The 211,242-nt window shown below is 40.4% G+C and overlaps 2 protein-coding genes and 1 non-coding gene across 10 annotated transcripts; 2 read left to right on the top strand and 1 right to left on the bottom strand.

Annotated features, from left to right (window-relative positions):
* Positions 1-242: 242 nt before the first annotated feature.
* Positions 243-197,118, top strand: LOC105480146 (mitogen-activated protein kinase kinase kinase 13). 8 transcript variants are annotated; one of them, XM_071091398.1, is made up of 16 exons: positions 44,509-44,916; positions 127,065-127,154; positions 133,655-133,712; positions 138,468-139,027; positions 147,144-147,327; positions 153,374-153,565; positions 157,686-157,844; positions 159,789-159,947; positions 160,881-160,989; positions 171,259-171,368; positions 173,479-173,595; positions 174,561-174,698; positions 180,979-181,765; positions 185,317-185,387; positions 188,230-188,527; positions 190,356-197,118. In XM_071091398.1, exons 4-16 carry the CDS (start codon positions 138,553-138,555, stop codon positions 190,455-190,457), a joined length of 2,901 nt encoding a protein of 966 aa, XP_070947499.1. In that variant the 5' UTR covers positions 44,509-44,916; positions 127,065-127,154; positions 133,655-133,712; positions 138,468-138,552; the 3' UTR covers positions 190,458-197,118. The 8 variants fall into 8 exon arrangements, with proteins under 8 accessions (XP_070947501.1, XP_070947499.1, XP_070947498.1 ...); XM_071091400.1 differs by lacking the exons at positions 44,509-44,916; positions 127,065-127,154; positions 133,655-133,712 and adding exons at positions 243-328; positions 2,901-3,028; XM_071091397.1 differs by lacking the exon at positions 133,655-133,712.
* Positions 152,150-152,250, top strand: LOC112426473 (small nucleolar RNA U13). The gene has a single exon (XR_003017802.2). It is a non-coding gene; the product is annotated as a small nucleolar RNA U13 (small nucleolar RNA).
* A 498-nt stretch (positions 197,119-197,616) lies between the features above and the next one.
* LOC105480143 (transmembrane protein 41A) lies at positions 197,617-207,656 on the bottom strand. The gene is made up of 5 exons (XM_011738654.2): positions 207,464-207,656; positions 205,470-205,623; positions 203,167-203,328; positions 202,637-202,775; positions 197,617-199,788 (listed from the first exon to the last, which is right to left on the bottom strand). The coding sequence occupies exons 1-5, from the start codon at positions 207,580-207,582 to the stop codon at positions 199,568-199,570; spliced, it is 795 nt and encodes a 264-aa protein (XP_011736956.1). The 5' UTR covers positions 207,583-207,656; the 3' UTR covers positions 197,617-199,567.
* Positions 207,657-211,242: the final 3,586 nt, after the last annotated feature.

A 211,242-nucleotide genomic window follows, 5' to 3' on the forward strand; every position in this document is an offset into this window, starting at 1 on the left:
GCTGCCGAAAAGAAGGCTAAAGAATTTTGCAAAAAGATAACATGCACTTTTCCAGGCTAGATACATAGGCCGAGAAGCAAACCGGCGGAATAAAATCCGACAAGCAAGATGTGGAGCGCGCCAGGACGCCAGGTGAACTCAAAGAACAGGTCGGAAGTGACGTCACTAGCCGAGTCTGGCGCTCAGCGGGACTGCGGGTCCGGTGGAATTCCGGCCGGATGTGGCGCACGGGAAGTTACGCAGGGGAGGCGGTACCTGGTTGTGGAGGGTGACGCCATGGGCGGGGCGGAGCGTCTGGGATCCGCTGGGAGTCTCTGATCGCCGACAGGTAACTTGCTGGCGGGATCTGAACAGGGGCGAGGGTGGCAGCTGGGGTTGATGGCCTAGGTCGCTCGGGGCCCTAAGCGCGGGCGGACACAGGTTAGGTAATGGACAGCATTAGGTCGTGGCTGGAGAAAAGGCTCCTTGGCATGAGGCTCCCTGAGGGGTTGAGGATATGGAGAACTCTTGGGAACTTGGTCTTGGGGGCCCGAAGTCGTCGAGGAAATACAGACAGGTTGAGTCTTAGAATCAGACATGGCTGGGGGCCATGGGTTTCCGATCATTGGCGCGTATGGTGGAGAGACGGAGCCTGGGACACTGAGATGAGCTGACCTAGGGTTCACCTACCCCGACCTGTTCTGCTAATAGGGGACAGGGACCTCAACTTTTTGTCTCTTAACTCGTAGCACAATGCCTTGCCGCAAGTAAGCATTCTTTAGATGCTGTCGAAGGAATGAATGAATGAATGAATGAATGAATGAACCACCCAACCTGATTCTGCCTCCCCGGCAGAACCTCTCTCCAAATTTCAGTATTCTAACCTCTGAATATAGAAATGACTCCAGTTTAGTTTGCTAACCAGTGGTTTATGAGGATGCTGGTGCAGCAGATACCCAGGACATTGTTGGGTTTTGTTAGTTTTGTCTTTTATGGTTATTGAAATTTAGAAATATGTCTTAGTATTCTTATCCGGGTGGAGAAGATGAGTCACTTACTTTGGCTTCTTTCAGGTTCCTTTACTTTTCTGGGAAGAACTTGTAGGGAAATGATACCAGGGAGGAGTTGGACCGTTGTAAACAAACTGCTGTTATAGCACTGACTGCTCTTAATGTTTTCTTTTAAGCAAAGTAAACTTACTTTCCTTTTTTTTTTTTTTTTTGAGACGGAGCCTCGCTCTGTTGCCAGGCTGGAGTGCAGTGGCGATCTTGGCTCGCTGCGTGACCTCCGACCTCCTGGTTCAAGTGATTCTCCTCCCTCAGCTTCCCGAGTAGCTGGGATTACAGGCACACGCCACCACCCCCAGCTAATTTTTGTATTTTTAGTAGACACGAGGTTTCACCATGTTGGCCAGGATGGTCTCCATCTCCTGACCTCGTGATCCACCCACCTTGGCCTCCCAAAGTGCTGGGATTATGGGCTTGAGCCACTGCGTGTGCGGCCACTTTCCTTTTTCTTAATGGTTTCTTCATTATCTTATACGTAAGTGTACTACTTACATTTGAGATGTGAGAATTATAACTCACTATTATTATATTATAATTGAGAATATACCTTATATTTCTGATTATGAAAATGAAAATAGTAATTTATAAAAATCCAGTCAGAGATTACACCTGGTGTTTATAAGTAAGGTTAACTCCTTCCAAACAGTTATATTAATAGAGGGTCCCCAAAAGAAGATTAAACTGTTTCCTTTGTTGGAAGTACTTGTTTAGGTGTCTTAAATGTGATCAAGAGTGGGGCCGGGCATGGTGGCTCACGCCTGTAATCCCAGCGCTTTGGGAGGCCAAGGTGGGCAGATCACTTGAGGTCAGGAGTTCAAGACCAGCCTGGCCAACATGGTGAAACCCCGTCTCTACTAAAAATATGGAAAAAATTAGCCAGGCAGGGTGCGATCCTGTAATTCCAGCTACTTGGGAGGCTGAGGCACGAGAATCACTTGAAGCTGGGAGGCGGAGGTTGCAGGAGCAGAGGTTGGGCCACTGCACTCCAGCCTGGGCGACAGAGTTAACTCCTCAGGAAATATAAATAAATAAATAAAATATAAAATATAAATAAATAAAACTTAAAAAATGAAAATTAATTTTAAAAATGTGATAAAAAGTGGGAAGGGACCTAAAAAACAACTACTGTAACCTTATTGGTTTTGGTTGTCAAATGGAAAAAAAGAGCAGATGAGACTGTCGTCAGGCTGTGTAATGAAATCTTGGCATGAATCACTACCTAGTCCAGTGAGGTGAATGTGTGTATGGACCACATAATGAGATAGCAGCTCTGGTTTCAGAATCTTACCATTAGATTGGGTATAGTAGGAGTAGGAAACCCTGAATTTATGCCACATGGGAGTGTGTGTGTGTGTGTGTGTGTGTGTGTGTGTGTGTGTGTGTGTGTGTGTTTTACAGAGATGAAACTTCTTAAGCATTTTTTAGATATAAAAATCTAAGATGTTCTCAAAATAGGTTGAAAACGCCAAAAAGTTGACATGTAAATATACTATTGCACTGTTTAAATTTTAAGTTTACATACCCTTAAACCTTGTTTTCCCAGTTTCTGGAAAGTGCCCAGAATCATGCCCATTTGTGTATACTGTTACTGTGGTACCACCTTTAGAATACATAAAATTATGGTACAAAGTCATGTTTTGAGATCCTGTAGATTTATGTTAATATTATTGTCTTACTTAAAAATCCAGTCTAATTTTTTACCTCAGTCTCCTATTCAGTGTCAATCTGTTGTTCAGTGTGATGTCCACTAAACTGTGGACATCTAAATGTCTGTGTAGTATAACTTTTATTCATAATGAGTTGGTATCTCAGTGGTAACTTAGGTCTGTACATTGACATTCTTGAGGTTTTCAGTTTTGCAGAACACTGATATCTATGGACTCTAAAAATGGACTTCATTTAAAGAAACCCACGGACCATTAATGGACAAAAACATGAGTCAATATGTATTGTGGCATTCAAATCCTAGCACTTTGGGAGAGGTAAGTAATTGACTGTGTTTTATGTTTGTTGAGATGGTAGAACAATCTTAAATTTGCCTAGGAAATTATAGGATTGTAATTGAAAAGTACAGTTCTTAATCTCTTTATGTTTTAATCAGGACCTTCCAAAGAAAGGTTTGTTTTGTATATATGAAGCAATTGTTCTTATTTTTCTGTAAAGTTGATCAGAAATTGAAGATTGGCAAGCTATATTTATATTGTTCCTGGAAAGTTACTGCTCTGCTTTCTTTTTTTAGGGGGGAACCTCCTTTCAACACTTTACATCCTGGTAGAAATAATTTAATCTGTGGATACCCTGTAGAAATGAGGCCTCAAATAGTCATTTAAATTATCTTGCATCCAAGTTTGGCTATGTAATAGTATATGTATCAAATCTACTGATCAATTTTATCTTGTGCCTCAGCTTTAAGCAAGAAAAGAGGCCCAAAAATGTCTTTTTTTCTTTTTCCTGCCTTATTCATGCTATTTTATTTTTTTCTTTCTTCTTCTTTTAAAAAATGTATTAGGTGGTTGATTCTCCAGGCCTTTTATCTTTCTGTCTCAAGGGGGTAAAATTTATTTTCTCCCATTTTACCTTTTTTAATTGATCGGTTTGTTCATTTTCAGAACCTTAACTTCTAACTTTATGATAATATTTGTCACCCTTTAATCACTAAGCATTAAACTTGTAGTTTTTTTCTGGTCTCCTTTGTAGATACCCTGGCTTCTTATTTAGAATTTGCTTAATTCTATAGCAGACAGTACTTCTAGGAATTCATCTTTCAGATTTATTTGGCCTTACACACAGAAATTTGCATACAAAGATTTTTGTCACCATATTGTTTGAAATTTAAAAAACCTGCTAGAAATAGCCTGTGTTTCAACAGAGGTCTAGTTAAATGACTGTCTTTATACAAAGTAATACTTTGCAGCTCTTAGGATAAAGTAGTTGCAGAGATGCAGATATGGAAAAATCTCTAATACACATTGTTAACTGATAAAACAATAAAAAGAACTATACATACAGTATGTTTTCATTTGTGTTTATATAAAGCATACATTTATATACATACATACAAAATTTCTTCAAACCAGCGTAAGGAATTATTGACAGATAACCCTGGGAAATGAGACTAGAGGCCTAGACTAGGAAGAAGAGACTCACATCTCACAATTTTTCCGTATACTATTTCTGGTGGGTTGATTTTTTTTTACTATGAGCATGTTTGTATTTTCATAATACTAAGAAACAAACAGCAAGTCTTTACAATAATTTAACAATTATGAGAGTCTTTTACTATTCCCTTATGACTTTCTGTTCTTATAATACTTGGACTATTTAGAAGAAGTAGGGTTACATAAATGAGTTAAGATTTTTTCAGAGCTGCAATCTATTCCAATCCATTGTAATAGATTTTAAACCTTGACGTTAGATTGTTACTATTAATAAGATCTTAAGAATACTAAATGCTTAGTCTTGCCAAATTCAGTATTCATTTACAGTATACTGAGTGTTGCTGACCTGACCAGGTGATATGGTGGGTGTTACCATTGTTTGCAAGCTAGGTTAGTATTGCTGTGGCATAATTCTGAACTTCACAGTATTACTGAATAGGATGAACTTTGTTTTATTTGAATTGCTATTTAGGGACTTTTTAAACAACTCATTATTATTTTACTTTGTTCTTGATGTTTAGAACTGGCTTAAAGCATTGCGAAGAATGGCTTGTTCTGTTAGTAAAATCAGTAAACCAGAAAAATAATTTATATAATTGGTAATCTCATTTTGTATTACTTTTAATTAGCTGATTATCTGCCTTGGGAATGCAGCAGAAAATTCTGGTGACTTTTACTTCGATAATCATTTTTGTCTTCCCATACTTTTATTGTAGGACATTTGGAATAGTAGTAATAGATAAGTAAAATGAATTATATGAAAAATTTAAATATATAATAATCTTTATTTTTTAATAGGGATTTTATTAGCAACTTGCTTGAGAATAGGCTTTGTAAGATACATACCTATATGATACCACTTATTGTGTGTCTGTTAAAAATCATAATGAAGGCTGCTAACTAGTGGTTGAATCATGATTAGTAGAATAGAAGAAGTTATAGGCTCACGCCTGTAATCCCAGCACTTTGGGAGGCCGAGGTGGGTGAATCACCTGAGTTCGGGAGTTCGAGACCAGCTTGACAACCATGGAGAAACCCCATCTCAACTAAAATTACAAAAAATTAGCTGGGCGTGGTGGCACATGCCTGTAATCCGAGCTACTCAGGAGGCTGAGGTAGGAGAATCATTTGAACCCAGGAGGCAGAGGTTGCGGTGAGCCAAGATCACACCATTGCACTCCAGCCTGGGCAAACTTGGCAGAGTATTTTGCATATACTCATCTCTGTTAAATGATGCTTTGTTTCCTAATGTCCTTGGGATTAATCACTATCATCATGAAGGGGAAATCAGTGAGTGCGATGCCTAGAGTAAGACTCTTTATTCTTGCTAAGTGAATGGATAGCAATGAATTGAATCCAAGGACAGATTGTTTTCCTAAATCAAGAGGATAGAATATGGTAAAGGTGACATGGAGAGAAAGGAGATGAACCTGAATGTAAAAGTTACATGTAGAGAACACAGAATTGAGGAAAGATGCTTCTATATGTGTGTGTATATATGTGTGTACATAGAGATATAGTATATAATATCTACATCTATGTATGTTGCATACATATATGTTCTGGAAACATATATATTTATATAGAGAGAATATATATATTCCAGAAATATGTGTGTGTATGTGTATATACACATAGAGAGAGAGATAAAGAGAGAATATACATATATATATATATATATATATATATATATATTCCAGAAAACCAGATAGGAGGTTATCCAGTTAGTCAATAAGGAAAAAAAAAAAAGCGCATTAAGTCCTTAGAGCTGGGCCTGTCATAGGCTAACTCATGATTTTGTGAGTAGCTTAAATAATTTTGGAAGTTTTAAGATTATTCACAGAGTTGAAATGACAAGAAGGCAGACCTAAGCTTAAGTGAGAAAATTAAAATCTAGCAACATAAACTATTATGTTAACCATATCTTTTGAGATTCTGTTTTGTGTTGTTTTGGGGAGGGGAGAAAGAATAGAGAACTCAAAAATTTATTGATGTTCAATTTGAATTGAACTAGAACATAAGTCTTTCCTAGCATTCCAATTGTTTATGACCAAGATTAAACAGATCCCATTAACCTATAAAACATTAATGCACAAAAACTGATTTGATTACCTTGCGGAACAGGAGAACTGTTTTTAATCAATGTTTTGATCCTATAAAAGGGCAATTGTAATGATCTAGATTGAGGGGACTGGAACTATTTAGAAGACTTTGGAAGGGTTGGAGAAACTCCATAGGAAGTATACTTGTTCTTTGTTATTTGAGGCCAAATTTCATTCAAAATAAGAGAAAGTATAGAACTATTAATAATTAGCAGTGAAGCAGACTGTGTTGAGAGGCAGTGAACTCCTGGTAATTTGGGTTGCTTAAGCAGATTTTGAACATCAGGAACACTGTAGAGGGGATTTTTCATTGTATGGAAGAATGTACTAGATTATTCCGGAGGCCTCTTTCAAATCCTAAAAACTTTTTTGTAGTGTAATAAAGTGATTTATTGTAGATGGGTTTAACCTCTTATTCCTATATTTAAATACTGATAGCTAACATATCCACTGGTCACTTATCCATCAACCTCACCTCACCCATAACCAGGACATAAATTTTAAAATTATTTGAACTTCAAATTATAAGACATAAAATCAACATGCTTTTCTCAGATCCTTACTCAGTTTACTTTTATTTTAGACACAATTCTGATAGGCTTAATTAGCTGGCATCTAATTCCATGAGATATTAGAAGTAACAAATCATGAATAGTCCAGGTGCTCCTATTAGAGGCAAAGAAAAAAAGAAAAAACTCATAAAGCAGACCAGCGAATTTAAAATTGTAGCAACCTGAGTCCTTTTGATAAGATGAAAACAGCTCTATATTAATGGATATTCAAAATGATAACCCTGACTGAAAAGAAGTAATTTATGTTTAGTATTTTCTATTGAAGAAGGGAAGAATACCTGAATTTTAGAAAGATCTCTTCAGTGTGTTTAATAACAAAAGACAGTTGGATAGATATTTTGGCATTTGGAGAGGCTGCATTGTATAGTGGAAAGAGCACAAACTCTAGAGTAATATAGACAGATTTGAATCTGGGCTCCAGTCTATTAATTAAGTTTTATTATTCATTTCAAGCCTCCATTTCCTCAGCTGTAAAAAGGAATTTACTGAAGGTTAATGTATATAAAGTCTTGCCTAAGTAAAAATAGCTATTGTTATTATTTCATTATTACCATAAAGCTGACTTTATCTTGGTTAAAAAAAATTTTTGGCTATTCAAGTAGAGCAAGAATAAACTTATCTAATAGTTTTAGTGTAAGTTTAATATATATAATGCTAATAATGGTGATGGCATGCTTGAAAAAAGTTTTTAAAAATTATACAAGTAATTCATATCCACCTTACAAAAATTAGGTTATAGAAAATATACCTAAGCAAAACAAGGAATAAAGTTGTCAGAATCCTTTATCACTATAATATTTTAGTGCATGCTTCATTTTTAAACTGCTTTGACATTCCCACAGGGTGTCACTTCTGAGTAGTGACTGCTGAAATAGATTCTATATTACTACTGTTGGGGAATTTACATTATTCACTGTGCTTTCTAATCATAACATGAAGTGAAAGATTGTGACATGGCACAATACTGATTAAAATAAAGCCCTGGTCCTGGTAAATTTTGTTGTATTGAAACCAGTTTTGTAGAGTGGTGGGTGTTGCTTTCTGTTCTGGAGCCAGAGAGCCCAATAGTAGAGCCCGTCTCTACTATTTATCAGCTGGGTAATTACCTGAATTTCTTAATTTTTCTGTACTTCAGTTTCTTTATCTGTAAATTGGGGACAATAGTAGTATCTAATTCGTGGGTTGTTGTGAGGATTAAAGGAATTAATCTACATAAAGGGTTTAGAGCAGTGCCTGGCACAAAGTATAGACTCAGTAAATATTAGCTGCTATTATTATTCGTTTTTAGGCAGGTTTATACAAGCATATAAGATAAACAGAATGAGCACAAAATTAAGTCAGTGAGATTAAAAACCTCTTCTAAAAAAGGGAGAGGTATGGAACAGAGGCTAGTATCCCCTGAGGGAGAGAGGCCTCTGGTAATTATTTACTGAGCTAAAATTTCAGAGGGCTATAACTTGTCTTTTGTTGCATCAGGCACATGTTTACAATATTTTTACTATATGTTTTTCATTTGAACCTTGCAAAGGGGTCTGAATTTTTCCATTTGAAGGCATTGTTTCTTTTTCTCCCTGTTTAAATATTTCAATATTTTTGAACCATAATATTTCCACATCAGTTTCTTTCCCTACCCCACAAAGTCAACATCATTTTATGCTGCCTCTTCCAACAAGCATTTTGGCTGTGCTTTCAGAGATCAAAAGCTCTTTAAGACAATTCGATACCATGGATAGAGATCAAAGAGATACAATAAATTATCATTAAATCAGTGTATCTGACTACAGCCCCAGGGAGATTCCGTAAGAACTTTAAATTCTGTTGCAATTTTCAGTGATGGGTATTAATCAAAGAGATAAGCCAATGAACATATTTAGCCGTTCTGTCTACTGTACCTTTTAAAAAAATTTTTTTCCCTTTTCTTTTTTTTTGATTTTCTCCTTTTCTTTTAGCATGGTATCTAGTAATCTGATTAATTACTGACCAAAAAGAAGTTTTTAATTTCCCTTAAAAAAATTGTTAGACTTGTAGTAGAATTTTTTTTGTGTTTTGTTTTGTTTTCAAGCATCAAGTACCACGTTTTTGAAGACCATGGCCTATCATCATTATGCATTCAAGATTTGAGTTTGAATAACCTCATCAAGACTTAGATCTTCTTCAAAAGCTTCAAGTCTCATCTGCATTAAAGCTCTCCATTGAACCCTCTCACAAAAGTACAAGCTTAAAGGGACTAAAATCCATTCATACATTACATTTTATATCCCTTCCTCTGACTTCTCTTCAATTTCCTTGGCTTCTAGGGTGCTTCATATTGCTTATGTTCCTTTAGACTAGAGCCAAGGAGACAGTGCTTTCCAAAAAATGTGTTCTGTGGCCATAAGTTTTCATTGATAGAGAAGCATAAATTTAACATGATGAATTTAGAATTAGGACTTTTATGGTATCCTATAAAAAGTTGAGTTAACAGGCCGGGCACGGTGGCTCCTGCCTGTAATCCTAGCACTTTGGGAGGCTGAGGCAGCCGGATCCCCTGAGGTCAGGCATTTGAGACCAGCCTGGCCAACATGGCGAAACCCCATCTCTACTAAAAATACAAAAATTAGCCGGGCGTAGTGGAGGGTGCCTGTAATCCCAGCTACTTGGGAGACTGAGGCAGGAGAATCACTTGAACCCAGGAGGCGGGGTCTGCAGTGAGCTGAGATCGTGCCTCTGCACTCCAGCCTGGGTGACAGAGCAAGACTCTGTCTAAAAACAACAAAAAAAGTTGAATTAACAATAAGGAAATTAGGACGAAGTGGCAAAAATATTTTGGGTTACATTATACTCTCAGAAGCTATGTGGTTTAGAGAAAAGGGTCCCCAACCACAAAAGTTAGTGGTTCTTATTCTGTCTACCTCATACTAGGTATATGGTAACTAATAAAGTCACTTAACCTCTCTGAACCGTAACTTCATCATCTATGAAGTGAATCTGACATTTTCCCCCCGGCCTACCTCACAGGGTTGTTGTGAGGATCAAATGAAATAATGTACATGAAAAGACATATATAAAATGTATAATACAGACAAAGGGTCCTGTTACATAGTTGGAAATCATTCCCTCAGATCTTGGGTCTAGGAAGGTAGGTGATTTAAACTCACTGAAAGCATGTACCATATTCAGGTCAGATACATGGTAACAAGGCTATATTAAATTTTTTTCTCTGAGTTGAGTCCCTAAAATACTATCATGGGCTGATTCTAAGAAGGAGCACGAATATATATTCCCCTAAAATTATAGCTTAGCATTGTTAATGCTCTAGAGCAGTTATCAGAGTTATATGTTGTAACATATTAGTGATTTGTGAAACTTTTTTACTAAAATGTGACCCTCATTTTTCTTTAAATGAAAGAACATAGAATATTTCACAATGCATTCCATGTGGTAAGAGTAAAAAATTGTTTTAGTTATATGTACAAATGTGTGTATGTGAAGGTGTGTGTACTTGGTCATTAAATAAAATGTACTTTTTTTCCCCTGTGAGTTGCAGCTGCTGTTCTTTCTTTCTTTTTTCTTCTTTTTTTTGAGACGGAGTCTGACTCTGTCACCTAGGCTGGAGTATAGTGGCGCGATCTTGGCTCACTGCAACCTCTGCCCCCTGGGTTTAAGTGATTCTCCTGCCTCAGCCTCCTGAGGAGCTAGGATTACAGGCACTCGCCACTGCGCCCGGCTAATATTTGTATTTTAAGTAGAGACGGGGTTTTGCCATGTTGGCCAGGCTGGTCTCAAATTCCTGACCTCAGGTGATCTACCCACCTCTGCCTCCCAAAGCGCTAGGATTATAGGCGTGAGCCAGTGCACCCAGCTTCTTTTTCTTTTTGAGACAGGGTCTCATTTTATCATCCAGGCTGAAGTGCAGTGGCACAGGCTACAGCAGCGGCGTGATCATGGCTCACTTCAGCCTTGACCTACTGGGCTCAAGTGATTCTCCCACCTCAGCCTCCCCAGGTAGCTGGGACTACAGGCACAGGCCCCCACAACTGGCTAATTTTTCTATTTTTTGTAGAGATGGGGTTTCATCGTGTTATGCAGGCTGGTCTTGAACTCCTGAGCTCAAGTGATCCACCCACCTCAGCCTCCCAAAGTATTGGGATTAGACATGAGCCACTGTGCCCAGCCATCAGTTGCTGTTCTCAGAGTGCCATTTTGGCACTAATGCCTTCCTACACATTTGGATTCCTAAGAGACTCAGCATTTTTTTTCACTTTCTACTACTACTTGTGACAAAGAAATTAATACCAATTTGACTTATGGTGTAATTGAAATATTTTTTATTTTGTAGCACAGATAAAGCCTGTATGCCTCATGGATATTTAATATTTTAGTATCTATTCTGATACCCAGACTGTTATAGCATTTAAAAGGTTGCTTCAACCTCTACTAGCAGAAAGATTGTGTCAAATATTTTGCTTTTTAATTTTTTTTTCTTGTATCTTTCTGGCCTAATGGCAAACAAAACCCTCCATTTAGCATTATTCGAGGACTAAGTAGAGAGAGGCTATCAAGAATGTAGTTAGCATGACTGGGAATTTGATGGTCTCTGGAAAAGAAAGTGCCATTTCTTTTCTTTCTTTGAGTAAATAGGTTTATCTTTAATTTAATGATTTAAGATAAATAATTCACTAACATTAACTTGTTCAACTGTTACTCCTAAAAACAGATATCTCCCTCTTTGGTGATAGCATTGGTTAGGTTAGCAGAGGTGACTTTATTATAGTGTCCATGAACAATAGGGCATTGCTGCTGCTTCCCAGGGTTATGCATTCCAGTTCATTGATGAAGAACTAATTTTTTAGTGCTTTAGTTTACTGAAATGCTGCCTTTAGTGCCCTGGAATTATTTAAAGCTTGTTAGAAGGTTGTGCAAGGTATTAATTTTCTCTGCTTATAAATTATATGAATGTATATAGTCCTAGCAATATGAATGTTTATCAGAAGATGTATAATGTAGAATCCAACTGCCTCATTCTTCCTGAACAGGCGTGGCCAAACTTCTTACATTAATGGAGACTGAATGAATTGCAAAGGTTGTATAAATCGAGGCTATTATGTTTATGACAATTGGCAGCTGTGGCATAAAAGGCTCATTACCATCTGTAATTGACATTTTGTTGTTCCTCCTTCCTCCACACTTTTGCCAAAAAATGGCATTGGTATTACTACCTCTCCATGCAGGAAGTAGGATCTACCTATGAGAAAGTTCAAGAGAGTAGTTAGGCAAGTTCAGCTATCCCTGACCTTCTTCCACAACCCTCATGAAACTAATCCATTGCAAAATTCAGTCTTTTCTGCTTCCTAAATATCTTTCAAATTATTCATCTTTGTTTCCATGTCCGTCCTTATTTATTTTATCATCTTTGCCTACATTTTTGCAATATCTCTTGAATGGTTTTTTGTATTTACTCCTCCCCCCTCTAATCTCATTGCTTTTAGACTGATTTTTTAAAATACTGTTCTAATATTTTTGATCCTCTGATCTAAACTCTTATTATCTTATTGCCCTTAGAATTCAACCCCAAATCTTCAATCGTTCTTTGCCTACTAAGCTCAAGCCATAATGGTCTTCCAATTCTCTGACAATGCCATTTTTTTTTTCTTCAGAGTTTTTGTTGTCGTTATTGTTGTTGAGACAGAGTGTTGCTTTGTCGCCCAGGCTGGAGTGCAGTGGCGCAATCTTGGCTCACTGCAACCTCCGCCTCCCGGTTCAAGCAGTCATCTGCCACAGCCTCCCGAGTAGCTGGGATTACAGGTGCCCGCCACCACGCCTGGCTAATTTTTGTATTTTTAGTAGAGATAGGGTTTCACCATGTTGGCCAGGCTGGTCTTGAACTCCTGACCTCGTGATCCACCCACCTCGGCCTCCCAAAGTGTTGGGATTACAGGCGTAAGCCACCGTGCCCAGTCTTCTTTAGGGCTTTTGCAGATACTTTCTGCTTGGAATGCCCTCCTGTCTCCTATTCCTCTTCACATAACCCACTTCTACTCATACTACCAGTCTCACTTTTAAAGTGATATAGTCTCACTTTTAAAATAATATTTAATATTATTTTTTCCAAGAAGCCTTCCTCCATATCTCAGACTAGATTAGACCTCCATTCTCTATCATTCTTTCATAAATCACCCATTTTTTCTCAAACATAGCATAGTTGTAATTATTTCTCATATATAATCATTTGTGAATAATCTTACAAGGCAACCTTTAGAAGGGCAGTGACTGATGCATGTTTTATTACACTGTATGCCCAGTGTTTAGGAAATTGCCTAGCAAATAGTAGGGAATCAGTAAATATTTGTCAACTGATTCTTCCCACAGCTACCACTCTTCACTTAGATATTTCAGTACTGTAAGTTCTTCTGGGTTGTTGAACTTCCTCTGTTTAAAACCCTCCACTTGGCTGAGTGCAGTGCTCATGCCTGCAATTCCAGCACTTTCGGAGGCCAAGGCAGGAGGATCGCTTGAGGCCAGGAGTTCAAGACCAGCAACACAGTGAGACTCCAGTCTCTACAAAATAAAAATAATTTTAAAATGAGCCGGGCATCGTGGCACACGCCTGTAGTCCCAGCTACTCAGGAGGCTCAGGTGGAAGGATTGCTTGAGCCCAGGAGGTCCAGGCTGCAGTGAGCCATGATTGTGCCCCTGCACTCCAGCCTGGGTAACAGAGCGAGAGCCTGTCTCAAACACACAAACAAAAACCCTCTAGTTGCTTCTCATCTCACTCCAAATATGAGCCCAAGTCCTTATAATGGTCTCTAGGGCCTTACCTGATATGCCTCTACTCTCTCCTTACCTCTCTACCATCTACTGGACTGCCCAGCCCAGATCTCTTAGCTGATCTCAGAAATGTCAAGCTTTCTTCTGCCTCAGGACCTTTGTACTTGATATTCCCTGTGCCTGGAATACCATTGCCTTAGATATCTGTCTGGTTTAATCTGTCATCTTCTTTAGGCCCTTGAGGTTATGTGACTTCAGTGAGGCCCTCTTTGACCATCTTATTTAAAATTGTAACCTCACTACGTGGCATCCCTAGTCTTCTCTGCTTTACTTTTCTCCATCGTACTTATCTCTGATTGACATTCTCTTCATAGGTATTTTCCCGTACTGAGAACAGTGACTGACACATGGTAGGACCTTAGAACTTACTTATTAATTGAGTTAATTTAACCTGTACTCACAGAGATGCATATTTGGGACAATGAGACCTGTAGCCCAAATTATGAGGGCTGAATATTTCAAGATGATTTTAGGAGATGAGTTAGTTAAATTGATTTATATCCTGCCTTGTTCTAAAAAAATTTTCAAATGCATGTAGTATGTAGGATGGAGACATAAAGAGAATAAGACAAAGCGAATGTAATAGTATTAAAGTGAGTAATGTACAGAAGGTCCCGCATAGTGGCTAAAGGCATGTTATAAATTTGGCTTATGAAAGAGTTAGCTTGCTCAGAAATGGTTGAGCTGGAATCAAGAATCTGTTCTCTGGCACAGGTCACAGATATTTGAGTCTTACATAGAAACCCAGAAAACCCATTTAACTATAAGACATTGTGCAATTACTCTTCAAAAAAAAAAAAAAAAAAAAAAACTTGCTTTCTGTATTAGGAAATTTCCTATTGGCATAAAATGTACACAGTCTATCCATTATAAAGGCTCTGCTACATTTGAGAGATGGCAGTCACAGCTACCACCTCTGCTTATATCATGTCCAGGACATTCCCAAAGTTGATTTAAACCAAGTAATTGGATATTTTTGAAAGTTAGCTGTGAAAAATACCAACCAGCACATTAATTACCCCAGTTTCTCCTCCTCTAATCATGAGGTAGCATGACAGTACAGTGGTTGTGGCTTCCTTCCTTTTGAGGTAGATAATTGGCAACTTAGAAATAGGTTCTTGGCTGGGTGTGGTGACTCACACCTGTAATCCCAGCACTTTGGGAGGCCAAGGTGGGCAGATCACCTGAGGTCAGGAGTTCGAGACCAGCCTGGCCAACATGGTGAAACCCTGTCTCTACTAATAATACAAAAATCAGCCGAGTGTGCTGGCATATGCCTGTAATCCCAGCTACTCAGGAGGCTGAGGTGGGAGAATCTCTTGAACCCAGGAGGCGGAGGTTCCAATGAGCTGAGACTGTGCCACTGTACTCCAGTCTGGGCAACACAGTGAGACTCCGTCTCAAAAAGAAAAAAAAAAAGAAAAGAAAAAGAAATAGGTTCTTATGTAGTCACAACTAAACAAGGTAGGAAGATTGAGAGTCAGATGAATTAGACTTCAAGAAATTTTTCACCAGTACAGTAACCCAAAATAAGAGCTTCTCTCTCTCTCTCTCTCTCTCTGCATACAATTAATAGATACTATATAGTACATGTCTTTCTGTTCATGGTATGTATACTTTCCTAATTCTGTCTTTTTTTTTTTTTTGTCATTTAAAACTGAGTCTGAGAATTGTTGCCATGTCTGCAGGCCAGAGATAAAGCAAGGAACGTAGGGACAGACTACAGGCCTTTCAGTAAACTCTACAGTACCTCACTAAACAAAGCTGGTATTTTTGAGGCAAAAGATGAGAATATTTAGCTAAATGGTGTTCCATTTGCAAAATGTGCTAGTTCTTATTTGATTTTTTTCTTCCTTCTTAGAAAGCTTTATCCTTTCTATCTTTGACTTGCAGATAAATATTACATTTGAAGTCACATCTGTCCCACACCATTTTTTTCAGGGAAGAGGAAAACTAAATGAACCATAGACTTAGGGAAATAATGGAAATATGGATGTTTAAAAAAACCATTTATGTTCCACGTATTTCAAGGAAAGGAAATGAGGAGACACATTAAGAACACCACAGAACCATTAAAATGGACAACTCACATAAGGGGAAAGTATTTACCAAAAGCATTATGTATAACATGTTGCTGATTAAATTTGTGTTGTTATATTTAACGTGTAAGTATACATTATTCTAATTTAAAATATGTTTATTGAATTTGCTTTACATATTGTATTTATTTGATGGAACTTTATGTTCATTTTTTAAGACGTCAAATATCTCCTCGTTTTGACATTTCATGAGTAACAGGAGAAAACCTGAGAAGAGACAAAAGTAATGCAAAGGTCATTGTGTCTTCCAGCATAAGTGATGTAGAAGCAGAAAGATCTTATTTTCATTAGAAGTGGTGAAGTGGCAGAAAGACAATATCCCCCGACTGGTTTGCTGACACAAATTTTGCCATATAGTGAGAACAAAAAAATATGTCTAGGCGTTTAACTCATTATCTCCTCAACTATGGTACACAGAATGTCTGACACAACTACAAGAGATTTTGTAAGCCAAAAGGGTTCTGTAATGACATGTTTGGAAAACGTTGCAGTCTTTTTTGAAAATTTATAATGTATCTTAACACATTCCAAATGTGCAATCACAATTCTTTTTCGCTCATAAAATCTATTAATAACCCTTGGAATCATCTTTCAGGAAATGCTGAAAATTTTGCTTCTGTTTAGGATGTAGAATGTTGCAAGAGAACATTGTTCCTATCCTAACAATGAGAAAAATCTTGATAATCCACAAAGTCATGATGTTTCTTGAGCTCATCAGAGAGTTGAGGTCACAAGGCAATCAGATGAACTGAAATTCCAAAGAGAGACAAGCCCTTTTGAAGAGATAGGACACAGAAACTGTGTTACCTTTGGCAGAGCATAGGAGGAAGAGAAGGCACTGTAAAGGTAGGTAAGAAGAAAGCGGCTAAAACTGTAATGAATTCTTAAAGGCTGAGTGTGGGATCCTGTAACATTTCAGAATAACGGGGAGCCCCAGTCACAAAAGTAGCCTGCACTCACTTGCAAGCTTTCTTTTATGGGCCCCTGTGTTAGTTTCCTAGGGCTACCAGAACAAAGTACAGCAGTGTGCTGTGTAACAACATTTCAGCCAATGACTCCATCTTCATATTGCCATCCTCTCTGTATATCTGTCTGTTTTTTCTCTCTCTCTCTTTTTAAAACCATTTTTAAAGATATAGTGCAGTAATATTAACTGTATATATATGTGTGTATATATATATATATATATAGTTACGAAACAGATCTCTCAAACTTTTTCATCTTGCAAAACTGAAACTCTATACCCCTTGAATAACTCACCTTTTCTCTCTTCCCCATTCTGCTAGTAGCACCATTCTACTTCTCATTTCTAAGAGTTTGACTATTTTTGATACTTCATAGAAGTGGAATCATGCAATAGTTTTCTTTTTGTGGCTGGTTTGTTTCACTTAACATAATGTCCTCAGAGTTCATCTGTGTTGTAGCATATGATAGGATTTCCTTCTTTTTTTTTTTCAGACGGATTTTCACTCTTGTTGCCCAGGCTAGAGTGCAGTGGCGCGATCTCAGCTCACTGCAACCTCCGCCTCCTGAATTCAAGCTATTTTCCTGTCTCAGCCTCCCGAGTAGCTGGGATTATAGCCACCCACCACTACACCCAGCTAAGTTTTTGTATTTTTAGTAGAGACAGGGATTCACCATGTTGGTCAGGCTGGTCTTAAACTCCTGACCTCAAGTGATCTGCCTGCCTCTGCCTCCCAAAGTGCTGGGATTACAGACATGAGCCAGCACGTCTGGCCTACCTTCTTTTTTAAGGCTGAATAATATCCATTGTGTGAATATACCAAATTTTCTTTATTCATCTGTTGGTGGACATTTAGGTTGTTGGCTATTGTGACTAATACTGCAATGAACATGAGTGTGCGAATATCTCTTTGAAATCTTGTTTTTAATTCTTTTGGGTATATACCCAGAAGTGGGATTGCTAGATCATATGGTAATTCTATTTTTAATTTTTTGAGGAACTTCCATACTGTTTTCCATAGCAGCTGCACCATTTTACATTCCCACCAACAGTGTACAGAGGCTCCAAGTACTCTACATCCTTACCAACACTTGTTATTTTTTTTTTGTTTTTATTTATTTATTTATTTATTTATTTTTAGTTAATTTACTTTTTTAAATAGTGGTCATCCTAATAGGTATGAGGTGATACTATTCTGGTTTTAATTTTCATTTCCCTAATGATTATTGATGTTGAGGATCTTTTCATATGCTTGTTGGTCATTTGTATATCTTCTTTGGAGAAATGTCTGTCAAGTTCTTTGCCCATTTTTAAATTGAGTTATTTTGTTTTTTTAATTATTATTATTGAGTTGTAAGACATCATTATATTAATATATTCTGGATTTTTGTCAAGTTCTCTTGAGAAACTTTTTAAGGTTGCCTTTTCACTCTTAGATTATTTCCTTTGCTGCATGTAAGTTTGTAAGTTCGCTGTAGTCCCATTTGTCTATTTTTTGCACTTGTTGCCTGTGCTTTTCGTGTTAATATCTAAATAATAATTGCCAAACCCAATGTCATTAAGCTTTTCCCCTGTGTTTTCTTCCAGGAGTTTTATAGTTTCAGGTCTTACAGTTAGGCCTATGATCCATTCTGAGTTCATCTTTGTAATCAACATTTTGTAGGATCTTTGTATGACAGGGTCCAACTTCATTCTTTTGCATGTGGATATCCAGTTTTCCCAATGCCATTTGTTGAAGAGACTGTCCTTTTCCCATTGTGTGACCTCAGCACCCTTGTCAAAGATCATTTGACCATATACATGAGGGTTCGTTTTGGGGCTATTCTGTTCCATTGGACAATATGTCTGTTTATGCCACTACTATTCTGTTTTGATTACTAAAGCTTTGTAATGTATGTTGAAGTCAGGAAGTTTGAGGCCTTCAGCTTTTTCTTCTTTCTCATATTTTTTAAGGCTATTCAGAGTCCTTTGAGATTTCATATGAATTAAAAGTTTTTGTTTTCTATTTCTGTAAAAACATTGTTAGGGTTTTGATAGGGATTGCATGAATCTGTAGGTCATTTTAGGTAGTATGAACATTTTAATAATATTAAGTCTTACTGGGCGCGGTGGCTTATGTCTGTAATCCCAGCACTTTGGGAGGCCGAGGTGGGTGGATTACTTGAGGTCAAGAGTTTGAGACCAGCCTGGCCAACATAGTGAAACCCTGTCTGGGGGGCAGAGGTTGCAGTGAGCCGAAATCCCACCACTGCACTCCAACCTGGGTGACAGAGCAAGAGTCTGTCTGAAAAAGTAAATAAATAAATGAGCAAATAAATAATATTAAGTCTTCCACTCCATGAGTATAGGATGTCTTTTCATTTATTCGTGTCTTCTTTAATTTCTTTCAGCAATGTTTTATAGTTTTCAATGTACAAGTCTTTTTCCTCCTTCTTTACATTTATTCCTACTTATTTTATTCTTTTTGATGCTATTATAAATGGGCTTGTTTTCTTAGTTTCCTTTATCAGATGGGTCCTTGTTAGTATATAGAAACACACTGATTTTTGTGTTTTATATTCTGATTCATTGATTTTATATTCTGCAACTTTGCTGAATTTATTAATTTTTTGTGGAATCTTTAGGATTTTCTACATATATAATCAAGCCATCTGTGAACAGAAATAATTTTACTTCTTTCTTTCCAATTTGCATGACTTTTATTTCTTTTTCTTGTATAATTGCCCTCGCCGGAACTTCTATTACTATGTTGAGTAGAAGTGGTGAAGGTGGGCAATCCTTCCCTTCTTCCTGATATTAAAGGGAAAGTTTTCAGTATTTCACCATGCAGTGTGATATTAGCTGTGGATTCTTCATAAATGGCCTTTATTGTATTAAGATATATCCTTCTATTTTTAGTTTGTTGGGTGTTTTTATCATGAAAGGGTATTGAAGTTTATCATGCTTTTTCTGAATCAACTGAGATGGTCATGTGGTTTTGGCCTTCATTGTGTTAATGTGGTATATTACATTGATCGATTTCATATGTTTAAGCCATTCTTGTGTTCCAGGAATAAATCCCATTTGATCATAATGTATAATCCCTTTAATGTGCTGTTGAATTCTGCTTGCTAATATTTTATTCAGGATTTTTACATCAGTGTTCATCCGGGATATCAGTCTGTAGTTTTCTTAGAGTATCATTGTCTGCTTTTAGTATCAGGGTAGTGGTAGCTAGTTTGGAAGTTTTCATCCTCTTCAATTTTTTGAAAGAGTTTGAGAAGGATCAGTGTTAATTCTTCTTTAAATGTGTGGTAGAATTGTCCATTGAAGGCATCTGGTCCTAGCTGTTTTTGTTGTTGTTGGGAGGTGTTTGATTACTGATTCACTCTTCTTACTAGTTACAGGTCTTTTCTGATTTTTTTCTTTATGATTCAGTCTTGGTAGGTTGTATGTTTCTAGAAATCTATCATTTTTTTCGATGGTATCCAATTTGTGTATAATTATTCATAGTAGTCTCTTATGATCCTTTTTATTTCTATGGCATCAGTTGTAATGTCTTCTTTTACTTTTAATTTTTATTATTCAAATCTTCTCTATTTTTTACCTTAGTCTAGCTAAGGATTTGTCAATTTTGTTGTCTTTTTAAAAAAGATAAGTTCTTCGTTTTGCTGATTTCTTTCTACTATTTTTCTATCCCCTATTTTATTTATTTCTGTTCTAATTTTTATTATTTCCTTCCTAATACTAATGTTGGGTTTAGTTTATAATTTTGTTTCATTGTGATTGGAAAAGATGCTTGGTATGGTTTCAGTCTTCTTAAATTTGTTAAGACTTGTCATGTGGCGTAACATGTTATCTATCCCAGAGAATGTTCCATGTGTCCTTGAGAAGAATGTGTGTTCTGCTATTGTGGAGTAGAATATTCTGTATATCTGTTAATACCAATTGGTTTATAGGGTTGTGTAAGTCATCTGTTTTCTTATTGATTATTTGCCTGGTTGTTCTATCCATTATTAAAAGTGGGGCATTGAAATCTCCTACTATTATTGTGTTACCATCTGGTTTTTCTTTTAGTCTGTTAATGTTTGCTTTATATTTGGTTGTTCTCCTGTTACAAATATAAATACATATTTATAATTACTACTTTCTTCCTAGTGAATTAATCCTTTATTTATTATATAATGTCCTTCTTTGTCTCCTGACAATTTTTTTTTTAACTTCAAGTCTCTTTTATCTGATATTACTATGGCCACCCCTGTTCTCTTTTGGTTATCATTTGCATGGAGTATCTTTTTCCATCCTTTCACTTTCAGTCTGTGTGTGTTCTTATACCTAAAGTAAGTTTCTTATACATAGCATATAGTTGGGTCTTTCTTTAAAATCCATTTTCTATGTTGGGTTTAGTTTATAATTTTGTTTCATTGTGATTGGAAAAGATGCTTGGTATGGTTTCAGTCTTCTTAAATTTGTTAAGACTTGTCATGTGGCATAACATATTATCTATCCCAGAGAATGTTCAGTCTTCCTTTTGATTGAAAGTTCTGTTTACATTTAAAGTAATTATTGATAGGGAAGGACTTATTATTGCCATTTTAAGATTTCTTTTCTGTATGTCTTGTAGTTCTTTTGTACCTGTTTTCCTGTCTAGCTGCCTGCCATTTTGTTCTGTTGACTTTTTGTAGAGAGAGATATGCTTTGACACCTTTCTCACTTTCTCTTGTGTATCTTCTAAAGAGATTTTATTTGTGTTTACAATGGGGATTACGTAAAACATCTTATAATTGTAACAATCTATTTTAAACTGATACCAACTTAATTTAAACCATGTACAAAAACTCTACTCCTTTATATACCCCCTACTTTATCAATGTCACAAATTATGTCTTTTATACTTTGTATCTAGTAACATAATTTTATAGTTTATAGTTATAGTTATTTTTATGCTTTTATCTTTTAAATTCTACATGGAAATTAAAAGTGATTTATGTGCCACCATTACAGTATTACATGATTCTGTATTTACCTGTGTATTTACCTTTACAGAGAGCTTTACATGTTTATATGCTTTCAAGTTGTTATGTACTATCCTTTTATTTCAACTTGAGGGTCTTCCTTTAGCATTTCTTGTAAGGTAGCTCTAGTGCTGAACTCCTTCAGCTTTTGATTATCTGGGAAGGTCTATTTTTTTCCTTCATTAAAATTTTTAAATTTTTATATATTTTTATGATTTTAACTTTTATTTGAGATTTAGGGGATATATGTGCAGGTTTGTTACATGGGTATATTACATGATGCTATGGTTTGGGATACAATTGATCCTGTCACCCAGATAGTGAGCATAGTACCCTATAGTTAGTTTTCCAACTCATCTCCCTTCCTCCCCTTTCTTCCCTGTCTACTAGTCCCCAGTGTCTACTGTTGCCATCTTGATGTCTATTTGTATGCAATGTTTAACTTCCACTTATAAGTAAGAACATGTAGTATTTAGTTTTCTATTCCTGTGCTAATTCTTTTAGGATAATGGCCTTGAGCTGCATTCATATTGCTGAAGAGAACATGATTTCATCCTTTTTTATGACTGCATAGCATTTCATGGTATATCTATCTATCTATCTATCTATCTATCTATCTACCTATCTACCTATCTATCTATATCACATTTTCTTTACCCAGTCCACCATTGATGGGCACCTAGGTTGATTTCATGTCTTTGATATTGTGAATAGTGCTGTGATGTACATGAGTGCATGTGTCTTTTTGGTATAACAATCATTTTCTTTTGGATGTATACCCAGAAATGGAATTGCTATGTTGAATGGTAGTTCTGTTTTAAGTTCTTTGAGAAATCTCCAAACTGCTTTCCACAGTGGCTGAACTTATCAACATTCCTACCAACAGTTCATAAGCATTCTCTTTTCTCCACAGCCTTATTAGCATCTGTTGTCTTTTGACTTTTTTATAATAGTCATTCTGACTGGTGTGAGATGGTATCTCATTGTGGTTTTGATTTGCATTTCTCTGATGATTAGTGATGGTGAGCTTTTTTCATATGTTTGTTGGCTGCATGTATGTCTTGTTTTGAGAAGTGTCTGTTCAAAGTTCCTTCGCACACTTTTTAATGGGGTTATTTGACTTTTGCTTGTTGAATTCTTTAAGTTCCTTATAGATTCTGGATATTAGACCTTTTGGTGGTTGAATAGTTGGTGAATATTTTATCCCATTCTGTAGGTTGTTTTTTTACTCTGTTGATAGTTTCTTTTGCTGTACAGAAGCGCTTTAGTTTAATTAGCTCTACTTGTCAATTTTTGTTTTTGTTGCAATCAGTTTTGAGGACTTAATAATACATACTTTACCAAGGCTAATGTCCATAATAGTGTTTCCTAGGTTTTCTTCTAGGATTCTTACAGTTTGAGGTCTTACATTTAAACTCCTTCAGTTTTGAAGGACAGTTTTGCTGGCTATAGTATTTCTGATTGGCAGTTTTTTCTTTTAGCAGTTTGAATATATCATACCACTCTCTCTGATCTGCAATGTTTCTGCTGAGAAATCCAATAATAATCTTATGGGAATTCTCTTGTATATGACAAGTCGCTTTTCTCTTGCTGCTTTCAAGATTCTTTGTGTCTGGCTTTTGATAGTTTGGTTACAGTGTGTCTCTGTGGGCCTCTTTGGATTCATCCTAGTTGGAGTCCTTTCAGCTTGTTCAATTTAGATTTCCATTTTTTTCTTCACGTTTGGGACATTTTCAGCCATTAGTTTTTCAAATAACCTCTCTGTCCCTTTCTCTCTCTCTCTTTCCTTTGATAATCCAGTTAATGCATATATTGGTCAACTAGATGGTGTTCCATAAGTCCCTTAGGCATTCTTCACTTTTCTTCATTGTTTTCACTTTTTATTCAGTTATCAAGCAGGAGCTTGATAATTTTTAATGGGTTTACTGATTTTGTTTTCTGTTTGATCAAGTTTGCTGTTGAATCTACTTAGTGTAATTTTTAATTCAGTTTTTTATATTCTTCAGCTTATAATTTCCATTTGGTTTTTTAAAAATAGTTATTCTTCCACCCACCCCGCTAAGATGGAGTCTTGCTCTGTCGCCCATAGCTGGAGTGCAATGGCATGATCTCGGCTCACTGCAACCTCTGCCTCCCGGGTTAAAGCAATTCTCCTGCCTCAGCCTCTTGAGTAGCTGGGATTACAGGTGTGCGCCACCATGCCCAGCTAATTTTTGTATTTTTAGTAGGATGGGGTTTCACCATGTTGGCCAGGCTGGTCTTGAACTCCTGACCTCCTGATCCACCCGCTTCGGCCTCCCAAAGTGCTCGGATTACAGGCCTAAGCCACCGCGCCCACCTTTAAAATAGTTTTTATCTCTTTGTTGGTATTTTCATTTTGTTCATGTATCATTTTCCTGACTTCCTTTATTTGTCCATCTGTCCTCTTGTAGTGCATTGAGTTTCTTTGACAATTATTTTGAGTTCTTTGTCTCGTGATTGATAGACTTTCATTTCTTTGGTTTTTTTTTTTTTTTTTTAGATTTATTTTGTTCCCTTGGTTGGGTCCTTGTTTCTTTGTATTCCTGATTATTTTTTTCCTGGGATTTGCACATTTTTAAAAAACAGCCACTCTCCTAGTCTTCTGAACTGGCTTCATACAGGGAGGAAGAGGCGTTAAGACTCTCTTTAGCCCAGCTGTAGAGTCTTAGGGCCTCTCAAACCTTTAATGGGGATGTATCTCCTCTGAACTGTGCCTGTAATTTCCCAGTTAGAGGCTTGCTGGTTTCTTTTTTAGGCACTTGCTCCCTGTGGTGTCTTTCCATGGTATTGCTGGTTTTCTGGTGTTCCTACAAGCTGCCTAGGTCTCTTGTTCTCAGCAGTTCCCAGGCAACCACAAGTTGCCAGATCTGTCAGCATTCCAAGTCAGGCAAGACAGAAAGCTATCTCTTAGGCAGTCCCCAGAAAAGCTGAAAGATTGGATATACTTTCTACTCTTCTCTTTTCTTCATGAGAGAAAGCCATGAGTTGGGCATTTTCTCCCAATAACACTGAGTTCTGTTGTCTTCTGTCTGCTGTGCCACAGGTTCTCAGGTGCTGCAGCTAGCTGCTGAACTCTCCACTGTTCTCAGTGGCCCCCAAGCATCCAGAGTATTCTGGTTCTGTCAGTGTTCCACATCATGCTGGACAGCGACTATTCCCTTGGGCAGTTCCCTAAAAAGCTAGAACTTGGGATGTACTCTACTCTTTTCTTTCCCTTCTGATGAGAAGATGCAAGTTTGGCATTTTCTTGCAATTATGTAGGGCTGGACTGGCTTGGGGAAGGCCTATTATGGGTGAAATGTATAGACTTTTCTTGCCTGTTTCTATGTGGCTATTCTTGGCTTTGAGCTTGCCTGGGATACTGTGACTTTTTAACTGGTTTCTGGAGTTTTTAAAAGTCTTTTTGGACCATATGTTGTTGTTAAGTCAGCATCTTTGTGGGGAAATGAGGTCCAGGGATTCCTATTCCACCGTGTTTTCTCTTCTTATAAGGATGCCAGTCATGTTGGATTAAGGCCCACACTATTCCAGTGTGACGTCATCTTAACTTGATTATATCTGCAAAGAGCCTATTTCCAAATAAGGCCACATTCACAGGTGCCAGGGGTTAGGATTTTAACTTATCTTTTGGGGTATATAACTGAACCTACAATAGCTTCCACCACTGCTCATAAAAAGATTGAGGCTGGATGCTCACTCTGTAATCCCAGCACTTTGGGAGGCCACAAGGAGGTGGGTGGATCACTTCAGCCCAGGAGTTTAAGACCAGCCTGGGCAATATGGTGAAACCCTGCCTCCTACAAAAAGGAAAAAAAAAAGAATTAGCTGGGTGTGGTGGCACATGCCTGTAGTTCCAGCTACTCCAGAGGCTGGGAGGTGCGAGGGTCGCTTGAGCCCAAGAGGTCAAGACTGCGGTGAGCAGAGATCACACCACTGCACTCCAGCTTGGTGACAAAGCGACACCTTGTCTCACAAAAAAAAAAAAAAAAGAAAGAAAGAAACGAAAAGATTGAGGGCAAGACAGCAGATTGAAGAGAGCCACTCTTTAGTGATACACAATTACATAACCCTGCCTAAATTATCAGCTATTCTCTCATATGAAGCAACAACTTTAAGTGAAAGGAAACCCTTTTATCCTCAGTCCAGGCAAAGATTCACTGATTATGGGGGCAGGGTGCAAGCAAAAGCTGTCTGCCCTTAGGGAAGGCACAGAACATTCTCCAGCAGTAGCTGCTACTATTTTGTATTTAGTGTGATTCGTGGGATACTGGAGGGTTTTTGTTTTGTTTTGTTTTTACAGTGTTCCTCCACAGATATAAGGCAAAATTTCATTGCCAAGAGGTTGGGGTAGGGGCACAGAAAGCCCCATACCCAAGTCCTAGGTGCACAGGGCCTAGCTAAGATTGAGATATCGAGAAGAACAATGAGTTCTCTTAGTAGAGTGGAGTTAAAAACAGCTGTAGCCTACTGCCGAGGGAGGGACAAGGATGCAGAGAGAGAACCTCCTCCATGGCACAGATATGCAGTGACTGCTGAAAGCTGAGATTGGAGCAGGAACACTGAGTGAAATCCCTTGAACACTGTAGGCTCCACATGAAGCACAAGATGGTAGCTGCCCACTGTTAGAGGAAGGTGCGCAGAAGGTAACTACAGCAACAGGGAAGCAGCACCTCGACCACTGAGTAGATTCTCTCTTTTTGGAATTTGTTTACCTGGTTGCCTGACAGAATAGGCATCTCCATTTCCAGGAATAACTATTCTTTCCTTCAGTTTATACTGTTATTCTATCAACAATATTTGGAATTCTATAAAAAATTATTAAATATGTGGGGGGAAAAACCATTTTCAGGAGATAAAGCAATCAACAGACCCGGACCTAGAGATGACTCAGATGTTGGAACTACCAGATCAGGACTTTAATTATGATTGATATATTACAGGAACAAGTGGAAAAGTAGACCTCATGCATGAACAGTTGGGGAATTTCAGCAGAGAAATGTAAACTCTAAAAAGAGTCATATGGACACAGTAAAAAAAAAAAAAAAACATGATATCTGGGATGAAGAACTCTTTTGACAGTCTTTTCAACAGAATGGAAAGTGGTGAGGAATGAGTAGATAAGTTTGAAGATAGATCCATAGATGTTATTCAAACTGAAGCACAAAGAGAACAAAAGAATAATATGGAAAGGGAAAAAAAGGAAATATGAGAAAAAATAAAAATAACATGGTATAACTCTTCAACTATCCATTTATTCCTGTGATAGGCAGAGGAGTCAATACCTGCCACTATGCTATCACTGCCATTTTTCTGTGTTCATTTCTGACTTCCTTAGTGCTTCTCTGTTCTTGCTGTTTTCTGCTTTCAATATTCACAGTGATGAGCAAAGGTTGTACTCACATTCCAGAATACATCCAGGCTCTATGGTGGAACTTAAGACAACTTTGCAGGAGTTGAATTGGAAGTCGCTTTGAATTAAACTGTTTTGTGTTTCTCTAAATCATATGTCTCTAAAGCACTCAACAAGTGGTACCTTGATTTTCTTTGATTATAGAATGAGTTTCCTAGGAATATTCCTACTCCAAGTCATAGTAGCCTTTGTTTCCTCCTTTCTTTGTTAATCCTGTGTATTAGTTCTTTTTCATGCTGCTGATAAAGACATACCTAAGACTGGGAAGAAAAAGAGGTTTAATTGCACTTACAGTTCCACGTGGCTGGGGAGACTTCAGAATCATGGCGGGAGGCAAAAGGCACTTCTGACATGGTGGCAGCAAGAGAAAATGAAGAAGCAGCAAAAGTGAAAACCCCTGATAAACCCATCAGATCTCATAAGACTTATCCACTATCATGAGAATAACATGGGAGAGACCAGCCCCCATGATTCAATTACCTCCCCCTGGGTCCCTCCCACAATGCATGGGAATTCTGGGAGATACAACTGAAGTTGGAATTTGAATGGAGACACAGCCAAACCATATCATCCTGCAATCTCATGTGTCTACCATGAGCCCCAGAATCACCTTTACATATTTTCTTGGCAGCCTGGGGTAGTCCTCAGCCTCATCAAGGTTCCCTGATGCCTCAGAGTCCCCCAAATTGGTATGTAGACCTTTAGTTATTGTCTAGACTCCCCTCTCCTTCTATTTGGCTATTTTGAAAGAACTTCTACATTTTTGGTTGAAAGCGAGATGGGCAGAAACTTAGGCACGTGTTTTAGAAAATATGGTAGTCTTTCATGCTTACCCAAGTAATTGGCAAAAATGTTCATCGCATTACTGTTTTAAAAGAAAAAAAAGGAAACAGCTTACACAGTCATCAAGAGGAAAGTGAATGAATGAGCTTTGCTGGACTATTCATTCATTGGAATAAAATTTAACTATGAATCATACAGCTTCATGTATCAACATAGATCAGTCTCAAAAATCATGTTGTCAAAAATCATGTTGAATGTAAGTTGTGAAACTTATTGGCCTTGTAAGAGCCTAAATGTTATTTAGAAAGGCATTGGGTAAATAGCCACTATGTCTTTGGTATCATGAGTGATTTCAGGAGGCTGGGGAAACAGTGGAATTTTTGAATTCCATTTTTCCACGTGAAGAGGAACTCCTTCCTCTACTGGGTATTCTGAAAACTGACTAACCTTTGCCCCAGGTTGCAAGCCAAGGAGAGGAAGTATTTACTTGTATAGCTACCTCCTCCAGTCAGGCCACATGACCCTCCAGAATTACTGCTGCTCTTCAGTCTCCAAAATGCAGACAGAAGATAGAAGCTCGGGTCTCAGTTCCAATTTTGTTTCTTTGGCTATGCTGTTATGAGTCTATCCATTCATGTATGTTTCAAGGGTCATGCAGAGAGATGCTTGGACAGAAATTGGGATCACATCTCTGGCTCTGTCTCAGCAGGACTCTGTTGGGGATTTTAATGTTTTGAGGGGCAGGAAGGATTCATATTATCTTGGCAGAGAGTTACCCAGTGAAGAAGTATTTGGGGTTATACAATGCAGAGATTTCCCACTTTGTGCTGCCCTAGGAAGGGGATTAAACGTGATCAGGGCACTTCTAAACAAATTAACATTTATCAAGTAATTATATATGGTATATCAATGTGGAAATATACTATGCTGAAATCAAAAGCATCTTGATGCAAATCAATTACATAATTATATGCAAACTATCAGTGTGGGATAATATTTTGAATAAAGTAGAAATAGATAATAAAGCTCTCTAATGAAAATGCCTGACAATTTATAAAGCAGCATGATTATTAGAAGGCCTATCCACTGTTCATAGCCACTGAGAAACAGTAAATTTAAAAGTATGTTAGATGAATATAAAACTCTAATGGTACATATGGACATACTTTCTGAATTTCATAATAAAAATAATACAGAAATAGAAAATTAGAAAAATAGCTAAGGCAGGCAGGTCATCTGAGTTCAGAAGTTCAAGACCAGCCTGGACAACATGGTGAAACCCTGCCTCTACTAAAAATACAAAAATTAGCCAGGCGTGGTGGTGTATTCCTGTAGTTTCAGCTCTCAGGAGGCTGAGGCAGGAGAATCACTTGAACCCAGGAGGTGGAGGTTGCAGTGAGCCAAGATCACACCTTTGCACTCCAGCCTGAGAGACAGAGCAAGACTCCATCTCAAAAAAAAAAAAAAGTAAAATGTTGAGTAAAACAAATTTCAGAAGCATTTAATGTTTTCACAAAAATGAACATTAGTACAATTTATTTATTTATTTATTTATTTATTTATTTTATTTTTTTTTTTTTTTTGAGATAGAATCTCACTCTTTCATCCAGGTGGGAGTGCAGTGGCGTGATCTCAGCTCAGTGCAACCTCTGCCTCCTGGGTTCAAGCGATTCTTCTGCCTCAGCCTCCTGAGGAGCTGGGTCTACAGGCGCCTGCCACCACGCCCAGCTAATTTTTTTGTGTTTTTAGTAGAGACAGAGTTTCACCATGTTAATCAGGATGGTCTCAATGTCCTGACCTTGTGATCCACCTGCCTCAGCCTCCCACAGTGCTGGGATTACAGGCATGAGCCACTGCTCTTGGCCAATAGTACAATTTTTATTTGGAAAGATAAACACCAAATTCAGAATATTGATTAAAGTATTAGGGAGGAGAATATGAACTTTGAAAGGTACAGTTTCCTTTCCAAGTTTGAAAAGTAAAGATTTTGGAAAATATCTGATACAGACATGAAAAACATGAAGCAGTGGTTAAAAAAAAAAAAAGGTGAATTATTGTGAAGTTAATTATAGATTCGAATTGGTAAGCTCTTTGGACTCTTTAGTAACCCAGAGACTGACTACCTTCTCTACTTGTCTATCATGGCCTCTGCACTCTAACCAAGGAGCAATGACCTTACTGAGTTTGTTAATCCCTATCTGATGGGGAATGCTGCTCTGGCAATGCCTCTGTTTTGGGCATGGATCCCTGGGTTTTGGGCAGCAGAATGTGTTGCCAAGAAACAATGTTTCTCAGAAGTGGAGTGTAGGATTTTCTAAGAGATCCAGATTCAGTCCTTGACCTACTGCAGTTTGCCCCTCCTCAGCACGCCGTGCACTTCTGTTGCTGTATTACCAACTGACGTGATTACTACATTTCTGCCTGTCTTACTAGGCTGGTTTTTCATGCACTTATTCTTTGGCACATACAAGGTGCTTAATGTGCTTAATACATGTGGAATAAATGCAAGTGATGCTCCCTTGTAAGACATGGAATAAAAGTGGTTAAAAAAAATTGATTATACCTCAATACATGAAATATGTGGCTAAATGAGAATTTATTTGTTTTACATAGAAACAAGATCTCATTCTGACTGGGGGCAGCGGCTCATGCCTATAATCCTAGCACTTTGGGAGGCCGAGGCAGTTGGATCACTTGAGGTCAGAAGTTTGAGACCAGCCTGACCAACATGTTAAAACCCCATCTCTACTAAAAATACAAAAATTAGCTGGGCATCATGGTGCATGCCTGTATCCCAGCTACTCGGAAGGCTGAGGCGGGAGAATTGCTTGAACCCAGGAGGTGGAGGTTGCAGTGAGTCGAGATCGCACCACTGCATTCCAGCCTGGGCAAGAGCGACTCCACGTCTCAAAAAAGAAAAGAAAAAAAAGAAACAGGATCCCACTCTGTCACCCAAGCTACAGTGCAGTGCTGCAATCATGTTAATAGCTCATTGTAACCTAGAACTTCAGGGCTCAGGCAACCCTCCTGCCTTAAGTGATCCTCCTGCCTCAGCCTCCCAAGTAGCTAGGACTACAGGTACACTCCACCACATCCAGCTAATTTTTAAACATTTTTTGTAGAGATGGGGTCTCATCTTCTTCCCTAGGCTGGTCTCAAACTCCTGGCCTCAAGAGATCATCCCACCTCGGCCTCCCATAGCGCTTGGATTACAAGTGTGAACCACCACACCTGGCCACGATTTTTTAAAAATAACTGATACATGTTGGCCGGGCACGTTGGTTCATGCCTGTGATCCCAGGACTTTGGGAGGCTGAGTTGGGCGCATCACAAGGTCAGGAGTTCGAGACCAGCCTGACCAACATGGTGAAACCCAGTATCTACTAAAAATACAAAAAAATTAGCCAGGTGTGGTGGCATGCACTTGTAATCCCAGCTAATCGTGAGGCAGAGGCAAGAGAATCACTTGAATCTGGGAGGTGGAGGTTGCAGTGAGCCGAGATCACGCCACTGCACTCCAGCCTGATGACAGAGCAAGACTCCATCTCAAAAAAGAAAAAAAATTCTATAAATATATTACACATAGAACAATGGTCCTTAAACTTTAGTATGCATCAGAACCACCCAGAGGAGTAACTTAGCAAAAAGAGGGGAGAATGTGTGTGTGTACGTCTTAACAAAAACAGATTGCTGGGTTCTACCCTAGAGTTTCTGATTCAGTAGGTCTGGTTGGGATCTTAGAATCTGCATTTCTAAGGAGCTTCCAGGTAATACTGATACTGCTGGTCCAGAGACCATTAATTGAGAACCACTGCATTAGAAAAATCATGGGAAAAAATATGGAAATCCATAATGAAAATAACAAAATCAAATAGCCCTTTCCTCCAAGTATCATTCCTTTGGGAATGCCTTCCAAAGAAATCCAAAACAATCAAATTGTTTCACTATAACACTTAACAAATTTTGTTAGTGTACCCTATTGCAAATGGGATATTAACCACCTTTACTTCCAGGGGCCTAATCTGTAAAATGAGGATAACAGTGTATCTTTTAATTAGAAGTATCTCACAGGGTTGTGAGGATTAAATTTTCAAGTGCTCAGAACAGTGTTTGGATTAATATATATTGCTATTATTATATTAATATTTTTGGTTAAGATACATCAAAACTAACCACAGAAAAGTGAGAGAGAGAGAAGTTCTGAATAGAAGATATTAATTTGCGAGTCATTAGGATATAGAAGATCAATTAGAGAAAGCCCTGAACAAAAAGGCCATAAATATATTTTTGCTTACTTATAAAAATGAAATTATATCTTAGAGGCTAGCGTGCTTCTTGATTTTGCATTTGAGAGTTTACTGTTTGATAGATAACTTCACATAAAAACCTTTGCATTGAAAAAAAAAGTTATTTTATTGGGATTTTTTGGTTACAAATATATTTGAGCTAAAATATGTAAAAAATAAAAGAAGAGATGTTCTTGAAATTCCACTCCCCACCTCCTGGGATGCCAGCATTTTTATTAATATCCTTTCAGACATCTCTGTATATTGCAATAACTTTTAAAGAAAGTGTTAGGGAAAGTAAAGTTTAGGAAATAATTACAAATTCTTTATGTTAAATATTTTATTAATATCCAAACTAGCATCATCAAAAGTTTTTTTTTATGGCTGGGTGGGGTGGCTCACGCCATTAATTCCAACACCTTGGAAGGCCGAAGTGCGCAAATCACTTGAGCCCAGGAGTTCAAGACCAGCCTGGTCAACATGGTGAAACCCAGTCTCTACAAAAAATACAAAAATTAGCTGGGTAGTCCCAGCTACTTGGGAGGCTGAGGCAGGAGGTTCACTTAAGCCTGGCAGGTGGAGGTTGGAGTGAGCCAAGATCACACCATTGCACTCCAGCCTGGGTGACAGACCTGTCTCAAAAAAGAAAAAAACAGTTTTTTTGTTTTGCTGACTAGATGGGAGTAGGGAGGTAGAAATGGAAGAGAGATGTCCTTGGGAAAAAGCAGTTTGATTATCTAGTCTTTTCTCTCTCCCCATCTCCAACCACAGCAATTTTTCCAGTTTTATTTTAAAAATCAAGATTGAGGTTATATGTGGCATTAGTATCCCATCCTAAATTGGAGACAGTAGGGACAGAAACATTGTGAGCTTGGACAGGAAGGACGATGACTGGGTCTTTAATTTGAAACTATAATTATTGTGATGTCATGTTAATAGTTTAAAAATTCCTGTTAAAAGACTTGTAATACTGAAAATATTCCAGCCATTGTTATAAAATAGTGTATTGAAATAGTCTAGGAAAAATATTAAAAAGCAGTGCTTCCTTTGCTGGACTTCCCCGATACTCCACTCTTTCTCCATTCACTCTTGTGTACCCTTCATGTCAACTTCTGAAACACCAGTATGTTCTGTAGAAACTCAGATTATGAAATCTGAGTTACATTTTTTTCAGCCCTGAAAACAGCTTTGGAAGGAAGATAGATGACTAGGCTAAAATTCCAGGGCAATCTTTATTGTTCTTTCACCTTCTGAAAATGAGGGAGAGAAGTGCCAAGGGTGAAACTAGAGGTGTGGTTAGATCGGAGAAATATTTTGTTTCTGCTCTAAATTGTCCTTACTGTTGCCTATGACTGGAATGATCTTCAGTGGTTTAGGGTTAGTTTCATACTTGGCTCATACTGGAAAGGACAGGTTTCCTGAAGTCTTTTCACAGTTAATCTGAAGTTACTTCTGTCAGTGAAAATACGTATTTTAGAAATTCTAAAATAAAGCAAAAACGATAAATGCTTTGTATTATCTAGACTTTTAGGTAGTTATACTAAGGTCACAGGAATTACGTATGGGCTCAGATTCTAACTTTAGCATGTTATATTAAATGTCTGACAGACTTGAAAATAGGCCTTTGAATAGCTTGAAGCCATATCAAGGGTAAATTTCTTGAAGTGGGTAAACATGTGAAGTTTTCTATGTGTAATTGACCCTACATCTATATAATGTCAAATGTATTTATATTTGATCTCTTCTTAAGTGACCTAAGTGGGGAAGGGAAGCCTTTCATTTTGTGTAAAGTTTATTGATTCATCTGTGGTGTAACATTCAAGTTCAAGGTATTGAGACAGACACTACTTGGCGTACCATTCTAATGCCACATATGAAAGTAGTTTCTATTTGAAAGTTCCAAATAGATACTCCAGAACTGACAGGGGAATTCCAGCAAGGTCATTCACCCTTTAAAACTCTAAAGAAAAAAAAAAATGCAAAGCAAAAAAATTGCCTTTGTGTAACCATTAACCTATCTGCTTTTAAGTGGTTATTTTTGTTTAATTTTTTTTAATATTAGAGGGAGAGTTCAAACTGGATTGTCAAATATTTCAAATCACAAATAATAAATTTAATTAATTTAGAAGTTAAGTTTATACTTTTGTCGTTTATTATATCTCTTCTGGGTTGGCAAAATATCCATTGCTTAAAAAAAAATGGCTTCCCATTATGTAGCCCACAAAATACAGGAAGAAATTCTTAAAACGTCTGTGGTATGTTATCCTTGGTAGTTATATCAGCTGAAACATACCAAGTTCTTGCTCTTGAAGCTTTGTAGACCTGCCCTTAAATAACATTGACAGACAGTCATTTGACTAAGCAAACATTGCTGGATATACACGATGAATTAAAGTATTGTCATTCTGTAAATGTCTTTTGTGAGGTCTAGATACACAATGAAATGCTGACTGTTTAGAAAATAGCAAGAGCAGTTATTCATCCCTAGGCTGGCAGTTTATTCAGTCCTGAATCTTGAAATTCATATTTCATTTAATGTTAAAATTCTCACATATGGTGCCTCATAAAATGATAGTACACTGAATTTAGTTTTAATTTTAATTGTGTTGGTAGCTTTCAAATCTTTTTGTTGGAGTTGTGTATGAGTCTGTAGGGGCTTCTGTGAAACTTTCTATATAATTTATGCTTTCAGTCCCTCCTGTTCCACAGACCTCATACTGCTGCAGAGATGGCAGATACATTCATGATCTACTTTGGACAAAATAGAGCTTTTAAAAAAATGTTTATTAAATGTTGAGTAGATACAAAATATTTATAAAACATCTGTAAGGCTTATGGAATAACTATACAGAGAACATTTGTGTACCTACAGCCCAGTTTAAGAAAGCAATATTACCATTACTTCTAGAATCTCCTGTGGGCTCATTCCTAATTCTGTACTTTTCTTGTTCCCTCAGAAGTAACCAGAGTTTTAAATTTTGTGTTAATAATTCTCTTGCTGTTCTCAATGGTTTTATCACATTTCTATATATCCCTAAACAGTATATTGATTAGTTTTACATGCTTTTGAACTTTATAAAAATGAAATCCTATTGTATGTTTTTTTCTGGGACATGCATTTAAAAAAAAAATAACTCTACATTTTAGCCTTAGATTTATCCATGTCAATGCTTACAGCTATTCCTCATTAGTTTTCACTGTATAATATAGCATCGTATGAGTATTACAGAATTTCTTAGCAGGTGAATTGATTGATTAACATTGTAATGTTTCAGTTGTTAGTTATTATAAACATTGTACCTATGTATAGATATATTCCTGTGTTTGTATCTACCACATATATGCAATTATTTCTCCATCAATGTTTCCTAACCTTTTTTGTGTCACGGCACACATAGAAAATGATAGATAATATGTGTACAATACACTAGGTTAAAGAAGTAAAGCCACGTCCTGGCCTGGGGGCTTCTGCTTAACTAGAGAGCTGAGTTCCATAACTGGACACACCAGTCACCCACTCACTGCATACTAGGCCTTGGCACACCAGTTGGGAAGCTCTGCTAGTGTGTGTGCCTGGGAGTAGAATTGCTGGTTATAGGTAAATGCTTCTCCAATCCTTCCAGGCTAGATACCAAATTGCATGGTGGTATTATTTCATTTAACTGACATCTAAAGTGTTTGTATCAATTCACGTTCTCTAAATATATTTAAATCAAAAAGATTTGAGAATTCTACCAACCTCCTAATTAAGAAGGTTAAGTAGGAAAAGAAATAATTATTCCCTAGGAAATCAATTCAGATTTGTTTTCTCAAAACAGATGTCAAAATTCTTTGACAATGTGACAGCAGAGAGTTATAGGTAGTAGACAATGTTAAAAAGTGACAACATGCCCTGTAGTTGTTATTAATTGTGAAAGCCACAGCTTAAGCGAAATGAATTACTTATGAGGCTGTAATTCTCTCTTCCAGGTTGGGTATTGCATTGGGTTTTTGTTTCTTAGCCTCAGGAACTGTTTTCAGATAACGTATACAAGATGGAGTAATGAAAACTATTTGCTATGTAAGAAACTTTTTTTTCTTTTTTTTTTTTTTTTTTGAGAAGGAGTCTCGCTCTGTTGCCCAGGCTGGAGTGGAGTGGCGCGATCTCGGCTCACTCCACCTCCTGGATTCAAGTGATTCTTCTGCCTCAGCCTCTCGAGTAGCTGGGATTACAGGTGCCCACCACCACACCCAGCTAATTTTTGTATTTTTAGTAGAGACAATGTCTCACCATATTGGCTAGGCTGGTCTCAAACTCCTGACCTCAGGGGATCCGCCCACCTTGGCCTCCCAAAGTGTAAGGATTACAGGCATGAGGCACCGCACCTGGCCTATGTAAGTAACTTTTAGTGTAGAAAGGCAAACCTTAAGAAAACGGGTGTTTATGTTGACTACTCTTAAAATTGGTTTTCTTTTAAACAGTAGAGATCTCAATCAGAATTACATTAGGTTAATAAATGATAATATTAATTTCTCCATTCAAATGACATCAGACTAGATGATTGATTTTAGAAAAATTACAACCTGACATAGGTTTCCCATGGCATTTTCAAGAAGCTTCTGGACATTACCTCCATAGTTACCATTCAAATGACTTGCTCATATACAAATTTAAAAGAAATTTTTGCTTGGTGGGAGTATTACCTTCTGGCTTGTAGGCTGAGGATAAAATTAGATGGCAAATATGAGAGCAAAGATTTCAAACTCATGCTTACCCTGGTTTATGAAAATCTAATGCCAAATTTGTATTTTAATTTATTTGGCAGAGAATTACAGATTAAAACTGCATTTCCATTTTACTGGTATACTGTGTACTACACATAAGTCAGGGTTTCAGTTGTTTTTATATAAATTAAGATTGGAAGCAGTGTACCAATTCTTGAATTAACACCTATAGTATGTGACAGTTGTGCATATGTGTGCATGTGTGCATATATATATGCACACACATATATACACATGTGTATATTATATATATGCACACACAGACATGCACATACCATGCACTTGTGTTATATATATGTATGTATGTGTATAGTATTGATTGAGGCTCAATGCATATTTAACAGTATCAAATAGCATTGATTAAGCATCTGGATATAATCAGTACTATAACTTCACGCTAAACATGTAGCTAAGCTCAAGCTACAGACATATAGGATACATAATAAATGAGACTCAATAGCAAAATAGTGGTAAATATGAGTGATACATTCAAGATTTTTTTCATTATTTTTCTCCTTTGTATACAAAGTATTTCTTGTGATTTGCCACATGTGGCCATATTCTTATTTTTTTTTGTTACAAGTAACCGGATTTTTGTTGTTTGTTTGTTTGTTTGAGATAGAGTCTCACTCTGTTGCCAAGGCTGGAGTGCAGTGGCGTAATCTCGGCTCACTGTAACCTCTGCCTCCTGGGTTCAAGCAATTCTGCCTCAGCCTCGTGAGTAGCTGGGATTACAGGCATGCGCCACCATGCCCGGCTAAGTTTTGTATTTTTAGTATAACAAGGTTTCACCATGTTGGCCATGATTGTCTAGGCTGGTCTTGAACTCTTGATCTCAGGTGATCCGCCTGCCTCAGCCTCCCAAAGTGCTGGGATTATAGGCGTGAGCCAACACGCCCGGCCATAACTGAGTTTTAAGAGCAAGTACACATTTCCCTATAGCTGGCTATTACATAAGTGCTTCTTTAATTTCTACCCAAGTATCCCCTTATGGAAATGGTAAGTCAATTTGTAGCCCTAGAAATAGGAAGATGACTTCCTATAAGGGCATTTTATGTTTGAAATGTCAGGATTTGTCTTTAAAAGCTCATGGCAAATTTGCATTTTTCTTTCTGTTTCAATATATTTTCCCCTATATAAAGTTGATACTACAGAAAGATCTGTTCTGCGACTTCATATACCCCAGTTTGAGGAGCACGTTAAGTGGAATTCTATTTTCCAAAGGGCTGCAAATCAGAAGGACTTTCTTCTAGGAAAATGTTGACTTCTGTAATCTGAGTTCCGTTTAGGCTTTACTGAAAGTGAAAGAAGTTTCTTGGGTGACTTTGGCCATCAGTGATCCCGCTCTCTTTTTGTAATCATCTTGTCATCTTTTATATATCTTTGTTTCTTAGACAGTGCATTTGATTTAACCATTTTTCCTAGATCTTTCTTTTGTCTTGGTTTCCAGGAAATTACACCATCCTGCTCCTTTTCAAAACCCTCTGTCCATCCCTTCTCTGTTTTCCATGCTTCTCCTATATTACCCTGTGTTTATATTTCACAGCTCAGTTTTGACCGCTCCTTCCTCACTCTGTATAATCTTTCTCTCTTAACTCAGTTTTGTTCTCTCATACTGTGTGTATCCAGATGCCTTTTGGACAATTCAACTAGGACATTTTAGAGTCCCTTCACACTTTGCCTTTATAAACTCACTCTCATATCCCCAGCGCCTTGCATAGTGCCTTACATAGTAGGTACCAACAAATATTTGTTGAATGAATGAGTTAAATGAATCTCATTCCCTTCATCTAATTTCCATCTTTTGTCACTGGTGCCACTGTTCTGATCTCTCTTTGATATTGCAAGTATTTTTCTTTTGAAATACATTTTATATTTGATCAATTATTTTCACTGTAATTTCATAGCCTTTACCCTAATGTAGGCCTTCATTACCTCATGCCAAGATTACTCCCACAGTTGTCCATCTGACCTTTTTGGTTCTAACTTCTCCTTTCTCCAAGCCGTTTTCACCATAGCTGCTCTAATAATTTTTAAAATGTCTGTTTATTGGGAAAAAAGTCTATTGTTTTAATAAACTTTTGGTTTTTGGAATAATTTGAGATGTATAGAAAATCTGCTAAGATAGTACAGAAAGTTCTTATAGAACCTTTACCCACCTTCTCCTGATGTTAACATCTTACATAACTATGACTCATTTATCAAAATTAAGAATTAACATTGGTACATGACTATTAACTAAAAGCCAGACTTTATTTGGTTTTCACCAGTTTTTCCATGACTATAGTTTTTCTATTCCAGGATCTGATCCAGTGTACCACAATACATTTGGCATACCTTTTTTTTTTTTTTTGAGACAGAGTTTTGCTTTTGTTGCCTAGGCCGGAGTGCAATGGCTTGATCTTGGCTCACTGCAACCTCCACCTCCTGGGTTCAAGCAATTCTTCCTCCCGGGTTCAAGCAATTCTTCCTCAGCCTCCAGAGTAGCTGGGATTACAGGCATGCACCTCCACGCCCACTAATTTTGTATTTTCAGTAGAGACGGGGTTTTTCAACGTAGGTCAGGCTGGTCTCGAACTCCTGACCTCAGGTGATCCTTCCGCCTCGGCCTCCCAAAGTTCTGGGATTCCAGGCATGAGCCGCTGTGCCCGGCCAAAGTCACCTAATTTTTACATTCTAGTATCCTATTAGATATCTGTACTATAATTTAATTTACCAGTTCCTTCCTGATTTCCATCTTTTTCTTTTGCAAACAATGCTGCAGTTAAACTGACACATGTACATGTGTCAGTTTACGTGTGTAAGTATGTTTTTAGTTATTGCTGGGTGAAAGTGTATGTGTTCATAATTTGATTGCCAATTTGCTCTTCAGAGAGGTTCTATCAATTTATCCTCCATTATTTTCCCATAACCTCATCAACTTTGTGTCTTATGAATTTTTTTTTTTTTTTTTTGAGACAGAATCTCGCTCTGTCACGCAGGCTGGAGTGCAGTGGCCAGATCTCAGCTCACTGCAAGCTCCACCTGCTGGGTTTACGCCTTTCTCCTGCCTCAGCCTCCCAAGTAGCTGGGACTACAGACGCCCGCCACCATGCCCGGCTAATTTTGTTTTTGTATTTTTAGTACAGACGGGGTTTCACTATGTCAGCCAGGATGGTCTCGATCTCCTGACCTCGTGAACCAACCGTCTCAGCCTCCCAAAGTGCTGGGATTACAGGCTTGAGCCACCGCGCCTAGCCGAAATTTTTTTAACTTTGCCAATTTGTTAGGTGAAAATATAGGTTAAGATGATGTCATTGTACTTTTCATTTTTATTTCTCTCATAATGAGTGAGGTTGAGTGTCTTTTTATATATTTAAGAGCCATTTATATTTCTTCTGTGAACTGTTCATATACTTTGCCCACTTTTCAATTAGGTTGTTTATTAAAACATTTATTATTTTATTTTCTTGCTTTAAAATCTTTCAATTCCTCCCATTTTCTGATATTTTAAGTTTAAATCCTAGTCCCTTTTTCTAGACTTTACATTCTATGTTTCAACTCCAATTTCCCAGTACTTTTCAACAACCACTCCTACTATGACCAGCCTGGTTTCTTTCCTCTCCCAGGGGCACACCATGCTCGTCCCTTCCGCCATGCTTTCTTTTCTAATATTCCCCTACTTTTCTCCTTCACTTATATCTCCTATTTTGAGATGGAGATTCCTGTCATTTCCTCCATTTGTGTAAACTTCCTTTTAACCTCAAGGAGACTTCTAGAAAAAAAGAATTAACTCATAGTTTGTAAACTCTTTAAAAAAATGATCATCACTAAGAGCCAGCACAATTAAAAAAACTGCTCAAACAAACTCATCTTCATTTCCATTAGAGTTTGACAAGATTGGGATGCTGTGGACATATCTTTACTTATAAGGTATTTTGTTCTCCTGAAATGTTTGAGGAACTACAAAAATATAAGCTGTATGAGAATAGGTGGTTTTGTAGCTGATCAAACATGTGTACCCAAAGAATATTGATTTATGGATCAATATCAAACTAAACGTCTCTAATACATGTTTCAGAACTCTGTTCTCAATCTTGACTGTTCAGTGTTTATTAACTAATAATTTGGGTGAAATCGTGGTAATTAAGTAGATGTAGTTAGGCTGAAAAGGTTACTTACTATGACAGAGGACAGCTGGCATGATTCAAAATGATCTTAATGGTTTGGAAAAGTGGGCTAAAACCAAAATTGAAATGTAAAAAGGTTGTATGTAGGGCCCTGTATTTCATCTCTAAAATTAATTGAGAAAAGAATGAGGGGGTCCTCTCACAAGGACAAGTCATTGGATTTAGAGCCCACTTAGATAATCCAGGATGGTCGCATTTTGAGATCCTTAATCACATCTGCAAAGCCTCCTTTTCCAAATACAGTCACATTCATAGATTCCAGGGATTCGACATGGGTTCTTTCTGAGGGGCCACCATTCAGCCTACTACAAAGAGGAACTGCAGCCATCTCGTGTGTCGCTTTGCATCCCTTGCTCTCTCCTCATAGACTGCTACCTTGGCTCAGGGTCACCTCAAAACTGCCTGTTTGGTTTTGGGAGGTAGAGGGGTGGCTAAAAGCTGAGAAGGTAGAAGGACCAGGTATGATCAGACTGGGTGTGAAGGGGATTCTGGAACTTGAAGCAGAGGCTTTGGGCAGGACAAGCTTTCTGTCAGGTTCAAGTGTTCCCTTGTCAATCACATTCTGTCCTTTGGCTGCTGAAAACCCTCCCATGGCATCTCACTGTATGAAATCCAAACCTCTCCCCACAGTTACAGGATCCCTGACTACTTTTTTGGGGCCTCAAATTTGGTCCTTGGTCTCTCTCCTTTGGCCACACTGGCCTTCTTCCTCTTGGTTCTTGAGCAAGCCAAGGTCATTCTTGCCTCTGAACCTTTACATTGGCTGTTCCTTTGGCTGAAACACTGTTCCTTTCTACTTGCTTCACACCTGGTTCCTTCACCTGAAACACTATTTCTTCCCCTCACTCCTCAGTTCACGTTCCTCTCAGCTCAAACATCCCTCCTTCTCAGTGAGTCCTGAATATTGAGTTTTCCCCAGTCACCCTGTTCTCTTATCATCACAGTACTTGGCACCCCCTGAAATTTCCTGGGTTGTCTATTATCCACCCTCTTGCTGGAATGTCAGTCCCAGGAGAATAAGGGTCTTGTCAGATGGATTCATTGTTAGAACAGTGCCTAGCAGGTAGCAAGTGTTCACTTTGCAACTCCAGGGGAAATTGGGGTTCTCAGACCCATGAAATCCAACTAGGATCAACTGAAGCCCTTTCCACATGTACTTAAAAGCTTCAAACCCCACCACACCCCCAGGATTTTAGTGCCCCACCACACCCCCAGGACTTTAGCAGAATCTAGAGTGGCTCCTGTTCTCCAGGCCACCCCTGCCTTGGAGCTTCTGCTTTCTTCTACAGCTTATCTATTGATCCAGATACAAATCTCAGCCTGTTTCTCAGCTCCCACAAGAAAGCCCCTCCTTACAGTAGCAGCTGACATTTGCCCAGCAGTTACTATGCTCCAGGCACAGGTCCAACTACTTCGTATGAGCTACATCACTTCATCCTACCTAAAAGGTAGGTGAAATATTGTGCCCGTTTTACAGATGAGGCAGCTGAGACCCAGAGAGGTGTTAAGCAAATTACCTAAAACCACTCAGCAAGCAAGGGATAGAACCAGGATTCACACTTGGGAAACTTGTGTGTGTTTGATCCCAACACAGGAAAGGAAAAAAAATGAGGGTAGAGGTAGGCACTTGGTTTAATGTAACTCATGCAGCAAAGACTTAGGAGGCTAGTAAGTTAAGAGTATAATGCTTTAAAAATCTGAAATAATCTTGGTTTGCATTTAAAAAAGTATAGCATCCAGAATAAGGAATTTGATAGTTCCACAGTTTTTTTTCTGTATCAGTTTTCATTTGAGTATTCTATTCAGTCTTGAGTATTATACTTTAAAGGGAGCTTGAAATTAAAGTACCTGTATTATTTTTCTATTGCTCCCATAAAAAATTAACCCAAACTTTGTGGTTTAAAAACAGCACAAGTTTATCTTATAGTTCTGTGGGTCAAAAGACCAACATGGGTCTCACTAGGCTAAACCAGGATGTCAGCAGGGCTGGAGGCTCTGGGGAAAAATCAGTTTCCTTGCCATTCCCAGCTTCTAGAAGCCACCTGCAGTCCTCCAAGTCCCGCTTCCTCCATCTTCAAAGCTGGCAAGAGCTGGTCAAGTCCTCGTATCACATCTTCCTGAGCACAGCTGGGAGGGAAAGGTTCACTGCTTTTCAAGGATTCATGTGATTAGGTTGGACTCCTCTGGATAATCTCCCCATCTCAAAGTCCTTAACATTAATCACATCTGCAAAGTCCCTTTTGCCACAGAAGGTAACATAGTCCCAGGCTCTCGGGATTAGGACATGGACATCTTTGAGGGGTGCATTATTTTGCCTGTCACATTGCTTGTTGCAGAAGATCCCCAGGATAGTGAAGGGATCACATTGGATGCAGAGAGTCAGACTAAAAAGAATTGAAGATGATCCCCAAATTTATTGCCTGGGAGAGAATAAAATAATGTTCATAAAGTGAGTAGTGCAGTAAGGATGTAATAAATGGTTGCTGCTTCAAAGGCTAATAGTAGAAATTACAAGGCCGGGCGCAGTGGCTCACACCTGTAATCCCAGCACTTTGGGAGGCCAAGGTGGGCGGATCACCTGAGGTCGGGAGTTTGAGACCAGCCTGGTCAACATGGTGAAACCCCGTCTCTACTAAAAGTACAAAAATTAGCTGGGCATGTTGGCACATGCCTGTAATCCCAGTTACTCAGGAGGCTGAGGTAGGAGAATCACTTGAACCTAGTAGATGGAGTTTGCAGTGAGCCGAGATCGTACCCCTGTGCTCCAGCCTGGACAACAGAGTGAGACTTTGCCTCAAAAAAAGAAAAGAAAAGGAAGAAAGATGGTAGCTCAGAAGGGAAAGAAGCTTAGGATGCAGCAGGAGATGAAGCAGTATCTTGCAAAGAATAGAATTTGGGATCCAAGTTTTCAATTTACATCAGATCAGCCGGTGGTTTGAATGTCAGAAAGTACTACATTTACCAAGAACTTTGCGTTTTTTCTTTCTCTAGTAAGGAGTCAGGGAGAATGCAGATGGGGAAGAACTATTGTGGAGAAGCAATTTTCTGGCCCTTTTCTGCAATGATTATACAATGTTTAGATTCTGAGGAGGAAGGGAAAGTTGTTGTTGTTTTTTTTTTTGAAATGGAATTTCAAAAAGGAGCCTCAGCCTCCCAAGTACCTGAGATTACAGATGCCCGTCACTACGCCCAGCTAATTTTTGTATTTTAGTAGAGATGGGGTTTCACCATGTTGGCCAGGCTGGTCTCAAACTCTTGACCTCAGTCGATCCGCCCAACTTGGCCTCCCAAAGTGCTGGGATTACAGGCGAGAGCCACCGCGGGTGGCTGGGAAAGTTTTGAGAGGAAAGCAAGATATTTGAAGCTCAGAGGACTATCCTTTTCTTTTTTTCTTTTTTCCAGGAACATAAGGGAAAGAAATCCCCTCGGAAACCAAAGCCCAGCCATCAGAGATTATAAGATTTTTCAGGCTTTCCCTATAATCTTCCTTACATTTGTCTCTTTAAACATGTTTAAGTCGACCTTTGAGAAGTTGCTCATAAGCGGTTATCAAACAAGAGTTGGATTTACAAACCCTCCCACCTCGCTCTGTTGGGTGGTAGCTTCCAAGGCCACTGTAAATGTGTATCAGTGTGAACCTGATCCAGAAACAGCCAGGAAGGGAGCAAAGTTTAGTTTAGTCTATGAGGAAACTGTCGGCTGCTGGTAGTTCCATGCTGTCTGTTCAGACTTCAGCTTGGTGTAAGTAGTTTTTAAAAAACTATTATGACATTTTAATATCAAAGGGATTGTAAGAATAATTTCCATCAAACATTAAATCAAGTTTCTACCTGGCTGTGAATCTTACAGATTAGAACTACTGAAAAGAAAGTTTCAGCACTCAGCAGTAGTTTTATTTTTTTTAATGGAAAAGAAAGCCGTGAGGTGTTTCAGCAAGTGTGCTGCTAAAACAGGTCCTGTGTGCATGAAATGATCTCTAATGTCTTATGTTGAGTGAAAGTGTTTACAGTTAGAAAATAAAAGTGAGTATGTATCTAGTGCCGAGAGATTGTTTCTAAGCAGTGCTTAGATTTCTCCTCGTGTTCTTTCCAGTTGCTTTTCCTCTGGTTTAGGTTCATAGTTACAGATTCATGTTAGCAAATATGTAGCAGTCTCTCAGATAATTAAATTGGAGGTTTTGATGTTCAAAGAAATTAAAAGAATGAGAATAAAGCAGAACTTAATACCCTGTAACAAGATGTTGGGATCCTAGATTTAAGAGCAGCAGAATGTATTTTCAAAGAGGAAGAACTTTGTAAAACAGAAGTGGCAAGCAGCCTGAGGTTTCACACAACTTCGGAGAAATCTGTTTTCTTAAAATTTGACATCTGTATGGATTTTTCAGACTAAATTCCCAGTACTATGGTGTGTAAAATGAGTTTCATATATGAAATTCGAGTTGCCGTGTTTCAGCTGTTCTAATTCTATCTTGAGATTACGATCCAGGAACTACACATTGTTACACAAACATATTGACTTTATTAATGCAGCTATGAGAATGTTAAGGTCGCATGTGGTAATGGAAAGTTGGTATTTTCTATTTTCCTTTTACCACAATGCATTTTTTAAAAAACCTGGTACATGACAATTTTATGACTTTTAACTGTATAAATACATAAAAGGTCTAAAGGCTGGCGATTAGCCACTAGCCTTTCTTTTTTCTTTTTCTTTCTTTTTTTTTCCTTTTTTTTTTTTTGTTTTTTTTTTGTTTGTTTGTTTGTTTGTTTTGAGACGGAGTCTCGCTCTGTCGCTCAGGCTGGAGTGCAATGGCGCGATCTTGGCTCACTGCAAGCTCCGCCTCCCGGGTTCAAGCGATTCTCCTGCCTCAGCCTCCTGAGTAGCTGGGACTACAGGCGCCTGCCACCACACCAGGCTAATTTTTTTGTTTGTTTGTTTGTTTGTTAGTTTTTAGTAGAGACGGTTTCACCGTGTTAGCCAGGATGGTCTCGATCTCCCGACCTCGTGATCTACCCGCCTCTGCCTCCCAAAGTGCTGGGATTTCAGGCGTGACACCGCCCCCGGCCTAGCCAGTAGCCTTTCAAATCACTGGAGGAGTGCCCAGAAGAGAGATTATTTATGTAGATGTTCACTGGGTTTCCCCTTCCTCTGTCTTCATCTCAGACCTCAGTCTATTTCTCTAGCCTGCTTCTTGTTTCTGCTGTATTGAGCGGGAGCCCAGATGATGGTTCTGAGCCCCAACTGAATCTTGGTGAGATGGAAGTCCAGGACGCATTGTCCTAAGAAGGCTCTAGGGCTACAATGAAGTGAAAACCTTTACTCACTCTCTAGCTTTCTGAATCTCGTGATTCTAGCCTCTTGAGCTGATTAACGTCTCCAAGTCAATAGCTTGGGCTGGGCCAAGTTCCTCATTTAATTGTTGGTTGATGAGAAGGAGTGGAGGGCTGGGGGGTGTCCTGGGAAAGAAGCCAGTGTGGCAGGTGACATTGTTGCTGGGGAAGCAGCTATTTTCTCATGGGACTTGAAATATTTCAGTCTTTTAACAACCTGGAAGGCCATACAGGTGTGTACTAGCCGAATCGTTAACAAGCCCCTTTGAAAAAAATTTTTTAACCTCCATAGGTGCCCATACCATCCAGACCACTGCTCATGCCCTACAAAGCAGCCCTCAGGATCTGGCTTTCAAGCGTGTGTTTTACATCATTGCCTACCATTGTTCTCACTCAAGTTGCTCTAGCTACAAAGGTGTTTTGCTTTCTCTTGAACACATCAGACCTGCTCTTACCTTAGGGCAGCTGCTGCCTAGAAAACTCTTCCCCCTCATTGTTTCTTCCCAGCCTTCATTCAGGTCTCTATTCAAATGGCTCCTGCTCAGAGAGGTCTTCCCAGACTACCCTAACTAAAATGGCACCCTACTCCACTTCCACCACAACACTTCTTTTCCCTTTAACCTAATTTACTGTTTTGTTTGTTTGTTTGTTTTTTCTTGAGACGGAGTTTCACTCTTGTTCCCCAGGCTGGAGTGCAATGGCGCAATCCTGGCTCACTGCAACCTCCGCCTCCCGGGTTCAAGCGATTCTCCTGCCTCAGCCTCTGGAGTAGCTGGGATTACAGGCATGCGCCACCACACCCAACTAATTTTGTATTTTTAGTAGAGATGGAGGTTTCTCCATGTTGGTCAGGCTGGTCTCAAACTCCTGACCTCAGGTGATCCGCCCGCCTCGGCCTTCCAAAGTGCTGGGATTACAGGCATGAACCACTGTGCCCGAAATTTCTTTTTCCTTTTTTTTTTTTAAATAGCCACCTGGCAGTGTTTATTTTATAAATTAAAAAATGTGTGTACATATATTATATGTATGCCTGTGTGTGTATATGTATGTGTGTTGTGTATGTAGGATATATATTCAGTCTTTCCCTCTAGAATGTAAGAACTTTGTCTTGTTCAGGGCCATATTGTCAGTGCCTAGGACAGTGACTGCTTGACATGTAGTAAACACTTGGTAAATCATTGTATGACTAGTAAATTAATGTCAACTGGTGTTACTAAAGTTTATGTCCAACCATAGAAATTTTTTGAATAGCTGATATATTCACATTTCCAAGACCAAAACATATCAAGTTATACATTGAAAAGTCTTCCCACCCCAGCCCGTTGTCCATCCATTCAGCTCCCATTCAGGGTCCCCAAACCATGGCTATTATTTTTCCATGTATCTTTCCAGAGTTTCTTGATATATATGTAAGGAAATATAAAAGTATAAATAGATTCTTATTTCCCTCCTTTTCACACATAACATTATATGTAATGTTCTAAATGTTTTCACTTGTAATATATGTTGAATCTCTTTCCATGTAAGTACATAGAGAGTGTCCTCATTTTTAAATAGCTGCCTACTATTCCATTGTACGGATGTGCTATAATTTATATAACCAGTCACCTATTGATAGACATTTTGGTTTTTTCCAGTGTCTTCCTATGCTGAAGTTCATAACCTTGTACATGTATCATTTTATACATGCATAAAGTATATCCGTGTGACTAAATTCCCCAAAGTAGAATTACTGGATCAAAAGGTATCATAAATATTGCCTAACTGTCTTCTTTAGGGATTGTACCAATGTGTACCCCTCCCCCCATTATAAAAGTACTGTTTCTTAGATCCTTGCCAACAAAGTCATCAGACTTTTGGATTTATGCCAGTTTGATAGGTTAAATAATGGTTTTGGCATAGTGTTTGTTTTTTAGAATTTACAATAAAATTTGTGTTGAAGTTTTAAAAACTAATTTTCATTTATAATTGTGGTTAAAAATCCTATAACACCATTTTCAAGTGTGCAGTTCAGTAGTGTTAAGTGTATTCACATTCTTGTGCAACAGTTTTCCAGGACTTTTCTGTCTTGTGAAACTGAAACTCTATACTCATTAAATAACAACTCCCCACTCCCTCCTCCCGCTGACTCCTAGCAACTACCATTCTACTTTCTGTTTCAATGAATGACTAGTAGCTATCTCATGTAAGTGCAATCACGCAGTAGTTATCCTTTTGTGGCTGGCTTATTTCACTTAGCCTAATGTCCTCAAGGCTTATCCACGATGTAGTATATGGCAGGATTTCCTTCATTTGTAAGGTGAACAATATCCCATTGTATGTATATGCCATGTCCTGTTTATCCATTCATTCATCAATGGATATTTGGGTTGCTTCTACCTCTTGGCTATTGCAAATAAGGCCTCTGTGAACATGGATCTCTTTGAGATCCTGCTTTCAGTTCTTTTGGCTATATACCCAGCAATGGGATTGTTGGATCATATGGTAATTCTATTTTTAATTTTTTGAGGAACCACCATACTGCTTTCCATAGCAGCTGTACCATTTTATCTTCGTTTTAATTTGTATTTCTTTCATTATGAGAGGGGTTGAGCATCTTTTCATATTTAAAATAAATGCCTTTTTTCTTCTGTGAACTCTTTATATTCTTTGCCAGTAATGGAATTTTTTTCCTATTATTAATTTGATAACATTTTTTGTTCTTGTGCCCTTGAGTTTTCCAAATTTATAAACTAGTCTAGTAGTCGTACATACAGGTGTGGAATAAGACTACCTGGGTTTGAATTCTAGATCTACTAATAGCTGTGCAATCTTGATTGGACAAGTTACTGAACCTTTTTGAGCCACATTTTCTTATTTGTTAAATTGGAATAACATTGGATTGTTGTAAAGATGAGATGATGTATATTAGATACTTAGTATAGAGCTCGTATGATAAGGCAAAAACAAAAAAGGAAAAACAAATTAAAAGGCCTAAAGTGCAGAAAAGAAATAAAACTGTCATTATTAACAGATGACATGATTGTATGCATAAAAAAACCTTATAAAATCTTTAAAAAAGTACTTGAATTAATTAATGAATTTGTAAGGCCACAGGTTAGAGTCAACATAAAAATCATACTAGAAACAATTAACAGCTAAAATAGGTGAAAATATCACCATTAAAAATATCTGACTGGGCACAGTGGGCTCACACCTGTAATCCCAACATTTTAAGAGGCTAAGCCAGGAGGATCACTTGAGGCCAGGAGTTAAAGACCAGCCTGGGCAACATAGCAAGACCTCATATCCATGAAAAAAAATTAAAAATATGAAAAAAAAAAAAAAAAAAAAAGAAAGAAAGAAAGAAAAAGAGGCTGGGTGTGGTGGCCCATGCCTGTAAACAGCACTTTGGGAGGCTGAGGCAGATGGACTGCTTGAGCTCAGGAGTTCAAGACCATCCTAAGCAACATGACAAAACACTGTGTCTACAAAAAATACAAAAATTAGCCCGGCATAGAGGCACACACCTGTAGTCTCAGCTACTCAGGAGGCTGAGGTGAGAGGATCGCTTGAGCCCAGGAGGTGGAGGTTGTAGTGAGCTATGTCACGCCACTGCACTCCAGTCTGGGTGACAGAGTAAGACCCTGTCTCAAAAAGAAAGAAAGAAAAATATATCTAACACATAGGAATAAATATTTCAAAAGAACACAACACCTCTATACTCAAGACTGTAAAACATTGCAGAGAAAAACTTAACTCAGAAATAAAAAAGTGCAATATATATACCATGATCATGGATATAAATGGTTAAGGTGCCATTTCTCCCTAAATCAGTCTGTAGATCTAATGCAATCCCAATCAAACTTTCAGCAGGCAATATTGATGAAATTTACTATTTCTAAGTTTTTTGTGAAAATACAAAAGATATAGAATAGCTAAAACAATCTTAAAAAGGAACAAAAAAGGTGAATGACTTATAATACGTGACTTGAACACTTAGCTATGAAACATTAATCAAGACAGTGTGATATTGCCTTGAGGACAGGCAGATATGTCAGTGGAACAGAATAGGGAAACCAGAAATAGATTCACACATGTGAGGTCAATTGATTTTTGATCAGGTGGTCAGTTCAGTGAGAAAAGGGTAGTTTTCTTTAACATGTTGCTGAAACAATGGATTTTCTTTTCTTTTTTTTTTTTATTTGAGATGAAGTCTTGCTCTGTTGCCCAGGCTGGAGTCCCGTGGCGCCATCTTGGCTCATTGCAATCTCTGCCTCCTGGGTTCAAGCAGTTCTTCTGCCTCAGCCTCCCAAGTAGCTGGGATTACTGGTGAGTGCCACCACACGTGGCTAATTTTTGTATTTTTGGTAGAGATGGGGTTTTACCACATTGGTCAGGCTGGTCTAGAATTCCTAACCTCAAGTGATCTGCCTGCCTCGGCCTCCCAAAGTGCTGGGATTACAGGCATGAGCCACTGCGCCCAGCCAACAAATGGATTTTCTTATAGGGGGAAAAAATTTCATGCTGCTCTCACTATACACAAAACTGCAATAGACATGGGTCTATTGATAAATAGACATGGATCTATTGATAAATAGACATGGATCATAGATCTAAACATAGAACCAGAAACCTTAAAAAAAAAATAGGAAAATATCTTAGCAATCTTGGGTTATGCAAAGATTTCTTGAGCAGAACACTAAAAGCACTAACCATAATAGTACATTAAATACAATTAAATAAACTTACTTATTGCAAGAACTTCTTAGGACCTTTAGTATGTTACTGTTTTTAGTAAGAGGACCGTGCAGCATTTTCCACCACAGAATCCTTTGTTCATCTGGAACATGCAACATACTTGGAAAAGTGTTGCTTTGATCCTCTCCTCAAAATACAGTATTTTTGAGAGCTATAGTAAGCCCCCTCTTTGATACAAAGTAATGTAATTGGATCCACTTCCCTTCAACAACTTGAGTAAAGAAAACACTTCTGTCCAAAGAGCTGTGATTACACCCCATCCCCTCTTTGCTGTTGCAATTACTCCAGGCCAGCCAACTGTTGCAATTACTCCAGGCTAATGTCACATTACAGCAGAATTCACCATAGTAAGCGGGGCAAAGAGTGACTGAAGGTGCAAAGCATTTTTCATTTTCCTTGCTGCAAGTTCCATATATATTGTCCCTCAGTTTTGGTGGAGGATTGGTTCCAGACCTCCTAGGGATAACAAAATCCAAGGATGTCCAAATTCCTTATATAAAACCTATATAACCTATGCACATCCTCTCGTGTACTTTAAATCATCTCTAACTATTTATAATACCTAATGCAATGTAAATGCTATGTGAATCATTGTTATACTTTATTGTTTATGAAATAAGAAAGCCTATACATGTTCAGTACAGATGCAATTTTTTTCCCCAAATATTTTCAATTTACAGATAGTGAAGAGGATAAGGAGGGCCAACTGTACTTGCCTGGCCTGCTCAGCCCTCCTCTGTCACTGCCTAGCAAACTCCAGGTTATTAACCCTTTGCTTCTCTGTACTCAGCTCCTATAATCCTAGCTCCTAATTGCTTGAAGGGCTGTAGACTGACAGTCTTTATGCATTCTAGATTTCTGTAGTGTACCTGGTCTCTGACTCATAGTTTACTGATGAATCAGATTCCCCTACCTTCTGTTGCTGCCCATGAACTGAAGTTTTATGGAATATGAGTTGTCACATAAGAAACAGGAGAGGAACCAGAAGAGAAAGTAGAGGGCAAACTTCACCTTAACCAGAATTTGACCCAAGGCCCATCCTGTTCAGAAAAAGAAATCTCAAAAAGAAGTCAAAATGGTATGTAATGCCAGAATAAATATAAAAAGAAAAGAAATTGGCTGGGTGTGGTGGCTCACACCTGTAATCCCAGCACTTTGGGAGGCTGAGATGGGCAGATCACTTGAGGTCTGGAGTTGGAGACCAGCCTGGCCAACATGGTGAAACCCCATCTCTACTAAAAATACAAAAATTAGCCGGGCCTGGTGGCACGTGCCTGTAATCCCAGCTACTCACAAGGCGGAGGCAGGAGAATCACTTGAACATAGGAGGCGGAGGTTGCAGTGAACCGAGATGGCACCACCGCACTCCAGCCTGGGTGACAGAGTGAGACTTTGTCTCACAAAAAAAAAAAAAAGAAAGAAAGTTTAAGGAAGTATCCCTATAATATTTCTGGGTTATATTTTTTAAATTGAACTACTATCATAGATACCAGTTTCTCCTGAATGTGGAAAGCTAATAATGAGAAATGGAAATGTCATCAATGTCATCTGAATAGGGCTTACTAGATAGACTATACATGACTGGAAGTTAAAAGGCTTTAACTTTAGATCTGCCACTAATTTGTCTTTTGATAGTAAAATATACTCTTTTAAAGAAAAAAAATTATGGCCCTCCCCTTATTGCAAAAAAAAGTATGAATATGTGTGTGTTTATGTCTGTATCTATCTACATGTACACCAGGATCTGTCCTAGATACTTCCTCATGTGCCATCTCATTTAATCATCTGTCTGTGTCTCAGCTCCTCAACCTGGAAAATGGGATAATAATATCTCATTCTGCCTTCCTCACAGAACAACAAATGTGGTTATAATGAGACAATAAAATATACTGCTTTGAGCATGACTCTATAATTTAAAGACAAATCTTTAAAAAAAAATTTTTTTTAATAAAAATAAAGATGAAGTCTCACTATGTTGCCTAGGCTGGTCTTGAACTGAGCTCAAGTGATCCTCCCGCCTCAGCCTCCCAAAGTGCTAGGATTACAGGTGTGAGCCATAGCAGCCAGCCTAACGATTCAGTCTTGAATGCCGTGTTGTGAGATGTGTAGCAATGGTTTCCATAACAAAATGATGTGATGAATCCTGGTAAAATTCATTTCAAAATACACTTGCAATACAAACTTAGAAGAAGCAATGTACACAGGATGTTTCACAGACACTTACGGAACACCTGGAAAGTATAGCAACCTTCTCTCTAATTCTCAATAAAAGCAACACAAAGTAAACACACACTTTACGGTATTTTATGACACATCTCATCTAAGAAAAATGGGCAAGAAAAACACTTAGGCAAATAAGTGGAGGAGAATGCCAACACAGATGATAATGAAAAGAATTTCACATCAGAACTTGAAAACTGATTTTGGGCCTGTGTTAAGATAAAATGGGCATTTAGAAGATGAGAAATTCCACAGAAGGCATATAGGGGGTTGTGGGGGGTGAAAGAAAAGAGCCTTATATAACTCTAACACTTATTAACCTGGACCTAGTTGCTGAAACTTGATCTGTTTTCTAGTAACCTGATTCTTTATTATTTATAATCAGAAGGTTTAAGAACTACTGGGCCTCAGCTCTAGGCTGTCTTTCCATAGTCCGTCCAGTTTTCAGAATTTAATAATATGGTGGGGGTGGGGGTGGGGAGGGGACACAATAGCTCCCAAGTATCTAGGAAACTACAAATTTTCCTCACTAAAACTCCCTAAAATAACTAGGTTAACACCAACTAGTAAACAAGCTCATCAAGGAGAGACCATAAAAGTCACTAATTGAAAAATTGTAAAGGGCTGCCTGTATAATCTATTATCTGAAAAATGATTTGATAATGAGACCCACAGGAATAAACACGAAAAGCAATGGCCTAGCGCGGTGGCTCACACCTGTAATCCCAGCACTTTGGGATGCCAAGGTGGGCAGAAAACTTGAGCCCAGGAGTTCGAGACCAGCCTGGCCAACGTAGTGAAACCCTGTCTCTACTAAAAATAGAAAAAAATTAGCTGTGTGTGGTGGCGTGCTTCTGTAATCCCAGCTACATGGGAGGCTGAGGCAGGAGAATCTCTTGAACCCAGGAGGCACAGGTTGCAATGAGCCAAGATCGTGCCATTGCACTCCAGCCTGGGTGACAGAGTGAGACTCCGTCTCAAAAAAATAAATAAATAAAATAAAATAAAATAGGAAAGAAAGAAAGAAAGAAAGAAAGAAAAGAAAGAAAGAAAGAAAGAAAGAAAGAAAGAAAGAAAGAAAGAAAGAAAGAAAGAAAGAAAGAAAGAAAGACATTAAAAACAAGTGGCTTATATGGGTGTTTTAAGAAGCTGTAAAAAAGAAAATAATTTTGCTAGAACTTTTTCCAGCTCAAGAATCAAGTTTTCAAACAATATACTTAAGAAATTATACAAGATATGACTTAGAAGCCATAAGTAGCAAGTTGGAAATTACTAACATATAAGTGGATGTTAATAGTGCTGGCTCACTGAATAAGGAAAATATTATGAAAAGCTTACCACTCAGTACAGAAGTTGCCTTCATTATATAACATTACCCCTATGCCTATCAAATGAATTCTTCAATTTTGATATTTATTTTTTATTTCTAGCATTTCTTCTTGATTCTTTTTTGTACTTTCCATCTCTGTGGTCAACTTCCCCATTTGTTCATGCTCCCCTTTCCTGCTAGATCCTTTAACAGAGGGAATAATTGTGATGGCAGTTACACGAATCCGTATGTAAGTTAAAACTCTTAGAACTATACACCATAAAAAGTCAGTTTTACTTGTGTTAATTTACAAAGAATGAGATTCTGACCTGTTTAAAGCAAAAATAATAACAATGTATAATAGAGTTAAGAGCATATAAGGAAGTAAAATACATAATAACAAGAGCACAAAAGGTGGAAACAAAATAGTATGGTATATGAGGTAGACCGTAATAAGTTAAAATTATAAAATGCTATCTCTAGGCTGGGCGTGGTGGCTTACACCTATAATCCAGCACTTTGGGAAGCCGAGGCGAGTGGGTCATCTGAGGTCAAGAGTTCAAGACCAGGCTGGCCAACATGGAGAAACCCCATCTCTATTAAAAATACAAAAATAGCCAGGCGTGGTGGTGGGTGCCTGTAATCCCAGCTACTCGGGAGGTTGAGGCAGGAGAATCGCTTGAACCGGGGAGGCGGAGGTTGCAGTGAGCCAAGATTGTGCCACTGCACTCCAGCCTGGGTGACAGAGTGAGACTCTGTCTCAAAAAACTACTAAACTAAACTAAAATAATGAAATGAAATAAAATAAAATAAAATAAAATGCTATCTCTAGAACAGTGTGTTCTCGAAGCGTGTTCTGCAGACCAGCAGCATCAGTGTTACCTGGGATCTTGTTAGAGAGGAAATTTTTGGGCTCCACCCCAGGCCTAACTGAATCAGAAACTCTGGGGGTATGCTACCATGATTTGTCTTTCTGTGATTGTGATGCATGCTAAACTTTACAAAACATTGCTTTAGAGCAGGGGCTGGGAAATTTTTTTCTATAAAGAGCCACATAATAAATATCTTTAGGTTTTGTGAGCCATGTAGTCTCTGTAGCAACTACTTAACTCTGCCATTGTAGCACAAATGCAGCTATAGACAATAAATAAATGAAGGAGAGGGACTGTGTTCTAATGAAGTGTTATTTATAAAAATAAGCAGCCAGCTGGATTTGGCCCATGGGCTATAGTTTGCCTACCTCTGCTTTAGAGCAACTATTCACACACAGATACAGCTAAATTGGTGAAAAGAAAATAAAAGGAAACATGAAAACATACAGACAGCCCTCACTTTGCATAGTAATATGGGACTATAAAAATGATCATGCAAGCTGAAACTATGCAAAGCAGTTTTAATAACCAATGGGAAAAATTATGGTTGTTTTGTGACCTTTACTTCTTTTTTTTTTTTTTTTTTTGTCAAAATATATTTGGTAAGGGGTGGAGGGGAGGTGTTTTATTGACTGGAAAGATGCACCAGGGAACTTTCTAGAGGTTATAAAAATGTTTTAGGTCTTGTTCTGGGTGGTGGTTACATGAATGTATAGCATTGTCAGCATTTATTATACTGAGCACATGAGATTATGAATTTCATGTATGTAAAGAATATATAATCAAAGATTTTTTAATAGTACAAAATAAAGGTGTGGAATAAAGTATGCAGTTCGTATTAGGTGACATTCTCATTGCAAATAAAACCTGATATAACTTATGGGGTACCTCCCTGAGTCCAAGGAAAAGAGGTGACAGGGCACTATAGGGAGAAGAAGCAGTGAGGCTATGCAGCCTAATAGGTTGGGAGAAGGAGCAGCTCCATTTGACTAGAGTGAATATTAAGGAAGTGGCAGGAAATGAGGACAGAGAAATTGCTAAAGACACATCAGCAATGGCTTTATGTACCAAGTTAAGGAATGTGTACTTTACCCTAAGGATGATGAGAAACTTCCCTAATATATTTCAGGGCTTAAGTGGCCCTCTTCTTCTTATAAGGACATCAGTCATTGGATTTAGAACCCAACTGATACAGTTTGGCTGTGTCCCCACCCAAAATTTCATCTTGAATTGTAATCCCCATAATCCTCATGTGTCAAGGGCGGGACCAGGTGGAGCTAATTAGATCACGGGGGCAGTTTGCCCGATGCTGTTCTTGTGACAGTGAGTAAGTCTCACGAGATCTGATGGTTTTATAAGTGTCTGGCATTTCCCCTGCTGGCACTCACTCAGTTCTGCCACGCTGTGAAGAAGGTGCTTGCTTCTCTTTTGCCTTCCACCATGATTGTAAGTTTCCTGAGGCCTCCCCAGCAATGCAGAACTGTGAGTCAATTAAACATCTTTCCTTTATAAATGATCCATTCTCTGGTATTTCTTCACAGCAGTGTGAGAAAGGACTATTACACCATCCTATCCAGTCTCATTTCATATTAACTTAACTAATATAATACTTTATTTCCAAATAAAGTTACATTCTGAGGTTCTGGATAGATGTGAATTTTGGGGGCATACTATTCAACACACCACAACACAAAATAGTGTCCCCCCAAAATTCATGTCCACCAGAACTTCAAAATGTGACCTTATTTGGAAACAGGCTCTTTATAGATGCAATTAGTTACGTATGAGGTCATAGTGATTAGGATGAACTCTAAATCCAACAACTGGTATCCTTATAAGAAGAGGAGAGGACACACAGGGATATATATAGGGAAGAGGACCATGTAAAGACAGAGGTTGAGACTGGACTGAAGAAGCTATAAGCCAAGGAGCATCAAAGATTTCCAGGAGCCATCAGAAGCTATGAAGAGACAAGGAACGGTTTTTCCCTTGAGCCTTCAGCAGGAACATGGGCCTGCCAACACCCTGATTTTGGAGTTCTAGCCTCCAGAACTATAAAAGAAAAAATTTCTGTTGTTTTAAGCCACCAGTTTGTGATAATTTGTTAAAGTATGCCCAGGAAACTAATGCAATATTTAACCCACATTCTGCTTTTTGTGTTAAACCTGTGGTAGTGGTTTTAAGGCATGTCTAAAAATTTTTTTTTTAATTCCTCCCTTTGTATAGCCTAATTCCTCTCCCCTTGAGTGTGGGCTGGAGCTAATGACTTGCTTCTAATGAATAGAATAAAGAAGAAGCAAGAGACTTCAAGTCACCGGCCTTGGAGACCAGGTCAGAGGTTGGCAAACTGTAGTTCTCAGGCTGACTGCCTATTTTATAAATAAAGTTTTATTGGAACACACCATGCCCATTTATTTGTGTGTTGCATGTGGCTGTTTTTACACGACAACAACTGAGATGAGTAGCTGTGATACAGACTATAAGGCATACAAGCCTAAAATGTTTACTCTCTAGTACTTTAAGAAAAAGTTTGCCAAACTCTGAACTAGGTCATAAGAAGCACTGCAGCTTTTTGCCTGCTGTGAATAACTTGCTCTAGGGGAAGCCAGCTGCCTTGTCATGAGGACACTCAGATGTCCCTGCAGAAAGGCCCATGTGACAAGTAACCAAGGCCTCCTGCAAACAGCCACGTGAGTGAACAATTTTGGAAGTAGTTCCTCCAGCCTTCAGGGGACTACATCCCTGGTCAACTGCTTGACTGCAACTTAATGAGAGACCCTGAGCCAGAACCACCCACCCATGCTGCTCCTAGATTCCTGCCCCTCAGAGACTGTGTGAGATAATAAATGTTAGTTGTTTTAAGTTGTTAAGTTTTGGGGCAATCTGCATGCTGCAGTGCACAAGTAATACACTCATCTGTCCGTTCTGCAGTTTTCAGTGCAACCTGCAAGCTGCTCTATGTGTCTTATCTATGCCACAGGCTTTTGCTATTTTAGAAACATACTGGGAAATGAGACTTTTATATAAAGAAACTCCAGGATGACACAGACAACACTTTTAGGAAACAAAGGACATTGGAAGGCAAGAATATTTTCATAACTCTGCTAACTGTCTAATACAATACTAGGTATGATTGTTGCCACTGATATTAGGTCTAAAATCACGCTTATTTGAGTCATCAGGCAAGATGTTTGTTATGCTACTCACTATTATTTATACAAAAAGGAGTATTAGAGTATGCCATTATAATCTTTATTAGATGCTTTCTATAAATGTTTTCTATAAATGTAAAGCAAGTTGTTTCCAGATGGAATGGTGTGAAGTTCTGTGGGTGTATTAATTTTCTCTTGCTGCATAATAATATAATCACAAACTTAGTGGCTCAAAACAATATACCTTTGTCACCTCGGTTACTGGGCATGGCCTACCTGTGTCCTCCTCTGAGGGTCTCACATAACTTCAGTCAGGGCTGCGTTCTCATCTGGATGCTTAACTGGGGAACTCATAGACCTAAGTTATTAACACCATTCAGTTCCTTGTGGTTTTAGGGTGTGGTTGTAGTACCAAGAACTATAGTTTTATTATTTTGCTTTTTTCTCCCTGTTGGCTAAAGTCTGCCCTTAGGTCATAGAGGCCACCCACATTTCCTTGCCACGGGGGGTTCCCCAACATGGCCACTAGCCTCCTTACAGCTAGCAAGGGAGGGAGAGACTCCATGCAAGTGCTCCAGCTTTATATAGCATATTCATATATTACGTGCATGTAATCATGTTCATCCCAGCACCTTTTCTGCATTCTATTGATTGGAAGCAAGTATTACACTCAAAGAGAGGGAATCACACAAGGGTGTGAACACTAGAAGGTAAGGATCATCAGGGCCACCTTAAGAGTTTGTCTGCCATAATAGGCCTGGAGATTATGCAACTCCTACTTGCAGGGTGGAATTAATGCCTTATCAAAGATGGTTTCTGTACCTAAGAGGCAATGGAGTGCCTTCTTTTTATTTTTTTTCCAACTCTGTGCTGCAAAAGGGTGACTCTCAGCAGGTTTTTTATTTATTTATTTATTTATTTATTTATTTATTTATTTATTTATTTGAGGCAGAGTCTCGCTCTGTCGCCAGGCTAGAGTGCGGTGGCGTGATCTTGGCTCCCTGCAACCTCCACCTCCCAAGATCAAGTGATTCTTCTGCCTCAGCCTCCCAAATAGCTGGGACTACAGGCGCACGCCACCATGCCTGGCTAATTTTTGTATTTTTAGTAGAGGTGGGGTTTCACCATGTTGACCAGGATAGTCTCAATCTCTTGACCTTGTGATCTGCCTGCCTTGGCCTCCCAAAGTGCTGGGATTGCAGATGTGAGCCACTGTGTCTGGCCAGGTATTTTTTAATGACTGGAAATGGAATAATAAAAAGCAGGAGGGTAAAAAATATACATGAACCCAAAACATACCTTCAAACTGGAATGTACTGTAGCTAGAAACAGCTTGGCATGCAGCTAACTAGATTGACCTAAGCAAAGGCTTCCTGCCTATGAGGAGCCAAAGGTGCTATTTTTAGGAGCATAAAGGGAACCCATTTCCAGGAGATCAAAGATACGGTGCAAAAACTTTTATTATTTGTTCCAGTAAATATGATAGATCACAAATCTACCTTGCTATAGGATATGCATGCATTCATTCATTTAGAAAATTGCTATTAAATGTTTCTCTCACACAAGGCCCTTTGCTAGGTGCTACCCAATTTTGCATATGTTGATGGAGTATGTCCGAGGGAAAGAGTGCCACCATCTACTGTCTATACCTGCTATGGGTCTGGGAAGAGGCATAGAGGCCTAGAAATGTGCCTAGCGTTTGCTAGTCCTGGTATATAGTTTTTTTCCAAGAAGTTTGGTGGTAAAGAAAAGGGTAGTGAGTCGATAAGTCAGAAGAAAATTTTGAAAAGGAGAGACATGGACATGCTTATAGGCAAAGGAGAAACCCAGCCAATAAGAAGAGACATGATGATCTGTGACAAAAGAATCTGTTACATAATAGGTGCTCAGTTAATTATCGTACCCCTCTCCTTACACAGTTTCTCCTCACTTCTTTTTTTTTTCTTAAACATATATTACTCTGCTCTACTGTATGCTATACATGGCAGTAGATACCAAACTGAATATGCGCTTGACCCCTTTCCCTTTATGCCCCATCCAGCTTGGAAATATCATTAGCCATTTATCACTTCCGCCACCCCTTATCAGCCTTTGGTCTGTCCTCCTCTGACTATGCCCAACACAGAGTACCTCCTTAATCATATTTTCAGCTACCATGTTGATTGCTTTGCATCCTCAGTCAGGCCCTCACGACTGATTGGTGGCCTTCCATTTCTATCTGTCGTTTCCCACAGTGGCTGTCGAAACCTCTCTTAACGCCATAGAATCCCAAATCTGTCACCTTTTCCTTTCACCAGGTGATCTGCCTTCTATAATGTTGGAAATGGGATCTCGCAACTTCATTTCTACTAATCTCATTTTTTTTTTTTTTTGAGACAGAGTCTCGCTCTGTCGCCCAGGCTGGGGTGCAGTGCAACCTCTACCTCCTGGGTTCAAGTGATTCTCCTGCCTCAGCCTCCTGAGTAGCTGGGATTACAGGCATGCGCCACCAGCTAATTTTTGTATTGTTAGTAAAGACAGGGTTTCACTATGCTGGCCAGGCTGGTCTTGAACTCCAGACCTCAGGTGATCACCCACCTTGGCCTCCCAAAATGCTGGGATTATAGGCGTGAGCCACTGCGCCCAGCCCCGTTTCTACTGATCTCATCATCTTTTATTGCCATCTACACTTTTCTGTTTTCTCTCAAAAAAGTACACACACACACACACACACACGTAAACACATACACCTTCTTCTGGTTAAGGCTTTTCATTCCAAATCCTCCCACCTCCTCAAAGTTTATCCCAGCCATGACCATCCCTCACTCTAGTGAAAAGACACACTATCTATTACAGCGTAGTGCAGGGGTCTGCAACGCCCTGGCCACTGACTGATGCTGGTCTGTGGCCTGTTAGGAACTGGACCGCACAGCAGATGAACAGCAGGCCAGTGAGCTAAGCTTCATCTGGTATTTACAGCTGCTCGCCATCACTTGCATTATTGCCTGAGCTCCTCCTCCTGTCAGATCAGCAGTGGCATTAGATTTTCATAGGAACAGGAAACCTATTGTGAACTGCACATGTGAAGGATCTTGGTTGCGTGCCCTTTATGAGAATCTAATGTCTGATGATCCGTCACTGTCCCCCATCACCTCCAGATGGGACTGTCTAGTTGCAAGAAAATAAGCTCAGGGCTCCCACTGGTTCTACATTATGGTGAGTTGTGTAATTATTTCATTATATATTACAATGTGATCATAGAAATAAAGTGGGCCGGGTGTGGTGGTTCACGCCTATAATCTCAGCACTTTGGGAGGCTGAGGTGGGCAGATCACGAGGTCAGGAGATCGAGACCATCCTGGCTAACACAGTGAAACCCTGTCTCTACTAAAAATACAAAAAATTAGCCGGGCATGGTGGCGGGCGCCTGTAGTCCCAGCCACTTGGGAGGCTGAGGCAAGAGAATGGTGTGAACTGGGAGGCGGAGCTTGCAGTGAGCCAAGATCGTGCCACTGCACACCAGCCTGGGTGACAGAGCAAGACTCTGTCTCAAAAAAAGAAAGAAAGAAAGAAAGTGCACAATAAATGTAATGCACTTGAATCATCCTGAAACCACCCCCTCCCATCCCGCGCCCTGAATCCATAGAAAAATTGTCTTCCACGAAACCAGTCCCTGGTGCCAAAAAGGTTGGAAACTGCTGGCATAGTGTATTACAGAGTCATTTTCAGGTTATCTTGCTTAAATTAGAAGGGAAAAAAATTGTAACAAGTTTTGTTTTTGTTTTACCTCACATACCTATTATTTATTTGTGGTGAGACATTTAAACTCTATTCTAGCAGTTTTTCATGTGGTGTGGAATACGTTGTTATTAACTACAGTCACTGTGTTGTACAAGAGCTCTCCTGAACTTACTCTTTCTAACTGAAGTTTTGTATCCTTTGACCAACATCTCCCCAAAACCCCAATAACATGTTTTTTAAAGTTAAAGTAATTTGGTTAAAATAGCAGTGAACATTTCTTACCTTATCAACTTTTGTAACTTTTCCCAAAAGCAATACATTTGTACTTCACAGATAATCTAGAAATTTATATTAAAAGAGAAGAAAATAAAACCACCAGTCTCTCTATATCCAGAGATAGGCATGATATATGTATGATCTAAATCCTTCATCCTTCTAGTCATCTACACATGTTAGATCACCTGGTATCCATTATTGTGTTGCTTGCCTTTTTTCACACTTTGTCATGAATATTTTTACCTGTTCTTATACATTTTAATATACAACCTGTAAAGGTTTTAAGTGTTCTATTGAATAGTTTTATCATAATTTATTTAATACCTTCCATTATTAGGAGTATTACATTATTCCCAGTTATTTTTGTTTTAAACAATTATGTGACGAAATCCTTGTAGCTAGATTGTTTTGCAGAGTACTGATTAATTATTTAGAATTAATTTCTCAAACTTGAATCTTGGGTCAAAAGATATTTACATTTTAAGTCTACTGATACCTATTGCCAAATTGTACTTCAAAAAAGATGCAGCAATTATTTAGCCATCAGCAGTATAGAAGAGTACCTATTTTGCTATACCCTTTCCAAAGGGTGCAACGTTCTTGTCTGTGAATTGCTTGTTCGTTAACCTTTTCCTCCTCCTCCCTCTGCCTTATTAGTATGTTTATCTGTCTACCTTGATAATTTTTGAACTCACATTTGTTCAAATTAGTAAAAGTGAATTTTGCACTTCATTTTTCTAATACTTTTGAATTGAGGTGTTCATAACACAAAGGAAGATTTGCTTTTTTTTTTTTTTTTTTTTTTGACAGAGTCTTGCTCTGTCACCAGGCTGGAGTGCAGTGGTGTGATCTCGGCTCACTGCAACCTCCACCTCCCAGGTTCAAGCGATTCTCCTGCTTCAGCCTCTCAAGTAGCTGAGACTACAGGCATGCACCACCACGCCCAGCTAATTTTTTGTATTTTTAGTAGAGATGGGATTTCACCACGTTGGCCAGGATGATCTCGATCTCTTAACCTCGTGATCCGCCCGCCTCAGCCTCCCAAAGTGCTGGGATTACAGGCATGAACCACTGCGCCCAGCCGAGACTTGTTTTCATATTGAACAGACTACAGATTATGTATATAGATATAGGTATATCAAGGTGAAGCTTTACAAAGCCATTTAATACTGTTCTGTGTAGCTTACTTTATTTCTTTATACATCTCTATTTACTCTATTTCTTATATGTTGCCTTATTGATCATCATTCAGAGGCCTGGAATAATTAATACTTTAGTTAAAGTAAAGCATGATATTGATCTCAGTCTACTTGTCTGACTTATAAATTATTCTTTAATACTAGCCCATTTTCTCTTTCACATTTTTAAAACATATTTGTTAGGTTTGCAGTAGATGGCAGCAGCAGAAAGCATTCTTTCATTCAACTGAAAATGTCATCAGGGATTTTGAGGGAACAATACAAAAGAACTTGCCCTAAATGTGAAGAACTTGTAATGGAGGCAATTTCAGAAATATCAATGTAGCCAGGCGCGGTGGCCCACGCCTGTAATCCCCGCACTTTGGGAGGTTGAGGCGGGTGGATCACCTGAGGTCAGGAGTTCAAGACCAGCCTGGCCAACATGGTGAAACCCTGTCTCTACTAAAAATACAAAATTAGCCTGGTGTGTGTGGTGGTGCATGCCTGTAATCCCAGCTACTTAGGAGGCTGAGGCAGGAGAATTGCTTGAACCTGGGAGGCGATGGTTGCAGTGAGCCAAGATCGCATCATTACACTCCAGCCTGGGCAGCAAGAGCAAAACTCCGTCTCAAAAAAAAAAAAAAAGAAAAGAAAAAATAAATAAATATAAATGTAGCATGAAATTGGTGACTATTTTATACCCCAACTAAGCAGTGAGCTCCAACAAATAATCTCCTGGGGAAAATGGATTTAATTTTTCAAATATTGCATTGTTTACTAATTACAGTATATTTTACTGGTTTTCTGGAATTCTCCTTTTTCCTCCTACCTCTCTTTATATTTACTTACAGTGAAAGCCACTTCAAGGCACCAGCCTCTTTTCTAGACAAATGGCCCTTTGCAGATGACCATTTATTATGGAGCCTTGAGTAATTTAATAAACTAAAAATACATGCTCAGAAAATGTGGCCTTTTTAGGCCCCTGCTTCCATTTTGAATGATCTTCAATGGAGCTTCATTTTGCTCATTTTGAAATTTAGGCTCAATACATCTCTTGAGTATTTGTAATAATTTTCTCTAGATCATAACATTCCCCCTAAAGTTAGACAAGCATTTTCTGTAATTCACTCATGACAGGAGCAAGCAACACTACCACAGGGGACCTATGGACATGTCACTTTTCTTTCCAAACTATACTAACAGGTGGATATTCTGTCCCATAGACCACGAGGGGTGGCTAAAAGATAGGCCTGGCCAGGCATGATGGCTCACCCTTGTAATCCCAGCACTCTGGGAGGCCGAGGCTGGTGGATCACGAGATCAAGAGATCGAGACCTTCCTGGCCAACATGGTGAAACCCTGTCTTTACTAAAAATGCGAAAATTAGCCGGGCGTGGTGGTGTACACCAGTAGTCCCAGCTACTCAGGAGGCTGAGGCAGGACAATCGCTGGAACCCGGGAGGCGAAGGTTGCAGTGAGCCGAGATCGCGCCACTGCACTCCATCCTGGCGACAGAGCGAGACTCCATCTCAAAAATAAATAAATAAATAAATAAATAGATAGATAAATGAAAGATAGGCCTAGTGGTTATGGGTTTTGAAAAGAAAAGAGGAGCACTTGGTACTTTGGCTGGTTGAAAAGCTAATGGTGTTTTCAAAAGCAGAGAAATCAGATTGTTCTGAACTAGGAACAAGCAGAGGCTATAAGCATATGGTACTGTAATCAAAGGCTTCCATTTCTACCTATTCTTTTTAAAACAAATTTTAGATTCAAGGGGCACATGTGCAGGTTTGTTACATTGGTATATTGTGTCATGCTGGGGTTTGGGCTTCTACTGAACCCATCACGCTAATATTGAACTTAATACCCAGTAGATGGTTTTTCAGTCCTTGCTGTCCTCCCTCCTTTCCTCAGTGTCTCTTATTTCTATCTTTATGTCCACGTGTCCCCATTATTTAGCTCTCACTTATAAGTGAAAACATGTAGTATTTAGTTCTCTGTTTCTGCATTCATCCATTCAGGATAATGGCCTCCAGCTGCATCCATGTTGTAGCAAAGGACATGACTTCATTCTTTTTATGGCCGTGTAGAATTCCATGGTATATATGATCTACCCAGTCTTAAGACTGTCTCAAAATAAAAAAGAACAGATTGAGATTCAACTAACTGAAGATGGTCTGGAGTGGTTTTCAAAAATTGTATTTTGGAGTGAAGAATTTTTTTACCCTTAATTCCATCCCAGCCCAAATTCTTTGTGTGAGATATATTAAGGAAGGAAACTTTTCAGTTCTAGACTGTAAGCTTCTTCAGGGCGGGGACTGCGTATTTATCATCAGATCTCAGCTCAGTGCCAGCACATACCGAGTGCTCTGAAGAGTTTCCTGAATGAATAAATGAAGTTAACTGCCTTACAGTGACTCTTTCCTTTCATGCCTCCCTAAGACTCCCCTTCTCCTTATATGCCCTTAGCTTGCTGTGTGCATATGGTGCAGTAGGCAGGAACTCTTCCTGCTCCACCAGGACACAGCTTAGAAGAGAGGTTTCTGGTAAAGAATGTCTATTGCTGGTTAGTCAGCATAAGGGAGACCCCGAGGCCAAAGCCTTCTGAGGTGGTTTTTAAAAGATTAAAGCATCAAAATTTTCCAGGCCACAGAAAAATAGAAATTTTTATAAGAATTTAAAATACATTTCCAGACCCTAGCATATTTTATTAGGTTCAACAGAGCACTTATGAATTGATCCAAAGATTCTCGAATCATATATTTCCAAAGCACTTCTGTTGTCAGAACTGCTTCTGTGACACCTTTTTTTTTTTTTTTTTTTTTTTTTGAGACGGAGCTTTGCTTTTGTTGCCCAGGCTGGAGTGCAATGGCGCAATCTCGGCTCACTACAACCTCCGCCTCCTGGGTTCAAGCGGTTCTCCTGCCTCAGCCTCCTGAGTAGCTGGGATTACAGGCATGCATCACCACGCCTGGCTAATTTTTTGTATTTTTAGTGGAGACGGGGTTTCACCATGTTGGTCAGGCTAGTCTCAAATTTGCGACCTCAGATGATCCACCTGCCTCAGCCTCCCAAAGTGTTGAGATTACAGTCATGAGCCACTGCGCCCAGCTTCCTATGACACTTTTTTTTTTTTTTTTTTTTTTTTTTTTTTGAGACGGAGTCTCACTCTGTCGCCCAGGCTGGAGTGCAGTGGCGCGATCTCGGCTCACTGCAAGCTCCGCCTCCCGGGTTCACGCCATTCTCCTGCCTCAGCCTCCCGAGTAGCTGGGACTACAGGCGCCCACAACCGCGCCCGGCTAATTTTTTGTATTTTTAGTAGAGACGGGGTTTCACCGTGGTCTCGATCTCCTGACCTTGTGATCCGCCCGCCTCGGCCTCCCAAAGTGCTGGGATTACAGGCGTGAGCCACCGCGCCCGGCCCCTATGACACTTTTTTGACCATTTTCACTTATATCTTGTTGGATCTCTGACTATAATTGCTTGGGTCCATGTTTCTTGTTTGTTCATCCTTGTTTTAATTATACTATATGGTATGCTAGCATTTTCTCTTATGTTACGTTTCAGATACTTTTGAGACAAAATATGTGATTTTCACACCAATCAGAATGGCTATTACTAGAAAGTCAAAAAATAATAGACTCTGGCAAGGTCACAGAGAAAAGGGAACGCATATACCCTGTTGGCAGGAATGTAAATAGTTCAGCCATTGTGGAAAGCAGTTTGACAATTTCTCAAAAAGCTTAAAACAGAACTACCATTCGACATAGCAGTCCCATGATTCAGTATACACTCAAAGGAAAAGAAATCGTTCTACCATAAAGACACGTACATGCATATAATCATCACGGCACTCTTCACTGTAGCTCAAACATGGAATCAACCTTTCAACAGTAGACTGGATAAAGAAAATGTGGTACATATACACCATGGAATACTACACAGCCACAAAAAAGAATGAGATAATGTTCTGTGCAGCAACATGGATGGAGCTGGAGGCCATTATCCTAAGTGAACTAATCCAGGAACAGAACACTAAACACCACATGTTCTCACTTATAAGTGGGAGCTAAACATTGAGTACACATGGACAATAGACACCAGGGCGTATTTGAAGGTGGAGGATGGGAGGAGTATGCAGACTAAAAAACTACCTATTGGGCACTATGCTTATTACCTGGGTGATGAGATAATCTGTACACCGAGTCCCCATGACACACAATTTATCTGTATAACAAACCTGTACATGTATGCCTGAAAATAAAATAAAAGTTTTTTAAAATCTGATTTTAAAAATTCTTGTTGGCTTTCCTTTAGAATTGAGGACAGTTTTCTATGTCCCAGGATTACTGAGTGAATGTTAACTGACTCTGCCAAAGAAAGAGGCAGTATTAGTGGTCACTGTTATCCACAGATGGGATGATGTCATGCAAAGAAGATCCCAGGAGACTGGTAATCAATTCCTGGCTCTGCCATGAATTCCAAGACTGTGGACAAATCTCTGAACTTGTATTTATTCATGTGTTAAAAAAAGGAAGACAGAGTAGCTTGAGTTTTAATATTTCTCCCAGTAGGCCAGGCGCGGTGGCTCACGCCTGTAATCCCAGCACTTTGGGAGGCTGAGGCGGGCGGATCACGAGGTCAGGAGATCAAGACCATCCTGGCTAACACGGGGAAACCCCATCTCTACTAAAAATGCAAAAAATTAGCCGGGTGTGGCAGCAGGCACCTGTAGTCCCAGCTACTTTGGAGGCTGAGGCAGGAGAATGGCGTGAACCTGGGAGGCGGAGCTTGCAGTGAGCTGAGATCACACCACTGCACTCCAGCCTGGGTGACTGAGCGACACTCTGTCTAAAAAAAAAAAAAAAAGATTTCTCCCAGTATCTTGTTTCTCTGAGTAATTAATTCTCATAATGTCTAAAGCAATTATTTACTGATCTCATTTAATAAATAGCCACGTAACACCAAGTAGCAGGATGTATTAGTTGGGATATAGAGTAAGTAGCAGCAACAGAGTCTCAAAAAATTTGGTCCCTCATAAAAGGAAGAACACTCATAATTAGCAACCCTAAAGCAGGCAGATAATTTAGGACAGATAGACAGCTTTGATTCACTAGAATATTCAAAGCCCAGGGTTACTTCTATTTGTTGTTCTGCCATTGCCTAGGGTGTTGTCATCATCTGCATAGTACAAGTTGACTCAGTGTGGCAATGGGGAAAGAGAGTCCAGGGCAGCAGCTTCATCTCTAAGAAAACCCAGAAGTTGCAAACATCACTCACTCACATCTCATTGACTAGAACTTAGTCATGTGGTCACATGTACAGCCAGGAAAGTACAGAAATTTTTAGCAGAGTAGCTATGTACCTACCTAAAACTTTAAAAGTAGGAGTGGGGGCCGGGCGCGGTGGCTCACTCCCGTAATCCCAGCACTTTGGGAGGCCGAGGCAGGCAGATCACCTGAGGTTGGGAGTTCGAGACCAGCCTGACCAACATGAAGAAACCCCATCTCTACTAAAAATTCAAAATTAGCCGGGCGAGGTGCCGCATGCCTGTAATCCCAACTACTCAGGAGGCTGAGGCAGGAGAATCACTTGAACCCGGGAGGCGGAGGTTGCAGTGAGCCAAGATCACACCACTGCACTCCTGCCTGGGCAACAGAGCAAAACGGTCCATCTCAAAAAATAAAAGTAGGAGTGGGGATCAAGGATTCTCTTACCTAAAGGAAAGAGGAAAGATTGGATACTGGAGGACAATCTCTACCACTATACCTTCTGTTATAATTTTAAGCCACTAAAACAATTTTTATTTTCCTATTTATTGTGTTTCTTGTCTAGTAAAATAGGCTGAGATCAGGTTCTGTGATTTATCCATATGTGTATATAAACCAGCATATGTTAAGTTATCTTGAACATAGATGGCATGCATTAAAAATATGTATGCTTGATTTATATATTGATGTTCAGAGTATCTAAATCAGCACTGTGGCCAGCCCCCTTCCTCACTCCTATATTCTCCTGGATCTACTTATTACTTGTTTAATGAATGCTACCTGTATAGCTTTAATTCTTAACCTAGTTGAACAGAATAGATTGGAACCTATGAAATAAAATTTTAAAAATGCAATAGAAATTGGTCAATTCAGGGTAGGTTGCTGCTAGTAACGACTACTATCTTTTACTACTTGATGTAAAGATATTACTATTCTATCTTGGAGTAGAACAATTACACGTAATGAAAAACCAAGAGCTTTCCAATGTGGCTTCATTATTTAATTTTAAGTGTATTTCCTGGACATAAAGTATAATTACTTTCATGAGTACACTTTAAAACAGAGTTTTTCCCTGAAAGATTTTTGGGTTCTGCCCCCTCTGTCCCCTTCATCAGTGCTAATAGTAAAGAGATGACTATAGTGCTGGGTATTGTTAAAAGAAAAACTTCAGCCAAATTAAATTTAAAGGAGTTTAATTGAGCAATGAACGATTCGTGAATTCAGCAGCCCCCGGAATCACAGCAGATTCAGAGACTCCAGCGCAGCCATGGGATGGAAGAGGATTTATGGACAGCAAAAGGAAAGTGACAGTACAGAAAATGAAAGCAAGGTGCAGAAACAGCTGGGTTGGTTCCAGCTCGGCATTTGCCTCATTTGAACGTGGTTCGAACAGTTGGCTACATTTGATGGGCAAAACCCAGTGACTGGCATAGGTGTGGGCTACAGTCGGTTTACACCTCCACTTTTTACAGTTTACGATGTACAGAAAAATCTTTAGGCCAAACTTAAATACATAAAGAGGCCGCTTTAGGCTAAATTTGACTTAACAGTGTGACTCTACATAGTATGGACCTGTTTATGGATGGTTATATAAGGCTCATTTTAAACACTGACTTCACAGTTTACTGATTCAGTGTTAATATCTTATCATCTTTAACTTCTAGTTCTTCACTTGCTGTACTCACACACTGTAATCTTATATTAGAATGAAAAGTACTAATGTGTGCCTTGCCAGTTTTACATTTGATATGGACCTTGGGGGAATTGTCCCTGCTCTCTCATATCCAGTTTCCCCAAATCCTTCCCCTTCAAGGTCTACCTCCTTATTGAAACTGACCATAACCACCCCCGCCCCCACCCACCCCAAATGGTCATTCCATCAAAAAGAAGAAAGACTTAATTCAAGCTCTGGGTAAGAGAGTGGCAGTGCAGACTGGGGCTAGTAGAGCAAACTGCAGCATTAGACCAGGCTGTGTTTGTGTAAGGACAAGCCTTTATTCCCTTCACAAGTGTGCCAACTTGCCAAAGATAAGTAAATCATAAGAATCGGCTATCGTCTGGTCTAGGAAGAGCGGCTCTTGGCCTTGACTCAGCCTCACTTCACATTCCCAGAGCTCTTGATGAGCCTCAACTTGAGGCATCTTTGTTCTTGTCATATATGTCTCCAGGGGACTTAGATGTTTCCCTAAGGGACGGGACATACCTATCTGCCAAGGGTCTGCTCCTACCTCTCTATGTCAACAGAGGGCAGCAGAGAGCACCACCCGGTAGCCTAACCTGTAGGCTTCAAACCAGGGCAATAGCAATCCAAGTGCCTAGGGAAGCAAATGCATGGAGAGTGTACCCGTTGCCCCCATTCGTCCCGTCCCTTAGGGAAACATCTAAGTCCCCTGGAGACAAATATGACAAGAATAAAGATGCCTCAAGAACAACACAGGGACTGTTATAAGCATGGGTGGCAGGGTACTAAATGTGTTGCTGTGTGTAGGATGGTCCCATGCAAGGAAGACTATTCTTGCCCCCAAATTTCAGTTACCTTTCTAGTAGTATTGTTTCCCAAATTCAGGTAAAACATTCCTGTCTGCCCCACTAATTTAACATCTACACCATTTTGTATAGTTACTCATCTCACCAAAGCTCCTTGATACTTAGGGATTGGCTTTTTAATCTTTGCATTGCTACTTCTTAAAAATTTATCTTTAATTTTACTCATTGGATGATGAAAAACAGGTCTTTAAAGGGGGAGGGTTAATGGGTCACGGATAGAATTTAAAAGTATAGTCAGTTTTCAGTAGATAACAGATAAAAGCTATATTAGATGAGCCAATCTCCCTGGGGCCCTTATTTTCTTACATGTAAAATGGAACTAACAACTACCCTATTTTAAAGAAATGTGTAAACTGTAAAGTGCAGTACAAGGTCATTTACAAAGAATGTCTAGGACCAGATTTGCTCCCAATTATTATTTCTGGAATTTAGGTATCTGAACTTTCAAAAGAGTGCAATATAATGAAGATACATTAAGGCCGGGCACAGTGGCTCACACCTGTAATCCCAGCACTTTGGGAGGCCGAGGTGGGCAGATCACTTGAGGTCAGGAGTCTGAGACTGGCCAACATGACGAAAACCCGTCTCTACTAAAAATGGAAAAATTAGCCTGGCGTTGTGGTGCACACCTGTAAGCCCAGCTACTCGGGAGGCCGAAGCAGGAGAATCGCTTGAACCCAAGAGACGGAGGTTACAGTAAACTGAGATCACACCACTGCACTCCAGCCTGGGCGACAGAGTGAGTGAGACTCCGTCTCATAAAAACCAACCGAACAAACAAAAAGCAAAGAGAACTCAGAATTGACTTTAAAATGAAAGTCAGAAAAAGGATAGGTCACAGGAAAAATATGCTTTTATAACCTTTGAATAGAGAAAAATAGAAAAAAAATTAAGAGATTCAAAGTTATAATCTGTCAACCACAGAATAAGAATAACCTATGAGAAAAAGCATGAAATTCAGAAATATAAAATATATGTTTAGTTATAGTTTTAATTATGAGGTTATTAAGTAACATAACTAACATTGTTTACCATGTTGAGGTGCTATGCTATACCTATAATTACTTCCATTTTGCAGTGAGTCACAGAACATTTAAGTAACCTTGCCCAGGGCTTCAGAATTAATGTATCTTAAAGCCTGGATGAATTGAGATAAACGGTAAAAAGATTTCTGTGAAAGTCACTGACTTCAAAATATCAAAGATAGAGCTTGCTGTTGAGAGGAAATATTGGGTCTTTAAAATGTTGAACTTTTGATAATGACAAAGATAATAACAATAAAGTGTAAACACCATGTAAGAGTTAGAATGTAAGAAGTGTAAACACCATGTAAGAAGACAGAATTTGAAAGTTAATCTACCAACATATTGAAATTATTAGTGTCAAAAAAGGAATTCTATAGTACAGGGAATCTGATTTTAATTTGGTTTTATTGAATAGGATGAAAGTGAATCAGTTAATGACATTGTGTTAATAAGGACTCTTTTGGCTGCAAGTGACAGAAACCTATATCAAACTGGTTTAAGTTTGTGTCTTTTTTTAAAGGGAGTGGGGAGGAAGGGATTGATTGACTTATGTAATTGGGAGGTTCAGCAGAGTAACTGGCTTCAGACAAGACTGAAGTTAGATGCCCAGTGGCCTTTTTCAGGAATCTGTCTTCTTTCCTTTATCTCTGGTCTGCTTTCCTCTGCCCTATATATGGATGGAGACGACAGCCCTCTGCCTACTTGTCCTTACAGCTAGTGTCCTGATGAAACAAATGTTCAGCCCCCACCCTATCAATAGTTGTCAAACATCCTGGGGATGACTCGGATGATGCTTATTGGCTGGCTTGGAGGATGTGTCTATCCTTTCACTAATTATTACGACCAGGGAGTTGAGTTGACCAGCCTTGTGCCACGTGGTCACTCTTGGAGCACTCTCCATATGAACTAAAAGTAGGGGAGAGATAGTTCTTTCAAATGGGGAAGATACAGAGGCAGACTTTATGTATGTATGTATGTACGTATGTATTGAGATGGAGTCTTGCTCTGTCGCCCGACTTTAAAAGGCAGATATCCACTACTCTGATGTTTTGGTATTGAATTCTGTAACCTGCAATATGTGGCTAAAGTGGAAATGCCAACTTGTGTCTAGCTAAATAAGGGGAGAAATTAAAACAGGATCAAAAGAAGGGAAGTTAGACAGTTAAGAGGTTTTTTGTTTTTTTGGTTTTTTTTTTTTTTTTTTCTCTCTCTCTCTCTTTCTCTTTTTACATGAGCTCTAAGAAAGTAGTATGAATTCTAGGCCAGGTGCGGTGGCTCACGCCTGTAATCCCAGCACTTTGGGAGGCTGAGGTGGGCGGATCACCTGAGGTCAGGAGTTCAAGACCAGCCTGGCCAACATGGTGAAACCCCGTCTCTACTAAAAACACAGCAAAAATTAGCTGCATGTGGTGGCGGACGCCTGTAATCTCAGCTACTTGGGAGGGTAAGGCAGGAGAATTGCTCGAACCCAGGAGGCGGAGGTTCCGGTGAGCTGAGATCATGCCATTGCACTGTAGCCTGGGCAACAAAAGTGAAACTCCATCTAAAAGAAAGAAAGAAAGTATCAATTCTATGTGGATGAGTAAAGTAATGTATAAAGTCTTCTTTTCTCTTTCAATGTATAAAGTACCTTTGCAAATTCAGTATATTATTTTTAATCCTACAAAGGTTCGGTTTATGGTATTTTGCCAGAATTTGTATGTTATGGAATGGTGTATTTTGGGGATGGTAAATATTTTATTAATTGAGAAATCTGTCTGCTTTTGATTTGCTTCAGTACATTTGCGTTATCAATGAGAGAAGAATCTTACATCCCTCTGTGGCAGTTATCCTTTTGATAGGAATAACACATTAAAGCTTCATTAAGCTATTAAGATTTATTCTGAATAGCGCATAATATCATAAGCAATTGCTTTTCTCCAGCTGGATAGATATTTTATTATCCTTTAATAAAAAATATTGAATAGTTAAGTCCAATTAACTCACGATATTCTTTAAAGTTTGCCATAATGTGTACCTTTAATATAAAGATGACTGTAGAATTTTAACATGAGGCTTTAATCTTCTTAAAAGTTTACAGATATGTATTTAGTGCAAATTTTTATTTATAGCGTACCTTTTCAAAAAGAGTTTGAAGTGCTTATCATAAAAAAATGCATATAATAAGGTTAACAATAGAGTAATCCAACCCAAAACAAGGACGAGAAAGCAAGTATGCATATAAATATATAGTTTTGTGCTTAGCTTATTTTAAAGCATATGAATTTTAAAGTTGGCTCTGAGCTTCCCAGCAGCAGGGTCGAAAAAATGAAAATTCAGTGGATTACATTGTAGTCATCTAAAAGGTAGACAGACACCTAATAATTCTTCAAGAACAGAAAATTTTTCCTTCATATTAAGTTGTAAAACAAATTCCTCATATGAATTCCTTACATGGAAGATATCATTCAAGGTAATGGACAACACAGAAGCAATATGAATCTTCCTTATAATAATTTTTAATAAAAGCAAGACCATAACACTCAGTGATAGTTATTCTGCTAAGGTGTATTAGGCTTATTATATTTAGATAGCAGGTAGCTTTCTGATGATCTCCCTTGACAAAAGGATAGATTTGAGTGAGCTTATAAGGATGTTTTCCCTTAGATGTTTCTTAAAAATCACTTTCTCAGCTAGGCATTTAATGGGAGCTGGACAGGGAAAAAATGACAGTATAATAATAATCTATTGAGGTCTTTGAATATTGAAATTCAGTTGTTGACCAAGGCTCCATATACTTTGGTGTGGAAATAGGGTTAACATTCTGATATGAAAGTGGAGAATTCTGACCAGTATTCCCAACTAGGAGACAGACTGTTTTCCAAATTAATTCACATCATTTTATACAAGCTACGTCTTTATGTAGAAAAAATGTAGCTGCTTTTTAAAAACAATGAATAGAGCTCTTGATCAGCTAGCATAACTACCTGAAGATTCCCTGGATCTGTTTCAGAACCCCAAAGATATTCCCCAACCACCTGAAGGAAAATGACTTGGATGAACTTTCCTTTGGAAATTGGGTCACGAATAGATATTTTTAGAATTTCCTGAAAAGATTTTGTACTAGTCTGTGTTCACGCTGATGATAAAGACACACCTGAGACTGGGCAATTTACAAAAGAAAGAGATTTAGTTGGACTTACAGTTCCACGTGGCTGGGGAAACCTCACAATTATGGCGGAAGGCAAGGAGGAGCAAGTTACATCTTACATGGATGGCAGCAGGCAAAGAGAGAGTGAGGAAGATGCAAAAGTGGAAACCCCTGACCGTGGGGATTATGGGATTATAATTCAAGAGGAGATTTGGGTGGGGACACAGAGCCAAACCATATCAGATCTGTTCAAGATTTATTATAAGCAAAATAAAGATGTTGTATTTTTCCTATGGTTCTGATTCCTGGATCTGCACAGTTGTTGAAATTTCCCTTGTTGAGAGAGTAGCAGAATCTCAATAACAAAATAAAACCAGCTACCAGTATCATTTACTGAGTATCTTCTGTATGTAGATACTGTGTGCAACTCTTTACATGTGTGATAATATTACTTTAACCTTCACACAATAATATAGGCTATTATTGTCCCCATTCTAATAATGAGAAAACTGAAACTCAGGTTTACCTGAATAGCCATAACTAATAAGTGGCAGAAACAGGATTTGAGCCCAGATCTCTTTACCAGCTTTTAACCACTACACACTGTTGTCTGTGAAGGAAATTTGAGTCTCCATGTATTAGCATTTGAGATCACTAAACTCTTTCTTTTTCCTGGCATTTCTGACAAAAATTGCCCATGGGTCATGATACTTCGGACTTTGATTCTGTCTTAAATGAGTTGTTTTGCTTTTTTAAAAACACATTTTTTCATCAAAAAAACTCCAAAACTAGAATAGCTTATATTTTTATAGCAGAATTTTTGTACCTTAATTTCTACCTATAGATTTTTATCTAATAATTAGTTTTAAATATATTCGTGCATAACGAGACTAGAGTCATTTTCCAGTTATTACTGAAGTTTGAGGAGATTCATTTGGTTCTTAAAAGAGCTTACTCACCTTGATAATGGCTTTGCAGTCCTCTACGCTTAGTATGCCCATGTACTGAAATTAAAAATTACTTATAATGTTGGAACTTGGCTTGTTATCTCTAGAGTTGCATTGTTCCATACCATAACCACCAGTTACATGTGACTATTTTTGGAGTTAACTAAATTTAAATCACTTTACATTAAAAATTCACTTCCTCAAGAACACTAGGCATCTTTCAAATGCTCAGTGGCCACATGTGACTACTGTGTTAGTGCAAATTATGGAACACTCCGTAATCACAGCAAGTTCTCTTGGGCTGTACTTCTCTAGAGTATACATTTTTCATGCCTCTATCTCCTTTCCTATCTTCTGCTTCTAAAATGATAATGACTTCCTCCAAGACTGAGTTCTATATCTTCCATAATTTGATGAGACAGCTTATCTTTCCAATGATTTCCCATGATAGCTGACATGGAGGAGTCTTTGTTGGCCTAGCTGATGTTCCTGTGGTATGGGAAGCATGCTCACCCAGGCCAAGTTTATCTTACTAAAGCGGCAAGTCCATAAAGCCAGCAAGTTTTTATTTTCCAGGTTATATATTGAGCCAAGAATCTTAGGTGACTGTTATTAGAAGCATTTATAGACCTTGTTTTGTTGAAATGCTTCAGAGACTACTCCCATCCCTAGTAGACTTATTATTAGTAATTTTGTTGCTATCAAACCTTACAGAAAACCTTCTACAACAGCTTTAGCCACTTTGTTTTGTTTTGTTTGGAGAGGGAGTCTTGCTCTGTCACCAGGCTGGAGTACAGTGGCGCGATCTCGGCTCACTGCAACCTCTGCCTCCTGAGTTCAAGTGATTCTCATGCCTTAGCTTCCCAAGTAGCTGGGATTACAGATGTGCCCCATCATGCCCAGCTAATTTTTGTATTTTTAGTAGAGACAGGGTTTTACCATTTTGGCCAGGCTCGTCTCAAACTCCTGACCTCAGATGATCTGCCCACCTTGGCCTCCCAATGTGCTGGGATTACAGGTGTGAGCCACCACACCTGGCCAGCTTTAGCTGTCTGTAAAAACAACAACAACAACAACAATAACAACAACAGCAACAAACAGCTTTATTGAAATATGATTGATGTAGAAAAAGCTGTAAATATTTAATGTGTACAACTTGGCTGGGCGTGGTGGCTCACATCTGTAATCCCAGCACTTTGGGAGGCCGAGGAAGAAAGATCATTTGAGCCCAGGAGTTTGAGACCCACCTGGGCAACATGGTGAGACCCCATCTCTACAAAAACTTATTTAAAAATTAGCCAGGCATGGTGGTGCATGCCTGTAGTCCCAGCTTCTCGAGAGGCTGAGGCTGGAGGATTACTTGAGCCCAGGAATTCGAGGTTGTGAGCCATGATCGCACTACTGCACTCCAGCCTGGGTGACAGACAGTGAGACCCTGTCTCAAAAAAAAAAAAAAAAAAAATATATATATATATACACACACACACACACACACACACACACGCACACATACAACTTGATGTTTCTTGGCTATCTTATTGACGTAGTCCACAAAAAGTTTGCCTCTTTCTATTAGTCTGTACTGTTTTGGAAGAAAAAAATGTTTTTTATAAATCTGATTCTTTTAATGTATCCTGGTTGGCTTTGGTCATTGTTAAAATAAATAGAGATGTATATTCTTCATCTTTCCATTTGCTCGTTCTTTTTTATTATTATTATTTTTTGAGACGAAGTCTTGCTCTGTCGCCCAGGCTGGAGTGCAGTGGCGCGATCTCGGCTCATTGAAAGCTCCGCCTGCCGGGTTCATGCCATTCTCTTGCCTCAGGCTCCCAAGTAGCTGGGACTACAGGCGCCCACCACCACGCCCGGCTAATTTTGTTTTTGTATTTTTAGTACAGACGGGGTTTCACCATGTTAGCCAGGATGGTCTCGATCTCCTGACCTTGTGATCCGCCCACCTTGGCCTCCCAAAGTGCTGGGATTACAGGCGTGAGCCACCACGCCCGGCCTGTTCGTTCTTAAATAATGTGGTTCACTCAGGCCTACTGGACGTGTACCAAAACCGTATTTGCCTTTAGCACTCCCATGTTACCTAAGTAAACTTCTTTGGCCTATGTTCTTTGTAGTGACATTCCATAATAAGCTCCTTTAGAGAAGTTTGTTGGCTATGCTGTTTGCCAACAATATTCTATTGCTTCAGTATATACGGTACACTGAATACCTTTGCTGTGTGTAAAATAATCCTGAAAAGTTTTCCTTTTCCAAATGAGCTAAGAAGTGTGCAATACTTACTAGTGGTCAGGTTTAGACCCTCCAGAACCACTTAGAAACAGGCCACCACTTTCCTTCTCTCACAGTTGTGTAAATAATCTGATTGAGAAATAGAGCAGATCTCTGTTCAGAATGTTCTTGGTCACTGGACACCTCATAACTGAGGCTTTATATTAACCACAATCGTTCTAGTTTCAAGGATTTGAGGCCATTTCCCAAGTTCAGAAAAATCATGGTCAGTATTTGTCAAGTATTAGTCGTTGTGAAGTGTAGTGATGAGGAGTGGGGACAATAAATATATTCATTTCCAATTTTGCATAACTGAAAAGTGTAAAAATAAAGAAGAAAGAGATGCTTTTCGAGTGAATTTAATACAGCTGTTTTTGCTGTTAATAATAAAACATCTTACTGAAACCAAAATTTGCTCAAAGTTTCATTAAGCACCCTTTCGGAGCTGTGTCTCAATCGACTGCCAGAAGTTGAATAAACCAATGAGGAAACACTGTACACTACTTAAAAGTAGTAGTAAATTTTTCTTCCATATCCACTTTTGATACATCATGAAGGTCAGCAAGATGTTACTGCTGTACAAAACAGCTACATTCATGCAATATTATTTTCCATATGCCTGTTTTCTTAGTTACTATTGTTCCCATGCATTCTTCCTGACAATTTTGCTTTTACAAGTCGTGGTGGGCAGGGCATACATGTCCACTAGTCTGCTAGTTTTAGAAATGGTTTTCCTGACTTTGATTTGTTTTTATCGCATCAGGCATATTGCTGAGCAGTAAGAAAAGGGTTGAAGAATTCTAATGAATAAAAGATGGGATTTCTTCTATATGCATTTTTGTTAGCCTTGATTCCACCGAAATTCTATTTTGATTCCTTCATTCAATAGCAATAATAATTTTTTATGACTATCACAGCTTGAAACACACATACACACACACGCGCGCGCACACACACACAAACACACTCTCAAGCTGCCAGTCTGTCTTAAGGCAGTGGCAGATGCCTGATTGGCGGGCTCTGTTTATTCTGTGACCAGATTCCTTCTAAAAGAAGGAAGGCCATGTCTGCCTGAAGCCTATTGGCCAGGCCTACTCTGGGCCCGCCCCTCTTTTTTTTCATGGCACACACCACAGCGAAGTCTGTGCGGAATCCTAAACCAGCCCAATTTACATCCATTCATGAATCTGTGACGTCAGCAAGCCTTTGGGCTCCTTTGCGGTGGGCTGGAGGATTGTGTGGGTGGAATCCCCCTCCCCTTTATTTTTCCAATTCTGCAAGGCTTTTAAAATTAACCTTACATCTTTTCAAAGCAAGAAAATGGAACAGCATGTGTAGGAATTCTTCGTTGTTGTGAGTATTGCTCTCTGTTTTTCCTGTTTCATCAGCATTTATTTCACAAGGACAGAGAATGTGTTTGTGATTTGAGGTGATTAGAAAGCTGATATTATTGAGGGCGACACCGTGAGAGAGAGAGAGACAGAGAGACAGAAGCGGAGAGAAACCCGAAACCCCGTTACAGCTAGGAGCCTCTGAAACTGACAGCTGGTTTTCCTTTGCTTGTCTGCCTGCTAGACGTGGACATTTTTCATTTACGGTTCTGCACGTTACCTCGGATGCCTGCTTGGCTTTCCTTAAAGGGAGATTTATTTCTCTGAGAGGTGATGTGGATGGTATTAGCGGAAAAGCCCAGAACACCAGAAAGGTGCTGAGAAAAGCGGGGCCCGCAAGACAGAGCAGGTTCTATCCTGCGGGACACTAGTCTTCCTTGCGGCCGTTCTTTCTGCGGTTCCTCACCCTTCACCTTGCCTTTGTTTCATATTGTGTAACAGTCAGTATCTTGCGATTGCAATTTGGGGAAGATGAATACTTGTTCAACCATTTTTCAAAAGCTCTTATGACGGGAGCCATAGTGGTGTATTTATATATATTCATAGCTCTTCTTTATGTCACTCTCTACACTTTATTTATAGTGTCAAAAACCTAAAAAGCTGCATTAGAGGGAAAGGGGGAATTATCCTTACACCTGAGTTTTTCAATATCCTCTAATGAAAACTAAGAAGTGGTTATGTATGTTCCACAATTATATTGCATAGAAATGCACACGAGTGTTTTCCTAAGATGAACTTATTAGCTGAAAATAGTTTATTCCACTGTGTTGGGGAAACATGGAAAAGTTCTGACATGTTCTAAGTGTGAAGCTGGTTTGATAGTTTGCTACTGCAGTTTTAACAAAAAGTTAGTATTTGTAATTGAATTTGTTTTTCAAGGGTCTGGTTTATTCTGGTGAAAGTTGTGAGAGTAAAGAAGAGGGATGTGACACTGTGACATGTTCTGCCCCTGGGGCAGCTCCTCAACCCGAATAATCTGACAGCATTTTCCAACTGCTTCACTTTGAGCAATTTATATGCCTGTCTGCAGCATGTACCCAGGTGTTCTTTTTGGTGAGAAAGCAAAATGCCTGATATTTCTTATAGTCTAGGCTGTCATGTTTACCTTGTAAAATCAATACTTAATTTTTAGATTTTTCCATTATCTTTTCTCGTGAAGCAAGACTTCTAAATTATGGCTATAATATGTTTTGAATTGTTGTTCTTAATGAATCTTCCAACTGTAAACTCATCTAATTTCAAACTTATCATACCCGAGGATGTAACATTGTCTTTTGTTTCTCATCTTGATATTACCATCAATCGTTTTGTATTTCTGAGTACATTTGAACTTGCTGGAGTAATAGAGGGAGAACCTCTGCCTGATTCTAAATCAGATCTTTGTCCTATACTCAGACAATTGTGGTTTCATATTTTACTATTTTTTATTTGCTGTGTTTAACAAATGAGATAACATTTTAGACACAATATTTGTAAACACCTTGACTTATTTCAGCATTTTCCTTTTGTGTATACCTTCAGCGAGTTTGTTGAAAGTAGCAATTTCCAAGTAATTTTAAATTATTGAAGTCTACTAGCTCGAAAGATCAAATTCTTGGGATATTTTTAAAATGTTGTTTACATAATCCAACTCATCTTAAAAAATGTCTTTGATGCACATTTTGCCAAAAAAGAGCCTAATTTCTGTGAAAGAAATACTGTATGTACTTTGGATTTACTAAAGTAAAACTGTTCCTTTAAGGCACAGAGCAGATATAGAATCCTCCTCTCCCCCCACTCCTAGTGACTGTATTCTACATTATATTTATCTTCATGTATAGTGTACTTGTAGGGAAAAAAACAATAACTCTTAATTGTTTAATATCAAACAATAAAATCCTGTGTATCAGTGACTGTCAATAGATGGCTTTCTGTTTAAAAATTGAAGCTACTCCAGAAGTAGGAATTAATTTATTTAGTAAACAAAGTCAGTCAAACCAGAGCCATGTCCTGGGGAACTGTCAAAAGAATGGTTCCTAAGGGCCAGAGGCCACATCCACTGGTAGATGACAGAACAACCATACTTCGGATGACAAAACCGGTCAGTTTGGTTTGCACTGTGTGCCTGTCCTCTTTCTATGTGCTTCAGCTGAATTAATTGCTTGGTGAGCTCAAATAATTCAAGATAACCAAGATGACCAATTCTGCCAGGTGGCAGCCTGATCTTGCAATTTTGATTAAAATAAAGAACATTCCCCAAGAACACTTTGTTGCTTTAAAAAAAAAAAAAAATTCAAAAAATACCACACCCTTGTTCTCTGCTATTATTCTGTAAGAATATGGGGGAGAAAAAAAATTGAGAAAATGCAGTCTTTGCTCTGAAGGAATCTAGAAAGTAAAATGCCAGAAATAAACTTCAGTATTAGAATTACCTTTGGAACCTTTTTCCCCTCCCTCACCCACAGCCTCCACTCACCTCTCCTCCCCTCCCCTTCTCCCTCCCTCCCTCCCTTCCTTCCTTTCCCTTTCTCTTTTCTTTTTTCCTATTTAATGGTTTTTAGTATGTTCACAGAGTTGTACAATCATCATCACAGTCAATTTTAGTACATTTTCATTATCACAAAAAGAAACCATATACCCATTAGCAGTCACTCCTCATTTCTCTTCACCCCCCAGCCCTAGGCAACCGCCAATCTGCTTTCTCTATATATAGCTTTGCTCAGTCTGGATATTTCATATAAATGAAATCATACAGTACATGCTCTTTTGTAACTAGCTTATTTCACTTAGCATAATGTTTTCAAAGTTTATCCATGTTGTAGCCTGTATCAGTGCTTTTCTTTTTATTGTCAAATAATATTACAGTGCACCATATTTTACTTATCCATTCATCAGTTGATAGATATTTGGGTTTCTGCTTTTTTGACTATTAGAAATAATGCGTCTATGAACATTTGTGTACATATTTTTGTGTGAATTTGTTTTAATTTCTCTTGGGTATACACCTGGGACAGGAACTGCTGGCTCATTATAATTACTATATGTTTAACATTTTCAGGAGATGCCAAATTGTTTTCCAAAGTGGCTGCACCATTTTACGTTCCCATCAGCAACATATGAGAATCCAGTTTCAGCACATCCTCTTCAACACTTGTTATTATCTATCTTTTTGATTAGAACCATCTTAACAAGTTTGAAGTGGGATCTCATTGTGGTTTTGGTTTATATTTCCCTAATAACTAATGATGTCAAGGATCTTTTCATGTGCTTATTGGCCATCTGTATATCTTCTTTGGAAAAATATCTATTTAGACACATTGTCCACATTAAAAATTAGATTATCTTTTATTCTTGACTTGTAAGTTTCCTTTATTTATTCGGGACACAAGCTCTTTATCAGATACATACTTTGCAAATATTTTCTCTCATTCCATAGGTTGCCTTCACTTTCTTGATAATATTGTTTGTGGTATAAAAATTTTTAATTTTGATGAAGTTTAGTGTTTATTTTCTTTTGTTGTTTATGCTTTTGGTGTCATATCTAAGTCGGCTTTGCCTGACTCAAGGTCATAAAGATTTACTTCTATGTTTTCTTCTAAGAGTTTTATAGTTTTAACTCCACATTTAGATCTATGATTCATTTTGAGTGATTTGAGAAGGAGTTCAACTTTATTCTTTTGAATCTGGATATCCAGTTGTTTGAGTAATATTTGTTTAAAAGACTATTCGTTCCCCCATTAATTAGTCTTGACCCCCTACCAGGGAACTTAAAAAAAAATACTGATGCTATGCTCCCACCTCCAGAGATTTACATTTAATTGGTTTATGGTGGGACCCAGTGCTGATGTATTTTTAAAAAGCTCCCCAGCTGATTCTAATGTGCAGCCAGGCTTGAAAACTATTGACATGCAGGGTCTTAGAAGAGAGACAGACTTTCAGAATCAGGCGAGAAAATGAGTGAAAACAGAATTCTGATATGAAAAGGAGGGAAGAGAGGAAAATTGAGAAGATTCATACCAGAAAGCTTGAGTTTTCTTGTTAATCACTCAAAGAGTGAGGGTATCATTGGAAGTTAATGGAATTGTTAAAGAGGAGGAGCTAACATTTATTAAGCACTTTCTACGTGTCTGTAAATTTTTTTTATTTTTTTAAACAAGGTTTCCCTCTGTTACCCAGACTGGAATATAGTGGCTTGATCACGGCTCACTGCAGCCTCAGCCTCCTGGGCTCAAGCTGCCTTCCCACCTTAGGCTCCGAGTACCTGGGACCACAGACACATGCCACTATGGCTGGCTGTTTTTTAAATTTTTTATAGAGATGAGGTCTCCCTATGTCGCCCAGACTGGTCTCAAACTCCTGTGCTCAACTGATCCTTCTGCCTTGGCCTTCCAAAATGTTGTAATTATAGACGTGAGCTGCTGTGCCCAGCCTACATGGCTATAAACCTGTTGGGAGCTTTTAGATAAATTATTTTATTAAAATATAATCTTCATCCATCCTGGGCAACATGGCAAAACCCTGGGTCTACAAAAATTAGCTGCATGTGGTGGCATGCCTGTAGTCCCAGTTACTCAGGAGGCTGAGGCATAAGAATTGCTTCAACCCGGGAGGCAGAGGTTGCAGTGAGCCTTGATTGTGCCACTGCACTCCAGCCTGGGTGACAGAATAGACCCTGTCTCAAAAAATTAATTAATTAAATGTAATCTTCATGATATGAAGTAGGTAGTATTATTCCCACTGTACAGATGAGGGAAAAAAAGACTCAGATAGGTCATTGACTCAACCAAAGACACCAGGTAGTGTATGTTGTATCCAATTTTCAAACCCAGCTCTGATTCCTCATTCTGTGCTCTTTCTTCTGTTTACCATGGATTGTGAACATTAAGTTTTGCCATGAATTGCTCTTGGTCCAGTCCAGCATGAGTTTAAAATCTTCTGTAGCACTGCTCTGGAATGGGCAAGAGTAAGGTAAGTTAGATGTTAGGGGTTATATAGGGTTAAGTGTTGGCACAGCACATGCAGTGGGAGTAAGAAGGTGGGGGTAAATGAGGATTATCACATAATAACCATGGAGCCCAGACAGGCTGTACTCTCCCTAGATGTAGCCAGCAGAAAACGCCCTAAGAGGGTGGCAGTCCAATATATTGGGCATGAGAGAATGATTGAAGGGAATGATAGAAAAGATGAACTTCCAGGCGTGGTGGCTCACGCCTGTAATCCCAACACTTTGAGAGGCCAAGGCGGGCGGATCACCTGAGGTCAGGAGTTCGAGACTAGCCTGACCAACATGGAGAAACCCCATCTCTACTAAAAATACAAAAAAATTAGCCAGGCATGGTGGTGCATGCCAGTAATCCCAGCTACTTGGGAGGCTGAGACAGGAGAGTCACTTGAACCCAGGAGGCAGAGGTTGCAGTGAACCGAGATTGCACCACTGCACTCCAGCCTGGGCAGCAAGAGTGAAACTCCATCTCAAAAAAAAAAAAAAAAAAAAAAAAAAAAAAAAAAAAAAAAAAGAACCTAGTAGAATTAGCAAGTGTAAAGGTGCTGTCATCATTTTTCTATTCATTTAATCAACAATATTGATTGAGCATTTACTATGTGTCCTAAGTATTAGGTACGCAGCAGTGAATAAAACAGACAAAAATTGTTGCCCTCTTGGAATTTATTTTAATCTAATGAAAGCAGATGAACAGTAAGTAAGTAAATTATGTTTAGACAGTGATAAATGTTAAGGAGAAAAATAAAGATGGGAGGGGAATAGACTGTGCTGGCAGTGGGGTAAATTTAAAATGGGACTTTTGCATTGTATTGTTTATGTGCAGATATTGATTCCTCAAGGAGATGGTGAACCATCAAACAAAGGGGTCAGTAATTGACCTAGTCAGGCACCCTGAGATGTAGAGAGTTTCTTCTAAGTCCTAAAAGTCAAAGTGAATATTCAGTATTAACTTTATTGTATAAGTGCCATGTTGGGGAGATTAGTGATGTTTCTGTTGGGTGGAGAACTCTTTTAACCTCGCATGCTTCTCTATTAGAATAGATCCTCATACGTAAGTGTGTGGATGCGAATGTGTGCCCTCCCATAATATCACCACGGAGAATCACTGCATAGTAAGGCATAGTTAATGGGGGGATGTGTTCTGCTTCTCAGATGAATTGGGCAGAGAACCACCAATGTAGGCAATATTGAAAACATTTAAATTTCTTTTACCTTTAAAAACACTTTAGCAGGAGTTTCACACTCACCACCTTGAACAGAGGTTGAATTGAACCCTTGGTGTATAGTAAAGTTTTTAATAAATAGGTTTATCATTCATCCATTTACCTGCCTTCTTTATCTAGAAGATTCTTATACTAAAATGGATAAAATCCACATGTTTTCTCTTTACCTACTGCAAGGCACGAGGATGGATGCAATGGAAAAAGAATTGGACTAAGACTGTAGGAGTCTATGTAGCAATCAGGTCATCCTTACCAGGTCATCCTTACCAGGTCATCCTTAGCAAGGCAATTACCCATTTAGCTTTTTAAAAAATTTTCCTTAGTTTTGGTTTTAACATGAGAGATGAAGAAATTGTTCTTAGTGATCTCAAATGTTCTTTTTAACGCTAACATTGTAACATTCTTGGAACCTGGATGTTAATTAACAACATTAAATAAGCAAGTGACAATTTCTAAGGCAATCTGGTTAAAATATACTTTTATTCCAATTCTTTCACAGTATTTTTTTTGTTTTTTGTTTTCTCAAGATGGAGTTTTGCTCCTATTGCCCAGGCTGGAGTGCAGTGGCGTGATCTCAGCTCACTGCAACCTCCGTCTCCTGGGTTCAAGCGACTCTCCTGCCATAGCCTCCTGAGTAGCTGGGATTACAGGCATGTACCACCAAGCCCAGTTAATTTTTTATTTTTTAGTAGAGACAGGTTTCACCACGTTGACCAGGCTGGTCTCGAACTCCTGACCTCACGTGATCTGCCAGCCTCGGCCGCCCAAAGTGCTGGGATTATAAGCCCAGCGCTTTCACAGTATCTTTATAGAAATTTAGCCTCCATGGCATGCTGCTACAACTGGGGAGGAGGAGAAAGCGTCAGAATTGTTTCAGATGGAGACATCTAGGTGATACATTATAGATTAAATCACCTTCAGATTTGCCCATGGACTTTCCTTATAAGCAGGAAATAGATTCCTGATCAGTTATGACTTTACCACCTTTAGGCATGCCCATTATAAATGTCAATTGTCTTGACCGTTGTTCTCTGTAGTCAAAAAAACAAAAACAAAAACAAAAACCTTCCATTAGACTAGTGATTTGGTGATCTGGACTAATAGGGGATGTGGCTACAGATAATCCAGTAACCCTAGTTTGGTTGTACGTTGTAGCCTTTTCCTGATGTGACCTTTGTTAGTGCTCCTAACAGAATTCATCCTATTGCCTCTTTCTACCCATCTCTCACTATCTCCTTTTGTCTTCTAACTTGAGCTGAAGCTAGATGAAGGATGAAGACTATATTAAATTGAAAAAATGAAGACCCACTAAATTCATAAATATTATAACCAGCCTTTGTAAAAATAAGATATTATTCTGTATGATAATTGCTAGCTTTTGAAAATTGTTCTTTTCATAATTTTCCCAATAACAAGTTGGTCGATGGATTGGTATTTAAAATTTGTAGATTTTGCCCCCCCCCCCAAAAAAAGGTAAATTTTAAAATTACAAAACGGAAAATTCCCTTTTCATTTGTATGTTCACTTCATCAGTTTGGAATTTTTCTTACAATCTTCTTCATTTGTATAATTGTCAAGCCAAGAGGCCTGATGTCTAGTCCTAACAGCTATAATAATTTTCATATAGCATTTTCATTTAGTAACAATACATATCTATGTAGCAGTGTGGTAAAAACATCTTGCAAAAAGCAATCATGTGTTGCAGGGCAACCCTAAGAGAATGTGCAGTAACTGTACAATTTTAATTGTTTAAAAATTTTCAGGAAAAACAATGTAGAACGTCCTGCTGACAGATGGTGATTGTCTTCAGTGTGCTAATTTGCATTGTGAATTCCTGGTCTGGGGTAATAGTAGAATTGAGCAATTCTGAGGACATTTTAGTGAAATTCTGGATTCACAAAAGGCCAGAGAAGTAAAGAATGAATTGATTCAAGGTTAAGGTAGCCAAAGATGAAGGACTGGAGAAAGATGATAGAAAAAAAGGAGAGCAGAGCCCAGGGAGACTGTGGCTAAGCTGATGAGGCAGGTGGCAGCCAGGACAGCAGTTTCCACCTTAAACAGAAGGGAGTGGATCTGGGACTCAGACTGAAAAAGACTCTTTGGAGTCCTAAAGGGGGGCTGTCACAGTTGCCATTACTAAAGAGGGCTCAATTTGCAAAATAAGCCCACTAAGGCTCCTTATTACCCTGAGGCATTGTGCCTGCATTTTTAGTAGCTGGCCTGCCTGCCTTTAATAGGACACATTAGGCTATCTGCAGGCTTGGATAACCATGGATAATTGAGGCTAGTGAGATAAAGCTCACCAAAATGCAAAGCCATGATTGCTTTTTCCAGGGAAAATAATCTCTTGATTAAAGTTAGGTTAAGCATTTTACTAATTACTCACCAATTATTTCCTCCCCCATAACAAATTTAGATAGTATGCACACTAAGAAGGAACAGATGCAACATACCTTTGGATATTTCCAGCCACTACTTCCAGACCTAAATTACAGACCCACTTTCATTTTTGCTAAGCATAGAAACTCCTGGGAAACACTCACCTGATATTATAGCCATTAGGGCTCAAGAGCCCATTTACAAAGAAATTTTATGACTTTGCCAGGTTCTCCCTTCCCCTTCCTTCTCTTTTTTCTGGCCATTTTTGAGCAGAATCCCTTCCATCTGTTTGTCTAAGAAAAAATAATAGAATATTTGCTTGTGTTAATGATCGAAGTTATGCCCTAATCTAGTCTTTTAAGTATTCTCAAAGACCTAGAGACAGACTAGACCAGGTTTCTTGGAGAAAGAAAAGCAATCACATAATCCTTTATATTTTCTGTAATAATTTCCTTTCTCCAATCAGGGCTTCCGCATAACACATTGAAAAGTACTCACTCCTCATCATCTGCTCTCTTTTGATTAAAAGGTTATCTACATTGATGATAAGGATTTCTTTTAACTGAATCTTACACCTTTGATACCAGATTTTGTTAAAGTCAATCTGCTTTTGTCACAAATTTTCTTATAAATTGCCTTTATCTTTTTTCTGCTATTTAATAGGCTATGGAATGGCTTTAAAAACAAAGAATAGCCAAAGAATAGCCAACTAGGTTCTAATACACTTTGACCATATCTGAAAAGTAAAGAGAGATGATAAGAGAACCTCATTATTAATGCAGAGCAAAGAGGACCCTAAGAAAAGGTCCCTCTTCTCCCCACCCCCCACCCCACCCCACCCCACCCCCGCCCCCGCCGCCGAGGAAAAGGAAGTCACTCCAAGGGAGTACCTATACATGAGACTGTCCTGCTAAAGCTTCACCAAGCTCATGAGAAATATGAAATGGTCATTTTCATCTACCTGAAATACATAGAACTTGTACCCAGAAATTCTTTACACTGATGAATAGTTATGGACTTGGATTGGCTGTGTGCTGGATTTGAAGTTTCGGGGTAAGGAAACGATAGTATTGAGGATTCCATGTTCTAGGAAATCTCTTCTGGTTTATTCTTGGGTAGTGATAGCCAAGGATTTGTCAGAGACTGGGAAGCTAAGCTTCTGTGCCTTGTTTTGGGACCTGTGCTTTCATAGCTGTATATTATTTTTCATCATAGGAAACTGAAAAAGTAGAAACAAACAAAAATGTATCTTTGATACTTTTTACCAAATTCCTCAGATTCTCCTGCTTTTGTATGTAATTCATAAAATATAGTTTATGAAAAACTACTCAATGTTTTTCAGATGGCTCACGCTTGTAATTCCAGCACTTCGGGAGGCTGAGGTGGGTGGTTCACTTGAAGTCAGGAGTTTGAGACCAGTCTGGCCAACATGATGAAACCCCAACTCTGCTAAAAATACAAAAACTAGCCAGGTGTGGTGGCATATGCCTGTAATCCCAGCTACTCAGGAGGCTGAGGCACAAGAATCACTTGAACCCGGGAAGCGGAGGTTGCAGTGAGATCATGCTACTGCACTCCAGCCTGGGTGACAGAGAGAGACTCCATCTCAAAAAACAAACAAAAAGAATATTTTTCTGATACTTTAATGATAGAGTGTGTCTAAATAACAAGAGAACAAAGCTTTTTTTTTCTATTTCTGTTTCTCAATTCCCATTCATATTGCCCTGCCCCTGCCAACCATGACTAGTTCCCATCTACCTGGTTAGCCTGGTCCTATACAGCGAAAAGGATTTCTTTTGATGAGTTATACATTCATTATTTTTTTCCCTCCATCTCACCAAAAAAGATGAATTAGCAAGTTAAAAACATCAACTCTGCAAGAGACCTACCCGTGAACCAGCTAAAGCTGTGGTTCTCAAAGTGTGGTCCCAGGACCAGGACCATCAGAATCACCTGGGAACTTGTTAGAAGGGCTCATTCTCAGCCAGGTGTGGTGGCTCTCGCCTGTAATCCCAGCACCTTGGGAGGCCGAGGCGGGTGGATCACCTGAGGTCAGGAATTCAAGACCAGCCTGGTCAACATGGTGAAACTCTGTCTCAACTAAAAATACAAAAATTAGCCGGGCATGATGGCAGGTGCCTTTAGTCCCAGCTACTCAGGAGGCTGAGGTGGGAGAATCACTTGAACCCGGGAGGCAGAGGTTGCTATGAGCCGAGGTCATGCCATTACCCTACAGCCTGGGTGACAGAGTGATGCTCCATCTCAAAACAAAACAAAAACAAAACAAAACCCCCCCCCCCAAAAAAAAAACAAACAGAGGAAGTGCTCATTCTCAGGCTAGGCATGGTGGCTCACATCTGTAATCCCAGCACTTTGGGAAGCCAAGGCGGGTGGATCACGAAGTCAAGAGATAGAGGCCATCCTGGCCAACATGGTGAAACCCCATATCTACTAAAAATACAAAAATTAGCTGGGCATGGTGGTGTGTGCCTGCAGTCCCAGCTACTCAGGAGGCTGAGGCAGGAGAATCGCTTGAACCCGGGAGGCGGAGGTTGCAGTGAGCTGAGATCACGTCACCGCACTACAGCCTGGCGACAGAGTGAGACTCCATCTCAAAAAAAAAAAAAAAAGTGCTCATTCTCAAGCCACTCCCCAGGCATTCTCAGTCAGAAATGTTGAGGGTGGGGCCCAGCCATCTGTGTTTTAACAAACTGGCTAGGTAATGCTGATGCGTGCTAAATTTCAAGAATCCTTGATTTATAGCAGAGCTTCTCAGACTTTTAATGTGCATAGAAATCACCTGCAGATTTTGCTAAAGAAACAAATTCTGATCACTTGGCATGGAATGATTTTTGTCAACATTTCTAATTAGCTCCCAGGTGATGCTAATGCTGCTGGTCCTAGGACCACATTTTGTGAGTAGCAAGGATCTGAAGAACTGTCATAAGGCAGGCACTCCAAGAACTACTACGAGAAGCAGGCTGTATCAAAATTCTAACTTTACCAGTAGCTCCTAGGGAAATATTCCTAAAAGAGGAAGAAGGCTTTTTTTTTTTTTTTTTTTTTTTTTTTTGAGATGAAGTCTCGCTCTGTTACCCAGGCTGCTGTGCAGTGGCAAGATCTCAGCTCACTGCAACCTCCGCCTCCTGAGTTCAACTGATTCTCCTGCCTCAGCCTCCCCAGTAGCTGGGATTACAGGCACATGCTACCACACTCGGCTAATTTTTGTATTTTTAGTAGAGAGGGAGTTTCACCATTTTGGCCAGGCTGATCTCAAACTCCTGACTCAACTGATGCACCCACCTTGGCCTCCCAAAGTGCTAGGATTACAGGAGTGAGCCACCGTGTCCAGCCAAGAGGAAGAATTTCATGCACAAAGTATTGATCGTAGCATTTATTTTAATAGAAAGAGAATTAGCTTAACTGCTCAATAATAGGGAAATATAGTTCGTTAATCCTCATTATTCACAGATACTATATTTGCAAATTCACCTAGTAGCTAGAATCTATTTTTAACCCCCAAATCAATACTCCTGGTGCTTTTACAGTCATTTGCAGACATGCACACAACAGCAAAAAAATTGAGTCACCTGACATAACACACTCTCAACTGGGGTCGAACAAGATGAGGCTCTCTGCCTTCTTGTTTCAGCTCTCCTATTGTAAACAACTGTCCTTCTTGAGGTCTATTTAGTGCCCTGTTTTTTGCATTTTTGTTGGTGATTTCACTGTTTAAAATGGCACTAAAGCATAGTGTTGAAATACTATCTAGTGTCCCCGAGCCCAAGAAGACTATGATGTGCCTTACAGAGAAAATGTATGTGCTGCATAAGTTTCATTTAGGCATGAGTTATTGTGCAGTTGGCCATGAGTTTGATAATAACAAATCAACAATATAGATTATGCAAAGTGTCCTTAAACAGAAGCACACATAAAACAAGGTTATGTATTGATCAGTTGACAAGCATGTTGTGACCAGAGGCTTGCAGAAACCTAACCCTGTACTTCCCCTAGGAGCAATGGCTGAATATTCACTAGTTCAGTCCTCACTGAGGCTTTATAGAATGTAGCTATTGTGAATAACAAGACTTAACTGTAGTTAATAATCAATATGCTGCCATTTTAAAAGGATAATGATGAAATCTATGCAATAATATAAAAAATGTACAATAGTCCCCCTTTATCCATGGGAGATATGGTTCAAGACCTCCCAGTAGATACCTGAAACTGCGGATAGTATCGAACCCTATACATACCAGGTGTTTTTCCTAAACATACATAACTATGATAAAGTTTAATTTATAAATTGGGAACAGTAAGAGATTAGCAACAATAACGAATAATAAAATAGAACAATTATAACAATAAACTAATAAAACTTTGTGAATATGATCTCTTTCTCTCTCTCAAAATATCTTGCTCATCCAATATGTTATGCATCAAAATATCTTACTCATCTATTTTTGGACCATGGTCCACCAAGGGCAACTGAAACTGTGGAAAGTGAAACTGCAAATTAAGTTAAGACTACTGTATATGATGTAGTGATAAAAGACAAGAAACAGGAGACAAAGTGTCAAGTATATTACGATTAGAGTTACATTGAAATTTTTTTCAGGTAAGAAAATTGAAGGTAGTATACAACTACAGACTGGATGTTTGCCCCTCCAAACTCATGTTGAAATTTGATCCCCAGTGTTGGAGGTGGGGCCTAATGGGAGGTGTTTGGGTCATGGGGACAGATCCCTCATGAAGAGCTTGGCACCGTCCTCGTGGTAATGAGTGGATTTTCACTCTATTAGTTCCCACAAGAGCTGATTGTTAAAAAAGAGCGCGGTACCTTCCACCTCACTCTTGCTTCCTTTCTTGCCATGTCATTTCTGCACACACTGGTACCCCTTCACCTTCTGCCATGAGTGGAAGCAACCTGAGGCTTTCACCAGATGCTCGGCCTTCTAGCCAGCAGAATCATGAATCAAATAAACCTTTTTTCTTTATAAATTACCCAGTTTCAGGTATTCCCTTATAGCAACACAGAGACTAAGACATATACCAATAGTTTAAAAAAATTAATTATAAATAATAATTACACATTTATGGGATACATATGATATTTTAATATGTGTATATAACATGTTACTGTATTAGGGTATTTAGGATATCCATCACCTTGAACAATTATCAGTTTCTTGTGTTAGGAACATTTCAAATCTTCTTTTAGCTACTTTGAAATATACAATAAATTGTTGTAACTATAGTCACCCTACTGTGCTATCAAACACTAAAACTTATTCCTTCTTCATAACAGTATGTTTGTATGTGTTAACCAACCTCTCTTCATCCCCTCTTCTCCACCCTTCCCAGCTTCTGGTAACTATTGTTCTACTACCTACCTCCGTGAGGTCAACTTTTTTTAGTTCCCACATATGAGTGAGAACATGTAGTATTTGTCTTTATGTGCCTGGCTAATTTCACTTAACATAATGACTTCCAGCTCTACCTCTGCTGCAAATGACTGCATTCCATTCTTTTTTATGGCTAAATAGTATTCCATTCTCTGTATGTGTGTGTGTCACATTGTCTTTATCCATTTATCCATTGATGAATAATTGAGTTGATTCCATATCTTGATATTGTAAATAGTGCTGCAGTAAACATGGGGGTGCAGGTATCCCTTTGATACACTGATTTCCTTTCCTTTAGATAAGTTACCCCATAGTGAGAATGCTGGATCATATGGTAGTTTTATTTGTAGTTTTTTGAGAAACCTCCATATTGTTTTCCATAATAGCTGTACTTATTGACGTTCCCACCAACAGTGTATAAGAGTTTCCCTTTCACCACATCCTCACCAACTTTTGTTATTTTTTGAGAATAGCCATTCTAACTGGATGATATCTCATTGTGGTTTGATTTGTATTTCCTGATAGTTAGTGATGCTGAGCATCTTTTCATATACCCATTTGCTACTTATGTCTTCTTTTGAGAAATGTCTATTCAGATCCCTTGCCCACTTTGTAATGGGATTATTATTATCACTTTTTGTTGTTGAGTTGTTTGTATATTCTGCATATTGGTCCCTTGTTGGATGAATAGTTTGCACATATTTTCTTTCATTCTACAAGTTATCCCTTCACTTGGCTCATCGTTTCCTCTGCTGAGTAGAAGTTTTTAAAGTTAGCGTAGTTCTGTTTTTCTATTTTTTGTTTACTGTGCTTTTGAAGTCTTAGCCATAAAATCTTTGCCTAGACCCATGTCCTGAAGCATTTCCTTGATATTTTTTTCTAGTAGTTCTGTAGTTTCAGGTCTTATGTTGTCAATCCATTTTGATTAGATTTTTTAATAAGAAAAGCCCAGGACTAGTGGCTTTACTGCTTAATTCTACCAATCTTTTTTCTTTTTTTTTTTTTGAGACAAAGTCTTGCTTTGTATCTCAGGCTGGAGTGCAGTGGTGCAATCTTGGCTCAGTACAACTTCTATCTCCTGGGTTCAAGCGATTCCCTGCCTCAGCCTCCCAAGTAGCTGGGATTACAGGCATGCACCACCATGTCCAACTAATTTTTGTATTTTTTTGTTGTTGTTGTTTAGTAGAGATGGGGTTTTGCCATGTTGGTCAGGCTCGTCTCGAACTCCTGGCCTCAAGTGATCCACTCACCTCAGCTTCACAAAGTGCTGGGATTACAGGTGGGAACCACTATGCCTGGCTAAATTCTACCTATCTTATAAAGAAGAACTAACATGAATTCTTCTCAAACTATTCCAAAAAATTGAAGAGGAGGGGACCAGGCGTGGTGGCTCATGCCTGTAATCCCAGCACTTTGGGAGGCCAAGGTAGGCGGATCACAATGTCAGGAGGTTGAGACCATCCTGGCTAACACGGTGAAACCCCGTCTCTACTAAAAATACAAAAAAAAAAAAAAAAAAAAAAAAAAAAGCCAGGTGTGGTGGCGAGCCCCTGTAGTCCCAGCTTCTTGGGAGGCTGAGGCAGGAGAATGGCATGAACCTGGGAGGCGGAGCATGCAGTGAGCTGAGATTGCACCACTGCACTCCAGCCTGGGTGACAGAGCAAGACTCCATCTCAAAAAAAAAAAAAAAAAAAAAAAAATTGAAGATGAGGGAATTCTTCCTAATTCATTCTGTGAGGCCAGAATTACCCTGATATCAAAAACTACACAAGGACACAACAAAAAAAGAAAACTACAAGCCAGTAGCTCTGATGAACATAGATGCAAAAATCCCCAACGTAACGCTAGGAAACCAAATCCAATAACACATCAAAAAGTTAATACATGGCTGGTTATGGTGGCTCACACCTGTAGTCCCAGCACTTTGGGAGGCCAAGGTGGGCTGATCACCTGAGGTCAGGAGTTCGAGACCAGCTTGTCCAACACTGCAAAACTCTGTCTCTACTAGAAATACAGAAATTAGCCAGGCATGGTGGTGAGTGCCTGTAGTCCAACATACTCAGGAGGCTGAGGCAGGAGAATTGTTTGAACCTGGGAGGCAGAGGTTGCAGTGAGCCGAGATCATACCACTACACTCAAGCCTGGGTGACAAAGAATACCCTATCTCAAAAAAAAAAAAAAAAGTTTATATGTTTAATATACACGATCAAGTGGAACTTATTAAGATGGATCAACATATGCAAATCAATAAATGTGATACCAGCAAAAGAAACTATCAACAGAATAAACAGACAACCTACAGAATGGGAGAAAATTTTTGCAATCTATGCATCCAACGAAGGTCTAATATCCAGCATCTATAAGGAGCTTAAACAAATTAACAAGAAAAAAAACAAACATCCCCATTAAAAAGTGAGCAAAGGACATGAACAGACATGTCTCAAAAGAAGACATACATGTGGCCAACAAACATATGAAAAAAAGCTCAACATCACTGATCATTAGAGAAATACAAATCAAAACCATGATGAAATACCACCTCATACCAGTCATAATGGCTACTAAAAAGTCGAAAAACAACTGGTGCTGGCAAGGTAGTGGAGAAAAGGGAATGCTTTTATACTGTTGGTGGGAGTGTAAACTAGTTTAACCATTGTGGAAGATAATGTGGCTATTCCTCAAAGACCTAGAGGCAGAAATACCATTTGACCCAGCGATCCTATTAATCGGTATATACCCAAAGGAATATAAATCATTCTACTATAAAAACACATGCACACATATGTTCATTGCAGCACTATTCACAATAGCAAAGACAGGGAATCAACCTAAATGCCCATCAATTATATATTGGATAAAGAAAATGTGGTATGTATACACCATGGAACACCATGCAGCCATAAAAAGGAACAAGATCATGTTCTTTGCAGGGACATGGATGGGGCTGGAGGCCATGATCTTTAGCAAACTAGTGCAGGAATAGAAAACCAAATACTGGCCGGGCGCGGTGGCTCAAGCCTGTAATCCCAGCACTTTGGGAGGCCGAGGCGGGCGGATCACGAGGTCAGGAGATCGAGACCATCCTGGCTGACACGGTGAAACCCCGTCTCTACTAAAAAATACAAAAAAAAAAAAAACTAGCCGGGCGAGGTGGCGGGCGCCTGTAGTCCCAGCTACTGGGGAGGCTGAGGCAGGAGAATTGCGTGAACCTGGGAGGCGGAGCCTGCAGTGAGCTGAGATCCGGCCACTGCACTCCAGCCTGGGTGGCAGAGCGAGACTCCGTCTCAAAAAAAAAAAAAAAAAAAAAAAAAAAAAAAAAAAAAAAAGAAAACCAAATACCACATGTTCTCACTTAGAAGTGGGAGCCAAATGATGAGAACACACGGATACATGGTGGGGAACAACACACACTGAAGCCTGTCAGAGAGCAGGGGGCGGGAGGGGGAAGAGGATCAGGAAGAATAAGCTAGTGGATGCTGGGCTTAATACCTGGGTAATGGGATGATGTGTGTCGCAAACCACCGTGGCACACATTTACCTATGTAACAAACCTGCATATCCTGTACATGTATCTCTGAACTTAAAAGTTGAAAAAAGAAGGGAAAAATAAATAAATAAATGTGATACATCACATCAACATCAGCAGAATGAGAGGACATATGCTATAGTTTGGATATGGTTTATTTGTTCCCACCAAATTTCATTTTGAAATTTGATTTTCAGTGTTGGAGGTGGGGCCTAATGGGATATGTTTGGGTCACGGGGCAGATCCCTCATGAGTATACTAATGCCCTCCCTTGCGGATCAGCGAGTTCTCACTCTATTAGTGCCTGTGAGAGCTGGTTGTTAAGAAGAGCCTGGCACCTCCCCACCTCTCTCTTGCTTCCTCTCTCTCTATGTGATCTCTGCACAAGTTGGCTTCCCTTTGCTTTCCACCATAAGTGGAAGCAGTCTAAGGCTCTCACCAGATGAAGATGCCCAATCTTGAACTTTTTCAGGCATCAGAATCAGGACTCAGGGAAACCTTTTTTTAAAGAAATAAATTACCCAGCCACACGTATTCCTTTTTAACAACACCAAATGGGCTAAGACACCATATGATCACCTCAATAGATGCAGAAAAATTATTGATAAAATTCAACATCCTTTCATGATCAAAAATTTTCAAAAAATTAGTCATAGAAGGATCATACCTCAACATAATAAAGACCACATAAGAGAAACTCACAGCTATCATCACACTGAACGGGGAAAGGTGAAAGCTTTTTCCTCTAAGAACGAGAACAATATGGTCACTTTCACCAGTCTCATTCAACATAGTATGGGAAGTCCTAGCCAGAGCAATCAAGCAAAAGAAAGAAATAAACAGCATCCAAATTGGAAAAGAGGAAGTCAAATTTTTCCTCTTTGCAGATAACATGCTCTTATATATAGAAAATCCTAAAGACTTCACCAAAAAACTCATAGAACTGATGAACAAATTCAGGAAAGTTGCAGGATACAAAAGTCAACATACATGAGACAAGAACTTAGGTGGCTGAAAAAAGTGTAAAAATCAGTGCACAAAAATCAGTAGTTGATACTGATTATATAATATATAACATATACCAATATATACCAATAACAAACTAGCTGAAAATATATATTGTATATATTGGTATATATACAAATATATACCAATAACAAACTAGCTGAAAAGTAATCAAGAAAACAATCCCATTTACAATTGCTACAAAAAGAAAAAAAATCCCAACTAGGAATAAATGTAACCAAGGAGGTAAAAGACTTATACAAGGCAGCTATAAACACTTCTAAAAGAAATTGAAGAGGCCAGGCATGATAGCTTATGCCTGTAATCCTAGCATTTTGGGAGGCTGAGGCAGGTGGATCACTTGAGTCCTGGAGTTCCAGACCAACCTGGGAAACGTGGCAAAATTTTGTCTCTACAAAAAATACAAAAAGTAGCCGGATGTGGTGGCATGCACCTATAGTCCCAGCTACTCGGGAGGATGAGATGGGAGGACTGCTTGAGTCCAGGAGGCCGAGGCTGTAGCGAGCCATGATCACAGCACTGCACTGCAGTCTGGGTGACAGAGTGAGACCCTGGCTCAAAAAAAGAAAAAAAGAAAAGAAAAGAAGAGAAAAGAAAAGAAAATTGAAGAGAACACAAACAAATGGACAGATATCACATGCTCATGGATTGGAAAAATTAATATTGTTAAAAATGGCCATATTACCCAAAGCAATCTACAGATTCAATGCAATCCCTATCAAAATACCAATGATGCTCTTCACAGAAATAGATGAAACAATCCTAAAATTCCTACGGAACCACAAAAGACCCTGAATAGCCAAAGCAATACTGAACAAAAACAACACAGCTGGAGGCATCACAAAACCTGACTCCAAAATATATTACAAAGGCATAGTAACCAAAACAACATAGTATTGGTATAAAAACAGACACATAGACCAATGGATAGAATAGAGAACCCAGAAATAAATTCATGTATTTACAGCCAACTGATTTTTACCAAAAATTTTTGAGTTAGGGCAATAAAATTACTTTCTTCTCTATTTCTCAAATTTTCCTAATATTGTTTGTGGTTTTTTTTTTCAGTTTTGACATTTTTATTCACTGATCATAAATATAGTCTCATGAGCATTAAGGTGATCATGAATGATGTACTAGCACCTGGAACATGACCATCATGGAGCACTCACTGTTTCCCCACCACTGGCCAAAGAAGTCAGGGCAATTAATTTTTGTAATATTGTTACATTGTTTTTTAAATGTTACACCTTAAAATTTGTGTTGTATTCGTTCTTTCAGAGGTACCTCCGTTTTACTTCCCTGAGCAGCAGAAGTAGTACATTCTGGTTGAGGAGTTGACCTTCTTAGGAAAGACCTTTTGGACATCAGTATACGAGAGTATGTTCTCTGTGTTAAACAAAATAAAAGTTGCCCTAAATGACAATATGAACATCCAAGAGTCATTCAGAATTACAAACCTCTGGTCAAGAGTAATTCAGAATTACAAACCTCTGGTAAAGCTAAACTAGGTACTTAATAGATACTACTAGCACCATGTTTGTAAATAATTTGTCTTGCCTAATCATAGCCTTCCAAATTTCTCTACACTGTCCCACTCTTTCAAAGGGGTTACAAGTTTGGCCTCTAAAGTGAGACAATGCTAGTTGAGTCTTAGTGTTTCCATTTATTAGCTGTATGCCTTGGGTAAGTTATTGAAAGTCTCTAAGTTTCTCCTATGTATATAATAGGAATAATTACAGAACCAACAGGGGTTAAATGAGATAAGATACATAAAGTCTGAGCATAATGCATCAGATGTACTAAGCCCTGAATAAATGATAGTTGCTAATATACATTAGCTTCTTTCTTTTCATTTATTTTCTAACCATGTGAAAAAGACTGCCAGTTGATACCTGGGGGAAATTTTTTTAAAAAAAGATAGGAAAAAAAAAAGAAAGGAAATAAAATAGTATTCCTGTCCACAAGAATTCACAGTCTACTTGGAGAGATTGACACATATACTGTATTTTAGTTGGACAGCAATTCTCAAACTTTTTGGTCTCGGGACCAAAAAAAAAAAAAAAAAAATGAGGACCCCAAACCAAAGGCTTTTGTTTATGTAAGTTATATCGTCTATATTTACCATATTAGAAACTAAAACAAAATATTTGTTAAGTATTTATTAATTTATTTTAAAAATAATAAACCTATTATACAGTAACATAAAGAACATTTTCTTTCATGAAAAAGAACTACAGTTTCCAAACCTTCACAATTTTTTGTGAGGAGAGTGGTATTATGAAAAGAGGTCTTTGCAAATGTCTTTAATGTCCGACTTAATAGATGATAGCTGGATTCTTCTATCTGCTTCTGCTTTCAATCTGTTGTGATATCAAATGGTATATAGTGGCCACGGGGGATGTCCACTGTCTACTTGTGAGAGAATGTGATAAAAAGGAAAATCGTATCTTATTATTTATTATGTAAATAATTCACAGACCCCCTAAAAGATCTCAGAGATCCCCAGGAGTTCCCAGAGCATACTATAAGCACCATTGCGTAGGGTGTGGGTAATAGCTAATATCTCTATTGGGTTTACTGTGTGCCAGACACTGTTCACAGTGCTTTACATATTTAATCCTCACAACAGCTCTGTGTGGGGGGTGCTGTTGTTATTATCTCTAATTTCCAGATGAAACCAAAGCACAAAGAGAGTAAATTCATCCAGGTGGAGTCAGCATTCAGTTTCAGACTGTCTGGCTTCAGGGTCCAGACTTTCCTATGCCACTGCACTGCCTCCCTCCTTGGCAAGTGAGCACAGTTTCATAGAGAAAATAACATTTTTCTTAAAGGCTATTCAAAGATGGAGGTTCTAATAGACAACCCTTAGAGAACATTTTATCATTACAAAGCAGGATTTTATTCTTGTGAATGTTTTCAACCTTCAGCTTTATCTCCTAAGTTTCTTTGAAATCATTTTACAGTCAGAATTTTTTTTTTTTTTTTTTTTTTTTTTTTTTTTTTTGAGACGGAGTCTTGCTCTGTCACCAGGCTGGAGTGCAGTGGCACAATCTCGACTCACTGCAACCCTCTGCCTCCCGGGTTTAACCAGTTCTCCTGGCTCAGCCTTCTGAGTAGCTGGGATTACAGGCACACGCCACCATGCCCAGCTAATTTTTGTATTTTTAGTAGAGATGGGGTTTCACCATGTTGGCCAGGATGATCTCGATTTCTTGACCTTATGATCTACCTGCCTTGGCCTCCCAAAGTGCTGGGATTACAGGCATGAGCCACTGCGCTGGGCCAGTATTTTCCTTTCTTATACCTGCATCAACAGCACCATCCTACACATCCCAATCTGTGCAAGGTTCCTACCAATAGCTGCCAGTTACTGCAATTTCAATGCTGAAGACAGGATTTTGCCCCTTCTTTTTTTCTTATGATAAAATACCCATAGCATAACATTTACAATTTTAGCCATTTGAAGTGTCCAGCTCAATGGCAATAAGTACATTGATGTTGTTGTGCAACCATCACCACCACCATCCATCCACAGAACTCTTTTCATCTGGTAAAACTGATACTCTGTACCCATTAACCAGTAACTCCCATTTCCCCCTCCCCACACACCCTGGCAACCACCATCCTATTTTCTGTCTCTATGAATTTGAGTACTGTAAGTACCACATATAAATGAAATCATACAATATTTGTCTCTTTGCGACTGGCTGATTTCACTTAGCATAATGTCTTCAAGACTTATCCATATTGTAGCATGTGCTGTCACTTCCTCTCTTTTTAAGGCTGAAAAATACATCTCAAGGATTTTGTCTGTTAAGAATAAGCCATAAACACAGGACCTAAATAAATATCAGTTAATTTCCAAAACAAAAATAAAATAGTATAAAGAAAGGAACACAGAAAGGACCTCTAAGGTACTGTTTCTGTGCCTTTTTACAAAGTTACTATTTTCTACATTTATCCTAAAACTCATGATGTTACTTGGTTGAACATAAGCATTCAACAGATTTTTTTTAATGGTTGAGCAACAGCTAGAATCCATCATATCTACTGTAGCCATTTCACGTAACTCTGACCTTCTTTTCCTTTTCTCCTGCTTTTTTCTGTTCCCAATCCCTTTTCCCTATCATAAAGTAAAACAAAACTCTGTTTCATCTCTCCTAGGATGGCCATTCTGTGGAACTGTTCACAATTAAAAAGCAGATGGGTTAGATATCTGTAAAATAAAAACCCTAAATAAACTGAAGTACATTCTATTTAAGTATAACCTGTGTTTTGGGGTGGGGTTAGGTGAGGTGAGCGCGGGTAGGTGGGGTGGGTCATAGTCCTTGAGAAGGACTTTTATAGTGAAGTTTCTATTATTATCCTGGGACCATATAGAGAATTCAACTTTCAGAATATGTTCTTGAATGACTTTTACATGCTGTGCTATGCCCTGGGGATGTAGTGGTAAACAATAGCAGGTTTGAACATGTTGGATATATGATATAATTTATGAAAGACATTATTAATAGATCGGATTATGGCCTACAGAGTTCAAGGATTTACCCCAGATCCTATAGCTGCTTAAGTAAGAATTTCAGGATTCAAACCTGAATGTGGCACCTGCCTGCACAGAGCTTACAGACTAGCAGGGGAGATCATTAAAAAGCAATTATAATACAGCGTGATATGTGCTATTAGGGGAGGAGGTAAAGGGCTGAGGGAATACAGGCTCCAGAGGAGGACATAAGTGGAGCATCTAACCCAGACTAGAGGGAGGCTTCCTGAAGGAAGTGGTAACAGAGATGAGCCCTAAAGAACAGGCAAAAATTGGGAGAAGAGAGGCATGCAGAGTGTGTTGCATGCAAAGCGGATTGCAAGTGCTTTATTCCAGAGGTGAGAGAGAAGGCAGTGAATTCAGAGAACTGAAACGAATGTGACTGAGAACTGCAGGTCAATGTCACACATGAGGCTAGAGAAGCAAAATAGGCCTAGAGGGCTGCACTTTGTTCTGGGAGCAGGAGATTTTATAAAGTTGAGTGGTATGTTCAGAATTACATGCTGAAGAAATCACTCTGGTAATGGAGATCATGGAATAGGATAAAGAGACTACAGACAAGGGTACAATTAGTGAGCATTAAAATAATCTAGGCTGACTGAGTATGGTGGCTCACGCTTGTAATCCCAGCACTTTGGGAGGCTGAGGCAGGCGGATCACCTGAGGTCAGGAGTTCGAGACCAGCCTGGCCAACATGATGAAATCTTGTCTCTATAAAAAGTACAAAAATTAGCTGGGTGTGGTGGTGGGTGCCTGTAATCCTAGCTACTCAGGAGGCTGAGGGAAGAGAATCACTTGAACTCAGGAGGCGGAGGTTGCGGTGAGCCGAGATCATGCCATAGCACTCCAGCCTGGGCAATGGAGTGAGACTCAGTCTCAAAAAAAAAGAAATAAATAAAATAAAATAATCTAGTTAAAGATGTTAATAACCTGTGCTAGAAGGGGTTATTGGGGTGGGGAGAAGTATGCAAATTTAAGAGATATTCAGAATGTTAAAGGATACTTTTTATAAGAATAAAATATTAAGTCATACACACATAAAATGAGTTGAAGATTTTATTTAACTCATTAATGAGGAAATTAGTAAGATGTTATAAGGAAAATTCAAACATATATATATATATATATATATGCAATGAGGAATGTTGAATGTATACTTAGGGGCAAAACCAGTCAATATCCACAGGGCAATAATCAACTACATTCCACCAGAAGACACAATTCAGTTGCATATCTATGGATAAGAATCAGCTGCATTATTATTTGCTATAATTTACAGAGTTGTAAATATCTTTTTTTTTTTTTTTTTTTTTTTGAGATGGAGTCTCACTCTGTCGCCCAGGCTGGAGTGCAGTGGTGCGATCTCGGCTCACTACAAGGTCCACCTCCCAGGTTCACGCCATTCTCCTGCCTCAGCCTCCCAAGTAACTGGGACTACAGGCACCCGCCACCACGCCCAGCTAATTTTTGTATTTTTAGTAGAGACGGGGTTTCACCATGTTAGCCAGGATGGTCTTGATCTCTTGATCTCGTGATCCGCCCGCCTCGGCCTCCCAAAGTGCTGGGGATTACGGGTATGAGTCACGGTGCCCAGCCGTAAATATCTTAAAAACAAGGAAAGGCTCACAAAAAAACTGGGAATCGTGCCCTGGGCAAGAGTACTCAATCATCTTTTTTTAACCTATTTCCTTAGGCAGAATACCCAGTCATTTTTTCTGCCCATTTCAAAGTCTTTCAATTTTCCCTGACAAGAAGATATCGGCAAGATTTTGGTGATTAATTGGATGTGATGATGGTTAGCAAGGAAGAATGAAAGAGAAAAGTCAAGTGTGGCCATTTATTCAAGGAGGTCGGGGGGCATTTAGCCAAGATGTGGATGTTGGAACAGGAGGGTACAAGGGGAAAGTTGTGCAGGCAAGGGAGAATGAGAGGTGGGGTCAGGGAAGAGGATGCCTGAAGAAATATAGGGTTGAGACTAAAAACCAGAGGGGCTTACTTCTTCGGTAGTAACAAAGGAGAACAGGAATGTGACTCAAGGTGGGATTAGCTGGCTACAGGTTTGAAAAATTATTCCCAGTAGTCCTCTGATTCATAGGTGTCAGTGGTTTCTCATTTAGAATTATTCATTTATCCTGTGTCCCTCTGGGTACGAGTCCCTGAGTACCTGCTTGCTTGGAGTAGAAACCTAAAATAATTATGTTGATTAAGAAGGTAATTTTGACTTAACTAAGTTGATTTAATGAAAATAAACTCTGCGTATAGTAAAGAAACACATCTCAAGCATCTTTCTATGCCTGGGATGTTTAGCATAACATCCAGCAATTATATTTAGTACATATATAGAATGAAAGACACATATATTGGATTATGGCCTAAAGAGTTCAAGGGCTTAACTGCAAAATTTGCATATATTTCCTCTCTAAGGAGAGGAAACTTTCTAGAAAGATCTAATTTGAAATCAGATGGACTGGACAAGCAATCTACTGACTGTGTAACACTAGAGAAGTTATTTAACCTCTCTGTACCTCATTATTTCATCTATAAAATGATGATGATACTGACCTCCATGAAGATATAAATATTAAATGAGATAAAGTATTCAAAAATTTAAGCATAATAGATGACTTCATGGAAATTGGTATTTTTAATTCTAAGGTGTAAAGTTTTTGCATGCTTACTTTATATCAAAATATGCCTTTTTTTAACGTGGGATATATTTAGTACTGAGCTCCTTTGCTTAATTCTTTATAAATCTCAATGTAGTTTTTTCAATATAATTTCTGCAGAAAGATTCTTATTTATTGATATAGGTATTACTAGTTTCAAATACTTTGCTTTTCTCTCTTTCTTCCCAGTCTATTGACTTTTCTTTTTTCTTTCCATTATACCAAACTTTACCATTGCATGCTTCCAGAATGACATCACTGTATTATAACTTAAATTAGGTTTGTTTTGTTTGGTCCCCTGTATTATTTCTCAGATGCAACAGGCATTTCTAATTCAATATTATTTCTCATTCAGCTTTTATTTTTATTTTTGAGATGGAGTCTTGCTATGTCACTCAGGCTGGAGTGCAGTGGTGCAATCTTAGCTTGCTGCAACTTCTGCTTCCCAGGTTCAAGCAATTCTCATGCCTCAGCCTCCCAAGTAGCTGGGATTACAGGCACGCATGCTCAGCGAATTTTTGTATTTTTAGTAGAGACAGGGTTTTGCCATGTTGCCCAGGCTGGTCTTGAACTCCTGAGCTCAAAGCAATCTGCCCGTCTCAGCCTCCCAAAGTGTTAGGATTACAGGCATGAGCCACTGTGCCTGGCCCTAATTTAGCTTTTAAAAACACCATTACAATTCGAGATTATTACTGGTTTCCTTTTTTGGCCATTTTCTGAGTATATACAAATATACTGAAATCATAAATATGTATATTCGGCCTGGTGCGGTGGCTCACGCCTGTAATCCCAGCACTTTGGGAGGCTGAGGTGGGTGGTTCACTTGAGGTCAGAAGTTCGAGACCAGCTTGGCCAACATGGTGAAACCCCGTCTCTACTAAAAATACAAAAATTAGCCGGGCATGGTGGTGCGCATCTGTAGTCCCAGCTATTTGGGAGGCTGAGCAGGAGAATTGCATGAACCCAGGAGGTGGGGGTTGCAGTGAGCCCAGATTGTGCTACTGCACTCTGGCCTGGGTGACAGAGGAAGACTCTGTCTCAAAGATAGATAGATAGATAGATAGATAGATAGATAGATAGATAGATAGATAGATAGATAGAAAAATAAACATAGGTATATCCTTCCAGACCTCTTGGTGATAAAAGCATTTGAAGGAGTTGGTAGTGATAGAATAATGATTTGAGCTGTTTCCCATTGTTAAGGAAAGGGTAATAAACCTCAATGTTCCTCAAAGAAAGATCAATTATACCTGCTGTGTCCACCCTACTTGGCTACTATGAGGCTCAAATGAAATTAAAATATATGAAATTACTTTGGAAATGCAACTCAATGTACAAATGTAAGATAACAGTGATTATTGTTATTTGCTGCTGTTTTGATACTGTTCCTAAGGACATAGGCCGATGGAGCACACCTGCCGTAGGGAGCATCTAGATGACCCCAAACAAATGAGAGCTGACTGTGATCCTCTTCCCTCCTTCCTTTATTTTTTCCAGCAGTCAGAAGTGTCAGTGTGGTGAAACCCTATGGGCGCAGTTTGGGGTGACTGAAGGCGTGTAGACCTTTTCATTGCTGGGTGTTGTGTTTGCAGAGTTATTTACACCACCCAGCAACCTAACCCAAGGTGAACAGTCCCTATTAGCAAAGCAGTGACTTGCTGTAGCTGTCGTTGTTCTGTTAACGTAACATCAAACATTTTCTACACCTAGAGGATACCATTTCATCCCCTGCTTTTCCTATTTATTCTTGTTTTTTTTTTTTTCATGGTTTCCAGAACCAATTCATAAGATAAGAGAATCTTACAATTGAAAGACATAGGAGAGGTCATTTGGTTCAATCCTTTTTCCCAAAGCAAAAATCTTTTGTACAATTTATCTGATAGATGTGTCCCACATTGTGCATTTCCAGTGATAGAGAGCTAATCAGTTGTGAGATATCCTATTCCATTATTGGATTGTTCTAATTTCTTATATTCACAGAATGTTTTTTCTAATTGCTTATAGGACCTTAGAGATCATTCTAGTCCAATTCCTTCAGTTTGCAGATGAGGAAATTGAGGCCTGGAGAGGTCAAGTGACTTGCCCAAGGCCAAACAAATAATTTATGACCCGGCTGGGACTCCCGGTTCATGGTAACTTTTTTCAAAATCATTAAACTACAAAATTGTTGAATTTGTAAATATTGAGTAGCATTAAATGCTATTATTCAGTATATAGTATGTGTGTATTTAGTATGTAGCATATTTTAGCATAGCAAATACGTTGCTCTATAGATAAACTTATTTCTATTTTGATGGAGAAAATGTGACTATTTTGTTAATTGTGTACAAAGATCTCCTTAAACCTCTCTGAGAAACTCCCTCCTTTAAATAGGACTGTTTTTTTCTTTGCTTTCCTTTTCACAGAGGGGAGAAAGAAGTAATCAGTCTGACCCTTATAATATATCTAAGATGTCTTGTCGTTAGAAGAGACACAAAAACACATTTCTCTGCCTGCCATGAGGGTTGTGGGGTGGACCAGAGCCAGGGGCTTTTTCATATTCCTGTCAGGCGTTGGTGCCCGGCCTGTCAGTGGCCGTGTGGATGAGACTGGAGCGGAGCCTGCCCATATGCCAGGGAGACTTTGAAAGGTAGCCTGGTCTGCCCTGCCTCCTGGAAGGGCTGCACATAAAGGGAATTGGCAACCTTTCTGTCTTGTGAAATTACTTGCTGGAAGCTTTAGGGTCACCCCTGGCCCTGTGGGGTGGGGTGGGGAGGACTGGAGGTAAGAGGGGGACAGAACAGTGATCGGCTATGATGAGAGAAGCCCACAGACTCTGGGAGGGTTCTGAGGTATCGGACAGACTCGTGGGGGTGAGGAGAGGAATATTCAAAAGAGTGTGACCTAAAGAACTGACAAGCAATGCTGTCTGTTCTGAGAAATAACCGAGAGCCTAAGAAAGGGAACCTGATATCTTTGCATCTGTGAGCCAGTAGCCCTAATGCTGTTTTAGTTATAGATGTGAAAATATTCATTTAGGGTTTATCAGATGCACCAGAAAAAAAGACATTCCCCCACAAAAAAAATTTCAAACTTTTGATCTCATATCCTATGAAGGCAGATGAGCAGCCTCTTATTCCCCAAAAGCAGAAAGAGTAATCTCTTTATTCCTATTTAATCTCACTATACTTAGTGCCTCTGTTAAAAGTACTTAGCACAGTCTGCCTTCATTAGAACTAATTGAGTCTGTGGCTGTCTCCCCTACAAGATATTACCATATCCCCTACTAGGTTAGACTTGAGTTCTGAAGAGCCGGCACTATTTCTTTCTTTTTAAAAAATTATGAAATATGTCAGGCATACCAAAAGATAAAGAAGATGTTATCTTTACACCGTTTTAGCCCCATATGTCTTCTGAGAAACATGGTGCCTAGCATGTAGCAGGCACACAGGAAAGATTTGCTGAATTGTGGTACCAACTTCCTTCTTATGCTTATGCACTCATTTCTTCTATTCCTTGCAGATTATGTCAAATCAGAATCATTTTTCTCTAGAGCCTAAGTGCTCATGGTCAATACAAATATACTCTGATATTCATGGAAATAACAGCTGGTCTAAAATGCCCTTGGTGCCCACGTTACACAGTCCTAACTGTTGATTGTCATTAGAGTTGGGAGGTAGCCAAGTGTCCTATTCAGAAGACTTAAATGTTAAAGAAAGCAGTGAAACAATAAAGCTGTATGTAGCTAATGGGAATATAGATTTGGGCTTTGATGATAGTAGTTTTTTATTTATGTTCACCATCACATCCTTTTGCCATCATTGATTTATTGAGGAAACCAAAGTGTGGCTCTTGGAAGACAGAGGGTTTTGAAGAAAGGAACACTGTTGGGTTGAGGAAAGGACAGGAAGAACTTATTCGTGTGTATATTAGTGTTAGTGAGGGGAGGAAAAAGAAACAAAGGAAAGTGACAAAATTACCCTGGAGAAAAAATACTGATCACCAAAAGCTGAGGATAAAATGGGCCCATAAAATTTGTAACTCTCCTGTCCTGAGTATAATGACGATATGAGGCCAGGCGCGGTGGCTCAAGCCTGTAATCCCAGCACTTCGGGAGGCTGAGGCTGGCGGATACGAGGTCAGGAGTTCCAGACCAGCCTGGCCAACATGGTAAAACTCTGTCTCTACTAAAGATACAAAAAAAAAAAAAAAAAAAAAAGATTTAGCCGGGCGTGGTGGTGCGTGCCTGTAATTCCAGCTACTCGGGAGGCTGAGGTAGGAGAATTGCTTGAACCCAGGAGGCAGAGGTTGCAGTGAGCTGAGCTCGCACCATTGCACTCCAGCCTGGGCATAGGGCGAGACTCCGTCAGAAAGGAAATGAGAGGGGAGGAGAGGGGAAAGGATGGGAGGGAAGGGGAGGGGAGGGGAGGAAGGAAGGAAGGGGAGAGAAAGAAAGAAAGAAAGGAGGGAGGGAGGGAGGGAAGAAGGAAGGAAGGAAGGAAAGAAGGTAGAAAGGAAGGAAGGAAGGAGAGAGATATGAAACCTTTGCCTTGTATTCATCTCTCTAACAATATTTGTAGTTCTTTGCCCCAGTTACAGTTTAGCTACTTCCTTATTTCCCTCCCTGCCTGATGGCTATAGGAAAGAATAAACTCTGGCTCATTACCTCCTCCCTGCAGCTCCTCTGCCCTGCACCCCCTCTGCTGGAGGTCCTGCCTCAGTTAGTGGTAGGATCGCGTCCTCCACACTAGAAAACCCTGTCACCATCATATCCAGCCAGTCACTCCATCCTGTTACTTCTGTCTCCAAAGTGTTGCTCAGATTCTTTTCATTCTCCCTAGAGCTCTTTCCACACCCCATTTGCCCTCCCCCCATTTTCTACCCTGAAACAGAATCATCTTTCAAATTGAATCATGTCACCTCCCTTCACCTCTCTATAGTTCTCTGTCCATAGGAGAAAAAAAAAAAAATCCTCGAATCGAAAAAAAAAAAAAAAAAAAATCCTCGAATCCACCTTTCCAGCCCTATTTTCGACATCTCTCATCATCTCTCACCTGCCCTGCTGATGTTTGTCCTTCTCCCCAAACAACCATGTGATTTCTTCCCACCTCCCTGCGTCTGCCAAGGTTGCCCCTCTGGATGATATTCTCCATACCCCTTCCCTGGCCATCCTGGATGGGAATTTTCCCTTCTTTGTATTTCAGTAATTTGTATCCATCTCCCTTAAAGAGCTTCTCTCATTACATGGTAACTATTTATTCATCCACTTTTCCTCTAGTAGACTCCTCTAGAGCAGGGGTCCACTGTTTTGTTCATCTTTGCATCATCGTTATTGCTTAACACAGAGCCACACCATAGATGATTAACATAGCATTTGTTGAGTCAGTGAGCAGAATAGCAAATATCTAAGTGACCACTCTCCTCACAGAAATGGGAGTTTTTAGATGTAGCCTTGTGATTTCAGTAGCAAATTGGATGGATGCGTTTCTCAGAGGGCTGTGGGGAGAACTGATGTGAGGACATCTATAAAAGTCCTTGAATATTTTCAAAGACACGAAAGATCTAAATCTTATGTATTTAAGCAGCATGCAAGAAAACACAGTTGTTTCAGCAATTCTAATTATATTCTCTTTCTTAGAATGATCTCAAGTGCTTATAAGGCTGCTAGGTGTTTCTAGGTCTTTTTTTTGTTTTGACTTGTAATTTTTTGATTGTTTCAATAAACTCGATTTTCCGCACTGTTTCTCTTCTTATTAGGATCATTCCTGGTTTTGTTTTGTTTTTTTGTCTTCTTTTGATCTGCTAATACTGTCTTTAACATTGTTATATTTGGGAAATAATCCAAAGCAGCTAAGCTCTTAGCTTGCAGTAAGAGGCAGAAGAGAATCACTGGCCACTAGGGCACCTTGTCTGGGGGCTGTGCAAGTTTATACAAGCTCATGTGTGCAGGTAGTGTTGCTTCTTGCCAGGTGAACATATCATCTGTAGTTTTCATTTTGTGGTAAATAATATCACCGTTTTCTTTTCAAGTGATATTTGCAAGTTAACTAAGTATAGGTGAAGCAGCCTTAAGCCTATTGCTTGTTTTCTGTCACTTGAGGACTTTATTTGCCCAGGGCTCTTTGAATCCTAAATTATCCTCTAATTGCCAATATGTAAAGGGGGAGCATTTTCCCTATAATTTCCTGAATTGATGAGTTTGTGTGGGAGCAGGTGAGTGAGAGTTGCTTTTGAAAAGCTGACAGCACTGTATCTTGCTGCTGGAGCAGATCCCCTCCCTGTCTGGGCTCAGGGCTGCCCTTGTCTTCAGCCCCTGCTATGGATGGCTGCACTGATGGATGGAATCTCCTCGGGGAGCTTCATGGATCAGCCCTCTGTCCATTACCATGTAGCAGGATTATAATTTATAGCCCCAGATGGTGACTCCCCTACCCCACCACTCCCTATTTACTTCAGTAAAGCGGCAGAGGCATTAACGATTAAATTGCTTCCCCCTTTTTAAAATAATTGAAGTCATTTGCAAAGGACCTTATATAAAAATACATGTACTTATTCAAACATTTTAGTAAGTAAAGTTTCATCAGTATATGAAGACCATTATGCATTGTAATAAAAAATAAACAACCACATGGTCAGGCTTATTTTTCTTGGCATACTTCCATGTGGAAATGAGGTTTTGAGGCACAATTTCTGGTGAGATTCCTGGATTTTCATAGGAGAGTGTCAGCTCTTTCTTTTTGGTAGATTGTTAATGCTTATAGAGCGACCTCTTACCTGGAAACCCAGATTATTTGCATTCCAAGTTCCTGCCAGAAAATATAACCTATAATTTTTAGTTACTCAATATTCTTGAAAGCTTGAGTGTGATAAATAATGCTCAAGGAAGGACACCCGTCCTAGTAGGTGTATTATCTTGATTAACTTTCACAAGCATGATATACATGTGGGCTTTTGTAAGTCTTCTGCATCTGCCAAGTTGAGAATCATTTCTCCCTTCTGTGAAAATGAGATGTGAGCATTATAGGTCTCTAGGAAATCCCGTCCTAGTAGGTGTATGGGGGCACTATCTACTATAAGAAAAAGGTGATGCCCCACTAGTTCTCCTAATTAAAATTGAAGGGGATTTGTTTAAAGGCTATAATAAGAGACTTTGAAACCCCTACTATTTGGACTTTTTCTTTACTCCAAGGGAGAGGGTTTTTAATCGAGGTAGGGTTGAGGACCGACAGTGTGGTGCTGGTGTCGACAAGGGCTCTGGTATTTTCCCCATTTATGGCTATTTCTATTTCTCCTATTTTAATTCCAAGAATTATTTACTTGGACTCTCCCTACTATAAGTGTTACTTTTCTGGAATTTTGGGAATCTCACCTTGCGTGGAGAGGTGCTCTTAAAAACTATCCTAAATACCTCATGTTCTCACTCATAGGTGGGAGTTGAACAATGAGATCACTTGGACACAGGAAGGGGAGCATCACACACCGGGTCCTATCGTGGGGAGGGGGTAGTGGGGAGGGATAGCATTAGGAGATATACCTAATGTAAATAATGAGTTAATGGGTGCAGCACACCAACATAGCACATGTATAGATATGTAACAAACCTGGACGTTGTGCACATGTACCCTAGAACTTAAAGTATAATAATAATAATAATAATAATAATAATAAAAATTTTAAAAAACTGTCCTAGGAAAGATGCCACTGTATTTGCTGGGAGGCTGTTGTTGAGGCTACTTTATACTCATTTGGGATCTATCAATGAAACAAAAGCCTCTCGGGCCTTAGCACATAGGAATTATTAGTAGTAGTAGTAGTATTACAATTTGGTTATTTATTTATTGTCAGGTTTTTTTTTTTTACAAATTATTTTTGTCTACTGATTTTTGCTTTGGGTGGTTTTTTTAAAACTTTTTTTGTGTTATTTCTTCACCTCTTTACCTATTACTGTGTACATCTTTGTCTGGAGTCTGCTTTCTTCTAGTGTGTACTTTTAAATTTTAAGTCTGTTTAAGAAGTCAAGCTTATTATATCCATTCTCATAATAAAATCATAATGTTCTCCCCTTTGAATTTTAGTATTTATTGTCTATGCTGTTGAATTCTTAAGATCTCTAACATCTCTACAGCGTGAACCATGGACAACATTTATTAGGACGTTGAGGCCAGATGACGCCTGGAAGTCTTACTGTGTAATTTAATCCTGGGCGCTGTGTTGTTTGGCTTCATTGGACTCTGAGTGTGCATATGTAATTATGTGCGCATGTGTAAAAAACCTAGCCCTGATAGGAAAGAGAGGCAGGAACATCATTAGCAGAGATTAGATCTGTCTCTCCAGCTGGGCAATGTGCCTCTGAATTCCAAGGGCTTTCCCCAGTGTAAATTATTAGACTGACTCAGCTGCTGTTCAGTTCCCCCCTGGCTGAACTGCTTTTGCTAATGCTGTTAAGCTGTGGCCCAGGAGGCAAAATGTCCTGAGGTACTAGATATATCTGATGCAAGCAAAAGGAAAAACCTCCCTGCTTCTCATATTTAGAAAATACTGGTATATAGTCTTCCCAAATCAAAAAATAAAAGGCAAAATGGAGATAAGAAAAACCCTGCCAAACCTCAGCTATACATAGAGTGCTTTGGAAATTGTTAGCAGACTGAACTAATTCCTATCTAGCTAAAGCAGAGAGGCGTAATCTAATCAAAAGAGTTTAATTCAGATCAGTTGAGAGTATCTGACTTTAGATCCGCTGCTGTTCTGAAATTGCTGAAGTCTAAACAGATTAACCCCGCTCTGAACTAACACACATCTTGATTGATTCAGGGCCGCCGAGTGGTCTTGTCTGAATTTCTTCAGTGGTGATAATACACTAACATTTATGAAAACTTGAACTTTTTAAATATAGCATGAAGCATAAGGCACAGCATAATGTACATACTTATTAATTGGTTGAATAGAATTTATAGCTATAGTAAATGCTCTGTTTTTAGGGTTTTTTTCATTCACAATTAGGACTATGTATATGTTGTACTAATGTAATTCAAAAAGATATGGTGAGGCGATGGATATGCTAATTAACTTGATGTGGTAATCATCTCACAATGCACATATATCTCAAAACATCACATTGTACAATTTTTGTCAATTTATTTTTTACTGTAAACATAAGATTGTCAATTAGGCCTCAGTAAAGCTGGAAAACAAAAACAAGACATGATATCTTTCCTCTCTGGTTTCATTACCTAAAATGACCAACTTATATATACAGATAAACCTAATGGCCGGTTTATCCATCACAGGTCAGGAGAATAAATGAAATGCATAGATAATAGAGAAGCTGTAATCAGGTAATTATATCTTTCTTTAAACAGTCACAGTTTTGTTACCAACTCTATTAACAAGTAGCAAAATTGTCTGACCTACGGTTTGCTTTTTTTCCCCCTTATTCCTTTCCTTTTTCTTTGGAGAAGGTGCTGAAGAATAGGACTAAAATATAAAGAACAAGCACATCAGATAACAGTGGGATCACTCAGTGATCAATTTTTAGGACTGTAAAATGCCCAGCACAGTGCCTAGGCACTCAGCAAGTGGTACCTGCCACCACCACCATTAACATTTCCTGCAGCAGTAGCAACCATAGTTACACTCCGCATAAACAGTAGCCTGGATACTACATGAGTGTCAGATTAAACACTGGAAATAGATGAGAACTTATTATCTTACCTGTGATTAGTGAAGACTTTATAAAGAGGGGAAATTTTAAACACAAAAGATCAAGGAAACAAAGCCTGTTTTCAATAAGCAGAAAATAGCATTATAAGAACGGATGAAGGTGTCAGCATTTCTCTAAGAGGAACTCTTGTGGTCTCCACTGCCAGTGAAGGCAGGGAGGAAAGCACAGTGGTGGAGATGGAATCAATTCTGGGGGCAAATTGGTAGCAAAGTTTACACTTGAACGTGAGAGTTGTTTTACATATGTCAGGCTATGGAAACAGAATGGATTGTCATTAAAAGTTAGGGTTGGCAATCAGACCAGCTTCATGGGTATATAACTTACACAGTTGCACAGGGACCCGTGCGTGGTTTAATTTTTTAAAATTTTTTCGAGATAGAGTCTTGCTCTGTCACCCAGGCTGGAGTGTAGTGGCTCAATATTGGCTCTCTGCAACCTCAGCCTTCTGGGTTCAAGCGATTCTCCTGCCTCAACCTCCCAAATAGCTGGGATTACAGGCACCCGCCACCAATCCCGGCTAATTTTTGTATTTTTAGTAGAGATGGGGTTTCACCATGTTGGCCAGGCTGGTCTCAAACTCCTGACCTCAGGTGATCCACCCGCCTCGGCCTCTCAAAGTGTCGGGATTACAGGAGTGAGTCACTGCGCCCAGCCCCATGCTTGGTTTAATACTCTGGTATCTCCATCTTGAAATTCTTAATAGTTCTTAAACAAGGGGTCTTTCATTTTTAGTTTGTACTGGTCCTGCAAATTTTGTAGCCCACCCTGCTGGCAATGTATAAAATTGTAAGTCCTTAGTTGATGTTCTTATTAGCAATGCGTTTCAGTACACTGAACATTTCTTGTGTCATGCCTCTTTTTGCTCTAAGGCAAGCATGCTTATTTCTACCTGACTACTGTTAGACTTCTAAAAGTGGTTCTGAAGAATGTGTCCCTGCCAATGAATGACTTAAAAGAAACTCAGCCTTAATTTTATGCCACCAAACAATGCTATTTTTCTAATAAGGTATATACACATTATTTAATGTAATCACATAAATTCAGAAACTACACATTTGCACCTTCCAATTACTGTGGTCTTGAACAAAAGCTTTCCGATCATTACATAACTAATGAGTAATGTTTTCTATGAGGCCAAATTCTTTTGATCAGAGAAAAGAGACTCGTCAGCCCAGCATTCAAAACCTTTTATGATGTGGCACCACCCTATAGTTAGAGCAGTGCTGATCACTGCTCTCTATGCACCTTATGTTCCAGCTCTTCCAGACTGTTTGCTATTCTTGGAAAATGCTATTTATTTTCTTGCCCTCCATTCTTTTCTTTGCACAGTTCCTTTGGCCAGAATATGTGTCTTCTTCCAGGCAGCAGCCTCATTTCTCTCCATCCTCCACTCATTCTCTACTGGTGTAACTCTGATTCTTTCTTCAAGGCCTCACTTTGTTGCTCAAATGTCTCTTTTTCTGTGAAGTCTTCTCTGGTATCTCAATCATAGTTGCTGCTTCACCTGCTGTACTTATACTGTGCTTGAAGGCTAAAGTCTGCCTTACGTTGTACTTGTTTACTTGCTGACACACTAGACTGTATGCTCCTTGAGGGTGGGACTATCTGACCGGGGTCTATTCCATTATCCATGGCATCGTAACGTGATGTCTGGCACACGTTCAATACGTGTTTACTGAGTGAGGGAATTGGAAAAGCACTGAGTGTTAACTCCCTAAAGTGAAACAGCTAGTTGACGTCAGTTGATCTTGTTAGAAATAGTTTTGACTTTTAGAAGCATTTGTGTAAGAGATAAATAATAAAAGCAGTGCTGTCAGTGGGAATGAGTCCCCCTAGAATTATACAATGTCGTGACCCTGGGTGAAAAAGTAGTAAGAGTTCAATATCAGAAGAGTTTAAAAGGATTGGGAGGTCCCAGAGTAGCCAGGAAAAATTACCTAAAACAGTTTGAAGTCAGAAAAACAGGAAGCCCAGGGTGCCACTTGAATCTCAATTTAGCCGTTCCTAGCCGGCAATTTAGTTCCCAACTATTCTTTTTGTAGCACCTTCCTTAATTAAATTGTACTGCCATGTCAAGAAAAGGCTTGAAATAAAGCCAGTAACATGGAAGGCATATTTAGAAGTATGCTAAATACATTTCTATGCTAACACTTTAACTCTCAAACTAAATTCTAGCTATTGTGCAGTTTAAGTCTTTTCTCTTGATTCTTTTGTGGTAGTAAGGAAAGCAAGAAAGAGGGAATAAATCAGAATCTCCATCTGAATCTACTGGGATTAAAAAATAATCAGACTATTATTTGAGCTTCTCTGTAACCATAGCCAAGCATGCCTTCTAATTTTGTCAAATGGGATTAGACATATGTAGGCTAAGAGAAAAAGCCACTAATCCCAAAGCCTAGATTGTACAAAGTATTGTAGATGGGTTAATTTCTAAGTTTTTGGTATTATTCTAGCTCTATTGTCATTTCAGTTATTATGTGAAGAAGGTCATTTAACAAACTATATGTAAGGATTTTGTGATTTTTCCCGTAGGTATTTAATAATGATTTACTTTCATATTTTAAATTTTGGTGCTCAATTCATTTTCGTCTACTGAGGTTGAATGGATGCCCCATTGCAGTAACCATTTCACTAATGAACTGACTTGTTTTCATGCTAGGCAAGTAAAAAGGGGATCTGTGGAAAAAAGCCTTTAAATGAAAGCCAGAAATCATAGAGTGGGGTGGGATCATTCCAGAAGAGATGTGGGGTATATTCCCACAACATTTTTATCCAATAAAATAAAATTTTAAAATTTATATTAAAAGTATGCCTAGAAAGAAAAGAAAATCATAGAAGAACAGTAGAAACTCTAAAGATTATATGGAAAGGACACTCCAAGTTGATTTGCCTCAGTAAATGATGGAAATTGTACATGAGCTGATTATCTATTTGTCTGTGAACCCTCAGATATAAATAATGTTTCTTTTTTAAACCTTTTTTTTTTTTTTTTTGCCACCATCAGACCCTAGATCTTGAGACTTAACCCACCTCCACTTTCTGGAGTGGGAATCTCTAAGGATGGCTCAGATTCTAAAGACATGTAACCCTGACTGTGCTAAACTCTTACCTCATTTTGTTGTCTAGACTTATGATTAGTAATTTTCATTTGGAAACGCCCGGCAGTACCACCGTCTCAAAGGGTGCTAAAGGATTCTAAATACAAAATTAACTCTGATACACACAAAATAGAACGTTATAACTATACAGCAGAGTGACTGCATTTTAACAAAGTTTGCCACACCGTGCACAATTAAATGGACTTTGTCAAAGGCGTCTTAAGTGTTTTTGACAAAGTGTCAGAAAAAGTATCAGTGTCCAGCAGTTTGTTGATGCCTTCTGGTGATTCTACTATTGCTCAGGACAGCGTGGGGACTTTAGCTTCAGAGTGCGTTTTGCCAATTTCAGCATTGGAATTAAGGGGGAAGAACGCTCAAGTGTGTTCCCTCTTCCCTACACGTTGCCCATATTAGTCAGTTCCCACACCTGGCCCCTATTATTTGGTTTCTGTCCTTATAGTGCTGTCTTTTCTATAAATGGATTTCATATAAATGGAATTATATAATATGTAGCCTTTTGTCTTTGCTCATTTTAGATTTCCTCGTAGAATTTTGAGTTTATTTATTTTTTTATTTTTTATTTTTTATTTTTTTTTTGAGTCAGGGTCTTGCTTTGTCACCCAGGCTGGAGTGAAGTGGCATGGTCATAGCTCACTGTAGCCTTGAACTCCTACACTCAAGTGATCCTCCCACCTCGGCCTCCCAAAATATTGGGATTACAGGTGTGAGCCACTTTTTTTTTCTTCCTCACTTTTATCTTGGTAGAGTCTGGCATGGGCAGAGCAGAGATAAAATGTTTATGTTCAATCTATCACATTTAACTAGAAATCTTGCTTAATAGTTTTAGGGGGAAAAATCAGAAAGTGGGAGTATAGAGTGAAATCTTCCAATTTTGTAGTTGAAATCAAACTTATTTCAGGAAAGAAACCATTTGAAGCTTTCAGGGTCTTATTTATAGTAAGCACTCAATAAAATGCTAGCTGGCCAGGTGCGGTGGCTCATACCTGTTAGCCCAGCCTGTAATCCCCTTGGGAGGTTGAGGTGGGTGGATCACTTGAGGTCAGGAGTTTGAGACCAACCTGGCCAACATGGTGAAATGCCATCTCTACTAAAAAGACAAAAATTAGCCGGGCATGGTGGTGCATGCCTGTAATCCCAGCTACTCAGGAGGCTGAGGCAGGAGAATCACTTGAACTCAGGTGGTATAGGTTTCAGTGCACTGAGATCATGCCACTGCACTCTAGCCTGGACAACAGAGTGAGACTACATCTCAAAAAAAAAAAAAAAAAAAAAAAAAAAAAAAAAGCCGATTAGTTTGATTTGCATCTACAACAACCCCAACAGGGAGGTTTAGTATATCCTGTGTACAAGTGAGACAACTAGTATTCAGAATATTTACATAACTGTCAAAGACTTCACAGCAGATAAGTGGCTAGGAATAAACAAGGTATTTCTGATTTGAAAACCTGCATTCTCTGCAATTACAGCACATCATAAGCATTATGTAATAAACATGGGACAACAACTATTTGTAATATACCAGGCTTCATTACAATCTGATTTATTACAGTCCTAGGGCAACCTTGCATTAATGGGAGGTTAGACATGAAATTTGCTCTGTGTGCTGTTTTTAGCCATCTCACTATCACATTGGGCATCATCAGAAGGCATCTACCAATGAAATATATATAAAAAAATGTATAAATATATATATATATAAAGGTGGACTAGAGTTGGACATAGATCAGACAAGGGCAACTGAGATGATGCAAGGAGTGTGTGTCCTGCCTTAGGATTACAGACTGGAGGCCGGGCTCAGTGGTTCACGCCTGTAATCCCAGCACTTTGGGAGGCCAAGGTGGGCAGATCATGAGTTCAGGAGTTCAAGAGCAGCCTGGCCAATATGGTGAAACCCTGTCTCTACTAAAAACACCAAAATTAGCCGGGCATGGTGGCATGTGCCTGTAGTCCCAGTTACTTGGGAAGCTGATGCAGAAGAATTGTTTGAACCCAGGAGGCGGAGGTCACAGTGAGCTGAGATTGCACCACTGCACTCCAGCCTGGGCTACAGAGCGAGACCGTCTCTATTTAATTAATTTTAAATAAGCTTAATATCCCTGATTATCAGGGAAGTACAAATCAAAACCACAATGAGATATCATCTCACCCATTAAAATGACTATTATCAAAAAGATAAAAACATAAATGCTGGCAAGGATACAGAGAAAAGGGAACTCTTATGCATTTTGGTAGGAATGTAAACTAGTACAGCACTATGGAGAACAGTATGAAGGTTCCTCAAAAAAAACACAAATAGAACTGCCATATGGTCCAGCAACCCCACTACTGAGTATTTACGCAAAGGAAAAGGAGCCAGTACACTGAAGAGGTATCTGCACCCCTAAGTGTTTATTGCAGGACTATTCACAATAGCCAAGGTATGAATCAACCCATGTCTGACAATAGGAGAATAGATAAAGAAAATGTGGTATATGTATGCAACTGAATACTATTCAGCCATAAAAAAGAATTAAATCCTGTCATTTGCAGCAACATGGATGAACCTAGAGCAGCAGTCCCCAACCTTCTTGGTACCATGGACCAGTTTCGTGGAAGACAGTTTTTCCACAGACCAGGGATGTGGTGGGTGGTGGGTGGGAATGGTTTGGGGATGAAACTGTCCCACCTCAGATCATCAGGCATTAGAGTCTCATAAGGTGCACACAACCTTATGAGATCCCTCGAATGTGCAGTTCACAATAGGGTTTGCACTCCTGTGAGAATCTAACGCCGCTGCTGATCTGACAGGAGGCAGAGCTCAGGCGGTGATGCTCGCCTGCCACTCACCTCCTGCTGTGCAGCCTGGTTCCGAACAAGCCAAAAACAGGTACCAGTCTGCGGCCTGGGAGCTGGGGATCCCTGGCCTAGAGGACATTATGTTAAGTGAAATAAGCCAGTAACAGAAAGTTAAACACCACATGTTCTCATTCATACCCAGAAGCTAAGAAAGTTAAACTCATAGGTGTAAAGAGTGGAACAGAGGTTTCTAGAGGCTGGGAAGGATGGATAGTGAGGGATTTGTTAAAAGATACAAAATTATAGCTAGACAGGAGGAATAAATTCTATAGCTATAGTGTCCCATAGTACTGCAGGATGGCTATAGTTAACAATAATATGTATTCCCAAATAGCTAGAAAAGAGAATAATGTTCCCAACACAAAAAAAGATAAATGTTCGAGATGATGTATATGCTAATTTCCCCAATATGCTCACTATGTATTACATGTAGCATGTATCCCATAACAATGTACAATTATTATGTGTCAATTTTTAAAAATTAAAAAATAGGCCCACACGGTGGCTCATGCCTATAATCCCAACACTTTGGGAGGCCGAGGTGGGCAGATCACCTGAGGTCAGGAGTTCAAGACCAGCCTGACCAACATGGAGCAACCTGTCTCTATTAAAAATACAAAAATTAGCCAGGTGTTGTGGTGTGCACCTGTAATCTCAGCTACTCAGGAGGCTGAGGCAGGAGAATCGCTTGAACTCAGGAGGCAGAGGTTGCAGTGAACTAAGATCACACCGCTGCACTCCAGCCTGGGCAACAGAGCAAGACTCTGTCTCAAAAAAAAAAAAAAAAAATAGGTTCAGCTTATGAATAAGATTCTTCCATGGGCTATTAAGAAAAGTGAGTTTATGTTATACCCATTCCTTCTGTAAACAGATGTCACAAAAAACAATGACTTCCCCTTCAAAGCTATCGTCGGAAGCAAAGTATTAGGTAAAAGGGCCCTTGGTTTTTCCTGGCTTCTTCAGGCAGAGTTGTCTCTTCTTGTCCTCACTTTATGAGATGTCCTAACTGTAGATTATACCATGCTTCAAGAACAGCTAGACATGCATACACATGAATTTGCAATCAGTTATTTACAACACAGAGAAAAAATCAGAAAATGAAGGGAAAAACATTTGCATATAGCCAGAATGTACGTCACGAAACCCATGTACAAAATCTCACAGTTTACTCATATGAAGAGTCATCAAGCCTTTGTACAAAATCTTATTGCTGTTATTTTGCACACAGTTCTAACATGTTTGGGCATACGGTTTCCAAGCCCATGACAAATACTAACTTCTCAGGTAGATTTGCTGGATACACCACCACCTACTCAGGCAAATTTACTAAGAGTTATGAAATTGATGTTTAATTAAACAACTAATACTAGACATTGAAACAACAGAAAATTCAAATTAAGCAAACAAGTACAATGATAAAGCAATCATTAGCATTTCAGAAGGATTCTTCATTTTGCAAGTAGATTTATCTGTGATACTTCAAATAGTAATTTCTATTAGTGATTTTTAAATGTTATTTTTAAAATGTGATTTATATGCAACTTTTTAGGAGCACTTAATGAAACCATGTGCACTTGTAATGAATTAAAATTATGATTCCTAAAGGGAGGCAGCTAAATATGTCTTTTTTTTTTTTTTTTTTTTTTTTTTTTGAGACAGAATCTTGTTCTGTCACCCAGACTGGAGTGCAGTGGCACGATCTCAGTTAACTGCAGCTTCCGCCTCCCAGGTTCAAGTGATTCTCCTACCTCAGCCTCCCGAGTAGCTGGACAAGGGCATGTACCACACGCCCAAGTAATTTTTGTATTTTCAGTAGATACGGGGTTTCATCATGTTGGCCAGGCTGGTCTCGAACTCCTGACCTCAGGTGATCCTCCCACCTCAGCCTCCCAAAGTGCTGGGACTACAGGTGTAAGCCACCATGCCCAGCCTAAATATGTCTTTAAATTCTATCCTTTGTAATATTTATCTTTGTATTGAGGGACTACATATTGTTTTCTGTCACAAATAGTTTATTATTTTGTATTTATTTTTCTTTCCATTAGAACTGTCTCATATATTTATCATTTTTTTAGCACTTAGAATCAATAATTAATATTTATTGATGTTCTTCCTTGCCATCCTCGTTTTGGACAGATGGGATTTATCTAGGATCCTTTAATAGTCTGCAAATTTCAGCTATATATTGGGAGTAGAAATTGAAACTACCCTCAATGAATATTTAAACAATGGGTATGGATTACACTCTAGCACAAAGTCATTCCAAAACAGTGACATAAGACAAGTGAAAAATGGCCAATCTTTGACAATTTCAGATTTCTATTGTCGGTAAAGCTCAAAATGTTCTATCACACATTTTCTAGAATATCATCTTGATTGAATCATTACTTTAAAAAATTAAAACTCAGGACTACTTCTGTGAACAAAAACAACAGTAAGTCACAAGAAATGTAAAAGTCTAAAACAATAGGATCTCTCACTAATTTGGCTTTGGTTACTGCTCTGTTAAAATTTGACATTGGATCCAGAGTCAGGAGTGCTTTGTTCATCCTGGAGTTTTTGTCCTGGTTATCTGTAACACAGTCTCCTCTGAGAAGTGACACATACTTCTGGTGATTTGGTAAAACTTCTGTTCCTATTCACCTTTTCCTCCATTAGCCCTCCCCTAGGTTTGTGCTTTTCACCTACACTAGACCTGTGATTAGGAGCTTCAAGGAATGATGGTAGCAGTAATCTAATTTCATTTTTTAGATTTTCCACAAATGAACCTACTTAGGTATTGAAAATTATTCCTCTGACTCCTTTTAGACACCTGGCTGTGATTCCTTGGACAGTCTTTTAAAAGATGAAATCCCCAATTCGGTTTGATCCTGATGAATCATCATTAGAATGAGCTATACTTAAATCATTCACAAATATTAGTAAAACATGGTTGCAAACCTGTCATATTAAAGAGGGTAGTGGAGTACTGTGCAGTTAGCAAATCCCCATGTAGGAAGGGAGCCACAATGTTGGTTAATCCTTAGAACAGATCAATCTATTAATATGAATAAAGCACATAGAGCGACACTGTCCAATAGAACTTCCTGTAATGATGGAAATGTTATTTTTTTGCACTGTCCTATATGGTTGTCACTAGCCACATGTGGCTACTGAATACCTAAAATGGACTAGTACAGCTGAGGAACTAAACCTTTATTTTATTTAATTTTAATTAAAGTTAAATAACTACATATAACTAGAAGCTACAATATTGGATGATGCAAGTATAGAGTTTTAATGTTAAAAACAGAATGGGGCTGGGAGCAGTGGTTCACGCCTGAAATTCCAGCACTTTCGGAGGCTGAGGTGGGTGGATTGCCTGAGGCCAGGAGTTCAAGACCAGCCTGGCCAAAATGGTGAGACCCTACCTCTACTAAAAATGCAAAAATTAGCTGGGTGCGGCAGCACGCGCCTGTAGTCCCAGCTACTCAGCAGGCTGAGGCAGGAGAATCGTTTGAACCCAGGAGGCAGATGTTGCAGTGAGACGAGATTGTGCCACTGTACTCCAGCCTGGGCAACAGAGCAAAACTCCATCTCGAAAAACAAAACACAAAACAAAACAAAAACCAGAATGGAGTAAATCCTACAGAAAGTGTGCATATTTTAGAATTCTCCAATTATCTTTAGTTATTGCTAAGAATTTGTACCTTTCACCCTAAGTTTAGAACCTAAGTTCAAGGTAAAATATGAGCCTATTCCATATTTTTCTGACCTAGACCTTTTTTAGTTAAACAGAAGCCCATTATAATATCGACAATACAGTTGTGGTTAAGGGGTTGGTCTTGGGCTCAGGCTGTGGAACTGGAGTGGAACTGGGTTCAATTCCTGTCTTCACCACTTAGTAGCTGTGAGTCATTTAAACTATCTGTGCCCCAATTTTTCACCAATTATTGTCAAGGGGTAATAATAGTACCTTTCCCAAAGGGTTGATGTGAGGATTAGAGAAGTGAATATGGGAAATGTGTTTAGAGCAGTTTCACATAATCTCAATAAATGTTGTTAATATGTTATCACATTGCTCTGTGCGCATGTAAAATCTTCTCATCCAAAAAGTGAATTCCACCATATTATATCAGGTTCTGCGCTAGGTGCTGAGGCTAGATGGCGGGAAAAGAAAAAGGACAAGGTACAGAGATAAACAATGTTTGATTCTACTCTCACAAACTGATGAGACTTAGTTGTTTATCTTGAAAAATAGAAGGCATGGCCCAATCACTGCTCCCTCCAACGTGAACCATCTATGATTCTACCATTCTTAAGAAAGGCCTGGAAAAGCAATGCAAGGATGGCAGAAGGACTTTTGATGACATCTTGCCTGCCAAGTATATCTAGGACTTGCCCAGGAACAGTGTGTAGAATCTGCAGCTTTGTGAGAACTTTCATATATGTCATTGGAAGTCGAAGTCTGTTACTGATGCTCTTCAACAGCCTGAAATATTAAACTGGCAATGAATTATTTGATTTTAATGTATAGTATAAGTACAGAATGTATTGTATATTGATATCTCTAGTTATATTTTACTGTCCAACAAAGCAATCTAAATACTAACAATGAATTTAATGAGAAAAGAAAATTTTCATAATATAATTTATTTCAAAAAGATTTTTTGGCCAGGCGTGGTGGCTCATGCCTGTAATCCTAGCATTTTGGGAGGCTGAAGTGGGAGTATTGTTTGAGGCCAGGAGTTCAAGACCAGCCTGGGCAATATAGTGAGATCCTGTCTCTACTCTTAAAACACATTTTTTAAAGAGCTTTCCTCCCTTCTCACTTGCTTAGAGTCATGAATCTCCTGACAGCAGAGCCAGCCTATTCTTACTAAGCAGCACACTATCCATCACTTCCCAAATGGCATAGATTTTGTTTATTTATTTATTTATTTATTTTTGAGGTAGAGTCTCATTCTGTCTCCCAGGCTGGAGTGCAGTGGCGCAATCACGGCTCACTGCAACTTCTGCCTCCTGGCTTCAAGAGATTCTCGTGCCTCAGCCTCCTGAGTAGCTGGGACTACAGGCGTGTGCCACCATGCCTAGCTAATTTTTGTTTTGTATTTTTAATACAGACGGGGTTTTGTCATGTTGCCCAGGCTGGTCTTGAACTCCTGGGCTCAAGTGATCTACTGCTTCAGCTTCCCAAAATGCTGGGATTACAGGTATGAGCCACCCTGCCCTGCCCTGGTCTAATTATTCTTATGTTTAAAGCATAAGCAATGCTTTTCTAGAGATATTTTCTTGAGTCAATGAAATCATCTCCTAATTTAACATCACAATATAAAACCAGAGGGGTTAATTTTTTTTGTTTGTTTTGTTTTGTTTTGTTTGAGACAGAGTTTTACTCTTGTTGCCCAGGCTGGAGTACAATGGCGCGATCTTGTGTCACTGCAACCTCTGCCTCCCGGGTTCAAGTGATTCCCCCGCCTCAGCCTCCTGAGTAGCTGGGATTACAGGCATGTACCACCACGCCCGGCAAATTTTGTATTTTTGGTAGAGGTGGGGTTTCTCCATGTTGGTCAGGCTGGTCTCAAACTCCCAACCTCAGGTGACCCGCCTGCCTCGGCCTCCCAAAGTGCCGGGATTGCAGGTGCGAGCCTCTGCGCCTGGCCAATTTTTTTCTCCCAAATGCTAGAACTACATAGTATTAATATTCTCCCAAACATTATAGCCATGTAGAACCTTCCTTTTTGTGTGTACAATGTAATTAAAACCTAGAATGTAAAAATAACTGCTGTAATTAAAGACAAAGGAAATGAAATATGAAAAAGAAGTTGCATACATTTGGGATTTTTGTCTCCTATTTTCCATCTTGCTTTTATCCTTTTCACCTGGTATCTCACTATTTATTGATTCTTTGTGCTTTCATTGATAATGCCAAATGAATGTTACAAGCTCAGCTTGCCTCAGTTTCTATATATATCAACCTGTTCCCCTCTTCTTAGCTCTCTTTTCTCATCTTATCACTTTCCTAAAGAAAAGCTTACTTGTCTTTCCCTTGCCCTTCTTTTTATTCCCCTTGATTTCACATATATATTGAGCATATTGACATATTATCTGTTTATTCTAGTTCTTCTAAAGATTTGCATAGCTAACAAATATTGAGGCTAAATGTGTTATATATGTACTATCTCATATAATCATCTACTCTATGAGGTGGATTCTGTTGTTACTGCTAATGATAGACAACAAAATTGAGGCTTAGAGAGAGTTATGGTGAGGTTAGTGACTACGATTTGAATCCAGATCTATCTTCCTCTAGCGCCTTCTCTCTTAAGCCCTTACAATATTACTCTCAATATGATGAAGTACATCTGAATATTGATTGTTTGGATGAGAAATAACTTTAAAGTGTATATTATAGCACTTCTTTTTTGAGACAGAGCCTTGCTGTGTTGTTCAAACTGGACCACAGTGGAGCAATCATGGCTCACTGCAGCTTAGACCCTCTGGGCTCAAGTGATCCTCAGCCTAGTGAGTAGCTGGGACTACAGGCACGTGCCACCATGCCCAGCCAATTTTTCTTTGCAGTAACAGGGTCTCACTGTGTTTCCCAGGCTGGTCTTGAACTCCTGGGCTCAAGCAATCCTCCTGCCTCAGCCTCCCAAAGTGCTGGGATTACAGGCATGAGCCACCTTGCCCAGCTATAAAACAAATTATTTAAAAATAATTTTAATTTTATTTTTATTTTAACCTTTACATTTAACAAAAAAAATTTTTTTTTTTTTTGAGACAGTCTCGCTCTGTCGCCCAGGCTGGAATGCAGTGGCCGGATCTCAGCTGACTGCTAACTCCGCTTCCCGGGTTTACGCCATTCTCCTGCCTCAGCCTCCCGAGTAGCTGGGACTACAGGCGCCCGCCACCACGCCTGGCTAGTTTTTTGTATTTTTTTAGTAGAGACGGGATTTCACCATGTTAGTCAGGATGGTCTCGATCTCCTGACCTCGTGATCCGCCCGTCTCGGCCTCCCAAAGTGCTGGGATTACAGGCTTGAGCCACCACGCCCGGCCTAATAATAACTTTTAAACCATTTCAATTCTTGTTCTCCTAAACTATGTATCTTAGGAGAGTTCCAAAAAGAGAGAGGAAACAGTCACAAAATAAAAGGAAAAGAAAAGGAAAGGGACTAGCATTTATTGAATGCTTACTGTATACTTAGTATCTTATCAGGGACCAACTCAAGTTCATAGTTCTATATATTCTGTAATCTTCCTTTAAAAAAATAGGGTATTTCTTTCTCTTCCACTTTTCCATGAACAACTGTCTTGCTCATAGTTCCTGAAGATAATTCTTTACCAAAGGTTGTTTTTGTAATCCTAAATGCAAGAGTTTTGGTGCCTTCACATGTAATTCATCTGGACCTTAGAAGTTGGAAATAATCAAGACACTGATATACGTTCTTGTCTCTTCATCTCTTTTGGGTTTCAATTCTCTTAATCATGATCATTCTACTTTTTCTAGAATGAATGTGAATCTCATCAGTAGAAAAGGTAAAAACAAAATAGGAGTCATTAACTTTTGTTTGCTCATTGTCATCTTTTTAAGTTCACTTTTCATTTTGAATTTATAATCCTTTTTTGTTTTGTTTTGTTTTGTTTTTTTTGAGACAGTCTCACTCTGTTGTTCAGGCTGGAGTGCAGTGGCATGATCTTGGCTCACTGCAACCTCTGCCTCCTGGGTTAAATCAATTCTGCCTCAGCCTTCTGAGTAGCTGGGACTACAGGTGTGCACCACCACACCCTGCTAATTTTTGTATTTTTAGTAGAGCTGGGGTTTCACCACGTTGGCCAGGCTGGTCTCGAACTCCTGACCTCAGGTGAGCCTTCCACCTTGGTCTCCCAAAATGTTGGAATTACAGGCGTGAGCCACCACATCTGGCCTATAATTCTTTTTAAGCCTGTTTGCAAGCCTCAGCACACAGTGACAATTAGCTTTCCTGACAGTATCCTTAACATTTCACATCATTTTTCATATCTGCAAATATAATGAAGTGGGCCCATTAATCTGTTTGTTTAAAGCAACAAGGATTTGTATTGAAAACCTCTGATTAAACAAATAATACATGCTAATGGTAGAAATTTGGAAAAATATAGAAAACTTCAAAGAACAACAATAATAACCACTGTTGACCTTTTGAAGCTAATTTCTTAAAATGTTTACTTAATTATATACATTTTGACTTTTTATACCTATTAATATTTATATATTTAAAGGTACATATATGTCTGTATCTTATTTTTAAAACATTTAAAGTTATTGATTTTATCATTCACATGGCAAGTTGGATTTAGGTCAGAAAATGTTGAATATTAATACTTAAAATACTATATATTATTTATTAAAGATTTATGGAGATAGCATTTATGATATGATTTATGCATAAATCATTCCTTTGGTCAAGATGTTTCACTTTTGACTTAAGGCATTTTTGAAGTCTCACAAGTTTCTATTTCTTGATAAATTTACAGACTACTACTCTGAAAATGAAGTATCTTTATTGGTTTTAAAGCCTACAAAAAACTTATTATAACTGTAATCACAGTTGCATTTATAGGTACTGGTATTCAGAAGGTAATTTGTCACCATGGAGAATTTGCTTCTTTGTAATTTTTATTTTTTTGCTGTCTCCAGCATACTTCAAGATTATTAAACATTCATAATTTTAACCGAAAATATAAGTACATGGCAAACATGGAATCAATATTTTTGAATGCATAATTGTTGAATGAAATGTTATAAAGAAGGTGAAATGAGGTAGGTCAGTGGATTTCGTCGATTGAGTTTTTATTGTTCCTTCAAATAGGCATTTCAGGAGATGGTCCACAATTAGGAGAATAAGTAGGGATAAAGGCACGATTGTAGGCCATTCTTTTTATCTGATTTGAAGTCAGCTACTTCTAATCATATAACTCCATTTGAGAAAGCTAGCTAATGTTTTCAAAGTTCAAATTAAGATCTGGGTGACAGACCTCTATCCTGGAAAGATCATTTTATGTTATTACTATGCACAAGTAACATCATCCAAGTTTTAAAATGGGATTGATGCTCCTAGCAGAAGAAATTATTTTACGTTCTCAACCGCTATATGAATTTTAGAGAAATGACCAGAAGGCTAAGATGGCAGTGTTGTATTCATTTTTAAAGATAGGCAAGAAGACGCCAAGTAAAGAGAAGGTAGCTTAGAAAGAGCTCAGCATCAATCAATAAATCTTGTAGAAATAATGCTTAATTTAATTTTTTATTCCATTTTAGTCACACCAAAAACTTTGTGGGGCTAAATTGTCCAAAATCTTTTGATTTATTTATATTTATGATATAAAATTCAAAATCTGATCATTATAAAAATCCTCAATTAGTAACATGGGAAAAATTGTATTCTATGATAGAAATCCAAGAATTTGAGAGCCATTTGGCCACATTGCCTCCTCCCTTCCTCTTTCTCTCTACATTGCATCCTGGGATCTTGGCACAAAGCCAAGGTAATTTCCAGAAATTGGCAGTGCCCGGCCAAATGCGCAGCTGCTGCTGTCTCCAACTCTTGCCGACTAATTTTGCACAAACCACTTCCTCCTCTTGGGGCCAAGAAACTCAGAAGGCAGGGAAAGTGTTCCTCAAGGGCAGATATGGGAGCACTTCCTGCGCCCTTTGCAGAACGGGACCTGTTGTAAGGGCAGCAGTAGCATCACCTCACCTTCAGACCTTCCCAGAGTCCTTTCTTTTTCTTTTTTCTTTTTCCTTTTCTTTTCTTTTTTGTTTTGTTTTTTGTTTGTTTGTTTGTTTGTTTTTCTTTTGTTTTTGAAATGGAGTCTCCCTCTATTGCCCAGGCTGAAGTGCAAGGGCAGCATCTCGGGTCACTGCAATCTCCGCCTCCTGGGTTCAAGCGATTCTCCTGCCTCAGCCTCCCAAGTAGCTGGAATTACAGGCGCCTGCCACCACGCCCAGCTAATTTTTTGTATGTTTAGTAGAGACGGGGTTTCGCCATATTGGGCAGGCTGGTCTCGGACTCTGACCTCAGGTGATCCGCCTGCCTCAGCCTCCCAAAGTGCTGGGATTACAGGCATGAGCCACCGCGCCTAGCCCCCATAGTACTTTCTTCTGGTAAGGGTGCCATTCCAAGCTTGCCCTTTACCCCTCCGATGTTCCTTATCTTTTTCCCTTTGACTCTCTACATTCAAAAATCTTGCCCCACTTCCTTTCTGTCTCCTTCTAATATATACTAGTTTTGATTTCTTATGAATGGAAAGGACTAAACAATCAGCTCCTATGAGGGTACCTGAACCAGATTGCACAGGGAGAGAGGAACCGAGAGGGCAGAAGACAGCCAGAGATAGTGGAACCGCCTGTGTTTCCACGGTTTCCACCTGACAGTCTCTTCACTGTGCAGTGGCAGCGTGTGGGTGTGCATATTGACACAGGTAAAACTTAGGTATTTTTAGCTTCCTACACCCTTCTTAAATGTAGAGTCAACTCAGATCATTTGAATATAGCCATGGTGATGATTTTTCTTTCCCTTTGTTCTTGTAACCTCTCTATTTCTCTGCCTTTGTTGGGTCACGTTGGACTGGATATTCTTGGTGAGCATGAGGGAAGCCTATTTGACTACACAGCTTTATACGCACCTTGAGGTTTACCTCACCTCTGCCCATTCTGAGAGCAGTCAGTGGGTAGCCTCCTGCTGGCCTGTGGATAGGCGCAGGGTCACCCCGCTAGGTGGGCGCTAGCGTTTCCTTCGGAATAGTTTTAGTGCATCTAGAATAGCACTGTGAATTGCTATTGTTTTTGTCATCAGTGGCCATGATACTATGGCTATTTGTTTCTCTTCGAATAAACAAACAACCGTGCTAGTGGAAGGAGCTGGGCTGAGGAAGGAGGACTCATCTCAGCTCTGCCACTGGGCAGTTGTTATATTAAGCAAGTCCGCAATCTCTCTGAAATTTGATTCTCATGTGTGAAATAAGCGGGTTGAACCATATTCCTTGATTGTCCTGTTTTTCCCTGATCTCTTAAATATCAAACTGCATTTGATGACTGTGATTAGACCCATTCCCATGCCAATGGGAACAGGTCTACTTCACACTCATCCTTAACCTGTTAGAGATAGGAAAAAAATTACAAAACAAACATGCATTTTTCTAACTTTTTGTGTATGAGCTTATCCTAACATGATGTCATTAGGCAGAAGTTCAGGATAAAAAATTGACAAAGTAGAAATTTACCAGGAATTAATACAAAGTCTGATAGTTTGATTCAAAAAAAAATAAATCACACAAATACATGTTTGGCTGAAATTCACATATATATTTCAGTATGCAATTCATGTGAACCAATAGCATATAGGACTTGCACTGTATAGCATGGGTTCCCAACCTCCAGGCCACGGTCTGGTACCAGTCTGTGGCCTGTTAGGAACTGGGCGGAACAGCAGGAGGTAAGCAGCGGGTGGGTGAGCCACCGGAGCTTCCTCTGTGTTTATAGCCACTCCCTGTCACTCATATTACTGTCTGAGCTCCACCTCCTGTCAGATCCGTGGGGGCATTAGATTCTCATAGTAGTGCGAACCCTACTGTGAACCGTGCATGTGAGGGATCTAGGGATCTAGGTTGCGTGCCCCTTATGAGCATCTAATGACTAATGATCTGTCACTGTCCCCCATCACCCCCAGATGGGAGTATCTAGTTGCAGGAAAACAAGCTCAGGCCTCCCACTGATTCTACATTATGGTGAGTTGTAGAATTATTTCATTATATATTACAGTGTAATTATAATAGAAATAAAGTGCACAATACATGTAATACACTTGAACCATCTCAAAACCATGCCCCGTCCCTGGTCCGTGGAAGAAGTGTCTTCCACAAAACTGGTCCCTGGTGCCAAAAATGCAGCCAAGGCAGACCAGAAGGAACTGCTGAGTCAGCGGCCAGGTCAGATAGTATGAAATCAGCAGTCTTAAAATTTGAGATCAGGCAGGGCAAGGTGAGAGAGGCCAAAGGCAGGAGACAGCTCAAGGTTGTGGCAGGTGATCAGCCAGAAAGTATAATGAGGAGATCAGTAATGTCGAAGCTCAGAGATGAGCACAAAAAGAACAGGGGAGGGGAGGCTGGAGTGGGTGGAATGGGGTCTGTAATAAAGGGCTCCAGTTTTTCTTCTTTCTTCCCCCTGCCCCAACCTTATATTCCCAGGCAGCTTCTCAAGGCTTAGATTTCTCCATACCCTATAATTTAAGTGCCTCTTAACCTAACCCCGTCCAGTTAAAGTGATCTCTCTGGTTTGTTAGGAGGGAAGAATCACCTGCACTGTATCGTAAGCTTTCAGAGCCCATATGTGGAGGCAGGAGTTACCCTTGCTGCACACTGCTCCCCCACATTAGCCACTACTGTTTCTGGGCCAGCAACCCCCTCACGCACCCTCTGGTCATTCCCACTTCCCTGCCCCTGCCAGTGCTCTTATTCGACCCCGATTTCTTTCCCTGCGTCACACACCTTACCTTCACATCCTACCTCTTTTACCATTGCTCCCATCTCTCTTGGCTCTGTAGAACAGAATATGGCTCACTTGTCATGGGGGATGACATGTAATTATTACTTCCATAAGTAGTCTGTGAGCTTCAACAGGATGGGAACCACGTCTTCAGAGACTGCCTGGTACAGGAGAGAGGGTCATGATTAGGAAAAATAACCCGGTATTTCATTCTGGCTCTGTGACCTTTAGCATCTACCTGTTTCTAGGCCTTCATTTCCTCCTGTGAAAAATAGGGATAATCATTCTGTGTTTTGGATTCCTTACCTAGGGATCAAATACTTATATCGAATGATCACAGATAACATCATTTTTTAACCTGGAAAGCACTCTATGAAAGTGAGGAGTTATAAGAGGTTCCATCGTGTTGTAAAAAAGGCAAAGGATTTGGGGAATCTGAACTTTGAGCTAGATTTTAATTCCTTTTCTATTACTTATTGAATATATTACCTTAGAGAAATTTCTTCTCCTGTGAAATAGAAATGACATTATTACGAGGATTATGGTGCTGGAGCTGGCTTATACACCAACTTGTAAGAGCCAATTGTCAAATATTTAGAAACTTTGCAAGCAAGTTGTTAAACTTTTATTAGCTTGAAATCTGCTCTGGTGGGAATATTTACACTAGGAAAATGAGCAAACACTACAAACCAGGTTGCTGTTGTTTTGGAAAGAGCTGATTTACCAGTACTGCTGATTATGTAAACAGGCTTCTGTAAATTGTAAAGCACTTTGTCTTATTCATTATTAAAACACTAATGGTAACAGATGTTCTGTATCCACAGAATCTAGCCTAGTGCGTGGCACAATTATCAGTATATATTCTTTTTTCTTTTTTGAGGCAGGGTCTCGCTCTGTTGCCCAGCCTGGAATACAGTGGCACAAACACAGCTCACTGCAGCCTAGATTTCCTGGGCTCAAGCGATTCTCCCACCTCAGCCTTCCACCCAAGTAGCTGATACTACAGGCGCACGCCACCATGGCTGGCTACTTTTTGTAATTTTTGTATTTTTTGTAATGTTTGTATTTTTTGTATTTTTTGCCATGTTGTGCAGACTGAGTATATATTCAATAAATACACTTTAAATTTAGCTTTATGATTTGGAAACTTCTGCCCCTCTGATAAATGAGCCCCATCTTTATCTTTCTTCCAATCTCTCTCTACAAAGTGTCTTTTTAAAATCAGATAGCATCAATAAAAGCCTAGCTCCCTAGCTTAGTGCGTGATGCATAGTAGGCCTTAAATTCTGTATGTCCGTAGTTGAGCTGATCATCTTCTTTCCAAACCTTTCTTTCTGGCATTTCATATCTCGGTTATTGACATTGTCTGTCTGTTCATTATTCCAAATAAGTGATTTGAAAAGTCTTCCTCTCCCCCTTTCCTTTACCCACCTCCATGTCTAGTCAATTACTAGATCTTACCAATTCTACCTCTTAAATCTTTCCTGTCCTCTTCACTGCCATTGCTAACTGACTTGTTCAGGTCCAGATCATTTCTTTTTGAACTATACCTTCTAACTGGACCTTCAATCTTTCCCTTTGAATCCAACCTCTACTTCTATAGATGTGATTTTAATTTATCTGACCAAATTACTCCCTTGCTTAAAATTCCTTAATGGCTCTCTGTTGTCATGAGGATAAAACCCCAAAGATTTAGCTTGTCATACAGGCCTACCATAATCTAGCCTTTGCCTACTTTTTCTAAGAGTTATCTCCTGCTGTTTCCCAATACTACCTGGAATGCCTAGTCTTTCTTTCCTAGTGACCATTAATTCACCCCTCAAGACTCAATTCAAACAAAACTTCTTATAACGTCTCTAGACACATTTTATATTTATTTTTCTGAGCTCCCATTGCACCTTATACATATCTTTGTCCCATATCTAACCATGTGGCTGTCATCTATTGGTCTTTCCTTCTAGATTGTAAGTTCCCAAAGGGTAGGAACCTATGTTCCATTTACTAATGCCTAACACATTGCATGCCACGTAATAGGAGCTCAGTGAATGAATAAGAATTCAGAGGATAGGATATTTTCTCCTCCTTCTTCTTCCTCTTGTTCTTCCTCTTCTTCCTCTCCTCCTCTTCATTCCTCTTCTTCTCTCTTCCTCCTCCTCCTCCTCCTCCTCCTCCTCCTCCTCCTCCTCCTCCTTCTTCTTCTTCTTCTTCTTCTTCTTCTTCTTCTTCTTCTTCTTCTTCTTCTTCTTCTTCTTCCTCTTCTTCTTCTTCTCCTTCTCCTCCTCCTCCTCCTTGTCCATCTCCTCCTCTGCCTCCTCCTCCACCTACCACTCCTCCTCCTTCCAGAGTCTTGCTGTGTCACCCAGGCTGGAGTGTAGTAGCGCAATCTTGGCCACTTGCTGGGTTCCAGCAATTCTCCTGCCTCAGCCTCCTGAGTAGTTGGGACTACAGGCATGCACCACCATGCCCGGCTAATTTTTTGTATTTTGGTAGAGATGGCGTTTCACCATGCTGGCCACGCTGGTCTCAAACTCCTGACCTCATGATCTACCCACCTCAGCCTCCCAAAGTGTTGGAATTACAGGCGTGAGCCACCACACCAACCGAGGATAGGATATTTTCATTGGTTCACTAATACAAGCTATTCATGGGGTATGGTAATGAATAAAAGGCTTAAAATTTAGGTCTCAGTTATGAAGATAAGAAAATAATAAAATTGAGAGGGTCTATTTTTATCCATAATCCCCAATATAAGATACTATGGCTCCCCATCACCTTCAGTATAAAATCTCAAACTCAGCCTGGCATGCAAAGCTCCTTATAATCTAGCCCCTACCTATCTGTCCAGTCTTTCTGCATGCACTTTTATATAGCCTACATTCCAGCCACTTTGGGTTTCTCATCTGTTCCATAGTCTTTCAAGCTTCTATGGCCTCCTTCATGGTTTCCCCCACACTTGTAATACCCTCCCCCTCTTCTTTCACTCACACCTTTCTGACTTGCTTAATGAATGCCTACACTTCCTTCAAATGGATCAAAAGTTACCACCTTTCAGCACCGTTCCCTGAAACTATTCCTCCCTCTTCTGTGCTCTCAGAGCACTTACTTAATTCATTATAAGCACTGTTCTGTCAACCTTTGTTGGTCTTTCTTTTACCCCATCTGAAAAATTAGGTCATCTTCATACCCTGACCTCTAGCACATTCTAGATGCTTGGTACAGAGTGAAGGAAGGAATGACTATTACAAAGGGATTTAAAAAGAAAGTACATTTCTGATAAGAACATACTTTGGGCTGGGCACAGTGGCCCATGCCTGTAATCCCAGCACTTTGTGAGGCAAAGGTGGGTGGATCACCTGAGGTCAGGAGTTTGAGACCCACCTGACCAACATGGAGAAACCCTGTCTCTACTAAAAATACAAAAAGTAGCAGGGTGTGATGATGCACGCCTGTAATCCCAGTTACTTGGGAGGCTGAGGCAGGAGAATCACTTCAACCTGGGAGGCGGAGGTTGCAGTGAGCCGAAATCACGCCATTGCACTCCAGCCTGGGCAATAAGAGTGAAACTCCGTCTCAAAAAAAAAAATAATAATAAATAAATAATAATAGATATTAATACAGAATGCTTAGAATGCCTTGATAATCACAACAATATAAACCTCTCCCAGATCTAACCAACTAAAATTAACTATTGTTAATTCCTTGGATTTTTTCCTTCAAGTCTTTTTTCTTGTATGTATATCCTTTTAAATAAATTTTTAAGTTCATGTTGTATATATTGTTCTAACCTGTTTTTTATATTAATGTGTCGTGGATATTTTGTCATGTTCATAAATACTCTCTCACAGCATAAATTTTCATTGCTGCACTCATCTCCATCACATGGACGAACCCACAGGTTAACCAGTCCCCATGTTTCAGTGTTCTTAATGCAAACAGAAGTGTCGTGGTGTGCATACTAAAGAAAGGATGATCTCATATCTCCCTCCTGTTTTTCTCAGGTTTTGGAGCCCTCTCTTAAGTCAGAACTCTGTCCCAACAATCCTCTGAGTGTCATCTCAGGACCTTGGTCATACTCATGGCACAATGGCCAACTTTCAGGAGCACCTGAGCTGCTCCTCTTCTCCACACTTACCCTTCAGTGAAAGCAAAACCTTCAATGGACTACAAGATGAGCTCGCAGCTAGGGGGAACCACCCTTCTCCCAAGCTCCTTGAGGACCAGCAGGAAAAGGGGATGGTACGAACAGAGCTAATCGAGAGTGTAAACAGCCCCATCACCACAACAGTTTTGACAAGCGTAAGTGAGGATTCCAGGGACCAGTTTGAGAACAGCGTTCTTCAGCTAAGGGAACACGATGAATCAGAGATGGCCGTGTCTCAGGGGAACAGCAACACGATGGACGGAGAGAGCACGAGCGGAACTGAAGACATCAAGATTCAGTTCAGCAGGTCAGGCAGTGGCAGTGGTGGGTTTCTTGAAGGACTATTTGGATGCTTAAGGCCTGTATGGAATATCATTGGGAAGGCATATTCCACTGATTACAAATTGCAGCAGCAAGGTAAGCTAGAGTATGGACTTGGAAGATATTTCTTGTGTAAACACACCATCACCACCACCGTCACCACCATTAGCTGGATAACCTGTGAGCTTTGGGCAAATTAAAGAACTAGTGGCAGATGAATACCTCATTTCAGTTTCCAGTAGACCAGCTGAAGGGAAGAGATTCACATTTGGTGGGTCTTTTTTGGTTGTAGCCCATCTTTTTGTGGTCATCCAGTCTAGTGGTGTACAAAGTACAGTACATATAAAACAATCCATGGGATTATAAGAAGAAAATACTAGAGCTCTTGTTTATCTCATCATTTAAAATTTCTATTTTCATAAATTTTCAGATATATTTCATATTTTAATATAGTTGTGCAGATATATAATATATAAAGAAATCATGCAGTGGCTACGTATTTAAAATTTTTTGCCAGGTGCAGTGGGTCACCCTGTAATCTCAGCACTTTGGGAGGCTGAGGCAGGAGGATCACTTGAGCCTAGGAGTTTGAGGCTACAGTGAGCTATGATTGTGCCACTGCACTTCAGCCTGGGTGACAGAGTGAGACTGTTTTTCTAAAATAATTAATTAATTAATTAATTGATAAATAAAAATAAATTTTAAAAAGTTTACTGATAACTTATACAATCAAAAAAATCTGATGGCTGCTGGACTGATTTAAAACCAGAAGAAGCCACATGGTAATGCCCCTGAAGACTGTAGGACTTAGATTATAGTAAAACTTAGATTATAGTAAAAAGGAGTTATTTTCTTACAATAAAGGCATAGAAAGCTTACATTTTGAGGAAATGACAAAATATCTAACCAATCTTGAGAAGCACTATTATTTCTAGATCCCACAATCGCCCAAAAAAAAGGAAGTTTTGTTGGGCGTGGTGGCTCACACTTGTAATCACAGCACTTTGGGAATCTGAGGGGGGCAGATCACTTGAGGTCAGGAGTTCAAGACCAGCCTGGCCAACATGGTGAAACCCTGTCTCTATTAAAAATACAAAAATTAGCCGGGCATGGTGGCATGCACCTGTAGTCCAAGTTACTTGGGAGGCTGAGGCACAAGAATTGCTTAAACCCAACAGAGGTTGCAGTGAGCCGAGATCGTGCCTCTGCATTCCAGCCTGGGTGATAGAGTGAGACTCTGCCTCAAAAAAAAAAAAAAAAAAAGAAAAAAATTAAGTTTTTAACTCCCATCATTGTGTAACAGCATATTCATATATTCTGATTCAAATATTAATATTGTACTTTTGAAGCCCTGGTGTTCTTTATAACCTCATTTTTTAAAAGTTTTGTGTTAGGTTCAGGGGTACATACGCAGGTTCATTATACAGGTAAACTCGTGTCATGGGGATTTACTGTACGGATTATTTCATCACTCAGTACCCAATAGTTATTTTATCTGATCCACTTTCTCCCCGACCCTCCACCCTCAGGTAGGCCCCAGTGTCTGTCATTCCCCTCTTTGTGTCTATGTTTTCTCATCATTTCGCTCCTGCTTGTAAGTGAGAGCATGTGATATTTGGTTTTCTGTTCCTGCATTCATTTGCTAAGGACAATGGCCTCTGGCTCCATCCATGTTCTTGCAAAGGACATGATCTTATATAACCTCATTAATATTCTCCAAAGTAACTTTTTTTTTCTGATAACAAAAGTAATATGTATGGAGTTTGGAAAATACAGGTAAGTTCCAAAAAATTTTAAAATAATCTATGATCCTCCATCTCCTGAGAATAACCATTAATGTTTCCATTTTATATATTATGTTAGTCTATTTGTGTATGTGTGTGTATACTTTTAAAAAATGGAGTCATACTATATTAATCCGTGTTCAGACTGCTATAAAGAACTACCTGAGACTGGGTAATTTATGAAGAAAAGAGGTTTAATGGACCCACAGTTCTGCAGGCTTAACAGGAAGCATGGCTAGGAAACCTCAGGAAACTTACGATCATGGCAGAAGGTGAAGGGGAAGCAAGAAAGTCTTACCATGGCAGAGCAGGAGAGAGAGAAGGGGGAAGTGCCACACATTTTCAGACAACCAGATCTCGTGAGAACTCACTCACTATCACGAGAGCAGCAAGGGGGAAATCCGCCCCATGATCCAGTCACCTCCCACCAGGCCCCTCCCCTGACACGTGGAAATTACAATTCGAGATGAGATTTGAGTGGGGACACAGAGCCAAACCATATCACATACTGTTTTGTAATGTTTTCTCACTTCATATTGTGAACATTTTCCATGTCTTAAGTATAATTCTTCAGCATCATTTTTAATGGCTACATAATATTAAATGATGTGAATGTGCCAATATTTTTAAGCAATCCCCTATTGCTCAACATTAATTTGTTTGCATGTTTAGTTATTATAAGCCATACTGCAGTGACCATTTGTCTACTACTTTACTTTTGCATATATCTTTGATTAGTCCTTGGGATAAATTCCTAGGAGAGGAATACTTGAGTTCAAAAGATGTGGTGTTTTAAGACTTTTGATACATATCTTTGTGGCCTTATGTAAATGATTAAATTTTTATGAGTTCTCTCATCAAGAAATTCTGGAAAGGGAAAACATGGACCACAAATGAGATTCTATTTATTTTATAACTGAATTTTAGACTCTGGGACCCTCCCCTAAAAGTCTGTTCATCTCTTTTAGTCAAGACTCTTGATGGTTTTTCCACAACAGCCAGTGGCCTTCAGTTACCAGTAACCACTTTTCTCATGCATTTTATTTCCCATTTGTGCAATACATTCTCTTAAACCAAATACCAACTCCACCCTCTATACCTGTTTTCCATAAGTATATTGGGATTTACTGGTATGTCTGTAACTTCCAGGTCCTTTTCAGGATTTGTCAACCATATGATCTGTTCTTGTTCCATGCAGAAATTCTTCATCAGTCCCTGGTTTTGTGTATGTGTATTTCTCTCTCTCTTTCATACATACTCCAGTACGCTACATATTCTGCTTTCATTTTCCCTCCACCCCCTGGCCCGCATGATTTTAAGGTTTTAAAGGAAATTAGTTGCTTCTTGCTAACAGCATTATTATGTTTTAAATTGGACATAAATATAAGCAGGAAAATAAAATAAAGAAGAAAATAAAAATCACCTGTCTTTCCACAATCCAGAGGTAACAATTTCTAATTTTTTTTTTTTTTTTTGAGATGGAGTCTTGCTCTGTCACCCAGGCTGGAGTGCAATGGCATGATCTCAGCTCATTGCAACCTCTGCCTTCTGGGTTCAAGCGATTCTCCTGCCTCAGCCTCCCGAGTAGCTGGGATTATAGGCACGCACCCATTTTTAGTAGCGACAGGGTTTCACCATGTTGGCCAGTCTGGTCTTGAACTCCTGACCTCAGGTGACCCGCCTGCCTTGACCTCCCAAAATGCTGGGATTACAGGCATGAGCCACCGCACCTGGCCCTAATTTGCTATTTTTTTAAAGTTCCCTTTTCTTTGGTCGGACGCAAAACCTACTGATAGCTGCATAGGTGATCGACTACATTTGGTTTTTAGGGTCTCCGCTTGTCCAGTCTCAGACTTACTTTTGATGATAATTTGAAGATCTCAGGATCCAAGTACATCATTGAGGTTCAGACTCAGAATGAGGGGCAATACACCCATCCCGTATGTTTGTCAAAAGGAGGTTTTAAAATTTTTTGTTATTATTCTGCGTACTGGTATTTAATTTGTGTTCCAATTGATTATGTGACTTTCAAAAAGGTTTATTTCAGAAATAAATAAGAAACAGGCCTGGTCAGCTTAAGATTCTGATATGGACACAGCAGATGCCTAGCCCTTCAGCAGATTGCAGGATATCCTACTGAGGGCTGGTGTTGCTGTGCACCATGAAAGAGTTTCGCTAGCCAGAAACTAGCAAATTTCCTTGTCAGGTCTGGGATCAGGGAGCTAATCTTTAGCCCTGCATTGCAGCCAACCAAAGGATAACACATGTCACAGGCATGTCCCTACATTTGGTACTTATGAGGAAATGTCACTGGATTTTTAAAAAATTTTAATGATGTCCTCATCTCCCTTTGAGTATATTGATAGTGAACCCAAGTAAGGTAGCACGCAATTTAAATCTTCTGTTGCCAAATAGTTTCCAGTCTCAAAGCAAGTACTGTCATGGCCATGTCTGAATAAACAAAGGAGAACTGTTGCCTTAAAGTGGGTGGGCATGTGGCTTTTTCCCAGTGCTAAGGATCCTGATGGATATTGGAATTAACATCGTTGTCACTGGGAAGATAAAAGAGAAGATAAACACTGGGGAAGAGTATCAGTGGGACAGACATAAAAGCAACGAAAAGTTTGGGACTAACCCTAGAGAGAGTATTGTCAGTTCTTCATTATTATGAGATTAGTTATCTTGCTCATCAATTATCTAGGCCCTTAATTTTGTGCATCCTTATCACCAGTTTCCTTTTTCCTGCCATTTTCCCATTTCTGAGCTCTCTGCTCGTTATTGACAGGGACTTTGAGACTGGGCAAAGAGTGCTAAATTCATATCAATCGATTTTACTTCTGATAATTAGTTTCAGTAAAAAGATGGATAGAAACATGGTTGAAGCATTACTTGCTTTATTTTACAATCTGTGTTCTTTTATTACCAGTGCTATCCACTTTATTTTTCTATGGATAATCGAGACTTGGCTGAACATAGTTGAATAGCACAAGCATGAGGTAGAGGTTGGTAGAGGAGAATTTTATTTTTTGTTGCAATACCCGGAATACTTTGTATTTGAATGCCAAATGTATTTATATTTTAGTAATTAATCTGTTTATCATCTTATAAAAATACTAATAGGCATTATTTCTAAAAAATATAGTGAGTTACAGTGTAAGTATCCTAAAGCAATATGAAAAGAAAGCATTTTTTAACAAATTATTTGGGAATCATTAAATAGCAATGTGGAAAAAAATAATTTATATCAGTCCTCATACCATACACCAAAATAAGTTTCAGATGAATGTAAAGATTAAATTTTTAAAAATGAACGATAGATAACTTTTAGAAGATAGACTAGGCAGTGGAAGAAATTACAAAGGAAATAATAGACAACGATCTAGAATACTTTGTTCAAAAATAATAAAATTAAAAGAAAAAGGCTTATAAAATATTCTCATTTGTATCAAAGAAATATAGAAGGAGTTTCTTCAAGTTGATGCAAACTATGGAAGGCTAACAGATAAATGAACAACGGGGTTTTGACAATTCATACAAAGCAGATTGTGAGTATTAAACAAATGTGATCATGGGCAATTAAACTAGTGCAAAGTTATAAAACACTATTTTATACCTAATTAAAATAGAACCAAAAAATAATTGATAATGCTTACTGCCAATATGTTCATACATTGCTACTGTGAGCAAAAACTATCAAAATCCTTTTGGATAGAATTTGGAATGTATGCATTAGCCGGGCATGGTGGTGCATGCCAGTAACTAAAGATTGAATAGGGTAAAAGAGACACCCAAACATTAGTCTAATTTTAGTAGTTATTTTATTAAAAATTAGGGTAATTTGGGCTTGCGTAAAGCTGTTCAAAGACGTACTGCTCAGTTATGTTCTTGCCCCAGAGTCCAGTAATAATACTTTATTCAGTCCCCTAAAATGGTCAAAATGACACTGGGGGTTTTTTGTTTTTGTTTTTGTTTGTTTGTTTGTTTGTTGTTGTTGTTCTGAAATGGAGTCTTGCTCTGTCGCCCAGGCTGGAGTGCAGTGGCGCAATCTCAGCTCACTGCAACCTCTGCCTCCCACGTTCAAGCAATTCTCCTGCCTCAGCCTCCCGAGTAGCTGGGATTACAGGCGTGCACCACCGTGCCCGGCTAATTTTTTTTGTATTTTTAGTAGAGACGGGGTTTCACCATATTGGCCAGGCTGGTCTCGAACTCCTGACCTCATGATCCACCCACCTCGGCCTCCCAAAGTGCTGAGATTACAGGTGTGAGCCACCATGCCCGGCCAATGACACTGTTAATTTGTCACTGGACCCCAATGAGGAAAATTCTCTTACAATATGCCATCAATATCTGTGTACCATGTGTGCTGCATGGATGAGCCCATAGAGGTGAAAGTGAGATTGCATGAGCCACTTATTAATACTTGTCCTAGAAACCCTGAAGATAGTTAAAATAGCCAAGGCTATCACTTGCTGTTTCCTCCCAAATCTCACTTGGTATCATGTGTTCCTTGGGTGACTTTAAATTTGTCAGCTATTTGTATTTGAGAGAGATTTGCTTTTATCTAGCATTTATTCAATTTCAGTACAGCGGAAAATTTTAATACTGCTCAGATCAGGAGAATGGGATGAAGGCCCATGGCATAAACCACCCTCATTTTATATATTTCTTGCTCTACATAGTTATATTTTGAAGGTTAAGTTTTAGCAATTGTAATGAGAAAACATTTTATTAAGATCTACAGAGTTTCTTTCCTCTTAAGGTAGAGAAAATTAGAGAAGAGGGAAGTATAGCTCATGACTTCTAGAGGCAGATAAGCTCTTTCCGCTCTTGTTTCACCAATGCAGTAGACGGTGAGTTGATTTGCTTTCAAGACCAGAGTATCTTTGAAGCTAACTCAACACTACTTTGTTCCATGTTCTGCAAACAGCAGCCTTTGAGTGATCTGAGGAGAATCTCTCATGACCTTTCACACTGTCATCATTTTTCTCACTCCGTGGGGTTCTTAGCTCTTTGATATTTGTTTCTTACCTGTGATAATACCCTGGAAAGAAGGGGGAAAGGAGAAGGCTCAATGAATTACATTCTTTTTTTGAAAAGTTTCATGAGATTAAAGCACATATTGATTGAATTTTTGAAGTGCTTTATTTAAAATACCATTTTATTCATTATAAAAGTGATATAGGCTTATGGTAAAAAATAATTTTTAAGACAGAAAACAATAAAGAAATATAATATGAAGCACTTATAATGCCACCACTTAGAAATGACCCTTCTTAAATTTCTGGTGCAAAAAAATATTCAAACTCTAAGGAAAAGAGAAACTTGAAAATACTACAGCTTTATGAATAAGCATATCATGTAATGACTAATGGCCCTCTCAATTACTTATGAGAGGCAATGTCATATAGGAGAGAAAGCACTCTTCCTAAAATTGGCCAATCCTGGGATTCTAGGCCCAGTTCTACCACTTATCAGCTATATGATTTTAGGAGAATTTACTTCACCACCCTATGCCTTAGTTTTTTTCATCTTTAAATAACTATAATAAGGCCATACTTGTAGGGTTGTAAGGATTGAACATATGATATATGTCAAGTACTATGCTAGTGTATGGTATATAGTAAGTACTCAATCAAAGGTAAATATTAATGTAAGTAGTATGCATAATGAAGTTCTTAGGAGAGTATCATTAAAAATTCATTAGCGGCCCGGCACGGTGGCTCACACCTGTAATCCCAACACTTTGGGAGGCCAAGGCGGGTGGATCACCTGAGGTCAGGAGTTCGAGACCAGCCTGACCAACATGATGAAACCCCGTCTCTACTAAAAAATACAAAAATTAGCCAGGCATGGTGGTGGGTGCCTGTAATCACAGCTACTTGGGAGGCTGAGGCAGGAGAATCACTTGAATCCCAGAGGCAGAAGGTTGCAGTGAGCTGAGATCACGCCATTGCACTCCAGCCTGGGTGACAGAGCAAGACTCCATCACATAAAAAAAAAAAAAAAAAAAAATTATTAGCAAAGATTCACTGAGCATCTGCACTAGAAATTCAAAGAGGAGTAAAATAACACCTGTAATGGGTGATGGGGTAGGGATAGTTGCATAGAGGCAGATGGGTAAATTGACTGACATGCAAGCTTAAGGTGAGGGGGTAGGACTGCAAGAGTGGTAGGTTATGTTTTCTTTGGAGGAAGGCATATCGGAGGCTTCTGCTCTGCTTTATTTCAGTGGTTAAAAATTGATACAAACTAATGTGTATGAATATTTGATCTATAGTTCCAAGGTACACAGGAAGGTTCTATCTTTTGGTGGGAGACAGAGGGTAAGGCTCATCCTGGGTGATGATGAAGTTGGTACCTTCAGAATGGCCTTGTAGAGTGGTCCCTTCTGAGATCTCTTCAAGCTTATTTCTTGCTTGTATGCCTAGATACTTGGGAAGTGCCATTTGAGGAGATCTCAGAGCTGCAGTGGCTGGGTAGTGGAGCCCAAGGAGCTGTCTTCTTGGGCAAGTTCCGAGCGGAAGAGGTGGCCATCAAGAAAGTGAGAGAACAGAATGAGACGGATATCAAGCATTTGAGGAAGTTGAAGCACCCTAACATCATCGCATTCAAGTAGGTCAAGGCTTTTTTTTTTTTAAAGAAGTAGACCTATTTTCTTTCCCCCAATATAGACACACAAGTTTCTGCTTTGAGAGATATTTCAAAAGCATTCTCTAGACTTAGCACTGTGCTAGGTGCTTTGGGAGGGTATCAAGGAACTATTATATTGGAGTTGTGTCCTCAGGCATCTTATAATCCAGTGGTTCATTTTGCTGAAGTATGTGCTACATGGAAGGGGCATGCACATGGGACAGGAAGGGAAAGTGTGGGTTCCTGCCAAGCAGTCAGATCTGCTGCATCAACCTCATTTATCAAGGGGATGACAGAGGTTACTTCAATATCACCTGAACAGCCTAAAATTCACTTAAGAAAACAAAGTTGACTGGGTGCAGTGGCTCATGTCTGTAATCCCAGCACTTTGGGAGGCCAAGGCAGGCAGATCACTTGAACCCAGGAGTCTGAGACCAGCCTGGACAACATAGTGGGACCCTGTCTTTTAAAAAAATTTTTTTAAATTAGCTGAATGTGGTAGCACAGGCCTGTAGTCCTAGCTACTTAAGAGGCTGAGGCAGGGGGATTGCTTGAACCTGGGAGACTGAGGCTGTGTTGAGCCATGTTCATGCTACTGCCCTCCAGCATAGGTGACAGAGTGAGACCCTGTAAGAAAGAAATAAAGAAAGAAGGAAGGAAAGAGAGAGAGAGAGAGAGGAGAGAGAAAAAGAGAGACAGAGAGAGAGGGAAAAGAAAAGAAAAGAGAAAAGAAAGAAAGAGGGAGGCAAGGAAGGAAGGAAGGAAGGGAAGGAAGGAAGGAAGGAAGGAAGGAAGGAAGGAAGGAAGGAAGGAAGGAAGGAAGGAGGGAAGGAAGGAAGGAAAGAAAGGAAGAAAGAAAGAAAGAGAGAAAGAAAGAAAGAGAGAGAGAGAAAGAAAAGAAAGAAAGACAGACAAAGGTAACATCTGAAGTGATCAAAGAACAGTCAATCCTTGTGTAGTAGATACATATTTTGTATTAGGTTCTGTTAGCATCCCTTCTTAAACATTAACCTGTAATAGCAGGTACCTTTAGAGTATAGCCTCTGGTTTTCCTAGATCCCCTTCCAAGTAATGTCAAACATTCAGCTTTCTTAACCTAATGATTGTCAAGTTATTGATAGTAAGTCATATGTTATATTCATTTCACAAAGTGATTGTTTTCAAGAGTCTGTGAACATATCTTTCTAGTCTAGATGATTTTTTTCATAATATTGACTGGGATCCCTAACAGAAGGAGGAGAGTCAAAGTTTAAAGGGTGGAAGTGCTGAGCTCTAAATAGATATGATCTCTTCTGCCTTTCCCTTGAGTTCTCTCCCTCGCTAGCCTTTTAATGTTGCCCTAGGCTTAAACAAATAAGTGGTAAGTGGCTTTAGAGGAAAGAAGGTGGAGAACAGGACAAGTATTTTTAGGTAGGATGAAAGTTAGAAACTAGAGCTTTGTGATATATTTGATATGTATTTTGCATTCCTGGAAAATAGTATGACCAATGAGGCTACAGCTAAAAGTGGAATAATTTACAAATCCCCCTCCTAAGCTAGGAGAAACTTCTCCCAGCCTCAGAAGGGATCCTTCCTTGATAAAACTCTGATTATAAAGCTAAAAATGTCATGTGATAAGTCTTAATTGGGATCACATCCACGAAGTAAGGAAGGTAAATTTTGGGTACAGGTTTTGTAGAATGGGTTTAAATGAGTACTGAGGTTGAGTTTTGATTACCAAACAAGAACCCTTAAGGAAAGGGAAAGACGTGTGAAGAAAGAGAAGCAATCAACCAGGACACCAAGAGACAGAAAGAAGTACTGGATTCGTTTCCTTGTGGAAGGGTCATTCATGCAGAGGGCAGGGAAGAGAGCTGCGGTTGCTGCAGTTAATTCTGTCCTTGGTTGACCTAGTAGGGCCAGGAGGACGTGTGACTAAAATGAAATGCTGCAGAGACAAATTATCATCTTTCCAAAGAGGATACATTTCAAAACACAATGGGGAGATTATTTTAAGCAGACAGACAAACAGAGACCCTCTTCTTTCTTTCCTTCATTTTACTTCACTGAGACGATCATCACTTCCAGTATGCTACATCCTCCTAAATGGAAGGAAGGGTCAAAAGCTTTTAAACTTAGATCACTAGGACACTGGCTTTGAGACACAGAATGTTCTGTAGGTGAGTATGGCCTTTTGCCCTCTTGAAGTGAATTAGGCTGTGTGTTGCAGGTAAGAGGGTTTTCCAGCAGGGTACCCGGGGTCACTGAAAGTAGAAATGTGTCCTAATAGGATGGTGTTGTGAGAAGCTTTATTTTTACTTCCTTTCTTTTGCTTCTTTCTCTTTCTTCCTGTCTTTTTCCCACCTCACCCTTCTGACTCTCCTACCTGCATATGCAGTTTTCAGCATTGCCCTGCTAGTGCCCAACTCTTTAGGCTGAAGATACTTGAATAGTATTTACCTCTACATGGAGAACAATAGTGAGACTGTGTTCCTGGCCCATTACACCATGCTCTTGGGCATTGTGCAGTGTTATGTTTGCAGCCATCTGTGCCATGTGTTGCCTGGCCAATGAATCCCATTCAGGACCGTCTGGAAGATATACGAGGGCATGATTAGATTTTAGTACATCTCTCTGGATACTTTTTTCTGTGCTTACAGCTTCTTTTGAAGTTAATAAAAACCACATACAGAAGGGGAAGTACAAGATAAGAACGCTGTATTCTTTTTGCATCCAATTTTTTTGTTAATCTTTTAAGAAAACTCAACCTGACTGTTCCTAATGGAATTCAGTGCCAAGGGGAAGAAAAGGTAGCAATTAGAAGTGATTATAGAGCTGTTATTTATAGCTACTAAGAAACCTTGTCATAGTACAGGGCTGATGAAATGATTGCTCCTCGTTCGTCAGTCAAGAGAAATAAAAGGTGCGTAACATCACTGTTAGACTGTTTCTATGTGGAACAAGTTAAGACATAGTTGAATAGGAGGCTGAGTACCTTCAAAAATGTTTATGTTGGTATACTTAAGCATATTACATTATACCTGCCATATTTATTAGTTCTCTGTAATGATAATTAATCATTTGTTTGTAGCTGCCAGACACTTGGGTTCACCAAGCTTTCCTAAGAGACATATAACCGGAACTTGAAAAAAATTATTAAAAATCAAGATAAGAATTCTTTGTAGCCTAGAAAATAATAGGAGAGTAATAGAAATAGCTTTGTGGCATTTGACAGGCACATCAGAGCAGGGGAAAATGAAGATTAATTATACTTCTTCATAACCTGCTATTGTTATAAGATCATCATCATCTTCATATGATCAGTGCCGTACGCCATGACCTCTAAATTCTTTCATCACTTAGAGCAGCTGAAGAGATAGGCATGGGTCAGTAGCTGGCTGAAGACTTTAACTGATGTCTTGCAGATACTCTGCTAACTTCTCTAGAAAGTTTCAAAGGAAGGCGTGTATACCCATAAGCGATAAGACATAGATTACATATAGTAATTTTTCTTCTCATCCTGAGAACAAAACTGTGAAGTAGAGTTACTACGATCATTCCTTCTTTTATGAGATAATGGTGTTAACATAGGAATTCCCAATGTGCTTGTCTAAACAGAAGTTAAAAAGCTAAAAGGGAGGCAGTCTTGTACAGAGTGTAGAGGGCCTGGACGTTCAAATTAGGCAGACTGAGTTTGAATCCCAGCTCTGTCACTTAATAGTTGTATGATCTAGTTGTGATTAGGACAAGTTATTTTCTCACTCTGAGCCTTACTTGTAAAAATGGAAAACTATCTTACAGTAGTTTGGGGCAGATTAAGTAAGACAAATAAACATGGAAATGTCCGTGAAAAATAGAAGAGGTTCTTTCATGTTAGTTTCCTTTCTCCTCCTCAAGGCCTCTGTACGTGTCATTTGAAGGCTTTTTTAGTTAAGAAGGTTGAGGTGAAGTTAACAAACATTTGTTAAAGACTTGCTGTGAACCGCTAGGCCTTAAGGTAGAGAGAATAGAACTTGAAGACCGTTCCCTTCAAGGAGTCTATAATCTATATGCGGAGAGAAAAACTGCATATAAAGAACTAGTGGCTGTTGTATATCATAGGAATTTAGAGAAGAGAAAGATCTTTTTGGAGGGGAATAATTGGGAAAGGTTTTCATGGATGATGTCGGAATTGATGCAAATATAGGCTACAGGGATATATAATATGTTGTATAGGCTGGACGCAGTAGCTCACGCCTATAATCCCAGCACTTTGGGAGGCCAAGACGCATGGATCACTCGAGTACAGGAGTTTGAGAGCAGTCTGGGCAACAATGACGAAACCCCGTCTCTACTAAAAATAAAAAAATTAGTGGCCAGGAGCGGTGACTCAAGCCTGTAATCCCAGCACTTTGGGAGGCTGAGGCGGGCAGATCACCTGATGTCAGGAGTTCAAGACCAGCCTGACCAATATGGTGAAACCCTGTCTCTACTAAAAATACAAAAATTAGTAGGCGTGGTGGCAAGCGCCTGTAATCCCAGCTACTCGGGAGGCTGAGACAGGAGAATTGCTTGAACCCGGGAGGTGGAGGTTGTGGGGGGCTAAGATTGTGCCACTGCACTCCAGCCTGGGTGATACAGCGAGACTCCGTCTCAAAAAAATAAAAAATAAAAAAAAATTAGCCTGGCGTGGTGGTGCACACCTGTAATCCCAGCTACTTGAGGAGGCAGGAGAATCACTTGAGCCTGGGAGGTGGAGATTGCACCACTGCACCCCAGCCTGGATGACACAGCGAGACTCTGTCTGGGAAAAAAAAAAAAAAAAAGGTTGTATATTGTTTTTCATACTCTTTTGTGATTTGTAAGCATGATTGGGTGTTCACACTCGCGGGTGAGATGTGCCTCCTTCCAACCTTGTTACAACGTTAGCACATTACCTGTCTGACATAAAAAAAAAGAGAAATGTTTTTCAAAGATTATGTAAGATGGAAAATTGAGTCATCTTTGGGTCCTCAGTCTAGTTAGTTATTTTTAATTTGAGTAATTTAAAATTCAGCAAATAATATTAAAAATAGAAGTATTTTGTCTGAATTATCTCTCTGTACACTCATAAAACCCTCTAAAACTGTAAAAGTAAGAAATTTTAAATTATTCCTTTTTTTCTTTTTTTTTTTTTTTCTGAGACAGAGTCTCACTCTGTCACCCAGGATGGAGTGCAGTGGCACAATCTTTGCTCACTGGAACCTCCTTCTCCCAGGCTCAAGTGATTCTCCTGCCTCAGCCTCCCAAGTAGCTGGGATTACAGGCGTGCACCACTATGCCGGCTAATTTTTGTATTTTTAGTAGAGACATGGTTTCACCATGTTGGCCAGGCTGGTCTCGAACTCCTGACCTTGGTGATCCACCTGCCTCAGCCTCCCAAAGTGCTGGGATTACAAACATGAGCCACCGCACCTGGCCAAATTGTTACTATTTTTTATTTTTGAGATGGAGTCTCACTCCGTTTCCCAGGCTGGAGTGCAATGGCGCGATCTTGGCTCACTGCATCCTCCGCCTCCCGGATTCAAGCAGTTCTCTGCCTCAGTCTCCGAGTAGCTGGGACTACAGGCGTGCGCCACCATGCCCGGCTAATCTTTTTATATATTTAGTAGAGATGGGGTTTCACCATGTTGGCCAGGCTGGTCTTGAACTCCTGACCTTGTGATCCACCTGCCTTGGCCTCCCAAATGATTCTTAATGATCTAAAACAATGCAGTATCCAGCCTGCACAAACCTCAGAAAAGTGTGCTCTTTGTCCCGGAATGGAAGGGTCCCACAGAAAAGGCACCAGACACAGCACAGCATATAGATATCCAGAGTGAACAAAACAAACGAAAATTGTCTATGGACATCATAGAGAAACCTGTAGACTAGAGAAGGTTCAATGCTAATTTAAGAATCAGAAACTATTATCTATACACATTTTAAAAATAATTTGGGCATAGAATTGGTTTTGATTAACTCTTCTTTAAATATACATATGCATGCATGTATGTATGTATTGATGTACATGTTTGTGTTTTCTTGGAAGGGGTGTTTGTACTCAGGCTCCATGTTACTGTATTATCATGGAATACTGTGCCCATGGACAACTCTACGAGGTCTTGCGAGCTGGCAGGAAGATCACGCCTCGATTGCTAGTAGACTGGTCCACAGGAATTGCAAGTGGAATGAATTATTTGCACCTCCATAAAATTATTCATCGTGATCTGAAATCACCTAAGTGAGTTCTGGAGCTAATGTTTCAGCTATTTTGTTCTTTTGAAATACAGAATATTTATCAACCTCAGTTGACATTTTCAGACATCATACTTTTAGTTCAGTTTCAATCAGGACAGTGGGTAATTCCGTTTGTGCATCTCTTGGGTTATTGTTGACCTACCTGCTTACCTGTATGGCAGATATCTCCAGGTACCTGAAACCACTTTTCCCTCTTGTTGCTTTTAAATCATACAACTGTGAAACAAAATTCATTATTATCTGAAGTATTCACCTTCTATCATCTCAGATAGTTAATGCCAGATCTTCCCATTTGAAGCCTTGGTTTGTTGTTTTCCACGTGTTCAAAACACTTTTTAAACTGAGTTTCAGAAATGTATACAACAGGATAAAATGGATAAATAAGAAACAGGCTAGCTGGGTGGAGTGGCTCACGCCTGTAATCCTAGCACTTTGGGAGGCCAAGGCGGGTGGATCACTTGAGGTCAGGAGTTCGAGACCAGCCTGACCAACACGGTGAAACCCTGTCTCTACTAAAAATATAAAAAATTAGCCAGGCATGGTAGCAGGTGCCTGTAGCCCCAGCTACTTGAGAGGTTGAGGCAGCAGAATTGCTTGAACCTAGGAGGAGGAGGTTGTAGTGAGCTGAGATCGCACCACTGGACTCCAGCCTGAGCGACAGAGCAAGACTCCGTCTCAAAAATAATAATAATAATAATAATAATAATAATAATAATAATGAAACAGAGGCAAAGGAAAAGTAAAAACATTAGAACTAAAAATTGTTCACAAATTACATGCCATGAGATTCTATAGACGTGGACTACACATTTGGCTTTGAGCTTCTAGTGTCTAAGCAAAGGAGGAAATAAACAGTTACAAAGTTCACAATGGCCATAGGAAAAATAAACACTGGCTATGTAAGAGAAGCAGGGCTGTTTCTAGTAATCTCTGTTTTCAAAAGGATTTCTTGGCTACTAATCACTTTAAGAGGAGTGTGTAGTTAGTTCCCCAAATTGCATGAAGAAGGAAATTGATAAAATGATTTATTTCAGTATAACTCCTGTTTTTCAACATTATTTTTATTATTTATAATCACATTTTGGGTAGATGAGCAGAGGATTAATCTCTTCAAAATATATTTGCAGCCTAGGCAATATAGTGAAACTCCATCTCTACAAAAAATTAAAAATTTAGCCAGGCATGGTGTCCAAGCTACTCAGGAGGCTGAGGTGGGAAAATCGCTTAAGCCCGGAAGGTCAAGGCTACAGTAAGCCATGATCACACCACTGCACTCTAGCCTGGACAACAGAGCACAACCCTGTCTCAAAAAATAATCAAAATAAAATATATATATTCATTTATTGTATATACACACACATATATATATATTTGCATAGTGCTTTCATGGTTTATAATATCTTGGGGGAGATCTATTATCACACCTTTGATCCTGGCAAAAACTGTGTGGGATTTGTAACAAGTATTGTTATTCTTATTTTATGTAAGGGAAACTAGAGCTTAGCCCAAAGTCATGGGGCTAGGACTTGAACCTAGAATTTCTGAACCAAAGGCTGCTGCATCCTACCTCATTATGTGACGGTAAGGGATTCACAGTGAATCCTGCCTTTCCTCCATGGACAGTATAAATCAATCCTTCATTATAAACTTCAAAACAGTTCTTATTTATCACCATCGTCCTCAGCAATTACAGTGCTTAGTTGACTGAACAACCTCCCCCTTGCTTTACTTGCAAGTAAACATGATTGTGTAGTGCTCATTTCTTCTGTTCACATTCTTACCCTGTTGCTTTTGCCATTTAGTGCATACAGGTAAGGACATTAACTACCTGAAGGCCTCTTTGAATGGTTCTCCTTTTTAATCACCTTGTTCTCCTTGTGAATTAATCTTAGAGGGAAGGAGTCAGGAAGCCGTAGAATAGAGTAGTGAATGGGTTATCCCAGTAAGCCTTTCCCTCTATTAACAATAACACTCCCAACTCCAGCAGCTTTGGCTTCTTTGGGTTTCAAGCTGACTTTGGGAAGACAGGGATCAATCTGACTTGCTATAACAAGAGATCTCATTACCTACATTAAGTCTGCAGGCTCTGTGACCCCATCTTTGTCTCAGAGAAGATTTCAGAAAAGTTCTAATGTTATATTTCTCTAGTCTTCTCCCAAGTTCATCCTCTCTTGTGACACCAACGGAGGCAGAGAGGACGTTCCCAGAAAAGGTTCCCTCTTTTAGTGGCTAACTGCCTACTCTCACTTTCATGGTGTATGATATCAGTTCTCCAATTCTCTCATCCCATAATATTTTAATCCTTATGCATTTTCACTAAGACTAACACTGTTAAATCAAAACTCCTAAGTTATATATATAAATTTTACATATTAGGTGCAAAACCAGGGCGTGGAGGATGGTATTCAAAAGCAATTGTAAGCTCTGAGCTATTTGGTAAATAGCCATTGGGGTTGGAGTTGTGAACCTGGTAAATGTGAAGGAATCCCTGCTTTAAATGGAGAAGCAAGGGGATAGAGTCAGATGTTTTCTGCTTTACAGCCTCCTCAATTCTGATACTATTTGAGGATGAAGACTTTTTTTTTTTTTTTTTTTTTTTTTTTTAGACAGAGTCTTGCTCTGTGGCCCAGGCTGGAGTGCAGTGGTGCGAACTCCATTCACTGCCAGCTCCGCCTACTGGGTTCACGCCATTCTCCTGCCTCAGCCTCCCGAGTATCTGAGACTACAGGCGCCCGCCACCACGCCTGTAAGCCTTTCATCATTAAACATAGGTCCCTAAATCATTAAAGCCTCTGAAACCCTAAGTCATTAACTTTCTAATGTTCTGAACAGGTTGTTTCAAGTGAAATCGATCTAGGGTGTGAAGCTGTCAATTTGGTACCAGATTGTATTCATCTTCAAGGCTGGCACGAGCACTTGGCCTCAGGTCACATTTTCAGATAACTACTATGACAAGTAAAACACTACTGGTATGGAATTTACTTAAGCTTGGATTTACTTCTGCTTTTCCTTATCAGCACTAGTGAAATCCCAGCATACATATTAGCCTTTTAATGTAATGAATCCCAAATATCATGGTCTCATGCATGATATTAGTTGGCTATCATTTAAACAGTGTTTAAAAAGAAGTATTCTTTTTAGTGGGCTGGCTAAAGCCAGCAAGGATGGAAACCAATATTTATTGATAATGGTGCCTAACATACCTTACCTCATTTAATTCAAATGAAAATTCAATGAGATTGTTATTAGAGGTCTATCACCCCTTATCCAAAACTCTTGAAGCAAGATATTTTCAGAAAGATAGTGCACTACCTTAGACACCCAGCGAGGTCTGGAGCAGTACCCTAAAATCAACCACATTAACAAATCTGCAGCAAAACCTGTTGTTCACACAAAATGGGATGAAGAAAGTGAGTTTGCCTTATACGTGTGAAAAAAATATAAGCTGACTGAGAACTTTTTGTATTTTCAAATTGTGGATAAGAATGAAGAGTCTCCATCCTACATATGAGAAAACTGGCTTAGAAGAGTTAAATAAGGCCGGGTGCAGTGGCTCACACCTGTAATCCCAACACTTTGGGAGACGGAGATGGGAGGATCACCTGAGGTCAGGAGTTTGAGACCAGCCTGACCAACATAAAGAAACCCCATCTCTACTAAAAATACAAAAATTAGTTGGGCGTGGTGGCAGGTGCCTGTAATTGCAGCTACTTGGGAGGCTGCGGCAAGGAGAAAATCCCTTGAACCCAGGAGGCAGAGGTTGCAGTCAGCTGAGATCGTGCCATTGCACTCCAACCTGGGCGGTAAGAGTAAAACTCTGTCTCAAAAAAAAAAGAAGAGTTAAGTAACTTGGCAAAGGTCACACAGCAAGTGGAAGAGGCAGCATAAGACTAGGCGTTAAAAGCCTGTTATGCTAAGCTGCCTCACAAGTATGAATGATGTTATTTCTAGTGTATAGCCAATGCCCCAGTGACATTGGAAACTGCAAGCTGAATACGACAAGATAGGAAGCAGCAGATAAAGTCTTCCGTTTCAGCCATTTAGAATCATGGTTTTCATTAGTACTAACGATCTGGATGTTTTATTTTTATTTCTTTTTAAAGTGTTTTAGTGACCCACACAGATGCAGTAAAAATTTCTGATTTTGGTACGTCTAAGGAACTCAGTGACAAAAGTACCAAGATGTCATTTGCCGGCACAGTTGCATGGATGGCGCCAGAGGTGATACGGAATGAACCCGTATCTGAGAAAGTTGATATATGGTGAGTGGTGCCACCAGTTGTGCCAACTAAAAAGCCTTTTCCCACTTGCGCCCTATTAGCACTGTCTTCCTTCAGCGCTTACTCTTCCAGAATATTCTTGAGCGTTGTCCACTTTTGGTTGATTTCAGCCTCATATTATCTGAGGTACTTGCCAGTATAGTGATATATGGGGAGAAGGATTAGGGGGAATGAGGGTGACTCTCCACTCAGTAAGTCATCAGTTTGGGGGACCTCAGAGAATATGCTGAACTTTCTAGAAAACTGAAAGTTTACTTCAAATGATCATTTAGTGTGGAAGTCTTCCTGAAATGTGTTACATAATTCTCACCTTCTTGAATAAAGTACAAGAGCTTACCTATTCTCAATGACTCAGGTCATCATTACACATATCAATAATGTACTCTGCTGTGATACAATTATGTTCTCTAGACACGTTTGAGATGTAGGAGGTTGTTTTGCCCTTTTATTGAACAGCCTCTATAGGCTATGATTTCAAAAAAAGATCTCTATAACATTTCTTCTGAGGTTATAAGTCTTTTTATTAACAGTATTTTTCCCTGTAATAGCTTTTCTTCTACCCTTAAAATTGGCAACTAGTAGCTTTTAGGCTTAAAACCAAAATAATAGCACATGTCAAAATTGCATGTAATACCAGAGTAAATAGGATAAAGTAGAAATGTGGGGTCATTTGTAATTTAGATAGTCATGACCAAAGTACCCTCCTTAGGGATTACTAACTGATGTTCCCACCGGAAATATCTAAGAGTGTTTTCTCAGTCTCACCAACAAAATGTGCTAAACTCTTGGATTTTTGCCAATCATATAGGTAAAAAACGGTATCTTGGGTGCATTCCTCTCGGGACAAGTAAGCCTATACATTTGTTCGTATGTGTTAGAGCCCTCATATTTTCTTACTTGTGAATGGCTCATAATCTTTGCTCAGCTTTCTGATTTTTACTCATAATTTATCAGAGTATTTTACATATTAAGGAGATTCACATTTTGTGTAAATTGTAGATAATTCACATTTTGTTATTTTGCTGATGGTATTTTTTCCCTTGTCAGATTTTGAAAATACAGTTTAATTTATCAATTTCTCCTTTTATGGCTTTTAGATTTCATGGTTTAAAAAGTCTTTAAAAGCCAGGCATGGTGGCTCACACCTGTAATTCCAGCACTTTGGGAGGCTGAGGTGGGTGAATCACTTGAGGTCAGGAGTTCAAGACCAGCCTGGCCGACATGGTGAAACCCCATCTCTACTAAAAATACAAAAAATTAGCTAGGCGTGGTGGCACATGCCTGTAATCCCAGCTACTTGGGAGGCTGAGGGGCAGGAGAATCGCTTGAACCCAGGAGGTGGAGGTCGCAGTGAGCCAAGATCCGGTCACTGGACTCCAGCCTAGGTGATGGAGCGAGATTCTGTCTTAAAAAAAAAAAGTGTTTAACACTCCTAGATAATTTTTTAACTCCTTATTTTTAGAAGATTTTTATGGTTTCATTTTTTTATTTAAATCTTTGATTCAAGTGAAATTTATCTTGATTTATGGTGAGTTATAGATTTAATTTATTTTTCCCAGCTGTTCCAACAACATTTTTTGACTAATCAATTTTTACCCGCTGGTTTGTGATGTCACTTCTATCTTACATTCAGTTCCTAAATGTATTTGGTTTATTTCTGGATTTCTTGTCCAGTCCGTTATTCTGGTTGTCTGTTCACACATAAGAGTTAATTATTCAAGTTTTAATTTCTGGTAGTGTTGATTACCCCACATAGAATGTTTTTTTTTTTTTCAGAGTTGTCCCAGATGTTTCTGTTTTTCTTATAGCAATACTAGAATTTTAAAACTGGGTATATGTACTAATTTGATTTAAATTAATAAAGAGCTAAAATACAAATCAGTCTTTCTGAAACATCTTCTGTACATGTTCCTGGTGCTACTGTAGGTCTTTTGGAGTGGTGCTTTGGGAGCTGCTGACAGGAGAGATCCCTTACAAAGACGTAGATTCTTCAGCCATTATCTGGGGTGTTGGAAGCAACAGCCTCCACCTTCCAGTTCCTTCGACTTGCCCTGATGGATTCAAAATCCTTATGAAACAGACGTGGTAAGAATATTGTCTCTAAAACAATAGGGAGGTCTCCAATGTGTATTTGGAGTGAATCTCCTGGTGGTAGAAAGAATAGGAGCTTTGGAGTGGGAGAATCTGTGGTTCAAATACGAGCTCTGCCCCTTTCTATCTGTGCAATTTTGGGCATGTTATCCAATATCAGTTTTCTCATTTGTAAAATAGAGACAACACCGACTCATAGAGTTATTGTGTTGTAATTAATGACAATTTAGAAATAAAGAACTTGGTATGATTATCTTGAAATAGTAGGCCTTGGCCAATGATAGCTATTATTTCTTTGCTAGTCCTAATGGGCTATTATTAAATAGGTCACTGGTCCTAGATTTCCATTTCATCATTAGAGGTATCTCATAATTACGTTTTCCTTTTGCTCTTCAGTATATCAAAACTGTACTGCAGGGCAGCCAGGCACACAATTACAGGTGGCTCACACCTGTAATTCCAACACTTGGGCGGCAGAGATGGGAGGATCACTTGAGGCCAGGAGTTCAAGAGCAGCTTGGGCAACATAGCGAGACCCCATCTCTACTTTAAAAACATAAAATAAAATAAAATAAAATATAAATAAAAAACTGTACTGCAGGCCAGGCATGGTGGCTCATGCCTGTAATCCCAACACTTTGGGAGGCCGAGGCAGGAGGATCACTTGAACCCAGGAATCTGAGATAAGCCTAGGCAACATAGTGAGACCCTGTCTCTGAAAAAATAAATAAATAAATAAATTTAAAGAAATGTTAAAACTGTACTGAGATACAATTCAGTTATGCTATCCTGATATAATGGAGTACAGCTGATTTTACTCAGATATAGCCATTTTGAAGTAAACAGTCTTTTTCATAAAGTAAAATAAAATCTTCATTCTCCTGGACACAACTTCTGAAATGCACAAACTGTCTTTTTCACTTTTAGGCAAAGTAAACCTCGAAACCGACCTTCTTTTCGGCAGACACTCATGCATTTAGACATTGCCTCTGCAGATGTACTTGCCACCCCACAAGAAACTTACTTCAAGTCTCAGGTAAGTTGAGAAACTCTCTACCACGCGCTACTAAACAGAGAACTCTCAGTGAAAAAAAGTAACTCTTAGAAGGGCCCATTGTGTTTGTTATAATGGTTATATAACTCTCTTCATTGTGAAACAATAAATATGTTACTTCACACATGACATCTTAGAGTTTTTAAAGCACTTAACATATATTAATAAATCATTTGAAGAAGCACGTGTTGGCCAGGCATGGTGGCTCACGTCTATAATCCAGCACTTTGGGAGGCCGAGGCAGGCAGATCATCTGAGGCTGGGAGGTCAAGACCAGCCTGACCAACATGGAGAAACCCCCACTCTACTAAAAATACAAAATTAGCCAGGTGTGGTGGCGCACGCCTGTAATCCCAGCTACTCAGGAGGCTGAGGCAGGAGAATCACTTGAACCCAGGAGGCAGAGGTTGTGGTGAGCCGAGATCGTGCCATTGCACTCCAGCCTGGGCAACAAGAGCTAAACTCTGTTTCAAAAAAAAAAAAAAAAGGAAAAGAAAAAAACGTGTGTCAGAATATCATCCTTATAGTGGCTTCTGGTAAAACTGCTGAATAGAAAAGAGAAAAAGAAGATATGAAAGCTGTAATGTACATATATCTGAATTAGGATTACTGCTGACCTTCAAGAAAGTATTGTCTTCTTTGAAGTAGCAAAGCTGAAGTACAGAGGTGGGAGGTTAAATACCAGAATGAGCCTATGATAGAACTCAGCCCAGAGAGAACCTTTTCTCTAAGTATGTCACCTAGTAGCTCCAAATAAATATAATTTAATGTATCTGTTAGCCTCTACTGTACAACAAACCATCTCAAAACTTTTATTTTTATTTTCTGAGACAAGGTCTCATTCTGTCAGACAGGAGTACAGTGGTCTGATCTCAGCTCACTGTAGCCTTCACCTCCCGGGCTCAGGCAATCCTCCCACTTCAGCCCCCCAAGTACCTAGGACTGCAAGCATGCACCACCATACCTGGCTAATTTTTGTTTTTGTTTTTTTGATAGATACAGGGTTTCACCATGTTGCCCAGGCTGATCTAAAACTCCTGGGCTCAAGCGATCTGACTGCCTCGGCCTCCCAAAGTGCTGGGAATATAGGCATGAGCCATTGCCTGGCCCCATCCCAAAACTCATGACTTACAACAGTAAGCATTTATGTATATGTAGCTCATGATTCTATGGGTTGGCAGTTTGGGTTAGGCAGTTCTACTGGCTTTGACTGGGCTCACTCATGCCTGCGGTGAGTTGCCAGGTCAGCTGGGAGGCTAGCTGGTCCTAGACTGTCTCATTCACATGCCTGACAATTGGCTGGCTATTAGCTAGAGCACCTTGCTTCTCCTCCACATGGCCTCCACTCCTCCAGCAGGCCACCTTGGGCTTGTTCTCATGGTGTTCTCAGGGTAACAAATGTAATGAGAGAGCAAGTCCCAATGCACAGGTGATTTCCAAGCCTGTGCTGCATTATTCCTGCTAATGTTCCATTGGCCAAGCAAGTCACAGGCCAACCCAGATTCTTGGGACTGAGAAATAGGCTTCACCTCTTGACAAGAGAATCTGCTACAGTACATTGTAAGGGCATGGATCTGGAGAGGGGAAGAATTGGTGGCAATTAAATTAAAAAGCTGCAAATGTCATAAGGATTGGTCATCTAACCACTATCAATGTGGATAGGGGGTGGTAAGAGATGAATTCTTTTTTTTTTTTTGTCTGAGACGGAGTTTCACTCTGTTGCCCCAGCTGGAGTGCAGTGGCGCCATCTCGGCTCACTGCAAACTCCACTTCCCAGGTTCACGCCATTCTCCTGCCTCAGCCTCCTAAGTGGCTGGGACTACAGGCGCCCGCCACCACGCCCGGCTAATTTTTTGTATTTTTAGTAGCACCGTGTTAGCCAGGATGGTCTCGATCTCCTGACCTCGTGATCCGCCCGCCTCGGCCTCCCAAAGTGCTGAGATTACAGGCGTGAGCCACCGCGCCCAGCCGAGATGAATATTTAATAAGGCCCTTATCCCTTCCAGACCCAGGCAATATCAAAAGGGATGGAACTATAACTTTGGAAATAAATGTGATGATCCTGAATTATAGCTGTATGCTTATGGAACATAACACAATTATTACCTAATTTCTCATTTCTCATATAGCTTTATCTCACTTAATGTTATTGTGCTTCAGAAATGAATTTTTGTAAGGTGAATCGCATCTCCCCGCTGACTTCCAGTATCATTTCAGATTCATTCTCAGAAAAGACATTTTATTAGCAATTGGCATTTCAACCTCCTTCTCATAGCCCCTCATCCCTGAAGGGCGATAAGTTTACCCACCAGGAAAGTATCTGATGAAAACAGTACTGGACTTTGGGAGGGGCATCATCCCTGGGAGCTGAACAAGTCCTTAAATATGCCTTTCACTTTGGGAGGCTGAGGCGGGCGGATCACGAGGTCAAGAGATCGAGATCATCCTGGCCAACATGGTGAAACCCCGTCTCTACTAAAAATACAAAAATTCGCTAGGTGTGGTACCACGCACCTGTAGTCCCAGCTACTTGGGAGGCTGAGGCAGGAAAATCACTTGAACCAAGGAGGCGGAGGTTGCAGTGAGCTGAGATCGTGCCACTGCACTCCAGCCTGGGCGACAGAGCAAGACTCCATCTAAAAATATATATATATATATATATATATATATATATATATATATATATATATATATATATATATGCTTTTCTACCTGCCCCTACCAGAGGCTTGGAGTACTTCTGTGGTGTCTGATACACAGAGAGACACTCTGCCTATCAGACAGATATTGAGGAATATCTTAGTAAAGGCACAGGGCTTGTTTTTGTTTTTGTTTTAATTGAAGTTTCTAAGAAATGATAAATCAGAGACTCCTATCCTGTTACCAAAGTTCTAACACACTCTCTGTGATCCATAAACTTAGCTCTCCCCACAACTGTGTCTTTAAGTAGTCAGGCTTGCCCCTATTGTTTTTTCCTATTTCTAAGAAATTATTATGTTAGTAAAGTGTTTGCTTTCAGAGGAAATAAGATGAGGCAGGAGGTTGACTTCATGACATTTCCTACATTATTTGATACACATTCAGATCAATTCCCTTAGCACTATCACCCATCTGTTCAAATACATGTAGGTATGGGGCACTGGGTAAGAAATCTTTCAAATATCTTCTGTTTGTATTCAGAAAAAACACTTAACCCTTTTGTGAAATGAAAGAGAATAATAGTACTCTCGAGGAAATCTTGCAAACTTTAAGATATGGTTGTGATCACAGCTTTGCTGCTGCTTCTTTTTTTTCTTTTTTTGAGACGGAGTCTTGCTCTGTCTTACCCAGGCTGGAGTGCAATGGTGTGATCTCTGCTCACTGCAGCCTCCACCTCCTGGGTTCAAGCAATTCTCCTGTCTCAGCCTCCCGAGTAGCTGGGACTACAGGCATGTGCCACCACACTCGGTTAATTTTTGTATTTTTAGTAGAAATGGGGTTTCACCATGTTGGCCAGGCTGGTCTCGAACTTTTCACCTCAGGTGATCCACCCACCTCGGCCTCCCAAAAGTGCTGGGATTACAGGTGTGAGCCACCGTGCACAGCCAACTTTGCTTCCTTTACAATAAAACTGTACATACCATAATTTTGAAAAGCAATTTCTGATGATGGTATTAAGTCACAAACCATTGAGACAGTCAATATAAGTTTATATATTTGGAAAAACTTCCGATTCTGAACAGATGTTACTTAAGCCCTCCTAAAATGTCACTTCTGAAGTCAGTCCCACATTTTTTGAGAACCTACCACGTGCAGAGCCCTGTGCAGGGCAGCTAAGTAGCCACAGCCGGTGTCCTCACCTGAACCGCTCCCAGATTATCAAGATACCCACAGCATGGAGCATTAACATTGAACTCAGAAAAGGTTCTCTTGGGAAAAGAATAGGAGGAGAGAATAGGAGAGGAGGTCAGAAGAGGAGAGAAGAGGGGAGAAGAAAACTTAGTACATTAAGCATCTAAGTCTGCTCAGGCTGCTACAACAAAATGTCACACACTGGGTGGCTTAGAAACAACAGAAGTTAATCTCACGGTTCTGGAGACTGAGAAGTCTAAGGCACCCGCAGAGTTGGTGTCTGGTGAGGGCCTGAGTTCTGGTTCCTGGGTGATGCCTTCTGACTGTATCCTCACAAGGTGGAAGGGTGAACAAGCTCCCTTGGGCCTATTTGATAAGGGCACTTTTCTCATTCACGAGGGCTCTGCCCCCATGACCTAATTACTTCCCCAAAGCCCTACCTCCTAATGCCATTCCCTTGGGGTTAAGATTTCAGCATATGAATTTGAAGGGGACACAAACATTCAGACCACAGCAGCATTTTTTCGTATTCACTTATTCTTCCACATTTTTTCCCGACATAAAATTTCACTTCTCCTTAAATAGCTCCAAATCTGCTATTTTGCTACCTCCTAGAATTTTCTCGGTATTTATAAGTCAATTCGTCTCTGGATCTGAAAGTGAGGCTACCTCTAGCTAATATGAACTGGCTAGTGAGGTACTACAAATAGCAAGAGACTTTTAGTCTAAACCCCGTCCTGTCACTTCATACTGTGTGGTCTTGGCTAAGTCACTCAGTTACACTAAACCTCGGCTAATTCACCAAAACAATGAAGATAATCATATCTTCCCTTCCTTAGAGAGTTTCTGTGAGGAGCAAATGAAAAGATAAAACTGCAAATGCATTGTAGAACGTCAAGAACAGTTGGATCGTAAGATGTCATTATTCTTGGCTGGGTACAGTGGCTCATGCCTGTAATCCCAGCACTTTGGGAGGCCGAGGTGGGTGGACCACTTGAGGTCAGGAGTTCGAGATCCGCCTGGCCAACATGGCAAAACCCTGTGTCTACTAAAAATACAAAAAATTAGCCAGGGGTGGTGGTGGGCACCTGTAATCCCAGCTACTTGGGAGGCTGAGGCACGAGAATTGCTTGAACCCAGGAGGCAGAGGTTGCAGTGAGCTGAGATTGAGCCACTGCACTCCAGCCTGGGCAATAGAGCAAGACTCCATCTCAAAAAAAAAAAAAAAAAGATATCATTATGTCATTATTCTTGAGTTGCATATGATAGCATAAAACAAAAATGAAGGTGTTATTATTCACCTTAATTTTTGTAGCTTTGTACTAAGCTACAAAAATTAAGCCTCCTTTGGGTTGTTACATTCTGGATTCTTTTTCTGATGAACTCCTGAGATAAATAAGATGGCAGCCAGGGAACTCCTATTGTGTTTGACTTTATCCTGCCCCGGTAGAGGAGAACTGGCTTTTTGGCAGGCACATGCTCTTTCTATAGTCCTCTTGTACCTGAGGCCTTGCCTCCTCCTGCCTGCTAAGATCCTCTCAATGTCAATTATCAATCAATAGTTGTTAGCCCCTGGTCTCCACTTGCTACCAAAACTGTCGGTCAAGAGGTGCTGCCAAGAGCCCAGCTGACTCCTTCCTGAGAGAAAATGTGTCATTCGTTTTTTGTCAATAGCACATGTGTAAAGATGTAGCCTATATAGAGCAGATGAACAAAGCAACCAATTTCAATACAGTATTAGATTCTGCCAAAGCTATAGCTTCATTGTTAGACAATCACCCATTTCTCCAAATAGGCAATTACTGTCCCTGGTATTCAATTACATTTGATATGAGTCTTTAGAAAACATTTTCACCCCATTCCAGATCCCAGCTGCTAGGTGGATCGTGTGCCTGACTTTGAAGCTCTCTCAGCCCCCTGCCTTTGAACCATTCTAGTGTTCTCTTGAGTGCCCCTGTGACCACCCAGAAATTCAGGGACTGGGAGTTGCAGAGACACCCCAACTCTGAGGTTAGACTCTGCTGCCTTGAAAGTAATCTTCTTGTAAGGGAGCAGATGCATATGCAGAGGCTGGACACTCACATCAGGGAAGGAGTCGTGTGCCCAGTAAGGGTTGGACTGGACCCCACTATGGCTTTTCTGATTCCATCTGATTTCCCTTTACTAAGCCCCCAACATCTTGCTTCTGTACTCCTTAAGCTAGGCTGGAACTGGCTTAATTTCTTTTTTGTTGTTGTTTTTTATTTACTTTTTTAAAAGTGTGGTAAAAATAAAGATAGTATACAATTTGCCATTTTAACCAACTATTAAAAAAAAATTTTTTTTTTTTTTTTTGAGACAGAGTTTCACTCTTGTCACCCAGGCTGGAGTGCAATGGTGTGATCTCAGCCCACTGCAACCTCCAGCTCCCGGGTTCAAGCTATTCTCCTGCCTCAGCCTCCCGAGTAGCTGGGACTACAGGCACCTGCCACCATGCCGGCTAATTTTTTGTATTTTTAGTAGAGACGGGGTTTTACCATGTTGGCCAGGCTGGTCTCGAACTCCTGACTTCAGGCGATCCACCCGCCTCAGCCTCCCAAAGTGCTGGGATTATAGACATGAGCCACTGCACCCGACTGATTTTAACCATTTTTTTAATGCACGACTCAGTGGCATTAATTACATTCACAATGTTGTGAAATTGTCACCACTATCTGTTTCCAAAAATTTTCATCACCTCATTCAGCAGTAACTCCACATTCCCTCCTCCCCACCACCCCTGGTAATCTCTATTCTACTTTCTGTCTCTATGAATTTGCCTATCCCAGGTTATTTCATTTAAGTAGAATCATACAATATTTGTTCGTTTGTGCCTGGCTTGTTTCACTTGGCGTGTTTTCAAGGTTCACGTATTTTGTAGCATGTGTCACAACTTCCTTACTTTTTATGGGTAAACAATATTCCATGGTATATATACCACATTTTGTTTATCCATTCATCTATTAATTCAACTTCATTTTGACACCTATACAGTATTCCCCACTTATCCGTGGTACATTCCGCGACCCCCAGTGGATGCCTAAAACCTTGAATAGTACGGAGCCTGACTGCTGTCCATCAGAACACGTTTCTTTTCAAATCTTCCACCCACAATGTAATGTCTCTTCTATCTTAACTAAGCTCTTTCTTTACTTTTTATTTTTATTTTTTTTTATTTTTTGGAGCAACCCTATTAACTGATTAGGCTCTTATTAGTACTGTGGACAGTAGGAGAGGAATGCTGGTTACATTTCAGTGTTTCTCAGGCATTGTAGTGAAATGATGGGAAATGCCCCTCCACTCCTAGGCAGGTGGCTTTGTTATAGGTCAAGCTCAGGCAGGACTCCTCCCACCCTTAGTCTTCTCTCTCAGAGGCTCCTCGACAGCTGTGCAAATTGGCTTTAGGCTTGCCAATCCTCCCTTTCTTCATATGTGCCCAGACATGCCTGAATTGCAGATTAAGCTCAAATTGGAACTTCTTTTCCATAAGATTCTAAGTATATAAAATGGAACTCAAAATTAACATGTGCCAAGAATAGGATACCTTCGGGGGAAACACATTCTTCATCAATACCTGGTTTTCCCATACATCCTTTTTCCTCTTCACAGGAGGGAATTTCTTTCTGGAAACCTACTTTCTTACAGATTTCAATCTTCAGAAAGTTCTCCTTGAGCTTCCCGTAATTATAAGCTAGATGTCAGGAGACTTATTTCCTCTAGAATTAAAACAAATCTCATCTGTGAGATAAAATTCCTCACCACCAGAGGGAGGTACTCCTTTTCTCATCCCTTCTCGAAGTATTTTAGTAGGATACAGTGACAGTTTTGCACAAAAGAGGATACTTCAAGACACAAATCTGACACTCTTATTCTTTTTTGGTCTAACTACTTTCACTTGTCATTCTTTCGCCTCCTAAAGCTCAAATACTCCTCCTGCTCCATGACTTTGATCTGATGATTGACAGAATAGCATTACCAGGGGCTGCTGTCAAAGGCCATTAGCAAACAATAGAGTAGTGTATTCTGATGAGATTGGGCACGTTCAAGGTGGTATGGCCATAGACTGCAGTAGTGTATTCTGGATCTTGGCTTTCTAATGACATTGTTGGATAGATTTGCTGCCTGAAAGTCAACCAACCAACGGAAACTTCTCTACAGTGTTCAATATATATACGGGAAAATCTAGCATATTACAGAATGATCATTTTCTGCATGATTAAAATATAATTTCCTCTATAAAAATAGATGAGAAACAGCTAATTTGAGGAAAACCTTCTATAAATCCACAATTACTTAAGAATAACTTCTTACTTGATCCAGAAAGATACTCTTTTTATTATTGTGGTAATAATAATAACTTAATGAGAGCTACTGTCTTATTTTATTTTATTTTATTTTATTTTATTTATTATCTGAGATGGAGTTTCGCTCTTGTTGCCCAGGCTGGAGTGCAATGGCGTGATCTTGGCTCACTGCAACCTCTGCCTCCCGGGTTCAAGCGATTCTCCTGCCTCAGCCTCCCAAGTAGCTGGGATTACAGGTGCGTGCCACCACACCCAGCTAATTTTTGTATTTTTAGTAGAGACAGGGTTTCAGCATGTTGGCCAGGCTGGTCTTGAACTCCCGACCTCATGATCTGCCCGCCTCGGCCTCCCAAAGTGCTGGGATTCCAGGAATGAGCCACCACACCCACAATAGCAATTAGAGATTGCTATTATTTGTTTTAAATTTTTTAAATTGAAAAAATATAGGCAAGGATGTAGAGAAACTGGAACCCTTGTACACTGCTGGTGAGAATGCAAAATGGTGCAGCTAATATGGAAAACAATAGGGAGATTCCTCACCAAATTCAAAATGGAGCTACCTTACAATCTAGAGAGATACTTTTTAACATGAATCTAAAGGTAGTAGAATAATTTTAGGAGAAGATTATACCACTAGATACATTTAGTTACAAATCTAGCCTTCACTGGAAATTATATCTCATTAGCTTCTGGAGATGGAAGATAGTTTATACATAATATGAAGAAACTTATTTTTGTTGTTTCTCTCTGTGTCTACTGCCTATAGGCCACATTCCAGTAGTGGTTTTTCTACCCCCTAACATTTAGGTAAAATTAGCTTGAAATTTCATGCCCTGTGGAAAGCTGCGTGTCCTTTCTAATACTTCTGTAAATTTCTGGGAGAGTGATAATTTCATGGCCATTCTGCCTTTGCCTTCCTAAAATTCTTGGTCCCCACCCCTGCTGCCCTGTGGTTGTGCCTTTATCTTTGTCCCATATTGACCAAACATTCAATTCAGCGCCTTTCTTTAAAAAACAAAACAGGGCCGGGTGCGGTGGCTCACGCCTGTAATCCCAGCACTTTGGGAGGCCAAACAGGGTGGATCATTTAAGGTCAGGAGTTCGAGACTAGCACGGCCAACATGCTGAAATCCCACCTCTACTAAAACTACAAAAATTAGCCGGGCATGGTGGCAGGCACCTGTAATCCCAGCTACTCAGGAGGCTGAGGCAGGAGGATCACTTGAACCCAGAAGACGGAGGCTGCAGTGAGCCGAGATCATGCCACTGCTCTCCAGCCTAGGCAACAGAGCGAGACTCTGTCTCAATAATAATAATAATAATAATAATAATAATAATAAATAAACACTTAAAAAAAAAAAGCAGTCATTCAAAGCCTAAGTGAATGTCAGATACCTCACTGAAGGTTTAGAAAATTTAAAGAAGTTTACATTTTGAACAACATAAACCATGTATTAGACATCCATCCCTGTTCTAAAAATTTTGTCAAACTACTAAATTGCTTGGCCATACTCTCTCTTTCCTCCTCCTCCTTCTCTCCTTTCTGTTCTTTCCCTCAACTCCAAATTCCCATATAGTTTCTTATATTTCTAGTCCCATTTCCTGCTGTTCATGCCTATAGGGTCTTCTACTCTAGATATTTTCTCAAGATACTTTCCCAAATAAAACCTAGGAGGAATTCTGGGGCCAAAAACATGTTCGTAATCTCACACGCACATATACGTTTCCATGTGGTTATCAGAGCTGTTTTTTTCTGGCCAGGCTCTCTGAGCCACCATCTTGCCTTAAAGTGAACTCTTCTATTCCAGAAGTGATGGCCAGCATGCCAGCTGTGATGTACCTCAGTCAGTGCTGGAGGAAAACTTGGAAAAACACAGCATCATATATTGGAGTAGAAATATAGAAATGGGCTGGGGCATGGAGATATAGTAGCAGCAGATATTTTGCTATCAATCAAATCATATTTTTTGAACATCTATTCTAAAAAAGGCTCTTCAGTATAAGCATGCAGGAATGAAAAATCTTGTACGTGACTTTTTGGATATATCAGGGATTGAAACTCTTGGAATTTATCAAAATCTAATTTGTCCTTGCCCAGGCTGAATGGAGAGAGGAAGTGAAGAAACATTTTGAGAAGATCAAAAGTGAAGGAACTTGTATACACCGGTTAGATGAAGAGCTGATTCGAAGGCGCAGAGAAGAGCTCAGGTCAGCTCATCCCTCCTTCCCCACCTGCCCTCATCCCCAGGTCTTCCGATGGTAGCAGGAACGCTCTTCATAACCACCATTGCACTTTCCACACACCTTTCACCTCTGCGTTTTATTGTTATGCTCTTTAAAAGTTGCCCCAAAAGTTAGCCCTCCTTTATATCTCTTTCCTATCCCTTCCTCCCAACTCCATTATCCTCTTTTATTATGTCTCTGCAACAAAGATTCTTGAAACAATGCTATTTAGTCATTCAGCCAGTGTCCTAGGTGCCATGGAATTCCAGAAATGTGTAAGATTTAGTCCCTGGCTTCAAGATGCTTATAATCTATTAAGAGATATAAGGCCAAGCGCAGTGGCTCACACCTGTAATCCCAGCACTTTCGGAGGCCAAGGCAGGCGGATCACTTGAGCCCAGGAGTTCGAGATCAGCCTGCCCAACACGGCAAAACCCTATCTCTACTAAAAATACGAAAAATTAGCTGGGTGTAGTGGCGCACAACACCTGTGATCCCAGCTATGCAGGAGACAGAGGCATGAGAATCACTTAAACCCAGGAGATGGAGGCTGCAGTGAGCCAAGATTGTGCCACTGCACCCCAGTCTGGGTGACAGAGTGAGATTCTCTCAAAAAGAGAGAGAGACAGATAAGACATGTTCATGGATAATCACTGATACGGTTTGGCTGTGTCTCTACCCAAATCTCACCTCAAATTGTAACCCCCATTATCCCCATGTGTCAAGGACAGAACCAGATGGAGTAACTGGATCTTGGGGGCGGTTCCTCCCTGCCCCCACTGTTTTTGTGATAATGCATGAGTTCTCAGAAGATCTGATGGTTTTATAAACGTCTGGCATTTCCCCTGCTTGCACTCACTCCATCCTGCTGCCCTGTGAAGAAGGTGCCTGCTTCTCCTTTGCCTTCTGCCATGATTGTAAGTTTCCTGAGGCCTCCCCAGCCATGCAGAACTGTGAGTCAGTGAAACCTCTTTCCTTTATTAAATTACCCAGTCTCGGGTATTTCTTCATAGCTTTGTGAGAACAGACTAATACAATCGCATCTGAGTCAGTTCCAGCTGCTATAACAAACTTTAGACTGGATAATTTATAAACAATAGAAATGTGTTGGACAAAGTTCTGGAGCCAGGAAAGTCCATGATCAAGGTGCCAGCAGGTTCAGTGTCTGGTGAGGGCCCATTTCTCATAGATGGCACCTTCTCTGTGTCCTCACACTGCAGAAGGGCAAAAGGGCTCCCTCAAGTCTTTTTTATAAGGGGACTCATCTCATTGACAAGGGCAGAGCTCTCATGACCTAATCACCTCCTAAAGACCCCACCTCTGTGTTGTTTTTTTTTTTTTTTTTGAGATGGAGTCTTGCTCTGTCACTCAGGCTGGAGTGCAGGGCACCATTTCAGCTCACTGCAACCTCCACCTCTTTGGTTTAAGCGATTCTTCTGCCTCAGCCTCCCAAGTAGCTGAGACTACAGGTGTGCGCCACCACGCCGGGCTACTTTTTGTATTTTTAGTAGAAATGGGGTTTCAACATATTGCCCAGGTTGGTCTTGAACTCCTGACCTCATGACCTACCCGCCTCAGCCTCCCAAAGTGTTGGGATTATAGGCGTGAGCCACTGCACCTGGCTGACCCTACCTCTTAACATTATCATCTTGGGTGTTAGGTTTCACATATAAATCTGGGGGGACACAAACATTCAGACCATACCAACCACTGTATCACACAGGATCTGGGCCATGGCTAAGTGTAAATGAGTGATCATGGCGTTGGCTTTAACTGCATGTTTCCATTAACATATGAGTCTCTTCTACTGTATTCTTATTAAGATAGGACAAATTATGGACAGAGTTTTATCTGTGGCCCTCTTGGCTATTCTATACGACTGATGGGCCCTTTAGAATAAACCAAGTGGAGAGCTTAGATTTCCCGCCTCCCATTCCATTTTGTCTGAGTTACTGCGCTGGACAAGGGAACCTTAAACTACGAGGGCTCTTGGGCAAATGCTTTTGTGATCAATCATCCTGTTTCGTATTTCATCAAGCGGACTTTTTTCTCCCGAAGTTGGTTGGCCTGGCTGACCCTGTGTTTTCTTTAATAGGCATGCGTTGGATATTCGTGAACACTATGAGCGGAAGCTTGAGCGGGCGAATAATTTATACATGGAATTGAGTGCCATCATGCTGCAGCTAGAAATACGGGAGAAGGAGCTCATTAAGTATGTATCCAGACCAGTGTCTGTTCTTACTGATTTGAGTCTGTCAATCAGCAGAAACATACTACCCTTCCACATTGCTGCTACTCAGAACTGGCAGATATTTCATTCATTCACCCAACATTCCTTCCAGGATGTGCTATGCACAGGTCCCTGCCCCCAGCGAGGTATACAAATAAGCAGAGTTGCCACAGAGCAAGTTATAGGGGAACATGCACTTCGCAGTCATTTGCTGCATTGGGAAGGGGTCCGCATTTCAAAAAGAGCACAGGGTGGAGAGCGGGGAGCCGATTGCCGCCTGGGGAAATGTGTTGGCTGCTGAAAGTGGTGTAAGGTCCTCCTGATGGTGGCAAGAAAACCCTGGGAATCCTGACCAAAAAAGCAGCTACTGAAAATAAGCAGGACTTCTGCCATTGTATTATGTTGGGGAAATGAAAGTGAGTATTAGTGTCAGTCCATGAGCTGAAGAGCAGAATGCAGTCAGGTTAATTTGAATCTAGAATTGTTTTTTTTTTTTTTTTTTTTTTTTTTTTGAGACGGAGTCTTGCTCTGTCACCCAGACTGCAGTGCAGTGGCATGATCTCACTGCAACCTCCACCTCCCAGGTTCAAGTGATTCTCCTGCCTCAGCCTCCCAAGTAGCTGGGATTACAGGTACCCACCACCACACCCGGTTAATTTTTGTATTTTTAGTAGACACGGGGTTTCACCATGTTGGCCAGGCTGGTCTCAAACTCCCAACCTCAGGTCATTCACCCGCCTCAGCCTCTCAAAGTTCTGGGATTGCAGGCGTGAGCCACCGTGCCAGCTTTGTTTGTTTTTTAAACCTGAATGGCAGCTTTGTTATTCAAATAGCCTGTATCTGCTAAATATGGCCAGAATCTGTGGGTAGAATTAGCCTGTGAAAATATTCTGCATATCCTTTCTGTCTGCAATGACTGAGGTGTGGCTTTTGCGTGTATTTTTCAGGCGTGAGCAAGCAGTGGAAAAGAAGTATCCTGGCACCTACAAACGACACCCTGTTCGTCCAATCATCCACTCCAACGCCATGGAGAAACTCATGAAAAGGAAAGGAGTGCCTCACAAATCTGGGATGCAGACCAAACGGTGAGACACCTGTACAAACACAGTATTCAGATAAATGGGGAAAAAGCCCCCTACAAATCCATTCTCACATGATGATGGATGTGGCCTCTTCTGTAGCTCATCAGATGAGTGTAGAGATACTCTTCTCTAGGTAAAACAGAGTAGGAAGGTGAGGGAGTATCACAGACTTTAGAAATCCAGCTTTTACATCTGTGGCATAAATATTTATTGTCTTAGCATGGAAAGGTAAATAAACTGGAGGCCAGACAGACCTGGATGCAAATCCTGGACCTGCCTTATAAGGTATATGACTTTACCTCTGTCAACCCCAGTGTCCTCATGGCTAAAATGGTACAATTACAGCACATGAGATTTCTTTTTATTTTTTTGATCTCTAGGACACAGAATTGGGTTAGTCATAATTCTTGATTTATGACACAGTAGTCCATGCATGCCTACTTGTATTCACACATTTAGTTTGTTCTTGTTAATAATGTGGAAAGTACCTGCAAACTCACTGTATTAGTTCCTTCTTGCATTGCCATAAAGACATACCTGGCTGGGGCAGGGCCCAGTGGCTCACACCTGTAATCCCAGCACTTTGGGAGACCGAGGCAGGCAGATCACGAGGTCAGGAGATCGAGACCATCCTGGCCAACATGGTGAAACCCCATCTCTACTAAAAAAATTACAAAAAATGAGCTGGGCGTGGCGGCATGCGCCTGTAGTCCCAGCTACTCGGGAGGCTGAGGCAAGAGAATAGCATGAACCTGGGAGGCGGAGCTTGCAGTAAGCCGAGATCAGTCACTGCACTCCCACCTGGGCGACAGAATGAGACTCCGTCTCAAAAAAAAAAAAGATAGAAATACCTGGCTGGGCGCGGTGGCTCACACCTGTAATCCTGGCATTTTGGGAGGCTGAGGCGGGTGGATCACAAGATCAGGAGATAGAGACCATCCTGGCCAACATGGTGAAACCCTGTCTCTATAAAAATGCAAAAAAAATTTAACCAGGCATGGTGGCAGGCGCCTGTAATCCCAGCTACTTGGGAGGCTGAGACAGGAGAATCGCTTGAACTAGAGAGTTGGAGGTTGCAGTGAGCCAAGATCACACCACTGCACTCCAGTCTGGTGACAGAGTGTGACTCAGTGTCAAAAAAAAAAAAAAAAAAACCTGACACTGGGTAATTTTTAAAGATAAAGGGTTTAATTGACTCATGGTTCTACAGGCTACACAGGAAGCATGAAGCCTTCTGCTTAGCTTCTGGGGAGGCCTCAGGAAACTTACAATCATGGTGAAAGATGAAGGGGGAGCCAGCACTTCACATGGCTGGAATAGGAAGAAGAGAGAGCAAAGCGGGAGGTGCTACATTCCTTTAAATAACCAAATCTCACTCACTATCATGAGAACAGCACCCAGGGGATGATGCTAAACCATTCATGAGAACGCGCCCCCATGATCCAGTCACCCCCAACCAGGCCCCACCTCCAACAGCAGGGATTACAATCCGACATGAGATTTGGGTGGGGAATGTAGACTCAAACCGTATCACTCATCATGGAAACAAAAGCAGGGGCTTTGATAATTACCTATATCTAACCATATGTTTCCCCTCATTGTACCCTAGCATGGGAGTTTTGTGAAGTTTAAATAAGATAATATGTATAACATGTGAAATCATCTATCAAATCATAGATGCTCAAAAAATGTATTTTGGGATGGTTTAAAAAAAGATTGCCCTTTCATCTTTTTACTACATATTTGCCTTATATTAGTTTAATCTTGGAATTCTCTTCCTCTCATTTTTCCTTTACCAAACTCTGTAGAGACTCATTCCTCTCAAGTAACAGAGGGTTGGCTCTCTCCTAGCTAAGTTAATGTAAAGGGAAGGAATGTCCCTAAACCTAGGGTGTAGACCTAATAGTGAGATGTGAGCTAAATGCAGTAAGAATAGAGGTAATAAGAGAACACAAACCAAGAATGTATTATGATGCTATCAGAATGGCAGTCATTCTGCCATAGCTGGATTAATAGGTACCTAACTTCTAATGAGTAACTACACGGACTAATCCCAATTTTGCTTTTACCCACTGCCCCAAGCATCTAATGGTCAAGTTCTGAGAAACTTTTTTCAGATTCCACCTGACACAATCCCTGTGGGTGGGATAAATCCCAACACCCCTTTTCTTTTGTTGTACTAATAGGGACAGAGTCTGCCTGATGGCTGCTCCCTGCGTTCTGCCTACAGTGAAAAGAAAGAGCACTGGGGGAGAAAATAGAACTATTTAACTTTTTAAAATATGAGCTCGTGTTTGCTTTTATTTTGGCTATGAGAAATGTTTGAAGGAGTTTGATACCACAAGTAGATTCTTAGTCAATGAGCTAGCTGAACACGAGAAGGCAACCTGCAAAGAGCTGTACTGTCAGCTGATTGTCCCTTGAAGGAGTTCAGTTTCACATGATTTGGACAGTGCAATGATTACCTAGTGAGAAGTCTGGAGACCTTGAAGGAAATTAGAGAGGAGAAACCATTCAACCATCCTTAAGCCCAGATTTCAGTTTATGTTTAGTTAGAGACTAAAAAGAAGAGTGTCAAGTTCAATCATGGACATTTCCAGCCTGTCATACCTGAGTACAGTCCAAAAAGATAGTCTGAATACCCCATAATAAGGAGAGGCTTGAAATGAGGAAGAACTATGCCTCAGGGTCAAAAGACTTGGGTTCAAGTTATGAGTTCTGCCATTTGCTAGCTTTGTGATGGATACAAGCCAACATAACCTCTGATCCTCAGTGCACTTCTCCATAAAATGGGTATTGTAATAGTAGGAACCAAGTGCTTTCTGCAGTACAAGTTGGCCAGCTGACCATAGAATTTTGAATCTGGGACAGGAAGCTGCCAATAGCAGACAATACCCTACCCACCTTATCTTAAACCCTTAATACCTGGAACTTCTATGCTAAGACAAGTCCTCAACTGTACTTTTCTTGTATAAGAAGAAAAACCCATCTCCTGCTGCCTGCTGCCTACTTATGAGCTCTGGCTATTCAATGTGTGGCCTCACTTTAGCATCATCTGAGAGCTTGTTATACTTGCAGGCTCTGAGGCCCCACCCCAGACCTACTAAATCAAAGTCTTCATTTTTAACAAGCTCCCCAGGTGATTTGTATGTGCCTTCAAGTTTGAACTCTGACCTTCAATAAACCAGATTGAAAATTAGGCGAGACTTTTTGTCTGGATTCTACCACTAATGAGCTATGAGAGTATGAGCCTTTTTGGCTGGGCTGTGCGCTCTTCGTCACATATGGTGAAGACAGGATTGTACCTATGGTTTCCAAGCGAAGCCTGGAACACTCAAAGGCTTGTACAGAGGTTTCTCAGAGGCCACTACAGGTGTAGAAAGGACAAGGAGGGGGAGCCCGGGAGCCCTGCAGAGAGGGGCTGCTGCTCTCCACTTCAATCAGTTGCACTACACCTGTTTTATATACTGCATTTCTCATAATAATTCATTTGAGAGGATTCTGTTGTTAAAAACAAAAAAGTCTGGGCCTGTTATCTGTAAAATTTCATGCTGACTTGTGTCTTTCTGGTCCAAAGAAGGGTAAGGCTACTCGCTGGTAGGAAGAAAGCAGTGGTTCTTCCTGGTAATCCTAGGGACTCTGCCCTGATCAGTTCATCAGTTCAGAAACCAGTTACAGTTTCCCTACAGACCTTGGAGTCAGTGTGGGCAAGGTTCACCTTCAGGACCCTGATTTTCTTTTGCACATAATCTTCATGACTGGCCCAGTGGACACGTGAAAACAGGACTGTGAAAGAACCCCCTCCCTTTAGGATCAAAGTGAAATGCCAGTGTCACTCCGCACTAGCCCTTCTCTTCCCGCTGCTACTCAGCCTCCTGCTGAGCTCTGTATTTCCTCCTTCTCTGACCCCTCCCTTCCTTTTCCTTCCTTCAAGCTTCACTGAGTACTCACTTTAAACAAGACTCCTTGCTAGGGTGAGGTATAGGATATAATACAGAAGGAATAACAGAAATCCTCTATAAGTGGACATGTAGGTTGTTCCCAGCTTTTTGCTATTTCAAATAATACTGTAACATAACATCATCAAACATATATTTTGATGCACATATGAGAGGACTTCAAAAACTTCATGGAAAATGTAATTATAAAGGGTAACAATTAAAAATATAAACTTTACTTCTCAACATAAGCTCCATCAAGGTTAAGATAATTTTCTAAGTGATGATATCAGTCATTTAACTCATCCCTAAAGAACCGAGAGTCCTGGGAATGTACCCATGTCACTACAGTCTTTTTTAGATTATTAACTGAAGAAAAATGGATGCCCTTTAAAGGTATTTTCAGATTAGGAAACAAAAAGAAATGAGAAGGAGCCACATTGGGAGTGTAAGGTGGATGCTTAATGATCTCTTATAGAAACTTGAAAAATTGCCCTTGTGTGATGAGATGAATGAGCAGGAGCATTGTCATGGTGGAGAAGGACTCTCTGGTGAAGGTTTCCTGGACTTTTTTCTGCTAATGTTTTGGCTAACTTTCTAAAACACTCATATAATAAGCACATATTGTCATTCTTACGGCCCTCCAGAAAGTCAACAAGCAAAATGCTTTGAGCATCCCAAAAAACTGTTGCCATGACCTTTGCTTTTTTTTTTTTTTTGTAGAGACAGGGTCTTGCTATGTTGCCTAGACTGGTCTCAAACTCCTGGCCTCAAGCAATCCTCCTATCTTGGCCTCCAAAGTGCTGGGATTACAGGTGTGAGCCTGACCTGGACGACTTTTACTCATTTTTTTTTTTTTTTTGAGACGAAGTCTTACTCTTGTCACTCAGGCTGGAGTGCAGTGGCGTGATTTTAGCTTTCTGCAACCTCCGCCTCCTGGGTTCAAGCGATTCTCCTACCTCAGCCTCCCGAGTAGCTGGGATTACAGGCACCCACCACCACACCTGGCTAATTTTTGTAATTTTAGTAGAAATGGGGTTTCACCATGTTGGCCAGGCTAGTCTCGAACTCCTGACCTCAGGTGATCCACCAGCCTCGACCTCCCAAAGTGCTGGGATTATATGCATGAGCCACCACGCCCAGCCGACCTTTACTCCTGACCAGTCTGCTTTGACTGGACCAGTTCCACCTTTTGGTAGCCATTGCTTTAATTGTGCTTTGTCTTCAGGATCATACTGGTAGAGCTGTGTTTCATCTCCTGTTACAATTTCACTTATTTAAAGAGATGTCTGAAGATCTTGATCTCAAGTGTTTAAAATTTCTATTGAAAGTTCTGCTCTTGTACGCAGCTGATTTGAATGCAACAGTTTTGGTTCCCATTGAGTGGAAAGTTTGTTCAACTTTAATTTTTCTATCAGAATTGTGTACACTGAGCCAAATGAGGTGTCTATTGTGTTGGCTATTTTTTCTGCTGTTAATCATCAGTTCTCTTCAATTAGGGCATGAGTAAGATGAATTTTTTTTCTCACAAATTGATGTGGTTGGTCTGTTCCTGTGGGCTTCGTCTTCAACATCATCTCATCCCTTTTTTTTTTTTTTTTTTTTGAGACAGAGTCTCGCTCTGTTGCCCAGGCTGGAGTGCAGTGGCACCATCTCGGCTCACTGCAACCTCCGCCTCCCGAGTTCAAGCGATTCTCCTGCCTCAGCCTCCCGAGTAGCTGGGACTACAGGCACGCGCCACCACGCCCAGCTAATTTTTGATTTTTAGTAGAGACAGGGTTTCACCATGTTGGCCAGGCTGGTCTCGATCTCTTGACCTCGTGATCCACCCTCCTTGGCCTCCCAAAGTGCTGGGATTACAGGCATGAGCCACTGCGCCCAGCCCAGCCCTTCTTAAAGAAGTTATCCATTTGTAAACTGCTGATTTCTTTGGGACTTTGTCCCCATAAAGTTTTCATAAGGTGTCGATGTGTTCATCATTCTTCCACTTAAGCTTCCCCACAAATTTGCTGTTCTTTAATTGTAGCAGAATTCATGTTGCTCTGATAGGGGCTGTTTTCAAAGCGATTGTTCTGAGGGCCTCAAACTAGATCATGTTTACAGACGTCACCAATAAGGTGGTACAAGTTTATTTTGATGCAAAAACTTTTGAGATCCATGCATAGCTTTTTCATAATATGCATTTTCCATGAACATTTTGCAGACTCCTCATACATTATCTCTATTGGATAAATCCCGGTGACTGCTGATTCAAAGGCTCTATGTATTTTAAGTCTTAGGATAAATTTCCCCAAACTTGAATGTGTTTTCATGTGTTTCAGACTAAATCTGTTCTTTTCTCCCAGGCCAGACTTGTTGAGGTCGGAAGGGATCCCCAGCACAGAAGTGGCTCCCACTGCATCCCCTTTGTCCGTAAGTCCCAAAATGTCCACCTCTAGCAGCAAGAGCCGGTATCGAAGCAAACCACGCCACCGTCGAGGGAATAGCAGAGGCAGCCATAGTGACTTTGCGGCAATCTTGAAAAACCAGCCAGCCCAGGAAAATTCACCCCATCCTGCTTACCTACACCAAGCTCAATCCCAATACCCTTCTCTCCATCACCATAATTCTCTGCAGCAGCAATACCAGCAGCCCCCTCCTGCCATGTCCCAGAGTCACCATCCCAGACTCAATATGCACGGACAGGACATTGCAACCTGCGCCAACAACCTGAGGTATTTTGGCCCAGCAGCAGCCCTGCGGAGCCCACTCAGCAACCATGCTCAGAGACAGCTGCCCGGCTCGAGCCCTGACCTCATCTCCACAGCCATGGCTGCAGATTGCTGGAGAAGTTCTGAGCCTGACAAGGGCCAAGCTGGTCCCTGGGGCTGTTGCCAGGCTGACCCTTATGACCCCTGCCTTCAGTGCAGGCCAGAACAGTATGGGTCCTTAGACATACCCTCTGCTGAGCCAGTGGGGAGGAGCCCTGACCTTTCCAAGTCACCAGCACACAATCCTCTCTTGGAAAACGCCCAGAGTTCTGAGAAAATGGAAGAAAATGAATTCAGCGGCTGTAGGTCTGAGTCATCCCTCGGCACCTCTCATCTCGTCACCCCTCCAGCGCTACCTCGAAAAACAAGGCCTCTGCAGAAGGTAAAGTGTGATGACAAGAGGGGCCTGCGTCACTGCCTTCAAAGAATGCCAGAGCCTGTTATGTTAGATACATTAGAGAGCTACGTAAAAAGCATACATTTTGTAAAAGGACAAGATAACAGAAACATAAATCGAAATTTATTTTACTTTAAATTCATTCTTTCCACACTACTTAAGTGATAAACTACAGAATACACTTTAGGAACTACTGAACCAGAGGACTGAGTCAAGTGTATGTATAATAATTTATGAATACATAATTATATATTGGGGATATGGGCTGAGCACGGTGGCTCACGCCTATAATCCCAGCACTTTGGGAGGCCAAAGCAGGAGGATCACTTGAGGTCAAGAGTTCGAGACCATCCTGGCCAACATGGTCTCTACTAAAAAAATATAAAAATTAGCCAGGTGGTAGCACACACCTGTAATCCAAACTACTCGGGAGACTGAGGCATGAGAATTGCTTGAACCTGGGAGGCGGAGGTTGCACTGAGCCAAGATCGTGCCACTGCACTCCAGTCTGGGCGGCAGAGCGAGACCCTGTCTCAAAAAAAAAAAAAACAAAAACTATGTAGTGGGGATATGTAATCAAAATAGTTTGGAAACCACTATGCACAGCTCTAGTTCTGAGGGATGTTACGGGAAGTAAGGAGCCTGTTATAGAGTAAGTTTAAGAAGCACAGTATTCTCTCATCCCCTCTACATATTCCTAGTGCACATTAACAGTCCTCTACTTTGAGAAATCATGCAGTAAACTTGTTTAACCGAGCATTTCCTCACCTATTTGAACATACTGCCTTTTAAAATTAACATCTATTAATCCCCCGTGGCACTAGCTTTCTTCACAATTTACTTTGGAAAACATTGCCTTAATTGACAGGCATCGTGACCCAGATAGTTCTTAGTCATTGAAACCTGTTTCTCTCCTCCTTATCCACTGGCTGCCTAGGATTTGTCAGCTGGGAAGCAGACTACCATAGCAGTTAAGAGCACGAGCCTAGGAGTCAGACAGATCTTCCTTTAAAGCCAGTCTCTTGGCCGGGCGTGGTGGCTCATGCTTGTAATCCCAGCACTTTGGGAGGCCGAGGCAGGTGGATCATGAGGTCAGGAGTTCAAGACCAGCCTGGCCAACATGGTGAAACCCCATCTCTACCAAAAATACAAAAATTAGCCAGGCGTGGTGGCAGGCACCTGTAATCCCAGCTATTCAGGAGGCTGAGGCAGAGAATTGCTTGAACCCGGGAGGTGGCTGCTGCAGTGAGCTGAGATCCCGCCACTGCACTCCAGTCTGGGCGACAGTGTGAGACCCCATCTCAAAAAAAAAAAAAAAAAAAAGCCACACTCTTCCACTTAGTACCTCTATGGACCTCAGTTTCCTTGTCTATAAAATGGGCCTAACATTGGACTCTGCCTCATCGGTTGATATAAAGACTACATGCATGAATACATATAAAGCATTTAAAACAGGGTCTGGAACATAGCACTTTTCCAAAAGTATTAGCTTTTCTTGCTATGAGTCAAAAAGAAGATTATGTATGAAAAATGTTTACAACATGCTAGACACCCACCCAATTCTAAGTATGGTTTCATCTCATCATCATTGTTCATCAGGAATTTAGCTGAAGGAATGAAAGGGTATAAAATGTAATGAGTATGTCTGGTCAACTAGGCATTGAGTAGAAAAGAAGCTGAAGCTGAGGGCTGTCATCTGAGAATTGCATTTCCCCCTCCACCTACACTGCTGCTCCTGTACTGACTAAGCAGTCCCAGAGATTAAATTGTGTTTCAGGGGCTGGCCACGGTGGCTCACGCCTGTAGTCCCAGCACTTTGGGAGGCCAAGGCGGGCAAATCACCTGAGGTCCGGAGTTTGAGACCAGCCTGGCCAATATGGTGAAACCCTGTCTCTACTAAAAATACAAAAATTAGCCGGGCATGGTGGTCCACTCCTGTAATCCCAGGTACTCGGAGGCTGAGGCAGGAGAATCACTTGAACCTGGGAGGCAGAGGTTGCAGTGAGCCAAGATCACACTGCTGAACTCCAGCCTGGGCAACAGAGCAAGACTCTGTCTCAATAAATAAAAAATAAATAAATAAATAAATAAATAATTGTGTTTCAGCTGGTGCAGTTGATTTGGGCCAATCCATTCTCTGCTCCTCCAACTCCGATGGCCAGTAACTTGTATTTTTTGGTAACTTCTTTATTAAGATATAATTTGCATACCATACAGTCCCCCTGTTTAAAAGTGTATAGTTCAATGCTTTTTATCCACAGAGTTGTGTAACTATCACCATGACCAATTTTACAACACTTTTATCACCCCAGAAACAAACCCCGCACCCTTTAGCAGTCACCCCATCCCCTAGGCTCCCCCAGATAACATGTATCTTTGAACCTTTCTCATGCCGTTGTGATATCATCTACGGGTCTTTACGCCGTAGAACACATACCTTGTACATTTGGCTTCATTGGAACCTCACTCCCACAGAGCAGCTCAACTTTTCTTTACCAAAATATAGTCCCATAGGTCCTCCTAGGGTAAACTGCTCATCTCAGCAGTCAGGATAACTTCATCTCTGTCTTTCCTATTTAAAAAAAAAAAAAAGCATATCAGAATACAAGTAAGAGTCATGATATTTTAGAACTGACTTTTAAAAAGGTAAATTATTCTCAATATTTGGTACAGTTCCTTGGACCCAGTTACCCACATTACAAGTGATTGGGTAATCCAGCGTATCATGATGCTGTGCTTAAGGACAGTTGATCTTAAGTGTGGCTGCTCCTATGCCCTTGGTTTGAGATGAGTTCTCTGTAAAGGAAGATCACCTCAGTCAGGACACTTAGCCCGCCTTCCAGATCAACCACGGAGCCCCAGCAATCATGGGGCCTCAGGTGTCCCAGCCAGAGCTCTCTTACTGCTGCCAACATGCTGACTCAATAAAAATGCATTAAGTACTTTCTTTTAATTGACAAACAATAATTACATATATTTATAGGGATAACACCAATTTTGTATGCAGAATTGTATTAATGGAGTGAGGCATACAGTACAAACAGGATATAGTCTAACCCTCAAAAATCTCTATCCAACCACATAATATTAGTGAAAAAGGGATTGGTATATAAAAAGGGAAAAAGTAATTGTTGGGCTTTGAGGATTTCAAAGATCACTTCTATGACAGAGCCTGGAACCACTAGTGACAATGATTACAAGAGACTGCCCCCAAATCCAAGACCTCCTCTCCAACTTCCCTCTCCATCACTCACCTCTGGACACTTTAATGGAGCCATCACCTCCCTGAGGACAGAGATAAATTTCACTCAGTTCTACACGTCTTCTAGCATCTAATGCAGGCCACCATCACAGGTACTCTGGAAAAGTTGCTAAATGAATAATGAGGACATGTATGTTTAAAGATGACATTCAGCAAGCTACTATTAAATGAATGCCTTTTGATGATAATTACATTTTTTACAGATAGTGGGGATGGTGTGAGAGAGAGAGTGACACTAAAATAAGTAAAACTTTTTTCTCCTTGTTCTCCTCAGAGTGGAGATGACTCCTCAGAAGAGGAAGAAGGGGAAGTAGATAGTGAAGTTGAATTTCCACGAAGACAAAGGTAAAACCAGCAAATGCACATGATTGCTTTTAGTGGAATGGGGAAAAAATCCTAAGTTTACCACTCCTGCTCTTCAACCACAGGTGATTCCCTGGCAGCCACCTTATAGGCAACTTTGAACTCACTGTGTTCATGTTTTCCTGTTGCCATGTTTTGGCAGTTGTCCGTGCACAGCAGATCCTAGTTCATCAGCATTCATTTTACAGCAACTTCATGATGAGGAGCATGAATACAGATTCAAGATTACAACTGAGAATACAGTGGGCAGTTTGTGACAGATGGCCATGCTATTTTATGGGTAATTGTGTTGGTTTCTAGTGTGTCTCCCTGTGTTAGTCTGCTCAGGCTTCTGTTACACAAACTGGATGCTTAAACAGAAATTGATTTCTCACAATTCTGGAGCTGGGGAAGTTCAAGATCAAGGTTCTAGGTGACTCGGTTCCTGATGAGGGCTCTCGTACTGGCTTGCAGACAGCTACCTTCTTGCTGTTTCCTCACATGGCAGAGAGAGATCTTCCTTCCTTTAAAAGGTCACAGTCTTATTGGATTAGGGGCCCACTCTTATGACCTCATTTAACATTAATTACCTCCTAAAGACCCTATCTAGAGGGTCTATCTAGATACAATTATATTGGAGGTTAGAGCTTCAACTGATGAATTTGGGAGGAAGACAGTTCAGTCTATAGCATTCCCCATGCCTTAGATTTTATACCTCAAGTTAAATATGATTAGATAAGTTGAGTCCACCTTCAACTCAGCCTTAGAAATAGCTTCTTGCTTAGATTGCGATAATAATACTCCTGCTAGGAGTCAATACGGGCCATCTCCCCTTACTTCTAAAATAAAAGCTGCCCCTAATGTGGAGGAGAAGATAGTTTTCCTACCAAGAGGTCTTTTTCTGCTAATAGACACTGTGTTCTTGAAGAGTAATGCTCTAAGAGGCAGAGGTTGCAGTGAGCCGAGAAGGTCTCCCCAGGAAGGTTTGTGTACCTGCCCCAAAACAGGAATTCCCTACAAATGAAAGGACTCCTGGCCCTTTGATAAATTATATTCTGGATCCCCACATTATGCACAAAATTGAAATCTGTTCTCATTCCCTGCTATTCCTGGACTCTTTATGGCCTCTTCTTATATATCCCTGATCTGCCCCCCGACCCCCCACCAACTCACCCCATCACCTGGCCTGGGCATCAGCCAGGCCTAGGTCATATGGCATAAAATCTCTTTGTACTGTGCCAGGTGCTGTGGCTCACACCTCTAATCTCAGCACTTTGAGAGGCTGAATCAGGAGTTCAAGACCAGCCTGGCCAACAAGGTGAAACCCCGTCTCTACTAAAAATACAAAAATTAGCCAGGCATGGTGGTACACGCCTGTAGTCCCAGCTACTCAGAAGGCTGAGGCAGGAGAATTGCTTGAACCTGGGAGGCAGAGGTTGCAGGGAGCCGAGATCACACCACTGCACTCCAGCCTGGGCAACAGAGTGAGACTCTGTCTCCAAAAAAAAAACAAAAAACAAAACTCTTTGTACTAAGAAATACAGAAAGATCAGACAATGGCAAAAGAAAAAGGCAGTCTTTATTATTTGTTTTCTTATGTTTTTTAAGCCAGTGTAAGCTAATATCATTCTTATTTACTAAGCTGCTTATAAACAATGGGAAGGAAGTGAGGAACTTTTGCAAATTTTCTCCCCAGAAGCTCTGGCTCATCAGAGCCAAACCCAGATGTTAACTGGAATGAGCTACTAACTGGCTGGGCAGTACCCACAGCTGCAGAGTGAATGTTCCTTCCAAGCTCATTTCTGTTGGAGGTTGGTCAACAGAGGTAGTGAAGGCACTTGGGCCTCCAGGGTCACCATGCCCAGTGGATACTGGGCTCTTGGAAATGAAGCTGGGGTAGATTGACGGGGAGGTGAGGGATGGGGGTTAGAGAAGGACACTGACCAAAGTGTGTGTAGACCCAGCCCAAACCTCAGCTCTGCCTTTTCTCATGGTGTGGCCTTAAACAAGTCACTTCCCTTCTCTGGCTCCAGTTTTCTCATCTGGGAAATGAGTTAGTCCAGAGACTCTCCAAAGTCTCTTTCACCTGTGAGAATCTATGACTCTAAATAAGAGGCATAATTTCAATTTGGACATTTCCATACCATGCATACATGTACATAATACGATTAGACAAGCTGATTTTTTTCAAAGACAAGTCATAGCCATCAGCTTGGAGTGTAGTATTTAGTCACATAAATATATAAACCAAATGAAAGGGGAAATTAAAATTTCCTTCTTGTGTTAGTTACCTTGGGCTGCCATAACAAAATACTACAGATTGGATGGCTTAAACAACAGGAACTTATTTCTCAAGTTCTGGAGCTGGGGAAGTCCAAGATCAAGGTGTCAGCAGATTCAGTTTCTGGTGAGGGCTCTCTTCCTGGCTTGCAGACAGCCACCTTCTCTGTTTCCTCACATGGTCTTTGCCCTGCACATGCATGTTGAAAGAGGGTGGGAGGGAGTAATGAAGAGAATCTCTTCCTCTTCTTATAAGGCCACCAATCCTATTTGATTAGGACCCCACACTTATGACTCCATTTAAGTTTATTTACCTCCTAAAAGCCCTGTCTCCAAATACAGTCGCACTGGTATTAGGGCCTCAACACGGAATTTCGTGGGGGATAAAATTCAGTCCATTGCTTTAATGTTAAAAGTTAAATAGTTTCTACCTATCTTGATTTCTTAGGCCTCCTCGATGGCAGGAAGAAAACTAGATTATCCCTACCACTACTATGAGTGACAGATAAGGAAAGGAAAGTAGTTGTTCCTCCGACTAAGTTCTCCTGGTTCTTCTTGGTTCTAGGCCCCATCGCTGCATCAGCAGCTGCCAGTCATATTCAACCTTTAGCTCTGAGAATTTCTCTGTGTCTGATGGAGAGGAGGGAAATACCAGTGACCACTCAAACAGTCCTGATGAATTAGCTGATAAACTTGAAGACCGCTTGGCAGAGAAGCTAGACGACCTGCTGTCCCAGACGCCAGAGATTCCCATTGACATATCCTCACACTCAGATGGGCTCTCTGACAAGGAGTGTGCCGTGCGCCGTGTGAAGACTCAGATGTCTCTGGGCAAGCTGTGCGTGGAAGAACGTGGCTATGAGGTGGGGGCTTCTCCCTTCTCCCATCACTGTTCCCTTTTTTGCTCTTTGGGGTTCAAGGCTCTAGAGCCTTTACAATTTTCATTTAGTAATAAGATATAACAGTAACCTTGTATTAGTCTGTTCTCACACTGCTATAAAGAACTACCTGAGACTGGGTAATTTATGAAGAAAAGAGGTTTAATTGACTCACAATTCCACAAGCTGTACAGGAAGCATGGCTGGGAGACCTCAGGAAACACAGTCATGGCAGAAGGTGAAGAGAAAGCAAGCATGCCTTCACATGGTGGTAGGAGAGAGAGAAAGCGAAGGGGGAAGTGCCACCCACTTTGAAACCATCAGATCTCATGAGAACTCACTCACTATCATGAGAATAGCAAGGCGGAAATCCTCTCCCATGATCCAGTCACCTCCCACCAGGTGCTTCCCCCAACACTGGGAATTGCAATTCAACATGAGATTTGGGTGGGGACACAGAGCCAAAGCATATCAGGCCTCCAAGAAGTAAGTAGAAGTACAGAGATCAACAGAGCTCCCAGAAATGAGGGAGTTTCTCCCAAATGACACACATACATTGAACTGCTCAGGAACCCTTCATGTCAAGATTTAACTCAAACATCCCCTCCTCCCACTCCCATCTCCCAACGTGGTTAAAGGTCTGAGCCCAGGTCAGGTGTGGTAGCTCAGACCTGTAATCCCAGCGCTGAGGCAGGAGGATCACACTAGGGTCAGGAGTTCAAGATTAGTCTGGGCAAGATAGCAAGACCTTGCATCTACAAAAAAAAAAAAATTTAGCTGAGTGTGATGGTACATGCCTGCAGTCCCAGCTCGTTGGGAGGCTGAGGTGGAAGGATCTCTTGAGCCCAGGAGTTTGCGCCTGCAGTGAGCTGTGATCACACCACTGCACTCCAGCCTGGGCAACAGTGAGACCCTGTCTCTGGAAAAAAAAAAATTATTTTAAAGGTCTGAGCCTCCCCGCTCCATACCCTGACTCTTCCCTGGATGATGCCATCATAGGACATATAGCACTTTATTTCATATTCAGGATTGCCTTTGGAGAGGCAGGCTAGCATAGTGGTTGTAAGTGTATACCCTGGAATCTGACTGCCTGAATGCAAATCGCAGCATTCTACTTACTGTGGGACCCTGGGCAACCCACTTAACCTCTTTGTAAAAAGGGGATGATAATAGCATCTGTCTCATAGGGTTATCATGAGGACTAAATGGATTAACAGATGTATTAATAAAGTACTTACCGCAGGGCACAGTGGCTCATGCCTGTAATCCCAGCACTTTGAGAGGCCAAGGTGGACGGATCACGAGGTCAGGAGATCGAGACCATCCTGGTTAACACAGTGAAACCCCATCTCTACTAAAAATACAAAAAATTATCCGGGCGTGGTGGTACACGCCTGTAATCCCAGCTGCTCAGGAGGCCGAGAGGCAGGAGAATCACTTGAATCCAGGAGGCGGAGGTTGCAGCAAGCCGGGATCACACCACTGCACTCCAGCCTGGGCGACAGAGTGAGACTCCATCTCTAAATAAATAAATAAAGCACTACAACAGTGCCTGGAGCATAGCAAACGCTACAGAAGTGGTGGTGTGGTGGGCACTGTTATTATTGTCGTAGCAATCATCATCATCATCTTTATGTGTTTTCTTTCTCCATAAGCCCCACAAGGACAGGACCTGGTCTCATTTACCTCTGTAGCCCCCTTACCAAGCGCAGTGCCTGTTGTGTGGGAGGTGTTTGACATATATTTACTGAGCGTATATTTACTGAGTGATTATAGAAATGAATTAAGGTTTTATTTTGTCTTGCCTTTGCAGAACCCTATGCAGTTTGAAGAATCGGACTGTGACTCTTCAGATGGGGAGTGTTCTGATGCCACGGTTAGAACCAATAAACACTACAGCTCTGCTACCTGGTAACAAAGGAATACACATCCTGAAGATCTCGTGACTATACTGGCATTTCAGATCCACCCCACCCCCAGACTCGTCCCACTCTCTCCCAGCATTTTGTCTGGGAAGAGAGACTACCCCATCTTTACACCCCCTAGAAATGAGCTGCAATAACAGTAACATGAAACTTCGCAAATCTCTGGAAAATAATATCCAAATGAAATTAAGTCTCACTGAACATTTCAATCAAGAATGGCAGGGATCTATTTTATTGAATATTCTAGCTACTGTAACATTGATATTTATTTTTGTTTGACATTTTAACACTTTGTACTGTAAAGAGTGAACTATATATGAGATAGAGATACAATAATTTCTTGCAAAAAAAAAAGAGATAAAGAAAAAGAAAAGAACAGAAAAAAAGAAATAAGTGGAATTTAGGAGCAACATCCTTGGGAATTTGTGGGGCCGGGAGGTATTATTGCTGCTTGAACAGGGGACCAGGTCTTTTGGCCATAAGTGACTAAAGAAGAGCCAGAGCAAGACATTTAACGTTTTAGAACACAAAGAACAGCAAAAGAAAAGCCATTCCAGGCAACTTGTGAACAGATCATATTCACTTCAACCAGCTTGTCCAGGTGGGTTACAGAAATGACCTAGAAAAGTCTGGTGACCAGATACTCACGCCCAACGTCTTCAAGCGCGTGTGCTTCCTCTAGGAGGGAAAAACAAACAAGACTGTATGTGTGGAAGCTGATTTCATTTTTAAATGTTTAAACAGCAGTTGGTAGTGAGGTTTACAGATAGTGTCAAATCTTGTTTTTGGCAAATACGTCCCTTTTTAGTGCTGTCACTGTCATGACCTTGACAAATGTGCTACCTTGACCCAATGTGTTGATCTTTCATACCCAAGTGCCATTTCCTTGTAGCTCATTTCCTTTCTGTCTGCTGACCACTTCCTGTAGGAACAAAGGTTGGGGGGCAGTACTGAGGAGGAGAAAAGGGTAAGAGGAAGAACATCTACAACGGTGTTAGGAAAGCGAATGTGGAACTTATAAAACTCCATTCTCAGGATCACTCAGTTCAGCTACGTGGAGAAGATGGAATCACCCTCTCTGGAACCAGGTTGCTTGTCTACTTGAGTCATATTGATTCAAGCGGGAGAACAGACTTTGAAGGCAGCTAGGATGTATGTGTGTCTATACAATGTCTGAGCCCAAACCATCCCTTTGTTTTTATGTACTAGCTCATTCTATGTTGGAAGTTCTTTTTTTGTTTTGTTTTGTTTTGTTGTTTTGTTTTGTTTTATTTTGTTTTGTTTTTTGACAGAGTTTAGCTGTTTTTGCCCAGGCTAGAGTGCAATGGCACAACCTTGGTTCACTACAACCTCCACCTCCCGGGTTCAAGCGATTCTCCTGCCTCAGCCTCCCAAGCAGCTGGGATGACAGGCGCCCGCCACCACGCCCAGCTAATTTTGTATTTTTAGTAGAGATGGGGTTTCACCATGTTGGCCAGGCTGGTCTCAAACTCCTGACCTCAGGTGATCCACCTGCCTCGGCCTCCCAAAGTGCTGGGATTACAGGCATGAGCCACTGTGCCCGGCCTATCTTAGAAGTCTTAATGACTGGTTACCACTGTCAAAATAAAGGCAAAAACAAGCAACCTGCAAAAGGCAACTCCTCTCCCAGCACCATAGCATTTTTGTTCAATGCTACTTGTAAAATATCTTTTACTTCACTCCAAATCAATGCAGTTTTAAGGAACTGGATTTGAACATTTGTGGAAAGAACAAGTGATGCTGAGCAGAGATAGGAAAGATTTTTACATTTGCCAAAAGCATGAGGTCCTGCCTGTCTCCAGGGTCATGGGCTCTGAAAAGCATTCCAAGGTACTTCGTGGTGCCTTGGCATTATGGAAAATTTTATTTAGAAGTTTATGTACAAATAGATGTTGACCTAGTACCTGTCCCTGTCTCCAAGATAGATTACTGTCAAACAACCTCTCTAGATTCGCTGGACTCTTTGACATTGCATCATGTTGGACATTAGGAAATACTTGCACAGACAGCTGTTAAACCATTTCCAATGCACATGAAAATGTTGTCACTCCTCTGGGTTTCACTGATTGTATCAGCCAAAAAGGAAAGGCAGGAGGGAATTTAGAATTCCTTTTGCTTGTTTGATCCATTTGTTTACACTTTATGTTGATACATTGATTTAAAATGTAGTGTCTGTGATTTATAGCTCTTAGGTAGGATGAAGGAAAATGTTTAATTTATACAAAGAACAGTATTGTTTGCATTAAATTATTCCATTTTGTAAAAATTCTGTAGCTGGACTACATGAAAGATCTTAAGTTATGGCATTATTATCATTGTTATTTTATTTTATAATATTATTCTCATTTTCTGTCGATCAGAAGGTGTGATTTATGATGTAGCACAATGATTGTGTTTATTGCTAACCAGGAATTATTATGGATTTTATGATTTTAATGAAGGAATGAAAATGGAACTGCCATTTGGGAGCTCCCTGGTATTGATCTTAGCTGTGTTCCCTAATTTTCTGTGTACAACAATCATCTGAGGATGCATGTTCTGCCCTGAAGCCCAATGGATACATGTGATTTTGACCTGATCATGAAAGCTCCTGGGTGGGCCAGTAACCCCCAGGATGTCAAATAGTGGATGGACATATAGTTCAAAAGCTGTAAACTTTCTAAAGTTTCTTAGGAAATAAAATCATGGGACTATATTAGAAATAAAAAGAGAATGATTTAATGTCCTGGGAGGAACAGACCTAGAGGGTTTCCGCACAGGGCTCATGGATTCATTTCAAGAACTGACAACATAGTTTGCAATCTCCTTCCTGCCAGACCCCTTTGTTCTCCCATCTTTATTCTCCTAGTGGGGAGTAGCAGGGAGACTGAAAAAAGAAATGGTATACAGTAGTCCCCTCTTACGGCTTCACTTTTCATGGTTTCAGTTATGCTCAACCACAGTCCAAAAATATTTGATGGAAAATTCCAGAAATAAACAATTCATAAGTTTTAATTGCACGGCATTCTGAGGAGCATGATGAGATCTTGCCCCTTGCTGCCCTGGATGTGATCCTCCCTCTGTCCAGCATATTCATGCTGCTCATCCATTAGTCACTTAGTAGCAGTCTTGGTGATCAGAGCGACTGTCTCAGTTATCAGATGACTGTATCGCAGTGCTTGTGTTCAAGTACCCTTACTTGATTAATAATAGCCCCAAAGGGCAAGAGTGCTGTGCCTAATTTACAAATTAAATTTTATCATAGATATGTAAGTATAGAAAAAAAACAAAACATAGTATATATAGGGTTTGGTACTACCAGAGTTTTTAGGCATCCACTGGGGGTCTTGGAATGTATCCCCCAGAGATAAGAGAGGACTACTGTATATACATGTAGGGCATGACATAAAATGCCTAACTGTGATGTCATCCTAGAACAAGACTAAAGAACTTTAAGAAGGAGGCCTGGTCACTTAGAGAACCAAGCACTGGAAAAATATCTTGAAAGGCCATATTTTCCATCCTCTGACTTCACATCTCACTGTACTGCAAATCTCTCTGGTTCATTATTCCTTGGAACTGAGATGCTACAACTCTATGTCTTCTTTCTATCCAACATGAAACACTGGCACTTTTGTCCAATTCTTGCCCACCTTCAGTGGCAACAGAGAAACATGAGGGTCAGCTTCTATCTTACATCTTTCAGTGATGGTCTTCCTAGAAAACCTACCCCTGATACCTCATAATTTTGATCAAGTTTTTTTTTTAATTCTCATCTTATCTGTTACACTATTGTCATCATACACCTTATCTGGATTAACTGTTATGAGTATGTTAGGGTAGTACGTAGTGGCTGAATCTCAGTCATTCATTGTATAGTCGAGAGTTTGAATAAAGTCCATATTGAATACATTTTTTTGAGTAGAATTGACTAGGTTTCAGAGAAGAATAATGTCCTCAGTGGAGGTTAAAAAGGGAAATACCTTTTCTAGCCCAGCCTGGTCCTTTGCTGCCTGCCTTGTGATAACCAGGAAAATCTTGAATTGATGTATGTTTCTTTGAGAACGACTCCACAGTCATCTGAAGAGTGTTGAATCAAGAGCTCAGGGAAGTTATGAGCTAATTCTTCAGTCCCAACAAGTGTGTTACAACAGTGCTTCCAGGAACCTCACAAGACTGTGATTTCAAGCTGCTTCATTGATGGAAAGTTTCACCACCTTGGGATGAATGTCCATGTTCAGTTAGCATCTGTTTTTGACTGACTGCAAGATGATGAGTTTTAATTTGGGTTACAGATGAGCATTTTGTTCTGATTTCCATCTATTTCTAGGTCATATGCTCTGGATAACAGTTCCTTTTAAAATTGCTTTGCAGAGGGACTGAGAAACCTGCATCTACTTTGAAATCATAATGGACCTTACCATCACTTAAGTTTAGACCTGTTTGCAAGATGGTGGGGAGCTCCTGCTTAGAAAGATGAAGATGCCAGCTCTATTGTAAATTAGCATCTTCTTGAAGTTGAGATACTATGTTTTAAAATGTTGGCATCAACAAATCTATCCTTCTAGAATTAAAGACATTTTGAGTAGGATTTAGTAGGTACTGGACATCTCCTGTAGAGCTTCATCATGCTAAATTATTCCCTCTCCTTTTCTAAGTAATATATGTGCTTGGGTTTGGGGTTTGCCTGGCGCCAACCCAGACATTTTTTTTGGAGGGGGGGCGGGCAGGATCTCACTCTGTCACCAGGTTGGAGTACAGTGGCATGATTATGGCTCACTGCAGCCTCACCCTCCTGGGTTCAAGTGATCCTCCCACCTCAGCCTCCTGGGTAGCTGGGACCACAGATGTGTGCCACCATGCACAACAATTTTTTTTTTTTTTTTAAGAAATGGGGGTCTCCCTGTGTTGCCCAGGCTGGTCTCGAACTCTGGACTCTAGCGATCCTCCTTCTTTGGCCTTCCAAAGTACTGGGATTACAAGTGTGAGCTGCCACGTCCAGCCTCCAGACTATTTTAAATGCCCTCTCCCACTGGGGAACATTGGCATCCTTTAAGAATAAATGCATCCTTTTTGATCAGATGACTTACTCTTTTTTTCTTCAATGTCCTATGTCTCAACTTTTTTTTTTCCTTTTCTTAAAACAGTCCCACTTGAACTTCTTGGAACTGAATTCTCCAGAACGTAACATTTATAATCCATAGAATTCCTGCCCTGCTTTGCAGTAGAGTGTGCTATGTTTTGTTTTCCCACTGAGCCAGAAGTCAAAATATTATACTACCACTTACCACCATCTACCCCCTCCAAGACCAAGACCAACATTATGTATTGAGCACTGTATCTTCCCTACTGAGCCGAGACACAGCCTCAGAACCTCTCAACATAGCACTTGGAGAAACAATTGCCACTTGACTGAAATTGCTGTTTGAGCTTGAGTTAGCCCTAGTGGGAGAACGACAGGCTCGCGCTAGTGTTCTCTTATGGCTCCATCTGTGGTGTCAAGGGTGGTACCACTGAAAGGGGAAAGGTCACTTCCCTCCACCCACTGCCCTTCTGGACAACAATTCCAATTGAAGGAACACCAATCACTGATGGATCCAATTCCAAAATGTCTCTTCATTCACATTTAATTCTGTTGAATGAATATGTTCCTCCCTCACCTTTTATAAAACAGTAAATTAATATAAGTCCCATTTACTTGCTTCTTTCTTAGACTCTACGAGACTCATGTACCAAAATAATGTGACATTCTTTTCGAGACTTTGACTTGTACTGTCAGTATGAATTTAGTGCCTTTCCAGGCAGCAAAATGTTTCTTCTTTGCTGATTTCATAGGACAAACATCCCAGGATACTCATACCACCAGTGTTACCAACCTCACAGACTGGCACATTAGAATCATATTAATCTGCTTGTTTGCATGTTACAACTGATACTGCAAATGCCTATTCAAGTTGGACTGAACTAGGCTAAGCAGAGGACCCTTGTGGAACCTGGAGCATTTCTCAGGGACAGGTGGCTAAAGAGGAGAGCTCTGAAATCACTGCTCTGAGAAACAAGAGGTGGGTTAAGGCTTTTGTTAACTGTCACGTGGCCAGGGTACAATGGCAGGATTTCACAGAGTAAAGCCCTAAGCAGATGGCAAGAGCACTGTAAGGAAGCTCCCAGCAGCATCCCAGGTCTGCTCTCCAGAGCCACTTCACAGCACTCAGGGATCGCTGGCTCCCGGCCCCAGGCTGCTGTCCAGTGACCAGGTGGACAGGGTCCTCCAGTGACTGCAGGCCAAGGGAATCCTGGCCAGCATGTGCAAGCTATTAGGAAGATGTCCCATCTTCGCCCATATCACCCCAGTGGCTCTTCACCTCCAGAGTGACCACTTCCCAGACTCTGGAAGTGGGAAGACCCTCTTTGATGCTTTATTACAATAATTTGAGCTCCTATGGACTTGGAGCAAATGCATTTCTCTTTTGTGGTTAAGTCTCCAAATGAACGTCCTTACCTGCCTCCCCTCTGGTCTCCCGTACTGTCAGTCCCCAGCTCCCAGTGTTTTCTGATGCCGGCTCCCTCTCTGTATTGAACAGCAATGGGAACAAGAATGACTATCAAAGCAAACAAATGCATGGAATTAAACAAAAAGTGTACTTCACTGTTTCCTAGTCCTGTCTTTTTCTAAATGTATCGTTTGCGTCCCGAGAGTTGCCTTAACAATCTCAGCACTTGTCAGAACTTGAGGGAAAGGAAGACTTTCCATGACTGGGTTTCCTGCAGCCACAAAAAAACAGGTAATGGAGAAAGCTAGTTTGTGATTCTTATATTTGACACAGCCACAAAAGGAAGAGGCAATCATCATTGTATTTGGTGACAGCCTCTTCTTGACTATTCTGTAAAGGTTAGACCAGCACTCTCCTTCTTCCCTATACTTTCCTGCTGCCCATCTGGTAGCTACTCCTGTTACTAGTGACCCCACTATACAGGGAGCAGAGAGAGAAAAAGAAGATGAAAATCTGGCTTCCAATAAATTATTTTGGTAAGAAGCATCCTGAGAGTGGAAAGCTTAAAACACCATTTTGGACTGTCTGATTTTCAGCCAATCCTAATTTCCACTGGCAAGGGTAGTTGAAAGTTAACAACATGTTCAAACAAGCACCACACAGAACACATATCCATTTATTTGGGAAATTGCTTTGCCTGTAAACTCACAACTGATAAGGCACATTATTGCAAAATCATTGGGGTGGAGGGAGGGAGGCAAATCTAAGATTCCTGAAAAGGGGCAAAGGGCACACGCTTGCGATGCTGTGGAAAACGCATTTCTCCTTCCCTCCCCCTACTCCAGAACACCAAGGGCCACAGTCTTCAAAGTCTGCTGCCTCCTTCCCCCACTCTCATTATCAAGGCTTCTTGTAAAGAAACACGTTTTCAACGAAATCCTTGGTGTGAAAGGATCATACCATAACCGAAAACCATCACCTGGGAATGCACTCTCCCTATGGAACATGAGTATTCCCAAGAATTCATGTAGAACAAGAGGCCTAGATTAAAGTCTTGGTAAGACCCTTGGCCAAACCAAATCATCAACCCAGCAGATGATGTCCAAGAGCCACGGTCTGGTAAGTCCTGATGAGATACTCCTGCGGGGTGCAGGATCACAGGGCTGGTCAGTTTAGGTGCCAAGGTCCCTCTGTCTTTGGAAGCATTCATCCAGGTCTGTGCCAATTCCGTACTGCAGCTAGAGGAAGTAATGACAGCTTAGCGCATTAAGATACAACACAACAAAGTTATCAGAAGCCAAGGTTTCCCTTTGAATTAAGACATAAAATTATTAAAAGATGCAATTATTCTTTGGTTACTCTCAGCAAATAAAAAAATGAAAAACATTCAGAAGGTATACTGCCTGATGGCCCCACCTACTGAACTCATTCTCCTAGCATGACACAGAAGGGATTCCTGCAGAAATGGCAGATAAAATGTTTGCCTGGTCATCTGATTCAGGTGAGTCAAGGGCCCTACCCCATCCAGATGGATAAGAATTTCTCCAGAACATATCCATCACATACAGCGTTTGCTCCATTCATATTTAATAGTCTGTTTGCAATCAGCTTAACTGTCAGGACATGCAATCACAAGTAGGTTTGACATACATGGTAACATCAGTGTGTCTGAACACAAGAGCATGACAGAAATCATCATGCATGTGAGCAATACGTGGAAGTCCTAGGCAGTTCGTCAACTTGTTTCACTTGGCTTATGAAGAGGTAGGTCATCAGCAAAAAAGTACAAAAGAAATGCTCTTCAAGAGACGAACAGAAGATGAAGAGTGGTGTCAGTGATGTGGGTTCCCATGTCATCATCGGTACCAAACATCCACAAAGATGCAACAGGAGGACATCTGTCCCAACAGCCTGTCACTCTGCAAAAGTGGTACTCTGGACAAGGACGGTCAGCATCTTCTCCCAAGGCAGCTCAGGGGCTGGCATGAGGCAAATACAACAGGCTATCCTGAGCTCCTTATTAGACCACAAAATATAATACAAACAGCATTTTCTTTTTCTTTCCTTTTTTTTTTTTTTTTTTTGTTGAGACAGAGTCTCACTCTTATCACCCAGGCTGGAATGCAGTGGTGTGATCTCGGCTCACTGCAACCTCTGCCACCTGGGTTCAAGCAATTCTCCTGCCTCAGCCTCCCAAGTAGCTGGGATTATAGGCGCATGCCACCATGCCTGGCTAATTTTTGTATGTTTAATAGAGACAGGATTTCACCATCTTGGCCAGGCTGGTCTTGAACTCCTGACCTTGTGAACCACCCACCTCGGCCTCCCAAAGTGCTGGGATTACAGGCGTAAGCCACTGTGCCCGGCCACAAACAGCATTTTCTAGGAGGCATCCATTGTAGTGTCTGCTACACCAGGGCTGGTTTGAAAACCTGATGTAATACACCTTCAAGAGCAGAGTGTCCTTTCTGACAAGACACTGCACATTGATGCACAGTGTCCATATCACCTATAGAAGGCAATTAAAAACAATGAGGGGCTTTAGAGGACCACATCCATTACACAAATAAGCAACTGAGTCCAGGGACGTGGCAAACAGAAAATCCAGATCACGTGTCTTTTCTACTGTGTATGTGATTAGCAGTGCTTGTTTCATTCAATTGCAGATGTTTCTGACTAAATTTTTTAATGAGGGTTCCAGGAATTAATGCCACCATGGCAATGGCCAATAGCTTAAAGACAGTGTCCCAGGAGAAAAGAGCATCCAGAGAGGTTAGGGTTGACAGGATGGAGCCTGTCTGCACACAGATGAAATTGTATGGGATCAAACCTGCAAGAAGAAAAGGGAAAAGTACCTGTTACTAACAGCAGCAAAATTAAGAAAATAATAATTCAGAAATGTCACCAGGAACAGTGACTACAGTTTTTTTTTTTTTTTTGCTTGACTCTTGACCCTTACACATATTAACTCTTTCCCTTCTTTCCTTCTTTTCTTTTCCCTCCTTTCCTCACTTCCCATATATACCTGTCTTGTTCAACAAAAGAACTTGAGATATTTACACAAATAATACATACTACTATAAGATAATTTTAAAATAGGGCCAGGAATAGTGGCTTATGCTTGTAATCCCAGCGCTTTGGGAGGCCAAGGTGGATCACCTGAGGTCAGGAGTTCGAGATCAGCCTGGCCAACATGGTGAAACCCTGTCTCTACTAAAAACATAAAAATTAGCCGGGCGTGGTGGCATGCACCTGTAATCCTAGCTACTCAGGAGGCTGAGACAGAAGAATCACTGGAACCTGGGAGGCAGAGGTTGCAGTGAGCCGAGATCTCACCACTGCACTTCAGACCAGGCGACAGAGCTAGACTCTGTCTCAAAAATAAATAAATAAATAAATTAATTAATTAAAATTTCAAATAGGAAAAGCAAAATGTGTGCAGAAGAATACAAGACATCAGGGAGTACAGTTACTAGAAAAATGCATAAGGTTCACCTGTTTGCTAAAAGTGGGCCCCAAATTTGGTTCTGAGTACCCAACAGCCAAAGTAAAGAGAGAAGTGCCATTGCTGACAGTTTTTTAAAAGAAGTACTATTCACATTCTGCACTGTCTCAAAGATGTCATCAAATCCACTGTATTCCAAAAGTCTGACTGGCTGACCAGGCTAGCTGCAGAACAATCAGCTGGTGACACTGTTAAAAACACTTCCTCGGGCTCCACCCCAGAAATTCTGGTTACTTGGTTCTAGGGTAGTGCCCAGGAACCTGTATTTTAAAAGCCCCTTCTCCACTCCCATCCCGAGATTCTGATTGGTTTGGAACCCTCTGATAGCCCATTCCTCTTCTATAGGAGAGGAAGCATACAGGAGATGAAGATCCCAGACCCCTCAGGGTCACACAGCTTGTGAGATAGGGGACAGGAAGCCTGGCCTCCAGAATCTTGCCAAGCCACCTAGGTAATTAGAAGCCGCAAACCCCCACTAGCTGAGGGCCTGAGGCACTTGCCTGAAAGCCACTATGACCAGAATTGGCTGTGGTAGATCTTGCTTCTATTTAAGATCTCCATTTCTCTCAGGTATCCCCTATTAATAGCAGCTGCTCAACCACAGTTTTGCTCTGTTTGACCTAGAAGCCCTGAATCGTCTTTCCCTCTAGGCTCTAAGGAAGGTTGAAGAGAAAGAGATCCTTGCATTAGGCTTAAGGAGGGTGGTTTTCTTCCAGTATGGAGAAAGCAGCATCACTGATCTTATAGGATGTTAGCACTTTACCACTCTGATAAAGGTGGTCCAAGGCCCCTACTTTGAGAAACACTGCTCTAGTCCCAGCGCCTTATCTGGATGAGTGGCCCTTTCAGAGCAAGTAGCTTGCTGGAGGTCATATAATTGTCAAAGGCAAGGAGAAACTTTAGATATCGTCTAATTCAGTAGACTGCAAAACTCAGGATCCAGCAGAATCCCTTCTAGGGACTAACTACTTGCATCACCTGGAAAACATCAAAAGATCCTGATCACTGAGTCCTACCCCAGAGGTGATTTAGTTGATGTGTGGTGTAGCCTTAGCTTAGGGATTAAAATCTCCACAGGTGATTTTTTTTGGGTTTTTGTTTGTTTTTGTTTTTTGAGATGGAGCCTCACTCTGTCACCCAGACTGGAGTGAAGTGTCATCCACTCAGCTCACTGCAACCTCCACCTCCCAGGTTCAAGTGATTCTCCTGCCTCAGCCTCCCAAGTAGTTGAATTACAGACGCACACCACCACGTCAGGCTAATTTTTGTATTTTTAGTAGAGACAGGGTTTCACCATGTTGGCCAGGCTGGTCTTGAACTCCCAACCTCAAGTGATCCGTCCGCCTCAGCCTCCCAAAGTGCTGTGATTACAGGTGTTAGCCACTGAGCCTGGCCTCCAAGTGATTTTTAATAGGTTTGCAGGCGATTCTTAATAGGTTTGCAGTTTGAGAACGACTGGGTTTGCAGTTTGAAAATGACTAGGAACTGGATTAAAATGCATATTCCCAGATTCCACTCCCAAGATTCTGATTCAGTAGGTCTCGAGTAGGCCCCAAATCTAGATTCTCAACAAGCCCCCTGACCCTACCAATCTGATAAAGGTGGCCCAAGGCCCACACTTTGAGAAACACTGCTCTATTCCTAGCCAGGTGGCCCATTGAGGGTAAGTAGCTTGCTGCAGGTTGTGCAATTGTCAAAAGGCAGGAAGGAACCTCATTGATGCCAGCTCTTCCTAAGGCAGAACTTAATCAAAACAGTGGCCAAAAACCAGACAGGAAGTCCCTTGCTCTGCTCCTTTCTTCTGTCCCCACTCAAAACTCATGGACACATACCCTCATTCCAACCCTGCTCTTCCTGCTAGCATTTACTGAGTACTTACTACAGGCCAAGTTGTATACTTTACACAGACTATCTCTTCTAATCCCAGTGCCCAGCGCATACAGCCATGCAATGAACAATCTTCATTTAGTCCAAAAGTATTTTTATGGGTTTTCATGTTGAAGCCTGAGTAGATCTGAAATCAGGAATCATTTCTTTAGATCATAAGGCTTGAAGTCACACTTTGTGAGCCTGTGTTCTCAGAAGCAGGCACATGCTCATGTGGCCAATAACCCAGGGCAGACCCCCAGTGTGACAGCTCTGAAGACTCAAAACTACCCCACTAGCATCTTACCGATAAGAACTGAGAAGAAGAACTGTACGATGGGGATGTTCAGAATTGGGGCCGAGAGGTTCAAGAACCAGTTTGGTGTCATGGGGAAAAGTCTCAAAAACAATAAGAAAAAAAACAAGCTGTTTCTGTTCTCCTCCACCTGTAGCCAAAGAGAAGAAAGCTGTTAAGAAGTAGAAAGGGTTTCCAGGTATTGAAAACTTGCTGGTGCCAGGCACTGTTCTAGACACTTTACATAATCTGTTCCCAATTCTTCCAACAACCCTTCAGGGACAGATTGTTTTCCTCATTTTAAAATAGAGGTGCTGAGGATCAGAGAAGTCAAGAACTTGCCCAAAGTCACAGAGCTGGTAATGATGGAGCTGGGATTTGATCCCAGGTCTATGTCTCCTGAAGACATCAAAAGAACCCCTAGGACTCCTGAGACAGTGTGGAAGAGCACTGTGGGAAATCCCTGCCACTTGCTTCTCTTAAGGCCATGCACGTGGTGACTTTCTGGGGTCCCAGCTCTCAGATGTGACCCCTCCCCTTACCTTTCTCTGCAGCAGGGCCACTTTATCAGGAAAGTAGGACACCACCAACTGTTTGCCAAAAATACTGGAGAGCAGGTAGCAGCATGTGGCACCCACCGAGGTCAACACACAACACAGCAGAAGCCCCAGCCACGGCCCAAACAAGGCACCAGCTAAAACATTCTGCAAAGAAAACAAACCCTCAGGCATGTGACCATCTGGCAGCTACCAGCAACCTCATCTTGGAGCCTGAGAGTCATAGGTTCCCTCCTCCTTCACTGCTTTTTTCCAGCTAAAACCCAATTGCCTTATTTATTTATTTTTAAGAGACAAGATCTCGTTCTGTCATGCAGGCTGGAGTACAGTGGCATGATCATAGCTCACTGCACCTTCAAACTCCTGGACTCAAGTGATCCTCCTGCCTTAGCCTCCCAAGTAGCTAGGACTGTAGGCACACACCACCACATCCACCTACTTTTTTTTTTTTTTTTTGAGACGGGGTCTCGCTCTGTCTCCCAGTCTGGAGTGCAGGGGCCCGATCTCGGCTCACTACAACCTCTGTCTCCTGGGTTCAAGCGATTCTCCTGCCTCAGCCTCCCAAATAGCTGGGACTACAGGCGTCCACCACCACTCCTGGCTAATTTTTGTATTTTTAGTAGAGACGGGGTTTCACCATATTGGCCAGGCTGGTCTCGAACTCTTGGCCTTGTGATCCGCCCGCCTCGGCCTCCCAAAGTGCTGGGATTACAGACTTGAGCCACTGCACCCGGCTTTTTTTTTTTTTTTTTTTTTGAGACGGAGTCTGGCTCTGTGGCCCAGGCTGGAGCACAGTGGCACGATCTTGGCTCACTGCAAGCTCCGGCTCCTGGGTTCACACCATTCTCCTGCCTCAGCCTCCCGAGTAGCTGGGACTACAGGTGCCCGCCACCACGCCCGGCTAATTTTTTGTATTTTTTAGTAGAGACAGGGTTTCACCATGTTAGCCAAGATGGTCTCCATCTCCTGACCTCGTGATCCGCCCGCCTCTGCCTCCACCTCCACCTCCCAAAGTGCTGGGATTACGGGCGTGAGCCACCGCGCCCAGCCTACATCCACCTACTTTTTAAAATTTTTTGTAGAGATGGGGTCTCACTGTGTTGCCCAGGCTGGTTTCAAACTCCTGGGCTCAAGTGATCCTCCCACCTCAGCCTCCCAAAGTGCTAGGATTACAGGTGTGAGCCACTGCCCCAGGTCCTAATTGCCATTTAGAGAGGTGACTGAAAAATTATGAAAAGACTGGGAACTACACCTGGCATCAGTCTCTTCACCTTGAAAATGAGGATAAGGATAAAAGCCTCAGGGGGCAGGAGAGAATTAAATGGGATGTGTGGCTGTGGTAGATTCTGCAATCACTGGGGCTCCAAGAAAGTAGAAATGAAACTCACAAGTTATTTTTACTATTTTAAAAGATGAACACAAACCATGAATTTTCCCTTGGTGGGACCACACAAGCTATATAAGATGTCTTGTTTCTTTGCTTTGTGCTGGAATTACATCCATGTAGTATGCTAATCCCGGGGGTTCCATGTTGACCAGAGCTCTAGCTGACATTTGAAGACGTCTTAGTTTAAGAAAAAGGGAAAAGTGAACCAATACTTCCTAAATGCATTTTGGCTGCTAGACATCATCCTGACAAAACATGGGATCCAAGACAGAAAGTAAAAGGAAGCCTTGGTATTGGGAAGAGGGGGAGCTGCTGAGCACTGTGTTAAGTGCTTGACTACATGACCTGTGTAATCCTCACTACATCCCTGAGTCATGCCATCCTTGCCCCATTCTACAGGTGAGAGATTAAGTATCTTCCCCAAGACCACAGCAGGCAGAGTCAGGGTTCATCCTCAGGTCTGGATGTGGAGCCCCCACCAAGCAGCAGCTGGCTCGCAACCCTGAAGAGGAATCAGTCCAAGACAGAAGACAGACACAGGGAAGCCTCAAGGAGTCAGCCCCTGACCCCGAGCCCCACACCCCAAGCCCCACACACCTCCCCTGCCTCTCTTGGACATGTCTGCTTTTCTTCTAGTTTCCAATAAGGAAACTGCTTGAGCAGGTCCAGCCTCAGCCTAGAGGAGAGAAACATGCTGGGGCAGGAGAGGGAAGCAGTACAAAAGGAAGCTGTCAGTGTCTCCCCCTTCAGTGCTCAATCCCACAGTAGGCACGCTGAGGGCCACTGTGTGCCAGCCCCGCTACACTCACTGTCACGTTTAATCATCCCCACACAACAATCCCAGGAGGTTACAGGGGAGTATCCGAATTTTACAGGGTAGGAGGGGGGGCAGGACACTGACCAGGAAGCTGGAGCCGGGGATGGCAAAGCCCTGTTTGTAGAGGTAGGCACTGCAGAAGAGCAGGAACACGTAGGCCTGGTGCTCCTTCCGGTAGTCTTGAAGGACCTCAGAGAGTTCCCGCAGCTCTGCCAGGTCGGAGGGGAACCACAGGGACCTGGGGATTTGGAAAAGCAGATGGAAACATGAGTTCAGATCAGCCCAGTGCCCACGAGAGTCATTCGCTGTGTCTTCCTTTCAGAGTAGGTTTATAAATATGCCCATTATCTGGTCTGCTGGGAACACATACACTCCCAATGACAGACGACCTGATACGACGTTGCAGAGACAGACAGGAGAGCCCTAGTTTGGAAGCAAGAGACCTGGGTTAGCATCCCAACCCTGCTACTTTCTGTTGTATGTCCTTGGACTAGTCCCTGGGTCTGTTTCCTTATCTAAAAATGAGGGGTTGGTGCTAAATAGTCATTAAGTTCCCCTTTAGCTTTGGGATTTTAGAATCTGTTCTTAAGAGGCAAATGGATTCATTTCCAGGCAAGTTCTAAATGTCCTAAATTGCCTTCCTTTCAAGGACATTGCCTCCCCCACAAACCAAGAACAATTCAGATTTCAAACTGTTCCTGAGGTGCCAAGTAAAACGACTTTTTAGCATTCACTATAAAGCCAATTAAAGATTCTTCAGGCAAGTATATCTATCCCATACTACAAACGTAACTTTTTTGATAATATGTCAGGCTTGAATCAAACCCTTTAAAGAGCCTACTATTTCATTCTGCTCTTAATCTGGTCCTCAGTGCACTTTGAATCCTGTCCAAAGGTTACAGTATAAAGGCTACCTTGCCTCTACCATCTGAACAGTCCTTGAATCCATCACTGATTAATTATGAGCAAACCCTCCCACTTCTCATGAGAATGCTTCCCTTGGTATGTCCCACACCCACAGCAGAGCCTTCTTAACTAGAGCAAAAGAATACAATAACTGAAAACAGTTGCCTTAATAGTCAAATATGAGTAATTCCCTTGACCACACAATGCTGTACTAGGCACACTTCCATGCACTTTATAAAGAGTATGCAGCACTCATAAAAACCAGCCACGTAAGTATTGCTCTGCCTCCTGCCTCGACCAGTCGTTCATTAGAATGGGAAAAGTAGGCCTAGCCCGGTGGCTCACGCCTGTAATCCCACCACTTTGGGAGGCTGAGGTAAGCGGATCACCTGAGGTTCGAGACCAGCCTGACCAACATGGTGAGACCCTCATCTTTACTAAAAATACAAAAATTAGCCGGCCGTGGTGGCGCGCGCCCGTAGCCCCAGTTATTCGGGAGGCTGAGGCAGGAAAATTGCTTGAACCCGGAAGGAGGAGGTTGTAGTGAGCCGAGATCGCGCCACTGCACTCCAGCCTGGGTGACAGAGCGAGACTCCGGCCCGGGGGGGGGGAAAAAAAGGTAAAAGTAGAGACAACCAGGAAGAGGGGCAGAGCCGATAATTAATTTGCGAATAATTTAAAGTTGTCCATGCAACATTTCTCCTGAAGACCTAACGTCTAAAGTCTCAAGGGCAGACCTGACGGAAGTGGGGTGAGGTGGAGGAGAGGCAGCTGAAAGTGGACTTGAAGGGGCTGGGGGCCCGCACCGGGGCGAAGGTCGGCTGGAAATGGGGCCCAGGGCTGGGACTGGGAAAGCAACGGCGCGGGCAGGCTCAGCGCCGCGTCTCCCTCGGCAAATCCATCCAACCAAAGGCACCGCGGCGTGACGCCCTGCACACCCCGCAGCCGGCACCACACAGGTCCCAGTCAGGCCCGGGACCGGGCTCTCATTTCACCCGCCTGTCCGAGACCGTGTGGACGCGGGTCCAGATATCAGACCCGGATTCCAGTTCAACAAGAGAACTTCAATTCCCAACGCCTCCGATACCGGAACCCGAATCTCCCGATTACCAGCCCAGGTCCTTGGACCTGGCTCCCTTCCTCTGACCCGAACCTGGATTCCCGCTACGCACCTGCCTCCAGCCTCCTCGGTGGAGCCCAGTCTCCGCCCGCGGGGCAGTCGCGTCGACAGCAAGTACAAGGCGAAGGTGCAGCCAGCGAAGACCAGAAGGAGGCCGAGCAGCGGGCGCATGTCGGCTCCGCACCCCGGCCCGCGGGGCAGCTGAGAGGCTCACTTGCACGGCGGGGCGCAGCGGCGGGCGGACTGAGGCAGCGGAGCACGTTCGCAGACGGACCGGGGAGGGGTCCGCGCCAAGACCCGCCCCCGAACCAGGCCCCGCCTCCCGAGCCAGGCCCCAGCCCCGGATTCTGACTCCGCCCTCCCTGTCCTTCGGTGGAGACTCCCGGAAAAACCTGCCTCCCAGGCTGCCCTCTCTCCGTCTGTCTGTGCTTGTTTTTCTACGTTTATCCCTGTCGCTTTCTGCACTTATTCTGCAGTCATGGAGCGCCCCCAGTGCCGGCTCGGTGCCAGGGCTGGGAGATCCGGGGGCGAATCGTGAGCCTGGCCTACAGCGAGCTTGCAGTCTAGTGGTCAAGGCAGTCTTGTCCACAACCTGCTGTCACACGAAGCAAATGTAGCTGGTGTAGCACCAGGGGCTGCAATCAGGTGTGGTGGGGCGGCAATAGTGACCACGGAAATAATCAGAATGCTTTCAATTCAGCTCCTACTATATTCCCATTATTCCTGAGCCTCACAATCATCCTCCAAGGTAGATATTTTTGTCTTTCTCTAACAGATGAAAACTCTGAGTTTCAGAAGAATTAAATGACATCCCCCGAAAAGAGAGACAGTATAAGAATCCAAGTCAACCTGAGTCCAAAACCAGTGGTCCTTACACTGTGTTGATTTATGGAGGAGATGAAGTTTAAGTTTACCTTCAGGGATGAGCAAGACTTTTCTGCAAGCAGAAAAAGGAGGAAATGGGTGAACAATGGCCCAAGTAAGTCACCAGAGTCTAGTTTCAGTGAAGCCTAAGGTACATGAGAAATAAGTGAGAATCTGGGGACAAACAAGAGTGCACTGAAGGCAGGCTAAGGAGATAGATTTTTAATAATGTAGATGAGACACCAACAGAGGTGTTTTTAAGTAAGAGAATGATTTAGTTCCTGTTTTAGGATGTTCGCTTTGGCAGATAGCCGCAACTGTCCTGATAAGAAGGCAAGCCGGCCTAGCTTACGCCTGTAATCCCAGGATTTTGGGAGGTCGAGGCGGGCGGATCACTTGATGTCAGGAGTTCGAGACCAGCTTGTCCAACATGGGGAAACCCTGTCTCTACTAAAAATACAATAATTAGCCGGGCATGATGGCACGTGCCTGTAATCCCAGCTTCTCCAGAGGCTGAGGCACAAGAATCACTTGAACCTGGAAGGCAGAGGTTACAGTGAGCTGAAATTGCACCACTGCACTCCAGCCTGGGCCACAAGAGCGAAACTTCAGGAAAGGGAAAGGGAAAGGGAAAGGGAAGGAAAGGAAAGGAAAGGGGAAGGGAGGAGAGGGGAGGAAGAGAGAGAGAGAGAGAGAGAAGGGAGGGAGGAAGGAAAAGGAAAGAAAGAAAGCAAGCACTCAGGCCTGATCCAGGACCACTGCAGTGGACTTGGAGGGAGGAGGCTGGGGGTAGTTGAATTGGTGTGATATGTCACTGAGTAAACGGAGGAAGGGACAGAAAGAGAACTCCAAAGTGTCAAAAGCCTGGACAACAGAGAGAAAGCATCCTTGTTATATCATTTAAAGCACCTGTTGGGCCAAATAGGGAGCATTGTTCAGAATTCATGTGCACAAGATTTCGCAATTATATGTCCAAGAATGTAATCTACATCCAAGAATGTAATGGAATTTAATTCCACATCCAAGAATCCCCATAGGGAGCAAAGATGTATATTTAAGGGTGTTCTCTCAGCTTTGTTTTTATGTTAGGAGATTGGGAACAACCTAAATGCCCATCAGCTGGCGACTGGCTAGGTTAACTATGGTATATTCACAAATAGAATACTAGGTAGCCTCCTAAAAGAGGAAGGCAATTCTACACATCCTGATATAGTGTGGTCACCAGATAGATGGCTCAGATACAAATAAAACAAACAAGTTGCAGTATTAGAGTATGCTATGTATGACTCCTTTTAAAGGACAAAAAGAGGATATACTTTAACTTTTTAAGATACTGAAGTATTTATTTATTTAATTTTTTTTTTCACAGAATAGTTACAGCATATAGAACCAAAAAATAGTTCCAAATGAAATTACTCAATGTCTGAGATTTGCGTCGAAATAATAGTACAGGGGTTTAGTGAGTAAGGATATAGGTAGAACAAGATTTCCATGAGTTGATAGCTATCGAAGCTGGGTGATCACCTGGAGGTTTTATACTATTTGGATGTTATACTATTTTTTTTTCTATTCTTGTGTATGTGTCAAATTTCCACTTAAGAGAATGGGGGGAAATGGTGTCAGCCCTTCATTCCGGCTGAACACACCATGTTAGTTCAGGCCCCGTCACACTACTCTTCTAGCCATCTGTCAATCTTCTCTGCCTGGCAAATTTCTACTCTTTCATCAGGACCCAGGATAATTATCACCTTCTCTGAGAGGCCTTCTCCAACCCCTATAGTCAGAAACATTTGTTCTCTATGCTTGGGGCCCCTGAGAAATGTCTGTAATCTTGTTGCAAATACATATTCCAGTGTCATTATCCATCTCCCTAGTAGACAGTGAACATTTCCATCAATGAAACAATGTCTCAACTATCTTCTTTCTGTCTCAACCCTTAACCCTGGCACCTAACAATTGTTTGTTAAATTCATGGGTCAGGTCTAGTGAAGACAATGATTAGCTGTTTGGTTTGGTACATATTGACCTTGAGAAGTCAAAGGGATATGGGAGGAGAGAAAGTGAATGAGGAACTGATGTTATTGAGCCTGTGCTGAGACTGCTGGGGCAAGAAATAGAGTGAGGAGAAAGGAGGTGAGGCTCCTGCTGGCAAGGACCTCACTTTCCTTTCAGCTGGGGAAGAGCATGGAAAGATACAATTCTAGAGCATGGTAAGTGCCATGGATGAAATAGACAAGGCAAAACTTACTCCACTTCAGCAAAGCGATGTCAGTATTCTACTTATGAATGAGTGGATGAACACAGGTTTGGATGAAATCACTTGTGCAAAATTTACAGCTGTGAGTGCTGAACAGGAACAAGCCTTTGTCTGCCATCAGGTGAGGCCATGCTTTTTCCTCTGCCCTTCACTGCCACTTGACATGCAGGTGAAACTCTGGAGCTCAGACCAAACATTCAGATTTGGAGGTCATTCTACAGGAGATAGTTGAAGTGAGGGGAGGGGAGAAGGTCTCCTAGAAACCACATGAGAGGGAAAGTAACAGCAGCTGACTTTCATTGAGTGCTTAGTACACTCCAGACCCCATACTAAGCTTTTTTTTTTTTTTTTCTTTTTTTTTTGAGATAGAGTCTCACTCTGTTTACCCAGCTGGAGTGCAGTGGCGCGATCTTGGCTCACTGCAACCTCCTCCTCCTGGGTTCAAGCGATTCTCCTGCCTCAGCCTCCCAAGTAGCTGGGACTGCAGGTGCGTGCCACCATGCCCAGCTAATTTTTGTATTTTTAGTAGAGATAGGGTTTCACCGTGTTAGCCAGGATGGTTAACCTCACCATCTGCCTGCCTTGGCCTCCCAAAAGTGCTGGGATTACAGGTGTGAGCCGCTGCACCTGGCCCATACTAAGCCTTTTACTTACATGAGTTTATTTATTTCATGTAACAACCCTCATGAAGTAGGAACTCTTTTTTGAGG

This window comes from Macaca nemestrina, chromosome 2 (assembly GCF_043159975.1).
Source record: "Macaca nemestrina isolate mMacNem1 chromosome 2, mMacNem.hap1, whole genome shotgun sequence".
Taxonomy (NCBI): domain Eukaryota; kingdom Metazoa; phylum Chordata; class Mammalia; order Primates; family Cercopithecidae; genus Macaca; species Macaca nemestrina.

Excerpts from the sequence above, each read along its gene's own strand:
- LOC105480146 (XM_071091400.1), top strand. The coding sequence starts at position 138,553 with ATGGCCAACTTTCAGGAGCACCTGAGCTGCTCCTCTTCTCCACACTTA. Across the intron at positions 153,566-157,685 it reads CGTGATCTGAAATCACCTAA|TGTTTTAGTGACCCACACAG; the intron begins GTGAGTTCTGGA and ends TTCTTTTTAAAG. Across the intron at positions 160,990-171,258 it reads AAACTTACTTCAAGTCTCAG|GCTGAATGGAGAGAGGAAGT; the intron begins GTAAGTTGAGAA and ends GTCCTTGCCCAG.
- LOC105480143 (XM_011738654.2), bottom strand. The coding sequence starts at position 207,582 with ATGCGCCCGCTGCTCGGCCTCCTTCTGGTCTTCGCTGGCTGCACCTTC. Across the intron at positions 203,329-205,469 it reads TCCCCGGCTCCAGCTTCCTG|AATGTTTTAGCTGGTGCCTT; the intron begins GTCAGTGTCCTG and ends TTTTCTTTGCAG. Across the intron at positions 199,789-202,636 it reads CTTCTTCTCAGTTCTTATCG|GTTTGATCCCATACAATTTC; the intron begins GTAAGATGCTAG and ends TTCTTCTTGCAG.